This window comes from Heptranchias perlo, chromosome 2, assembly GCF_035084215.1.
Source record: "Heptranchias perlo isolate sHepPer1 chromosome 2, sHepPer1.hap1, whole genome shotgun sequence".
NCBI lineage: Eukaryota > Metazoa > Chordata > Chondrichthyes > Hexanchiformes > Hexanchidae > Heptranchias > Heptranchias perlo.
Window position 1 is genome coordinate 77,533,444 of NC_090326.1, and position 231,848 is coordinate 77,765,291.

Below are 231,848 nucleotides of genomic sequence, written 5' to 3' on the forward strand. Positions count from 1 at the left end.
AGTTTGGTACGTGTGGGAGTTTAAGGGTTAATCTCTTGTGGAAGTTTAAGGGTTAATCTCTTTAAAATCTAGTGCATATTGCTTTCGAGTGTTTACGTTCAATTGCTATTAACTGTTTAAGTTCAAATTTAAAGTTTAAATTTTTAAGTTTCTGTCAGGCTTCAGCAGAGAGAGCTGCTGTAGCAAGTTAATTGGTTAGCGAGATTAAAATGGTACTTGAAGGTGGGGCAGGCCTGACTCATCTGAGTCACAAACTGTAGAAATACAGGGGCCTGTCAGTGCGAACAACACAGTGTGAACGGAGAGTTTGGTACGTGTGGGAGTTCGGTGAAGTGGGGGAAGGAGGTGCTGCTTTGCCTTGCTTTTCCTAACTTTTTCCCCAGAGCAGCAGTGGACCTGAGAGTAGAAGACTGAGAGTGGGGAATAAAAGCAGCAGCAGACCTGCAACAAGAGACAACTACTGTGCGACGTCACAGGTGAGGCAGGAGAGTCCAAGAGGTGAGCACAGTATAAAAGGAGACCTAGAGCGGGAGGAGAGTCTGAGAGTCGAAGGCAAGTCATGGCAGCACAGCTCGCACCTGTGATATGCTCCTCCTGCACTATGTGGGGAGTCATGGACACTACCAGTGTCCCTGGCGACCATGTGTGCAGGAAGTGTGTCCAGCTGCAGCTACTGGCTAACCGTCTTTCGGAGCTGCAGCTGCGGGTGGACTCACTGTGGAGCATCCGCGATGCTGAGACTATCGTGGATAGCACGTTCAGTGAGGTGGTCACACCGCAGGTAAAGATTACGCAAGCAGAAAGGAAATGGGTGACCGCCAGGCAGAGTAAAAAGGACTAGGCAGGTAGAGCAGGAGTCCCCTGGGGCCATCTCCTCTCAAACAGATATTCTGCTTTTGATACTGTTGGGGGAGATGGCTTATCAGGGGAATGCAGCAAGAGCCAGGTTCGGGGCACCACGGGTGGCTCTGCTGCACAGGAGGGGAGGAAGAAGAGTGGCAGGGCTATAGTGATAGGGGATTCAATTGTAAGGGGAACAGATAGGCGTTTCTGCGGCCGCAAACATGACTCCAGGATGGTATGTTGCCTCCCTGGTGCTAGGGTCAAGGATGTCACGGAGCGGCTGCAGGGCATTCTGGAGGGGGAGGGTGAACAGCCAGTAGTCGTGGTCCATATTGGTACCAACGACATAGGTAAAAAAAGGGATGTGGTCCTGCAAGGTGAATTTAAGGAGTTAGGAGATAAATTAAAAAGCAGGACTTCAAAGGTAGTGATCTCAGGATTACTACTGGTGCCACGTGCTAGTGAGTATAGGAACAAAAGAATAGACAGGATGAATGCGTGGCTGCAGGGATGGTGTAGGAGGGAGGGATTAGATTCCTGGGACATTGGGACCGGTTCTGGGGAAGGTGGGACCTGTACGAGCGTGACGGGTTACACCCGAGCAGGACCGGGACCAATGTCCTCGCGGGGGTGTTTGCTAGTGCTGTTGTGGAAGGTTTAAACTAGAGTGGCAGGGGGATGGGAACCTGAGCGGGGAGTCAGAAGGGAATAAAATTGAGAGCAGCAAAAGAGGGGAAGACCCAGGGGAAATCTACAATACAAATAGTACAAACAGTTGTTCAAGAACAAGTGAAAGGGAAAAGCGTAGAGCAGCGGAAAGAAAGTGTACTTTAGGTACTTTAAAAACTCGAAGGCGTAAGGCGATTAACCCAACATCAAAGCTGTGGCAGGGGGTTGGAAACCTGAGCAGGGAGACAGAGGAAAATGTGTCCGGAAGGGACAGAAGGTATGGAGTAAAAGGTAAAGTGTTAAAAAAGGAAAAAGCAGGAACTAAGTGTCACAAAACATATTTGAAAGTTCTTTATCTGAATGCACGTAGCATTCGTAACAAAATGGACGAGTTAACGGCACAAATAACTACGTATGGGTATGATCTTGTGGCCATTACAGAAACATGGCTGCAGGGTGACAACAACTGGGAATTAAATATGCCAGGGTATTTAACAATCAGGAAGGACAGGCAGGAAGGAAGGGGAGGTGGGGTGGCTATGTTAATAAAGGAAGGAATCACTGTAATACAGAGAAATGATATTGGGACAAAGGATCACGATAACGAAACAGTTTGGGTAGAGATAAGGAATAATAAGGGGGAGAAAAACACTAGTGGGCATAGTATATAGGCCTAATAGTTGCAACTCTGCTGGAAGAAGTATTAATCAGGAAATATTCGGGGCATGTAATAAGGGAACAGCTATAGTTAAAATCCCCCATAATTATCATATTAACTGGACAAATCAAATAGGGCAGGGCAGCCTTGAGGAAGAGTTTACTGAGTGTATTAGGGATGGATTTCTTGAGCAGTATGTAACTGATCCTACAAGGGGGCAAGCAACCTTGGACCTGGTCCTGTGTAATGAGCCAGGATTAATTAATAATGTCCTAGTTAAGGATCCCCTTGGAATGAGTGACCATAACATGGTTACATTCCATATCCAATTAGAGGGTGAGAAGGTTGGTTCTCAAACAAGCGTACTGAGCTTGAATAAAGGAGACTATGATGGTATGAGAGCGGAATTGATTAAAGTGGACTGGGAAAATAGATTAAAGGGTAAGACGGTACATGAGCAGTGGTGTTCATTCAAGGAGTTATTTTACAACTTTCAAAAAATATATATTCCACTGAGGAAAAAAGGGTGTAAAAGAAATGACAGCCATCTGTGGCTAAGTAAAGAAATTAAGGATTGTATCCAACTAAAAACAAGGACATATAAGGTAGCCAAACTTAGTGGGAGGATAGAAGATTGGGAAGTCTTCAAAAGACAGCAGAAAGTAACTAAAGGATCGATTAAGAAAGGGAAGATAGATTATGAAAATAAACTAGCAAAAAATATTAAAACAGTTATATAAAAAGAAAAAGGGTGGCTCAGGCAAACGTAGGTCCCTTAGAGGATGAGACCAGGAAATTAATGGTGGGAAACATGGAGATGGCAAAAATGCTGAACAAATATTTTGTTTCAGTCTTTACGGTAGAGGACACTAAGAATATCCCAACACTGGACAAACAGGGGGCTCTGGGGGGGGGGGGGGGGGAGAGCTAAATACGATTAAAATCACTAAAGAATTGGTCCTCAGTAAATTAATGGGACTCAAGGCGGATAAATCCCCTGGACCTGATGGCTTACATCCTAGGGTCTTGAGGGAAGTGGCAGTAGGGATTGTGGATGCTTTGGTAATAATTTTCCAAACTTCTCTGGACTCGGCAAAGGTCCCGGCAGATTGGAAAACTGCTAATGTAACACCCTTATTTAAAAAGGGTAGTAGGCAGAAGGCTGGAAATTATAGACCAGTTAGCCTAACATCTGTGGTGGGTAAAATTTTGGAGTCTATTATTAAGGAGACAGTAGCGGAACATTTGGATAAACATAATTTAATAGGACAAAGTCAGCATGGCTTTATGAAGGGGAAGTCGTGTCTGACAAATTTGCTTGAGTTCTTTGAGGACATAACGTACAGGGTGGATAAAGGGGAACCAGTGGATGTAGTGTATTTAGACTTCCAGAAGGCATTCGACAAGGTGCCACATAAAAGATTATTGCTCAAGATAAAGAATCACTGGATTGGGGGTAATATTCTGGCATGGGTGGAGGATTGGTTATCTAACAGGAAGCAGAGAGTTGGGATAAATGGTTCATTCTCGGACTGGCAACCAGTAGCCAGTGGTGTTCCGCAGGGGTCGGTGCTGGGTCCCCAACTCTTTACAATCTATATTAACGATTTGGAGGAGTGGACCGAGTGTAACGTATCAAAGTTTGCAGATGATACAAAGATGGGAGGGAAAGTGGAGAGTGAGGAGGACATAAAAAACCTACGGGGACATAGACAGGCTGGGTGAGTGGGCGGAGATTTGGCAGATGCAATACAATATTGGAAAATGTGAGGTTATGCACTTTGGCACGAAAAATCAGAGAGCAAGTTATTATCTTAATGGCGAGAAACTGGAAAGTACTGCAGTAAAAAGGGATCTGGGGGTCCTAGTGCAAGAAAATCAATAAGTTAGTATGCAGGTGCAGCAGGTGATCAAGAAGGCCAATAGAATGTTGGCTTTTATTGCTAGGGGGATAGAATATAAAAACAGGGAGGTATTGCTGCAGTTATATAAGGTATTGGTGAGACCGCACCTGGAATACTGCATACAGTTTTGGTCTCCATACTTAAGAAAATACATACTTGCTATCGAGGCAGTACAAAGAAGGTTCATTCGGTTAATCCCGGGGATGAGGGGGTGGACATATGAGGAGAGGTTGAGTAGATTGGGACTCTACTCATTGGAGCTCAGAAGAATGAGAGGCGATCTTATTGAAACATATAAGATTGTGAAGGGGCTTGATCGGGTGGATGCGGTAAGGATGTTCCCAAGGATGGGTGAAACTAGAACTAGGGGGCATAATCTTAGGATAAGGGGCTGCTCTTTCAAAACTGAGATGAGGAGAAACTTCTTCACTCAGAGGGTAGTAGGTCTGTGGCATTTGCTGCCCCAGGAAGCTGTGGAAGCTACATCATTAAATAAATTTAAAACAGAAATCGACAGTTTCCTAGAAGTAAAGGGAATTAGGGGTTACGGGGAGCGGGCAGGAAATTGGACATGAATTTAGATTTGAGGTTAAGATCAGATCAGCCATTATCTTATTGAATGGCGGAGCAGGCTCGAGGGGCCGATTGGCCTACTCCTGCTCCTATTTCTTATGTTCTTATGACTTGGAAATATATCGCCGTTCCTTCATTGTCGCTGGGTCAAAATCCTGGAGTGGGAGAGCCTTCACCGCAGGGACTGCAGCGGTTCAAGAAGGTGGCTCACCACCACCTTCTCAAGGGCAATTAGGGATGGGCAATAAATGCTGGCCTTGCCAGCGACGCCCACAGCTCATGAACGAATATTAAAAAAAAATTCATTTAAAATGAAAAGTGGTCTTTCCTGGCCTTGTCTTATGCACACATGAGGATCTGATATTAAACAGGACCACCTTAAATCTCCACGGTTTTGGAGGAACCATATTAAATTAAAATTAATGTCTTGTGCCTTAATTAGTTTTTCTTAGATATCAACTGTATTCACATTCTCTGAAACTTAACATAACTCCAGTTACAAGCAATTATACTCAACATTCACTTCCTATTTACTCTGATTAAACTTAAATTATTGATTCCTTGTTATGGGTGATGAACTCAGAAGTGCCAATTGTTACATGACAATCCCATCGAGCAGATCTGTTCATTTTATGCCAAGGCTCTCCCCTGCCATAGACCTGAACTTGCATCTCACTTTAGTTCCTCTCCTATCTCCCATCATGGTCTCTCCAAGCTTATCTTGTCCATGAGGCCCAGCTCCTGCTCTGTCGAACCTATTTCCACTAAACTGCTGACCACCCAACTTCCTTTCCTGGCTCTACAATGGATAACTTTGGTTACAAACACCACTTTAGCAATCAACTTCTTGTTACAGCTATCAAACAAGCAGTGTCATTGTTTTTTTTGCTTCCTCTTTAATTTGTGTTCACTGTAAATCCCATTGCCTAACAATCTCATTTCATAAATCAAACAGCCACATTGTGTCACCGCCAAGTGAGGGAACACTTTATAAGACTGTTCGTTCTGGAGTCGAGGCAGAGATTGGCTGACACAGTAAGTATTGCATTCTTCTTTGAATTTCAGGGTGACTAAAAAACTTTTCTGCATTTTTAAGTGGATCTCGTGCTGAAGGTCAGTTCGTCTGACATAAAATGTAAGTAATATTAATGCTGAAGTGTGTTTTATATTAAGTTATTTAGCAAATAGCATCAATTTTATACTGTTAGGTTTTTGTGTGAGTATAAACCCCCACATCAACTAAAACATTTAATCAGTTAAAAACTGTTAATGGTTTCTGGCAATTATACTAAAATGGGTGAAAAGAAGAACTTTGAAAGCTGTAAGTTTGAAATGAAAATAGTGCTTGTGAGTTTTGTTTCAGAAAAACTAAACGTTCATCTTAAATGGAAGTTTAAAAAATTTCAGAACTTAGCCTAGAAATTACTGTTGCCGATATTAGCAGATGAGGGAAGGGTGTGGCCCAAGGCTTCCTTGTGATACCCGGAGGAGCACTCCTACCCCTCCTGGCCCACAAGAAAACCTGAAAAATAAATTTAAAACTTATCTTCTGGGACTCTTCTGGTCCAGGATTCAGCTCTCCGAAGCTGACACTGTCTTTTGGATGAGATGCTAAATCGAGGCTCCGTCTGCCCTCTCAGGTGGACATAAAACGTGGGAGTATCTTCATCACACGGACTGCAGCGGTTCAAGAAGGCTGCTCACCACCACCTTCTCAAGGGCAATTAGGGATGGGCAATAAATGCTGGCCTTGCCAGCGACGCCCACATTCTATGAATGAATAAAAAAAATCCCATGGCACATTTAAAAGAAGAGCAGTAGAGCTCTCCCAGTGTCCTGGCCAATATTTTTCCCTCAACCAACATCACTAAAAAAACAAATAATCTGGTCATTATTTCATTGCTGTTTGTGGGACTTTGCTGTGTGCATATTGGCTGCTGTGTTTCCTACATTACAACTGTGACTACACTTCAAAAATACTTCATTGGCTGTAATCCAGTTTTGGACATCATAAGGTCATGAAAGACGCTATATAAATGCAAGTTATTTCTTTCTTATTTCAATGTAAGTATAATCCATTTATATTAAATACCTCCATTCATATAGTGGACAGCGGAATGCCACTAAAACATATTGGGGCTGATGATGCAGTCATGGCACAGTGTTGCCAGGACTGCTGCACATCGGGTCCTTGTGGGGCAAAAAGCTGACCTCACGCTATAATGCATGGCCAGCTAGTTTAAATAATTTCTGATGGAGGGGACTGCATAATGCGGCACGAATACGGCGCACTCAATTCATGCAGCAAGCTGGTCCACATCTCCAGCCAACAGAGAGGTCGGAATCGGGGACTGCGCTGTTCCATCATTTGCCTATAGATTCTGTTTAATGCATCAGGTTGTTTATGACCTGTTACATTTTGTCCATCCTACCACATTCTGTCCTCCCCCTGCCTTCCACATGCAGTCTTTGGAAAGGCTGCCAAATATATAGAAAAGTTACAGCCTTCTACAGATTGAAGATTTGCTCACTTGAACAAATATAGCACATTAGCTGCATTGTGATGCTATATGATCTTTAAAATATTTTTGTATGAGAGCTGGGACATTAATTGGAACAAAAATAACCGCCATTCATGATGGGGATGACATTGGGCATAGGGGCCCGACATGCATACAATCAATAATGACCTGTACTTTAATGAAACCTGCCAGATAGTCAATATATGTGTCTCTTTAATTTTGCTGGCTGGTATCCATGGGAAATTTAATTGTAGGAAAGTTATGAAATCCCAGGCCTAGGCAAAAATGCATTGTCACTGCCCAATGCAGCTGTGAGTTGCTGGCTGTGAGATTGAACTGATATCTCCGCCTGTTGTTTGGAAAGAACTAGTGGTTACAAAAAAAGGCAGCCACTGTTAATGTCATCCTTGTCCTCAAAATATTTTCATGGCTTTGCTCCAGGAGACGGCACAGCTTCCCTTATGAATTATTGAGTTTAAATTTCTACAAGGGTTCACCTGATCATCTGCCGTAACTTCAGCGGGTGATCGGGAGAACTCTCGCGGAAATTCAACCCCATAGTCTCTGCATGCCGATCTCCTCAGACAATGTCGAGGGAGATCACCTTAGCCAGTCTACATGGCAGGCAGGGATAGGGTAGCTATGCCTTAAGCACCTAAGATGTAAACACACCTGCCCTACAAACCACCTCTGATCCCCCACTTCCTTCTCTAGAACCAGCCAAAAGATTGCTATACCCACTGACATATCCATGAGTAAAATTAAGACTCTCAACCATTAGAGTGGTCTTGCCAAATATCAATAAAGGAAGCAGCTTTATGGTAATAGTTGATGCAGTGATGAAATCAGAAAAATCAGCACATAAACTGATGAAGCAGTGTGTTGTGTGTGTTGAAATAACCGATTAACTAAAGACCTCACTGATAGCATGCTGGGGTTCTGATGGCCAAGATCTCCTTGAGGTGTGCATTGCAAGGGCCTTGTATCTGAGTCAGCATACCTATGTAGTCAATTTGACTCTCTGTTCAATTGTTCAAGACTGATGCCATATTGGTTAAAAGCCATATGACTTTATTTAGCACAAGCAAGAATCAATACATTACAGTATTTAAGCACAAAGCACAATTGAGAATTATATCACCCCATTGTTCTTGGGTAGAAGCTGTGACCCCGTTCCTCATTCCTTCACTCTCGTACTCTCATTCTCGTTCACTTGCTTGGTGATTTCTTTTCTGTCTTCTACTCTAACAAAATCTCAGAACCCCCCAGTTATACCGCAAAAAATGGAACTGCAGCAAAATACATCCAATTAGGTATTTTCCCCAACACTCCCCTTAATTTACCCAATCATATGGACAACACGTACTTGGATAGATGAGACAGTGCCTTGTGACCCCCCCCCCACCCCTTATGCCTCCTTATCCTTAGCACAATGTTTCTCTGTCACTGTAGTTGATGAGTCACTCTATAGGCCTTGAAGATAACGGGAGTTCTAGCTAGTTTCAGTATTTCAGTATGTCTGAACGAGTTGAGATACTGTTATGTCCCTCCCTTAGTTTGCAATAACAGGATGCTCATGGCTGTTAGTCATCCTGCAGCTGCAGTAGATTAATTTAAAAGCAGTCTATTTTGTGGCACAGCAGTTCCAGCTAAAGCCTTGACTAATTAGCCCTTTCCAGCCAAGTTCCCCATAATACCTTCTAAACCTATATTTCCTTACACCTGGTACTGTGGTGGCTGCCTGGTTCTGCTGCTTCCAAGGGTATTTACTATCACTTGTGCAGGGATGCTCGATGGCCTGGATGTGGTTCCAGCCTGATCGGTGACTACTCCAGGTGTGGCACTGCTGCTGGACACTCCCTTAACACATCAAATGATGTGTTTGAGAGCAGAACTTGGAGCAGCTATGAAGTCTGTGAATCCTTGTCTTAAGGTTATCTGTATCTAACAAGGCCTCTATAGCAGCAGTGTGAGCATTCAAAACATATGCTTGCACTGTGAGTGTGACATCCACCACTGAAGCCTTCACTGCTGTTGCCACAGGAGTTGCCACATTCTCCAAAGCAGACAGCTCTGCACTCCCTAGATCTTGCATGGTCACAAGACGCAAGTGTTGAGACAGTAATCTGCATTTGTAAGGAAGCTTTGTGCGATTTGAATCCTTAGGCACTGGAGCAGAAATAGGAACCACGCTGGACCTCCAGCTAGTAAGTGCGTGGCTGCTCCTCGCCCATGTGCTGTGACTTACCCTGTGCTTCCTTTTTAACTTTGCTATTTACATTCTCTGTGGTGTGTTAAGATCTGCTGGTGTTTGAAAAAAGTGGTGATAGTGATGCAGACTTCTGTAATATTTGGGCTTGCTTGAAGACACCAGCTGCGGCTAGAATCTGATCTTGAATTCCGTACAAAGCAGAAGAAAATGAAGAGGTTGAATGTCCACTGGGATTCTCCCAGTTATTTGCCATAATTTTGGCAAATGATCCGCAGAAACCCCAGAAAAAAGACGTAAATGTCTATGAAGTTATGGCGGACAATCGGGAGCACCCCTGCAGAAATTCAACCCCAAAATACCACCTCCAAGCACTGCTCTCATTGTATGATACTCTTTATGATATTACTCACATTCAGGCCTGACTGTGTGCTACAAATTGAAGATGCACATTCCTGTGTGATGTCCCTTTAAGAATCATTACTGTGCACACAAATTGCCATATGCACTTCATAATTGTAACTATACCCATACATTCTAAGTTTCTCCATTTGTATAAAGCATTCTTTGCATAGTACTCTTACTGCTTAGCATCTTCCAAAATAAAAGAATTAACACATTAGCAGAGATAACTTACTTGCATGTCTACTTGTGGCAAGTGCTTGCCAGTGCCGGTGTACCTTAACAGATTTCTTCAGGTCTGATAGCTTTATGGTTCAATATGGACATTACATTGATCCTTTCTGCTACCTTCTCCCATGCCTGCTGCACCAGCCGCTCCTGGCGGGGTTGGCCATCTGTTCCATAAATGTATTCCCTCTGATCCCTCACTCCTTTCAGCAGCACTTCCAGCACCTGGTCAGTGAATCCTACCTTTCTTTGACTGATACACTCATTTGAGAAGAAGGTTGATCAGTAAACAGCTGTCCTGGACTCCCTGAACTATTTCAGTCGTTTAAATGGTTCATTCTTGCAGTTCACATCTGATAATCTGTATTACTGATTCTTTCACTTCATAGGATGGCTCGCTGGCACAGGTAGCTAAAAGTGTTCCTTTTAGCACATCTAAAGGAAACAGTGAAATGGCGGGCTAAACAATGCGCTTAATAAAAGTTAAAAACCTTATTGAGTTAACCACTCAATGGCGCTGAAACAATCATTTCAAGGTGTTAAAACTTCAGGGTGGTTTAATTGATGTTTTCTGGATTAGGGAAGGAAATTGACAGAACTGATTTGGGTAAAATGTTCATTATGGTGAAGGGTTCAAATACCAGAAGAATACACGGTAAAAATTGGGAAATTTGAAGTAAGAACGGAAGCCAGGCAAGACTTTTTCTTCCAAAGGATAATAGAATTGTGGGATGAGTTACCAAAGGAGGCCACTGAAGCAAACATTCCAGGTAATTTTATGTAGCCGCGCACCTGGCACTGAGCGTTTTAGAGCACAGTAGGAGGCCACGTGGCCCATTGTCCCTGTGCCAAAAAGTACAAAATCAGAACTACATGGAGAAGCCGGGGATTGAGCCCAAAGCCTCATACGCTCTACCATTCCTAATGCCTTGTTCTTTTTTGAATTTGAAGTTCTTTAAGATAGAGAGACATGATAAGGCATTATACAAAATTAAGTCTTTCTTTCTTACTTGAAGCTGCTCTCTAGGGAAGATTGCTAAAATGAGCTACATCCCAAAGTGATCTGAAATGTGCCAGTTTTATGATTAATTCATATTTACTTTGTGATGGAAATATCCAAATTCCATGAACAGTATAAATCTATAAGATGCATTCACTGACATGGTCTCTATTTCATTCAGATGTGGCCACTGATAATTCTGCTGCTGGCAAACTTGGCTTCTGCTGCAGTGATATGTCCAGATGGAAACACTTGCCCAGATCAATCAACATGTTGTAAACTTCAAGCTGGTAATTATGCCTGCTGCCCTTTAGAAAAGGTATGAACAAATATTGAATAGAAAATGATCATTTAATCATGCATGCGTTGGACATGTCTCACTTCTACTTACACATGTAAGGAATCTTACAACACCAGGTTATCGTCCAACAATTTTTATTTTAAAATCACAAGCTTTCGGAGATTATCTCCTTCGTCAGGTGAGTAGTGAATGAGAGGTTCTCAAATCGCATATCTTATATTAGGCTGGGACACCATCACACCAATCAAAGGTGTCGTTGGTGTTCAGATAGGTTAGCCACAGAAAACAGTAGGTCCCAGTATGCTGAATACACAATGTGTCAAATTATACAGACAGAAAGAGACCCGAAAGGCAGAGAGAGAGAGAATTTCCAGTTGTATTAAAAACAGATAACTTTTTTTCCCCTGCTGGTGGGGTTACGTGTAGCGTGACAGATACATCATCCTACTTACACAGACCATGTGTGTGAAAATTATAGTTAATCAAATTTGTGTAGCATAGTGAAATGTTGATGTGCAAAGTTCCACTTATCTCAGTTCCATGTGGAAAAACAGATTTTAATCAAAATAAAATAGTGTCTCTTGTTAATCATTGCGCTTCTCACTTTTGATTGAACCATGTGACCAGTCAGCCTCAAGTGTGATCGGTATTCACTCTCGTTTGATTCCTACTAAGCACTGACTGCTTCTGTATTATGTGGTCAACAAAAGCTACTAACAACCAGTTTGTCCAGAGTCTTTTTCTCAACATCAAAAACTTCCCCCATCAAACTGGGGAACAATTCTTTAACAAAGACATAAGGGGGTAAATCTAACCTGCCGCCAGGAAGAGGGCAGGGGGATTTCCTGACGGGAAACCCAGAAGTATGGGTTTCCTGGACATCTTTACATTTTTGACGTAAGGATGACTTTTAATTTTTTTTTGTTGGCATCCCACCCGACAGGCCAGCCAGATTCACAGGCTAGCCATCTGTCGGACGAGAAAAGAGCTAGGGGCTGATGCTTAGATGGGGAAGGTGGGGGTCGGTCATGGAGGAGAGGGTCGGGGTCAGGGGTCATCGGGGGAGTCGGGGGTCATCGGGTGGTCGGTCATTGGGGGAGTCATCAGGGCATCGGGGGTAATCAGTGGAGTCGGTCATCGAGGGGTCAGGGATCATTGGGGTTAAGGGTCATTGGGGAGTCATCGGGGGGTCAGTCAAAGGGGGGTCGGGGGTCATCGGTGGGAGTCATCGGGGGTGGGGGTCATCGGGTGTCATCGGGGTCGGGGGTCACCGGGGGTGTTGGAGATCGTAGGGGGGAGGGGGAGGGGGAGGACAAATGGGGGGACTCGGAGATTGCTTGTGTGGGATCGCTGCAGGAAGGCTTGTTGGACCTGGAGGAAGCATTCCTGATCTTCCAGGCCCACAAGCTGTGCTCACTTACCTGCTGAGCCGGGTCTTCTCGCCTTCTCTTATGTGGCGTGAAGTAGAGTGCCTGGGAATCCTGGCCCCGAGGAGTTAAAAATAAAAAACCTGTCAAAATGGAGGCCCGCAACCTCCTTAAAAGCTTTTACTGACTGACCCACCTCCTAAAAGCGGGTTGGTCACCCACCCTTCGACCCACCTCCGTTAAAACCGGAAGTGGGCGGTTTGGAGGTGAGTTGGGGTTAGGTTTTAGGTTGTTTTTACAGTTTTTACCTTCCCACCCGCCCCCAACTCACCCGTTCGTGGGATTAAAATTTAGACCAAGAAGTGGATAACAAACAGCAGTGAAAAAAGACAAACAAATCAATGTTTTGGGCTGAGCCTTTCTTTAGAATTGAATAAGCCTATTCATTGAATCAGAAAAAAGGGAAGAATAAACAGGAATAAAAACGCAGAGAGAAAGTATCGATGGAATAATTGATAGAGGGTGTAACAGATTACCTCAATCAAACAATGGAAAGAAGCATTAAAAAAAATTAAAGTCATTAAAAAAACAGAAAATGTATGACTAGTTATGTCGACCCAAGGGAAAGGTAAGAAAATGGGAGAGATGGAAAACACAAGAAGCCTGCGGATTGAGTTTGAAATTAAAATAAAAAATACAGGAAAAGTACATTGAGTCCATCAGCTCTGTAAAGAAAAGAAACGTCAACAGCGAGAGTGATGCCCTCCCCTCCGCTAGCGCTGTATTCTGACATATCCCCCCGCACCCCCCCCCCCGGTCCAATGGTACCCCGCTTTCCCTTCCCCTGGATGCCAACCGATGCACCTTGCATCACCAGCAACCCCTGCTATAAAGAAAATGAAAGATACAGCTAAAGTCTGAAATTACTGAAGTCAATGTTCAAACCAGCGAGCTGCAGAGAAAGGTAAGATACTGTCCCTGAAGTTCACATTGAGTTTGTTAGAACAGTTTAAGAAGCCAAGGCAAAGAGCTCAGGCTGGGAATGGGAGAGGGAGTTAAGATGATGAACCATAGGGAGCCTTGGGTCACACTTGAAGACAGAACAAAAGTGCTCGACAAAGTGGTCATCTATTCTGCCCAATGTAGAAGAGACTGCGCTAGGAGCACATTTTGGAGATTAATGGAAAGGAAAATCAGGCGGAATCTATAACAAGTCCCCAACCCACAAGGACGATTTTATATTCAAAATGACCTTCATTGTCTTTTTTTCTCTTCTTTTAAAGTGGAACAGACACTTTCAATACTTTTATATAGATTGACAGATATAGATAGAAAGGGCCAATTAATGCACCACCTGGTGTAATGCTGAGTTTACATAGATCAGGAGGGTCCTAGGTTCAATTTCAGTGTCTGTTGAGTTAGCTAATCAATGTTGTAATGCTATAATTGGCCTCAGGATTTAGGAAAGGAACATCATCCAGAGTTCCTACTCCTTGGGGTAAATTTTAACCCCAAGGAGCAGGAACTGCCCTTCCACAGTCAAATAGCCTACTAATGCTCACTGCCTCAGTTACAGCATGAATATTGGCCACTTGGTGAAGCTTCAGAGGGTGTCCAGTACCTAGGGAAATGTACACTAAGGAGTCAGCATCTTCAGGGGAGCAAAGGAGAAAATTGAAGCGGGGAAGAAAACTAGGAATTTTATAGTGTTCCATCTCTCCAGATCCCAGAGCACATACACAGCACAATACAGCCCCAAGCTGAGCTGTTTTTATAACCTTTCTGTTCTTCTCATCTACCTATAGTCCACATTTTAAGAGAAATTTGTCGTTGCATTCTCTCAGCATGAAGCAGCCTGCACAGTTCCTGTAGGAGGATGTCAACAGTCAAATGGGGGTGGTCATTCTGAGCAGGGGCCGAGCAGAATCGGGGATTTCTGAGCAGCTTGATCAGACAATATAGTACAGGTCTGAGGAGGACAGCTAGAGAGGGAGTGAGGTGGCAACACACATGTGTCTCTGTATTTTTTTAATACACTGGGCTGGACTCTCGTCCACAATCCCGCATGAAGCGAATGGACAATTTGGACTGTAAAGACTATCGTTGCCTCACTGCTCAACCTGCAGTTGTCTCCCTCCAACACACTGAGACAGCTGCTGGCCACTCCTTCCCTGCCCGCTTCTTGCAACTGATGACAAAGGTTGTGGCCTGGGTCCACAGTGGGTTTCCCTCCCATCTGCTGGAGCTGCAGCACAAGGCTGGATGAGCGTTGGGTGAATCCGCTAAATGGGGTGGATTGCTAAACAGAGTGACAATGGGAATTAGGTGCAGAGGGGGAAGATGGTGCTAGGTAATTTAAACCAAGGGGCAACAGCAAATAAGTAAATATATAAATAAATAATCAGAGTAATTAATTAGGTCGAAGGGGATAAAATTAAAATGAACTAAATAGAGGATACTAACATTAAAGGGATCCAAATTGCATTAAATAAAAATCTGGTATACATAAATAAGCAATGGGAGTTAAGTGGTTACGAAAATAGAGAAGTTAATAAACAAAAATCAAGACTAATTAGTTACAAATTAATCTGAAATCATGCTAAATCCATCAACTAAATATAATCTAGATCTCAAGTAATTCTATTACATCTCTCTCTATATATATATATATAAATTACTACCAACAAATAAATAAATAAATAAAAACTAGAAATGGCAGCGCATGTGGGGGTTTGTGGTCAGTGAGACTGTCCCAGATTGCCACATCTGCAGGAAATGTCTCTGTCTTGAGACAATCCAGCTCAGAGTCCTTGAGCAGAAGTACAAGTTAGGGACACTCAGACACATAAGGTGAGGGGGAGTAATTTCTGGATAGTTTTCTCCAGAGTGCAGTCACACCTCAGAGGAAAGCACAGGTGCAGGAAGGGGAGAGTATGTCCGACAGTCAGCAGGGTAGGGGGAACCGAGTAGAGATAGAGGAGGAGGTCCTGCAGACACTGGTTTTAACCAAGAGGTACAATGTACTTGGTACCTGTGAGGATAAGGAGACAGTCTGTTGGGAGGACGGCCACAATGCTGACCTAGGCACCGTGGAGCAGAGGGCTGTCCAAAGGGGGAGGGCAGAATAGAAACATAGTCATTGTAGGGAGTTCAATGAATGGGGGATTGATGGCATCCTCTGCAGCCACGATCGAGAGTCCCGAAGGGTGTGTTGCCTACCTGGTGCCAGGGTAAGAGATGTCTCAATGTGGCTGGAAAGGAATTTGGAAAGGGAGGGGGATGATCCAGTTGTCGTGGTCCATGTCGGGACCAACAACATAGGGAAGAAAAGGGAGGTGGTCCTGCTGAGGGAGTATCAGGAATTAGGAGCTAAATTAAAAAGCAGGACCTGAAGGGTAGTAATCGCAGGATTATTGCCTGAGCCACGTGCTAATTGACGTAGGGACAAACAGATCAGGAAGGTGAACACGTGGCTAAAGGATTGATGTGGGAAGGAGATATTCCATTTCATGGGACACTGGTATCTGTACTGGGGCAGGAAGGAGCTGTACCGTTGGGACAGGCTGCACTTGAACTGGGCTGGGACCAAGGTCCAAGCGGAAAGGATTAATAGTGGTAAAAAGGACTTTAAACTAATAAATGAGGGGGGAGGGCTCAGTCAGAAACAATAGTGAAAATGATAGTTTAAAGATTTTCTTAGAAGGGATAAGTGCAGAGTTCAGGTCACAAACAGTGATATACATACCCCAGGTGAAGTGAATACTAAAATAACTAAAGTAGTTACAGCAGGAGTGACAAATAAGAAATGTGTTAATTTAAACGGTGTGAGAAAGACAGTGTCAGGGCAGAAGGACAGGTTAGGGTCTTTTGCCCAAATAAGTGTTTTATATACTAATGCATGGAGTATAAGAAATAAATTGAGTGATTTAGAGGCTCCATTGTAGCTTAGAGGTTATGACATGGTGGCCATTACTGAGACTTGGCCGCACACTGGTCATGATTGGGAGTTATTCCAGGTTATAAGGTCCTTAGAAAGGATAGGGAAACTGGAAGAGAAGGAGGGGGAGCCTTATTGATTAAAGATACAGCATTACTAAGAGAGGATGTAGGTAAGGGAAAGCAATCAGTAGAGACTGTATGGTTAGAATTGAGGAGTAAAAGAGGACTTAAAACTATAATGGGAGTTGTCTACAAGCCTCCTGTTAGCAGCAATGAAGTGGCAGAATGTATTAATTCAGAAATAAAAACAGAAAATGCTGGAAATACTCAGCAAGTCAGGCAGCATTTGTGGAGAAAGAAACAGAGTTAACGTTTCAGGTCAATGACCCTTTGTCAGAACTGGAAGAAGTTGAAGATTTAACAGTTTTTAAGCAAGTACAGAGCCAGGGAAAGGGGGCAGAGGAAGGGGAGGGGAGGAAAGAACAAAAGGGAAGGTCTGTGATAGGGTGGAGGGCAGGAGTGATTAAATGACAAAAGGGATGATGGTGCAAGGCAAGGAGGGTGGTAATGGGACAAGTAAAGAAACAAAAGTTGGGTCTAGAGGAGCTGTAAATGGCAACAGCTAAACCATTACCAGCACCTGCTGTCACAATAATGGGAGCAGTGGTTATGATCTGAAGTTATTGAAATCAATGTTGAGGCCGGAATGTTGTAAAGTGCCTAATCGAAAGAGGAGATGCTGTTCCTCGAGCTTCTGTTGAGCTTCATTGGAACAGTGTAAGAGGCCGAGGACAGAGAGTTCAGAGTGGGAGTGGGACGGAGAACTAAAATGGCAAATGACCGGAAGCTCAGGCTCAAGCTTGCAGACTGAATGGAGGTGTTCAGGAAAGTGATCACCCAATCTGCATTTGATCTTCCCAATGTAGAGGAGACTGCATCGTGAGCAGCGAATACAGTATACTAAATTGAAAGAAGTAGGGCCAATTTCAAAGGGATAAGAACGGATCTGACCCGGGTGAATTGGAATCAAAGATTAGCAGGCAAAACTGTAATCGAACAATGGGCGGCCTTTAAAGAGGAGATGGTTCGGATACAGTTTAGATACATTCCCATGAGGGAGAAACAAGAGCTCCCTGGATGACAAAAGAGGAGGAGAGTAAGAGGAAGCAGAAAAAAGGGGGCGTATGTCAGATGTCAGGCTGATAATACAAGTGAGAACCAGGCTGAATATAGAAAGTTCAGAGGGGAGGAGAAAAAGGAAATATGAGGGGCAAAGAGAGAGTATGAGAATAGACCGGTGGCTAACATGAAAGGGAATCCAAAAGTCTTCTATAGGCATGTAAACAGTAAACAGGTAGTAAGAGATGGGGTGGGACCGATTAGGGACCAAAAAGGCGATCTACTCATGGAGGCAGAGGGCATGGCCGAAGTACTAAATGAGTACTTTGCATCTGTCTTTACCCAAAGAAGAAGATGCTGCCAAAGTCACCATAAATGAAGAGGTAGTTGAGATACTGGGTGGGCTAAAAATTGATAAAGAGGAGGTACTTGAAAGGCTAGCTGTACTTAAAGTAGATGGGCGCTAAATTGGGCCGTGTAGTGCCTGTTGTTTCGGCGCTACATGGTCTCTCCAACATCCAAGATGGCGTCTTGTTTGCGCACGCACGTTTCCTGTGTAACGTGCACCAGATGCCATCTTGGTATAGGAGTTAGCACAGGCGCAGATATCAAATGCTGGAATCATGTGAAGTAGGGAGGAAATGGCTTCAATCAGTGTGCAACTCTGATTTAAAGTGACAACATTTTGGGACTTAACGCTCAACTCAATGCACATTCTTAACCCAACCATCTGAATGAGTGCCTGGAGGACCCCCACCAGTGCTATTTAAAGGGACCATGCAGGATTTACAGGTTAGTGGCTGGATTATTGCTTCTGGCTGCCGAGACATTTGTAACTGTATTTGGAGGTCTCCTAGACTTCAATATTAGGACGCGTGGACATAGCCTAACATTTAGAGCCAGGGCTTGCAGGAGTGAAGTTAGGAAATGCTTCAACATACAAAGGGTAGGAGACATTTGGAACACTCTTCTGCAGACGGCAGTAGATGCTAGCTCAATTGTGAATGTTCAGTCTGAGATTGATAGATTTCTGTGAACCAAGGGTATTAAGGGATATGGCACTAAGGTGGGTATATGGAGTTAGGTCACAGGTCCACCATGATCTCATTGAATGGTGGAACAGGCTCGAGGGGCTCAATGCCACTGCCATTGCCACTTGCTGCCTCTTGATATGCGCCACCTTCTGCTGCAAGAAAGCGGGATGTGTGTCTGGGTGATGTGCCTGTCATGGTTGAATAGCTGCCAGTGTGTGTGACCTGTGATTTGTGGGCGGGTGGCTTGAAACAGTGCTAATGTGTAAGGGTGAGAGGAAGCATCTGATTGGAAGAGTTGAGTACTGATGGAAAGAGTTTATTGGTATGTGGGTGATGGGGGTGTAGTGCGTGGTGCAGTTGGTAGGAGATGCCACTTGCCAGTTGACCTCACTCACCTTGACCACTCATGTCAAAGCATTGAACTTCTTCCTGCACTGCATCCATGTTCATGATGCTGTGCGCCTGGCATTGACTTCGTCCCCTACTGCCTCCCATATGTCTGGAGGGCCTCTTGCCCCCACTGCAGATACAGGATGTCCCTCCTTCTGTCCACCTCTTGCACCCAAGGTCTCTAGTGCATCAGCAGAGAACCCTGGTGCACGCACTCTCGCAGGCCTGGTACCAACTCAAATCAGCAGATTGGTGAGGTCCGATGTGCAGATTGGAGGATGTGGGATTTAGTAGTGTGCAACTTTTATTCATTGTTTTAACATAACTCATCAGTGTGTAAACATAGGGATGGGACCTGCATCTCTGTTTTACGTGTGCGATGTCTGATCTCTGTTCAGACTCAGTGCAGACAGTAGACTGTTATTTTCAGCAAATAACAGGTACCAGCTACCTTTAATAGATTTCTAAGAAACATCCTCCCTTTAAGAGATTGAGCTCCCTCTGGTGGAGGAAAGTGCGAATTGCATTGCTTCCACGTGCAAGGCCTGGAAAGGAATGCTGATTGCAGGTAAATGCACCGGTGGGTCCAAACTCATGTCTGTGTAGGGTCCATTTGGCCCGGGGTAATACTGCACCACGCTACCCGTGTCCAGAAGCAGCCCCTATCAAATTTTTCCCCTGAAAAGTCACTCGGTCCAGATGGGATGCATCCTAGGTTGCTGAGGGAAGTAAGGTGGAAATTGCAGAGGTGCTGGCCATAATCTTCCAATCATCCTTAGATACGGGGGTAGTTCCAGAGGACTGGAGGATTGAAACCCCGTTTCCAGAGACTGTGACCCCTCCAGCCAGGGGAAACATCCTCCCTGCATCCAGTCTGTCTAGCCCTGTCAGAATTTTATATGTTTCAATGAGATCCCCTCTCATTCTTCTAAACTCAAGTGAATACAGGCCAAGTCGACCCAATCTCTCCTCATACGACAGTTCTGCCATCCCAGGAATCAGTCTGATGAACCTTCGCAGCACTCCCTCAATGGCAAGTATATCCTCTCTTAGGTAAGGAGACCAAAACTGCACACAATACTCCAGGTGTGGTCTCACCAAGGCCCTGTATAACTGCAGTAAGACATCCTTGCTCCTATACTCAAATCCTCTTGCAATGAAGGCCAACATACCATTTGCCTTCCTAACTGCTTGTTGCACTTGCATGTTTGCTTTCAGTGACTGGTGTACAAGGACACTCAGGTCCCTTTGTACATCAACATTCCCCAATCTATCACCATTTAAATAATACTCTGCCTTTCTGTTTTTCCTTCCGAAGTGGATAACTTCACATTTATCCAAATTATACTGCATCTGTCATGTATTTGCCCACTCATTCAACTTGTCTAAATCGCCTTGAAGCCTCTTTGCATCCTCCTCACAACTCACGATCCCACCTAGTTTTGTGTCGTCAGCAAACTTGGAAATATTACATTTGGTTCCCTCATCCAAATCATTGATATATATTATGAATAGCTGGGGCCCAAGCACTGATCCCTGCAGTACCCCACTAGTCACCGCCTGCCACCCCGAAAAAGACCCATTTATTCCCACTCTCTGTTTCCTGTCTGTTACCCAATTTTCAATCCATGCCAATATATTACCCCCAATCCCATGTGCTTTAATTTTGCACACTAACCTCTTATGTGGGACTTTATCAAAGGCCTTCTGAAAATCCAAATAAACAACATCCACTGGTTCTCCCTTAATAATTCTACCAGTTATATCCTCAAAAAACTCTAGTAGGTTTGTCAAACATGATTTCCCTTTTATAAATCCATGTTGACTTTGTCTAATCCCATTGATATTTTCTAAGTGTCCTGTTATCACATCGTTTATAATAGACTCTAGCATTTTCCCTATTACTGATGTTAGGCTAACTGGTCTGTAGTTCCCTGTTTTCTCTCTCCCTCTTTTTTTAAATAGTTGGGTTACATTTGCCACCCTCCAATCTGCAGGAACTGTTCCATAATCTATAGAATTTTGGAAGATGACAACTAATGCATCCACTATTTCCCTGGCTACCTCTTTTAGTACTCTGGGATGCAGATTTTCAGGTCCTGGGGATTTATCGGCTTTCAGTCCCATTAATTTCTCCAGCACTATTTTTTTACAATACTAATTTCCTTTATTTCCTCCTTCTTACTAGTCCCTTGGTTCCGTAGCATTTCTGGGAAGTTATTTGTGTCCTCTTCCATGAAGACAGAACCAAAGTATTTGTTTAATTGCTCTGCCATTTCTCTGTTCCTATTATAAATTCTCCCATTTCTGAGTGTAAGGGACCTACATTTGTCTTCACTAATCTTTTTCTTTTACATACTTGTAGAAGCTTTTACAGTCCACTTTTATGTTCCTTGCAAGTTTACTCTCAAACTCTATTTTTCCCCTCTTTATCAATCTCTTGGTCCTTTTTTGCTGAATTCTAAACTGCTCCCAATCCTCAGGCTTGCTACTTTTTCTGGCAACTTTATATGACTTCTCCTTGGATCTAATACTATCCTTAATTTCTTTTCTTAGTCATGGTTGGGCCGCATTTCCTTTTGTGTTTTTGCGCCAGAAAGGAATGTATAATTGTTGTAATTCATGCATTCGTACCTTAAATGTTTGCCATTGCCTTTTAATGAAGCTTCCCAATCTATCATAGCCAACTCACTCCTCATACCTTTGTAGTTTCCTTTGTTTAGATTTAGGACCCTAGTTTCAGATTGGACTACTTCACGTTCCATCTTAATGAAGAATTCTATCATGTTATGGTCACTCTTCCCTAAAGGACCCTGCATACCAAGATTATTAATTAGCCCCTTCTCATTGCACAATAATCAATCTAGGATAGCCTGTTCCCTGGTTGGCTCCTGAACGTACTGGTCTAAAAATCCCATCTCGTATACACTCCAGGAATTCATCCTCCACAGTATTATTGCTAATTTGTTTTGTCCAGTATATATGCAGATTAAAGTCACCCATGATCACTGTAGTACCCTTGTTACATGCATCTCTAATTTCCCGTTTGATCCCATCCCCTATATTACCACTACTGTTTGGACGCCTATTGACAACTCCCACCAGTGTTTTCTGCCCCTTGGTGCTTCTTAACTCCACCCAGACTGATTCTACATCTTGCTTTTCTGAGCCAATATCCTTTCTCACTATTGGTCTGATTTCATCCTTTACTATCAACGCCACCCCACCTCCTTTTCCTTTTTGCCTGTCTTTCCTAAATATCGAATACCCTTGGATATTCAGCTCCCAGCCTTGGTCACCCTGCAGCCATGTCTCTGTAATTGCTATCATATCATATCCGTTTACATCTATTTGCGCTGTTAATTCATCTATCTTATTGCGAATGCTTTGTGCATTCAGATTTGTCTTTTTAACATTTTTAGACATCTTAATATCTTTTGTACTTTGGCCATTACCATTATTACCATTTTTTCTTACCCGGACCCTATTTGTTGTCTTCCGTTTGTGTGCTTTGTCCCTTCCTGACACAATCTGATTATCCTTACCCCAATCACTTTCCTGCACTGCTTCTTTGTGTTTTCTCTTTAGCATTCTATATTTCTCTCCACCGGGACCCTCCCCCCCCGTTATTTAGTTTAAAGCTCTATCGACCTCCCTAGTTATTCGATTCGCTAGAACTCTAGTCCCAGCATGGTTCAAGTGTAGTCCGTCCCAACAGAACAGCTCTCTCTTTCCCCAGTACTGGTGCCAGTGCCCCACGAATTGAAACCCCTGTCTCCCACACCAATCTTTGAGCCACGCATTCATCTCCCTGATCCTACTGACCCTATGCCAATTTGCTCGTGGCCCAAGTAATAATCCAGAGATTATTACCTTTGTGGTTCTGCTTTTTAATTTAGTCCCTAGCTGCTCAAATTCTCTCAGCAGAACCTTTTTCTTAGTCCTACCTATGTCATTGGTACCTACGTGAACCACGACAACTGGATCCTCCCCCTCCTACTCCAAGTTCTTCTCCAGCCTGGAAGAGATATCCTTAACCCTGGCACTGGGTAGGCAACATAACCTGCGGGACTCATGCTCCTGGCTGCAGAGAACAGTGTCTATCCCCCTAACTATACTGTCGCCTACTACAACACCTTCCTTTTTATTCCCCCCACTTGAACAGCTTCCTGTACCACGGTGCCATGGTCAGTTTGCTCGTCCTCCCCGCAGTCCTCGCACTTGTCCACAAGGGCTGCAAGAACCTCAAATCTATTGGACAAGCGCAAGGACTGAGGCTCCTGCAATACTACCTCCTGGATCCCCATGCCTGCCTCACTTGCAGTCACATCCTCCTGTCCCTGACCACATGTCAATTCTAAAGTATTTAATCTAAGGGGCGTGGCTGCCTGATAGATTTCGGTAGTGTTACATTTTGGAAGTGATACATTTCGGTAGGAAGATCAAGGGGAAGCAATATAAACTAAAGGGTACAATTCTAAAGGGGCTGCAGGAACAGAGAGATCTGGGGAAAGCGGTTAAGAGGCATAGAGTACAAAAACAAGGAGGTTCTGATGAACCTTTATAAAACACTGGTTTGGCCACAACTGGAGTATTGTGTCCAATTCTGGACACCGCACTTTAGGAAGGATGTGAAGGCATTAGAGAGGGTGCAGAAGAGATTTACTAGAATGAATCCAGGGATGAGGGACTTTAGTTACATAGATAGACTGGAGAAGCTGGGGTTGTTCTCCTTGGAACAGAGACAGTTGCGAGGAGATTTAATAGAGGTATTGAAAATCATGAAGGGTCTGGACAGAGTAGATAGAGAGAAACTGTTCCCATTGGCGGAGGGGTCAAGAGCCAGAGGACATAGATTTAAAATGATGGGCAAATGAACCAAAGGCGACATGAGGAATAAATTTTTTACACAGCGAGTGGTTTTGATCTGGAATGCACTGCCTGAGGGGGTGGTGGAGGCAGATTCAATTGTGGCTTTCAAGAGGGAATTAGATAAGTACTAGAAGGGAAAAAATTTGCAGGGCTACGGGGATAGGGCAGGGAAGTGGGACTAGCTTGATTGCTCTTGCAGAGAGCCAGCACAGACTTGATGGGCTGAATGGCCTTCTTCCATGCTGTAACCATTCTATGATTCTAAATACAAGTAAATCGCTATTTCACCTAGAAGGTATGTATAGGGCCCTGGATGGTGGGACGGAAGGTGAAAGGGCAGGTGTTGCATCTCTTTGTAACTGTGTTAAGTTTTTCCTTTTCAAACCAATTATTCAGAGATAAGGGAGGCTTTCAGCATAAGCAGAGTTGTTTTAATGGGAGACTTTAATTTTCTCATAGATTGGGAAGAGCAGAGTAGCTGAAGTCAGAAAGGTAATGAATTTCTTGAGTGCATTCAAGATAGTTTTCTGGAGCAATTTGTTCTAGAACCAACAAGAGGGCAGGCCATAATAGATTTAGTAATGAGTAATGAGCCAGATTTAGTTAATGATATAACAGTAAGGGAACATTTATCAAACAGTGATCATAATATGATGGAATTCAATGTTAGGTTTGAAAAGGAGAAACATAACACAGTTACTAAGGTCATAGATTTTGATAAGGCTAACTTTAACGGGATGGGATGGAGACTGACGACAGCAAACTGGTCAAAACTGTTATCGGGTAAAACTACAGATGAACAGTGAGAGGTGTTCAAAAAAGAATTTAGCTTAATACAGGACCAGTATATACACCTAAGGGGCAAGAGCTCTACCTACCAAATAAAACAGCCATGGTCAATGTAAGAGTTGAGTGATAACATAAAACTAAAGGAAGGAGCGTACAAAAGTGCAAAGAATAGTTTAGATCCAGAGGACTGGGAGAGATATAAAGAATAGCAAAGGAAGACAAAAAAGATAGTAAGAGCTGCAAAAAGGGAATATGAAAAGAAAATTGCATGGGATATTAAGGTTAACACAAAAAGTTTTTACAATTATATTAAAAGAAAAAGGGCAGTCAAGGGTAATGTGGGCCCTTTAAAAATAGATGCAGGTAATATTGAAAATGAAAATAATTAATTGGCAGACTTGTTGAATAATTACTTTGTGTCAGTCTTCACAGTAGAGAGGATAATATACCTGACATTCCAGGGAAACTAATAATGAATCAAGGACTGGAATCCACTAAAGTTAACGTAAGCAAGAAAATAGTATTAGAAAAAGTAATGGCATTAAAGATTAACAAATCCCCAGGACCTGATGGTTTCCACCCCAGGGTTTTGAAGGAAGTAGGTGAGGAAATTGCAGATGCTTTAGCCATAATCTTCCAAAGCGCTCTCGATTCAAAAATTGTTCCTTTAGATTGGAAAATTGCAAATATAACTCCATTATTTAAGAAAGGTGCGAGAGAGAAACCAGGAAATTATACATCTGTTAGTCTAACATCTGTTGTGGGGAAGTTATTGGAATCTATAATTAAGGACAGGGTGACTGAGCACTCAGAGAAATTTGAGCTGATTAGAGAGAGCCAACATGGATTTGTAAAGGGTAAGTCATGTCTACCAAACCTAATTGAGTTTTTTGAGGAAGTAACTAAAGTAGTAGACAGGGGAATGTCTATGGATGTATTATCTATGGACTTCCAGACGGCATTAGATAAGGTTCCACGTAAGGTACCAGGGAGACGAACATGGTGGGCATGATATTAGAAGAAGAGTTCAAAAAAGATATAAAGATATTTAAGATAGAAAAGGGGAGATAATTGATAAAGTAATCAAATTTAGAGAGGATAAAATCCTTGGTCCGGATGGATTGCATCTGCACATTAAAAGAAGTTAGGGAAGAGATAGCAGAGGCACTAATACATATTTATATAAATTCATTAGAAAAGGGAATGGTGTCAGAGGACTGGCAGACAGCTAATCTGATTCCTATATTTAAAAAGGGAAATAGAACATGTCCTGAGAACTATGGACTAATTTGCTTAACATCATTGTTAGGAAAGATAATGGACTTCTTACTCAAAGAAACAATAGAAAAACAGCTAGAAACCAAAAATATAACAAAGAATAGTCAGCATGGATTTCAAAAGGGAAGGTCATGCTTGACCAACCTTATTGAATTCATTGAAGAAGTAATAGAAAGGGTAGACAAGGGTAATGTAGTAGATGTAATATATTTGAATTTTCAAAAGGCTTTCGATTAGGTACCGCATACTTGACTCATGACTAAGGTTGGAGCTTATAGCGTCAGTGGAGAAGTAGCAGAATGGACAGCAAGCTGGCTTCAAAACAGAAAACAGAGAGTAGGGGTTAAAGGTAGGTACTCAGACTGACAAAAGGTGGGAAGTGGTGTTCCATAAGGATCGGTGCTGGGACCACTGTTGTTCACAATTTATAAATGATTTGGACTCGGGAATCAGAAGCACAATTTCAAAATTTGCGGACGACACCAAATTGAGTGGTGTAATTAATATTGAGGAGGACCGCAACAAAATAAAGGAAGACGTTAATAAACTTGTAATATAGGCGTGTAATTGGTAAATTAATTTCAATATAGATAAGTGTGAGGTGGTACATTTTGTTAGGAAGAATAAGAGGGCCACATATTTCTTGGAAAATCAGAGTCTAAATGAGGTATGACGCAGGTTAATAAGGCTATAAAAAAGCAAACAAAGCACTGAGGTTCATTTCTAGAGGGATAGAATTGAAAGGCAGGGAAGTTATGTTAAACTTGTATAGAAAATTTCCAGATTTCCAGATTTTTTTTGTTCTTTCTCTTTTTATTTCTACACATTCTGATAATATTAGCAATTATGAACAGTCCCCAAACTTCATGAAATATCAATAACATAATGTAACCACAGAACAGCAACATTTACATATTTGCCCCAAGCAGTGCTCATTGTTCAGTTCAATCCCAAAGTTGACTTATGCCAAAGCAACATGTTATTTTATTCCATTTGCACATTCAGGGAGCTTGTTGTGCTTCCACTTTGCTGTTCAAATGGATTCACCTCTGACCTTTCCACTTTCTCCTTCACACAGGATGGTTTCAGCATCTTAACGGAAAGCAAGATATTTACAATGGAGACAGAAGCTCTGAGCACCAGTGTCAGCAGTGACAGCTCAGTAATTTACTGTGATAATGTATATTACTGTCAAAATGGGTATACATGCTGTAAATTAAACAGCGGAGGTTGGAGCTGCTGCCCACATCCTGCGGTAGGTTACAAACTGTACCACTGAGATATAAATGCTGCTTTTTACATTTCCATTTTTATGCAAATTTCTTGCTGGGTGGATAGAAAGGACAAGAGAGAAATTTTATGTGTTTTGCCAATGATCAGGTTGGAGATTTCACATGGCTTAATTCACATCCCAACAACCCTGCTTCAGCATTTTAATTTCTACCTGATCCAGCAGAGTTGCAGCTTATAACACTGTCCAGGAAATTTCCACAGGTAGAAGTTGAGTGGGAACCTTGATCAATGGTACTACAATCTTCTTTTTTGAACTGATACACAATGTTGAAATCAAACAAAAGTTCTTTTGGTCCTGGATTAAACACAAGGGTCCCGAAATTTCCATTGGGGCGGAGGCAGATGGATCTACTGGATCTACTGGATCATCCAGCTTATTGGTGTGCATGGCCTTACACTGTACAGAGTTGAATTTTCAGCAACCCACCCAACATGGTTTATATATACCATGAAAGAAAGAACGTACTTTTATATAACACCTTTCACATCCTCAGAACATCCCAAAGTGCTTCACAACCAATTAATTACTTCTGAAGTGTGGTCGCTGATGTGTAGGGTAGATCTTGAATTCCCAGAACCCTCAAATAGGCCCCAGTAAGTAATAAGTGAGGCAGAGATTTCCAGAAACTTCCTTGCTGTTGTTGCAGCCGCCATTACCCTTCGTTTGCATCAACATAGCTTGGATGAGGTTGGCGAGCAAATAAGCAGAATGTTTGTAGATGTATCAAGTGGAAAGGCAACATCTGAATAGTCAAGAGTTACTGCTCAGAGCTGAGAATCAAAAGAAACATTCCTATTTTGGACCATGAGATTGAGAACAATCCAAATTGACCGAATTGGCAACTGGGAATTAGGTTATTGTGACTATTATGCTACTACACTGCTCATTCATTGTTGTTTCCAAACGGTTTAGTACAATTCCAGTGGAGACACTGGTCCATTGGCCATTGGTTCTTTCTTTTACTCTTGCATATAGACTAGAGGGCTAATTTTACAAGCCTTTGCCACCTGCGGGGAAACTTGCCTGCTAGCAGTACGTGTTGTAAATGTAGGCATGTTACCCACAATGTTCCAACCATGATGGTCAAAAAATTGGGCAGAGCGCGCCCAAATTTCTGACATGTGCTGTTGTGGACAAGGCTCCCCACTGGCAATGCAGACTTGTAAAATTACTCCGAACATGTTTCACTGACGTCCAATCCAATGGATTAACACAAGCTGAGATCAGATAAAGTAGATATAGGCAGTGGAAACAGGTAGTTCATGATGGTAACACATTAGCCTATTTCAGGCAGGAGAAGACCATCAGCCCACCTTGACTGCCTGTTCAAGTATCAGATTTCAATCCTGTTCGATATCTCTGTTTCATTTATAGAAAGGAGCCAGATAACAAACTCTTATGCCTTCAGGGGCAGTGGCTTTTCAAAGATAAAGCATTGGATTAGATATTTAACTTCTTTTCTGACTGAAGTTAACTTACCTTTCTGGATTGCTCCACTTTGATGCATCATAAGAACATAAGAACATAAGAAATTGGAGCAGGAGTAGGCCAATCGGCCCCTCGAGCCTGCTCCGCCATTCAATAAGATCATGGCTGATCTGATCCCAACCACAAATCTAAAGAACACAAGAAGTCGGAGCAGGACCCGGCCACATAGCCCCTGGGCCCTCTCCGCCACCCACAGGGCATTGACCGATCCGAACTCAGCTTCATGTCCAATTTCCTGCCCGCTCCCCATAACCCCTAATTCCCTTTACTTCTAGGAAACTGTCTATTTCTGTTTTAAATTTATCTAATGATGTAGCTTCCACAGCTTCCTGGGGCAGCAAATTCCACAGACCTACCACCCTCTGAGTGAAGAAGTTTCTCCTCATCTCAGTTTTGAAAGAGCAGCCCCTTATTCTAAGATTATGCCCCCTAGTTCTAGTTTCACCCATCTTTGGGAACATCCTTACTGCATCCACCCGATCAAGACCCTTCACAATCTTATATGTTTCAATAAGATCGCCTCTCATTCTTCTGAACTCCAATGAGTAGAGTCCCAATCTACTCAACCTCTCCTCATATGTCCGCCCCCTCATCCCCGGGATTAACCGAGTGAACCTTCTTTGTACTGCCTCGAGAGCAAGTATGTCTTTTCTTAAGTATGGAGACCAAAACTGTATGCAGTATTCCAGGTGCGGTCTCACCAATACCTTATATAACTGCAGCAATACCTCCTTGTTTTTATATTCTATCCCCCTAGCAATAAAAGCCAACATTCCGTTGGCTTTCTTGATCACCTGCTGCACCTGCATACCAACTTTTTGATTTTCTTGCACTAGGACCCCCAGATCCCTTTGTACTGCAGTACTTTCCAGTCTCTCGCCATTAAGAAAATAACTTGCTCTCTGATTTTTCCTGCCAAAGTGCATAACCTCACATTTTCCAATATTATATTGCATCTGCCAAATCTCCGCCCACTCACCCAGCCTGTCTATATCCCCTTGCAGGTTTTTTATGTCCTCCTCACTCTCTACTTTCCCTCCCATCTTTGTATCATCTGCAAATTTTGATATGTTGCACTCGGTCCCCTCCTCCAAATCGTTAATATAGATTGTAAAGAGTTGGGGACCCAGCACCGACCCCTGCGGAACACCACTGGTTATTGGTTGCCAGTCCGAAAATGAACCATTTATCCCAACTCTCTGCTTCCTGTTCGATAACCAATCCTCCACCCATGCCAGAATATTACCCCCAATCCCGTGATTTTTTATCTTAAGTAATAATCTTTTATGTGGCACCTTGTCGAATGCCTTCTGGAAGTCTAAATACACTATGTCCACTGGTTCCCCTTTATCCACCCTATACGTTATATCCTCGAAGAACTCAAGCAAATTTGTCAGACATGACTTCCCCTTCATAAAGCCATGCTGACTTTGTCCTATTAAATTATGCTTATCTAAATGTTCCGTTACTGTCTCCTTAATAATAGACTCCAAAATTTTACCCACCACAGATGTTAAGCTAACTGGCCTATAATTTCCAGCCTTCTGCCTACTACCCTTTTTAAATAACGGTGTTACATTAGCAGTTTTCCAATCTGCCGGGACCTCTCCTGAGTCTAGGGAATTTTGGAAAACTATCACCAAAGCATCCACAATCCCTACTGCCACTTCCCTCAAGACCCTAGGATGGAAGCCATCAGGTCCAGGGGATTTATCCGCCTTGAGTCCCATTATTTTACTGAGTACCATCTCCTGAGTGATTTTAATCGTATTTAGCTCCTCCCCCCCGAGAGTCCCCTGTTTGTCCAGTGTTGGGATATTCTTAGTGTCCTCTACTGTAAAGACTGAAACAAAATATTTGTTCAGCATTTTTGCCATCTCCATGTTTCCCACCATTAATTTCCCGGTCTCATCCTCTAAGGGACCTATGTTTGCCTTAGCCACCCTTTTTCTTTTTATATAACTATAGAAACTCTTGCTATCTGTTTTTATATTTTTTGCTAATTTCTTTTCATAATCTAACTTCCCTTTCTTAATCAATCCTTTAGTTACTTTTTGCTGTCTTTTGAAGAATTCCCAATCTTCTATCCTCCCACTAAGTTTGGCTACCTTATATGTCCTTGTTTTTAGTCGGATACTATCCTTGATTTCTTTACTTAGCCACGGATGGCTGTCATTTCTTTTACACCCTTTTTTCCTCAGTGGAATATATTTATTTTGAAAGTTGTAAAATAACTCCCTAAATGAACACCACTGCTCATGTACAGTCTTACCCTTTAATCTATTTTCCCAGTCCACTTTAATCAATTCCGCTCTCATACCATCATAGTCTCCTTTATTCAAGCTCAGTACGCTTGTTTGAGAATCAACCTTCTCACCCTCTAATTGGATATGGAATTCAACCATGTTGTGGTCGCTCGTTCCAAGGGGATCCTTAACTAGGACATTATTAATTAATCCTGACTCATTACACAGGACCAGGTCCAAGGTTGCCTGCCCCCTTGTAGGATCAGTTACATACTGCTCAAGAAATCCATCCCTGATGCACTCAATGAACTCGTCCTCAAGGCTGCTCTGCCCAATTTGATTTGTCCAGTTAATATGATAATTAAAATCCCCCATAATTATGGCTGTTCCCTTATTACATGCCCCGACTATCTCCTGATTAATACTTCTTCCAGCAGAGTTGCAACTATTAGGAGGCCTATATACTACGCCCACTAATGTTTTTTTTCCCTTATTATTCCTTATCTCCACCCAAACTGTTTCATTATCTTGATGCTTTGTCCCAATATCATTTCTCTGTATTACAGTGATTCCTTCCTTTATTAACATAGCCACCCCACCTCCCCTTCCTTCCTGCCTGTCCTTCCTGATTGTTAAATACCCTGGCATATTTAATTCCCAGTCGTTGTCACCCTGCAGCCATGTTTCTGTAATGGCCACAAGATCATACCCATACGTAGTTATTTGTGCCGTTAACTCGTCCATTTTATTACGAATGCTACGTGCATTCAGATAAAGAACTTTCAAATCTGTTTTGTGACGCTTAGTTCCTGCTTTTTCCTTTTTTAACACTTTACCTATTACTCCATACCTTCTGTCCCTTCCTGTTACGCTTTCCTCTCTCTCCCTGCTCAGGTTCCCAACCCCCTGCCACTTTAGTTTAAACCCTCCCCAACAGCACTAGCAAACACTCCTCCTAGGACAGCGGTCCCGGCCCTGCCCAGGTGCAGACCATCCGGTTTGTACTGGTCCCACCTCCCCCAGAACCGTTTCCAGTGTCCCAGGAATTTGAATCCCTCCCCCTTGCACCATTCCTCTAGCCACGTATTCATTTGAAATATCCTCCTATTTCTACTCTGACTAGCACGTGGCACTGGCAGCAATCCTGAGATTACTACCTTTGAGGTCCTATTTTTTAATTTACCTCCTAACTCCCTATATTCTGCTTTTAGGACCTCATCCCCTTTTTTACCTATATCGTTGGTGCCTATGTGCACCACGACAGCTGGCTGTTCGCCCTCCCCCTCCAAAATGTTCTGTAGCCGCTCCGAGACATCCTTGATCCTTGCACCAGGGAGGCAACACACCATCCTGGAGTCTCGGTTGCGGCCGCAGAAACGCCTGTCTATTCCCCTTACAATTGAGTCCCCTATCACTATAGCTCTGCCACTCTTTTTCCTCCCAGCCTGTGCAGCAGAGCTACCCGTGGTGCCAGGAAGTTGGCTGCTGCTGCCTTCCCCTGATAAGTCATCCCCCCCAACAGCATCCAAAGTGGCATATCTGTTTGAGAGGGGGATGGCCACAGGGGACCCCTGCACTACCTGCCTGCATCTCTTACTCTTCCTGGTGGTCACCCATTCACTTCCTGCCTGTATACCCTTTACCTGCGGTGTGACCAACTCGCTAAACGTGCTATCCACGAGTTTCTCTGCATCGCAGATGCTCCACAGTGAGTCCACCCGCAGCTCCAGCTCCGAGATACGATCGGTCAGTAGCTGCAGGTGGACACACTTCCCGCACACATGGTCGGCAGGGACACTGGTAGTGTCCATGACTTCCCACATCTTGCAGGAGGGGCATATCAGTTTTACTTGCCTTTGGATTGCAGCGCAGGTTGACCAGAATGTTACCAGGGCTCCAAGGGTTAAAGTGTTAGGAGAAATTACATAAACTAGGCTTGTTTTCCCTGGAATATAAATGGTCAAGGGATGATTTGATTGATGTTTTTAGGATTTTGAAAGGAATTGATAGGGTAGATGGAGAGAAACTTTTTCCGCTGGTGGGTGAGTCTAGGACAAGGGGACACAATCTTAAAATCAGAGGCAGGCCATTCAGGAGAGAAGTTAGGAAACACTTCTTCAGACAAAAGGTGGTAGAAGTGTGGAACTCTCTCCCACAAAACCTACATGGTGAAACACTGCCCAGCCATTTTCATTGCGTAATCTTCCTCAGTTACTAACCATTTGTGCCTTTTTCACCAAAGCTGCAGCACATCTTTATTTCAAAGTAGGATTATGAGAGATTGTGAATACATAGTTGCTTGGTTATGATACAGCATTCTGCATGATCTGCTTTGTCTGACTTATTGGGATAGATTTTCAACTTCTCTGCCTGGGCAGCCGATCCGCAATGCCAGTTTTACGCACAAGCGTCCAGTTGAAAACTTGCCATGTTGATTTTTCCCCTCTTTTGCTTAATGATACTGTGACAAAAATGAAGCATTTTTGGTGTGTATTTATTGGGTTCTGTCATCATAGTACACAGCATTAAAATGAAATAGCTGATTCCTCAAATTGCAGAGGCCATTTTGTCTTCAAGTGCTTCTGCCTTTTGCAGTCCCTTGGCACCACTTTGGGTGCTGCGGCACCACTGGGATTTTCCTCTTTTGCACTAGGAGGCTCTGTCTAGCTGGCAGGAGTTCTGTTGGGAGCCAGTTAACTGGTTCGGGTTGCCGTGGTGTCGGAGGGGCGGGTAGAAGGATTGCCTTACTGGAACACCACCGCAAATAGTACAATCCAGCCCAGGGTCTCTCAGAACACTCTGGAAATGTGAGCCACTAACTGACCAATCCTGTGCTTTGTGGGAAAGACTTAAGAGAATATGTCAGGGTTTGCTCAGTAGTGGCACTTTCACCTCTGAGTCACAAAATTTTAGATTCAAACTCACTGTTCACATTTGATCACATGACCTAGGCAGATACTTCAGTGCAGTACTGAGGGGGTGCTGCATTAACAGGTGTACTGTTTTTTGCACGAGACATTAAACCAACTGCTTATTAATCTCGTTTGCTGTATGTACAATTAATGGCTGCAGTGTTTGCCTACAAAACTACAATGAGGGGACGGCATGTCTAAAGTAACTCATTTGCTGTGAAGTGCTTTTGGGATGAGCTAAGGATGTGAGAATTTTTTTTTATATCATCTGTAAAGAAGTAGGAAACTCTGAATTTGTTATAAAATCTAAAACCCCAATTTTCACAGTTATTGATGACACTAGAGAGATAATTTTCTGGTTTGAAGCTTCCAGTGTGGTGTTACTGAGAATCCCTACATGGTCAGTTTTCGGTAAAATATTAAAATGCCTATGTGGCAAAGAAGCAGAATGCAAAATGGTTAGAAAGGGTTAATTAGTTAGTAACTGAGATTGATACAAGTGGCCTGGCCCTCCTGCTGGGCCATATGTTTGCTTAGTCAGCAGGCCTGCATTGTCTTATCAATGATAGGTCTTTGATGTGAGTCAAGGACTGGTCTGAATGTCTCCATGTTTATGGCAGATCAATATAGGGAACGAGCTTAGCCAAAGTTGAAAGACATTCCAGGTTGGGAGATAAGGAACAGAAGGAACAGGGAAGAACATTCTAAGTTGGAAAGTGAGGAAGTTATCCCCTTTGATGTCTAACAGCAACATAGTCAGCACATGATTATTTATGATTGGCCGGAAATAATGTAACCTCGCATGGCAACCTGTGCCCGGCTTATGATTGGTGTTGACCCTCGTTAAGTATGTTCCAACCCTATTGATTTGTATAAAAACGTGTGGATTTCTGTATGTTTTTGTTCTTGCTCTGCCAGCATAGAGGGACTCTATCAGGAGTCCAAATCAATGTTGCAGACTAAGAACCCTGCTATTAAAGATGTGTTGAACTTTAAAATGTATTCGACTTCAGTTATTACTGAACCAGACTGAGGGGAAAGAATCCGGATCGTCATTACCAATTGGGAGTGCGCCCCGGAAATTCAAGCATTTGTGTTTATCAAATTGTTACTTCATGGCTAGAAAATTGTGCATAGCGGGCAGCCGAAATTATAAATTGGAAATTTACCCCTTCAGACCCATCAATTCGGCTGCACTATACTACCATAGCAACGCAATGCATGAGTGTGAAATTAATTTGTCAGCTGTTTTAACAGAGGCCTCACCCAGATAAAAACGAGGTGACTAATACGTACGGTACAATAGTGATTATTTGTGTGAAGGGCAAGGCTGGTAGAAGTAGGGAACATAAGAACATAAGAACATAAGAAATAGGAGCAGGAGTAGGCCAATCGGCCCCTCGAGCCTGCTCCGCCATTCAATAAGATCATGGCTGATCTGATCCCAACCACAAATCTAAAGAACACAAGAAGTAGGAGCAGGACCCGGCCACTCAGCCCCTGGGCCCTCTCCGCCACCCACAGGGCATTGACCGATCCGAGCTCAGCTTCATGTCCAATTTCCTGCCCGCTCCCCATAACCCCTAATTCCCTTTACTTCTAGAACCTTGGATGACTCGGGAGGTTGAGGCCCTAGTCAAAAAGAAGGAGGCAAATGACATGCATAGGCAGCTGGGATCAAGTGGATCCCTTGAAGAGTATAGAGATTGCCGGAGTAGAGTTAAGAGAGAAATCAGGAGGGCAAAAAGGGGACATGAGATTGCTTTGGCAGATAAGGCAAAGGAGAATCCAAAGAGCTTCTACAAATACATAAAGGGCAAAAGAGTACCTAGGGAGAGAGTAGGGCCTCTTAAGGATCAACAAGGTCATCTATGTGCGGAACCACAAGAGATGGGTGAGATCCTGAATGAATATTTCACATCGGTATTTACGGTTGAGAAAGGCATGGATGTTAGGGAACTTGGGGAAATAAATAGTGATGTCTTGAGGAGTGTACATATTACAGAGAGGGAGGTGCTGGAAGTCTTAACGCGCATCAAGGTAGATAAATCTCCGGGACCTGATGAAATGTATCCCAGGACGTTATGGGAGGTTAGGGAGGAAATTGCGGGTCCCCTAGCAGAGATATTTGAATCATCGACAGCTACAGGTGAGGTGCCTGAAGATTGGAGGGTAGCAAATGTTGTGCCTTTGTTTAAGAAGGGCGGCAGGGAAAAGCCTGGGAACTACAGACCGGTGAGCCTGACATCTGTAGTGGGTAAGTTGTTAGAGGGTATTCTGAGGGACAGGATCTACAGGCATTTGGAGAGGCAGAGACTGATTAGGAACAGTCAGCATGGTTTTGTGAGAGGAAAATCATGTCTCACGAATTTGATTGAGTTTTTTGAAGGGGTAACCAAGAAGATAGATGAGGGCTGTGCAGTAGACGTGGTCTACATGGACTTCAGCAAAGCCTTTGACAAGGTACCGCATGGTAGGTTGTTACATAAGGTTAAATCTCACGGGATCCAAGGTGAGGTAGCCAATTGGATACAAAATTGGCTTGACGACAGAAGACAGAGGGTGGTTGTAGAGGGTTGTTTTTCAAACTGGAGGCCTGTGTCCAGCTGTGTGCCTCAGGGATCGGTGCTGGGTCCGCTGTTATTTGTTATTTATATTAATGATTTGGATGAGAATTTAGGAGGCATGGTTAGTAAGTTTGCAGATGACACCAAGATTGGTGGCATTGTGGACAGTGAAGAAGGTTATCTAGGATTGCAACGGGATCTTGATAAATTGGGCCAGTGGGCCGATAAATGGCAGATGGAGTTTAATTTAGATAAATGTGAGGTGATGCATTTTGGTAGATCGAATCGGGCCAGGACCTACTCCGTTAATGGTAGGGCGTTGGGGAGAGTTATAGAACAAAGAGATCTAGGAGTACAGGTTCATAGCTCCTTGAAAGTGGAGTCACAGGTGCATAGGGTGGTGAAGAAGGCATTCGGCATGCTTGGTTTCATTGGTCAGAACATTGAATACAGGAGTTGGGATGTCTTGTTGAAGTTGTACAAGACATTAGTAAGGCCACACTTGGAATACTGTGTACAGTTCTGGTCACCCTATTATAGAAAGGATATTATTAAACTAGAAAGCGTGCAGAAAAGATTTACTAGGATGCTACCGGGACTTGATGGTTTGACTCATAGGGGGAGGTTAGATAGACTGGGACTTTTTTCCCTGGAGAGTAGGAGCTTAAGGGGTGATCTTATAGAAGTTTATAAAATAATGAGGGGCATAGATAAGGTAGATAGTCAAAATCTTTTCCCAAAGGTATGGGAGTCTATAACGAGGGGGCATAGATTTAAGGTGAGAGGGGAGAGATACAAAAGGGTCCAGAGGGGCAATTTTTTCACTCAAAGGATGGTGAGTGTCTGGAACGAGCTGCCAGAGGCAGTAGTAGAGGCGGGTACAATTTTTTCTTTTAAAAAGCATTTGGACAGTTACATGGGTAAGATGGGTATAGAGGGATATGGGCCAAGTGCAGGCAATTGGGACTAGCTTAGTGGTATAAACTGGGCGACATGGACATGTTGGGCCGAAGGGTCTGTTTCCATGTTGTAACTTCTATGATTCTATGAACGTGTTATGAGCTTGAATGGCAATTTCAGACAGGTATTATTTGTGGGTTTGGATGGCATTCCCAAGCACCTGGTTGCGATGTATAACGAGTGGTCTGAATCGACTTTACAAAGTTTTAACAATATTATTTTCCTGGATTTATATTTAGACAATCTGTTGTTTCGGTGGTACAAAATGCTGTCCTAAAGACCACACAGGTGATTCCTCTCCATCATCCGGACCTCTGAAAGATCTCAGCATTCCAGTGGAAAGCAAGATATTTACAATGGAGACAGAAGCTCTGAGCACCAGTGTCAGCAGTGACAGCTCAGTAATTTACTGTGACAATGTATATCACTGTCCAAATGGGTATACATGCTGTAGATTAAACAGCGGAGGTTGGAGCTGCTGCCCACATCCTGCGGTAGGTTACAAACTGTACCACTGAGATATAAATGCTGCTTTTTACATTTCCATTTTTATGCAAATTTCTTGCTGGGTGGATAGAAAGGACAAGAGAGAAATTTTATGTGTTTTGCCAATGATCAAATTGGAGATTTCCCATGGCTTAATTCACATCCCAACAACCCTGCTTCAGCATTTTAATTTCTACCTGATCCAGCAGAGTTGCAGCTTATAACACTGTCCAGGAAATTTCCACAGGTAGAAGTTGAATGGGAACCTTGATCAATGGTACTACAATCTTCTTTTTTGAACTGATACACAATGTTGAAATCAAACAAACGTTCTTTTGGTCCTGGATTAAACACAAGGGTCCCGAAATTTCCATTGGGGCGGAGGCAGATGGATCTACTGGATCTCCAGATCCAGGCTGCAAATTGGGGCAGAATCCAGTCCTGCTTGAATTACATCCCATATTTCACTGGTGATGGGGGAGGGGGTGGTGGGGAGATCTTCCACTCATCCCTACATCAACGGAGGAATTCTTGGACTACATCGGTCTCAGCAGAATTCTCAGCAGTGAGAGCTGTAATGAGTCCTATTGAGGCCTTTTGAAAGGCTCCATAGCTCTATAGAAATGGAGATCATTACCTTTCTCATCCTCGCAAATGGCTCCTTTTGGAGCTGAAGACGTTTTTACCTATATTTTCTTTGGCTGTGTATGGGCCCACCTAATGGAGCAGCAGAACAAGGAAAGTGCTGCCTAAGTGCCCATGCACACATCGGAGTTATGGCTGCTCCTCCGCACTTTCATCAGTGGAGTAGGCCAAATCAAATTTCAGCCCCCCGGAGTAGTCAACCATGTATCACATGGTCTTGCAAAAGAGTTTCTTTCTTAACATGTTCGTTTTCCTCCACTGCTGGAGAAGGTGAATTCTGACATGAAAGAGGCCATTCTCATCCAGCTTATTGGTGTGCATGGCTTTACACTGTACAGAGTTGAATTTTCAGCAACCCACCCAACATGGTTTATATATACCATGAAAGAAAGAACTTACTTTTATATAGCACCTTTCACATCCTCAGAACATCCCAAAGTGCTTCACAACCAATGAATTACTTCTGAAGTGTGGTTGCTGATGTGTAGGGTAGATCTTGAATTCCTACAACCCTCAAATAGGCCCCAGTAAGTAATAAGTGAGGCAGAGATTTCCAGAAACTTCCTTGCTGTTGTTGCAGCCGCCATTACCCTTCGTTTGCATCAACATAGCTTGGATGAGGTTGGCGAGCAAATAAGCAGAATGTTTGTAGATGTATCAAGTGGAAAGGCAACATCTGAATAGTCAAGAGTTACTGCTCAGAGCTGAGAATCAAAAGAAACATTCCTATTTTGGACCATGAGATTGAGAACAATCCAAATTGACCGAATTGGCAACTGGGAATTAGGTTATTGTGACTATTATGCAACTACACTGCTCATTCATTGTTGTTTCCAAACGGTTTAGTACAATTCCAGTGGAGACACTGGTCCATTGGCCATTGGTTCTTTCTTTTACTCTTGCATATAGACTAGAGGGCTAATTTTACAAGCCTTTGCCACCTGCGGGGAAACTTGCCTGCTAGCAGTACGTGTTGAAAATGTAGGCATGTTACCCACAATGTTCCAACCATGATGGTCAAAAAATTGTGGGCAGAGCGTGCCCAAATTTCTGACATGTGCTGCTGTGGACAAGGCTCCCCACTGGCAATGCAGACTTGTAAAATTACTCCGAACATGTTTCACTGACGTCCAATACAACGGATTAACACAAGCTGACACCAGATAAAGTAGATATAGGCAGTGGAAACAGGTAGTTCATGATGGTAACACATTAGCCTATTTCAGGCAGGAGAAGACCATCAGCCCACCTTGACTGCCTGTTCAAGTATCAGATTTCAATCCTGTTCGATATCTCTGTTTCATTTATAGAAAGGAGCCAGATAACAAACTCTTATGCCTTCAGGGGCAGTAGCTTTTCAAAGATAAAGCATTGGATTAGATATTTAACTTCTTTTCTGACAGAAGTTAACTTACCTTTCTGGATTGCTCCACTTTGATGCATCAGTTTTACTTGCCTTTGGATTGCAGCGCAGGTTGACCAGAATGTTACCAGGGCTCCAAGGGTTAAAGTGTTAGGAGAAATTACATAAACTAGGCTTGTTTTCCCTGGAATATAAATGGTCAAGGGATGATTTGATTGATGTTTTTAGGATTTTGAAAGGAATTGATAGGGTAGATGGAGAGAAACTTTTTCCACTGGTGGGTGAGTCTAGGACAAGGGGACACAATCTTAAAATCAGAGGCAGGCCATTCAGGAGAGAAGTTAGGAAACACTTCTTCAGACAAAAGGTGGTAGAAGTGTGGAACTCTCTCCCACAAAACCTACATGGTGAAACACTGCCCAGCCATTTTCATTGCGTAATCTTCCTCAGTTACTAACCATTTGTGCCTTTTTCACCAAAGCTGCAGCACATCTTTATTTCAAAGTAGGATTATGAGAGATTGTGAATACATAGTTGCTTGGTTATGATACAGCATTCTGCATGATCTGCTTTGTCTGACTTATTGGGATAGATTTTCAACTTCTCTGCCTGGGCAGCCGATCCGCAATGCCAGTTTTACGCACAAGCGTCCAGTTGAAAACTTGCCATGTTGATTTTTCCCCTCTTTTGCTTAATGATACTGTGACAAAAATGAAGCATTTTTGGTGTGTATTTATTGGGTTCTGTCATCATAGTACACAGCATTAAAATGAAATAGCTGATTCCTCAAATTGCAGAGGCCATTTTGTCTTCAAGTGCTTCTGCCTTTTGCAGTCCCTTGGCACCACTTTGGGTGCTGCGGCACCACTGGGATTTTCCTCTTTTGCACTAGGAGGCTCTGTCTAGCTGGCAGGAGTTCTGTTGGGAGCCAGTTAACTGGTTCGGGTTGCCGTGGTGTCGGAGGGGCGGGTAGAAGGATTGCCTTACTGGAACACCACCGCAAATAGTACAATCCAGCCCAGGGTCTCTCAGAACACTCTGGAAATGTGAGCCACTAACTGACCAATCCTGTGCTTTGTGGGAAAGACTTAAGAGAATATGTCAGGGTTTGCTCAGTAGTGGCACTTTCACCTCTGAGTCACAAAATTTTAGATTCAAACTCACTGTTCACATTTGATCACATGACCTAGGCAGATACTTCAGTGCAGTACTGAGGGGGTGCTGCATTAACAGGTGTACTGTTTTTTGCACGAGACATTAAACCAACTGCTTATTAATCTCGTTTGCTGTATGTACAATTAATGGCTGCAGTGTTTGCCTACAAAACTACAATGAGGGGACGGCATGTCTAAAGTAACTCATTTGCTGTGAAGTGCTTTTGGGATGAGCTAAGGATGTGAGAATTTTTTTTTATATCATCTGTAAAGAAGTAGGAAACTCTGAATTTGTTATAAAATCTAAAACCCCAATTTTCACAGTTATTGATGACACTAGAGAGATAATTTTCTGGTTTGAAGCTTCCAGTGTGGTGTTACCAATTGGGAGTGCGCCCCGGAAATTCAAGCATTTGTGTTTATCAAATTGTTACTTCATGGCTAGAAAATTGTGCATAGCGGGCAGCCGAAATTATAAATTGGAAATTTACCCCTTCAGACCCATCAATTCGGCTGCACTATACTACCATAGCAACGCAATGCATGAGTGTGAAATTAATTTGTCAGCTGTTTTAACAGAGGCCTCACCCAGATAAAAACGAGGTGACTAATACGTACGGTACAATAGTGATTATTTGTGTGAAGGGCAAGGCTGGTAGAAGTAGGGAACATAAGAACATAAGAACATAAGAAATAGGAGCAGGAGTAGGCCAATCGGCCCCTCGAGCCTGCTCCGCCATTCAATAAGATCATGGCTGATCTGATCCCAACCACAAATCTAAAGAACACAAGAAGTAGGAGCAGGACCCGGCCACTCAGCCCCTGGGCCCTCTCCGCCACCCACAGGGCATTGACCGATCCGAGCTCAGCTTCATGTCCAATTTCCTGCCCGCTCCCCATAACCCCTAATTCCCTTTACTTCTAGAACCTTGGATGACTCGGGAGGTTGAGGCCCTAGTCAAAAAGAAGGAGGCAAATGACATGCATAGGCAGCTGGGATCAAGTGGATCCCTTGAAGAGTATAGAGATTGCCGGAGTAGAGTTAAGAGAGAAATCAGGAGGGCAAAAAGGGGACATGAGATTGCTTTGGCAGATAAGGCAAAGGAGAATCCAAAGAGCTTCTACAAATACATAAAGGGCAAAAGAGTACCTAGGGAGAGAGTAGGGCCTCTTAAGGATCAACAAGGTCATCTATGTGCGGAACCACAAGAGATGGGTGAGATCCTGAATGAATATTTCACATCGGTATTTACGGTTGAGAAAGGCATGGATGTTAGGGAACTTGGGGAAATAAATAGTGATGTCTTGAGGAGTGTACATATTACAGAGAGGGAGGTGCTGGAAGTCTTAACGCGCATCAAGGTAGATAAATCTCCGGGACCTGATGAAATGTATCCCAGGACGTTATGGGAGGTTAGGGAGGAAATTGCGGGTCCCCTAGCAGAGATATTTGAATCATCGACAGCTACAGGTGAGGTGCCTGAAGATTGGAGGGTAGCAAATGTTGTGCCTTTGTTTAAGAAGGGCGGCAGGGAAAAGCCTGGGAACTACAGACCGGTGAGCCTGACATCTGTAGTGGGTAAGTTGTTAGAGGGTATTCTGAGGGACAGGATCTACAGGCATTTGGAGAGGCAGAGACTGATTAGGAACAGTCAGCATGGTTTTGTGAGAGGAAAATCATGTCTCACGAATTTGATTGAGTTTTTTGAAGGGGTAACCAAGAAGATAGATGAGGGCTGTGCAGTAGACGTGGTCTACATGGACTTCAGCAAAGCCTTTGACAAGGTACCGCATGGTAGGTTGTTACATAAGGTTAAATCTCACGGGATCCAAGGTGAGGTAGCCAATTGGATACAAAATTGGCTTGACGACAGAAGACAGAGGGTGGTTGTAGAGGGTTGTTTTTCAAACTGGAGGCCTGTGTCCAGCTGTGTGCCTCAGGGATCGGTGCTGGGTCCGCTGTTATTTGTTATTTATATTAATGATTTGGATGAGAATTTAGGAGGCATGGTTAGTAAGTTTGCAGATGACACCAAGATTGGTGGCATTGTGGACAGTGAAGAAGGTTATCTAGGATTGCAACGGGATCTTGATAAATTGGGCCAGTGGGCCGATAAATGGCAGATGGAGTTTAATTTAGATAAATGTGAGGTGATGCATTTTGGTAGATCGAATCGGGCCAGGACCTACTCCGTTAATGGTAGGGCGTTGGGGAGAGTTATAGAACAAAGAGATCTAGGAGTACAGGTTCATAGCTCCTTGAAAGTGGAGTCACAGGTGCATAGGGTGGTGAAGAAGGCATTCGGCATGCTTGGTTTCATTGGTCAGAACATTGAATACAGGAGTTGGGATGTCTTGTTGAAGTTGTACAAGACATTAGTAAGGCCACACTTGGAATACTGTGTACAGTTCTGGTCACCCTATTATAGAAAGGATATTATTAAACTAGAAAGCGTGCAGAAAAGATTTACTAGGATGCTACCGGGACTTGATGGTTTGACTCATAGGGGGAGGTTAGATAGACTGGGACTTTTTTCCCTGGAGAGTAGGAGCTTAAGGGGTGATCTTATAGAAGTTTATAAAATAATGAGGGGCATAGATAAGGTAGATAGTCAAAATCTTTTCCCAAAGGTATGGGAGTCTATAACGAGGGGGCATAGATTTAAGGTGAGAGGGGAGAGATACAAAAGGGTCCAGAGGGGCAATTTTTTCACTCAAAGGATGGTGAGTGTCTGGAACGAGCTGCCAGAGGCAGTAGTAGAGGCGGGTACAATTTTGTCTTTTAAAAAGCATTTGGACAGTTACATGGGTAAGATGGGTATAGAGGGATATGGGCCAAGTGCAGGCAATTGGGACTAGCTTAGTGGTATAAACTGGGCGACATGGACATGTTGGGCCGAAGGGTCTGTTTCCATGTTGTAACTTCTATGATTCTATGAACGTGTTATGAGCTTGAATGGCAATTTCAGACAGGTATTATTTGTGGGTTTGGATGGCATTCCCAAGCACCTGGTTGCGATGTATAACGAGTGGTCTGAATCGACTTTACAAAGTTTTAACAATATTATTTTCCTGGATTTATATTTAGACAATCTGTTGTTTCGGTGGTACAAAATGCTGTCCTAAAGACCACACAGGTGATTCCTCTCCATCATCCGGACCTCTGAAAGATCTCAGCATTCCAGTGGAAAGCAAGATATTTACAATGGAGACAGAAGCTCTGAGCACCAGTGTCAGCAGTGACAGCTCAGTAATTTACTGTGACAATGTATATCACTGTCCAAATGGGTATACATGCTGTAGATTAAACAGCGGAGGTTGGAGCTGCTGCCCACATCCTGCGGTAGGTTACAAACTGTACCACTGAGATATAAATGCTGCTTTTTACATTTCCATTTTTATGCAAATTTCTTGCTGGGTGGATAGAAAGGACAAGAGAGAAATTTTATGTGTTTTGCCAATGATCAAATTGGAGATTTCCCATGGCTTAATTCACATCCCAACAACCCTGCTTCAGCATTTTAATTTCTACCTGATCCAGCAGAGTTGCAGCTTATAACACTGTCCAGGAAATTTCCACAGGTAGAAGTTGAATGGGAACCTTGATCAATGGTACTACAATCTTCTTTTTTGAACTGATACACAATGTTGAAATCAAACAAACGTTCTTTTGGTCCTGGATTAAACACAAGGGTCCCGAAATTTCCATTGGGGCGGAGGCAGATGGATCTACTGGATCTCCAGATCCAGGCTGCAAATTGGGGCAGAATCCAGTCCTGCTTGAATTACATCCCATATTTCACTGGTGATGGGGGAGGGGGTGGTGGGGAGATCTTCCACTCATCCCTACATCAACGGAGGAATTCTTGGACTACATCGGTCTCAGCAGAATTCTCAGCAGTGAGAGCTGTAATGAGTCCTATTGAGGCCTTTTGAAAGGCTCCATAGCTCTATAGAAATGGAGATCATTACCTTTCTCATCCTCGCAAATGGCTCCTTTTGGAGCTGAAGACGTTTTTACCTATATTTTCTTTGGCTGTGTATGGGCCCACCTAATGGAGCAGCAGAACAAGGAAAGTGCTGCCTAAGTGCCCATGCACACATCGGAGTTATGGCTGCTCCTCTGCACTTTCATCAGTGGAGTAGGCCAAATCAAATTTCAGCCCCCCGGAGTAGTCAACCATGTATCACATGGTCTTGCAAAAGAGTTTCTTTCTTAACATGTTCGTTTTCCTCCACTGCTGGAGAAGGTGAATTCTGACATGAAAGAGGCCATTCTCATCCAGCTTATTGGTGTGCATGGCTTTACACTGTACAGAGTTGAATTTTCAGCAACCCACCCAACATGGTTTATATATACCATGAAAGAAAGAACTTACTTTTATATAGCACCTTTCACATCCTCAGAACATCCCAAAGTGCTTCACAACCAATGAATTACTTCTGAAGTGTGGTTGCTGATGTGTAGGGTAGATCTTGAATTCCTACAACCCTCAAATAGGCCCCAGTAAGTAATAAGTGAGGCAGAGATTTCCAGAAACTTCCTTGCTGTTGTTGCAGCCGCCATTACCCTTCGTTTGCATCAACATAGCTTGGATGAGGTTGGCGAGCAAATAAGCAGAATGTTTGTAGATGTATCAAGTGGAAAGGCAACATCTGAATAGTCAAGAGTTACTGCTCAGAGCTGAGAATCAAAAGAAACATTCCTATTTTGGACCATGAGATTGAGAACAATCCAAATTGACCGAATTGGCAACTGGGAATTAGGTTATTGTGACTATTATGCAACTACACTGCTCATTCATTGTTGTTTCCAAACGGTTTAGTACAATTCCAGTGGAGACACTGGTCCATTGGCCATTGGTTCTTTCTTTTACTCTTGCATATAGACTAGAGGGCTAATTTTACAAGCCTTTGCCACCTGCGGGGAAACTTGCCTGCTAGCAGTACGTGTTGAAAATGTAGGCATGTTACCCACAATGTTCCAACCATGATGGTCAAAAAATTGTGGGCAGAGCGTGCCCAAATTTCTGACATGTGCTGCTGTGGACAAGGCTCCCCACTGGCAATGCAGACTTGTAAAATTACTCCGAACATGTTTCACTGACGTCCAATACAACGGATTAACACAAGCTGACACCAGATAAAGTAGATATAGGCAGTGGAAACAGGTAGTTCATGATGGTAACACATTAGCCTATTTCAGGCAGGAGAAGACCATCAGCCCACCTTGACTGCCTGTTCAAGTATCAGATTTCAATCCTGTTCGATATCTCTGTTTCATTTATAGAAAGGAGCCAGATAACAAACTCTTATGCCTTCAGGGGCAGTAGCTTTTCAAAGATAAAGCATTGGATTAGATATTTAACTTCTTTTCTGACAGAAGTTAACTTACCTTTCTGGATTGCTCCACTTTGATGCATCAGTTTTACTTGCCTTTGGATTGCAGCGCAGGTTGACCAGAATGTTACCAGGGCTCCAAGGGTTAAAGTGTTAGGAGAAATTACATAAACTAGGCTTGTTTTCCCTGGAATATAAATGGTCAAGGGATGATTTGATTGATGTTTTTAGGATTTTGAAAGGAATTGATAGGGTAGATGGAGAGAAACTTTTTCCACTGGTGGGTGAGTCTAGGACAAGGGGACACAATCTTAAAATCAGAGGCAGGCCATTCAGGAGAGAAGTTAGGAAACACTTCTTCAGACAAAAGGTGGTAGAAGTGTGGAACTCTCTCCCACAAAACCTACATGGTGAAACACTGCCCAGCCATTTTCATTGCGTAATCTTCCTCAGTTACTAACCATTTGTGCCTTTTTCACCAAAGCTGCAGCACATCTTTATTTCAAAGTAGGATTATGAGAGATTGTGAATACATAGTTGCTTGGTTATGATACAGCATTCTGCATGATCTGCTTTGTCTGACTTATTGGGATAGATTTTCAACTTCTCTGCCTGGGCAGCCGATCCGCAATGCCAGTTTTACGCACAAGCGTCCAGTTGAAAACTTGCCATGTTGATTTTTCCCCTCTTTTGCTTAATGATACTGTGACAAAAATGAAGCATTTTTGGTGTGTATTTATTGGGTTCTGTCATCATAGTACACAGCATTAAAATGAAATAGCTGATTCCTCAAATTGCAGAGGCCATTTTGTCTTCAAGTGCTTCTGCCTTTTGCAGTCCCTTGGCACCACTTTGGGTGCTGCGGCACCACTGGGATTTTCCTCTTTTGCACTAGGAGGCTCTGTCTAGCTGGCAGGAGTTCTGTTGGGAGCCAGTTAACTGGTTCGGGTTGCCGTGGTGTCGGAGGGGCGGGTAGAAGGATTGCCTTACTGGAACACCACCGCAAATAGTACAATCCAGCCCAGGGTCTCTCAGAACACTCTGGAAATGTGAGCCACTAACTGACCAATCCTGTGCTTTGTGGGAAAGACTTAAGAGAATATGTCAGGGTTTGCTCAGTAGTGGCACTTTCACCTCTGAGTCACAAAATTTTAGATTCAAACTCACTGTTCACATTTGATCACATGACCTAGGCAGATACTTCAGTGCAGTACTGAGGGGGTGCTGCATTAACAGGTGTACTGTTTTTTGCACGAGACATTAAACCAACTGCTTATTAATCTCGTTTGCTGTATGTACAATTAATGGCTGCAGTGTTTGCCTACAAAACTACAATGAGGGGACGGCATGTCTAAAGTAACTCATTTGCTGTGAAGTGCTTTTGGGATGAGCTAAGGATGTGAGAATTTTTTTTTATATCATCTGTAAAGAAGTAGGAAACTCTGAATTTGTTATAAAATCTAAAACCCCAATTTTCACAGTTATTGATGACACTAGAGAGATAATTTTCTGGTTTGAAGCTTCCAGTGTGGTGTTACCAATTGGGAGTGCGCCCCGGAAATTCAAGCATTTGTGTTTATCAAATTGTTACTTCATGGCTAGAAAATTGTGCATAGCGGGCAGCCGAAATTATAAATTGGAAATTTACCCCTTCAGACCCATCAATTCGGCTGCACTATACTACCATAGCAACGCAATGCATGAGTGTGAAATTAATTTGTCAGCTGTTTTAACAGAGGCCTCACCCAGATAAAAACGAGGTGACTAATACGTACGGTACAATAGTGATTATTTGTGTGAAGGGCAAGGCTGGTAGAAGTAGGGAACATAAGAACATAAGAACATAAGAAATAGGAGCAGGAGTAGGCCAATCGGCCCCTCGAGCCTGCTCCGCCATTCAATAAGATCATGGCTGATCTGATCCCAACCACAAATCTAAAGAACACAAGAAGTAGGAGCAGGACCCGGCCACTCAGCCCCTGGGCCCTCTCCGCCACCCACAGGGCATTGACCGATCCGAGCTCAGCTTCATGTCCAATTTCCTGCCCGCTCCCCATAACCCCTAATTCCCTTTACTTCTAGAACCTTGGATGACTCGGGAGGTTGAGGCCCTAGTCAAAAAGAAGGAGGCAAATGACATGCATAGGCAGCTGGGATCAAGTGGATCCCTTGAAGAGTATAGAGATTGCCGGAGTAGAGTTAAGAGAGAAATCAGGAGGGCAAAAAGGGGACATGAGATTGCTTTGGCAGATAAGGCAAAGGAGAATCCAAAGAGCTTCTACAAATACATAAAGGGCAAAAGAGTACCTAGGGAGAGAGTAGGGCCTCTTAAGGATCAACAAGGTCATCTATGTGCGGAACCACAAGAGATGGGTGAGATCCTGAATGAATATTTCACATCGGTATTTACGGTTGAGAAAGGCATGGATGTTAGGGAACTTGGGGAAATAAATAGTGATGTCTTGAGGAGTGTACATATTACAGAGAGGGAGGTGCTGGAAGTCTTAACGCGCATCAAGGTAGATAAATCTCCGGGACCTGATGAAATGTATCCCAGGACGTTATGGGAGGTTAGGGAGGAAATTGCGGGTCCCCTAGCAGAGATATTTGAATCATCGACAGCTACAGGTGAGGTGCCTGAAGATTGGAGGGTAGCAAATGTTGTGCCTTTGTTTAAGAAGGGCGGCAGGGAAAAGCCTGGGAACTACAGACCGGTGAGCCTGACATCTGTAGTGGGTAAGTTGTTAGAGGGTATTCTGAGGGACAGGATCTACAGGCATTTGGAGAGGCAGAGACTGATTAGGAACAGTCAGCATGGTTTTGTGAGAGGAAAATCATGTCTCACGAATTTGATTGAGTTTTTTGAAGGGGTAACCAAGAAGATAGATGAGGGCTGTGCAGTAGACGTGGTCTACATGGACTTCAGCAAAGCCTTTGACAAGGTACCGCATGGTAGGTTGTTACATAAGGTTAAATCTCACGGGATCCAAGGTGAGGTAGCCAATTGGATACAAAATTGGCTTGACGACAGAAGACAGAGGGTGGTTGTAGAGGGTTGTTTTTCAAACTGGAGGCCTGTGTCCAGCTGTGTGCCTCAGGGATCGGTGCTGGGTCCGCTGTTATTTGTTATTTATATTAATGATTTGGATGAGAATTTAGGAGGCATGGTTAGTAAGTTTGCAGATGACACCAAGATTGGTGGCATTGTGGACAGTGAAGAAGGTTATCTAGGATTGCAACGGGATCTTGATAAATTGGGCCAGTGGGCCGATAAATGGCAGATGGAGTTTAATTTAGATAAATGTGAGGTGATGCATTTTGGTAGATCGAATCGGGCCAGGACCTACTCCGTTAATGGTAGGGCGTTGGGGAGAGTTATAGAACAAAGAGATCTAGGAGTACAGGTTCATAGCTCCTTGAAAGTAGAGTCACAGGTGCATAGGGTGGTGAAGAAGGCATTCGGCATGCTTGGTTTCATTGGTCAGAACATTGAATACAGGAGTTGGGATGTCTTGTTGAAGTTGTACAAGACATTAGTAAGGCCACACTTGGAATACTGTGTACAGTTCTGGTCACCCTATTATAGAAAGGATATTATTAAACTAGAAAGCGTGCAGAAAAGATTTACTAGGATGCTACCGGGACTTGATGGTTTGACTCATAGGGGGAGGTTAGATAGACTGGGACTTTTTTCCCTGGAGAGTAGGAGCTTAAGGGGTGATCTTATAGAAGTTTATAAAATAATGAGGGGCATAGATAAGGTAGATAGTCAAAATCTTTTCCCAAAGGTATGGGAGTCTATAACGAGGGGGCATAGATTTAAGGTGAGAGGGGAGAGATACAAAAGGGTCCAGAGGGGCAATTTTTTCACTCAAAGGATGGTGAGTGTCTGGAACGAGCTGCCAGAGGCAGTAGTAGAGGCGGGTACAATTTTGTCTTTTAAAAAGCATTTGGACAGTTACATGGGTAAGATGGGTATAGAGGGATATGGGCCAAGTGCAGGCAATTGGGACTAGCTTAGTGGTATAAACTGGGCGACATGGACATGTTGGGCCGAAGGGTCTGTTTCCATGTTGTAACTTCTATGATTCTATGAACGTGTTATGAGCTTGAATGGCAATTTCAGACAGGTATTATTTGTGGGTTTGGATGGCATTCCCAAGCACCTGGTTGCGATGTATAACGAGTGGTCTGAATCGACTTTACAAAGTTTTAACAATATTATTTTCCTGGATTTATATTTAGACAATCTGTTGTTTCGGTGGTACAAAATGCTGTCCTAAAGACCACACAGGTGATTCCTCTCCATCATCCGGACCTCTGAAAGATCTCAGCATTCCAGTGGAAAGCAAGATATTTACAATGGAGACAGAAGCTCTGAGCACCAGTGTCAGCAGTGACAGCTCAGTAATTTACTGTGACAATGTATATCACTGTCCAAATGGGTATACATGCTGTAGATTAAACAGCGGAGGTTGGAGCTGCTGCCCACATCCTGCGGTAGGTTACAAACTGTACCACTGAGATATAAATGCTGCTTTTTACATTTCCATTTTTATGCAAATTTCTTGCTGGGTGGATAGAAAGGACAAGAGAGAAATTTTATGTGTTTTGCCAATGATCAAATTGGAGATTTCCCATGGCTTAATTCACATCCCAACAACCCTGCTTCAGCATTTTAATTTCTACCTGATCCAGCAGAGTTGCAGCTTATAACACTGTCCAGGAAATTTCCACAGGTAGAAGTTGAATGGGAACCTTGATCAATGGTACTACAATCTTCTTTTTTGAACTGATACACAATGTTGAAATCAAACAAAAGTTCTTTTGGTCCTGGATTAAACACAAGGGTCCCGAAATTTCCATTGGGGCGGAGGCAGATGGATCTACTGGATCTCCAGATCCAGGCTGCAAATTGGGGCAGAATCCAGTCCTGCTTGAATTACATCCCATATTTCACTGGTGATGGGGGAGGGGGTGGTGGGGAGATCTTCCACTCATCCCTACATCAACGGAGGAATTCTTGGACTACATCGGTCTCAGCAGAATTCTCAGCAGTGAGAGCTGTAATGAGTCCTATTGAGGCCTTTTGAAAGGCTCCATAGCTCTATAGAAATGGAGATCATTACCTTTCTCATCCTCGCAAATGGCTCCTTTTGGAGCTGAAGACGTTTTTACCTATATTTTCTTTGGCTGTGTATGGGCCCACCTAATGGAGCAGCAGAACAAGGAAAGTGCTGCCTAAGTGCCCATGCACACATCGGAGTTATGGCTGCTCCTCCGCACTTTCATCAGTGGAGTAGGCCAAATCAAATTTCAGCCCCCCGGAGTAGTCAACCATGTATCACATGGTCTTGCAAAAGAGTTTCTTTCTTAACATGTTCGTTTTCCTCCACTGCTGGAGAAGGTGAATTCTGACATGAAAGAGGCCATTCTCATCCAGCTTATTGGTGTGCATGGCTTTACACTGTACAGAGTTGAATTTTCAGCAACCCACCCAACATGGTTTATATATACCATGAAAGAAAGAACTTACTTTTATATAGCACCTTTCACATCCTCAGAACATCCCAAAGTGCTTCACAACCAATGAATTACTTCTGAAGTGTGGTTGCTGATGTGTAGGGTAGATCTTGAATTCCTACAACCCTCAAATAGGCCCCAGTAAGTAATAAGTGAGGCAGAGATTTCCAGAAACTTCCTTGCTGTTGTTGCAGCCGCCATTACCCTTCGTTTGCATCAACATAGCTTGGATGAGGTTGGCGAGCAAATAAGCAGAATGTTTGTAGATGTATCAAGTGGAAAGGCAACATCTGAATAGTCAAGAGTTACTGCTCAGAGCTGAGAATCAAAAGAAACATTCCTATTTTGGACCATGAGATTGAGAACAATCCAAATTGACCGAATTGGCAACTGGGAATTAGGTTATTGTGACTATTATGCAACTACACTGCTCATTCATTGTTGTTTCCAAACGGTTTAGTACAATTCCAGTGGAGACACTGGTCCATTGGCCATTGGTTCTTTCTTTTACTCTTGCATATAGACTAGAGGGCTAATTTTACAAGCCTTTGCCACCTGCGGGGAAACTTGCCTGCTAGCAGTACGTGTTGAAAATGTAGGCATGTTACCCACAATGTTCCAACCATGATGGTCAAAAAATTGTGGGCAGAGCGTGCCCAAATTTCTGACATGTGCTGCTGTGGACAAGGCTCCCCACTGGCAATGCAGACTTGTAAAATTACTCCGAACATGTTTCACTGACGTCCAATACAACGGATTAACACAAGCTGACACCAGATAAAGTAGATATAGGCAGTGGAAACAGGTAGTTCATGATGGTAACACATTAGCCTATTTCAGGCAGGAGAAGACCATCAGCCCACCTTGACTGCCTGTTCAAGTATCAGATTTCAATCCTGTTCGATATCTCTGTTTCATTTATAGAAAGGAGCCAGATAACAAACTCTTATGCCTTCAGGGGCAGTAGCTTTTCAAAGATAAAGCATTGGATTAGATATTTAACTTCTTTTCTGACAGAAGTTAACTTACCTTTCTGGATTGCTCCACTTTGATGCATCAGTTTTACTTGCCTTTGGATTGCAGCGCAGGTTGACCAGAATGTTACCAGGGCTCCAAGGGTTAAAGTGTTAGGAGAAATTACATAAACTAGGCTTGTTTTCCCTGGAATATAAATGGTCAAGGGATGATTTGATTGATGTTTTTAGGATTTTGAAAGGAATTGATAGGGTAGATGGAGAGAAACTTTTTCCACTGGTGGGTGAGTCTAGGACAAGGGGACACAATCTTAAAATCAGAGGCAGGCCATTCAGGAGAGAAGTTAGGAAACACTTCTTCAGACAAAAGGTGGTAGAAGTGTGGAACTCTCTCCCACAAAACCTACATGGTGAAACACTGCCCAGCCATTTTCATTGCGTAATCTTCCTCAGTTACTAACCATTTGTGCCTTTTTCACCAAAGCTGCAGCACATCTTTATTTCAAAGTAGGATTATGAGAGATTGTGAATACATAGTTGCTTGGTTATGATACAGCATTCTGCATGATCTACTTTGTCTGACTTATTGGGATAGATTTTCAACTTCTCTGCCTGGGCAGCCGATCCGCAATGCCAGTTTTACGCACAAGCGTCCAGTTGAAAACTTGCCATGTTGATTTTTCCCCTCTTTTGCTTAATGATACTGTGACAAAAATGAAGCATTTTTGGTGTGTATTTATTGGGTTCTGTCATCATAGTACACAGCATTAAAATGAAATAGCTGATTCCTCAAATTGCAGAGGCCATTTTGTCTTCAAGTGCTTCTGCCTTTTGCAGTCCCTTGGCACCACTTTGGGTGCTGCGGCACCACTGGGATTTTCCTCTTTTGCACTAGGAGGCTCTGTCTAGCTGGCAGGAGTTCTGTTGGGAGCCAGTTAACTGGTTCGGGTTGCCGTGGTGTCGGAGGGGCGGGTAGAAGGATTGCCTTACTGGAACACCACCGCAAATAGTACAATCCAGCCCAGGGTCTCTCAGAACACTCTGGAAATGTGAGCCACTAACTGACCAATCCTGTGCTTTGTGGGAAAGACTTAAGAGAATATGTCAGGGTTTGCTCAGTAGTGGCACTTTCACCTCTGAGTCACAAAATTTTAGATTCAAACTCACTGTTCACATTTGATCACATGACCTAGGCAGATACTTCAGTGCAGTACTGAGGGGGTGCTGCATTAACAGGTGTACTGTTTTTTGCACGAGACATTAAACCAACTGCTTATTAATCTCGTTTGCTGTATGTACAATTAATGGCTGCAGTGTTTGCCTACAAAACTACAATGAGGGGACGGCATGTCTAAAGTAACTCATTTGCTGTGAAGTGCTTTTGGGATGAGCTAAGGATGTGAGAATTTTTTTTATATCATCTGTAAAGAAGTAGGAAACTCTGAATTTGTTATAAAATCTAAAACGCCAATTTTCACAGTTATTGATGACACTAGAGAGATAATTTTCTGGTTTGAAGCTTCCAGTGTGGTGTTACCAATTGGGAGTGCGCCCCGGAAATTCAAGCATTTGTGTTTATCAGATTGTTACTTCATGGCTGGAAAATTGTGCATAGCGGGCAGCCGAAATTATAAATTTGAAATTTATCTCTTCAGACCCATCAATTCGGCTGCACTATACTACCATAGCAACGCAATGCATGAGTGTGAAATTAATTTGTCAGCTGTTTTAACAGAGGCCTCACCCAGATAAAAACGAGGTGACTAATACGTACGGTACAATAGTGATTATTTGTGATGAATGTGTTATGAGCTTGAATGGCAATTTCAGACAGGTATTATTTGTGGGTTTGGATGGCATTCCCACGCACCTGGTTGCGACGTATAACGAGTGGCCTGAATCGACTTTACAAAGTTTTAACAATAATATTTTCCTGGATTTATATTTAGACAGTCTGTTGTTACGGTGGTACAAAATGCTGTCCTAAAGACTACACAGGTGATTCCTCTCCATCATCCGCACCTCTGAAAGATCTCAGCATTCCAGTGGAAAGCAAGATATTTACAATGGAGACAGAAGCTCTGAGCACCAGTGTCAGCAGTGACAGCTCAGTAATTTACTGTGATAATGTATATTACTGTCAAAATGGGTATACGTGCTGTAAATTAAACAGCGGAGCTTGGAGCTGCTGCCCACATCCTGCGGTAGGTTACAAACTGTACCACTGAGATATAAATGCTGCTTTTTACATTTGCATTTTTATGCAAATTTCTTGCTGGGTGGATAGAAAGGACAAGAGAGAAATTTTATGTGTTTTGCCAATGATAAAGTTGGAGATTTCCCATGGCTTCATACACACCCCAACAACCCTGCTTCAGCATTTTAATTTCTACCTGATCCAGCAGAGTTGCAGCTTATAACACTGTCCAGGAAATTTCCACAGGTAGAAGTTGTGTGGGAACCTTGATCAATGGTACTACAATTTCCTTTTTTGAACTGATACACAATGTTGAAATCAAACAGTATCTCTTATGGTCCTGGATTAATCACTGGGGCCCTGAAAATTCCCATTGGGGCGAAGGCGGAATTCCAGATCCAGGCCGCAAATTGGGGCAGAATCCAGTCCTGCCTTAATTATATGCCGTATTTCACAGAGAACCATTATCTGGTGATGGGGGAGGGGGTGGTGGGGAGATCTTCTGCTCATCCCTACATCAACGGGGGAATTCCTGGATGACATCGTAAAGTCCACCTCGTTTACCCATATAAGGTCTCATTAGAATTCTCAGAAGTGAGAGCTGTAATGAGGCCTTTTGAAAGGCTCAATAGCTCTATAGAAATGGGGATCATTACTTTTCTCATCCTGGCAAATGGCTCCTTTTGGAGCTGAAGACTTTTTTACCTATATTTCCTTTGGCTGTGAATGGGCCGCGGGGCTCTCCTAATGGAGCAGCAGATCAACCAAGTACTGCCTAAGTGCCCCTGTACACATCGGAGTTATGGCTGCTCCTCTGAACTTTCATCAGTGGAGCAGGCTAAATCAAATTTCAGCCCCCCGGAGTAGTCAACCATGTAACTCATGGTCTTGCAAAGGAGTTCCTTTCTTAACATGTTCATTTTCCTCCATTGCTGGAGAAGGTGAATTCTGACATGAAATAGGCCATTCTCATCCAGCTTATTGGTGTGCATGGCTTTACACTGTACAGAGTTGAATTTTCAGCAACCCACCCAACATGGTTTATATATACACATGAAAGAAAGAACGTACTTTTATATAGCACCTTTCACATCCTCAGAACATCCCAAAGTGCTTCACAACCAATGAATTACTTCTGAAGTGTGGTTGCTGATGTGTAGGGTAGATCTTGAATTCCTACAACCCTCAAATAGGCCCCAGTAAGTAATAAGTGAGGCAGAGATTTCCAGTTAGGATACAGATTAGCCATGATTTCATTGAATGGCGGAACAGGCTCAAATGGCTGTATCACCTATTTCTGTTCCTATGTCGTATCACTTCTTCCAGCTCAAAAAGAGGATAGTAGGCTTAGGGCTGATATTGTACACATTGTACGATCGTCAATGTCTTTCATGCCGCTGGGAACTATGTATTTGGAAATCATCTGAGAATTACATGAGTTGATGACCCTTACAAGGAGAAACACTACCCGGACATTTTCATTGCCTAATCTTCCTCAGTTACTAATCAGTTATGCCTTGATTGAATCTGCCTCCACCACCTTCTCGAGCAGTGCATTCCACAATCTAACCACTCGCTGTGTAAAAAGGTTTTTCCTCATGTCACCTTTGGTTCTTTTGCCAATCACCTTAAATCTATGCCCTCTGGTACTTGATTCTTCCGCCAATAGGAACAGTTTCTCTCTATCTACTCTGTCTAGACCCTTCAATGTAACTAAAGTCCCTCATCCCTGAAATCACTCTAGTAAATCTCTTCTGCATCCTCTCTAAGGCCTTCACAATTAGTCTCATTCTCCTGCTCTTTCCCCATAGCCCTGAAAATGTTTTCCCTTCAAGTATTTATCCAATTCCATTTTGAAAGTTACTATTGAATCTGCTTCCATCACTCTTGCAGGCAGCGCATTCCAGATCATTACAACTCATGGCTCTTTTGCCGATCATCTTAAATCTGCTTCCTCTGGTTACCGACCCTTCTGCTGCTGGAAACAGTTTCTCCTTATTTACTCCATCAAAGCCATTCATGATTTTGAACACCTCTCCCCTTAACCTTCTCTGCTCCAAAGAAAACAACCCCAGCTTCCCCAGTCTCTTCACATAACTGAAGTCCCTCACCCCTGGTACCATTCTAGTAAATCTCTTCTGCATCCTCTCTAAGCCTTGACATCCTTCCTAAAGTGTGGTGCCCAGAATTGAACACAATACTCCAGCTGAGGCCTAACCAGTGTTTTATAAAAGTTTAGCATAACTTCCTTGCTTTTGTACTCCATGCCTCTATTAATAAGCCAATGACCCCAGATGCTTTCTAACGGTCTTCTCAAATTGACCTGTTACCTTCAAAGATTTGTGTACATACACCCCGAGGTCTCTCTGTTCCCTTTAAAATTGTACCATTTAGTTTATATTGCCTCTCCTCATTCTTCCTACCAAAATGTATCTCTGCATTAAATTTCATTTGCCATATGTCTGCCCATTTCACCAGTCTTTCTATGTCCTTCTGAAGTATGTTACTATCCTCCACATTGTTTACTACATTTCCGAGTTTTGTGTCATCTGCAAACTTTGAAATTATACACTGTATACCCAAATCCAGATCATTAATATGTATCAAAAAGATCAGTGGTCCTAATATTGACCCCTGGGGAACACTACTGTATACTTGCCTCCAGTCTGAAAAACAACCCATTCACCACTGCTCTCTGCTTTCTATCCCCTAGCCAATTTTGTATCCACGCTGCCACTGTCTCTTCCCCCTCAAATTCACCTTACCTGCTACATGCACCCATTCCCTTTGTACTTCATCCCTCTATATCCCTTACTCTCTTCCAAACTGTCAATGCCCCATACTCTCCGTGATTACCCCAATTCCCCTTCCACACCTCCCTCATCCTTCCAAAGCCTCCAATCGCACTTACCTTCTGACTTCACCTCCTGTACACCACTCCTTCACCTTTAGCGCTCTTTCCGCATCATTGTCTTACACCTATATGCTACTCTCCTGTCACGTCTGCTCGCCATTATGCCCTCATTCCACTTTGCCATCATCTTCCCTTTAAGCCTGATGGTACCTTCAATTCACAGTTCCTCTCATGCACCCCTAAATCTCCTGCCTCCATTCACCCCAATTCCTCTTCCCCACCACCCTTATCCTCCATTAAGCCCATAGTTGCCCTTCCTTTCCTACTGCACCCCTATACCCAATCTGATTCATGCCTAATCCCCCTTTGCCCCCCTCCCCATGTAGTAATTCCCATTCACCCACCATGTGCCCAGTTGCCTGCTATCTGACAGCCTTGGCCTGCCCAATGCTTGCTCGGCAAGTCCCACGATCCTACGCCTCTACCAAGCCTCATCAGTTATCTTCACTGCTAAGCGGATAATTCAAATCCCAAAGCTCAATTAGCGCTTATAAAAGATAAGCACTTATTGAATTTGACTGCTGTATGATCTCCTGATTCCCTGTATTGTCCATTCCCCTTCATCTCCTGTTGAGTCCCCTTACCATCATTCAGCCATCCTCTCAACCATTTTCTTTAATCTCCACCGCCCGGACACAGCCATCATCTCACCCACATCTTTCCCATCCTGTCAACCTCCTGCCTTGTCAATTACCACCATAAGCCTCTTCCCCCTCCTCATATCACTTGATTGAAGCCTCATCCCCATTCTCATCACCTGCTTTGTGCTGCTTCTGTGAGTAAGACTGGAAATTTTAAAAAATTGTGGCCAGGAGGAGGGCCACAATTAAAATAACTTGCAATTAGAAAGTAATGTTTACCTGAAAACATACTACCCTGGGTGATATGTGCCACAGTACCACCTAAAGCAACTACATCATGACAGATAGTTGTTCACATGTAAAGCATTGTGGTGCTTCCACAATGGTTTTAGGTAGGGAAATCCAGGATGTTGACCTAGTAAGGATGAAGGAATGACAATATGGCTCAGAGCTTCCGCTAGATTGTGCCCAAAGCAAAAACCCCAGGCCTATATGCCCAAGTTAGGATGGTGTTTGACTTGGATGGGAATTTGGAAGTGATCGTGTTCCCATGATATTGCTGCTCTTATCCTTCTCGTTGGCCGAGGTTGTAGGGGAGGGAGGTGATGCTGAAGTAACCTTGGTGAATTGCAGAAGTGCATCCTGTAGATCATTCATCCTACAACCACAGTATGCTGGTGGTGGAGGGGGTGGACATTGAGTCCAATGACAGGGATGGTAATCAAGCAGACTGCTCTGGATAGTGTTAAGCTTCTTGAGTGTTGGTGTTGCTGCACCCATCCAGGTGAGCATTCCATCATTTCCTGACTTGAGCCTTGTAGATGGTGAAGGGTCAAGTGAGCCACTTGTTGCAGAGTTCCCAACTTCTGCCCTATTGTTGATATGGTTGGTCCATTTATGCCTCTGGTCAATGGTGACCCCCCCACCTCCTGCCCTTATTATGGAGGGAAGGTGAAGCAGCTGAAAATGGTTGGGACAAGGACGCTGCCCTGGTAAACCTTTACAGAAATATCCTGGCTTTACGATGATTGGCTTCTGACAACCGCAACTATCTTCCTTTGTGTCATATATGACTCCAACCACTGAAGGGATTTTCCTTCAACCCCCTTGGTCAAAGACAGTACTTTCAGCTCATTCAGCTGTATGTCCATGTCTGGTTCAAGCCTGTGATGAGGTCTGGAGCTGAGTAGTTCTGAGCTTGGATGAGCAGGTTATTGATAAGTAGGTGTCACTTGATAGTACTATTGATGACTTTTTCCATCACTTTTCTGATGATTGGGAGGAGGCTGATAGGGCGGTTATTGAGTAGAGTTCTCTAGCCGCATGTAAATGGTTGACTGGGTTGGAGGGGGGATGGCTAGTTATGGTGTGCAGATCTTCATTATTACAACTAGGATTTTGTCAGGACCCATAGCCTTTTCTGTGTCTGGTGAACTCAACATCTTCTTAATGTCACATGAAGTGAATTGAATTAGCTGGACACTAGCATCTATCATGGTGGGGACCTCGGGAGTAGGTATAGGATTATCCACTTTGGCTAAAGATACTTGCAAAGTTCAGCCTTGTCCCTTGCACTCATGTGCTGAGATCTACCATAGTTGAGGATGGAGATGTTCATGTGATAGTGTAGTGATCATTCCTACCAATGATATTGTGGACAGTGTCTGTGACAAGTAGGTTGGTGAGGACAAGATCCAGTAGTTACTTCTTCATGTTGGTTCCTCACCACCTGGTGCAGATCAATTCTGGATTATATGAATGTCAGGACTCTGCCAGCTTAATGGGAGTAATACTGAGGCACACTTGGTAGTGGATATTGAAGATGCCCACCCATGGTACATGTTGCAACCTTGCTAACCTCAGTGCTTCCTCCAAGTAATGGTCAACATGGAAGAGTACTTAATTGTCAGCTGAGGGGGGAAAGGGGCAAAGGGGGTGATCAGCAGGTTTTCTTGACCTTGTTTGACCTGAAGCCATGAGATTTCATGGTGTCGAAAGCCAATGTTGCAGACTCCCAGGGCCACTGCCACCTGACTGTAAACCACAGTGCCCCCACCTGCTGGTGGAACAGGACACACCCAGATATGGTGATGGAGAAGTCTGGGATGTTGGCTAATAGATATGATACTGTGAGTACGATTATGTCAGGCTGTTGCTCGACTAGCCTGTGGAACAGCTGTCCCAAGTTAGACATCAGTTTCCATATGAAGAGAATTTTGCATGGTCAACTGGGCTGAGATTGCCTAAGCCACCCCCTATGCCCCTCCCCCACTGATGATTAGATGCCTGGATTGTTGTCAATACATCCATCAAATCTTTATTATGATTGAGTTAACCACATAATGTGGGACTGGAGTCGTGTGTAGGCCAGACCAGATAGGGTGGCAGGTTCCCTTCCCTGAACCAGTTAGGTTTTTATGATGGCAGGTCATCGTGGTCATTTATTCTGATGTCAGCCCACGAATTACCAGATTTATTGAATTCAATTTCATAACTTTGATTTGACCTCACAACCTCTGGGTTGCTAGTCCAGTACCATAAGCACTACATTACTGTATCCTGCACAGCTCAATGATTTTCTGCTGTTTGTTCAGGAGCTTTAATACTTACAAATATCTCTTGTTTTGGAGGGACAAGTGGTGCTGAACTGAACCACCACACCACACACCACACACATCCTTCACTTTGATGGCTCATCAAGATGAAGGAATGGTGTGGTGGGGAGTGATGGGCACTTTTTCCACTTTCTATCACCCAGTGTCAACATCATGTACTCTCGATCAGGCCACGAATAGCCACTTGAGGACTAAAACTCCCTCCACTATGTTCCAACAATATGCCTTAATTCCAATCTCAGCAAAGAATCTCCCGCACCAGTATGAATCGTCCCACATCACCAGCCATTCATTTCTGAGAGGTTCTATACTGTTCCACACCAATAGGAAACTGGACTGAGACAGCCTAAGCTCACGTCAGATAGAATTCTTACAAGTGACAGAGAGAGGAGACTTTCATCTCATCAATCTGAGCTGGATACGAATCTGGATCCCAGAGTCAAAGCAGCAGTATGTAGTCCCACTGTGCCGCACACTTGCTCCTTCTTCAATGTCTTTTCCTTTAGATTGTTTTCTGTAGGCTGTTTGCTGCTGCACTGTTATCCAAATGGTTCCATCTGTACCTCAACTGGACAATGTCAAAGATCAGGCTCATTTTCCCATAGAATCGTAGATGTTTACAGCTCATCACGTCTTTGCCAGAACAATCCAAAACTAATCCCACTACCCTACACTTCTGGGCATAGCCCTCAACAAAGTAAAACTCTAGCAGTGACAGCTAGATGACAACACTGAGTGTCATTGTCAGCAGTGACCTATCACATGTGTATTGTGGTGATTAGACAATACTATCCTGAAGGAAACACTTGGTGCATATTGTCTAGAGCAGCATGGGGTTTTTATCCACATCCTAAGGTACATTGACTTAACTTTCTATAATGATTTTACAAACAGTTATCTAGTAAAAGTGAAAACTATCTACCTTACCAATAACATGACTATTATTCTCTATTCCCAATTAGGCCGTTTGTTGTAAAGATGGTATCCACTGCTGCCCTCATGGAACCAAATGTGACATTCAAAGATCTATGTGTAAAATGGATAGTGTCAGCATCCCATGGCTCATCAAGAATCCTGCACTGATCGGGTCAGACACTCTGCAGAACAGTCTCAGCAGTGATGTCTCAGTGGTTCATTGTGATGACACACATGTTTGTAAAGCTGGAAGTACTTGCTGCAAAATGTACCACAAAGAATGGGGATGTTGCCCAATCCCTAATGTAAGTCACTATTGATGCCACAGACTATGCATTTGTTAAAACGCTACTCGTTTATCTCATTCATTTGAATCTGAAGACTAATTCGGTGTCTACATCATAAAACAGTTTAACGGAAAAATATTATTGCAATACAAAATAGGTCTCCTTACAATGCTGACTTGTTACAAATCTATTATCATTTACATTGGTTTAAATAATCATTGAATATTTAATACTCAGCACTAAGATGAATTCCAGTTTGTGCTTCTGAAAATGTTTTCAATGGTTTGGTAGTGCTGCAGACCATCATTTATACTTTTACAATCACAATTATAAAACTGTTTTACCAAAATTACACTCTGCTAAATTGGAATCCATTTAATGTAAATGTAACATGCCTGATCAGAGCATCCATATTCATAAGCTTTCTCTATTTTAAACACTCAACCATCGTTTCGTCCCACTGATATTTCCTGCACTTTCTCCTCAGGCTCACTGTTGCTTGGATGGACTGCATTGCTGTCCCAAATACCACTTCTGTTATATGAGAAAGCACCTCTGCATAAGGATATTTGCTTCATACAACTGGATCCAGCTCTCATCAGTCAAAAATGCTGAAGAATCTGAAAATTTTTAAACCCTACCTGGCCATTTAAAGCCACCCTGGCCAAATTCACAAAGGAAGCATGCTTTCGTTATCTCTATTTTGCAGCTATAAATGTGTTGGCTGTTGGGATCAGCACAGATTCAGCTATCTTGCTATTTGTTTCTTAATTACTTTTTGTCAGAAATTTTCAGTAATCAAATTTCAAACATTTATCTTTTACTTGGCTATTTTTAAAAAATGCCAGTCTTGTTCCTTTACTAGAATTTATCTTGGGTAATATAATCAGATTGTTAACTTTATGACTGTTTTTTGTTTTAAGATAACTTAAATGACTTAAAATAACTTCATGGCATGTTAGCAGCAAAAAACATGCATCCCACTAATCGCTATTAAACAAGCATCGAAAATATGGCATGGTTGATTTAATTATTTTGACTTAAAAATGTTAATTTTCTTTATTTGGAAATGGATACGGTGGATCTATTCTGTCTCTTTTGTTGTTCATACTATCCATAAATTATTATATTATAAAGTCACCAAGGGGCATGGTAGGTGAGATTAAAACCATTCAATGAGATGACATAGAATCATGAATATTGCAGCACAAAATGAGACCCTAATCTACACCAGTGTTTTTCTTCACATGACCCACCAAATCATATACTTATTCACCACACCCTTTACTGTTCCTCTTTTTTTTAAGCAATCTTTAAAAAAAAATGGGCCAGGAAATTCCTTCAAGCTGTTTCCGCTCTGCCTCCATAACTTTGCAGGAAGTGTGGCAAAAACCCTGTTCCAACTAAGTTACGGCATCACAGGGGCAGCAGCTCTGAGGAACTTTCCAGCGTGGATTTTGCTTCAACAATGATTCGTGGCCGAGATTTCCACATTCTAACCACTCTCTGTGAAGATTTTTTTTCTGATCTCTCTTTGATCCTATTTCTGATTATCTTAAATTTGCGGCCTTCCACCAACCAGTGAAATCAATCTATCACTATTTATCTTATCATAACCCTTCATAATCTTTAAGATTGCTATCTGGTAACACCTTAATCTCCCCACCTTCTAAGCTCAAATGAAAAAAATCTTTAACTTCTCAAGTCTCCCTTTATAATAGTAACCCTTCAACTTCGGTAAGATGAAGTGTATTTATGCTGCACCTTTCCATTGTTTTTGAATCCTTCTATAATGGGGTGTTCAAAACTGCACACAACATTCCAATTGTGGCCTAAGGTCTTGCTAAAATTCAACATTGCTTTCTTGCTTTTGTATTCCATAGCCTTGATTTTCTGAAGGGGTTTTACATCTGATTTTGGGAGGTTTCAAAAAGAGTGAGAGCATGAAGTTGGGTGAGAATGTGTTATGCTATATCCCTGCCCACAAAAACATTTTGCAAGTTTTCACCCGAAGCTACAGTGGGGATGGCAGCATCTGCGTAAATATAATTATAAGGAATCTTACAACACCAGGTTATAGTCCAACTGTTTTATTTGAAAATCACAAGCTTTCGGAGGCTTTCTCCTTCGTCAGGTGAGTGTGGGAGTCCCACACTCACCTGATGAAGGAGAAAGCCTCCGAAAGCTTGTGATTTTCAAATAAAACAGTTGGACTATAACCTGGTGTTGTAAGATTCCTTACATTTGTCAACCCCAGTCCATCACCGGCATCTCCACATCATAAATATAATTAGGCAAATTCAAACAATGAGGTGCTGATGCCAAACATTACATTTTGCAATTTGCTGCCCATAGTAAGTATGCTGATATACAACAGGCATCCAGCGTTGCTAGGCAGCCACATTAAGGCATTTCTTAACTTTTTAAAATTTCTTCCAAATGCAACATCAACATTGGGCTTTCTGTCATTTGCTGTGGAGCTTCAGCTTATGACTGTGACACAGTCATCAGAAGAGAGTATATTTTTTTCCTTCAGGAAAACTCTCCTCTCTATGTTATTTGGGAAACAAGAGGAGTGCAAGGAGGCCAGGCTGGCCAGGCAGCACAGGAACTATTTGACACTCACCTGCTGGTAGCCTCCCACCAGGATAAACAGGCCAAGGCTCCTCTAACTCCAACTAAACCAGAAGTAATGCTTGCAGAAGCTGCACTTTGCAAAAGAAGCCAGCAGGGAGTTACACCACATAGAGTTACATAGAGTCTACAGCACAGGAACAGGCCATTCAGCCCAACTTGTCTATGCCGGCATTTATGCTCCATACGAACCTCCTCCCACCCCTCTTCATCTAACCCTATCAGCATATCCTCCTATTCCTTTTTTCCTCATGTGTTTATCTAGCTTCCCCTTAAATGCAACTATGCTAGTCGCCTCAACTACTCCTTGTGATAGCGAGTTCCACATTCTTACAACTCTTTTGGTAAAGACGTTTCTCCTGAATTCCCTATTGGATTTATTAGTAACTATCTTACATTTATGACCTCTAGTTTTGGACACCACCACAAGTGGAAACATTTTCTCTACGTCTACCTTATTATACCTTTCATTATCTTAAAGGCCTCTATCAGGTCATCCCTCAGTCTTCGGCCACAACTGGAGTATTGTGTCCAGTTCTGGGCACCGCACTTTAGAAAGATGTGAAGGCCTTACAGAGGGTGCAGAGGAGATTTAGTAGAATGATTCCAGGGATGAGGGACTTAAATTACGTGGATAGACTGGAGAAGCTGGGATTGTTCTCCTTGGAACAGAGAAGGTTCAGAGGAGATTTGATAGAGGTGTTCAAAATCATGAAGGGTCTAGACAGAGTGGATAGAGAGAAACTGTTCCCATTGGCGAAAAGGTCAAGAACCAGAGGGCATAGATTTAAGGTGATTGACGAAAGAACCAAAGGTGATATGAGGAAGAACTTTTTTACACAGCGAGTGGTTAGAATCTGGAATGCACTGCCCGAGGGAGTGGTGGAGGCAGATTCAATCATGGCCTTCAAAAGGGAACAGGATAAATACTTGAAACTAAAAAATGTGCCGGGCTACAGAGATAGGGCGGGGCAGTGGGACTAGCTGGATTGCTCATGCATAGAGCCGGCGCGGATTTGATGGGCTGAATGGCCTCCTTTCGTGCTGTAACTTTTTATGATTCTATGATTCTCCTTTTTAGAGAAAAGAGCATCAGCCTGTTCAGCCTTTCCTGATAAGAATATCCTCTCAGCTCTGGTATCATCCTTGTGAATCTTTTTTTGCACCTTCTCCAGTGCCTCTATATCCTTTTTTAATATGGAGACCAGAACCGTTCATTATTCCAAGTGTGCTCTAACCAAGGTTCTACACAAGTTTAACATTACGTCTCTACTTTTCAATTCTATCCCTCTAGAAATGAACCCAGTGCTTGGTTTGCTTTTTTTATAGCCTTACGTAGGACATTTAGGACTGAGATGAGGAGAAATGTCTTCACTCAGAGGGTGGTGAACCTGTGAAATTCTCTACCACAAAAAGCTGTGGAGGCCAAGTCACTGAATATATTTAAGAAGGAGCTAGATAGATTTCTAGACACAAAAGGCATCAAGGGGTATGGGGAGAGAGCAGGAATATGGTATTGAGGCAGAGGATCAGCCATGATCATATTGAATGGCGGAGCAGGCTCGAAGGCCGAATGGCCTAGTTCTGCTCCTATTTTCTATGTTTATGAATCCTGCGTCATTACTTTTAATGATTTGTGTATCAGTACACTTATTTCCACATGCTTCAGCTGGACCTGCAGATCACCTCCACCACAGACACTGCACTGCCAGTGGCTACGAAGGTCACCACTGCCCTGAGTTTTTAGGGTCATTTCAGGCTGTATATCGGCACATCTGCAACATTAACCAATCAGCTATGTACAGGTGCATCAAGGAAGCCAAAGATGCATTCTTTGCTGGAGCTAGCTTGCACAACAGTTTCTCCATGAACCTCTGGCATTAGAGTATCTTGTATTTTATATACAAAGGAATTGACTTTATCAGTAATGTAATATGGACCCTGCCATTTGGACGCTAGCTTCTGTTCCAGAGAGGCATATGCCAGAAGTATCACCCGGTCTCCTACTCACCAATCCTTTTCTCTGACCCCTGTATCAACATATGCTTTTGCCTTTCTCTGAGATTTCCCTAACTCTTTGGCCGCAAACAAGTGTTAGATACTGCTTAGATACACCTTAGATACTGCTTTAGTTCTGTTAACTCTGTTGCTACTTTGTGTACCCAAGTCAATTCACAGATGTTCTGGAGTTCTCATTACTCTACCAGTCATCACCTCGAAATGACTATATTTAGTAGATCCCTAATGGGTAACTGATAGCCATCAAAACTGTAGGTACGAAGCTGTCTCAATTTTTGCCATTTAGGGCTGCGAATTTCCTCAACATAATCTTAATGGTTCTGTTAGCCCTTTCTACTTGCCCAGATGATTACGGATGATAAGGAAAATGGAATTTCTGTTTGATCCCCAAATCCTGTAAGCAAGATTTTGTTACCTGACTGGTGAAATGTGTCCTTGATTCAACTCAATGGATGAAGGGGGACTGCATCTGGTGAAAACCTGTCCCACCAGGATTCAAGCAGTGCTACATAGAATTTACAACACAGAAACAGGCCATTCGGCCCAACTAGTCGACGCCGGTGTTTATGCTCCACACGATGCTCCTCCCACCCTACTTCATCTCACGCTATCTGTGTAACCTTCTATTTGTTTCTCCCTCATGTGTTTATCTAGCTTCACCTTAAATGCATCTTTGTCATTTGCCTCAACTACTCCTTGTGATAGCAAGTTCCACATTCTCACCACTCTCTGAGTAAAGAAATTTCTCCTGAATTCCTTATTGGATTTATAGCCCCTAGTTTTGGACTCCCCCACAAGTGGAAACATCTTCTCTATGTCTATCCTATCAAACCCCTTCATAATTTTAAAGACCTCTCTTAGGTCACCCATCAGCCTTCTCTTTTCTAGAGAAAAGAGCCCCAGCCTGTTCAATCTTTCCTGATAGTTAGAACCTCAGGGCACCTCAAATGAAAATGATGGTAGCGGGCAGTAACTGCTCTAGACTTTAGAGGGTAAATGTTTTGACTTTGTTAGGTGTGGTATTATTTTTCATTGGGAAAGCCTCCACCCATGTAGAAAACAATTCAGTAATCACTAGAATAGGAGGGTGAAAAGCCTTGACTTATCTTGGCTACCCTTGGGAGATCATTGAATCTCTTCCTGCACTGTGAGACAATTCTTGGAATGGTGCAGATTGCACAGACAGCTTCTGCCACCTCCCTCCATACAGCCTGAACTACCATCAATGGGGCTTCCTGCCCTTAGTGCCTAACAGTTGATCCCTTCTGGCCCTGATTTTGGCCAGCAACACCTTCGCAGATGCATTTGAAAATCTGGGGATCCTTGCTGCTGCTAAGCCTCCTCATGGTTGCTGCTCCTTGAGATGTCTTGCACTCTTTGCTGCTGAAAAACAGATATCCTCTTTTAACTGGTTGCAACCTTTTAGCCATAGATTTACATGAGTGGGGAGTAGTCCCGCTCTGCCACTAACCCACCAATGACACAGAGTAGAAGAATTCTGAGTTGATATTGCCATGATGATATACAGTAACACTCAAGTGTCAGCATGCAGCACAGTTGATGCATTAACATGTATATCAATCATGCAGCTACATTAGATGGGATGATTACTTTGGTCTGAATACATGCAATGATGTGAGTTATGGAACACTTCCATGGGACAGCTAGGCAACTGGTACTAAGTGTACCCTATGCATAATGGGCAGTGATGGCAAGCGTGAAGGTACTTTAAACTGAGTGAAAGCAGGTAATTCAAAAGTCATAGGTGCTTAGTTCATGGAATTAATGGATAACCCATTTTCACTGACCTGGTAAGGTCCTTCACTTTTCTCCTGCATTCCCTCCAGCAATGCTGTTCATGGCATTCATCCTGTTTCTCCACTCCTATCTTTCCCTTTGTGCATCTCACTTGGAGGTACTCAGGTGCTCCATCCCCAAGACCATCCTCTCCTATGCATCACTTCCTCCAACAGAATTTCTATGACCCCATCACAGAAGTAGAGTATTCTGAGAACTGATGAAATCCTTCAAAATATTCCTTCAACAAGCAACATTTTATAGGAACATAGGAACAGGAGTAGGCCATTCAGCTCCTCAAACCTGTTCCGCCATTCGATTAGATATAGCTGATCTATACCTCAACTCCATTTACCTGCCTTTGACCCATGTCCCTTCATCCCTTACCTAACAAAAATCTATTGATCTCAGTCTTGAAAGCTCCAATTGTCCCAGCATCCACAGTCTTTTGGGACAGAGAATTCCAGATTTCTACTACCCTTTGTGTGAAAAATTGCTTCCTGATTTCACTCCTGAATGGCCTAGCTCTAATATTAAAATCATGTCCCCTCGTTCTTCATTCCCCCATTGGAGGAAATAGTTTCTCTGTACCTACCCTATCGAATCCTTTTTACATTTTAAACACCTCGATCAGATCACCCCTCAATCTTCTATATTCAAGCCATTTTATGCAACCTGTCCTCACAATTTAACCCTTTAAGCCCCAATATCATTCTAATGAATCTGCACGGCACCCCCTCCAGGGCCAATATATCCTTCCTGAGGTGCGGTACCCAAAACTGAACACAGTACTTCAGATGGGGTCTGACCAAGGCTGTATACAACTGAAGCATAACTTCCTCCACTTAGTGATCAACTGTCAGCCAATTCCTAGATTATTGAGTAATCTTTAGACAGAAGTGAAAAAAAGACAATGGGGGTAATTTTGACTTTAGGTGATAGTATAAAACAGGGTGATAGTGAATCAGCAGCCTGATTTAAGCTCTCCCGATTTTCATTTCCATTTAAGTCATCTTTACCTCTCTTCTTTCTTGCTTTAATACCTTTCTTAAAATAGATCTTTTGACCAAGTTTTTGGTGACATCTATTAATCTCTCCTACCACAGTTTGACACATTTTCCCCTCTGTATTTTTCCTGCATTAAAGATACTTTCTAAACTCAAGTTGTTGTTGTTGTCCCACTTTGTGATTCACCCCAGAGAGCTGTGCTGGTGCTGGGACACTCACTGTAGAAAAATGATCTTTTGCTCATTTCAGGCCTTTTGGATCATGAAATGGGAAGGGTAAATTTTAGCATTTAAATGACTTGTTAGGGAACCAAGGGTCTAGTGAGAGGGAGGAACTGAAGGAAACCAGTATTAGTAAAAAAATAGTGCTAGGGAAATTAATGGGATTAAAGACTGACAAATCCCCAGGGCCTGATAATCTACATCCCAGAGTACTAAAGGAAGTGGCCCTGGAAATAGTGGATGCATTGGTGATCATCTTCCAAAATTTCTATAGACTCTGGAACAGTTCCTACAGATTGGAGGGTGGCAAATGTAACCCCACTATTTAAAAAAGGAGGGAGAGAAAAAACAGGGAATTACAGACCAGTTAGCCTAACATCAGTAGTGGGGAAAATGCTAGTGTCTATTATAAAAGATGTGATAACAGAACACTTGGAAGGCATTAACAGGATTGGACAAAGTCAGCATGGGTTTATGAAAGGGAAATCATGCTTAACAAATCTACTGGAGTTTTTTGAGGATGTAACTAGTAGAATAGATAGGGGAGAACCAGTAGTTGTGGTGTACTTGGATTTTCAGAAGGCTTTTGATAAGGTCCCACACAAGAGGTTAGTGTGCAAAATTAAAGCACATGGGATTGGGGGGAATATACTGGCATGGATTGAGAATTGGTTGACAGATAGGAAACAGAGAGTAGGAATAAACGGGTCTTTTTCCGGGTGGCAGCCAGTGACTAGTGGGGTACCGCAGGGATCAGTGCTTGGCCCCAGCTATTCACAATATATATCAATGATTTGGATGAGGGAACTAAATGTAACATTTCCAAGTTTGCGGACAACACAAAGCTGGGGTGGAATGTGAGCTGTGAGGAGGATGCAAAGAGGCTCCAATGTGATTTAGACAAGTTGGGTGAGTGGGCAAGAACATGGCAGATGCACTATAACTTGGATAAATGTGAGGTTATCCACTTTGGTTGTAAAATCAGAAAGGCAGTTTATTATCTGAATGGTGATAGATTGGGAAAAGGGGAGGTACAACGAGACCTGGGTGTCCTTGTACACCAGTCGCTGAAAGCGAGCATTCAGGTGCAGCAAGCAGTTAGGAAGGCGAATGGTATGTTGGCCTTCATTGCAAGAGGATTTGAATACAGGAGCAGGGATGTCTTACTGCAGTTGTACAGGGCCTTGGTGAGACCACATCTGGAGTATTGTGTGCAGTTTTGGTCACCTTATCCGAGGAAGGATATCCTTGCCATGGAGGGAGTGCAACGAAGGTTTACCAGACTGATTCCTGGAATGGCAGAACTGACGTATGAGGAGAGATTGGGTCGACTAGGCCTATATTCACTAGAGTTTAGAGGAATGAGAGGTGATCTCATCGAAACATATAAAATTCTAACAGGACTAGACAGACTAGATGCATGGAGGATGTTCCTGATGGCTGGGGAGTCCAGAACCAGGGGTCACAGTCTCAGGATACGGGGTATGCCATTTAGAACCGAGATGAGGAGAAATTTCTTCATCAGAGGGTGGTGAGCCTGTAGAATTCTTTACTACAGAAGGCAGTGGAGGCCAAGTCATTAGATGTATTTAAGAAGGAGCTAGATATATTTCTTAATGCTAAAGGGATCAAGGATATATGGGGAAAAAGCGGGAACAGGGTACTGAGTTAAGACGATCAGCCATGATCATTTTGAATGGCCTACTCTCGCTCCTATCTTCTATGTTTCTATGACTTATTTCTGATGTTAAAGTTTTTTTGCTGTAGATTTTTTCTGAACTATATTACAACACTGCATTTCTATGCAAAGTTAAAAAAAATCCACAATTTTTAGATTTAAATATGCAGTCAGATTTTAGATTGTTTTGTGAGATTTTAAGGGGAAAACTGGCACCTAAACTCAGCCAACACTCTGCCCCTTCGCCTCTCGATGACGTCACCAGCGCCTCCCCTCGCCTAGCGCCGGGAGGCAACATCCCGGCTTTCTACTGGACCGCGTTGCTGGGCGTTGCCAGGGTTACGGTTGGCATTGGTCACAGACAGAGACAGAGACGGGGAAGGCAGCGGTGGTGTTGAGGGGCGGGCGGCCGAATCAGAGCAACAATGTCGAGGATACGGCCCTTGGATATGAGCAGGAAACAGTACCAGCAAATGGCCGATACCCTCTGCATACTCACCAAGCGATGTAAGTGAACAAGGGGGCCGCTGGGCCCCGGGCCCCGGCCCGGAGACCGACCGCTCGCTGGCTGGCTGGCACACGATGCAGCCCCACGATGCAGCCCGGTATCTCCAGGGACGGTAACTCAAATCCCCATTGAGGGATGTTCGAGTATCACAGCCGGTCGCCCCTGTGCCGGTTCCGTTTAATGTTTGTATCTGCTCCCTTAACAGTGCCAATCGCTAATTTTAACATGGAGCATCGATCTAAATACGTGTTTCTTTTGTAATCCATATTGATCAATACATTCAATTCCATGTCAATAATATAGTGCATCAGTAAAAATTTGTTGAGGGGACCAGTGTAAAATTGGTCTATTGAAAGAGTTAAGACGACTATTCGAGACCGTGCGGCTGCAGCTGCTCTGAATTTAAAGGCAGCAATAGCTGAGAAATGAATTATTAAGTAATTAATTCGTACGGATCTAGGTTGAAACTTCAGTGCTGTACTGAGGGATTGCTGCACCGTCAGAGGTGCAGTCTTTCAGATGAGATGTTAAGCTGATGCTTCGCCAGCCCTCTCAGGTCCCATAAAAGATTCCATGACGCCATTGGAAGAAGAGCAGGTTCTCCCTGTGTCTTGGCCGCCATGTATCCTTCAAGCATCACCACCAAAAACAGATTAGCTGGTCATTTATTTCATTGCGTTTGTAGGATGTTGCTGTGTGCACATTGGTTGATGTGTTTCCCTGTATTACAATATGCTTCAAAAGTACTTGATTGGCTATAAAGTGCTTTGGGGCATCCTGAAGTCGCGAAAGGCGCTATATAAATGCAAGCCTTTCTACGTGGGAGGATCTGTTTTAATTTCTATGTTATTAGGCTTGTCCGGGTATAGGTATGTTTTATCCACTTGATTAGGACTGGATTAACAGAAATAATTATCAAATGACTACAAGTTCCAGTTTTAGATGTTAATTTCTGCATGTAACTCACATGAATAACAGATAACGCAATAGAAATTGTACCCCAGACATCCAGTTATTTGGCTGAGATTTTTCTTGTGTTAAGTTTCTTTTTGATAATTTAAACTTTCTCGATTTTTAGCAATTGCTCAAATTCTACATCTGTCAGGAAGATCATATAACGATAAAGTTGCAGTGCAACTTTTGTCAATAATAAAGAGAGCATAGATGCATGCAAAAGGTGCTGATGCAAAAATGTGAAGTTAAGCCTGGCAATGTTTATACCATTTCTTTGAGATCAGTGTAAACTTTCGATCAGGCCAAAGAAAGAATTGCCAGAGAAGTGGTAATTCATAGAATCATAGAAGTTACAACATGGAAACAGGCCCTTCGGCCCAACATGTCCATGTTGCCCAGTTTATACCACTAAGCTAGTCCCAATTGCCTGCACTTGGCCCATATCCCTCTATACCCATCTTACCCATGTAACTGTCCAAATGCTTTTCAAAAGACAAAATTGTACCCGCCTCTACTACTGCCTCTGGCAGCTCGTTCCAGACACTCACCACCCTTTGAGTGAAAAAATTGCCCCTCTGGACCCTTTTGTATCTCTCCCCTCTCACCTTAAATCTATGTCCCCTCGTTATAGACTCGCCTACCTTAGGGAAAAGATTTTGACTATCTACCTTATCTATGCCCCTCATTATTTTATAGACTTCTATAAGATCACCCCTTAACCTCCTACTCTCCAGGGAAAAAAGTCCCAGTCTATCTAACCTCTCCCTATAAGTCAAACCATCAAGTCCCAGTAGCATCCTAGTAAATCTTTTCTGCACTCTTTCTAGTTTAATAATATCCTTTCTATAATAGGGTGACCAGAACTGTACACAGTATTCCAAGTGTGGCCTTACTAATGTCCTGTACAACTTCAACAAGACATCCCAACTCCTGTATTCAATGTTCTGACCAATGAAACCAAGCATGCCGAATGCCTTCTTCACCACCCTATCCACCTGTGACTCCACTTTCAAGGAGCTATGAACCTGTACTCTTAGATCTCTTTGTTCTATAACTCTCCCCAATGCCCTACCATTAACGGAGTAGGTCCTGGCCCGATTCGATCTACCAAAATGCATCACCTCACATTTATCTAAATTAAACTCCATCTGCCATTCATCGGCCCACTGGCCCAATTTATCAAGATCCCGTTGCAATCCTAGATAACCTTCTTCACTGTCCACAATGCCACCAATCTTGGTGTCATCTGCAAACTTACTAACCATGCCTCCTAAATTCTCATCCAAATCATTAATATAAATAACAAATAACAGCGGACCCAGCACCGATCCCTGAGGCACACCACTGGTCACAGGCCTCCAGTTTGAAAAACAACCCTCTACAAATACCCTCTGTCTTCTGTCGTCAATCCAATTTTGTATCCAATTGGCTACCTCACCTTGGATCCCGTGAGATTTAACCTTATGTAACAGCCTACCATGCGGTACCTTGTCAAAGGCTTTGCTGAAGTCCATGTAGACCACGTCTACTGCACAGCCCTCATCTATCTTCTTGGTTACCCCTTCAAAAAACTCAATCAAATTCGTGAGACATGATTTTCCTCTCACAAAACCATGCTGACTGTTTCTAATTAGTCTCTGCCTCTCCAAATGCCTGTAGATCCTGTCCCTCAGAATACCCTCTAACAACTTACCCACTACAGATGTCAGGCTCACCGGTCTGTAGTTCCCAGGCTTTTCCCTGCCGCCCTTCTTAAACAAAGGCACAACATTTGCTACCCTCCAATCTTCAGGCACCTCACCTGTAGGTGTCGATTCAAATATCTCTGCTAGGGCACCCGCAATTTCCTCCCTAACCTCCCATAACGTCCTGGGATACATTTCATCAGGTCCCAGAGATTTATCTACCTTGATGCGCGTTAAGACTTCCAGCACCTCCCTCTCTGTAATATGTACACTCCTCAAGACATCACTATTTATTTCCCCAAGTTCCCTAACATCCATGCCTTTCTCAACCGTAAATACCGATGTGAAATATTCATTCAGGATCTCACCCATCTCTTGTGGTTCCGCACATAGATGACCTTGTTGATCCTTGAGGCCCTACTCTCTCCCTAGTTACTCTTTTGCCCTTTATGTATTTGTAGAAGCTCTTTGGATTCTCCTTTGCCTTATCTGCCAAAGCAATCTCATGTCCCCTTTTTGCCCTCCTGATTTCTCTCTTAACTCTACTCCGGCAATCTCTATACTCTTCAAGGGATCCACTTGATCCCAGCTGCCTATGCATGTCATATGCCTCCTTCTTCTTTTTGACTAGGGCCTCAATCTCCCGAGTCATCCAAGGTTCCCTACTTCTACCAGTCTTGCCCTTCATTTTATAAGGAATGTGCTTACCCTGAACCCTGGTTAACACACTTTTGAAAGCCTCCCACTTACCAGACGTCCCTTGGCCTGCCAACAGAGTCTCCCAATCAACTTCTGAACGTTCCTGTCTAATACCATCAAAATTGGCCTTTCCCCAATTTAGAATTTTAACTTTTGGGCCAGACCTATCATTCTCCATTGCTATCTTAAAACTAATGGAATTATGATCACTGGTCACAAAGTGATCCCTCACTAACACTTCTGTCACCTGCCCTTCCTTATTTCCCAAGAGGAGGTCAAGTTTTGCTCCCTCTCTAGTCGGGCCATCCACATACTGAATGAGAAATTCCTCCTGAATACACTCAACAAATTTCTCTCCATCCAAGCCCCTAATGCTATGGCTGTCCCAGTCAATGTTGGGAAAGTTAAAGTCCCCTACTATTACCACCCTATTTTTCTTGCAGCTGTCTGTAATCTCCTTACATATTTGCTCCTCAATTTCCCGTTGACTATTTGGGGATCTGTAGTACAATCCTATCAAAGTGATCTCTCCCTTCTTATTTTTCAGTTCTACCCATATAGACTCTGTGGGCGAACCCTCGGATATATCCCCTCTCACTACTGCCGTGATGTTCTCCCTAATCAAGAACGCAACTCCCCCTCCTCTCTTACCTCCTGCTCTATCTTTCCTATAGCATCTGTACCCTGGAACATTGAGCTGCCAGTCCTGCCCCTCCCTTAGCCATGTTTCAGTAATAGCTATAACATCCCAGTCCCATGTACCTATCCATGCCCTGAGTTCATCTGCCTTGCCCATCAGACTTCTTGCATTGAAATAAATGCAGTTTAATCTAGACTTCCCTTGGTCTTTGCCCTGCTTTCTCAGACCATCTGTCCGGTCATGTTTTGTACACTCTCCCTTACTGCCTTTTGTTTCTGTCACCACTTTACTTCCCACTGACTTCCTGCATCGGTTCCCATCCCCCTGCCACATTAGTTTAAACCCTCCCCAACAGCACTAGCAAACACTCCCCCTAGGACATTGGTTCCAGTCCTGCCCAGATGCAGACTGTCCAATTTGTACTGGTCCCACCTCCCCCAGAACCGGTTCCAATGGCCCAGGAATTTGAATCCCTCCCTCTTGCACCATCTCTCAAGCCACGTATTCATCCTAGCTATCCTGTCATTCTTACTCTGACTAGCCCATGGCACTGGTAGCAATCCTGAGATTACTACCTTTGAGGTCCTACTCTTTAGTTTAACTCCTAACTCCCTAAATTCAGCTTCTAGGACCTCATCCCGTTTTTTACCTATATCGTTGGTGCCTATATGCACCACGACAACTGGCTGTTCACCCTCCCCCTCCAGAATGTCCTGCAGCCGCTCCGAGACTTCCCTGACCCTTGCACCAGGGAGGCAACATATCATCCTGGAGTCTCGGTTGCGTCCGCAGAAACGCCTGTCTATTCCCCTTACAATCGAGTCCCCTATCACTATAGCTCTGCCACTCTTTTTCCTGCCCTCCTGTGCAGCAGAGCCAGCCACAGTGCCATGAACCTGGTCACTGCCACCTTCCCCTGGTGAGCCATCTCCCCCAACAGTATCCAAAACGGTATACCTATTTTGGAGGGAGATGACCGCAGGGGACCCCTGCACTGCCTTCCTACTCTTCCTCTGTCTGTTGGTCACCCATTCACTATCTCCCTCAGTAATTTTTATCTGTGGTGTGACTAACTCACTGAACGTGCTATCCACGACTTTCTCAGCATCGCGGATGCTCCAAAGTGAGTCCATCCGCAGCTCCAGAGCCGTCAAGCGGTCAAACAGTAGCTGCAGCTGGACACACTTCCCGCAGGTGAAGGAACCAGGGACACAGGAAGGATCCCTGAATTCCCACATCCCACAAGAGGAACATGACACGGCCCTGGGATCTCCTGCTATGACTTAACCCTTAAGTTAGCTTCACAACAACTACAATGTCAAGAGAAAAAAAAAGGAAAGAAAAACTACTTACCACTCCCTTTAAGGAGTTTACTCCTTTAAATTATTCTTAAGTTAGAGAATGTTAACTGCACTAGGGACCTTGATTCATTAAAAAACGCTACTTGCTATAAGACCTGCAGACCTTACCTTTCTTTTTACTTTAGTTACTGTAGATAAGTAGAAATACTCACCTGAACCTACTCACCTGTATCGCGTCCCTTTCTGATTCCTGATGTCACTTCGAACTCCGTCGCAGCTCCCTCTGCTCCGATTCTCTCCTCTCAGCTGTTCTCAGCGCTCTGAAATCCCGCCTTTTTATGCGATGCTCCCTCTGCTCCGATCCGCTCCTCTCAGCTGTTCTCAGCGCTCTGAAATCCCGCCTTTTTATGCGATGCTCCCTCTGCTCCGATCCGCTCCTCTCAGCTGTTCTCAGCGCTCTGAAATCCCGCCTTTTTATGCGATGCTCCCTCTGCTCCGATTCTCTCCTCTCAGCTGTTCTCAGCGCTCTGAAATCCCGCCTTTTTATGCGATGCTCCCTCTGCTCCGATTCTCTCCTCTCAGCTGTTCTCAGCGCTCTGAAATCCCGCCTTTTTATGCGATGCTCCCTCTGCTCCGATTCTCTCCTCTCAGCTGTTCTCAGCGCTCTGAAATCCCGCCTTTTTATGCGATGCTCCCTCTGCTCCGATCCGCTCCTCTCAGCTGTTATGGTCTTTATGCTTCTTTCATAGTGATTAAAAGCAGAAAATTTAAATGAGGTATTTATAACTGAGTGCTCTTCCAGGCCTCGCAATTAAGCCTTGGGTCTTCCTTGTGCAGGCTATCCACCCCTCCCGATCATCGCCAGATCACCCCCCCACCGCCGCTCTTTGCCCACAGCCTTGTCCACCTCCTAATCCTGCCCAGAGCCTTCTCCCCCTCCCGATTCTGCCCAGATTCTTAATTCCACCCGCCCCCCCCCCCCTCTGCAATCTGACAATGGGTCCCCAGCTGCAGCTTCCTGCCGCCAGATGCCCACTCCCGCTGGACGACCAGGTAGTTAATCTAGCTGAGTGTCGGGCAGGACTCTGTAGAGATTGATTCAAATGAGGCCCTGCCGTTAAGTTCGTCAGGGCCTCCACATCCCTGGGTTTACCGGGTTTGTTGTTCGCTACTGGGCCCCTCCATACCCTTCCTGTCCCCAGTAAAAATTGAGACCAATATCTCAATGAGTGAGTGGTCACTCTATGGGACAGGCTCCATAGGAAGACGGTGGAATCAGTTGATTCATTCAAATGCTAATTAGATAGATTACTTTCAGAAAATAATATTTTGAGATGCAGTATACAAGTAATTTGAGACATGATGTGTGGTAAGTGTAGCATACTTGGGAGGAACAGGTGACTTTGGACCTATAGTTCCCAAAGCTGTCCACCACTGGGATTTTCATTGCATCATTTCTGGGTCTGGTTGAAGACTAATTGATAGAGATTGATTGCTATAATTAGTTAGCAACTCCATTATCATTGTATCACGTGACTACCGGGATGGTAGAAGGTGAACTCAACGGATCTTGGTCATTTTTCGTCTAGCAATTCCTATGTTCCTACATACCAGGTGTATTAAAAGTACTTGTATTTCCTAATAATATTGCTTCATGATATAGATCTATTTGGTCCCTCTACACAAATATTAATCACAAAGCAGATCCCTGCTTTTAGTCCATGTTCTTTCACTTTAGCCATTTGTAAATAATCGAGGACAGGACCCCTTTAATAAATTACATGGTGCTGCTATTGAAATTCAAATATAATTTTTAGAATCAAAGACAATATTCTACTGTATTGTCACAGAAATCTTAAATGTTTGATAGGAAAATGCCTTTACTCTTAATTGGCTGAGGCACATTGTTCTTAAAGGTGCTGTCAAATTTGGACACATGCATGTAAGATATTCAATTCAAAGCTATACATCTGAGCCATTGCCGTGCATTAATAACATAAATATGGTTAAAAGCTGCATCTGTCGCTTGGACGGCAGAGGCCTGCCAAGTGACAGTAATTTATTCTTTGCTCTTATCCTCTTTTCCTTTCTCATTCTCTCTATTTCCCTTTTTCTGTATTTCTCTTTCTTCTTTACACCTCTTCCCCTTCCCCCTCCCCCTCCCCCAGCTGAAGGCTCTGCAAGTCTTTTTGCTGATGATTAAGATAACGCTATGGAGGTGGGACTATCCCTTCATCCAAAGGACAAGTGAAAGCCTTCTATTAAAACTATAGGGCCTTTAGTTTTAAAACTATAGGCTGTATGATGCCTGGAATTACCGGCACATGCTGGCACAAGATGAATGGGAGGACCCTAGGCAAGACAGAGGGTCAGAGGGATCTTGGTGTGCAAGTTCACAGATCCCTGAAGGCGGCGGAACAGGTAGATAAGGTGGTAAAGAAGGCATATGGGATACTTGCCTTTATTAGCCGAGGCATAGAATATAAGAGCAAGGAGGTTATGATGGAGCTGTATAAAACACTGGTTAGGCCACAGCTGGAGTACTGTGTGCAGTTCTGGTCGCCACACTACAGGAAGGATGTGATCGCTTTGGAGAGGGTGCAGAGGAGATTCACCAGGATGTTACCAGGGCTGGAGCGCTTCAGCTATGAAGAGAGACTGGGAAGATTGGGTTTGTTTTCCTTGGAGCAGAGGAGGCTGAGGGGGGACATGATTGAGGTGTACAAAATTATGAGGGGCACAGATAGGATGGATACTAAGGAGCTTTTTCCCTTCGTTGAGGGTTCTATAACAAGGGGACATAGATTCAAGGTAAAAGGCGGGAGGTTTAGAGGGGATTTTAGAAAGAACTTTTTCACCCAGAGGGTGGTTGGAGTCTGGAACTCACTGTCTGAAAGGGTTGTGGAGGCAGGAACCCTCACAACATTCAAGAAGCATTTGGATGAGCACTTGAAATGCCATAGCATACAAGGCTACGGACCAAATGCTGGAATATGGGATTAGAGTAGACAGGGCTGATGGCCGGCGCGGACACGATGGGCCGAAGGGCCTCTATCCGTGCTGTATAACTCTATGACTCTAAGATTGTGATGTTGAGGTGGAAGAGCAGGTGATCGCAAGTGAGACTCCCCCAAGTGAGGGAGATTTGGCCGCCTCAGTTGTTATCCTACTTTAGAATTACTGGTTAGAGGCAGTTTGACACAAACTCTCCCTGTGTAACATCATAAAGTTCTGTCTAGTGACACTGTGAACGGAGACAGAGGATTGTGGGTAACACTCCCATTCAAAATGTCACTGCTGCAGAACTTGTGATGTCATATGAGGGAGAGTTTACAAGATTTGCTTTCAGGCTGTTGCTCACCAGTAGTTCTGAAGCAAAAAAAAACTGGTAATGAGGAGTAACTGAAAAAGACTAGTAAGTAGAAATTTCCCTTTCATGCCTGTTTAGCAACAAGCCAGATTGCATAATTCAATAATCTTCCTACCACAATAGTACATTTTATAAAATAGGCAGGCACTTTTTCATATTTTAGTTTAAGAAACATATTTTCTTTGCGTATATTGCAGTCAACAGACATGAGGTGCAGTGTTTGATGAAAGTTTTCAACACACTTGCTGGCACTTTTCCTGAGCGGCGTGTTGGAGTTGGACTGGATCGAAACACGTTCAGAAACGTTCTGCACAACACATTTGGAATGACCGATGATATGATCATGGATAGAGGTGAGAGTTACAGTATGTTACAGATGTGGTAAGTTTTCATGATATGTAAATCTGCGGATTGAACAACACTGGATCTTGCCTTGAGCCTCTGTAGAAATGCGAATGCGTATTTGTAGTTGTATGCAGAGCTGTGCTCACTAGCTTTCAAATACTGGTTACATTTTTAATGTTCAGAACAAGCCATCAGTTCTTTACTTGCATTACAACATTGGAAGTTAAATTAAAAAAGGTTTCCACACAGGTCCAATGGGCTGCCTGGGAATTTTTATACACCTGGTTTTGTACCAGGCTGCTGTATCTGGCAGTGGCGGTGGATTCACACCTCTTGCCTTTAGTGTTGTTCACAGTTCCATCAACAGCCCAACCACCATTGTTCAAATAGCTGGAATAACAGTTTGCTGCACTGTTGGCTAAATGTGTAAACTGTCATTTAAAAATGATGTGCAGTAAATCCATGTGCTGTGCCTCAAAAGTGAGATATGGATATCTGGAGTATATCATGTTGTGGAGAAGATGTGTCAAATAGAGGCCAGGGTGTGTCATTTTGTAAATTAAAAAACAAATCGGCCCCACTTCTTCCAAGCAAGAGACTGACCGAGCCCTGTGGTGAATTTTTTTTTAATTGCCCCACTGCCCTTCGAGTCTTCCCACTGCTCCAAAAGACACCAAGTCCAAGAAATGTTGACCCGGCTTCTCCCTGATGAAAGACAGACTGCACACTGACAGTTTGGAGTTTGGTGCTGTAACTTTTTATAATTTCCCCAGATCCTGTGTTCGCCCCAGTCTACCAGTTGCCCCAAAACTGGCTCTGCTTCCCTGTGGGCTCTGCCCTTGGCACTTTGTTACTTCTCTTCAGGCTGCTGGTCGTTGCTATTGATCCAGGGTTTTGGTAGAAAAATTGTGCCACTGCTCTTTAGACCTTCCTGCTGTTCCAGGCCCAGATTGAAAAAATGTTGCCCTACAAAAAATATCAGCGTTACTTATCCTCAACTTTTCGCACAGTGAGAGATGGTCAGGAGAGGCACCAGCAGTCTCAGAGCAATGCAGGTATATACACTTTTGGAGGCAGAACACTGAAGAATTGCTGCATTATAGATTTTGTAGATTTATGTACCTGGTTATATTTAATATTTAGATGACATTTGGGAGAATCAGCCACAGTTTCAGTTGGAAACAATGATAAGAAGTCAGCTTTATAGTCAGTTGTCCTACATAAATAACTAGGTAAAACACAACTAGTTCAGGATGAATGAGTTTTGTGTTGACCCTGGAAATTTGACAGGTTCATATTGTGGGCATCGCATACTCCGTGCATTTTGAGGCAGTGAAAATCACTGTAGACATTATCATGTCATTTGAATCTTCAGGTAGATACCATCTACCATCCTAATGATCTGGGAAAACTAACAATAGCACTTTGCCTGCACTCATGTTGGAATGGTTAACTGCACCATTCTCTAGAACAAAATAATGATCAGCTCCTGAATACAGAAGGACCTGGTTCCCAGGCAAACACCAGAAAATTACTTCCTGAATCAATACAGGGAACAGCCGGTGCTTAGTTAGTAACAGCACAAGTGCTTGAAGGTGTTGGGAGCTATGATCCATGTTGGGTACAGACTGTGTGCACTTTTACATTATTCGCTGGGCATTCTGCAGCCTCTAAGCATGGTGACTAACAGTGCTGTGTTACGGTAAGTCAGGCACTCACATGCTACAGCCACCAGTACACCAGGAGAAATGATTTTACTGGCCACGTGAAAGGTAAAAGTTCCTAGGAGAGGCGTGGCAGGGGTTCCTTGAAATCATCTCGCCTTCACCTTATGATTCTTACCAAAAAGAAGGATACCACTTCAAGGCCTCAACCGTAAGCAGAACACTCTGGGACAGCCATAGCATTAGGGGCTTGGATGGAGAGAAATTTGTTGAATGTATTCAGGAGGAATTTCTCATTCAGTATGTGGATGGCCCGACTAGAGAGGGGGCAAAACTTGACCTCCTCTTGGGAAATAAGGAAGGGCAGGTGACAGAAGTGTTAGTGAGGGATCACTTTGTGACCAGTGATCATAATTCCATTAGTTTTAAGATAGCAATGGAGAATGATAGGTCTGGCCCAAAAGTTAAAATTCTAAATTGGGGAAAGGCCAATTTTGATGGTATTAGACAGGAACTTTCAGAAGTTGATTGGGAGAGTCTGTTGGCAGGCAAAGGGACGTCTGGTAAGTGGGAGGCTTTCAAAAGTGTGTTAACCAGGTTCCAGGGTAAGCACATTCCTTATAAAGTGAAGGGCAAGGCTGGTAGAAGTAGGGAACCTTGGATGACTCGGGAGATTGAGGCCCTAGTCAAAAAGAAGAAGGAGGCATATGACATGCATAGGCAGCTGGGATCAAGTGGATCCCTTGAAGAGTATAGAGATTGCCGGAGTAGAGTTAAGAGAGAAATCAGGAGGGCAAAAAGGGGACATGAGATTGCTTTGGCAGATAAGGCAAAGGAGAATCCAAAGAGCTTCTACAAATACATAAAGGGCAAAAGAGTACCTAGGGAGAGAGTAGGGCCTCTTAAGGATCAACAAGGTCATCTATGTGCGGAACCACAAGAGATGGGTGAGATCCTGAATGAATATTTCACATCGGTATTTACGGTTGAGAAAGGCATGGATGTTAGGGAACTTGGGGAAATAAATAGTGATGTCTTGAGGAGTGTACATATTACAGAGAGGGAGGTGCTGGAAGTCTTACGCGCATCAAGGTAGATAAATCTCTGGGACCTGATGAAATGTATCCCAGGACGTTATGGGAGGTTAGGGAGGAAATTGCGGGTGCCCTAGCAGAGATATTTGAATCATCGACAGCTACAGGTGAGGTGCCTGAAGATTGGAGGGTAGCAAATGTTGTGCCTTTGTTTAAGAAGGGCAGCAGGGAAAAGCCTGGGAACTACAGACCGGTGAGCCTGACATCTGTAGTGGGTAAGTTGTTAGAGGGTATTCTGAGGGACAGGATCTACAGGCATTTGGAGAGGCAGGGACTGATTAGGAACAGTCAGCATGGTTTTGTGAGAGGAAAATCATGTCTCACGAATTTGATTGAGTTTTTTGAAGGGGTAACCAAGAAGATAGATGAGGGCTGTGCAGTAGACGTGGTCTACATGGACTTCAGCAAAGCCTTTGACAAGGTACCGCATGGTAGGTTGTTACATAAGGTTAAATCTCATGGGATCCAAGGTGAGGTAGCCAATTGGATACAAAATTGGATTGACGACAGAAGACAGAGGGTATTTGTAGAGGGTTGTTTTTCAAAACTGGAGGCCTGTGTCCAGCGGTGTGCCTCAGGGATTGGTGCTGGGTCCGCTGTTATTTGTTATTTATATTAATGATTTGGATGAGAATTTAGGAGGCATGGTTAGTAAGTTTGCAGATGACACCAAGATTGGTGGCATTGTGGACAGTGAAGAAGGTTATCTAGGATTGCAACGGGATCTTGATAAATTGGGCCAGTGGGCCGATGAATGGCAGATGGTGTTTAATTTAGATAAATGTGAGGTGATGCATTTTGGTAGATCGAATCGGGCCAGGACCTACTCCGTTAATGGTAGGGCGTTGGGGAGAGTTATAGAACAAAGAGATCTTGGAGTATAGGTTCATAGTTCCTTGAAAGTGGAGTCACAGGTGGATAGGGTGGCGAAGAAGGCATTCGGCATGCTTGGTTTCATTGGTCAGAACATTGAATACAGGAGTTGGGATGTCTTGTTGAAGTTGTACAGGACATTAGTAAGGCCACACTTGGAATACTGTGTACAGTTCTGGTCACCCTATTATAGAAAGGATATTATTAAACTAGAAAGAGTGCAGAAAAGATTTACTAGGATGCTACCGGGACTTGATGGTTTGACTTATAGGGAGAGGTTAGATAGACTGGGACTTTTTTCCCTGGAGAGTAGGAGGTTAAGGGGTGATCTTATAGAAGTCTATAAAATAATGAGGGGCATAGATAAGGTAGATAGTCAAAATCTTTTCCCTAAGGTAGGCGAGTCTATAACGAGGGGACATAGATTTAAGGTGAGAGGGGAGAGATACAAAAGGGTCCAGAGGGGCAATTTTTTCACTCAAAGGGTGGTGAGTGTCTGGAACGAGCTGCCAGAGGCAGTAGTAGAGGCGGGTACAATTTTGTCTTTTAAAAAGCATTTGGACAGTTACACGGGTAAGATGGGTATAGAGGGATATGGGCCAAGTGCAGGCAATTGGGACTAGCTTAGTGGTATAAACTGGGCAACATGGACATGTTGGGCCGAAGGGCCTGTTTCCATGTTGTAACTTCTATGATTCTATGATTCAAAATGTCCCTTCCTGCATTTTAATAAGTATTTCTAATGACCTTTCTCCTGGAATTCTTCTTACAATTAAGTAACGGAGTAAAATTACATTAACAAGGACCAGAGTCATTCCTTTCTGTCTTATTTTCATATGCTGCAATATATGAACCCAAGACATTTTCTTTTCATTTACTCAAGTATTGTTTAGAGCAGCTAATGTTAAAATTCTAAAAAAGTTTTTTATTCGTTCATGTGATGTGGGCGTCGCTGGCAAGGCCAGCATTTATTGCCCATCCCTAATTGCCCTTGAGAAGGTGGTGGTGAGCCACCTTCTTGAACTGCTGCAGTCCATGTGGTGAAGGTTCCCCCACAGTGCTGTTAGGAAGGGAGTTCCAGGATTTTGACCCAGCGACGATGAAGGAACCTCAATATATTTCCAAGTCAGGATGGTGTGTGACTTGGAGGGGAACGTGCAGGTGGTGTTGTTCCCATGTACCTGCTGCTCTTGTCCTTCTAGGTGGTTGAGGTCGTGGGTTTGGGAGGTGCTGTCAAAGAAGCCTTGGCGAGTTGCTGCAGTGCATCCTGTGGATGGTACACACTGCAGCCACTGTGCGCCGGTGGTGAAGGGAGTGAATGTTTAGGGTGGTGGATGGGGTGCCAATCAAGCGGGCTGCTTTGTCCTGGATGGTGTCGAGCTTCTTAAGTGTTGTTGGTGCTGCACTCATCCAGGCAAGTGGAGAGTATTCCATCACTCTCCTGACTTGTGCCTTGTAGACGGTGGAAAGGCTTTGGGGAATCAGGAGGTGAGTCACTCGCCGCAGAATACCCAGCCTCTGGCCTGCTCTTGTAGCCACAGTATTTATGTGGCTGGTCCAGTTAAGTTTCTGGTCAATGGTGACCCCCAGGATGTTGATGGTGGGGGATTCGGCGATGGTAATGCCGTTGAATGTCAAGGGGAGGTGGTTAGACTCTCACTTGTTGGAGATGGTCATTGCCTGTCACTTGTCTGGCACGAATGTTACTTGCCACTTATGAGCCCGAGACTGGATGTTGTCCAGGTCTTGCTGCATGCGGGCTCGGACTGCTTCAGTATCTGAGGGGTTGCGAATGGAACTGAACACTGTGCAATCATCAGCGAACATAGCCATTTCTGACCTTATGATGGAGGGAAGGTCATTGACGAAGCAGCTGAAGATGGTTGGGCCTAAGACACTGTCTTGAGGAACTCCTGCAGCATTGTCCTGGGGCTGAGATGATTGGCCACCAACAACCACTACCATCTTCCTTTGTGCTCGGTATGACTCCAGCCACTGGAGAGTTTTCCCCCTGATTCCCATTGATTTCAATTTTACTAGGGCTCCTTGGTGCCACACTCGGTCAAATGCTGCCTTGATGTCAAGGGCAGTCACTCTCACCTCTGGAATTCAGCTCTTTTGTCCATGTTTGGACCAAGGCTGTAATGAGATCTGGAGCCGAGTGGTCCTGGCGGAACCCAAACTGAGCATCGGTGAGCAGGTTAAAGGTGAGTAAGTGCCACTTGATAGCACTGTCGACGACACCTTCCATCACTTTGCTGATGATTGAGTGTAGACTGATGGGGCGGTAATTGGCCGGATTGGATTTGTCCTGCTTTTTGTGGACAGGACATACCTGGGCAATTTTCCACATTGTCGGGTGGATGCCAGTGTTGTAGCTGTACTGAAACAGCTTGGCTAGAGGCGCAGCTAGTTCTGGACCACAAGCCTTCAGCACTGCAGCCGGGATGTTGTCAGGACCCATAGCCTTTGCTGTATCCAGTGCACTCAGCCGTTTCTTGATATCAAGTGTAGCATTATTTAATGCTGTGCCAAATTTTAGCAGTGGGTAGATCAACACTAAAGCTTATCTTTGCAAGGTAACTGCTTTCTTTGTGCCATACATGGTTTAGTCCTTGGACTTGACTTTAATAATATGTGGTTTGTCAAAAAATCGAGAAATGTGACAAGCATCTTTAGACCATACATTTTTTTTAACTTATTCTTGGGATGTGGGTGACACTGGTAAGGCTGCATTTGTTGTTTATCTCCAGTTGCCCTGAAAAGTGGTGGTGGGCCACCGCCTTGAACCGTTGCAAGTGTTAACAATAACAACAACTTGTGTTTATATAGCGCTTTTAACGTAGAAAAATGATTCGTGACTTTTGGGGAAATCGGATATTGACCCAGCAATGGTGAAAGAACAGTGAACGCATTGTATGAGATAGGCTCCTGCGAGAGCCACTGTTGTGCAATCTTTAACAAGCTTGGTACATGGCATGAAGGAAAGAAATGATCTGAATTCCTAGGAGCTAGTGCATACTTAGCAACATAGTGCACTGTTGCATATGGTATACTTTTTCAAGTTTGGAAGACTTGCAAGACTGCCTAAGGATTTCTGACAGACAGAAAGATCAGTGGATAGATCAGCACAGCAAATGTGTGATATATTATGCCTATGAAAAAGCTGGGAAAAACTTCAAAAGCCAGTGGTTGGGTAAAACAAACAGGTAATATTCCTATGGGGGTTTTCTTAATCTCCCACCTTCATAGAAAATAGAATTATAGAAAATTTATGGCACAGAAGGAGGCCATTCAGCCCATCGTGTCCGCGCCGGCCGAAAATGAGCCACCCAGCCTAATCCCATTTTCCAGCTCTTGGTCTGTAGCCTTGTAGGTTATGGCACTTCAGGTGCTTTTTAAATGAGTTTGGGGTTTCTGACTCTACCACGCTTTCAGGCAGTGAGTTCCAGACCCCCACCACCCTCTGGGTGAAAAATGTTTTCCTCGGCTCCCCTTTAATCCTTCTACCAATTACTTTAAATCTATGCCCCCTGATTATTGATCTCTCTGCTAAGAGAAATAGGTTCCTCCCTATCCACTCTAACTAGGTCCCTCATAATTTTGTACACCTCAATTAAATCACCCCTCAGCCACCTCTGTTCCAAAGAACCCCAGCCTATCCAATCTTTCCTCATAGCTAAAATTCTCCAGTCCTGGCAACATCCTTGTAAATCTCCTCTGTACCCTCTCGAGTGCAATTATATCCTTCCTGTAATGTGACCAGAACTGTACGCAGTACTCAAGCTGTGGCCTAACTAGTGTTTTATACAGTTCTAGCATAACTTCGCTGCTCTTATATTCTATGCCTTGGCTAATAAAGGAAAATATTCCATATGCTTTCTTAACCACCTTATCTACATGTCTTGCTACCTTCAGGGATCTGTGGACATGCACTCCATGGTACCTCACTTCCTCTACACCTCTCAGTATCCTCCCATTTATTGTGTATTCCCTTGCCTTGTTTGCCCTCCCCAAATGCATTACCTCACATTTCTCTGGATTGAATTTCATTTGCCACTTTTCTGCCCACCTGATCAGTCCATTGATATCTTCCTGCACTCTACAGCTTTCCTTCTCACTATCAACCACACGGCCAATTTTTGTATCATCTGCAAACTTCTTAATCATGCCCCCTACATTTAAGTCCAAGTCATTAATATGTACCACAAAAAGCAAGGGACCTAGTACTGAGCCCTACGGAATCCCTCTGGAAAAAGCTTCCAGTCACAAATACACCCGTCGACCATTACTCTTTGCTTCCTGCCACTGAGCCAATTTTGGATCCAACTTGCCACTTTCATTTGGATCCCATGGGCTTGTACTTTTTTGACCAGTCTGCCATGTGGGACCTTGTCAAAAGCCTTGCTAAAATCCATGTAGACTACATCAAATGTGCTACCCTCATCGATCCTCCTTGTTACCTCCTCAAAAAATTCAATCAAGTTAGTCAAACACGACCTTCCCTTAACAAATCCATGCTGACTGTCCTTGATTACTTCGTGCCTTTCTAAATGACAGTTTATCCTGTCCCTCAGAATTGATTCGAATAATTTGACCACCACTGAGGTTAGACTGACTGGACTATAAGTTCTCGGTCTATCCCTTGCTTCCTTTTTAAACAATGATACAACGTTAGCAATTATCCAATCCTCTGACACTGTGCAGTGAGGATTGGAAAATGATGGCCAGAGCCTCCGCTATTTCCTCCCTTGCTTCTGATACAGGCCTGGTGATTTAGCTACTTTCAAAGATGCTAATCCTCTTAATACTTCCTCTCTCACTATGTTTATCCCAATCCAATATTTCACATTCCTCCTCCTTAACCACAATGTCTGCATCGTCCCTCTTTTTTGTGAAGACAGACGCTAAGTATTCATTTAGAACGATACCAACATCTTCTACCTCCACACATAGGTTATCTTTTTGGTCTCTAATAGGCCCTACTCTTTCCTTAGTTATCCTCTTGCTCTTAATGTATTCAAAAAACATCTTTGGGTTTTCCATGATTTTACTTGCCAATATTTTTTCATGCCCTCTCTTTGCTTTCCTAATTTCCTTTTCAATTTCACCCCTACGCTTTCTATACTCTTCTTGGCTTTCTGTAGTATTGAATTCTTGATGTCTGACATAAGCTTTCCTTTTTTGCCTTATCTTACCCTGTATGCTCCTTGACATCCCGGGGGCTCTAGATTCGGCAGTCCCACCCTTTTTCTTTGTGGGAACATGTTTACTCTGAATTCCTTGAATCTCCCCCTTGAATGCCTCCCACTGCTGACATTGATTTACCTTCAAGTAGCTGCTTCCAGTCCATTTTTGCTAAATCACATCTCAGCTTAGTAAAATTGGCCTTTCCCCAATTGAGAACTTTAACTCCTGTTCTATCTTTGTCCTTTTCCCTAACTACGCTAAATCTAACTGAATTATGATTACTGCCACCAAGATGCTCTCCCACTGCTATTCCTTCCACTTGCCCAGCTTCATTTCCTAAAACTAAATCCAGAACTGTTTGGCTTGCTACGCACTGGCTAAAAAAGTTCTCCTGAATGCAATTGAAGAATTTTGTGCCCTCTATACCCTTCACACTGTTTGTGTCCCAGTTAATATTAGGGTAGTTGAAATCCCCTACTTTACTGCCCTATTGCTTTTGCATGACTCAGAAATTTGCCTACATATTTGCTCTTCTATCTCCCTCTGACTGTTTGGGGGTCTATAGTACACTCCCAGTAGTGTGACTGCCCCTTTTTGTTGTTCCTTAGCTCAACCCATATGGCCTCATTTGATGATCCTTCTAATATATCCTCCCTCCTCACAGCTGTAATTGTTTCTTTAACCAAAATTGCCACCTCCTCCTTTTTTATCTTCCTCTCTATCTCATCTGAAAACCCTGTAACCAGGAATGTTGAGCTGCCATTTCTGCCCATCTTTAAGCCATGGTTCTGTAATAGCTAAGATATCATACCGCCACGTGTCTATCTGTGCCCTCAGCTCATCTGCCTTATTCACTATACTCCTTGCATTGAGGTATATACCAATAAGCACTGCTGAACTCCTTCGTTGTCTGTTTTCTAACCTTTGTTTCCTCTGCCTTCCAAACTCACTTACTAATTTTTTGCCTTCCATTTCCAGTTCTGATTCTATCCCATATGAATCTACACTCAGGTTCCCGTCCTCCTGCCAAGCTAGTTTAAACCCTCCCCAACAGCGCTAGCAAACCTCCCCGCAAGGATATTGGTCCTGGCCCTGTTGAGGTGCAACGCGTCCGGCTTGTAAAGGTCCCACCTCCCCCAGAACCAGTCCCAATGCCCCAGGAATCTAAAGCCCTCCCTCCTGCACTATCTCTGCAGCCACACATTCATCTGCTGTATATTCCTATTTTTATACTCACTAGTGTGTAGCACCGGGAGTAATCCGGAGATTACTACCTTTCAGGTTCTACTTATTATTTCTTTTTCTAGCTCCTTAAAATCTGCCTGCAGGACCTCGTCCCTCTTTCTACCTATGCCATTGCTACTGATATGGACCACGACCTCTGGCTGTTCACCTTCCCCCCCTCAGAATGTTCTGCAGCTGCTCAGTGACATCCTTGACCCTGGCACCAGGGAGGCAACATGCCATCCTGGAATCACGTCTGCGGCCGCAGAAACGCCTGTCTGTTCCCCTAACTTTAGAATCCCCTATCACTATTGCTCTCCTGACCTTTCTCCTCCCCCCTGTATAGCTGAGCCACCTACGGTGCTATGGACTTTGCTGTGGCTGCACTCCCCAGAGGAACCCTCTCCCTCACCAGTATCCTGGTTAGGGAGTGAGCTGCACTCAGGAGACTCCTGCACTACCTGCCTGGTCCTCCTTGTCTGTCTGGCAGTCACCCAGTCCCTCTCTTCCTGCACTCTCTTAAGCTGTGGGGTGACCACCTCCTGAAACATGCTATCCATGTAGCTCTCAGCCTCACAGGTGCACTGCAGTGACGCCAGCTGCTGCTCACGCTCCGAAATCCTGAGTTCGAGCTCCGCCAGCTGACGACACATCCTGCACTAGTGGCCGTCCAGGACACAGGAAACGTCCTGCAGTTCTCACATGGCACAGGATGTGCATTCCACGGGTTTGAGCTGTTCTGCCATACCTCTATTAGATTACTAACGAAACTTAATAGAAATAAACTAAAGACTTAACTTGAAACCCTGAAGAAATGGTTTAAATGACCTAAGTTGTGGCGGGAGATTGAGAAAACCCCTGCAGAAGTTCTACCCCACAGTATCACACAGCTGCAAAAGAAGCTAATTTGTTGCCAGGAGAACAACCAAGAAATAAGAAGTAAGAAAACTGCAGCCTTGCACCCCTGATGGCTCAGTTGGCTAAGGTAGTGAGTAGATATACGAGAGACTGGGAAGGTTCAATCACTAATGTATGCTGAGTTATCTTATCTACCTGCTGGGGCATTGGTGGGGGCATTACAATTGGCCTCAGCAGCCCAGCGTTTGCTCTCATGATCGCTAATCAGTGACTCTTGTTGGAAGTGTGCCTGTGTGTTCATCAGGTGTGGATGGAATTGGGCTTGGCTGTAATACCTCCTGCTGTTGAAAAGCCTGCAGTCACTTACTGTCAGGGTTCACAGATGCAAAATGGTCATTTTGGAGAGCCTGGAACGTGACAGTTGGCCATGGATGCACACCTAGCAAGGCGTCCACATCTTAAGGAGAGAAAAAGGATAAGGGAGAAAACTGGTAGAAAAAGGAGGAAGACATAAAAAGGTAAAATGTGCAAATTCTTGGATAACTGGTAAGTTACCCTCATTGTTTACATGGTGAAAACTAGCAGCTGCTGAATAAATATTACACCAGTCATCACACACTATGAGGTTTGCCCATCTCTGTCTGCAGATTTGAGTCCAAGTACCAGTGGATAGATACATAGCATCTCTCATGTAGCCTGACCCGCTAGGCACCCTTCCATATATCGTCCTTTTTCAAACATGTCATATGGGGATTCCTATTTAGACACTTATTAGTGCCAGTAACAGTGCTGGGGGGAAAATAAATAATTGGCACAGAGGCTTATGAAAACCTAAGTGCTCATAGGAAAAAACAAAAAATGTGAAAAAGGGGTTAAGTTGTTGAAATACACTTACTTTTATTTTGTTATGTCCTTTCCATTATCTCCAGTGTACTTAATGCCACCTATGCCACCTTAATGCTGACTCTGGACACTCCATTTAAATAGGCATAATTCACGTTTGACTTTCTGCATGCCAGACAAGCAGGAAATGGATTGCAGGATGGGCACATCCCCAACTGAATATTTAAATGAAACGCCTATCTATTTGAGGCAAGCTTTTCTTCCTCTGTTGTTCCCATTTACTAGAAAATTTATCGTCGTGAAAACTGGGTGGCGTTCAGGTGGGGTGGGACTTCCACTCATTTTCTGCTTCCAATTATTCATAGGAAAGTAATAGGCTAAGAATACTGATGGAGAGTTTCTAATAAGATAGCTAGTGGGCATAGTTGGGGAAAAGTCATGAATGATCGGGAATAGCAAGTTGATAGTGAGGAAGAATGCAAAGTCGTACATCCTGCTGTCAAGGTCCTAAGAAGGTTGAATGAGTTAATATTGCTCACATACTGCAAAGTTATTAACAGATCAATAAAAATGCTGGAAGTACACAGAAGGTTCACCAACATTCAAAAAGAGAAAATGCAAGTTGCGGTTTTGTTTTAAATTTCCTGCATTTTCAGTTTTTTCTTTTATTTGTCCCATATTTTTGCTGTTTTTCTGTGCAGCTTTCTCATGCCTTACTTAGCTATTTTCACACCGTTCTGTTCCTTTATTGTCTTTTTGTTGCATCACTGAGATGTTTCTTGCATATCATTCACCAGTTCTCACCCTTTCCAGCTTTTCGAAAAACCTTTTTGCTGGTCATTTAACCCATTAACTTATCTCTGTGACAGGAGTTGGTATTCCTGATTCTTTGCATTTACCTGTAGTTCTGCCCTCCTCTGCCTTTGTTTTCTTCATTCCTATTAAGGGGGTTTACTTATCTTCCAGGTTCCAGTTCTGACAAAGGGTCTACACCCGAAGTGTTAACCTGTCATTTCTATTTACAGATGCTGAGAGATTTTCTGTATATTTCCAGGATTTTGTGTTTTTATTTCAGATTTAGGGCATTTGCAATTTTTGTTCCTTGTTATTAACTGGTCAAGGTTGCCCAGAGGTACTCACCGTGAGCCTAATTCACTGTAACCATTAAAAGAACTGGTCAGAGCTCGTGTGACCAGTTGTACAGTCCACATTCTAAACATCTAATTAAGGAACTATTGATGTGAGAAACAATTTGATGAAAATCACTGGTTGAATGCATGCTTTTCCTAATGTAAACATTGGAGGCTACCTGTCATTTCTGTTTACAGATGCTGAGAGATTTTCTGTATATTTCCAGGACTCGGGCTGCTTTGAGAAATCTAAGTGTCCTTCTCCAAAGTCAGAAGCTGTCTTTGTTTACTATTCAAACACATAAGGGAGCACTCCAAGATGCTATTCTGTGCACCTAGTTATTTGGCAACTGGATATTTGCCTTATCATATGGCACATGTTAATATTAGTCTATGCAGCTATTTCATTCGTTTGGTGGATGGGGTAGGCAAAGTGGCATGAATTATGAGCCTTTTCTGCAACCCAAACAATGCTTTCATTGTGCTCTTAAGTGTCTGTTCAGGCGAGTTTTCTATGTTATGTAGGTGAACGTCGTAATCATTTTGCACACTACAATGTCCCACAAAATGTAAGTGCAGGATTTTTATTCACCTGCAATCGGGAATTATGTTACCATCAAATTATCCCTAACTTTAAGTTATAAAGCAATATTGGTAGAACTGTAATTTATGCTGTTTCAGAGTTCTAGCAGCAAGATGTACTGCCATGTTTTACTTTTTATTTCTCGTGAGAATTGCGACTGGTGATGAGGCCAACACTTACTGGTAGTTTCTAGTGCACTGTCCACTTTGTTCTTGATTAAATATTTCAATATTAGTTTATCCCCCTATGTATTTTATAGATACAATACCTGGCATGTAACCCATGGTAAGTTTAACTTCTTTAGCTGGCCTGCTTTACATGGTGAATCCCAAAGTCCATTGCAGGCCTTTACTATAGACCCAATAATTTTAAGTAAACTTTAAATACTTAATCTGAGTTTGGATTTTTTTTTCCAGTTTTTCGTGCATTTGACAAAGACAATGATAGCTATGTCAGCATGAGGGAATGGATTGAAGGACTATCAATATTCCTCCGAGGGACTTTGGATGAAAAGATAAAATGTAGGATTATTTATACGTTTGTTGAATGGCATAAAAATGTATGTGAATGTTTGGATGCCAATTAATAAAGACTAAAGTTATTTCTTGATTTATTTTGATCCAGTCTGTTTTGAGGTGTTTGATCTAAATGGAGATGGGTTCATTTCACGGGAGGAGATGTTTCACATGCTCAAAAGCAGCCTAATCAAACAACCAACAGAAGAAGATCCTGATGAGGGAGTAAAAGACTTGGTTGAGATAGCACTGAAAAAAATGGTGAGAAAACTGCATAAAGAGTAAGAAATACTCTTATAAGATTTTGTTTATTTTTTCTAAGGAACAACCTCTCTACAATACACTTCCATCCAGCTGTCCCCTCAGGGCTTGTAGGAAATGCAAATAATGGATATGCCTTTTTCATGCCCTAGGGCAAAAATGAACAATACCCAGAAATGAGAAAGGTCGCACAGGGAAGCCTCCAATGTTGTCTCATCATGGTGTCACAAAACATTTTAAAGGGAGGTCTTTTCTTCATGATTTTTCTCAGTGAACCTGACCCAGTCCAGAAAAGTGTAGGGAATGCTCCTGAGAAGAATGAAGACCCCACAAAATAGGTAATATTTCTGTTTTTACACATAAGTGGAAAAGGAAGAGGATTCGGTGTGTAGTTTTGTTTTTAAAAAACTTGGTTTTTACTGCCTCATCACATCAAAACATCTCAAAGCACTTGCACAATTAATTACATTTCTTTTGTTTATCATTGCTATCAGCCATTCCGTCAATGTGAATCTGTTATCAAAAAAGTTATTCAAGAATTGGAATGCATCTGTAGGACATTTGATTACAAGACAAAAGAAATTAGCTCAGCCTTGTATAGATTATACCGGGAAGACTACATTGTTTGCAGATGTGCCAACCATACCTTGTATTGGAGATCATTGAGTGAAAAGGAGCAAGATGATTCTGACACTTAGGACTCAGCTTTGAAGGGAGACTGATAAAAATGAACTTATTTTCATTAAACACAGACGATTGAAGGATTGTTTTCAAAAGCTGAGAGGAATTGATAGTTTAGTTGGAAACGAGTTATTTGATGTGAGCACACTGAACTAGAAAATTCGTGCAGAATTAACAAATCTCAAGCAAAATTTGAGATTGAAAGATTTTTTTCCACCAGAAGTTAATGGATATTAATACAATGTTAATTAATTCCATTTTTAAAAAAGAGCTGGATTGAACAGAATTGAGTTCCAAGGGCATGTACTAGTGGCAGTGGTTAAATATGTGGAACATGATGCTTCTGATGGCTTCTTCCCTTGGAAATGTCATGTTCAAGGAAGGCAACTGAGCAAAACTTAATGATGTAGGATGCAAGGACAGATAGGTATTCTGAAGACTTGATTGATCTACCTTTTGAGAGGGCAGAAATTTTCCAGATCCTTACCCTAAGAAATAGCCTTTCCTTAAGAGATGAAATGGGTTGGGCAGAGTACGTCACAATGGATTATAGATAGTCTGTGAAAGAAATGGGTTGATAAACCAGATAGCCTTTTTCATTTCATACTCTGTTCTTAACTATACCAGAGTTACATTTTATTTCCTTTTCTGATTGAATTGAAGTACAGGTAACTTTATTTTAATTTAAGAAAATTTAAAATTAAAATCCAAAAGATTCACTAAGTAATATGCATTTTTTTAATGTTTTCTAGAACTGGGAGAAATAAATTGAGAACAAATAGTATTTTCCAGCTTTTGGGCTGTAGATTTTAACCTATCAGTGTTTTTTTTGTATTGCCGTTTTTCTTGTGTCCCCTTCTCTCCTGAACACATTGGCTTATTGCTGGGATACTGTTTGATAGATCAGTTCATCACTGAGACTGCCTTCCATCTTTGAAACATTGTCCATCTCCATCAGTCTCATTGCCAATGCAGTTGAAACTCTCATCCATATCTTTGTTACCTCCAGACTCGACTTTGCCAACACCCTCCTCACTGATCTCCTGAGCTCCATCCTACATAATCTCCAGCTCATCCAGAATTTCATCACTCACATCTTGTTATGCACAAAATCTCCCTCACTTATTACCTTGATCCTTAATGAACTTCATTGGCTCCCCATAGTTCTGTCTATTGAAGAGACATTTTCGTCTTCAATTTCTACCATGGCCTCATCCCTGCTTACTGTTGAAACCTCCACCAGTCCTAGGTCCCTGCCCACACGCTCCACTTTTCCAACGTTTTAGTCTGCTCCACATTCTCTCTATCTTCTGCACTACAATATGTGGCAGAGCTGTCTTGCTGCACATTCTGGAACTTCCTCCCCAAACCTCTCCCTGCTATAGCTCTTCACATTTTAAAGACCCTCCTTAAAATCTATCTCTTTGCTGGTGCTGTTGGGCACCTCCCCTAACCCCCTTCCTAAATCTGCTCAGGTCTGACCTGCAACTATGAAGTGCCTTAGGATGATTTGAGATGTTAAATTCACAATGTAAATTTAATTTGTTGTTTTTAATTTATATTAGTATAGTTTCACATGCAGTTTATTCCTTTCCTTCATTCTGTAAAAACAAAATATAATCTCAAATCTTTTAGCAGTCATAATAAACTATTTTTTTGCATTGCATGGAATATGTTGTTCTGCTTCCTGCTTCCTGCGTGACTTTTTTCCCATTTTTTAAATGTTTACTTTTCAGTAAGATGAAGGATGCCGGTGCTGAAGAATGAAAGACATTGTCATTCTAGGAAACGTATGTTGTTCATTTCCATGGGGGTTGTCCCGCTCGCTGTAACTTCGGCGGAAGTACCATAGAAACCCTGAAAAACAATTTACATAGTTTTACAGAGCTTTTGAAATTATTCCGCCAAAGTTTTGGAGAAACCCTGCAGAAATTCTCCCTTAGCAGCTCAGGTATAGCAGAGCCAGATAACCAGTAAAGCACCCATTATTCTCCCTCACCACCTACTGGAAATTTCCAGTTCCCACAACACCTATCCTTATGGCCTCTTTAAGTGAGGTTTTACAATTTGTGCCAAATTGTGAACCTATAGTCACTAGTAATTAAGAATTGGCTTCTAACTGCCTAAATGAGTCTTATGTCGGACCCTTACAGTTGGAAGTGGGTGCGCTGTCAGGGTTGGATTTAAACTGAAGTACTAAAGGTAAATGGACAGTGTGGTCATTTACTATACCACCCAATCGCTGCATGTAGTCTAAATCTATATTATATGATGAAATATTGTTGCAAAATGTGTCTCCTTTTCATTATTAGGACTATGATCATGATAACAAAGTCTCATATACAGACTTTGAGAAGGCAGTAAAGGATGAAAACCTCTTGTTGGAAGCTTTTGGACCCTGCCTTCCAGATACAAAGGTAGGCTGCTTGATGGGTCCAATTTAAATGCAGTTGCTTAAATTGTTATATAATATGCATTTCCAACATTCTTTTGGGATGTGGTGTACTATAATGAAGGCATGGAATATAATGGTCACTAGTGTAAAAGAAAAACACAAATAAATCAGACATTGACAAGCATTTGCCAGTATAATCGCACAGCACAAAAGGAGGCCATTTGGCCCGTCATGCCTGTGCCAGCTCTGTGAAAGAGCTATCCAATTTAGTCCCACATCCCAGCTTTTTCCCCATAACCCTGCAAATTAGTCTTGTTCAAGTACATATCCAATTGCCTTTTGAAAGTTCCTATGAATCTGCTTCCACCACCCTTTCGGGTACTGTGTTCCAGATCTTAACAACCATTTGTGTGAAAAAAAATGTCTCCTCATTTCCCCTCTAGTTCTTTTGCCAATTATTTTAAATCTATGACCTCTGGTTACCGAGCCAGTTGCTAGAGGAAACAGTTTCTCCCTACTTGCTCTATCAAAACCCCTCGTAATTTTGAATACCTCTATTAGGTCTCCTCTTAACCTCCTCTGCTCTAAGGAGAACAATCCCAGCTTCTCCAATCCCTCCACATAACTGAAGTCCCTCATCCCTGGTGGTATCCTGGTAAACCTCCCCTACCCTATCCAATGCCTTGACATCCTTCCTAAAGTGTAGTGCCCAGAGTTGTACACAATACTCCAGCTGAGGCCTAACCAGTGATTTGTAAAGGTTTAGCATGACTTCCTTGTTTTTGTGTTCAATGCCCGTTTACAAGGCCAATTATCCCATATGCTTTCTTAACTGCCTTATCAACTTGCCCTGCCACCTTCAAAGATTTATGATATGCACCCCGGCTCTCTCACCCCCCTTCAAAATAGTACCATTTAGATTATAAAGCCTCTCCATGTTGTTCCTCCCAAAGTGCATCACTTCACACTTACCTGCATTAAAATGCATCATGTGTCTGCCTATTTCACCAGTCTGTCTATGTCCTCCTGAAGTCTGCTACTATCCTCCTCACTATTTACTATGTTGCCAAGTTTTGTATCCTCCGCAAACTTCAAAATTATACTCCCTATACCCAAATCCAAGTCATCTGCATATAACAAGAAAAGCAATGGTCCTAATACCGACCCCTGGGGGACCCCACTGCATACTTCTCTCCAGTCAGAAAAACATCCGTTCACCACTACTCTCTGCCTTCTATCCCTTAGCCAATTACGTACCCAAGTTACCACTGTCCCTTTAATCCCATGTGCTTCTACTTTCCGAATAAGTCTGTTATGTGGTACTTTATCAAATGCCTTTTGAAAATCCATATATACAACATCTTCTGCACTACCTTCATCAACCCTCTCTGTTACTTCATCAAAGAACTCAATCAGGTTAGTCAGACACGATTTGCCTTTAACAAATCCGTGCTGCTTGTCCCTTATTAACCCATGCTTCTCCAAGTGAGAATTAATGTTGTCCTTGACAATGGTCTCTTGAAGTTTTCCCACCACTGACGTTAGACTGCAGTTACCAGATTTACCCCTCTCCCCTTTTTTGAATTGGGGTGTAACATTTGCAATCCTCCAGTCCTCTGGCATCACTCCCATATCCAAGGAGGATTGAAAGATTGTGGCCAGAGCTTCTGCTATCTCCACCCTTGCTTCCCTCAGCAACCTAGGATGCATTCCATCTGGACCGGGTGACTTGTTAACTGAGTGATGCCAACCTGTTTAGTACCTCCTTTCCATCTATTTTTATCCTATCCAATATCTCTACTCCCTTCTCCTCTACTGTGACATTAACGTCATCCTCTTCTTTTGTGAAGACAGATGCAAAGTACTCATTCAGTACCTCAGTTATGCCCTTTACCTCCGCAAGATTTCCTTTTAATCGGCCCCACCATTCCTTTAACAGTCCTTTTACTTTTTATATGTTTATAAAAGATTTTTGGGTTCCCTTTTATGTTACCTGCTAATCTTTTCTCATATTCTGTCTTTGCCCTTGTATCCTTTTTCAATTTCCCCCTGCACCCTCTATATTCTGCCTGGTTTTCTACTCTCTTCTGTAACTGACATTTGCCATAAACCTCCTTTTTCTGTTTTATTTTAACCTCTATTTCCTTTGTCATCCAAGAAGCTGTAGCTTTGGATGCCCTATCTTCCCTCCTTATAGGAATATGCTTGGTTGAACTATCTCCGTCTTGAAGGCCTGCCATTGTTCATTTATTGTTTTCCTGGCCAATCTTTGCTTCCAATCCACCAGCGCTAGATCCCTTCCCAAATCACTAAAATTAGCTCTTTCCCAGTTGGGTATTTTCACCGCTGATTTTTCTTTGTCCCTTTCCGTAACTACTTTAAACCTAATTATATTGTGATCACTATTACCCAGATGTTCTTCAACTGAAACACACTCCAACTGTCTTGCTGCATTCCCTAGAACTAGATCCAGCACTGCTTTCTTCCTTGTTGGGCTAGAAACATACTGGTTAAGAAAGTTCTCCTGTACACATTTTAGGAATTCTTCACCCTCCTAGCCCTTTACACAATCTATATTAGGGTAATTGAAGTCCTTTACTATTACTGCCCTATTATTTTTACATTTCTCCAAAGTCTGCCTACAGATTTGTTCCTCTATCTCCTTCTCACTATTTGGGGGTCTATAGTAAACACCCAGCAATGTAATGCTCCTTTTTTGTTCCTTAACTCTAACCAAATAGATTCAGTCTTTGAACCTCTCTCGTATATCATCCCTCTGTAGAACTGTAATATTAACTTTGTGAAATGTAAATTCTGAATTGGCATTGCACAGATTAGACCCATATCTGGCATTGCATTTCAGAATGTGTAATTGTTCATAGTGCCAAATGAAAATCAGATTTTGGGATTAATCTGACCTTGTTTTGCCACTATAAATGATGTACTTACTTAGGAAGTATACTGCTACCCAGTAAAATACCGCTTCCCCTCTTGTCAGGCGATTTTATTATCAAGAGTACTTTTGTCATAATTCTGTAGTGTGCTTTCTGGTTGCTGAACTCATGTGAAGACTCAATCTATGCCTTGGTTGTACTTATGATGTTATGGCGATAATGGAGACCTGGCTCAAAAAAGAACAGGATTGGGTACTAAATGTTCCTGGATACAAGAAGGTGTTCAGGAAAGATAGGGAAGGAAAGAAAGGAGGGGGATGGCAGTATTGATTAAGGAGAATATTGCAGTGCTGGAGAGAGAGGATGTCATAGAGTCATAGAGTTATACAGCACGGATAGAGGCCCTTCGGCCCATCGTGTCCGCGCTGGCCATCAGCCCTGTCTACTCTAATCCCATATTCCAGCATTTGGTCCGTAGCCTTGTATGCTATGGCATTTCAAGTGCTCATCCAAATGCTTCTTGAATGTTGTGAGGGTTCCTGCCTCCACAACCCTTTCAGGCAGTGAGTTCCAGACTCCAACCACCCTCTGGGTGAAAAAGTTCTTTCTCAAATCCCCTCTAAACCTCCCGCCTTTTACCTTGAATCTATGTCCCCTTGTTATAGAACCCTCAACGAAGGGAAAAAGCTCCTTAGTATCCATCCTATCTGTGCCCCTCATAATTTTGTACACCTCAATCATGTCCCCCCTCAGCCTCCTCTGCTCCAAGGAAAACAAACCCAATCTTCCCAGTCTCTCTTCATAGCTGAAGCGCTCCAGCCCTGGTAACATCCTGGTGAATCTCCTCTGCACCCTCTCCAAAGCGATCACATCCTTCCTGTAGTGTGGCGACCAGAACTGCACACAGTACTCCAGCTGTGGCCTAACCAGTGTTTTATACAGCTCCATCATAACCTCCTTGCTCTTATATTCTATGCCTCGGCTAATAAAGGCAAGTATCCCATATGCCTTCTTTACCACCTTATCTACCTGTTCCGCCGCCTTCAGGGATCTGTGAACTTGCACACCAAGATCCCTCTGACCCTCTGTCTTGCCTAGGGTCCTCCCATTCATTGTGTATTCCCTTGCCTTGTTAGTCCCTCCAAAGTGCATCACCTCGCACTTTTCCGGGTTAAATTCCATTTGCCACTGTTCCGCCCATCTGACCAACCCATCTATATCGTCCTGCAGACTGAGGCTATCCTCCTCGCTATTTACCACCCTGGAGGGGTCAAGGACAGAATCTATTTGATTAGAGTTAAGAAACAATAAAGGTGCCATTGCACTACTGGGTGTATTCTATAGGCCGCCAACTAGTGGGAAGGATATAGAGGAGCAAATTTGCAGGGAAATTAGAGATGTGCAAGAATAAGAGTAGTGATAATGGGGGACTTCAACTATTCTAATATAGACTGGGATAGTAATAGTGTATGGGGCAAAGAGGGGGAGGAATTTTTGAAGTGTGTTCAGGGGAACTTTCTTGACCAGTACGTTTCTGGCCCAACGAGGAAGGAGGCATTGCTGGATCTGGTTCTGGGAAATGAGGTGGGCCAAGTGCCAGTGGGAGAACATTTAGGGAACAGTGGTAATAGTATCATAAGGTTTAGATTAGCTATGGAAAAAGGACAAGGACCACTCTAAAGTAAAAATTCATTGCAGGAGGGCCAATTTCAATGGCATGAGAATGGATCTGGCCCAGGTAAATTGGAAACATGGATTGGCAGGCAAAACTGTAATTGAACAATAGGCGGCCTTTAAAGAGGAGATGGTTCGGGTACAGTCTAGATACATTTTGCATGAGGAATAAAGGTAGGGCAACTAAAACCAGAGCTCCCTGGATGACAAAGGAGGTAGAGAGTAAGATGAAGCAGAAAAAAGAGGCGTATGACAGATGTCAGGCTGAATATAGAAAGTTCAGAGGGGAGGCGAAAAAGGAAATAAGGGGCACAGAGAGACTATGAGAATAGACTGGTGGCTAACATAAAAGGGAATCCAAAAGTCTTCTATAGGCATGTAAACAGTAAGAGGAGGGGTGGGACCGATTAGGGACCAAAAATGAGATCTAAGCATGGAGGCAGAGAGCGTGGCTGAAGTACCAAATGAGTACTTTGCATTTGTCTTTACCAAGGAAGAAGATGCTGCCAGAGTCTCCGTAAAGGAACATATAGTTGAGATACTGGATGGGCTAAAAATTGATGAAGAGGAGGTACTAGACAGGCTAGCTGTACTTAAAGTTGATAAGTCACCCGATCCAGATGGGATGCTTCCTAGGTTGCTGAGGGAAATAATGGTGGAAATTGCAGAGGTGCTGGCTGTAATCTTCCAATCATCCTTAGATATGGGGATGGTGCCAGAGAACTGGAGAATTGCAAATGTTATACCCTTGTTCAAAAAAGGGTGTAAGGATAAACCCAGCAACTACAGGCCAGTCGATGGTGGGGAAACTTTTAGAAACGATAATCCGGGACAAAATTAAAAGTCACTTGGACAAGTGTAGATTAATTAAGGAAAGCCAGCACGGATTTGTTAAAGATAAATCATGTTTAACCAACTTGATTGAGTTTTTTGATGAGGTTACAGAGAGGGTCGATGAGGGCAATGCAGTTGATGTGGTGTACATGGACTTCCAAAAGGTGTTTGATAAAGTGCCGCATAATAGGCTTGTCATTAAAGTTGAAGCCCAAGGAATAAAGGGGGTAGTAGTAGCATGGATTCGAAATTAGCTAAGTGACAGGAAACAGAGATTAGTGGTGAACAGTTGTTTTTCGAACTGGAGGGAGGTATACAGTGGTGTTCCCCAGGGGTTGGTACTAGGACCATTGTTTTTTTTGATACATATCAATGACTTGGACTTGGGTGTACAAGGCAAAATTTCAAAATTTGCAGGTGACACAAAACTTGGAAGGGTAGTGAACAGTGAGGAGGATTGCGATAGACTTCAAGAGGACATGGACAGGCTGGTAGAATGGGCGGACACGTGGCAGATGAAATTCAATGCAGAAAAATGTGAAGTGATACATTTCGGTAGGAAGAACGTGGAGAGGCAATATAAACTAAAGGGTACAATTCCAAAAGGGGTGGAGGAACAGAGAGATGTGGGGGTATATGTGCACAAATCGTTGAAGGTAGCAGGGCAGGTTGAGAAAGTGGTTAAGAAAGCATTCGGGTTCCTGTGCTTTATAAATAGAGGCATAGAGTACAAAAGCAAGGAGGTTATGATGAACCTTTCTGAAAAAACTGGTTTGGCCACAACTGGAGTATTTTGTCCAGTTCTCGGCACCACACTTTAGGAAGGATGTGAAGCCTTAGAGAGGGCGTAGAAGAGATTTACTAGAATGATTCCAAGGATGAGGGACTTCAGTTACATCCATTGACTGGAGAAGCTGGAGTTGTTCTCCTTAGAGCAGGGAAGGTTGAGAGGAGATCTGATGGAGGTATTCAAAATCATGAAGGGTCTGGACAGAGTAGATAGAGAGAAACTGTTCCCATTGGCGGAGGGGTCAAAAACCAGAGGACATAGATTTAAGGTGATGGGCAAAAGAACCAAAGGCGACACAGCGAGTGGTTGTAATCTGGAATGCACTCCACTGGGGTGGTGGAGGCAGATTCAGTCATGGCTTTCAAAAGGGAATTGGATAAGTACTTGGAGGGAAAAATTTGCAGGGCTACGGTGATAGGGCAGGGGAGTGGGACTCGCTGAATTGCTCTTCCAGAGAGCCAGCACGGACTCGACGGGCCGAATGGCCTCTTTCCGTGCTGTAACATTTCTATGATTCTGCTTCACCAAGTGGTGCAGCATTGGGATCATTATAAGACTGCAGATAGCTGCAATTAGCTGACACCACTCTCAAATTGTGGAATGTAGAGGTTTGCACATTCTTGAGGCATGCATGGAGTTCTGTTCATTGGCCTCCTACTATAGCTGATGTTTCTAAAGTTAGAAAAGAGCTGACAGGATAGCTTGGTCCTTTCTATAATAAGAAACGTAAGCTATTTAGTGGACTGACTGACTTAACTTTATTTCTAGTGGTTCAAGATTGTGATGCTAAGCTTCAGGTTCTTAAAAATTGACAATATTATACTGCATGACTGAAATCAGTGGTATAAAATGTTCATGGGATGTGGGCGTCACTGGCAAGGCCAGCATTTATTGCCCATCCCTTAATTGCCCTTGAGAAGGTGGTGGTGAGCCACTTTCTTGACAACTGAGTAGCTTGCTAGGCCATTTCAGAGGGCGATTAAGAGTCAACCACATTGCCGTGGGTCTGGAGTCATATATATAGGTAAGGATGGCAGGTTTCCTTCCCTAAAGGATATTAGTGAACCAGATGGGTTTTTATGACAATCCAGTAGTTTCATGGCCACTTTTACTGATACTAGTTTTTTTTTTAAATTCCAGATTTTATTTAAACTCCCCAGCTACCCTGGTGGGATTTGAACTCATGACTCTGGATTACTAGTCCAGTAACCACTATGCTACCATATCCTAATGGCAAAGTTACAGTATAATTCAGGCATTAGAGAATAAAGGCAGACTTAATAAACTGAAGTGGCTGGCACAAGATGAATTGTATATAAAGCTTGAATTATAGCATATCATACTTGTGTTGTAATGATCTGACAAATTGGTTGAGTTTCACTTTTGTGCTTAAATGAAATCATCGAAATGCACAGTGTTTTACAGGTTGTTAATACTGTCCCATTCCTGATTTCTTCTTTATATAATGCCACTTAATGTAAACTGTAGCTTTTACCAGATAAGTAAAAAATTACAACTGAAAAACAAAAACTGACCGTGGAAAATTGAAAGATGCAGTATCAACTGGAATGGTGGCACTGGATAATGGGCAAAATCTGTATCTTTTTGAATTGGTGCAAAACTATTAGGTCAATAACTATGCTTTTCATTATCCCTTTTTTTTTTTAAAAGAGTGCTCTCGCATTTGAGGAACACGCTTTCAAGAAATCCAAGGATGAATAATTCTTGTTGACGCTTCAGACTTCATTGCCATTAGATTCATAATGGTCAACTAAATTCTTACTTCATCGTTCATTACCAGTAACTCAAGCGCTAAGGAATGTGATAAGTTGAGCATTGGTTAAGTGTTTTTCTCACTAGTCAACTGTATAAAATAGTCTTCCTGTTGCACCAACTCACCAACCAGTCACCTTTGCATTAATTACATGGAAAAATGAGTGGTACAATACAGAAAATACATACACCTGCAGTAAATTATGTGATTTTTATAAAAACATCTACACCTCAAGTTAATAAGTATTTGAGATTGCAAAATAAATCTGTGCCGCCAGTTATCTCAACAAGAAAAATTAAGAAAATTGCTGGAGTAGAATATGAAGCCCTGCGTTGGAAAGGGCCACTTTTTAAAAACTTTGATAAGACATTTTGTACAATACTTGCTGGGCATTCTTGATCGGTTCAAAATTTGTGTTACAATTTTAAAAGGGTGGACAGATACCTGTTTTTATATGTTTGAGTAAACAAAATGTACATTTTATGTATAAAGATATTTAAATTTGATTATGGACTATGCACCTCAACATTGTAAACTTTCACCAATGCTATTTTTGCCTATATTGTCTGTAGAATTAAGTGATAGCATAAACTCACTACATTGAATGAACAATCTTATTTTTTGTTAGTAATTTGATTTATTTTGTATACAAGGGTTTATCTATTCACAAGATTTAGGGTGTGAAATTGACTTCAATGGAAAAGAAAATCAGGCAGGATGTAAAACAGGCTGCTGATTCGCTATAGCCCATGACCAATTTTACCCCCTTTCTTCTCTCCCTCCAAACTGGGCTGCATCAGTAATGGTTTCCATAAATTGTTTATTTAGTTGAACTTTTATTCAGAGATTCTAAATTGAATTATAGGAGAGAAGAACTCATTGAGGAATAGGGGGAAAAGTAAATCTAATCCAAAAATTGTAAAATTCAGTAGGGAAGATTTTCGTCTTTGTTGCGCTCGGGGAACGCTCATTTCTCAGAGGCAATGAAAAGCAAAGGGGGTGGAGTCCAGTTAAGTCAAGTCTACGACCCCAACATGGAGAACCACATTTGGGCGTGACTGAGCCTGCATCTGGAATAGGTGCAGGCCCAGTGTTAGTATTAAAATGAGGTGGAAAGCGGTATTCTCAGCCCTCCTGCCTTACTTTCTGATGATGGGGCACCCAAACAGCTGGTGCTGGGACCTCTCCAGCAGCACTCAAGGCCCGTAGGCTGATGGCTACGAGCGCAGTTGCAGGCATACAGCTGTCTGTTCCCCTACCCCCTTGCCCCTCCCAGTGCAAGGCCCTGCCACGTACACTGTGCCTGCCTAATGCCAGTCAGAGAATGGGAATATCTTTATTTCCTGGAATGTCTACTGCATCATCATGGTAGCTCTTGCAAAATTTACAATTTTTTGTTCACTGTAGACTTATTCATTTTAGCTGATAAATAAAGGCAAGCCAGAATATCCTAACCTATTGTCTAATTTCTTGGGAATTTTTTTCATTAATCAGCTTTAGATAATACAAATGCTATTCAAAATGTGAACTGAAACTGAATGCGTATTTACTTGTAGTAATTCTTTGGACTGTTTAAAGACCATTTCCTGGAGGTGTGCTTATAGCTTAGTTATACTCACTGGATATGAAAATCTCAGGTGAACATACAAAAGCATTCCACCTGCCACTAACTACATAATCTGAAAGAATTCTATTTCCAAATTAGGAGTGAATGCAACATTTCAAAGAGATGCAGTACCATATATTAAAAAGTGCTAAATAACTGATCTATTGAACTGATTGTAATATAATCTAGTTAAAAGGAAAACTCAAGTCCATAAATAATTTCTATTTAAACATGTTTATTTTTTATTGTTCATTTAAAAGCAATTTTCATAGTGGATATTTTCTACCAACTAAGCAACCGAATAGAGAGAACATTAATAGTCATTTGGAACAAATCATGTCATTCCTCCACTGGATAGAACAGAAATTTAAGAGTTCTTTGGGTTCTAAGTTTGTCTATTTCTTTCAGTAAAGTTCAGGGTAGCACTGAAATTTCCTTTTCTAGTGAATGCCTAAGAAAATCATGTCTAGATTCCAGTGTATTTTAGCCAGCAATACAACATTAGCTGGTGGCACAAGCCAAACAATGATCTCTACAGCAAATGTTAATGACTTTTGGTAAAAGTGGGAAAATATTGACTTTAAAATAAAAATAGAAGATACTAGAAATACATAACAGGTCCATCAGCATCTGAAAAAAATGGGTTAACATTTTGGGCATAGACCCTTATCAAAACTGGAAGAAAGTTTCTTTATAGAACTGAATAAAACAAAGAGAACAACAGGCAGAAGATTTCCAATTTTTTCCTTTTGTCTTTTAACTTTGAATGTTTTTACCGTGCAAATAAAGCAGATTTTCCTATCCCTAATCTGCAGCATCTGCAACAGTTCCTGAGGCATTATGGACAGGAAAAAAGGGCAGAGATCCGTTACACCAAGTCTCTGCACCTTTTGCACATGTGCATTTCCTGCATAATAGGGGCCGTTGCAGCAAGTTCCCATCTGAAACAGACTGGAGCATTTAAATAACAGAAATTACACCTGCCATGCCATTTTCTGGCACTGTTGCTGAGTGTAGAAAGAATGGCCATAGAAACTGGGGGTTTGGCATTGCTCGGCTATGCCTCAAGTTCGAAGGATTTTTAAAGGGCTGTTAGCAACTTTTGCTTAGCTTAAATAGGCCAATCTCAAACTGTTTGGTACAACAGGGCTGCACTGCATGGATGCAACCAATTTTGTTGCCAACAGAAACATTGGCCACCAAGACAGAATTCCATTTGGTCCTTTAAACCTGCAAGAACACCTGATTTACCAACCCCTATTTTGAGGGAGCACCAAATCCAACAGGATGGCCTCGCCAGGTGTTCACTCACATGTAAATCGGCTGAATGCATAAAAACAAAAGTAATTTTTTTAAAATGAAAAGGCTCTACATAGATGAAAACATGGCAGACTGTACCGATTACAAACTGCTGTAGCTTTTGTTGGTTTCCAATTATAAATACTCTGTAAACTTCAGAAATCATATTAAGCTGAAATACAAACACAGTCAGGCCCCACTTACACTTCTGTATCACAATAGCCACTGGAAAGGCAGAACTGACAGGATTTCTGGAAGAGCGATGTCATCCCACAGCCCAGACAGAGACCCACAAGAGGTGGGTTCCACCTCAAATCCCTCCTTGTTCAGGTTGGAGAATTTTTCTGCTCAAAATGTAGATAAATGTTGGAGCTCAGATATCTAACTCCAACTAGTACATCTTGCACACCATCATGCTATATATTCTTAGCTTTAGAACTGGTGAGTAAAAAAATGTATATTTATAAAAAAGGCCACTTAATTACAGTTTTTTTAAAAATACAGAGTAGAGTCATGAAATTCAACCTCCAAAGCATCAACAACAAAATCCCAGAATACTATTTAATACAAATTAAATGACATTCACTGTAAATTAGTTATCCCCTACATAGCATAACTACATCTCTATTGCTATTAAACAGCAAATCCTTCAACTCACTGAGCAATGCAATGGGAGTTATGCAAGTATATTAAGTCTCGAGTATGCCACAACATTCTGGGCACATACCTCATGATTTTTGAGTAATGCTTTTATGTTAACACTAGTGCAACACCGCAGGAGCTTGACAGTCAAGACCAAATGCAGTTTTCAGGTCAAGCAGTGTTAGAAGGTAGGGGGATAATTGGATCAAGACAGGAGATGGGAAGGAGTGGAGGGGGGGGGGTTGCAGCGGGGGGAGATGGGGATGGGGAAGAGAAGAAAGTGAGGGTGGGAAACAGTTGGAACATCTCAGCATGGAAAGATGGAACTTGCAGGATTTCTGGAAGCAGGACGTCATCCCAGATTACGCGGAAGGGGGTTGAAGAATTGAACTAAGTGGGGAAGGTTTCAAAAATTACCTCAGCAGGGAGCAGATCAACATTATCATAACCAAAATTTTACTCTGTAAGGAATTGCAGGCCAGAGCATGCAACTGCAGGCAGACTCAATCCTGTTTTTTTTTCAAATTGTATAGAATCACAGGCTTTTGTGACTGAAAAATATGACAAGCGGCTGAATGCTCTAAATAGGAAACTCTATTCGAGCATCACCTAGAGGCATCACAGGAAATTACAAATAATAGGAGTGTGGACACAATTAACATTGAAAAGTCCAAAATGAATATTAAACGGTGACAGGACCTACTGATTTCAGTAACATATACTAATCATTGTTCCGTGGTGTTTTACAGGGATAGTTAAGACCTCTGCATTTATTAACAAGGGCTTCCTAAAAGTTGTGGGAAAATGGTTTAGAGAGTCCCACCTGTTCAAGGCCAAGGCCGAGAATTAGCTTTTCAAGTACAGGTAGGAATTACTGAACAGCTACTTCCCGAAAAAAACAGAAGAAAATGGCAAGTAGAAGGTACTTGTGAGCAATAGGGGAGGGGAATCATGAGTGGAGGGGGATTAAGATGCATTAAGCAGCAAGTGTGAAGGTTGATGTTCCCCTCCAAGTCACACACCATCCCGTTCCTTCATCGTCGCTGGGTCAAAATCCTGGAACTCCCTTCCTAACAGCACTGAGGGAGAACCTTCACCACACGGACTGCAGCGGTTCAAGAAGGCGGCTCACCACCACCTTCTCAAGGGCAATTAGGGATGGGCAATAAATGCTGGCCTCGCCAGTGGCGCCCACATCCCATGAACGAATAAAAAAAAAGGTGAATGGGGCAAGGTAGGTTGTATGATGAGGCCACAAGAAATTTAACATGACAGTGAGGTGGGTGAAAAGGGGCAGCATGTAAAAGGCAGGTGGCAAAGAGCAGACAGCAGAAAGGGGCATGCACAATAGGAGTACACACATAAAAACAGCAAGAGTAACAAAGCAGGGGGAAGCTGACAGGAGAACGGCTTTGCTTATAAAGGGTGAAAGGGGGAGGGACAAGGGTGCAGGAACAGGAGGATGACAGTGCGGAAAAAACAAATGGTGAGGGCAGGGAAGATTGGAGAGCTAACGGCAAGAAACAGAAACTGAACAGAAGGGGAATACTGAGATGGAAACAGAGGAGCAACAGGCTTGGGAGAACAGGAGGTTAAATTCAACAAGAAATATTGACAGCAATATAGTCAAGGACCAAGGACAAGTAGAATTAGCAAGTAGAATTGGCAAATAGAAGACTTGACAACTTCAGGGAACATAACCATCATCAGAAAAATGGGAATAAAAGCACATGGCTTGCATGTTAGTACCTCCATTGGTACAAGAGAAAATGCAAAGGGGACTGGAGAATTGCAAATGTTACACCCTTGTTCAAAAAAGGGTGTAAGGATAAACCAGCAACTACAGGTCAGTCAGTTTAACCTCGGTGGTGGGGAAACTTTTAGAAATGATAATGTGGGACAGAATTAACAGTCACTTGAACAAGGGTGGATTGATTAGGGAAAACCAGCACGGATTTGTTCAAGGCAAATTGTGTTTAACTAACCTGCTAGAGTTTTTTGATGAGGTAATAGAGGCAATGCAGTTGATGTGGTGTATTTGGATTTTCAAAAAGCGTTTGATAAAGTGCTGCGTGGTAGGCTTATCAAGATTGTGGCCCATGGAATAAAGGGGGCAGTAGCAACGTGGATACAGAATTGGCTAAGGGACAGGAAACAGAGTAGTGGTGAACGGTTGTTTGTCGGACTGGAGGGAGGTATACAGTGGTGTTCCCCAGAGGTCAGTGCTGGGACCACTGCTTTTCTTGATATATATTAATGACTTGGATGTACAGGGCACAATTTCAAAATTTGCAAATGACACAAAACTTGGAAGGGTAGCAAACAGTGAGGAGGAGAGTGATAGACTTCAAGAGGATATAGACAGGCTGGTGGCATGGGCGGACACGTGGCAAATGAAATTTAACGCAGAAAAATGCGAAGTGATACATTTTGGTAGGAAGAACGAGGACAGGCAATATAAACTAGAGGGCACAACTCTAAAAGGGGTACAGGAACAGAGAGATCTGGGGGTATATGAGCACAAATCATTAAAGGTAGCAGAGCAGGTTAGGAAAGTGGTTAAAAAAGCATACGGGATCCTGGGCTTTATAAATATAGGCATAGAGTACAAAAGTATGGAAGTCATGATGAACCTTTATAAAACACTGGTTTGACCACAACTGGAGTATTGTGTTCAGTTCTGGGCACCTCACTTCAGGAAAGATGTGGAGGCCTTAGAAAGGGTGCAAAAGAGATTTAATAGAATGATTCCAGGGATGAGGGACTTTAGTTACGTGGATAGACTGAAGAAGCTGGGGTTGTTCTCCTTGGAACAGAGTTGGTTGCGAGGAGATTTGATAGAGGTATTCAAAATCATGAAGGGTCCAGACAGAGTAGGTAGATTGAAACTGTTTCCATTGGCAGAAGGGTCAAGGACCAGAGGACATAGATTTAAGGTGATTGGCAAAGGAACCAAAGGTTACATGAGGAAAAACGTTTTTTTTTATATAAACACAGCGACTGGTTAGGATCTGGAGTGGTGGAGACAGATTCAATCATTGTCTTCAAAAAGGAACTGGATAAGTACTTGAAAGGAAAAAATTTGCAGGGCTACAGGGAAAGGGCAGGGAAGTGGGACTAGCTGGATTGCTCTAGCATAGAGCCAGCGCAGACTCGACAGGCCTCCTTCCGTGCTGTAACCTATGATTCTAACATAGGAGAGAAGACTGCTACAATACCACCCCTTTCACATTGTTTTCCATTGCTATATGTTTTCCCCTTCCCTTAAAAAATGCATAAAGAACACAAGAAAGTCAGACAGGTGGACAGACAAGAACACAACAGAAAAAGAACCCCCAAAAAAGCAAAACAGAGAAACAAATCAGAAGACATAAAAAGGCACAGAGAACCACAAAATACACAGAGTCACCATCAACAACATGAGGATAATGCTTACATATACGACAGAGAGGGTACGGGAACACTATCAATTCCAAGCTCTCCACAATCCTGACTTGCACATACCATAATTCTTTTATTGGCACCTATCAATATTGGCAGAGTCAATATCCTACAATTCCCTATCTATCACCATCATAGGAGCATCATCACCACAGGATTGCAGTCATTCAAGAAGGCCCACCACCACTTTTGCAAGGCAACTAGGGATGGACAATAAATGCTGTCTTGCCGGCATCGCCCACATCCCAAGAGCAAGTTATCAATGTATATATCTTTTTTCTGACACATTAAACCATTTCCTCTCTCTATTGAGCAACTGATCTATTTCATTGCTCTATCTCCATTTTAGAATAATGGTTATAGCAAATTATACTAGTAAAAAAACAAAAGTGTATCATTTTTAAAAAATTCATTAATTGTCCTGGTGGGCGGAAACTAACAAAAAAAATTTACGTTTATGACTATGTTGATGAACTAAATAAGATTTTTGCTTTGTTTTTAAGTCCCGTGACATTGCTCATGGGTGAAAAAGAAATGTGTACCTCTGTCTCTCCTCATGAAAGCAATCTCTCTGCCTTCCACTCTCCCTGTATAGCTGTGGACACGTTCTTGTTTCTGTATCGGTGCGCAAGTCTTTCTTATTTTTTTGGGCAAGTCTGTCATTACCTGTCTTCTCTCTTTTCTGTATAAGCCCTACTCTCAATCATGCATTTTGTGCCTTTGGTTCTGTCTCAATTTGTATGTTATTCTCTGTCTTTCATTATGTCTGCCATTATAAATGCATATCAAACTCATTTTATTCTTCTCTCTCATTTGATGTTTGCTTAATTTACATTTTTTTCTGATCTTTTTTGACTCCTTTGACTCATCTTCTATCTTCCTGTAAATCCACCTCTAATTTTCTACTTAAATTTACTCTGTTTAATTTCCTAGGCCTGGACTCATGACTGCAATTGTGAAGTCCCTTGTCAGGACTTGAACACATAATCTAGGCTGCTACTCCAATGCACTGCTGAAGGATTGCTGTGAAGATACTGTACTTCTGGTGTGACATTGATCTGAACAACCCTTCTGCCTGTTCTAATGGACATTAAAAATCACATAGCACTATTTGAAGAGCAGAAGTTCTGCCGGTGTCCTGGGCAACATTCCTCCTTCAACCCAAAACAGATTAACTGGTCATTATTCACCTCTTTGGTCTTTGTGAACTCTTATTATGCACAAAATGGGCTGCTGCATTTGCCCTGAATTACATCTGTTCAAAGTAATGCGTTGTATGTGAAGTGTTTGAAACGTGACAAGACACCTTCCTTCGGGGAGTTCATCTTTAGATTCTCCGACGTTGCTTTGGAGGTTTTGTTTGAGGCACTTCAGCTTCTGTTGTAGAGACGGACAACACCTTGTGAAAACAACAAGAAAAATTATCTTTCAAACGATAAACTCACCTATCAATTGTTTCAACAAGTTATTTTAAACAAAATACTCCAAGAGCCAATATATTTGAATTGTTCTTTTAAAATTTTCCTTTTCAGGTTCTACCATCAACACATCAGTCACTTACTAAAAAAAAGCAGGCAAGTGGTTTGTTCCAAGGCCTATACCTATGCCACTCATGAATGAACCACTAGGACATATGGAGCAACAGCCTGTGATATTTCTGAACACTAGCCTCCTCTCTATCTCTCTCTCAATGGAAGTGCCCACCTGACACTTGGGGCCCGATTTTAGCAGGGGTGCGGGTTCTCGGCGGGTGGGCAAGCGGGCGCGTGGGTAACGCACCCGGTGAAATTAGTGGGTTTCCCGCGCGATCGTAGCAGGCAACCCACTAATTGGAGCCACTTACCTGCTCCTCCGGGTTCCCCGCTGCTGGTCTGCGCGTCGGGCGGGCTGCGCATGCGCAGTAAGATCTGTCAGCTGGAGGCGCTCTATTTAAAGGGGCAGTCCTCCACTGACAGATGCTGCAACAAATAGCAAAGATGACTGCATGGAGCAGTCCAGGGGGAAGGCTGCTCCCAGTTTAATGATGCCTCACCCCAGGTATCAATACATGGGGTGAGGAGGAGGGGGAGGACAGAGATCTTCCACCCGGCAGGCGGGAGGAAGCGGCCTGCCTCTGCCACCAGGAAGACCTGGCTCGAGGTGGCAGAGGAGGTCACCAGCGCCACCAACATATCGCCCACCTGCACAGTGCAGGAGGCGGTCCAATGACCTCAGTAGGTCAGCCACAGTGAGTACACATAGTCTTTCCCCTACACTCCGTCTGCCACATCACTGCCCCCACCCCACATCTCCTTCGGCACTGCCAACACTACTCTGTCACATCACCCCTCATACCCACTCAAACCCCATTCTCATCTTACCTGCACCTACTCACCTCGCCAGTACTCACCCCGCCACTACCATGCAACCCAATCCTCATACAATCTCATGGCTCTATCCCATACTCACCCTCTCGTGCATCTCTCTCACGGCCAGCCTCACTCAACCTGCCACCACCTGTGCTGTAGCCACAGGGCATGCATCACATATGTGCAGTAGGCAGCGTAAGGCAAACGTGTCGTGAGCATGAAGGGGATGCACAAGGGTGTTTGAGGGTTTGTCATGGTTGTTACTTCTATTGAATTTCAGAACTCACATCACACATTATATTGGTACCACTACTGCCATGTCTTCGCGAATCCTGTCCTGTTTGTGCAATAATGCCCGCTCCTGGGTATCACTATGAGGACCCACCACTGATGCCACACATTGTGTCACTGCAGAGTGGGTGTAGGTGTATTTGCAGGGCTCTTCTGCGCAGACGACTGAGAGACATCAGCGATGTCCCCGGTTGCACCCTGGAAGGCTGTGGAGGAGAAGTTCGGGAGGGCGGTGGTGACTTTGACAGCGACAGATAGGAAGATGGTGCACGGGCCAGCCAGGAGCAGCTCAGCATGAAAGAGGCTGCAGATGTCCACGGCTACATGTCGAGTGACTCTGAGCCTCCGTGTGTACTGCTGCTTAGAGAGGTCCAGGAGGCTGAGCCTCGGTCTGTGGAACCTGTGGCGAGGGTAGTGCCCTCTGTGATGCATCTCTCTCTGCGGTAGCCCTCCCTCCTGCTGTACAGGTGGATGTGTCACAGCACTCTGTTGTGGAGCTCCACGTGTCAGAGGTGGACGGCGTGGATGGTGATGCTGTTCGCCCTCCGAGGAGGTCATGACTGCAGCTACGGCGGCCCCCCATCCACAAGATGTACATCTGAGGGGGTCCACAAGGTAGGTACATGTCTCCGGACCCCGGGGTAAGTGTGCAGATTGGTGACTTTGACCGTCAGGAGGAAGGTGGTGGAGGCCAAACTTTGTCCCAAGTGACAGAATGGCCTCCTGCAATGGGTGAGGGTCTCCCCCCCCATCAAATGGACCTTTGCAGCTGCAACACGTCCATTCCATCTGGGAGTGTTTCCCCCAGTGTGGGAAACAGTCCCATGTTGATCCAAAATCACACACAGTCCCTTAATCAGGTCAGTTAATGACCTGAAATAGCTACATAAATACTCTCAAGTGGCATCCCGCTGGCTTTAATTGCCTGCGGGATTCCCACCAGCGGGGGCTGCGCGCGCACACCGGCGCGTCAGCGGGGAACCCGGAAGTGGGCGGGATCGAGGCGGGATCCTGGATTTTACGATTTTCGAGGCCCCCCCCCGCCGAGAACGCACCCGATAGTGGGTGCTAAAATCGGGCCCTTGGTGTTTGCTTTCCTGTGAAAAAGTGGAGGATTTTTCACATGGGAATCATAACACAGAATGAAAGATAACCAATTTGTTAAAGCAGTTTTAAAACCTCCTTTGCTGTGCAAAAAATAAAGTAATATTTTCATTTGGTTCTTGGAATTTATAATACAGTAAATGTATACAGTGGTTTAAAATAGAGAAGTTACAACATGGAAACAGGCCATTCAGCCCAACCAGTCCATGTCGGTGATTACCCTCTACGCGAGCACACAGGCCTGGAATTTCCTGCATATTTGCACACAGATACACGAGCAATCGGGGCGCAAATCAAATACGCAGCCTAAAAGATCGTGGAATCAGTTACGCGCGTAAGTACAACACACCCAAATCTCTTCAGTCTTTTACGATCGTCTAACAATCCCTCCGCCCAAATGTATCTCCGCGTATAATAACGGCCTTGCCCCTAAGTTACAGAGCCTTACGAGTTTCACGCAACTGCGCTTGCTCAGAGGCTCTTTTCAAATTACAACCAGATTTTCAGACGCAGCAGAAAACAAAGTAATTTTTCTGGTGTTTTACTGCCATTTTCCCAGCGTTTTTTTTAAACCTATCCTCAGAGATCTGCACTGTATTTTCTGTTTCTTTGAATGGATTTTTATGGCATAAAATGTCTAAGTAACATTAAAACTGAAAAGCTTCCATGATTGCAGGTTGTTAAACACGCTGTGCCTAATGTGCATGAATGATGGTTGAATGAATTGAAACTTTAATTTTCATACTTAAAATATATGGTGTGATTTCCACCCCTTCCTTGGGCCCCGATTGTGTATGCTGAATTATGCCCATTTATGGGCATATTCTAATGAGATTTGAAGGAAATTTGAGCGCAACTTTACATCGGCAGAATGGGCTTGAGAACATGTGCATTTGAGTCTAATTTCCGGGTTCCGCCAACGGAGGAAATTCCATATTTCTCATCACATTTGCCCACCCTATTCCCAATATTCTAGCATTGACTTAACATTGTATAAAGCATACCTCTGTAAGTTTATTTCGGATCAAAGTAGCAGAGACATTTAAGGAATTATCCCCCATGTCCACCTTTGGTATTTCTGGAAGTTTTGGTCCTAATACTACTGTAGTACTATCAGTATTTAATCCGCCAAATACATTAATGTCCATTTGTTGATTTCTTTTCTTCCTGTCCTGCAGCTGAGTAGTCCTAGGAACAAATCTAGAGTCACAAGTCCTAACATTAAGGGACTGGCTTTTTCTTTCTGAACTCGGAGAATCCTTAAAATCACAAGATTTGTCCAAATGCTGGTCACGAAACCAAGGTACTTCAGATTTAAAGCATGAAGAGTTTTCAGTATAAGGAGGGAAGTCTTTAGGTAATGTTCCATGTGATGAAGGCATTTGAGCATATTTTTGACTGACCCTTGATATGGATGAAGATAGTTGATAGTTTGGCTGTGGTGGAGGCAACAACATTGGGTAACCATACATGGAAAAATCTGTATTCCACTCCTGCTGGTCGGGCTGTGAACTGCCACAATGTTCAGGCTTTTCAGAAAATGCTTCCCTTGTGATATTCGGTAATATAACTGGATTCCCAACTTTCTTTTCTGTCTTGTACAGGTCTATATCTAAAAAGACAAATGTGAAGAAGTATAGTAGGTAGATATTTGTTTGTAAGATAAGTTGGATACTACAAATTTCCTCAGATATATACACTGTATATGCAGCATGGATGAGAAACTTCATTGTGAAATGTAACATGATTCTTCATGAGATTATACTAAAAATGGCCACTGCTGTACTACAACATAAACAAATACACCTCTAGGTTCACTATTCTCATTACATTAAGGGTTCTTATCCGAGTTAGAAAGTTGTAGATTCAAGCCCCATTCCAGGATTTGAATCTAAACCGACGCTTGAGTGCCATGTAAAAAAAAATACAAACAAACTTACAAAATGTATCAGCTATGATATAAACAGAAAAAAAACACCTGGTATCATTTAGCCAATGACTTCACATCTTGATTAATTACTGGAAGCATTAAGTGTCAGCGGTGGGTCAATGGTAGCACACTTGCCTCGGAGTCAGAAGGCTTTGGGTTCAAGTCCCACTCCAGAGAATTGAGCACAAAATCTAGGCTGCCACTCCCACTGCAGTACTGAGGGAGTGCTGTACTGTCAGAGGTGTCGTCTTTCGGATGAGACATTAAACAGAGGTTCTGTCTGCCCTCTTGGATGGACCTAAATGATCCTGTGGCACTATTTCGAAGAAGAACAGGGCATTCTCCCCGGTGTCCTGGCCAATATTTATCCTTCAACCCACATCACTAAAACAGATTATCTTATTGCTGTTTGTGGGATCTTGCTGTGTGCAAATTGGGTGTTGTGTTTCCTACATTACAACAGTGACTACACTTCAAAAGTATTTCATTGGCTGTAAAGCACTTTGGATGTCCTGAGGTTGTGAAAGGCACTACATAAATGCAAATTCTTTCTTTCTATTACTGTAATGCACTCGATTTGTTAATGTCACGCATAAAAAGACTATTACTCATATATGCTTGTTATAGCTGAAAGATTTTAATATCAGAACATAAAACAAACCTAACATGTTGCTAAATGATAAAAATAACTAAGCTTTCAATTTGATCCAACACAAACAAGCCTATTATACTAAACACTAAAATACATTTATTGCATGTGGATTAATGTGCTATGGATTTAATTTAAAAATAGGAAAGTAGCTATCAGTTTTGAAAATAACAAACAGACCATTTTATTTCAGATATCAATATGCAAAAGAGACTATCATAAACTACCAAGAAATTCTTCTTATAAGATGAGACAAAAAGCATTAATGTAAAATGCTTGTGCAGTTTTTTTTATATCAACTTTCTTATAATTGAAAGTTTCATATTATAAATTTAAGTAATCCTTCAATTCAGTGCTTTCTACTATAAGTGTTTATATATAGACCATGGGCCTCTATCACACATAGTAAGCGGCCCACTAAGATAAAAGATATGAACACCCCTGAAGTACAGGCTCCCTGATGGTTTAAGACAGTGAATAGCAGAGCCATGCAGACCAAGTAGAATGCAAGTTCAGTCTCTGGTTTTTGCCTAGTAAACTAATCACAGCTGGGGAAGTGGAAGGAGCATTAATACATCAACATAGGAACAGGAGTAGGCCATTCAGCCCCTCATGCCTGCTCCGCCATTTTATAAGATCATGGCTGATCTGTGATCTAGCTCCATATACCTGCCTTTGGCCCATATCCCTTAATACCTTTGGTTGCCAAAAAGCTATCTATCTCAGATTTAAATTTAACAATTGAGCTAGTATCAATTGCCGTTTGCGGAAGAGAGTTCCAAACTTCTACCAACCTTTGTGTGTAGAAATGTTTTCTAATCTCACTCCTGAACGGTCTGGCTCTAATTTTTAGACTGTGCCCCCTACTCCTAGAATCCCCAACCAGCGGAAATAGTTTCTCTCTATCCACCCTATCTGTTCCCCTTAATATCGTATGAACTTCGATCAGATCACCCCTTAATCTTCTAAACTCCAGAGAATACAACCCCAATTTGTGTAATCTCTCCTCGTAACTTAACCCTTAAAGTCTGGGTATCATTCTAGTAGACCTATGCTGCACTCCCTCCAAGGCCAATATGTCCTTCCGAAGGTGCGGTGCCCAGAACTGCTCACAGTACTCCAGGTGCGGTCTAACCAGGGTTTTGTATAGCTGCAGCATAACTTCTGCCCCCTTGTACTCTAGTCTTCTAGATATAAAGGCCTGCATTCCATTTGCCTTCTTGATTATTTTCTGCACCTGTTCAAGACACTTCAATGATCTATGTACCTGAAACCCTAAGTCCCTTTGGACATCCATTGTTTTTAACTTTTTACCATTTAGAAAGTATCCTGTTCTATCCTTTTTTGATCCAAAGTGGATGACCTCACATTTGTCTACATTGAATTCCATTTGCCACAGTTTTGCTCATTCACCTAATCTATCAAGAACGCTTTGTAATTTTATGTTTTCATCTACACTGTTTACAATGACACAAAGATTGGTGGCATCGGCAAACTTAGATATGAGACTTTCTATGCCTTCATCTAAGTCGTTAATAAATATTGTGAATAATTGAGGCCCCAAGACAGATCCCTGCCGGACTCCACTAGTCACATCCTGCCAATGTAAGTACCTACCCATTATCCCTACTCTCTGTCGCCTTTCGCTCAGCCAACTTCCTAACCAAGTCCGTACTTTTCCCTCAGTTCCATGGGCTTCTATCTTAGCTAACAGTCTCTTATGTGGGACCTTATCAAATGCCTTCTGGAAGTCCATATAAATAACATCCATTGACATTCCCCTGTCCACTACTTTAGTCACCTCTTCAAAAAATTCAATCAGGTTTGTCAGGCACGACCTACCTTTCACAAATCCATGATGGCTCTCTGATTAACTGAAAATTCTCAAGGTGTTCAGTCACCCTATCCTTAATTATAGACTCCAGCATTTTCCCCACAATAGATGTTAGGCTAACTGGTCTATAATTCCCTGGTTTCCCTCTCTCTCCTTTCTTAAAAAGCGGAGTGACATGTGCAATTTTCCAATCTAGAGGGACAGTTCCTGAATCTAGAGAACTTTGAAAGATTATTGTTAGTGCATCTGCAATGTGCTCACCTACTTCCTCTAAAACCCTGGGATGGAAACCATCTGGTCCTGGGGATTTGTCACTCTTTAGTGCTATTATTTTCTTCATTACTGTTGCTTTACTTATGTTAATTTTATCGAGTCCCTGTCCCCGATTCAATATTAGTTTTCTTGGATTTCCGGCATGCTATCCTCTTTTTCCACTGTAAATACTGACGCAAAGTAATTGTTCAACATGTTCGCCATTTCCCCATTGTCAGTGACAATATCCCCACTTTCAGTTTTTAAGGGGCCAACACTGCTCCTGACCACCCTTTTTCCTTATATAACTATAAAAGTTCTTCATATTGGTTTTGATATCCCTTGCGAGTTTCTTTTCATACTCTCTTTTTGTAGCTCTCACTATCTGTTTTGTGACCCTTTGTTGATCTTTGTATCTTTCCCATTCGCCAGGATCTGTGCCATTTTTTGCCTTTTTGTATGCCCTTTCCTTATGTCTTATGCTGTCCCATACCTCTTTAGTTGTCCATGGCTGTTTTTATGGCAAGTAGAGTTCTTGCCCCTCAGGGGTATAAACCGGTTCTGTATCTCGTTAAATGTTTCTTTAAACATTTCTCACTGATCATCAGTCGTTTTACCCCATTAACAGATTTGCCCAGTTTACTGTGGACAGTCTCTGTCTCGTCCCATTGAAGTCGGCATTACCCAAGTCTAGAATCTTAGTAGCTGATTCACTTTTTTCCCTTTCAAACACTACATTGAACTCGATCATGTTATGATCGCTATTGGATAGATGTTCACGCACAGTTAAGCTGTTAACTAAATTTGGTTCATTACTAAATCTAGTATGGCTTGCCCCCTTGTTGCCTCTAGGACATACTGCTGTAGAAAACTATCCCAGACACACTCAAGAAATTACCTTTCTGACAGTTGCTAGTCTGTTTTTCCCAATCTATGTGAAGGTTAAAGTCCCCCATTAAGACCACTATGCCTTTCTTACACGCTTGTCTAATCTCTGCATTTATACAATCTAGCACTTCTGAGCTGCTGCCAGGGGTCCTATACACAACTCCCACATCCTGGATTGCAGAGGGAAAAAAAAATCAGCTGCTATCTAACGGCCACTTGGGCAAGGTGACTTGTCTGTAGAACTGTATCCCAGCAAGAAGTCAAACCCTCAGAAGAGAGGCAGGAAGGGAGAAAACACAAATGAACCTAACGATTGGGTACATTAATATGAGGGTGTCCAAGACATGGCCTGCAAGCTCCTATTATCCAGCATTCAAAGTTCCAGACCAGTTATTTTTCTATTTGTGTGCATAAACTTTCTTCTGTTGGTTGCAGTATTTTAAACTTTGTAGGCTGAGGATTGGAAAAGGCTGCACCACCTCTCCAGATTTGGCATATGCATCTGAACGTTTCCTCCAAAAAGTTGCACTACTGGATCTCCTGTGGCATTGCTCATCAGAAAATGTGCTGCTTTATAATAACAGGGGCATTATATCATAAAACATACAATGTGTTATCCTGCAGCTAAGGTGGAGCAGTGTTTAATTTGGCCTGTTGCCTTGAATGCCACAAGCTGCAAATGCTGTAAAAAAAAACACATTCCGAGTTCAATTTCAAATATTGGGCCAGGACCAATATCGTCACGGGGAGGTTTGCTACTGCTGTTGGGGAGGGTTTAAACTAGCTTGGCAGGGGGATGGGAACCTGAGCATAGATTCAGAAGGGAGAAAAGCAGAACTGGAAATGGAAGGCAGAAAATTAGTAAGCGAGTTTAGAAGGTAGAGGAAACAAAGGCTGGAAAATAAACATAGGAGTTTGGCAGTGCTTAATGGTATATACCTCAATGCAAGGAGTCTGGTGAATAAGGCAGATGAGTTGAGGGCACAGATAGGCACGTGGAAGTATGATATCACAGCTATTACTGAAACATGGCTTAAAGGGCAGGAATGGCAACTCAACATTCCTGGTTATAGGGTTTACAGAGATAGAGAGGGGGATAAAAAAAGGGGGGGGTGTCGCAATATTGGTTAAAGAAACAATTACAGCTGTGAGGAGGGAATGATATGTTAGAAGGATCATCTAATGAGGCCATATGGGTTGAATTGAAGAACTGCTGGGAGTGTACTTTCGACCCCCAAACAGTCAGTGAGAGATAGAAGAGCAAATATGTAGGCAAATTGCTGAGAAATGCAAAAACAATAGGGCAGTAATGGTAGGGGATTTCAACTACCCTAATATTAACTGGGATAGAATTGGTGTAAAAGGTACAGAGGGCTCAGAATTCTTAAAATGCATTCAGGAGAACGTTTTTAGCCTGTACGTAGCAAGCCCAACAAGACAGGCGGCGGTTCTAGAGAATGAAACTGGGCAGGTGGAAGGGGTATCAGTAGGAGAGCATTTTGGTGGTAGTGATCATAATTCAGTTAGATTTAGCGTAGTTATGGAAAAGGATAAAGATAGACCAAGAGTAAAAGTTCTCAATTGGGGAAAGGCAAATTTTACTAAGCTGAGATGTGATTTAGCAAAACTGGACTGGAAACAACTACTTGAAGGTGAATCAGTGTCAGAGCAGTGGGAGGCATTCAAGGAGGAGACAGTGAGGATTCAGAGCAAATATGTTCCCACAAAAAAAAGGGTGGGACTCCTAAATCTAGAGCCCACTGGAAGTCAAGGAGCAAGAAGGCGGCTCACCACCACCTTCTCAAGGGCAATTCGGGATGGGCAATAAATGCTGGCCTCGCCAGCGATGCCCACATCCCATGAACGAATAAAAAAAATGCAGGGTAGGATAAGGCAAAAAAGGAAAGCTTATGTCAGATGCTGAGAGCTCAATGCTGCAGAAAGCCTAGAGGAGTATAGAAAGTGCAGGGGTGGAATTAAAAAAGGAAATTAGGAAAGCAAAGAGAAGGCTGAAAAAATATTGGCAAGTAAAATTAAGGAAAACCCAAAGATGTCTTCTAAATACATAAAGAGCAAGAGGATAACTAAGGAAAGAGTAGGGCCTATTAGAGACCAAACAGGTAACTTGTGTGTGGAGGCAGAAGATGTGGGTATGGTCTTAATGACTACTTTGCATCTGTCTACACAAGAGGGGACGATGCAGACATTGTAGTTAAGGAGGAGGTGTGTGAAATATTGGATGGGATAAACATAGTCAGAGAGGAAATATTAAGGGGTTAAGCATCTTTGAAAGTAGATAAATCGCCAGGCCTGGAAGATATATATCCCAGGCTGTTAAGAAAAGCAAGGGAGGAAATAGTGGAGGCTCTGACCATCATTTTCCGATCCTCTTTGGCTACAGGTGTGGTGCTGGAGGATTGGAGGACTGCGAATGTTGTACCGTTGTTTAAAAAGGGAGAAAGGGATCGACCAAATAATTTCAGGCCAGTCAGCCTAACCTCGGTGGTGGGCAAATTATTCGAATCAATTCTGAGGGACAGTATCAATCGTCATGTAAAAAGGCACGGTTTAATCAAGGACAGTCAGCATGGATTTGTTAAGGGAAGGTCATGTCTGGCTAGCTTGACTGAATTTTTTGAGGAGGTAACAAGGAGGGTCAAAGAGGGTTGCGTGTTTGATGTAGTCTATATGGATTTTAGCAAGGCTTTTGACAAGGTCCCACATGGCAGACTGGTCAGAAAAGTAAAAGCCCATGGGATCCAAGGGAAAGTGGCAAGTTGGATCCAGAATTGGCGCAGTAGCAGGAAGCAAAGAGTAATGGTCGATGGGTGTTTTTGTGACTGGAAGGCTGTTTCCAGTGGGTTTTCGCAGGGCTCAGTACTAGGTCCCTTGCTTTTTGTGGTGTATATCAATGATTGAGACTTAAATGTAGGGGCACGATAAAGATGATAGCAGATGATACAAAAGTTGGCCGTGTGGTTGATAGGGAGGAAGAAAGCTGTGGGCCGCAGGAAGGTATCAATGGACTGGTCAGGTGGACAGAAAAGTGGCAAATGAAATTCAATCCAGAGAAGTGTGAGTTAATACATTTGGGGAGGGCAAACAAGGCAAGGGAATACACTATAAATGGTAGGATACTGAGAAGTGTAGAGGGACAGAGGGACCTTGGAGTGCACAGATCCCTGAAGGTAGCAGAACAGGTAGATCAGGTTGCTAAGAAGGCATACGGGGTACTTTCTTTTATTAGGCAAGGCACAGAATATAAGAACAGGGAGTTATGCTCGAACTGTATAAAACACTAGTTAGGCCACTGCTCGAGTACTGCGTACAGTTCTGGTCACATTACAGGAAAGATGTGATTACACTAGAGAGGGTACAGAGGAGATTTACAAAGATGTTGCCAGGACTGGAGAATTTTAGCTATGAGGAAAGATTGGATAGGCTGGGGTTGTTTTCATTGGAACAGAGGAGGCTGAGGGGAGATTTAATTGAGGTGTATAAAATTACGAGAGGCCTAGATAGAGTGGATAGGAGGAACCTATTTCCCTTAGCAGAGAGGCCAATAACCAGGGGGCATAGATTTAAAGTAATTGGTAGAAGGATTAGAGGGGAGCTGAGGATAATTTTTTTCACCCAGAGGGTGTTGGGAGTAAGGAACTCACTGCCTGAAAGGGTGGTAGAGGCAGAAACCCTCATCACATTTAAAAAGTACTTGGATATGCACTTGAAGTGCTGTAACCTACAAGGCTACAGACCAAGAGCTGGAAAGTGGGATTAGGCTGGCACAGACACGATGAGCCGAATGGCCTCCTTCTGTGCTGTAAATTTCAATGATTTTATACAGGTTACTTGCTATTGCCGAGGGAAGTTCATAGACCTTACCGACAACTGCTCCCTTGGGAAGAGGCCTGGTTATCAAGTTCAAAGGAAATCAGCAGGAAATGCTACTTTTCATCAGTGGGTTACCTGACTGTTCATTTGTAAATTGTTATTGTTTCATGAATATAGTATGTGAGCCAATCAGATGCAAATATGACACAGATTTTGCATATGTGAAACTTTCAAGTATTCCAAGTGCATACATGCAATAATTTGTTTTTATTATATTTAATACTGGAATACCTAAAATTGTTTGTGTTCTGAGAGTCTGAAGCATAGCATGAAAACATGGAAAACTTTAATGCTTTTGAAAAACTTGAGATTTACTATGAGAAGATTAATGTGTTCATTATAAGTGCAAAAGACTAACCAAATTTACATGTTAAGAAACAAATAAACTATTTTCTGGTTTCGTTGCAATGTGACAAAAGGGAAGCTACTAAATGAAAAAGTGTTCCGTGAACAAACCTTTGTTGCCTGTTGCCCTCATTATGTACCTTCTCCTCTCCTTTAATTTTGCTCTGGTATCTTCCACTGTTTCAAATTCTGGGGCATAGCACACATGAAGCAAACCACCAAAAAAACTTCTTTCATCCTGTTTGCGTTTTGCTATTCTGAGAAATGGTTAAAACATATGGTTAAAAACTATTATGTAATGCAGTACACTTTATGAAAATGAAGTTTGTTTATAGAAAATAAAATCACAGAAACAATTACTACATTAAATTGTATTTTCAGGAAAACATACAAATTGTGAAATATTTTCTATTCCCCTCTCCAAATCAAATGATGCTGAAATAATATTTACATAGGAGCATAGGAACAGGAGTAGGCCATTCAGCCCCTCGTGCCTGCTCCGCCATTTTATAAGATCATGGCTGATCTGTGATCTAGCTCCATATACCTGCCTTTGGCCCATATCCCTTAATACCTTTGATTGCCAAAAAGCTATCTATCTCAAATTTAAATTTAGCAATTGAGCTAGTATCAATTGCTGTTTGCGGAAGAGAGTTCCAAACTTCTACCACCCTTTGTGTGTAGAAATGTTTTCTAATCTCGCTCCTGAACGGTCTGGCTCTAATTTCAAGCAAATGAAATATTCCTAAAAAGTCACAAGCAACTAAAAAAAGAATTTTTAAAAAAATGTGGAGTCTAACGTATGTTACAATACAGCACTCCCATTTGTACAATTCCCATCTTTTGCAGGATTCCCAGGGAGAATAAAGATATGGATAAAAATTACCATGGATCTATTCAGTGCCACAGAAAAAGTCAAGATTTGCAACTTTAAATTTATCAATCTTGTACCTTAATTGTACCAAGTTGCAGAGAAAAATAGTAATACTAAATTATCTGACAAATAGGTTTTGATTGTACTTGGTATACACCCTGTGTCCGTCATATGAAAACTATTCTGTATTTCACTCAAAATGATGTCAATTTGAAACATACAACTACTGATAGCATAACTTTTACCTGTAAGATTTTCAACCATGCATGGAATTTTAGGCTACACCTGAGATTGATCCACAGACTAAGATTCTACACCACCCAGTGCACAATATACTTTTTTGATTTTTCACCTAAAACAGGTGCATAGGTTCAGAGCATATTGTACAGTTTTCCTAGATGTAATTTACTTTATATGACTCAGACCCCCTAGGTAAAAATAAAACTTAAAATATATTGCCTTATTATGAAACAAGCCAAAGTAAGTTCATCGCAAAAATACTTTAACTCTGATTAAGGTACAAAACAACATATTAACAAGCTTAATTTGTTTTGCACTGAGAAAGTTATCCTAGCTCATTACCTTGCACTCTGTAATCTTTGGTATTTGATAAGATAAACTTCTGTGAATTCCTCAGCCGGGTACTCATCCAATACAGAATACTCTTCAATGGTTCCATATAAAGCAAAGAGTTCAATCAGCTCCTTCATGACTCCCACAGCTGGCACGCCCTGTATTAGCAGGTGCCTCGATTCCAGATTTATTGTGTACACCTAGATCAATGTTAAACAATATTAGTATGAGGAAAATATTAAAATGTGGCTTTATAATTTGTTAACACTATGGCACTGCTTTATTTTGATGATGTGATCAGGCAACAAAATAGAAACTAGCATGAATTACACTTTCTGGATTTTGCCTTTAATAACTGAAATACTAATGTCTAACATTACTGTGTTTTAACCAGTACTCTTCCACTACCCTGTGAAAATCATTACTACACAAATAAATTACATTTTTTTTTAAGTTGACTTCAAATGCGATACGTACCTAATTGACTTTTATGCAATTAATTTTACACTGCTCATCGTGCTCCACCAAGAGGCTGCTGGGATTAGCAGAACCAAGAATTAAACTTAAGAAGAAAGAACTTTCATTCATAAAGTACCTTTCACAGCCTGAGGACGTCCCAAAGGGCTTCACAGCTAATAAAATACTTCTGAAGTGTAGTCACTGTTGTAATGTGGGGAAACAAGGCAGCCAATTTGTGCACAGCAAGGCCCCACAAACAGCAATGAGATGAATGACCAGGTAATCTGTTCTGGTGGTGTTGGTTGATGAATAAGTCTTGGCTAGGACACCAGGAGAACTCCCCTGCTCTTCATCGAATAGTGCCATGAGACCTTTTACGTCCTCCTGAGAGGGCAGACTTGATTTAAAGTTTCATCTGAAAGACTGTACCTCTGATAGTACAGGACTGAGAAAGTGCTGCACTGAGTGTCAGCCTAGGTTATATGCTCAAGTCTGTGGAGTGGGGGCTTGAACCCACAATCTGACTCAGAGGCAAATGTGCTACCACTGAGCTAAGGCTAACACCTTCAAGTAGAAGAAAAGCTATAGGAGAGTACTTTGTATTTAAAGTTTTTTTCATTCGTTCATGGGATGTGGGTGTCACTGGCGAGGCCGGCATTTATTGCCCATCCTTTTTATGTAGAAAAAATTACATACACTAGAAATGTCTTCAATATTTTTGCAGGTACAGTAGCCTAGTGGCTATGCAACTGCAACCCAGAGATTGAGTGTTCAAATCCCACCATGGGAAGCTGAGAAATTTAATTCAATAAATCTGATAATTTGTGGACTAGCACCAGAAAAAACCATTGTGATAAAGACCCAATTGGTAATGTCCTTCAGGGAAGGGGCCTAGTCTGGCCTATATGCGAATCCAGTTCCACACTATGTAGTTGACTCTTAATGCCCTCTGAAGTAGCCTAGCAAGCCACAATATTGTAAACAAAATTCAGTAATAAGAAGAAATTTGGACAGACCTATCAGCATCATGGTAAGACCATCATCATCCCTGGGTATGTCATGCATTAGGTGGCGAGGAAACTAACAGGAGGAAGTAACCAACCAACCTGACCTCATCCTCACAAAACTACCTTGCAGACACATCTGTCCATGATAACAATGGTAGAGGTGACTGAACAGTTCTTGTCTCATCTCCACCATGAGGACACCTTCCATTGTGTAATGTGGCACCACTGCCATGCTAATTGGTGCAGACTAATGACTGATCTAGCAGGCTAAAACTGAGCATCCATGAGGTGTTGTGGCCATAAGCAGCAGAATTGTACAACACCACAATATGTAACGTCATGGCCCAGCAGATCCCTCATTCCTTAGTCACCATCAAGGCAGGAGCAGCATGTCTTAGAATGATCTCAAGAGGGTTGGAATACAAAGGGGTGGAAGTTATGTTACAGCTGTACAGAGCTTTGGTCAGACCCCATCTGGAGTACTGCATTCAGTTTTGGGCACCACAAGGATATATTGTTCTTGGAGGAGATTCACCAGAATGATACGAGGGTTTAAAGGGTTAATTTTGTAGGACGGGCTCATGTTCCCTTGAGTTTAAAAGGTTGAGGGTGTTTCTAATTGAAGTATTTAAAATGATAAAGGGATCTGATTTGGTCGATAGAGAGAAACTACTTCCTCTGGTGAGGGAAGCCAGAACAAGAAGGCATCATCTCAAAATTCAAGGAAGGCCATTAAGGAGTGCAACCAGGAAGCATTGTTTCCACTCAAAGATTAGCAGAAATCTGGAACATGCTCAACCTCCTGAGGAGAAAATTCTGCATAAATACCCTCTGTTCCCCGGAGATAAACAAAACTCCATAACATTCAAACATCCCCAACCAGTTGCCCATGTTTCCATGGGCCCGGGCAGCACTGGAACCACCCGCCATGTTGCAAGGAGCATCCTAGTACAGGTTATATAGACATGATGTGGAGATGCCGGTGATGGACTGGGGTTGACAATTGTAAACAATTTTACAACACCAAGTTATAGTCCAGCAATTTTATTTTAAATTCACAAGCTTTCGGAGGCTACCCCCTTCCTCATTTCCACATCGTTCACCTGAGGAAGGGGGTAGCCTCCGAAAGCTTGTGAATTTAAAATAAAATTGCTGGACTATAACTTGGTGTTGTAAAATTGTTTACAGGTTATATAGAATTCATTCAGAGCCACAACCGGTCCACTCCCAGCCTGAGGTGCGGGGCAATCGCGGAAACCCAGGCGCTCTGTCCCTCCGGTAAACCCAGACCCAGGGTTTCGGCTGGATTGTAGAGGACATGCGCTGATAATTATAACAAGCCACAATAAATATTCAGCCAGGACTTACTTTTACCGCTCTCAGCCTCCGACCCTCTCTGTACTTGGGCCGTGTAAAACAGACGCTTTTCTGCTGATGGTGTTTCAATAACTCCGGGGCTGGAGCAGCCATCTTCAACCAAAGGGCAGGCGGCAGCGATCGCTCGATTATTCGCAATTCCACAGCACCCGGTGGAGCCTTGAAGCCCCGCCTCCCTTGTGCGCCGATTGGATACCCTGGTCATCTCTTCGGGAAGGATGATAGGACGGTCAGATGTCAATCAAACAGCTTTGCGAATTGTCTTTGCAAAACCGAAGTTAGCTGGTGCTTGTGTTCTAGAATGCGGTTTAAATTGGAAAATCTCGAATTCTGTGGATAACGGAAAAAGAAACAAGGCCGTTATTTACCGCGGGGGGCGGGGGCTGGAAGCGCGAGCGCTCTGCTATTGGAACCGTTCAACAACGTGTGGCCTGTGCGATTGGAGGCCGGGCCTGAAAGCAAAACAAAGTTGGTTGCGTGTAGATGGTGGTGAGACCATGCTGTGCGCCGGAGCCGGGGCGGTGTGTGTGCAGCTGAGACTCAGCAACGTCAAGGACTGCTTCTTGCACCTGGCCTCACAGCGAGCGTCGCAGCTGCACCTGGAGGAGGTGATGACCCTAAAGACAGTATTATTGCCGCGTCTCTGAATCGGACGGGGTGGTGAAATTGGTCTTCGGTGGTAACGCGAAAGCCAATGGCTGCCGCCGAAGATCAATGTCGCCCTCGTTCAGTCGCGTTCGCTGTCTTTTTTTTTAAACCCATGTTCTGGGGTATTGTATTCGGACTCGTCTAATACCCTAAATCACGCGGTGTGGAAGATGCAGGTCGGCCGTGTTGTCAGTAGTCACTCCGCGCTTATGGTGTGGTTATCTCGGGCTCGGGCCCGGGCCCAGACCCCGGGTCGATTCACAACAGCTGAGAGACGCTGCGGTGTGAATTGAAGTCTGGTTGCCAGGAGAGCGCTCTGCTTCTTGTTGGTGAATGTCATCCACTTCAGCAAAACGTTTTTTTTTTAAAAAAGAGTTCCTCTTCCTTTATGAAGTGCTCAGAAGTCCAGCTGACCCCCTCTTTCAAATTCATCTTGAAACCACGCCAGCGTTATTATTAAGAATGATTTATTCTTGGGATGAGCATGTCGCTGGCAAGGCCGACATTTATTGCCCATCGCTAGTTGCCCTGAGAAGGTGTGGGTGGGCCAATTTAGTGGCTTCCTAGGCCACTTCAGAGGGCAGTTAAGAGTTGACCAAATTGGTGTGAGACTGGAATCACATACCGGCCAGACCAGGTAAGGACAACAGGTTTCCTTCCCTGAAGGACATTAGTGAACAGATTGGGTTTTTACAACAATCTGACAGCTTCATGGTCATTTTTACTGATATCAGCTTTTTATTTCCTTTTTTTAAAAAAAACTAATCAAATTTACAAACTGTTAGTCCATGCTTCTAGATTATTAGTCCAGTAACACAACCACTACACTACTATACTTCAGTATGTTACTATGTCAAGCCCAAGTGTTGTGAGGCTGTCTCTGGAATTAAATCAGGATCCTTGCTTGAAGTTATACCAACTGCAGTATTGCAAAAATGGCAGTATAACTGCATTCTGGCTCAAGAGGTTTGAGACCAGCTGTAGTAGGTACTGTCACATCACTTGGTTTTCAGTCTAGAGTAGTATGACTCCAGTTGGATCATTGTTAAATTTTAAAAGTTTCTTTTCTTTTAAACTTTAAAAAAAATATTTTTCGTATTAGACATCAGAATCTAATTTGAATACTTATGAATAGAGATCTGTGCCTGCACATAGTTTTTTTTCTATAACTTGGAAATGTTGGCCCAACATCGTCACAATGATGTAAACTTTCCTGTAGGAATTTATATAATTTACTCCTTAATGCATTTCTGGCCTGGTACCCAAAATCCAACTTTATTGTTGTTGCTCCATAATATATACACACCAGTGTTATTTCCTGGTAAATAATGATGGATTGCCACTTGATCAAACTTACACTGTTTCAGTTGCAATTATTAAATCCTCCTTTGGAGACGTAGCAAACTTCATTGTCTGAATTTATAGAATAAGTCTTGTAGATGACTTTGGGATTGGTTGTGCATAAATGATGAATCAGCATTTGTTACAGTGGGGATCATATACATTTTATTGAGTGAAAATATTACATCAGCGATAGATTGTATTAGTCACCTGGCAATACTTGAAAACTGTATTAGGAATTTGTCTTGAAGAAAGAGAACTTGCATTCATATAGCACCTTTCACAACCTCAGGATGTCCCAAAGAGCTTTACAGCTTTTGAGGAACTTTGAAGTGTAGTCACTGTTGTAATATAGGAAAATTGGCAGCCAAAATTGCACACAGCAAGGTACTACAAACAGCAATGTGATAATGACCAGATAATCTGTTTCAGTGATGTTGACTGAGGAATAAATGTTGGCTAGGACAAAAGGTTTAAGCCCAAATCCAGACTCGAACTTGTAACCTAAACTTGCACTCTCCTACGCTACTGAGGGAGTACTGTGTTGTTCAGAGGTGCCATCCTTCCTCAGAGTTGGATAGCTCTAGAGTGGCTCTCGAGCCGGTTTGAAGTTGCACCATGATTCCCTGCCCTTCGCTATTATTCCCAGAGGAGCTGTTGCAGTTGCTCTGGACATTCCTTATAATTTAATTAACTGGAAAGGCTTATTAAGGACGGAGACCCTACTCAAATGATTTTGATGTCAGAAATTTCTGGTATAATTGTTATCAACAGCCTGGGGATCACCATTGACCAGAAACATAACTGGACCAGCCACACACATACTGTGGCTGCAAGAGCAGGTCAGAGGCTGGGTATTCTGTGGCGAGTGATTCACCTCCTGACTCCCCAAAACCTTTCCACCATCTACAAGGCTCAAGTCAGGAGTGTGATGGAATACTCTCCACTTGCCTGGATGAGTGCAGCTCGCTCAACACAATCCAGGACAAAGCAGCCCACTTGATTGGCACCCCATCCATCACCCTAAACATTCACTCCCTTCACCAGCGCACCGTGGCTGCAGTGTGTACTATCTACAGGATGCACTGCAGCAACTTGCCAAGGCTTCTTCGATAGCATCTCCCAAACCCGCGACCTCTACCACCTAGAAGGACAAGGGCAGCAGGCACAACACCACCTGCACGTTCCCCTCCAAGTCACACACCATCCTGACTTGGAAATATATTTCCGTTCCTTCATTATCACTGGGTCAAAATCCTGGAACTCCCTACCTAACAGCACTATGGGAGAACCTTTACCACATGGACTGCAGTAGTTCAAGAATGCATCTCACTACCACCTTCTCAAGGGCATTTAGGGATGGGCAATAAATGCTGGCCTTGCCAGCGAAGCCCACATCCCATGAACAAATCAAAAAAAAAATTTCTGTGTAAAATGGAAGAATAGTTTGAACAAAAATTGCTCTCTTCCCCCAACTCTAGACTTTCCTTCATTTTTTTAAATAACTGTGCTTACTGTTGTGGAATCTAAGTACAGAAATCACTAAAAGCTAGTGGACAGGTACAAAAAAAAATTAAAAGGCTAATGAAATGTTGGCCTTTACCTCAAGGGGGCTAGAATACAAAAGGATGAAGTTATGTTACAGTTATATGAAGCTCTGGTTAGACCCCATTTACTGTACTGCGTTCAGTTCTGCGCATCGCACCTCAGGAAGGATATATTGGCTTTGTGGGGGTGCAGTGCAGATTCACCAGAATGATACTGGGCTTGCATAGACTAGGCTTGGCTTATATGCCCTTGAGTATGGAAGATTAAGGATTGATCTAATTGAGGTTTTTAAGATGATTAAAGTTGTTAGGGTAGATGGACACTACTCCCTCTGGTAGGGGATTCTCGAACAAGAGGGCATAACCTTATTAATTAGAGCTAGGTTCAGGGGTGATGTCAGGAAGCACTTCTTCACGCAAAGGGTAGCGGAAATCTGTAACACACTTCCCCCAAAAAGCTGTTGAGAAAATTTCAGAACTGAGATTGATAGAAATTTGCTAGGCAAGGGTATGAAGGGGTATGGAACCAAAGCTTATAGATTGAGTCAAGGTACAGATCAGCCATGATCTATTTCAATGGCGGAACAGGCTTAAGGGGCTGAATGGCCTACTCCTGTTCCAATGTTCCTAGTACATAGAATCATAGAATCATAGAAGTTACAACATGGAAACAGGCCCTTCGGCCCAACATGTCCATGTCGCCCAGTTTATACCACTAAGCTAGTCCCAATTGCCTGCACTTGGCCCATATCCCTCGATACCCATCTTCCCCATGTAACTGTCATTTATGGAATGGTATTGATACCACTTTGGAGAGCTGAAAGTGGACAAGATGGATATGTTCCTGCTTGTACAGACTTAACTGTATGCAGAGACCTCTGCTTATTGGTCTTCAATTGCTGGTGAGATTTTTAGGTAGAAAATACTGACTATCTTGTGTGCTCTTTTCTAACTTTTAATAAGGATTTAGGAAATGTACTAAACTGCCTTTTCACATTTAAGTTAAAATTGTACTACAACTAGGCCAAAGCTGAAGGAATATGAAATCCAGGTGGTCTTGGGCTACTAGAAAACTGGTGAATCAATAACTGGTCAGTGAAATTAAAGTGATGTTATACTGGTCATCTTGACTTATTGCAACATGGAAACCACATCACTCCAGCACTAGCTGGGTGCATAACTGCTGTATTAAACAAAAGCACGTATACAACAGTGGTTTTTGAACTATTCTGTGTGGGGCACCTCTGTCCTAACTTCCAATAGATTGCACCAGCTACTGAAAGGAAATGGTGCTAGCACTGCAGGAAAATATTTGACTATTGGTGTACAGCAACAGAAATATCACAAGTTAACAAATGCAGATATGTTTTGATCTGTCAGAACCTCTTAGGATTCCTTTACTGACCACTAAGATATAGGGACCCAAGTTTGAAAAATCCAGCCAAATGTTGTTTATACAATAATGTTCTTTCATAAATGTTTAATCACAAACTCTTGCCTTCTAAGAGCAGGTCACTAGCAAATGCATTTTCCTCCAAATTTTGAAAATAAGTTGAGATAATAAGAGAGGTGATCTTATTGAAACATATAAGATCCTGAGGGGACTAGAAAGGGTAGATGCTGAGAGGATGTTTCCCCTTGTGGGAGAGACTAGAACTAGGGGCCACAGTTTAAAAATAAGGGGTCTCCCATTTAAGACGGAGATGAGGAGAATTTTTTTCTCTCGGAGGGTCGTGAGTCTGTGGAATGCCCTTCCCCAGAGAGCGGTGGAGGCAGGGTCATTGAATATTTTTAAGGCTGAGTTGGATAGATTCCTGATTAACAAGGGAGTCAAAGGTTATAGTAGGTAGATGGGAAAGTAGGGTTGAGGTCACAATCAGATCAGCCACGATCTTATCAAATGGCAGAGCAGGCTCGGGGCCGAATGGCCTACTCCTGCTCTTAATTTGTATGTTCGTAAGTTTTTTTTTAACTGTTCCAAACTACATTCAACTGAATTAGAAGTTTAAAGGATATTGTAAAACAAAAGTAAACAAAAATGACTTTTAAAGATATTCCATCCACTTTTCAGTGTGTTATTTTGGTGGTTTAGTTTTAAATTAACAATGTCAAAAGGTGAACTTTAATGGTAGAATTATTTAGCACATTTGGTAAACAAAAATGGGTAGGAAGAAGCTTAATATAAAGCTTCTAGGTGATGTAGTTTAATAAATTATTTAGATCTAGACATACATTTTCAAAATTGCTCACAAGGTGGGGTTAATGATTATAAATGGATTGTACAAAAATATCTTGAAGGCTATAATTGACACTGACGCCTGGAATTTTTGCGGGCGTTCTCCCAATCTCCCACCATAATGTAGTCAGTGGAGACCCCAGCGAAATGGTGTAAACACCCATTTCTCGGGTTTGTGCTGAAGTTATGGTGGAAGATCGGGAGAACCTCCATGGAAATTCTATCTGAGTCTCCACTTCGACAACATTTTTGTTTTGTATGTATTTAAGTGCCTTGAGACGTTTTTCTATGTTAAAGACGCTGTAGAAATGTTGTATTTCTCTTCTCTGTAGTCTCTCCCGGCCATGCACCATCTCTGTCTGAGGGGGTGGGTTAGTATCCCTGTCCCTTGCCCCCTGCTAGAAGTGCACGAGTAACCAGGAATGACTTGCTTAATTTTGAGATCTCATCACATTAGCTCGGCTGAGATTGATTAATTCTTTGGGTGAAAAGATGTGGCTTATTCCAAGATACAGCTGGTGGAATTCTAGTGCTGCCTAACTGTATTGCTCTTTGTGGTGATTAGATTATTGAGCATTCATACTATTAGTTTTCTATCAACACAATGCTTATATAATTACTTGTATATCTTTCTCTACCATGTTTAGTGCCAGGCAATTGAATTGTCCTGGGGTCTTCAACAGTCAGCATTCCTAAGTTGGGTGGGGTGCAGATATGCAGGATTTGAAGGAGAAAACATTGCAGAGATTAATAGGCAACTGGGAGAAAAACTTGGAGTCAAAGATGGAGAACAGGTCCGTAAAGCAGTGACTTTCCAACTTATATTTTTCAAATCTCGCTTAATAATCCTTAAATTAAAGACAGGTCTAACTCCTCTGTTTTGCATGTAATATTTTACCTTTATTGCTTCTAATTGTAATCTCTGGTTCAACTCATTATTATTGAAAATATTTCATCCCTCGTTTTTTAAGACCCTCTCACACTCCAACCTCCTCTGACCCATAACCCTCCATGACATTGACTTGAATCTTTCCACAGTTATCTTGTCTCAACATTTTGTGCTTATCCCCACCATATCTTACAGTTTTCCATCCCCATCATTCCACTGATACAACAGCCACTGGTCCCAAATCTTATAGGTCACAAGCTTGAATGCACATGGTGATCACCTAGCTTGACTGTCCACTACCAGATCAAATTTGATCACCTCACATAGCACTAATGTTCCATCTCCATGGTCAAATCTGCATTAACCTTTAAAATCATCCTTGAGAATAGAAATAATTCCAAACTCATTTTCTTCACAACCAACCTTCTCTTGCACTTTTCCTCCTCTCCTCAGACACTGAATGCAAGGAACCAATGGATGACTTTGTGTGCAAGACTGACCAATCTGCACAGCTGCCTCAGTCCACACATCCTCATCCCCATGATTCAGCTGCCCCTCTCCACACTTCCTAGCCACACACCCACATTCCACAGTTTCTCTCCAATTATGCTCCCCTTAGCTGTAACTAATCATGTATGCAACCCACTAGCTGTTCCTTTGATCCCCTCCTGTCGATCCAATTTCTCTTCTCAGCTCAGCTTGTTGACATTATTAGCCTATCCCTATCCTCTGGCACTATCCCTAACTCCTTCAAACCCACAGTTATCCTCCCGCTCCTCAAAAAAACCCAGCCTTGACGTCTCAATTTTCTGAATGATCTATTTTCAATCTTCCCTTTCCAAACTCCTGCAATGCATCATTGCCTCACAACTATAGTTATTTCTCTCCCAAATTATTCAAGACTTTCCAATTCGGCTTCTGCTCTGTCCACATCAGCGAAACTGCACTGCTCAAAGTCATAAATGGCACCTTCCATGACTGTAGCTCACTCACTCTCCTTATCCTCCTTGACTCTTCTGTTGCCAAAGGCAATGATCAACTATTCCATTCTCCATCTTTCCACTGCAGTCCACTTCCATGGCACTGCTGTTTTGTGGCCTGTCTCAATTAAATCACTATATCTCCTCCAATGCTTCTCCCATACATTCATCACTGATGTACTCAGAGCTCCATCATTGGTCTTCTTTTCTTCATTTATATGCTACCCCACAGTGATGACACCCAGAAGCATGTAGTCAGCTTCCATCTTCAAGTCCGCTGCTGTTGACACTCTTTCCAATTGCTTGTCTAACATTAAGGCCTCAACTTCCTGCAGCTTACCAGCAGTGAAAACAAAGCTTTCCTCTGACTTCTGCCAGCACCTCTATGTCTTGGATTTCATCAACCTCTCTAGCTGCCACCTCAAGTTAATCTAGAGCTGCAAAGCATCAGCATCCTGCTTGACCCCATACCGACCTTCGTATCCCACATCCAATCTGTCATCACGACTGCTTTCTTATTAAATTCCCAATATTGCCTGCTTCCACTGCTGCCAACACCCTAATCCGTGCCTTCATCATCTCAATGTTTGGCTTCTGAAATATTCTGTCAGCTTCCACAAACTAAAACCTATTTAGGATATCATAGGCCATGCCCACTCCTGCATCCTTGTCTTTGCCAAGCTACGTTAACTTCCTCCTTTCTCATCATCATGTTCAAATCCTTCCATGGCCTTGCCCCCGCCCCCCAATTTTGGCTTCTCTAGCAGTTAAGTACTTGCACTCATCGTCTGTTTCTCCAACATCAATCTATTTCTTGTCCACCACCTCCCTTCCTCCCCTCCACCATTGATAGTCCCTTCAGCCAGTATGTGCCCACTTCCCTTCCAGAATACCTTTGCTTTGCTACCTCCTTTCCTGCTATCAAAAGCCTTAATTAAAAACCTAACCCTGTTTCCTCATTTTCTTTTTGATGTCTGTATTTCTGTAAAGTGCTCTGATCTGTACATGAGTAATTCATAAAAGCATCATGCTTTTGTGATGAAGCAATTGTCATATTTGTTTTCTGTGATTCAGGTATTTCTCAGGCCTTGTGCACAAGTCTCCTCCTGCGAACAAGCAGTGGTGGAACCTCTTTCACCTAATGACTGGGAAATATTGGTAATGTATTATTTTCTTAACAGCTACTTACGAAAGATAATCTAATAATCTGCTGCTTTTAAAGGCACAAATATATAATACCACATCTTGCTTAGATTTATTCCATAAAGTTCTAAGTAGAAGATGCACAGTGGAGAAGTGTTTGATATTCATTTAATTCCATGAGTGAGGAAGTCCTAAAAACTCAGTAATGATAACTCATGAGTGAGCTATAAAGGTCTTGCCCTTGAGCAAAATATTCAATATTGTATTATTTTTGTATATTTTACTTCTACAATAAATCGAGACCATTTTTTAAAAAAAATCTCCAGTTTGGGATTATTAAAAATGCAGATATTTTAATATTGGTCATTGTCATGAATTGGCTGTTTATTCAAACATGAATGTCACCATTGGAAGGACACATGTATAATTGCAATGCTGGGTGCTTTTCATAGTTCGAGTGGATATAGTATGGAAATTTCACAAGCCTGGCGTTATGCATAACTGAAATTCTAATGACAACATTGCACTTATTACAAATATTTACGGTGACTAGAACCTGTAATGAAACCAACTACCAGCATAACATTTTCTTTTCAGTTGCATAAGATTCTGTTTCTTTAGGTTTAAGTGAAGATCATCAGTGAACTATTATTCATACTAGTACTGTTTTCTACAAAATAGAATATCTGGCTGCATTTATTTTTTAAAACTTTTGTGGTGACTGCTTATAGTCAAGTAACATACTGATATTAATCCTGGACTAATTTTATCATGTGATTTTTGTAGGAGCTCCATAGTGCTACACTTGAAAGACATATCATGGACCAGATCAGAGTAGTCTTTCCAGGAGGAGTATTTCCAATATGGGTAGAGAAACATATTGTGATTTATATTGAAGTTGGTAAGTAAGTTGAAAGTAAATCAATGAATAATGGTGTTGCTTCATTATTTATATCATACACATTATGTATAAGTAGCTGGTATATTAATAGGAGCTACAAAGAAAAAGCAGATCTCCTGTGGCACTGCTCAAGGTAAGTTCCAGGATATGCTTTCCAGGGCCAGTAGGTGTTTTCCTGGGAGCAGGGCCTAACCAAATTGCTGGGAGTGAATTAAAAGTGGAAGATGAGCCTAAAGCGGGAGCAGAGCCAAGAGGTATTTTGCCAGGAGCTTGGGCCTAAGAAATGGCAAGGAGTGGGGCAGAAATTGAGGGGCTTAAACAAATGGGTTGGAGTGGGGCAGAATTGCACAGAGGAGCAAGGTATGGTCAGGAGATGGAGGATCAATTTCAGGAATGCTACAACAAGCTGTACTGCAGAATGATGGGACATGGGTCTGCACCTTTGATTCCCATACTGTGAGCTCCTGATTTCAATTGTGTCATTGTGAGCTGTTAACAGGTAGAGGCCAAGCATTTTCTACAGGGATATAGAAAAAACTTACTGCACCAATAATATTTTAATAGGGCCATTTCCGTCATTACATGAAAGCTCGGATAGCCCTGCCTCCTAAAAGTATTCCTTTGCTTTCTTTTGCTAGAGAGGGAAAAGCATTAAATCTCTGTTTGGCCAACATCCCGTTGCTAGGAAGACAACAAACAAAATGCTTAGAGACATGCAACAAGAAGTCTGCTGTGGGTTACAGGTAAATGGGAGGTGGGCTGCAAATGACACCCATAAGTGGCTAGCAATCCTGCCATTGAACAGAGTTTGTAAATGGATATTAGCATACATTCCATTTTTCACTTTACCAGAAAAATTAATTTGTTGGATCTCTATTAAAGGCTAGAGGGAGCTTCCATGTTGGGCTATGGCTCCCTCCAACCACTTCTCAATGCTTTATTGCCATAATGTGATAATCCGTTTGTTTTCAGAGAGCTGCACTCTTCCCAAATTAAACCATGTCTGTCATCCTTCCCTGAAGGGAGGATCTATATAAACAGACAAGAATGGAACTTATATTAAATGCGGTCACTTGGAAGATGGTATTGCACATTGGAATTGCAGTGGTAGGATTTGGATTGCTTAGTTTTCTGTGCTCAGCATCTGCTTATAATGGTGCAACAGAAGGCAGGGGGTAAATTTTAACTGGGAGCCGGAAAGAGGGCAGTAGGGGGGAGTGGGAGGGGAAGAGTTCCTGATGTGGTGTGAAGCAGAAGGCCCGGGAATCCCAGCCACCACGCATTAAAAGTGAAAAACCTGTCAAAATGGAGGCCCGCAGCCTGCATAAAAGCTTTCACTTACCGACCTGCCTCCTAAGAGCGGGTTGGTCGCTCAACCTGCCTCCGTTAAAATCGGAAGTGGGTGGGTTGGGGTTAGGTTTTAGTTTTTTACAATTTTTACCTTTCCACCCGCCCTCCAACCCACCCATTCGTGGGGTTAAAATTTACCCCCAGGTGTTTCCACAGGAAAGGCAGATGGATGGTTGATCTCTTTGGGCCATTGTTGTGCATTTTTTCTTGATCAGTTATAGAGCACAGTCAAATGGAAGGCACATGATGGGTTTAAACTCTTCTGAGTCAGATATAAGTGGAGGTAATTGTCTTCATTTCAGTACCTGGATTATTCTTATGTGAAAAAAATTGATTTGTGTTTTCTTTGAGTATGGGTGATTAAAGATAAGATGTTACACTCTTTGAGCACATAATTGCTTTGAAATTGTGGCTTAGTGGTAGCACTCTTACCTCTGAGTCAGAAGGTTGTGGGTTCCTCCTGACCCAACAAGCCTGCCTGCCGTGAACCCACACATGTGATTGACCATCCCCCCCCCCCCCATGTCCAACCTCTCCCCGCCCGCCCCAAATCATCTAAGACTTGCCTGCCGGCATCCACTCCCTTGCTGGTCTCCCATCCGACTGATGGCCAATCTGGCTGGCCTGTCGGGTGGGAAATCTACAAAAAAAAATGAAAGATGTCCTTACGTCAAAATCATAAGGACGTCCAGGAAGCCTGTACTTCCAGGTTTCAAGTCCCACTCCAGAGAATTGAGCACAAAATCTAGGCTGACACTTCAGTGAAATAATAAGGGATAAGGACTGCTGGAGGTGCTGTTTTTTGGATGAGTTGTCTGCCCTCAGGTGGATGTGAAAGATCCCATTGACTACATTGAGGAAGAGTGGGGGAGTTCTCCCCAATCTCCCTCAACCAGCACCACTAAAACAAATTATCTGGTCATTATCACATTGCTATTTGTAGGACCTTGTGTGCAAATTAGTTGCTGCATTTCCTTCATTGCAACAGTGACTACCCTTCAAAAGTACTTAATTGGCTGTAAAGTGCTTTGGGATGTCCTGAGGTCATGAAAGGTGCTATATAAATGCAAGTTCTTTCTTTCACATCAATTATATATCTTTCTGTTTCTGGTCTAGGTTCCTTAACACCTGCTGGTGCATATGGAAGGTTAGAACCCTTCACTGAACTCATTGTGTCACCTAAACTGCGTCAAATTGAAGGAAATTCTTTAACTGGTTCCTTTGTTGAAAGCGGTATTTTAAATACAGAGCTTAACTCAGACACTAACAAAATGCTTCATGAAAAATTAGAGAAGCCTAGGGTTGAATATCCTTTCAAGAAGCCGTATGATCAACATGGAATGAATGAACAACATGCAAGGGAAAATCAAGACTTTTCCAAGAAAAGCATCATGTCAGATATATGGCATTTGATAAAAAATATATTCTCTGTAAATCCAGATGTCCCAGAACCGCTTCCTTCCAAAGTTTTTGGCATAGACACTTTTTTAAACGCTGTTTCCAAGTCCTTTCAAATAGACTCAATATTCAGAGTCTGCAAGATATTTCCTTCTAATTTAGAAGTACACAGCTCAATACCATTGAACCAAAGGCAGCCTGATACAGTTCATATCTTTCCTTGGCATCAAGATGTGCTTACTCTGGATAGCAATGATACAAAGATTATTTATGGGAAACTGACAAAGCTTTTGTCATATAGACAACAAAAAGAAGTATCCAAGCAAGATCTACAAACAGAGAAGAAAAACTTAGTACGTGATGGAAGTGACACAAAAACCAGAGTTGGCGAAACAGAAGAAAACGAGTCCTGCATAGTTAAAATAATCACTCACGGGTGTGAACATTTAAAATGTACTAACTCCGCAGGTTTTCACAGTGGAAAAATTTGGGTTAGTATTGCATGTTGGGAATTATGTGTGCATTAGTTTGTGCTTGGATTCACCATACAGTGCTTAAATAGGCTTTCTACAAAGTGCTAGATCCTAGTAAAGTAGCTCTGGAATAATCCTGTTCTATAAAAAGCTTTTCATTATGTATTGTGGCTATAAAATCTTACTGCTTTTATATAATTAAATATGATTAGTACAAAATTAAAATGTCAGTTTCTCCATTACCACTGTTTGGTTAGTAAATTAATTGTTTTTAATTTAAATTGTAATAACGTCCCCTTTTAACTTTTTGTTCTAGTTGGCTTCTTTGCCCCAGTTGGTCTTCTGTAAAGCACAGGGCAGGACAGTCTTGTCCACAGACCTCATGAATATTATCAATGCTGCAGTCCATTACATGACAAAAATGAACTTTTTGTGTCCGCTTGGCTCAATTGGCAGCACTGTCCCCTTTTGGAGTATGGTGGATTTAGAATCATGGAATCATAGAATGATTAAAGCACATTCAGCCCATCGAGCCCGTGCCGGCTCTTTGTAAGAGCAATGGACTACTCCCATTCCCCCCCACTCTTTCCCCATAGCTCTACAATTTTTTTCCTTTCAAGTATTTATCCAATTCCTTTTCAAAAGCCACGATTGAATCTGCTTCCACCCCACCCCAGCATTTGAGTTCATAATTTAAGATGACACTCCAATGCAGTAATCAAAGAGAGCTGCACTGTTAGACATCCGGTCCTCTGGTCGGACCCACCTGTTCAGTTGATGAGAAGGCTGCTAAAAGGTTCTATGGCACTTTTTGAAGAAGAGTGCAGAGTTTTGAGGCCCTGGCTATCATTCCTCCCTCATTTACTACCATGAAAAAAACAGATCAACTAGACATTAGTCTTTGTTGATATTAAATTGTGCTATATTTGCCAACATAAATCACTGCATTTCAAAAATAATTTGTTGTCAAAACATCTCAAATGTTTCAGACACAACTTGGTATACAAATGCAAATACTTTATGTTGTCTCTTTCCCCACCCTCACCCCCAAGACGGGGTATTGATTTTTGAATCTGATCCTGCAAACCTATCTGGGAATTACTGAGTTCTAATGTCAGTCACAGTTGGTACTTGAATCAGCATTAGCGACGGCATTGAGCTACTAAATTTACAGAATTTTAAATTATATAAATATACTTGTTCAGAAAATGCATTCCTTTATGAATGGCTCTTTTTCCACAATATTTGGCATTATAAATATACACAAAAGATAACTTTGGTTGTATAATACTTTAATTTGGTAAAGTTTCTCCTTTTGAAAGCTCCTGAGGACATTTAGAACTTGAACATTCTAAACTAGAATATACCAGTCATGTAATATAGAAGTGCAAATGAGAAAACTACTACCAACCAATTGAATGAAATCTATCGGTTGTATGATGGCCTTTAAAATGAGTGTGTTACAGATTATATAAAGGAAATAATTACCAACCATAATATTATTCTGCAACATTTTGCTGTTTGTTTGACTATCAGTTTCTTGTCAGATTCCAGATGAATTGAGAAAGAAGTTGAATGTGGAAGCATCTGCTGCAGTCAGGATAAATTCATTAAAATTAGATCCTTCCCTTCCCACCAGTATTCAGTTGCAGCCCTTACAAAAACTGGTGAGTGTTGTTACGTAGCAAAGAAAAAAATAAGTATTTTACTTCCTAAAGGAGAAAGAAATGCTATCTGCTTCTTCTTTCCACCTCATTCTCCAAGTGAGATGGCAAGAAGATGACCTACTCCCAGGACTCTGCTGTTTCTATTCTTAAAACAGTACTAGGAGCATTGGATACCTTCCCTCACTCACTGAGGAATTTATGGATCAGTTACCTACAAGTGACTTTTTGAAAATAAAATAAAGTATATTTAGTGTACATTATCACTATTATAACCAACATTCTTGTAAACCTCCATCTTAGTTGCTGGTAGGCCTATATACAAGACCATATTAAGTCATTTTTAATCTTGGTTTGTCACACTTTAATCTATTTTGAATTGTGAATTTTTATTTTTTGAGTGTTCATTCACCTTACAATGTGCCAGTCTGTTTTGTAAGTAGCCCAAAATGTTAGATAGTTGCTCTTCTGACAATTATGAAAGCTTTGCAGGCAGGGTGGGGGGAATTGGCACTGGGGGCTGAGGCTACATGAAGATGTGTTGCAGTGAGTAACCTTGGAAGTAGAGCAAAGATAACGAGTCTGATTGGAAAACCAACTATTTTGTGTTGAGTTAATGGTGCATGTACATTGTGAAGTATAATGCAGATAAATACTCCAGGTTAAGACCTTTCTAAGGTTTTAGCCTTTAATTGCAATACTTCTGAAGCACTTTTTAGTTCAGTAAAGTTAACATAAATAGGACTGTTCAGACTAAAAAGGTACTGTATATTCAACAAATACACAGAATATTATACAAATTCAAATTAAAATCAGATTATTTCACTTTTGTGTTTAAGTATTCATATATACTCTTTAGGAACCTGTGGATTTAAAAAATAAATAATATTTTCCTCTTGTTCAGCCACAGGAAATTAAAGAAGATGATATTAAATCCTCCTTCCATTCCTGGCTAAGTCTTGTGAGCTCTGAGGATTTGCCATTTTGTGCAGCATTATCAAATCTTGTACAAATACCGATTGCTGAACGTAAGTGATGAATGTTGGCTTTGCATTAATTTGGGGTTCTAGTGGGTGTGCAAATTATTGTTGCACTAATCACATTAATCTTGCATTCTTCCAGTAGTAATTGGCTAGTAGGAAAATATGCTACTGTATCAGTGAAAAACAATCTGTCTGAGTTGCTGTTTATGATGGTTTATTTTTAATTGCTATTGATAGAATCGACTAACTGAACTAAAGTTATAGCAGTTGTTATTTACTGCTGATCATAATGTCCCATGATTCATGGGATTATTTACATTGGGTGTGCTGCAAAACAATTATTTCAGACTGCAACAAAATCACCTTATTAAGCACAGAAAATTGAAGTGACTTATTCATTAATTCTACAACTCTTACAAATTTTATAGTCTTGTATTACTTCTCATTTTTCTGACCATCCTTCTCAAAGTGGGAGGTAAGCAGTGTCTTTTTGGGGTCAAAGTGACTCCAAAATGACATGCCTCATGATGGAAGATTAGAGCCAAGTCAACTCTCTGCGGCACACTGAGCAATCCAATACCTGAGTGTGCAGATCCGCAGTTTTTGAGGACAATGTTAATGATGTTGGTTTGGAAACTCTCAAATGTGGTGATGGGTTTCTGTGCATTTCTGATACCCAGCTGACAAACAAAATTCTCTTTTTTAACTTTATCATAGCATGTTACAGCACAGAAGGAGGCCGTTCCGCCCAACAGGCCTGTGCCGGCTCTTTGAAAGAGCTATCCAATTAGTCCCACTCCCCTGCTCTTTCCCCATAGCCCGGTAAATTTTTCCTTTCAAGTATTTATCCAATTCCCTTTTGAAAAGTTACGACTGAATCTGTTTCCATCACCTTTTCAGGCAGCACATTCCAGATCATCATAACTCTCTGCGTAATAAAATGTTTCCTCATGTCGCCTCTAATTTTTAAATCAATGTCCTCTGGTTAGTGACCCTTCTGCTACTGGAAACAGTTTCTCCTTATTTACTCCATCAAAATCGTTTATGATTTTGAACAACTCTATCAAATCTCCCCTTAATCTTCTCTGCTCTAAGGAGAATGACCCCAGCTTCTCCAGTCACTCCACATAACTGAAGACCCTCATCCCTGGCACCATTCTAACAAATCTCTTCTTCACCCTCTCTAAGGTCTTGACATCTTTCCTAAAGTGTGGTGTCCAGAATTGAACACACTATTCCATCTGGGGCCTAACCAGTGTTTCATAAAGGATTAGCATAATCTCCTTGTTTTTGTACTGTATGCCTCTATTATAAGGCCCAGGATCCCATATGCTTTTTTAACAGCTGTCTCGACTTGTCCTGCCACCTTCAAAGATTTGTGTACATATACCCCTAGGTCTCTCTGTTCCTGTACACCCTTTAAAATTGTACTATTTAGTTTATATTGCCTCACCTCATTCTTCCTACCAGAATGTATCACTTCATACTTTTATAGAATCATAGACGTTTACAACATGGAAACAGGCCCTTCGGCCCAACATGTCCATGTCGACCAGTTTATACCACTAAGCTAGTCCCAATTGCCTGCACTTGGCCCATATCCCTCTATACCCATCTTACCCATGTAACTGCCCAAATACTTTTAAAAAGACAAAATTGTACCCGCCTCTACTACTGCCTCTGGCAGCTCGTTCCAGACACTCACCACCCTTTGAGTGAAAAAATTGCCCCTCTGGACCCTTTTGTATCTCTCCCCTCTCACCTTAAATCTATGCCCCCTCGTTATAGACTCCCCTACCTTTGGGAAAAGATTTTGACTATCGACTTTATCTATGCCCCTCATTATTTTATAGACTTCTATAAGATCACCCCGAAACCTCCTACTCTCCAGGGAAAAAAGTCTCAGCCTATCCAACCTCTCCCTATAAGTCAAACCATCAAGTCCTGGTAGCATCCTAGTAAATCTTTTCTGCATGCTTTCTAGTTTAATAATATCCTTTCTATAATAGGGTGACCAGAACTGTACACAGTATTCCAAGTGTGGCCTAACTAATGTCTTGTACAACTTCAACAAGACATCCCAACTCCTGTATTCAATGTTCTGACCAATGAAACCAAGCATGCCGAATGCCTTCTTCACCACCCTATCCACCTGTGACTCCACTTTCAAGGAGCTATGAACCTGTACTCCTAGATCTCTTTGTTCTATAACTCTCCCCAACGCCCTACCATTAACGGAGTAGGTCCTGGCCTGATTTAATCTACCAAAATGCATCACCTCACATTTATCTAAATTAAACTCCATCTGCCATTCATCGGCCCACTGGCCCAATTTATCAAGATCCTGTTGCAATCCTAGATAACCTTCTTCACTGTCCACAATGCCACCAATCTTGGTGTCATCTGCAAACTTACTAACCATGCCTCCTAAATTCTCATCCAAATCATTAATATAAATAACAGCGGACCCAGCACCGATCCCTGAGGCACACCGCTGGTCACAGACCTCCAGTTTGAAAAACAACCCTCTACAACCACCCTCTGTCTTCTGTCGTCAATCCAATTTTGTATCCAATTGGCTACCTCACCTTGGATGCATTAAATTTCATCTGCCATGTGTCTGCCCATTTCACCAGTCTGCCTGTGTCCTCCTGAAGTCTGTTACTCTCCTCCACATTGTTTACTTCATTTCCGAGTTCGGTGTCATCTGCAAACTTTGAAATTATACCGTGTATATCCAAGTCCAGGTTATTAATATATATCAAAGAGCAGTTGTCCTAATACCAACCCCTCGGGAACACCACTGTTTACTTCCCTCCAGTCAGAAAAACGACCGTTCACCACTGCTCTCTACTTTCTATCCCTTAGTCAATTTTGTATCCATGCTGCCACTGTTTCTTAATCCCATGGACTTTAATTTTGCTAACAACTATATTATGTGGTACTTTATCAAATGCCTTTTGAAAGTCCATGTACACATCAACTGCACTACCCTCATCAAATCTCTCCGTTGTTTCATCAAAGAACTCAATCAAGCTAGTCAAACACTATTTTCCTTTAACAAATCTGTGCTGACTTTCATTTATTAACCCATACTTTTCCAAGTGCCAATTAATTTTGTCCCGGATTATTGTCTCAAAGTTTCCCCACCATGGACGAGGGAACAACACCACCTGCATGTTCCCCTCCAAGTCACACACCATCCTGACTTGGAAATATATCGCCGTTCCTTCATCGTCACTGGGTAAAAACCCCGGAACTCCCTACCTAACAGCACTGGGAGAATCTTCACCACACGGACTGCAGTGGTTCAAGAAGGCGGCTCTTTTGGTCACCTTTTTGTGTTTGCGGTTTATCATTTTTTAAAAGGCAAAAGTGTCAAATGAAAAGCATCAAAGGGTTTTTTATAGCAAAAATATGAAATAATAATTATACATAAATGAGTTGGTTTTCTAACCTTGCCTGCCAAGAAGTTTCAAAGCAACTATTTTGTTTTTTTATTTCACTGAAAATTTTACGGTTTAGGTTTGTTCATGAAGGTTTTCAGAACGCAACTGTGAATTTTTAAAAGTATAATTTTTTCATTGGATGTTGATACAAAAGGTAGTATTTAGTTGATACTATATTTTGTGTTGCAGGAGAGACAGAGTTTATGTTGTTTGTAGAGCAACTTGCAGGAAAGTCAAAATCTGAAGGGAATGAATGTTTTTTATTATATCCCTGTTTGGTTAAAGAGATTGATATACAGGTAAATATACTATAGCCTCAAATTGTAGATCATTGTTAATTATACTTTTTTAGTGCTAAAATTTGTTAGGTTCTGGCATCAAACGTTATTAAATATTGCCACCAATGTAAATCAAACTGATGCTGATCCAGTGTTGTTCGCAATGACTTACAGGCCAAGTCAATTTTCAATCATCTCCTTTTCATTACCTGCACCTTCTCATTACTGGCTGCTGCCATGAAGACCAAGTGTGCGCACTTAAATGTATATGTACCATAACATCTGCATGTGCGCTGTGCACATGCAGAGGCTTGGGAAAGAAATAAAATCTATTAATGGTTCCCTGTGCTGGTATAAATGAGACGGCTCCAGTAATCTGCCCGCACATAGTTGAGATTATGGTATTGCCATTCTACACAAACAAGGTATTGATTTTAAACTATACATTGTTGTTAATTCTCCATCTGAAGGCTGCCCGTGAAGATTGTTTAAGTGTTCATTATTGTTCACTGAATGATGGAAGCATTATTCTCTGACATTTTACTGTGACATTCACTATTATTGTGTAAATGTAATCTTGCCAAATCATTTGGTAGTTGGAAGTTATCTATTGTCCTTTTTTAACTTGTAATTTTGCATTAATTATCACATTTATTGTATACTAATTAATCAAGACTTAAACAAAATATTTTAAAGCATTAAATGGACTTTAGATGCATTGTTATTTATTGTCATACTTAAATTATATTTTGTCATTTTACAATTGAACTAACTGTTGTGCTGGTTTCTGCAAAGGTGGTTATGCATCCTCCAACAATAGACTCCAATATAGTGAAGACTATGGATGATATTGACCAGATTCTGCCATTTTACAAATTGAGCTGTTTGGGGTAAGAAAATGATTCTGATTCAGACAGTAATTTTGTGTATATAAAACTACTGTGGAGTCTTAGATTCAGTGGTTCTTGGAAATGAAAGTAATCTTTTACATTGATACTATCAGTTGAAAATTATTTTCAGCACCCATGCACCTGCATACGAGTGTCCAAATTCATTCACTGCTCGGTCATTAAGTTTTAGAATTTATCTTCCAATGTTGCCACTTTAATTTTTTTTGAAAAAAAAGTCTTCTGTAGTTCGTATAAGTTTAACATTTTTAATATGTTTCCACTTCTGTCATACCTATCTGTCACTTACTATTTATTATACTTTAGAATGAGTCCTTCCAGTTTTATCTCCAAAGTAGGTGGCACATATCTTCACAGTTCCACCCACATGATGCCTGTACACATCAGGCCTCTAGCTTGACATTTCTTCGTGCTGTATCTCCTGCTCCTAAACCCCTCCCCTAGCCTGCCAAGTGCCTTTCTTCTTTCTCCCTTTACACTCCCACTGCCCCAATTCTCTGCTGCTGACTTGCCCCGATAGTAAAAGCCCAGTTGGTGCTTTAAAGAACATCAAGCTGCTTGCAAGGTCATAGTAAGGAACAGGACTGCACTTTCCTAGGGTGAGACAGAGCTATTTTGGCACTAAGCTGTGTTTTAATTATTTGAAGCACTTTGTGTGCTTATACTCTAATGGCAGACATGCACACAGCACTATAATAAGTATAATCGCACTAACTGTTTTAATTAATTAAGCCATGCTTTCCGTCTCAGTGGCGGAAAAGCATTTAGTAAAACTTAAGGGGTGGGGCTGGAAACTCTTGAAAGGTTACAGTCAGCATTCTCCACTGCTGCTTCTCCCAAAAATACTACCACAACCCAGCTCCCTCAATCACTGCCACATCCCAGGTCCTCCCTCAGTAATTCCACGTCCAAAATCCCTCAATCCTCACAAACCCTAAGATCGCTTTCCACGCAATCATCCTTTCCAATGGTCTTGGTATTTCTACTCGCACCACTTTCCCTGATGCTCTAAAGCCCAAGTCTGCAGTTTCCACACCATCTCCCTCTCATTGCTCCGAGACTAGTGCTCCCAGACCCTGCCATCCTTTCCCAACATTTCCACACCCCAAAACCATCCTCGTATCACTTCCACACTCGCAATATACCACTCCCAGATCCTGAAAGCTTCTGCTACTCCGAGGCCCAACGTCCAGTACTTCCTTCTGCTCCTTCCACATCCACCAGCCTGCTCCCAGACCCCAGGATATCTCTCCAGTACTACTAACCCAAGTTATCCTTCATTACAATCTAGAGAAACTCCCCCAGCAACAGAACATGCCTTATTGATCCAGGAGTTCTGAATGTTTGTAGCTTCTAATTGACATTAGCAACCATCCCTTTTTAAAAAGCCAGTCTAATCTCTCATCTGACCATCATTATACAGCATCCAATTAATTTCATGAATGCAGAGCCATGACCTTATAGCCTTAAAGGGACACACACCTGCACTCTAGTAGCAGAATAATACAAATGGGGTGATTTGCATGTGCCTAAATACTAAAATTACAGTACTGGTTTAAATGCTGAGCTGCCGTCCGTCCCAATTTTTGGGTGGATCTCCATTTGTGTATTGGTTGTGATCTTCCAAAATTCCCTAGAACGTTCCCAGTGGATTGGAGGTAGCAAATGCGACACCGCTATTCAGGAAAGGAGGGAGAGGGAAAACGGGGAACTGCAGGCCAGTTAACCTGACATCAGTAGTTGGGAAAATGCTGAAATCTATTATTAAGGACGTAGTAATGGAGCACTTAGGAAATCATAATATGATTAGGCAGAGTTAGCATGGTTTTATGAAAGGGAAATTGTGTTTGACAAATTTACTAGAGTTTTTTGAGGAGATAACTAGCAAGGTAGATCAAGGAGAATCAGTGGATGTAGCATATTTGGATTTTCAAAAGGCATTCGATAAGGTGTCACACAAAAGTTTGTTACACAAGATAAGGGTTTATAGGGTTGGGGGTAATATATTAGCATGGATAGAGGATTGGTTAACAGACAGAAAACAGAGTAGGAATAAATGGATCATTCTCAAGTTGTCAGGTTGTGAGGTGCCACAAGGATCAGTGCTTGGGCCTCAGCTACTTACAATCTATATTACTGACTTAGATGAAGGGACCGAGTGTAATGTATCCAAGTATGCTGACTATACAAAGCCAGGTGGGAAAGTAAGCTGTGAGGAGGACACAGAGTCTGCAAAGGGATGTAGACAGGTTAAGTGAGTGGGCAAGAAGGTGGCAGATGGAGTATAATGTGGGGAAATGTGAGGTTATTCACTTTGGTAGGAAGAATAGAAAAACAGAATATTTTTTTAAATGGTGAGAAACTATTAAATGTTGGTATTCAGAGGGATTTGGGTGTCCTTGCACACAAAACACAGAAAATAAACATGCAGGTACAGCAAGCAGTTAGGAAGGCAAGTAGTATGTTGACCTTTATTGCAAGGGGGTTGGAGTACAAGAGTAAGGAAGCCTCACTGCAATTGTACAGGACTTTGATGAGACCACACCTGGAGTTTTGGTCTCCTTACCTAAGGAAGGATATACTCGCCATAGTGGCGGTGCAATGAAGGTCCACTAGGTTGATTCCTGGGGTGAGAGGGTTGTCCTATGAGGAGAGATTGAGTCGAATGGGCCTATGTTCTGTGCAGTTTAGAAGAATGAGAGGTGATCTTATTGAAACATGTAAGATTATGAGAAGGCTTGACAGGGTGGATGTTGAGAGGCTTGTTTCCCTTGCCTGGAGAGTCCAGAACTAGGGGACATAATCTCAGGATAAGGGGTCGGCTACTTAGGACTGAGATGAGGAGGAATATCTTCACTGAGAGGGTTGTGAATCTTTGGAATTTCTACGCCAGAGGGCTGTGGATGCTCAGTTGTTGAGTATATTCAAGTCTGAGATAGATAGATTTTTTAACTCCAGGGGAATCAAGGGATATGGGGATCGGGTGGGAAAGTGGGGTTGAGGTCGAAGATCAGCCATGATCTTATTGAATGGTGAAGCAGGCTCGAGGGACCTTTTGACCTACTCCTGCTACTCCTACTCCTGAGGTCAAAAGATGCAGTTAAGCCTCCTGATGCCATTTACCCCCTGACGCCATTTTCATCCGTGCCTGCCTGACTACTGCCATTTCTTGCTCTCGCCCACCAACAATGGGCAGTGCAAGTCAGGAGATAACCATTTCCAGTGACAAACAGATCCTAAACTACAGTCACAAAGCTGGATGGAGCTATTGGGAGATAATTTTATGGTAGTCGCTGTGGGTTTTGCACCTTAAAGACTTTTAAATTTAGCGTATTTGCTGCTGTCGGTTCTGCAAACATGTTGCCTGCTGCTCTAAAGTGCTGCTTTTCATTCCCGACACTAATACTGCTCTCCTTTAAGCAGCTGCTGCAGGCCCTTCACGTTCAATTTCCCACCTCCAAATTAGTGAGCTGCATATTTAGGAGCACATTTCACGCTGACAGTTCGCTGACCACATAACAATGAGGACACAGGACCAAAATCAGTCAGGTCCCATGCAGACTCCTCCCAAGCCTGCCACATGTACCCTGCCCGCCCAATTAATACACAACGCAAAAATAACCCCATACTGCGTATGATTAATATAGTGCTTGTGTCCTTATAAAACCTGCATCTTCTTACTTACATGAGCAGTGCCACAGAAGATGTGCTAGGCTTGCATAATAGAAAAAAGGAGATTTTATTCGACCTGTTTCAGTTCTTAAAACAATTTTAGGGCTTATGTGGATACAAGGGCTGGTTGAAAAAATGTTGTTCTTCCCCCAGATAAGCTGCACAGACAGCATAACTGATGACTTTATCAATGATCCCATTCTCCTACAACACTGCATGCCAGTTTTAATTTTTTAAATATCCAGTAGATTGAAAGTGTTTTCATTACACTAGCAAGCACAGCTTACTCAATCATATTTTGCTTGCATATCACCTCAGTTGTATTAAATTCTTGCTCTTTATCTGCCTCAAATAACCTCTATATAGGATATCTCTATATAGGATATATTATGATTATTTGTTTTCAGTTATTTTCTAGTCACCTGATGACTGATCACACTGAAGGATTTTCTTTTTCTAACCCTCTGGGAAGCCAATGTGTTTTATTCCACTGCTCATCTGCAGTATGGAAGTCAAGCCACCACTGCTTGATTTGAATATTTCAGCAGTAGGAGGTGATTTGTTTAGCTCTTATAGAATGACTGGCTGCTAGGAACTGTCTGAGGAAGGCCGGCTCAAAGTTCTTTATCAGGTGCGCTGCGCTCCAGTGCATGTGCACTAGTGGATCTGCGTTGCTTACATTGAAAAGCTATATAATTTTTTTAAAATGTCATTAAAGAGTGAATTTTGTGTGGAGAGAACTTTGCCAACTTGGTCATGTTGAAAATGTTGGCCCATGTCTTATATATGTGTCATTAGATTTATGTTTTTTGGATGGAAACGAGGAGTTGTCTTGTATATGCATATTTGCAGTAGGTGCTTTTTTTTTGTTTTCATAACCTAGCTATGTAACTGCATTATAATATGTTAAAATATAATGTATTGCAGAGGGGTTCGTGAGTTAGCAGCGTTAGCTTTTGAGCAGATCTCTCTCAGCCTTTTGGGTCATCCGCTTTCGTGGGAAATTGCCTCTATTGCTCAGGGTCTCCGAAGTGGAGCACTTCTGCTTACAGGAACAAAGGTGACTGGCCTACATTTTTTAACAGAATTCCTATTGAGAACATGTCACACACATTCAAAGTGTTTCATTTGGCAGCATTACTAATATAAAATACAATGTTACATAAGTTTACATTTCTAGTTACACTCTTATACATGCTGTGAACCAAGTTATCATGTATACATTTTTTGATTTATATTAGTTTTATGGTTCCTGTTTATATATGTACTTCAATCAGCTGAATACTGGAGATACTAGTTTCACATCTTAGATAGAATTACATAGAATGTACAGCATTCAGCCCAACAGTTCCATGCTGGTTTTTTTGTACTCGACATGAGCCTCCTCCCTCCCTACTTTATCTAACCCTATCAGCATATCCTTCTATTCCTTTCTCCCTCATGTGTTTATCCAGCTTCCCCTTAAATGCACCTATGCTAGTTGCCTCAACTACTCCATGTGGTAGTGAATTCCACATTCTAACCACTCTCTGGGTAAAGAAGTTTCTCCTGAATTCCCTATTGGATTTATTAGTGACTATTTTATATTTACGGCCCCTAGTTCTGGTCTCCCAGCAAGTGGAAACATCTCTGTCTACCCTATCAAACCCTTTCACATATTTTTAAAGACCTCTATCAGGTCACCCCTCAGTATTCCCTTTTCTAGAGAAAAGGGCCCCAGCCTATTCAATTTTTCCCGATAGGTATGACCTCTCATTTCTGGTATCATCCTAGTAAATCTCTTTTGCACCTTCTCCAGTGCCTCTATAACCTTTTTATAATATGGAGACCAGAACTGTTCACTGTACTCCAAGTGTGGTCTAACCAAGGATCTATACAAGTTTAACATAACTTCCTTGCTTTTCAATTCTATCTCTCTAGAAATGAACCCCAGTGCTTTGTTTGCTTTTTTTATGGCCTTATTGACCTGCATCACTACTTTGTGATTTGTGTATCTGTGCCTCCAGATCCCTCTGTTCCTCTACCTCATTTAGACTCTTATTTTCCAAAGAGTATGTGTCCTCCTTATTCTTCCTAACAAAATGTACCACCTCACAATTACGTATATTGAAATTCATTTGCCAATTACATGTCCACTTCTGTTGCATTTCCATTTTTAGAAACCCAAGCCTGGATTTTCTGACATTTACAGCCCAGTTTTTCAGGTGGTCTTCTGATGGGTGGAGACAGGGATTATAACACTGGAGCTCTTTTTGTGGACCTCATTAGCACTGAATGTAAATAACACCTATTTAAAACAGCCATTTATCATTGCTAGGTACTAAGGTACGGGAGGAAGTCAATTAAGGAGCCCAGTAGTTATGAAATTTATAAAAAAGCATATATCTCAGCTAATTTTGAAAATGTTTTTTTTCTCAGTGGCAATTTTCTACCTACTGCTGTGTGGATCTCACTTCTTCCTCTGCCCTAATTCTAAAGTTTCATTGGCAATACCCTTGCTCTACTGTAGGAAGAGGAGGAGGAGGAGCCACAGTGGGAGAACAGGCTGTCAGGCAACAGGAGAAACACTGAACCGAGTCACTACTATCCCCCCCACTCTAGCATAGACAGATCGAGATGCTCCTACCTTCAGCTCACCCAAGAGCAGTGCTTGTGAAAGCTGCATTTCACAAGGGAAGCCATCAATTCAGTTATGCACATGGTGCAACCTGACATACAGCCTACTTCCACCATAGATACTCACTGCTCATCGGTGTCTTCCAGCTCCAAGTCTGCCGTAAGGTTTGTTTCAATGGCAAAACCGTGCAACTGACATCACACTATTATGATCCTAGACAGCTTGCACTGTCGAGCGCCCTCAGACTGTGAAAGTCACAGATGCTTGAACTTGTATGCTGTGGGGTCATTCCAGGCTTCCACTGGGGACACCAGTAACATTAGACAATCAATTGTGCGCAGATGCATAAGTCAGATGCATTATTTATTTGAACAAACCAGTGTAATCACTTCCTCCATAGAACAACTGGCAGCAGCATGACATGGCACTAATTGTGGAATGCCTTAATTTCGCCAAATCATAGATTGCTCCCTTGATCAATTCCATCACATGCCAGCAGGAATGACTCCAGTCTCTCAATAAGCAGCTTATTTATGACTAGTAGCTTTGCATCATGCAAGTCACTACTTGCTCTCCTGACAGCTGCCACAGTGCCTTCATTTTAAGGCAGTCCACTGTGTCAGCATTCTTTGACTCAGAAGACAAAGTGTCTGTGTAGATCCTGGGAGATCAAGTCTACCCACTCCAGCCATGGCTCATGACATCTGACATCCTAGGAAACCAGCCGCACACGACTATATTGAGTTCCATTCTGCCGCCAGAGTCGTCATAGAGTGCATAAATGGAATTCAGATATAATTTGGTCAGTCTGAGGATGCTCTGCAGTGTAGGCTGTCTAGGTTCATAATGGTGTGATGCCAGCTGCACGGTTTTGCCATAGAAACGAGCCTTATGGCAGACTCTGATCTGGAAGACACCGATGAGCAGTGGGTTGGTCGAGGGGGAGGGAAGGAAATCAGCCAAGGAAGCAGCAGCAGCAGCCTGAAGAGGATGCAAAAGACATTAGTGCCAGTCTGATATGGGAGTCACCACTCTTTCTCTTTCCTTCTCTTTCCCCCCCCCCCCCCCCCCCCACACTCCTTGAAGGTTGGGGTCTAAAAGGCTTCGCTTCAGATATTAATGGTAAGGTCTTGTTGCACTCCAGTGCAGTGAGGGAGAGGTGGTTGTAATGGCTGGCATGCTTAATTCACTGCATTTCTTGGAAGGTCTCATTGACTCTTTTGATCTTGTAAAGTTATTAAACATCTTGCAGCACTGAGTTGCCATGCATGGGGTTGTGTAGTCGATGTTGACTGCTCTCGCCACCACCATCCGTTGGGGTTCGTGTGGTTCTTTTCCATTCAGTCCCAACCAGAGCCTCCCTCCTCTGCTTACTTGCATTGTTGCCTTTGAAAACTTGCAGATCTATGCCCCCGAGGCAGACCCCTCAAACAAAAAGAAATCTGCAAAGATTTTCTGTGCTGTTTTTAAAAAGACCAGTTCAGTGATGATGCCTAGCCCTTTAAATGGCTGTCAGTGTTTAAATCCTGTAGCAGTACACTTCCTGCCTCCAGATGGATAAGCTCCCAATCAGATGTTGATAACATCTGCAGCTCATCCATCATTTTCAATTTGGACTTAACTGGAAACTTCTCGAAGAAAACTGGGGCAGTCAGATGGGCAAAAGTTGCACCCCATCACACTTCCAATGGCAATCACACTGAAAGGGAAAATCCAGGCTCCAGTTTCTTTGTTTATTTATACTATAATTGTGGACTTTTTTCTGGGACTCTTATAAAGATGATTTCTAATTTGCTGTTGTCTAATGTTTTGTATTTTCAGATTTACCCTTTTCTTCACCCACCCCCCCACTCCCATCTGACTGTACATTCGGCATAGCTATTTCTTATGGAACTTCCTGCTACTCCATGGCTCAAGTTGCAAAGCGCACAGTAAATAGTCTGTGAGGGATTCTCTAAGACCAGATACTGCAGACACTTTTTTTTTTCTTACCTGGGTCTTAGAGCAGGCAGCCTGAATTAATCCAGCAGTTTCACCTTGTGGTTTCCACTGGTGAGACCTGAATATTGAGAGCTGGAGGTCCTGTGATCACTAAAGCCATTACAAACACAGCTTAAGTTTCATTTTGATCAGGCCTGGGGCCTTCCTGGTCTACATGGCTCATCTACTTACTGGATAAACTTGCTAAGCTGTTGGTATATCTCCTCGATGAATAGTTGATGAACAGAATAAAGTGTCTTCAAACAAAACATTATACATGAAGGAGATGTCTTTACACTTTTGTGGTTAATAAATATTTGAGCAGCTTAGAGAAAGAATCCAGTTCTTAACCAAAGTCATTTATAAAAAAAAGTATTGGAAATGTAACTTTTTTTCAGGGCAGTGGGAAAACTACTTTAGCAAAGGCCATTTGCAGAGAAGCAGCAGATAAACTGGAAGCACATGTGGAAATTATTGACTGTAAAACCTTGCGAGGTAAGAAAAGTAACTTACGATTACAATGCATATAACAACTAACAAGATTAAATGTTTATATGTTCAAAAGAAGAAAAAATCTTAATATACTATTCTAAAGTTGCTAAGTATGTTTCAAAATATTTTTGATTGAAATTGGAAAATAATGAAAGTTTAGCCTTGAAGACACTTTTTAAAAACTAGGTTGGCTTTAACGAGTCCAGGAAGGTTAGTTTGGATTCTTCATGTTACAGGGTCTTAACATGTTGGCTGTCACTCAAATAGCGCAACAGGGGCAATAGAATTTCTGGAGGAATTGTGTTGATCAAAGTCATGGTAAGGGAGAGAGAGAGTAGGTTTTCGGTTCTGAATAAAACATGAGTTTCTCGGAGAAGGAATTTTCTCCTCTTTGGGTGGAGAAAATGATTGCTCACGGGGGACAGGAATAGGCCCAAATTTGTTCTTAATAGAGGGACGAATATACGAAAATGACGGGCAGGAAAAGACCATCTGGTCCATCAAGCCTGCCCCATACAGTAGTAATGCCTGAAGCATCATGAGTAGACACCCCCTACCCACCAGCAGCCATGTAACTTCTTGGGAGATGCAAAAAGAAACAGGTAAAAAGCCAAGGCCAGTTAGGGGGGATAAAAATCTGGAAAATTCTTCTTTGACCCCCTTTGGGCTATCGAAACTAGTCCTGGAGATCACATTGATCATGCCTATATTACATGGTATTTCACCTATCTTTTATAAGAGATGACTGCCACCCCAGCCAGCAACTGGTTCAGCTCGCTTCTGAAGGTTTGCAGAGTCAGCACTCACTGCATGAGCCAGAAACTTGTTCCATAGGTCTGTTATCATGAGAAAAGAAGAACTACCTAATATCTAACCTAGCCCTACCCGTGCATAACATACACATGAGCCCTGGTCTTCCTCAATCTATCAAATTGAAACAATCTTATCAATAGGAACAGCAACTAGCCCTTTAACTATTTTCTATACCTCTATCAAATCACCCTGACTTCCATGTATCTCTAAAATCATTAGACCCAGCTTTGTAAACCTATCTGAGTGACTACGGTTGTTTAATATGGGAATCATTCTTGTGGTCCTCCGCTGAACCTTTTCCAAAGCCTTTATATCGCCCACCGTATTAGGGGACCAAAACTGGATGCATTATTCTAAATGTGGTTTAATCACTGTTTTCTACAAGCTTCAGCTCAGTAGCAGGTGAGGATCTGTACTTAGCAGGGGAAAGGGGAGTTTGTGCCCAGTAGGGGAGAAAGCATTCAGTGAGTCTCCTCAAAATTTACAGCTCTTAGTCTCAGAATTATTATCCTGAATTTTCCGCAGATCCTTCCTGTTAGAATTATCATCTTCAGTCCATTAACAGCCTGCTGTATACTGTGGGATTGAGACTGAGTCACCAGTGCATCAGGATCAGTAGAATAAACGAAGGCCAGCACCAGAAACCTCACCAGACCACTGGGGCACAGAATAAATTCAGAGAGAAACCGAGACTATACAGCCAAATGTAGGATGCCGCACCTCAGCTAGCATAAATTGATATTGAATTGTGTTTAAAGTAAAATACATAATAGTTGAATTAATTAATTGCTATCAGTTTCTTGCATTAAAAGAGATGCTAAGGCCTTGTGATTCTTCCCAATCCAATCATAGCCAGAGCATCTCCAGCAATGGTTTCTGTTCCTGCCCCTGCACCATTACATCTGGCATTTCCCAAGGATCTATCCTTGGCCCTCTACTCTTCCTCATCTACATACTTCCCCATGGCAACATCATCAAGACATCAGGTCTGGTTCCATGTGTACGCTGATGACACCCAGCTCCACCTCTCTTGACCCTCCATTGCCTCTGTGCTGTCAGACTGCTTGTCCGACATCCTGTCTTGGATGAGCCACAATCTCCTCCAGTTAAATATTGGAACGGTCGAAACCATCGTCTTCAGCTCCTGCCACAAACTTCATACCCTTGTCACTGATTCTATCTCTCCTATTTGATCCCAAACTGAGCTTCCGACCAATATCCTTTCTATCACAAAGACCGCCCACTTGTATCTCTGTAACATTGCCTACCTTCCCTCAGCCCATCTGCTGCAGAAATTCTCATCCATGCCTTTGTCATCTTCAGACTCGACTATTCCAATGGTCTCCCGGCCAGCCTTCCATCTTTCACCCTCCATACATTTCAGCTCATCGAATACTTTGCTGACCATATTCTATCCCACACCAAGCCCCGCTCAGCCATCACACCTTTCCTTGCTGACCTACAATGATTCCTGGTCACACAACACTTCCAATCATCCATGTGTTTAAATCCCTTCATGGCCTTGCCCCTCCCAATGTCTGTAATGCCCTGGAGCCCTTCAAGCACCCCCTCCCCCCCCCCCCCCCCAGAATTCTCTGTTCCTCTGCATCACCCTCCCTTTGCCCCACCGTTGGTGGCCGTGCCTTCAGCCATCTAGGCCCAAAATCTGGAATTTCCTCCTTAAACCCCTCTGCCTCTCCACCACCCTCTCCTCCTTTAAGACCTTCCTTAAGACCCACCTGTAACTAAGCTTTTGGCCACCTTCTTTGGCTCAGCGTCCATTTTTATCTGCGCCTCTGTGAAGTACCTTGGGATGTTCTTCTCCGTTAAAGGCACTTTATAAATGCAAGTTATTGTTGTTAGTTCAATGTAGCAGAAATATTTTGTTTTTGTTTGCATGAAGTGATTCTTGATCAGTTCCATAGGGCTCCATTTTAGCACCCGTTATCAGGTGCGTTACTAGCGGGGGGGGCTCCGAAAATCGGGGAATCCCGGAGCGGGTCGGGAGTCCGGCTCCAACCCGCCCACTTCCGGGTTCCCCACAGACACGCGACATGCGCGCGCAGCCCCCACATGTGGGACTCCCACAGGCAATTAAAGCCGGCGGGGTGCCACTTGAAAGTATTTATTGTGCTATTTCAGGTCGTTAACAGACCTGATTAAGGGAATATGTCAGGAAACAACTGGGACTGTTTCCCGTACTGGGGGAAACACTCCCAGTTGAAATGGACGTGTTGCAGCTATCAGCCTGTGGCAGCTGCAAAGGTCCATTTGACAGGTGTGGGGGGGGAGACCCTCACTCATTGCAGGAGGCCACTCTGTCACTTGGGACAAAGTTTGGCCTCCATCACCCTCCTCCTGACAATCAAATTCACCAACTTGCACACTTACCCCGGGGTCCAGAGACATGTACCTACCTTGCGGACTCCCTCAGATGTACATCTTCCGGATGTGGGGCCGCCGTAGCTGCAGTCATGACCTCGGAGGATGAACAGCATCACCAGCCTCGCCGGCCAAGCCGTCCACCTCTGACACGTGGAGCTCCACAACACAGTGCTGTGACACATCCACCTGCACAGCAGGAGGGAGGGCAACCACAGAGAGAGATGCGTCGCAGGAGGCACTACCCTCGCCACAGGGTCCACAGACTGAGGCTCAGCTTCCTGGACCTCTCTAAGCAACAGTGCACACGGAGGCTCAGAGTCACTCAACATGTAGTCGTGGACATCTGCAGCCTCCTTCATGCCGAGCTGCTCCCGGCTGGTCCGAGCACCATCATCTTACCTGTCGCTGTCAAAGTCACCACTGCCCTCAACAATTTCTCCTCCGCATCCTCCCAGGGTGCCACCGGGGACATCGCCGACGTCTCTGTCGTCTGCACAAAAGAACCCTGCAAATACACCTACACCCACTCTGCAGTGACACAATGGGTGGCATCAGGTGTGGGTCTTCATTTTACTCTCAGGAAAGGGCATTATTGCACAAACCAGACAAGATTCGCAAAGACGTGGCAGTAGTGGTGCCAATATAATATGTGATGTGAGTTGGTCAGAAATTAAATATAAGTAAAACCATGACAAACCCTCAAACACCCTTGTGCATCCCCTTCATGCTCACAACACGTTCGCCTTACACTTCCTACTGCACATATGTGATGCATGCCCTATGGCTGCAGCACAGGTAGTGGCAGGTTGAGTGAGGCTGACCGTGAAAGAGATGCATGAGAGGGTGAGTATGAGATAGAGCCATGAGATTGTACGAGGATTGGGTTGAGTGGTAGTGGCGGGATGAGTACTGACGAGGTGAGTAAGTGCAGGTAAGATGAGGATGAGTTTTGAGTGGGTGTGAGGGGTGATGTGACAGAGTAGTGTTGGCAGTGCAGAAGGAGATGTGGGGTGGGGGCGGTGATGTGGCAGATGGAGTGTAGGGGAATGAGTAAGTGTACTCACTTTGGCTGACCTACTTAGGGCATTGCAGCGCCTCCTGCATTGTATGCAGGTGGGCGATATGTTGGTGGTGCAGGTGACCTCCTCTGCCACCTCGAGCCAGGCCTTCCTGGTGGCAGAGGCAGGCCGCTTCCTCCCGCCCGCCGGGGGGAAGATCTCTGTCCTCCCCCTCCTCCTCACCCCATCTAATGATACCTGGAGTGAGGCATCATTAAACTGGGAGCAGCCTTCCCCCTGGGCTGCTCCATGCTGTAATTTTTCCTATTTGTTGCAGCAGCTGTCAGTGGAGGAATGCCCCTTTAAATAGAGCTCCTCCAGTCGACAGACCTTACTGCGCATGCGCAGTCCGCCCGACGCGCAGCTCAGCAGTGGGGATCCCGGAAGACCAGGTAAGTGGATCCAATTAGGCTGCAATCGCGCGCGGGGCAGACTGATTTCACCGGGTGCATTACCCACGCGCCCAATAGCCCCCCTGCCGTGAACCCGCAGCCCTGGTAATATCGAGCCCATAGTCTCATGAATTACAGCCTGAAACATCTGGAACAGTGCTTTACCTTCTGTTCTCTTCCCATGGACTATATTTTCCATAGGGTAGGCTTAAATATTGAGAATGTATTGAAAAGTTTCTAATTTTCTTTTTTTTAAAAAAAACTCTTCAATATTAAGTAAGTTAAATTATAGGTGTCACTGCGGGAACCCGTATGGGTCCTAGCTATGCCTTTTTGTGGGATACGTGGTACATTCTTTGTTCCAGTCCTACTTGGGTCCCCTCCCTCACCCCTCTTCTACTACATTGATGACTGTATTGGTGCTGTTTCCTGCTCTCGCCCCGAACTGGAAAATTACATCAATGTTGCTTCTAATTTACACCCTTCCTTCACCTTCACATGGTCCATCTCCAACTCTTCCCTTCCGTTCCTCGACTTCTTTATCTCCATTTCTGGGGATAGGCTGTCAACCAATATCTACCAGAAGCCCACTGACTCCCACAGCTACCTTGATTACACTTCCTCCCACCCCGCTTCCTGTAAGAACTCTATTCCCTTCTCCCAGTTTCTCCATCTCGGTCACATCTTTTCTGATGATGCCACCTTCCACGCCGGTGCTTCCGAGGAAGCTCGAGGAACAGCACCTTATCTGTCGATTAGGCACTTTACAACCTTCTGGGCTCAACATTGATTTCAATAACTTAAGATCATAACCACTGCTCCCATTTTTTCGGACAGCAGATGCTGGTAATGGTTCTGATGTTGCCATTTACAGCTACTCTAGACCCATATTTTGTTTCTTTACTTGTCCCATTACCGCCCTCCTTATCTTGCACCATCATCCCTTTTGTCATTTAATCATTCCTGCCCTCTACCCTATCAGAGACTTTTCCTTCCCTGCTCTTCCATCTCTTTTTTCCCCCCCCCACTTTCCCTGGTTCTGTACTTGCTTAAAAACTGTTTAATCTTCAACTTCTTCCAGTTCTGACAGAAGGTCATTGACCTGAAACGTTAACTCTGTTTCTTTCTCCACAGATGCCGCCTGACTTGCTGAGTATTTCCAGCATTTTCTGATTTTTATTTGTTAAATTATGTTTGCTTACAGAAATTGAATGAAAGATTGTGTTTTAGACAGATATGTTGAAGGGAGAAGAGTTTGTGTGTAACTGTAATTAGAAACCTTGTTAATTTGTTTTTACATCTAGGTAAAAGGGCTGAAAATATCCGTAAGAAATGGGAAGAAGCTTTCAAAGAGGCAGCATGGAGACAGCCTTCTATCGTTCTGTTGGATGACTTGGATCATATTACTGGTGCTGTCTCTACCCCAGAACACGAACACAGTGCTGAGGCTATTCTTAGTAAACAGCTTTCTCAAGGTAATTACTAATATATTTTAAAACTTTTATTGCCTATCAAGTAACAGGCCAATAACATTAGAATGGGACCGTATTACTTTAAGACTGGAAAACAATAATGTACTTTATAAATTGGATACAATGCATTTGATTGCAAAAAAATTGCTATCTCGCAGCAATTACATTTACTGAAGTCATTGGTTGTGGAATGCCTGATATGAGGATAGAACAATGGAAACCCAACCACGGGGGTCTGAGTTTGGATATTCTTTATTTAACAATAAATGCCTTATGCACTGTACACAATTGGACAGTATCACTTGAGCGACTTGGCTTTTACTTATTTTCTTGTTTTACATTTTTTTTAATTATCACTGCTCAAGATATTTGGAAAACTCTTGAAATGTGCCAGTGGTGTGGTCAGGTTAATTTCCGGAGCACTTTAGGAACATTCGAACAGGAGTAGGCCATTCAGCCCCTCGTGCCTGCTCCGCCATTTGATTAGATCATGGCTGATCTGTGATCTAGCTCCATATACCTGCCTTTGGCTCATATCCCTTAATACCTTTCAGAATGTAAATGTGTCTGGTTAGTACATACCAACAATATTTTATGAGAAACGTGAAATAGCTGACAAGTTTGGCTTGAGTCCTCTATACACTTTTTTTATTCCTTTCCCATGTTCATAGCATCATAGTAGGTAGAGCACAGAAGGAGGCCATTCGGCCCTTCATGCCTATGCCAGCTCTTTGAAAGAGTTATCCAATTAGTCCCATTCCCCTGCTCTTTCCCTATAGCTCTGTATTTTTTTTTCCTTCAAATACTAATCCAATCCCCTTTTGAAAATTATTATTGAATCTGCTTCCCACCACCCTTTCAGGTAGTGCATTCCAGATCATTACAACTCACTGCGGTTTTAAAAAAATGGTTCCACTTGTCACCACTGGCTCTTTTGCCGGTTACCTTAAATCTGTGTCCTCTGATTACTGACCTTCTGCCACTGGAAACAGTTTCTTATTTACTCTATCAAAACCGTTCATGATTTTGAACACCTATCAAATCTCCCCTTAATCTTCTCTGTTCTAAGGAGAACAATCCCAGCTTCTCCAGTCTCTCCACATAACTGAAGTCCCTCAACCCTGGTACCATTCTAGTAAATCCCTTCTGCACCCTCACTAAGGCCTTGACATCCTTTCTAAAGTGTGGTGCCCAGAATTGAACACAATACTCCAGCTGCGGCCCAACCATTGTTTTATAAAGGTTTAGCATAATATATATCAAAAAGACAGTGGTCCTGATACTGATCCCTGGGGAACATCACTGTATACCTCCCTCCAGTTTGAAAAACAAACGTTCACCACTGTTCTCTGCTTTCTGTCCCATAGCCGATTTTGCATTCACGCTGCCACTGTTCCTTTAATTCTATGGGCTTTAAATTTGCTGACAAGTATGTGCTGATTGAGAGAGTAACAGGTGACCTGTTCTTTGGCCACGCCACTATTTATGCAACTCTTAAGCCAGTTACTCGGAAGTGCAAAAGATCTATGCAAACTGACTTGCCCTATACTTTGCCCTTCTTCAGTTGAGATCAGGAACTCAAGTCTGGAAATAGAAGAGGAAGCTGGAGGATATTTTCTGTCATTGCTCCTCTTTCAGGTGCTTGATACTAGGTACTGAGGTATACTCTAGTGTGATTGCAGATAGTAGTCCACATCCTACTATGACATGGTGGAGCATTGTAGTATACTAATGCTGCAATTATGTTTGGGGAAGGCTACCTTGTCCCACTGTTGTGGAAATTGCACTGTTTTGTATTAGGGATTGGCTTCCATAGCAGGTAAAACAACTTGTAAAATAACTGCTTGTTCAAGTTTGCACGAGTTGTTTTAAAGTCGTGACTAGCAATTATTTTGCTGTTGCCAGTACCTTCCCCATTTGGTGGTTGGTTGGTGCAGAAGGACCATTGCTGCTGCCTTTACATTTCTAATTTGCTGCTAAATTTGGAGGTGCTATCGTTGACAAACTACAAACACTGTAAATGGGCAAATTTTATTTTTAATTCACTCCACACAACTTGTACAGGTTTTTGACTGTTGTAAAGAGTCTTCAGAGACTGGACAGGGGTAGCAACTATGAAGGGAAACAAAGATGTGGGCATAATATGAAAAATTATTTTAACAGTGTAAATGTAAAATACCTTTTGAGTGGTTGGAATTTAATTTAAATTTTAATTGTGATTGGGACTATGTTCCTATGTTCCTATGTTGCTGTGTATAATGTGCAATACTATCAAGGGTCTTGAATGTCTTAAATGGTTTCCATAGCTAATCATTCACAGTACAAAACCGTAAGATTACATGTCGGTACATTTGCTCTTGAAAATGCAGTGAGTCGCTTTGTTTTTATTTAATTACACTGCTAACGTGGAAACCTGTGCAATCCTTTTTTTCAGTTTTGAAGTATTTGATTGCTGAAGCAGTTTCACAAGGGACTCTTATTGCATTGATAGCTACAAGCATCTCTGAGTATACTTTGCATCCTTCTTTGGTTTGTGCTCAAGGATCTCACATATTTCAGTGCATTGAGGGTATTTCACTTCCAAACCAGGTAAATGAGGTTCACAAATACTTCAAACTAAATCACACTACGTCATTATTTGAATCATAGAATTGAAATTTTCTTTATAAATTTTTCTGCTATATCTTTTTGAGGGCTATAGTGTGGCATTGGCATCAGAGTTTAAATTTTAAAAATTTTAATTAAAAAACCCTATAAATTAGAGGAAAAACTGTTTAGTACTTCGGGTTCCTGAAGATGAGCTTCTTGATGTCTCAAATAGTAAAGCAATTATCCATTTAATACAGGGGAACTGTAGAATGTGCCCATTTCAACTGCATTGGTCTGTTTTTAAAACCAATACAAATTTGGAAGAGAGGAAAAGGCTAGGGAATATTTTCTATCTCCATTCCTCTCCCAAGCTGCTGAATACTGATTTACCCTCTGCTTGTAATGTTTATTGGGGAAATAGAAACCCTCTGTATTGGCCAGAAAGCAATGGATTCTGTTAAAAATCAATGGAGGTGCTGCAAAATGAACTTAAGGTGCCCTCTTGTAAACTGTCACTGGAGCAGCTGAGAGAGAAGTGGAGGCCAAAAATACTGCATGATCAGTATCTATGGTTTTGTCTTGTTAAAGAGTTGGGATGTAATTGTTTGTATATATTAGTACTATACCTAATTTGTCTCCTGATTTGAAATATATTTGTTGCACAGTATTTTCATTTCTCGTTAAAACTAGGTACCGCACTTGTGTTACACCCATAAATTAAAACATGTCCTGTTTGTTACCTTTTCGTTGTGTTCTTGAACATTTGTGGTTTAGGATAAAAAAATACTGAATTTCATGAAAGTACAATTTACGACGTGCATCTAATAATTCAAGTTTGAAATGAGTAAATATTTGGAAATATTTTACTATGTTAAAGGTGCTATATAGATGTAGGTGGTGGTGGTTGTTGTTGATGTATGCGTTACATAGATATCTCTTTTTGGTTACCAGGATCAGCGAGTACAACTCTTGAGCTCTGTAATTCAAAATAAAACCATTATTGCATTGGAGACATTAGACAGCATTGATCTTCAAAGACTGGCTAAAGCAACCGAAGGCTTTGTAGCAAGAGATTTCATCATGTTGGTGGAACGGGCTGTGCACTCACATGTATTAACCAGCAAAAACAACAGAGAACAAGGTATGGCTGTAAATTCTGACCTAAATGGCAATAGCATCACAAATTAGAATACAGTATCAGGTTCTACATTCTGTAATAATGTACAAAATTAACCTAATAATACTCTTTTGGCCATTTTTATAGATAAGAAATATTCCAGTGCTTGCACTACAATAGGTTCTTGTACCTCTGCCTTTTGTAATTTTCTATTTGTTATCCAGCAATTATAGCTATAAGCCATTGTATTTAAAAGCATTGAATATTTATAATATATTCCAAAAATTATATCTGCCTGCAGTTCCTGTTATGAAGTTTTCCATTATCAATTCCAATGTCCACATTTTCAATGAAAACTGCCTATGTAAACTTGTCACACTTGTAATTACACCTTGCAGAGATATTCCTGTGCTCAGACCAACTCTAATTTCCAAATTGCTGTAGGTTTTGTTATTTAACTATAAATTATCATGTAGTATCTTAGTAAGGACATAATGTATAACTTTAAAATGAGGATTGAATTATGTCTGTGTGCCATTGGCCAGTTGTCACTTCACCTAAAGACTATGTTGTCCTGACTCCGCAACATAAAAGTGTAGACGTATGCAGTAAGAGCTGAAATGCACAGCAGGTTGCTCAACATCTCCGAGGAAAAACACTAGTGTTTAGGGTGTGACCCTTCATTAGACCTGTTAACTTTTCTCTGTCCGGTACTGATTGACCTGTGCATTTCCAGTGTTTCCTGTGTCTATTTAAAATTCCCAAAGTTTGGAATTTTTTCCTCTTTCATTCTCCCTCTCTGTGTCTTTGTCTGATATAGGATCCTCATCCATGCATCACTATTGCTTCTGAGCCCATCAAAAACATCTGGACTATTCACATGTACCTGTGCATTAAACTCCCCAAGTGACTATATTGAAATGCTCCTGACCTAATCTCATGGCATTGAATAACTGACCCATACAGATCAGGAAGGTCCCTGGTTTGGTCCTCGATGTGTGTTAAGTTAACTGATCTTGGATAGAGGGGCATTACTAGTGGTCTTAGCATCCCTGGGTTAGGGAAGGAAAAATCGGCTAGGTTTTCACACATTTATTAATGAACCCTGTTGGACATGTACATGTGTGCAGTTCAGGTGAGGATAGGACTACGCTTGGAAATGTTCCCTGCAGTTGAATATCCTGCCAACACTTGTACTTGTAAAGTGGCTACTTGAATGAGCAATCTGTTAATTAACAGTACTAATTAAAATGAAAAACACACATTGTGGCCAGCTTTTTTTTAAAAAAAATGTCAGTACCATTGGTGGTCCTTTTTTTAATCTGAGAGCCACATAGGTAAAATTTATACACTAATCAGCTAAAAATTGGTTATAGTCAGGAGACAATGTTTTTTGGAGTAACCAGGTCAAACCTTGACATGATATTTTGGGCTGACATCAGAAGCCCAAAACATACACGTATCTGACAACGACTTACTAACAGAGCAAGGCGCTGAGTGCTGTTGTGATAAATTTATCTCGTGGACAAACTGTCGAAAACTTAAACTTAATGCTTTGTATAGAATAAGTAATATTAACACCCAAACAAAAAATAAGACAAGCGAGAATTTATTAAGAAACTTGTACAAGTGGAAGAGTACCTCAAAACAATGGTTGAGGCTACGTCTTCGCTGAGTTCAAGAAACAGCTCACGTTTATACAGTTTAGTAACAACGCCCACCTGTCATAGAATATGGGCGTACACGTACATTCTTTATTGGCTCAGGTAGTTAGTCAATCAAAATAGGGAACCCACCCTCTGGTTCCCATGGCCGTCTCGATATTTTGGACGCAGGCCTGGGAAAGTGCTTTTTCCCTAAGAAACTGTCTTCATTATCAGTAAGTCTGTAGCTAGTCTCAAGGCTATATGGTCATTCGTTTCTGTTAGTCAGACAGCTATCAGCATGAGAAAGCTCAAAGTAATTACACAATTGTGCTTCTATGTGTTTGCGTGAGAAACTATTATGTGAGTTTTAAAGTGAATTAGCTGGTCAGTTAATATGGTCAAATATCCATCATGCATTTCTACATTCGTGAGTTAGGTGTATTAGAGAGAGTTAATATGGTCAGGTATCTCTTTATGCATTTCCACAACTCAAAGGGTTAATATTTTATATTTAGTTTCAGGAAATAGTAAATCATGTTTAACTCTGGAGAACTATACTTTGAACTCTGTGCATATTCTAAGAAATAACTGCATAAAGAAATCTACTTCATCACTTCTAAAGGTAATAGTAATCAAGCACCAGTAATCCATTGGCAAATTCTTATCCTCTTTGCCAAATTAAAGGCAAACTATTACAAGTCAAGCTTCCGAAATCCAAAAGCAAGCATTTTGTAATTTTTCAATTTGCAGAACTATATTTGACAACATCGGACTTCCAACATGCCCTCGAGGGATTTACACCTACTTCTCTAAGAAACGCTAACCTGCACAAACCTAAAGATTTGGGCTGGGACAAAGTAGGAGGGCTACATAAAGTCAAGCAAATTCTTATGGACACTATCCAATTATCTGTCAAGGTATGAGATTGAACTGTCATGCAGTGAAATAACTTTTATTTAAGGTTGGCGGACTAAGGAGATTGTATGGGAAATGTCATATTTGATCTAGTGTATTATTTACCAGAATAAAAAATGCTGTTGTTATTTCCTGTGTAATGAGAATGCCAATGGATTGCAAAGTTTCAAAATGTTTTGATGAATTGCACAGAAAATTTAAAAGCCAAGAATCCTGTTGCCATAATTTTGAATCACTTGCCAATTAATGTTGGTTTCTAGACATTGAAAATTAAGAGAAAAAATTGACACCAGCATGTAATATTTATATCTGTGTATGTGTATATCTGAAAAGATGAGTGGCTTCAAGATTTCAAAACGTGCTGTGCCTGTAGTTGGCATTGTGAAGATACAGTCACATGATTAAGAATAATGGGGCAACATCTAACATTGTGACCGCCCAAAAAGTTCACTCCCCACTGAGCAGTATTTCTTGGATCTCACACTAAAAACACATTCACTCTCAAATCGCTGCCCCATGCACTGAATATTCATTCCTGAAGCACACAGGAAACATGTTCACACCCCTCCTACAATGAACAATAATTACTAGATCTTGTATCAAATGCACGTTTTACACCCCACCCCACCCCCACTCCCCTGCTGAGCAGAAATTCTGGTACTGGACCAAATGCCCAAATTAAACTTTTTCCACATGGAGTATAAATACAGGGGCTGGACTCCATTCCATCTAATTCCCCTGGTCTACTGAGCTGAGAGAGTGCAATCTTTGCCCTCCAAGTCACACACCATCCCGACTTGGAAATATATCGTCGCTGGGTCAAAATCCTGAAACTCCCTACCTAACAGCACTGTGGGAGAACCTTCACCACATGGACTGCAGCGGTTCAAGAAGGCGGCTCACCACCACCTTCTCAAGGGCAATTAGGGATGGGCAATAAATGCTGGCCTTGCCAGCGTCACCCACATCCCATGAACGAATTTAAAAAAAACATAACTTGCAATTATACAGCACCTTCAATGTAGAAAAACGTCCCAAGGTGCTTCACTGGCGCAATCAGACAAAAATGAACACCGAGCCAAAGAAGGAGCTATTGAGAGGTTGACCAAAAGCTTGTCAATGAGAGGGTTTTAAGGTGGGTCTTAAAGAAGGAGAGGGAGGTTGAGAGGTGAAGTGGTGTAGTGAGGGAATTCCAGAACCTGAGGCCTAGACTGTTGAAGGCATGGCCCAAATGGTAGTGTGAAAAGATTTTGAATGCACAAGAGGCCAGAATCGGATGAACAGAGTTCCCAGAGGGTTGTAGGGTTACAGATATAGGGAGTGGCGAGGCTGTGAAGGAATTTGAATGAGTATGAAAATTTATTTTGAGGTGTTGGGGGACCAGGTGCCAATGCAGGTCAGTGAGCACAGGGGTGATGGGACTTGGATGAGCAGAAGTTTATGTACGGTTGAGTCTGGAGGTAACAAAGGCATGAATGAGGGTTTCAGCAGCTGAGGCAGGGAGCACCAATGAGTTGTGACATCATACTGCCATAGAGATATGAAATTTTGGAATAGGCTTATATCAATATACTTTTCCCCTCTTACTGTTACTCAACATTAAATGCTTTCAGTTAATTGTGAATATTTTGCGTTTTTTTTAAAAAGGTGTATAGACTGGAAAAATGAGTTGTTGTGCTTCAGCTAAAGATTAAAAAAAATTGTAATATAAACCTTTATATCTATTAACTTCATTACCAAATTTCTATTCATATCTTATTGGAAAATATACTTTTTAAACTGAATTAGATGGTATAGGACTTCCTAATTAAAACACATTTTTAAAAATAGAATATCCAGATGACAAAATAGTAACTGCATAAAAACAAAATATATTGGTAAAAGGGGAACGAAAAAAAAATGGTAAATTCTATTTATTTTGAGGGCAACAGCAACAACTTGCATTTATATAGCACCTTTAATGTAATAAAACATCCCCAGGCGGTTCACAGGAGTGTAATCAGACACAAAAATTGACTGAGCCAAAGAAGGAGACATTATGACAAGTGACCAAAAGCTTGGTAAAAGAGGTAGGTCTTAAGCTGTGTCTTAAAGGAGGAGAGGTACAGAGACCGAGGGGTTGAAAGGGAATCCAGAGCTTGAGTCCTAGACATCTGAAAGCAGGGCAGCCAATGGTGGAGCGAAGGAAGTCAGGGATGCACAAGAGGCCAGAATTGAGGAAATGCAGAATTCTCGGAGGGCTGTAGAGCTTGAGGTTACAGAGATAGGGAGGGGCAAGGCCATTTAACTTTAAACCATCCCTTTGGAAATGCACCCCAACAATGAACAATTAACTAGCCTGCTTCACAAGGGTATTCATGTTAAGGAATCTTGCAGTCAAGTGTGAAAAGATCATTTAGCAAGAACGCAGGGTTCTTTTTCCCTAAAGCAATGTGCAAATTAATGTCTATGAAACAAATATATACTTTTGAAGGTTATGGAGTCTTGTGGAATGACTTACTTCACTTTATCCTTTCAGTACCCACAGCTGTTTGCGAAACTACCTATACGACAGCGATCCGGAATCTTATTGTATGGGGCGCCAGGAACAGGAAAGACATTATTAGCAGGTGTAGTCACCAGAGAAAGCGGAATGAACTTTATTAGTATTAAGGTACGATAACTGTTACTACAGTGCGGTGTTGAACAAACTGTCCAGTGATTTTATACCAAGGACATGAAAATGTGTTTATTTGCATAAAGTTTCTGATTCTCAATGTCGCTAATGCTGTGGTCACTTTGAAAGGGCATGTACTCGGAGACCTTTTCAGTGCTCTAGCCACAGGTGATGTTTCCACTCTTCTAACAAAGGACTTCTATTAAACTAGGCCTGCCTAGAGCATTTTATATTTCTTTGAATACTCACTTAATTTCTATATGGAAGTGACATTTTATATATATGTATATATGTATCCCACCCGATTTTGGGCAGAATGATGGAAAATGCGGGCAGTGAGGCCTATTGCCACCTCACTGCTTGACTGGGATTTCCCTCCCCCTGCTCACAGTGGAACCACCACTGGTCGCTCCTTCGTATCTGCTTCCCAGGGCCCCCATGGCAAAGGTGGTGGTAGACCCTGGGAAGTAGAAGGAACGGTGCCCCATGAAAGAAGATGACCTTGTCTGCTCCCTCCATTCTGCCCCCAACACTTATCTGCTGAAAGCCCTGATTTCAAATCTGGTTGCATCTTCGGGGCACTTATGCCCCATTAACGACAATTCTGGCTCTTGCTGCAGCACTGCCAGGATTCTCTGTCCTTTGTTTTGGTTCTGTGTCCTCTCTTCCTCTCCTTCCTAACAAAAAAAAACAAGATTTAACTATAATCAAAGAATGAGGAATGCCTGCAGTTAATGAGCTAAAATTGTTGTCTGCTCTATCCTTTGCCAAGACATTGATAAAGACATGCATGTGCCCCCAGCACCTTAAATTTAATATTCTTATCTTTGTGTTAAATCCCTCAATGGCTTTGTTCCTTCCTATCTCCATAACCTCCTCCAGCACTACCTCTCCTTCCCTGAACTCTCCATTCCACTGACTCCAACGTCTTATGTATTTTTCTCTTCCTTTGCCCCACCTCTGCCTAGGGCCTGCACTCTGGAATTCCCTCTCTTAAACCCTTCTATCTTTTCACCTCTCTCTCTGTCTCCCTTTTTTGGACTAAACCCATCTCTTGGTCAACGTGCTTAGTCTTTTCTTTCTTTAAGCCTCTGTGCAGTGCCTTGGGATAGTTTTCTACTTTATTGAAGGCGCTATATAAATGCAACTTGTAGGAGGAGGAGGAGAAAATCTGCTCCCAGTCTTAGACACTGGCAGTCTATCATCAGCCACTAAGATAAAGAAAGAACTTGCATTTATATAGCACCTTTCAGGATGTCTCAAAGTGCTTTTCAGCCAATGAAGTACTCTTGAAGTGTAGTCACTGTTTTAATGTAGGAAATGTGGCAGCTAATTTGCACAAATCAAGGTCCAACAAACAGCAACGAGATAACTGACCAGATAATGGCCGCTAAATTGGGCCGTGTAGAGTCCATTGTTTCGGCGCTATACAGCCTCTCTGACATCTAAGATGGCATTTTGGATGCGCACGCATGTTTCCAGCATGACGTATGTCGGATGCCATCTTGGTATAGGAGTTAGCGCATGCGCAAACACCGAACACTGGAAGTGGGATCGTGAGTTGTGAGGAGGATGCAAAGAGGCTTCAAGGCGATTTAGACAAGTTGAGTGAGTGGGCAAATACATGGCAGATGCAGTATAATGTGGATAAATGTGAAGTTATCCACTTCGGAAGGAAAAACAGAAAGGCAGAGTATTATTTAAATGGTGATAGATTGGGGAATGTTGATGTACAAAGGGACCTGTGTGTCCTTCTTCACCAGTCACTGAAAGCAAACATGCAGGTGCAGTAAGCAGTTAGGAAAGCAAATGGTATGTTGGCCTTCATTACAAGAGGATTTGAGTATAGGAGCAAGGATGTCTTACTGCAGTTATACAGGGCCTTGGTGAGACCACAACTGGAGTATTGTGTGCAGTTTCAGTCTCCTTACCTAAGAAAGGATATACTTGCCATAGAAGGGAGTGCAACAAAGGTTCACCAGACTGATCCCTGGGATGGCAGGACTGTCTATGAGGAGAGATTGGGTCAACTCGGCCTGTATTCACTCTAGTTTAGAAGAATGAGAGGGGATCTCATTGAAACATATAAAATTCTGACCGGGCTAGACAGACTGGATGCAGGGAGGATGTGGGGTCCAGAACGAGGAGTCACTGTCTCAGGATACGGGGTAGGACGTTTAGGACTGAGATGAGGAGAAATGTATTCATTCAGAGGGTGGTGAACCTGTGGAATTCCCTACCACAGAAGGCTGTGGAGGCCAAGTCACTGAATATATTTAAGAAGGAGCTAGATAGATTTCTAGACACAAAAGATATCAAGGGGTATGGAGAGAGAGCGGGAATATGGTATTGAGATAGAGGATCAGCCATGATCATATTGAATGGCGGAGCAGGCTCGAAGAGCCGAATGGCCTACTCCTGCTCCTGTTTTCTATGTTTCTAAAATGTGTGCAATGCTGATTTAAAGTGATAAACACCATTTTGGACCTTAACGCTCAATTCAAAACACAGTCTTAACCCCAACCATCTGAGCGTGTCTTACAGTGCCTGGAGGACCCCCACACCAGTGCGATTTAAAGGGGCCATACAGGCATTACGGCTCAGTATCATTTCAGGCCTCTGTTGGCGACATGCAACATCTCGCAGTATGCAGTGCACTGCTGCATAAGGGAGGTCACAGACGCACTGTACCAGATGAGGAACAGGTTCATCACCTTCTCTCTCCACAGAGACAAGCAGAACGAGCAAGCACGGGGGTTCGCCCGCATTGCTGACTTCCCCATGGTGCAGGTGCCATTGACTGCACACATATTGCCCTGCGCGCCCCACATATCAACTCAGCCGTCTTCATCAACCGAAAGGGCTTCCACTCCCTCAACCACACGCATCAAATCATCCACGTCGATGCCCGCTACCCTGGGAGCAGTCACGATGCCTTCGTCATGCGGCAGTCTAACGTGCCAGCTATCTTTCACCCGACTCGGCAAGTCAAAGGCTGGCTACTGGGCAACAAGGACTATCCCCTCCCGCCATCGCTCATGACACCGGTCAGGAACCCACGCACACATGCACACGGCCTATAATGAGAGCCATGCTGCCACACGCAACATCGTGGAGCACACCATAGGCCTCCTCAAACAATGTTTCCGCTGCCTGGATCGGTCTGGAGGAGCCGTGCAGTACTCCCTTGAGCGGGTGGGCAGATTCGTGGTAGTGTGCAGCACAACCTCGCCATCATGAGGGACCAGCCTTTGCCACCAATGATTAGAGAAGACCCTGAGCCAGAGGAGGAAGAGGCTGAGGAGGAGGAGGAGGAGAGGGGGGTGGAGCCGGAAGAGGAAGTGGAGGAAGACTCAAGGGTGCAACAGGAACCACGCGCCTTGACTGCAAAGGCTCTGCGTGCCCGCTATCAATAATGTGAACTACATCCCCCAACTCACCAACAGCCCTACATTCCCCACCATTCCACTCCCACAAGTCAATCAAATCGCCCTCCATCTAATTACACATTGGTTTCTCTCTCCGCTCATAGCATAAATAAACCCACCACCAAATGCAAAATCAAAGTCTCGTTTATCAATGAATAAATTAAATTATGCAAACATAACAGAACTACTCACCCTTGTGTATTCAGTTAGTGCCTTTTGTTCAGGTGCCTTTACCTCTTAGTGCTCCTACGAGGCGCTTCCCCAGTGGCTGGAGCATGGGTGGTGGGAGGCTGCTGGCCTTCAATGGAGAAGCGTGCAGATGGCCTTGGAGGACGACCTTGAGCATCTCTGGGCTGGGAGAGCCCGGCTTCAGACTGCACCATGTCAGCATGGACTGCAGCAGTCTGGCTTGGCTGGCCGATAGGCAATAACAGGGGCGCTGGTGGAGTGGCAGGGCTGGGAGCAGGAAGGCTGTCGTCCTGAGAGGACAGCAGGTCCGACTGCCATAGCGCCACTGCCATTTGCACGAGGCGGTGGCTCAGCAATCCTGGTGATCAGCTGGAGAACGGATTGCTGGAGTGCTGTGATGTTCTGGAAGCCCTGTTCCACAGTGGTCCCCAGACCCACGATAGAGCAGTCTGAGCTCCAAATGCAGCAGTCAGACCTTGGATGGCAGATGTTTGTGCTGCAATGGAAGCTGTGACATCAGCTGCATCCTGGTAGGTTCCACAGGTGTGCTGATGGAGGTGACCACCCGTTCCATGTTGGAAAGGATGGGCTCCAAGCTCTGTGCAAAGCCCTGTGCCAAGTTGGAGCTGGACTCCTCCGTGCCCCTTCTCATTGTACGCAGGCTTTCCAGTGCCCCAAGCATTTGTTGGTGTACGTCCATCAGCCGTCTTCTGTAGCCTGACCCATCAAAGTCCTCATCTGACTCCTCTGCAGCAGAACTAGTAAGCGACCTTGCCCTCCGGCAAGCTGGCACCCGTGGTATCCGTTTCCCGCCCCGGCACCAGCGCACTTGTGCTCGGTGTCTCACCACATGCAGATCCCTCCTCTAACATAACCTTTAAAGAACGCGCAGTGTCAGTCTCTGAGCTGGTGGAAACAAGTGTCAGATCGAGTGACGGTGTGGCTTGTGTCCTCCTCCTCGGACGGTGCCACCACATGTTCTTGGGTATCTGCAATCACAGGGAAACAGGTTGAGTTGTGGAGTGAGGAGAGGAGCAAGTAAGATGTGCGTGCTGACAGCATCTGCAACAAGTGAGTCAGAAAAGATTGAGAGGAAGGAAATGTGGGAAAGGAGAAGGAGCATTAGATATGCAGAGACCCCCTCACCTCCAGCGCGGCATGTTGTCACGGCTGCAGCGATGGCCCGCCCAATGATCCAAAGCACTCTTTTCTGGGGGGGGGGGGTGAAGATATGTAAACGTGACCGTCCACCCTCCGGTCCCTCCTGCTGCTGGCTGTTATGCGCCACCTTCTCGTGCAAGACAGAGGACAGTGTGTTAGTTAGTATCCTGCAAGGTGTATGGGTGATGTGCCTGTCGTGGTCGAATAGCTGCCAGTTTGTGTGAGCTGTGAGTGGTGGTTGTGTGCAGATGAAATGCGGCATGCCGATTGCAGCATTGCGTATGGATGGGCAGTGTTTGTTGGTGGGTGGGTGATGGGCAGTGTGATGCATGGAGCAGTGGTGCAGTTTGTTGGATGTGCCACTTGACACTTGCATTCACTCACCTCAAATCATTGAACTTCTTTCGGCACTGCACCCACGGGCATGGTGCAATACTCTTGGTGTTGACTTCTTGTGCCACAGCCTGCCAATGCCAGTGGAGCTGCAGTCTGGAGGGTCTCCTGCCACCCTGCAGGTACATGTTGGCCCTCTTTTCGTCCACCCCTTCCACCAGGGCCTCCAGTGCATCATTGGAGAAGCATCGAGCCCTCTCTCATGCCAGTCCTGCTATCCTCGTGGCCGTCTTTCCCTTCTAGTAAGCAGTGTACCTGCCATTTGGAATGTGCACCTGCACCTTTAAGAAATGCAGGCTGCTGATGACGTGCGCTGTGTGTGCCCCATTTCCAACTTCCTTATTTTCCGTGCAGCCTCTCAGCAGCGCGGGTAGCGCTGGCTGCACGGAGTTAGCATGGTAATTAGCAGGCAGCACGAAGTTCACGTGCTGCCTGCGTAGGGGCCATCGGGCAAGGGGTACTAGCATGTCACGCTTCCCCCGCCTGAAAAAGGCCCTTATCGAATTTTTCCTCCAATCTGTTTTAGTGATCTTGGTTGAGGGATAAATGTTGGCCAGGACACCGGGGGGAACTCCGCTGCTGTTCATCGAATAGTGCCATGGAATCTTTTACGTCCACCTGAGAGGGCAGATATGGCCTCGGTTTACTGTCTGATCCAAAAGATTGGCACCTCCAATAGTGCAGCACTCCCTCAGTACTGCTTTGAAGTGTCAGCCTGGATTATGTGCTCAAGTCTTTGGAATGGGACTTGAACCCACAACCCTCTGACTCAGGCGAAAGTGCTACCCCTGAGCCAAGGCTGGTATTTAGCTGGATGTATGAAGAACAGCCAGATTATTTTTTCCCCTGCTCTGTTAATCCCTTTATGCATGTGGAGAACTATTTGCCTTCTCTCTCTGGTGATGTATTTGGTATTTAGTACCCCAGCGTGATCCCATGTCAGAGAATCTTAGAATGGTTACAGCACAGAAGGAGGCCATTCAGCCCACCGAGCCCGTGCTGGCACTTTGTAAGAGCAATCCAGTTAGTCCCACTCTCTCGCTCTTTTCCCGTAGCCCTGCAAATTTTTTCCCTTCAAGTATTTATCCAATTTCTTTTTGAAAGACATGATTTAATCTGCTTCCACCATCTTTTCAGGCAGCGCATTGCAGATCATAACTACTCGCTACGTAAAGTTTTTCCTCATGTTGCCTTTGGTTCTTTTGCAAATCACCTTAAATCTGTGTCCTCTGATTCTTGACCCTTCCCGGGTCTCTTTATTTATTTTATTCTAAACCCTTCATGATTTTGAACACTTCTATCAAATCTCCTTTCAACCTTCTCTGCTCCAAGGAGAACAATCCCAGCTTCTCCAGTCTATCCATGTAACTGAAGTCCCTCATCCCTGGAATCATTCTAGTAAATCTTTTCTGCGCCCTCTAAGGCCTTCACTTCCTTCCTAAAGTGGGTGCCCAGAATTGGACACAATACTCCAGTTGTGGCCGAACCAGTGTTTTATGAAGCTTCAACATAACACCTTTTTTTTTACTCTCTGGCTCTATTTATAAAGCCCAGGATCCCATATGCTTTTTTAACCGCTTTCTCAACCTGTCCTGCCACCTTCAAAGATTTGTGCACATATACCCCCTGGTTGTTCCGTTCCTGTACCCCTTTAGAATTGTACCATTTGGTTTATATTGCCCCTCCTCATTCTTCCTGCTAAAATGTATCACTTTGCACTTCTCTGCGTTAAATTTCATCTGCCATGTGTCCGCCTATTCTACCAGCCTGTGTATCCTGTCGAAATCTATTACTATCCTCCTCACTGTTTACTACACTTCCAAGTTTTGTGTCATCTGCACATTTTGAAATCATGCCTTATACACCCAAGTCCAAGTCATTAATATATATCAAAAAAAGCAGTGGTCCTAATACCGACCCCTGGGGACTACTACTGTATACCTCTCTCCAGTCGGAAAAACAACTGTTCACCTCTACTCTCTTTCCTGTCACTTAGCCAATTTGTATCCATGCTGCCACTGTCCCTTTTATTCCACGGGCTTCAATTTTGCTGACAAGCTTATTATGTGGCACTTTGTCAAACGCCCTTTGAAAATCGATATATACAACATCAACCGCATTGCCCTCATCTACCCTCTCTGTTACCTCATCAAAAAACTCAATCATGTTGGTTAAACACGATTTGCCTTTAACAAATCTGTGCTGGCTTTCCTTTATTAATCCACACTTGTCAAAGTGACTGTTAATTTTGTCCCGGATTATCGTTTCTAAAAGTTTCCCCACCACCGAGGTTAAACAGACTGGCCTGTAGTTGTCGGGTTTATCCTCACACACTTTTTTTGAACAAGGGTGTAACATTTGCAATTCTCCAGTCCTCTGACACCACCCACTTTTTTCTAAGGATGATTGGAAGATTAAGGCCAGCACCTCTGCAATTTCCACCCTTACTTCCCTCAGCAACCTAGGATGCATCCCATCCGAACCGGGTGACTTATCTACTTAAAGTACAGCCAACCTTTCCAGCAACTCCTCTTTACCAATTTTTAGCCCATCCAGTAGGATTTAGAAAAAAAATTACTTTTTATGCTGGGTTTTTAAAAGCAAATTTGTATTCCCATAAGTTTTAAAAAAGCCACCTACATGGAAGGTGGTTAATATGCTAAACAGAAGTTGTTTCTCTCAAAACTAACCAATAAGCGACTTGTTAGCTTGTGTTGGAAAACCATTTTAACCCCTATCCACCTGTGCGAGGGAGAGTAGAAGAGGGACAGGCTTTTTGATGTGGGGAGAGGCTATTAAGACAGAACACGGAAACCAAGATGATCAATCAGGCAGCCAAATACTGCTGGAAGGTTAAAACAAAAGACAGGAGACTGCTGGGAGTGGGCTGTAGGACCGAATGCAGAGCAATTATTCTGTTTAAGTCGAGTAAGACACCTACCGATGTGGGAAAGAAAGCAGAAGGAGGCATATGACATGCATAGGCAGCTGGGATCAAGTGGATCACATGAAGAGTATAGAGATTGCCGGAGTAGAGTTAAGAGAGAAATCAGGAGGGCAAAAAGGGGACATGAGATTGCTTTGGCAGATAAGGCAAAGGAGAATCCAAAGAGCTTCTACAAATACATAAAGGGCAAAAGAGTAACCAGGGAGAGAGTAGGGCCTCTTAAGGATCAACAAGGTCATCTATGTGCGGAACCACAAGAGATGGGTGAGATCCTGAATGAATATTTCACATCGGTATTTACGGTTGAGAAAGGCATGGATGTTAGGGAACTTGGGGAAATAAATAGTGATGTCTTGAGGAGTGTACATATTACAGAGAGGGAGGTGCTGGAAGTCTTACGCGCATCAAGGTAGATAAATCTCTGGGACCTGATGAAATGTATCCCAGGACGTTATGGGAGGTTAGGGAGGAAATTGCGGGTCCCCTAGCAGAGATATTTGAATCATCGACAGCTACAGGTGAGGTGCCTGAAGATTGGAGGGTAGCAAATGTTGTGCCTTTGTTTAAGAAGGGCGGCAGGGAAAAGCCTGGGAACTACAGACCGGTGAGCCTGACATCTGTAGTGGGTAAGTTGTTAGAGGGTATTCTGAGGGACAGGATCTACAGGCATTTGGAGAGGCAGGGACTGATTAGGAACAGTCAGCATGGTTTTGTGAGAGGAAAATCATGTCTCACGAATTTGATTGAGTTTTTTGAAGGGGTAACCAAGAAGATAGATGAGGGCTGTGCAGTAGACGTGGTCTACATGGACTTCAGCAAAGCCTTTGACAAGGTACCGCATGGTAGGTTGTTACATAAGGTTAAATCTCATGGGATCCAAGGTGAGGGAGCCAATTGGATACAAAATTGGCTTGACGACAGAAGACAGAGGGTATTTGTAGAGGGTTGTTTTTCAAACTGGAGGCCTGTGTCCAGCGGTGTGCCTCAGGGATCGGTGCTGGGTCCGCTGTTATTTGTTATTTATATTAATGATTTGGATGAGAATTTAGGAGGCATGGTTAGTAAGTTTGCAGATGACACCAAGATTGGTGGCATTGTGGACAGTGAAGAAGGTTATCTAGGATTGCAACAGGGTCAGTGGGCCGATAAATGGCAGATGGAGTTTAATTTAGATAAATGTGAGGTGATGCATTTTGGTAGATCGAATCGGGCCAGGACCTACTCCGTTAATGGTAGGGCATTGGGGAGAGTTATAGAACAAAGAGATCTAGGAGTACAGGTTCATAGCTCCTTGAAAGTGGAGTCACAGGTGGATAGGGTGGTGAAGAAGGCATTCGGCATGCTTGGTTTCATTGGTCAGAACATTGAATACAGGAGTTGGGATGTCTTGTTGAAGTTGTACAAGACATTAGTAAGGCCACACTTGGAATACTGTGTACAGTTCTGGTCACCCTATTATAGAAAGGATATTATTAAACTAGAAAGCGTGCAGAAAAGATTTACTAGGATGCTACTGGGACTTGATGGTTTGACTTATAGGGAGAGGTTAGATAGACTGGGACTTTTTTCCCTGGAGAGTAGGAGGTTAAGGGGTGATCTTATAGAAGTCTATAAAATAATGAGGGGCATAGATAAGGTAGATAGTCAAAATCTTTTCCCTAAGGTAGGCGAGTCTATAACGAGGGGACATAGATTTAAGGTGAGAGGGGAGAGATACAAAAGGGTCCAGAGGGGCAATTTTTTCACTCAAAGGGTGGTGAGTGTCTGGAACGAGCTGCCAGAGGCAGTAGTAGAGGCGGGTACAATTTTGTCTTTTAAAAAGTATTTGGACAGTTACATGGGTAAGATGGGTATAGAGGGATATGGGCCAAATGCAGGCAATTGGGACTAGCTTAGTGGTATAAACTGGTCGACATGGACATGTTGGGCCGAAGGGCCTGTTTCCATGTTGTAACTTCTATGATTCTATGATTCAGTATCTGAACTACCTCTTTTACTGTGACTTTGGCGGCATTGTCTTCCTTGGTGTAAAGACAGATGCAAAGTACTCATTTAGTACCTCAACTATGCCCTCTGTCTCCATGCGTAGATCTCCTCTTTGGTCCCTAATCAGCCTCACCTCTCCTCTTATTACCCATTTACTATTGATGTGCCTATAGAAGACTTTTGGATTCCCTTTTATGTTAGCTGCCAGTTTATTCTCATACTCTCATTCTGCCAGTCTTATTTCCTTTTTCACTTCTCCTCTGTAGTTTCTATATTCAGCCTGGTTCTCACTTGTATTATCAACTGGACATCTGTCATACGCTCCCTTTTTTTGCTTCACCTTACTCTTTTTATCTCTTTCGTCATCCAGGGAGCTCTGGCTTTGGTTGCCCTACCTTTCCCCCTCGTGGGAATGTACTTAAACTGTACCCGAACCATCTCCTCTTTTAAAGGCCACCCGTTGTTCGACTACAGTTTTGCCTGCCAATCTTTGATTCCAATTTACCCGGGCCAGATCCATTCTCATGCCACTGAAATTGGCCCTGCTCCAATAAAGTATTTTCACTCTAGATTGCTGCTTGTCCTTTTCCGTAACTAATCTGAACCTTATGATACTATGATCACTGTTCCCTAAATGTCCTGCCACTTCATGCTATAATATATTAGATATCAAGCATGCTGTTAAACAGTTAGCCTATTATCTGTTATCGAGAAATTACTTGAGTCCATAATTAAGGATAGAGTGACTGGACACCTTGAAAATTTTCAGCTGATCAGTGAGAGCCAGCATGGATTTGTAAAGGGTAGGCCATGCCTGTCAAACCTGATTGAATTTTTTTGAAGAGGTGATTAAGTAGTGAACAGGGGAATGTCTATTGATGTTTTTATGGACGTCCAGAAGACATTTGATAAAGCCCCTCATAATGCCTAAAGTTGAAGCTCATGGAATTGAGGGCAAATTATTGACCTGGTTAGGAAATTGGCTGAGCGGCTGGAGACGAGAGAGTAGGGATAATGGGCAGGTACTCTAATTGGCAGGATGTGACTAGTGGTGTCCCACATGGATTTGTGTTGGGGCCTCAACTATTCACAGTATTTACTAACTACTTAGACGATGGGATGGAGAGCCACATAGAATTACATCCAAGTTTGCCAATGACCCAAAGATAGGCAGCATTGTAAACAGTGTAGATGGAAGCATAAAATTAGAGAGATATTAATAGATTAAGTGAATGGGCAAAACTGGCAAATGGATTTCAATGTAGGCAAGTGTGAGGTCATCCACTTTGGACCTAAAAAGGATAGATCAGAGTACTTTCTAAATGGTGAAAAGCTCACAACAGTGAATGTCCAAAGAGACTTGGTGGTCCATGTACATGTACATAGATCATTAAAATGTCATGGACAGGTACAGAAAATAATCAAAAAGGCTAATGGTATGCTGGCCTTTATATCTAGAGGACTAGAATAAAGGGGGTAGAAGTTATGCTACAGCTATACAAAGCCCTGGTTAGACCACACCTGGAGTACTGTGTTCAGTTCTGGGCACCGCACCTTAGGAAGGATATATTGGCCTTGGAGGGAGTGCAGTGTAGATTTACTTGAATGATACCTGGACTTCAAGGGTTAAATTACAATGAGTTTACACAAACTGGGGTTGTATTCCCTGGAATTTAGAAGATTAAGGGGTGATTTGCTCAAAGTTTTCAAGATATTAAGGGGAACTGATAGGGTAGATAGAAACTATTTTCATTGGTTGGGGTGGGGTGTCTAGGACTAGGGGACATAGCCTAAAAATTAGAGCCAGGACTTTCAGGAGTGAAATTAGGAAACACTTCCACATGCAAAGGATGATAGAAGTTTGGAATGCTCTTCTGCAAATGGCAGTTGATGCTAGCTCAGTTGTTAATTTTAAATCTGAGATTGATAGATTTTTGTTAGCCGCATATCCCTTAATACCTTTGGTTAAGGCAAGTATATGGAGTTAGGTCACAGATCAGCCATGATCTCATTGAATGGCGGGATAGGCTCGAGGGGCTAAACGGCCTACTCCTGTTCCTATGCAATGCTGCCCTAAGTTTTAAAAATTCTTAATATTGTTCTGTTTAATTCCTGTTCTCTGGCATATCATCGGGTGAAAATACCAAATGAGGCTAAGTGCTTCTCCGCACACAGACAGGGAAAATGTCACTTAAGGTCACTCTCTTTTAAAACTCTGAGCAGAAGCTTCTAAGCAGAATTAGAGAGTTAGGGAAAGAGAACCTTCCTTGCTCTCAGCTGATGAATTGTGTGGTGTTGGGAATCTAAACAATAAAAAATAATTAATTGAATTAAAATAATTTCAATGATTTCAAACTTTTTTCCCCGCAGGGTCCTGAACTGCTGAGCAAATATATTGGTGCAAGTGAACAGGCCATTCGAGATGTTTTCAGCAGGTGTGTTATATCTGACCTTATATGTTGATTACAGCTGTTTGGTGATGTCCAGAAAAATGACAAGTCAATATTTGCCATCATAAAATTATAACCCACAAATTTAATTTAATACTTCTCTGCCACAATGGCTGCAAGAGCAGAGAAAGTAAGAGAGAATTGGCTGTATAATCCTTGATTCCTGGAATTGCTTTAAGCCTCTGCTTCGCGGTTAGCTTCTGACTTGGGGAGTTTCTTTTAATCTGGAGAAGTCCCTGTGTGTGCAGAGAGCAAAATCTTTGCCTGGAGTGGTTGCAGGCCAATAGATGGATTTCACTGTCGTACCAACTCAGCATGGGGAAACAGAACTGGTGCCTGTGGAACCGGGAGGGCTGGGGGGAGTGGGGCTGGGCAGTAAGAACTCAGGAGCAGGGGGACTGAAGGGCCTGAGGCTAGAGGAAGTTGAAGTGCCTAGTCTCAGTTCCCTGCAGCCCATTTCCCTTGGACCCAAACACTGAATGGTGGCAATGAACTGATCTCAGCTCTGCCTAAACCAGCTCTCCAATCCCATCTAGTGCAGATGGCGGCACCCTTTGACCTGGCAGCTCAGTGGCTTTTTATGTGACCAAATTTGGAAATGCCATGTAACTGGAAAATAGGGGTGACCCACCCCCTCCCCAGTCAGGCCTTTGGTCATTGTCTGTCCACCATTAGTTGGGGCCCACCCAAATTTCCATTCCAAGCTACACTAGCAATAGGAGGTGTTTTTCAAGGCACAATTTTGGCATAATGCACAGAAGGAGCTTTACTAAGCATGTACCTTATCTAGCAGTGCTTGATGTTCATAATTGATGCAAAAGGCTTTTTAAAAATTCTGTTTACCAGCACTGCCCGTACCTCACTTTTATGAGTATTAAATTCCCACAAGTAGAGTAAATATGTCAGTTATTTTAGGTGATTTTAGAAAATTTGAATTCTAAAGAATAACACAATTTCTTCTGTATTATATATTTTGATTTCTAGGGCACAGGCAGCCAAACCTTGCATTCTTTTCTTTGATGAGTTTGATTCTATTGCACCTCGGCGTGGTCATGACAGCACCGGGGTAACTGACAGAGTTGTTAATCAACTGCTCACACAACTGGATGGGGTAGAAGGTTTACAAGGTATTGCAAATTATGGGGTGAGGTGATAGAGATGCTCAAAATTATGAATGATGTGGAGATGCCGGTGATGGATTGGGGTGGACAAATGTAAGGAATCTTACAACACCAGGTTATAGTGCAACAGTTTTATTTGAAAATCACAAGCTTTCGGAGGCTTTCTCCTTCGTCAGGAGAAAGCCTCCGAAAGCTTGTGATTTTCAAATAAAACTGTTGCACTATAACCTGGTGTTGTAAGATTCCTTACAAAATTATGAAGGGATAGGACAGCTGTCAGCTGTGGATCAGTGGGAGCACTCTCTCCTTAGAGTCAGAAGATTATGGGTTCAAGCACCAACTCCAGCGACTTGCAAAAATCTAGGCTGACACTCCAGTGCAGTACTGAAGGAGTGCTGCACTGGTGGAGGTGTCGTCTCTCTGATGAGATGTTAAACCAAGGCCCTGTCTGCCCTCAGGTGGTGTAAAAGATCCCATGGCACTATTCGAAGAAGAGCAGGGGAGTTCTCCCCGGTGTCCTATAGATCCCTCAAACAACATCACTAAGAACAGATTATCTAGTCATTATCACATTGCTATTTATGGGACCTTCCTGTGTGCAAATTGGCGGATGCGTTTTTTACATTACAACGCTGACTACACTTCAAAAATGCTTTGGGATGTCCTGAGGTTGTGAAAGGGCTATATAAATGAAAGTTCTTTCGTTATTTGCAGTTTGAGGACTTCTCTATGTTGTTCAGTGAATATTGCTCTATTAGTCTAAAAATAAATCATACTGGTCTGTTGATCTGAATTCAAATCAAGCACAAATACCGATACTGGTAAGTGGAATAATTCCAGTGTTGGAATTGTCAGTGACAGGTATTGCTGGAGTGCATCACTGTTTCATTGAGCAAATTGTGGTGTACTATTTAGAAACTCTGAAATTGAGATTTTTTTTTTAAATTGCAGGGGGGGGGTGCCATTTTTATAATAAGTATTAAACATTCACAGTGCTTACCTCCATGAGTTTTCTTCTTTGATGAGGCCAAAGTAGAAATTACCTAATAATTTACTTTGCTCTTGTCTACAGGGGTTTATGTGTTGGCTGCCACAAGTCGCCCAGACTTGATTGATCCTGCTCTGTTGAGGCCAGGTCGTCTAGATAAATCTGTATACTGTCCTCCTCCAGATCAGGTATTAAAACTGTACCGTTTTAGGGCAGTAGTCAGTAAATGAAATTTGCTTATACAGATCCAATATTTTAGGTTTAAATAATTAAAGCATAATTCTTTAACTCTTTGTGAAAAATGGGTTATTTGTAGAATAAGACTTGATTGGAAAGTTTAAAACTATCCAGTGTTTCAAATGGCTAGGTATGTTTATTTTTTGCTGCAGCTGAGTATGGATCTCAAGTGCTTCCATGTTAACAGGGCTCACGGAATATACACACATTCAGTATGTAGACTATATTACAAACAAAACAGTGTTATATTAAGTCCAGATTTTTTAAAATATTAATGATTAATATAATGCTCTGTTAGTATTAGAAAGTTAGCCATGCTTTTTAGTTATTGTTGTGAATGAAGCAATAATGGTTTTAACTCTAATTTATTAAAGGACCTTTTTGATCCTGCTAGTATTTAGTGTAGAGATACTTGTGGATATAGATGTGATTTTTTTTAATATATGCTTTATTTCTTATACAACTTAGCAGTTAGATGATCTTTTAAAGATGCCAACTTGTATACCTTTTTGTTTTAAAAAAAAAGCAACATTATACAAGGCATTATAGAAACACAAAATTATATAATGCACTCAGAAGTTATCAGTGTAAAATAATAATAACCTGTTAAATTCTCAAGTACTATGAACAACAAAAAATATTTCAGCATTATGCCCTGATCTACAGCAACAAGGTTACTTAGCAAGATACAAATAGTGTCCTTTATTTGAATTTTCCCCCAATCCCCAATTTCTAAGACTTCTGTTTTTTTAAACCACATCACTGGCTGAGGGACAGAGGGACTGCACATGAATACAGGTCGGAAGTATCCAAATTATGAACTCTTGACAATGATTGAGCAGGAATTTGAAGCCGTTTTCTTCAAAATTTTTTGGCAAGTTGTATATTTTTTTGAAAGGAAGTGTAAGTTTAGTTCAGAGAGACTTGACTTTCCCTCTAGTTCTGTTGTTGGCTGTATGAAAGAGTGACATATTTAAATGATCTGTGAATATTTCTTTGGCCTTTTTTTAAACAAAAATAGTTTTGAGCCACTGAATAAGATTATTTGTGCCAAGGTACTTTGAATGTTCTTATGGTTGGACACAGTTTTTTGATCAGTTGGGTGTCGGACGCATGCAAAAATCCATCACCTTGTTTGAGTCTCCAAAGCAAGCTACTGAGAATCCTGCAGCTATCTGTAGAGGTTCTGTTTGCCGCACATGGAGTGTACACACTCTCCCTGTAGAAATATACTTAGTGTGCCTATGTCCAGAGAGCTTAGGCACAGTTTAACAGAGCCAAGGCTTAAGGCCCACCTAGTGTGCACAGGGGTACTGCTGGTTTAACCATTTAAACCTGCTCAGCTACCAGAGCTGCTGCTTGCTGCTTGTCGCTTGTCTAGCTAGGATCATTCTATCCATTGGGGCATTAACTAGCAGGGTTATTTGAAGCTGCATGAGAAGAATTCCAGCCCCCCCCCCCCCCCCCCCCCCTGTTGATGGGTCTACATTTCTAGGTTCCATATGTAAGCTAAGCTGGCTGTTCAATCAGCAGTGCCTTGGAGCATTGTGGACCTGCTTGGTTCAAGTATTGGTTTACCAAGTCTGCCACAGAATTTACTTGGTTCCAAGCTTCCATTGCCAGCCATGTCATCTTGGAGCTACCTCGATTCCAAAGAGACTCTGTTTACTTTCTGCTCCTCTCCCCCCCCCCCCCCCCCTCAGAGGATGATGCACACTCCATACATAAAAATCTAATAGATATAATGAACTTTAATTAGTATATGGCAGAATGCTATAACAAAAAAGGAAAAATTAGTTCATTTTTGTTTTCATTATCCTTCACTTGTCTTTTCCAATTCTACCTTTACTGATTCTCAGTATTCCAACTATTAAAAGTAAACCGATGTTGGGCTACATTTTATTTATGTAGTGTACATCAGTTTCAAAAACATTGGAGTATTGCTATGGTGATTCTCCCCGTTCATGGGCTGGGCTTGCTCCTAGTCATATAAAAAGGATGCTTCCATTTGAAAATAGACTGCAAAATGTACATTATTCAAGTTTTTGACATTTGATTCCAAAAGTCTTGCTGTACTTTTTAATGCTTATAGTATCTGCTTCAGCAATGTGGCCTAATGCACAGTACATTTTGTAGCTGAATTTTTGAAATTGCTCATATTACAAAATAAAGTTCATGTCACATATTCTTCCTCTCCCACTTCAGGCAGCACGTCATGAGATTTTGAAAGCTTTGAGCCAGTCTTTACCCTTAGCAGATGATGTTGACTTCCAGCAAATAGCAACTATGACTGAATACTTTACTGGAGCTGACCTAAAGGCTTTACTCTGCAATGCCCAGCTGGATGCAGTTCACAGCACTTTGTCATCTAGTGTACTCCGGGTAGGTACATAAAGTACATGAACATTTAACTCGGATACCACATTCTCATTTTTTCCCTGTGTCTCTGTGACTTGTTTAGCATTGGTGTGAACTGGTTTCTACTGCACACCAAAACTAAATTTATGGTTTAAATCTGGAGTCAAGGTCCAAACTGACTGGAAGGAAGCGGCGTGGGACTGCCTCGACGTGGTAGTCCCACACTTCAATTTTACAATGCGTGGATTGTAAATCTGGTGCAAGATCAAATCTGATTTATAAAGTACTCGGGGTCATTTGGACTGCCTGAATACTTTTTAAATGTACCTTACCTCCATTTAAGTGCTTAGTGAGGAGAGATTCTCCTGTTCCCACTCTTTACACATTTACATTTTTAATTGTTAGGAGCCAGCTCTGCACAACCTAAACAGGAGAGTTAAAGTTTCACCAGGCAGGAACCAAGCAATGTAAACACTGTTTTGCCTACCTGGAACTCAGACAGCTACTGGTCAATCTGTACATTGCATTAAGATGCTCTTTTTTAATCTACATGACTGTTAATCCCATTTTTGTAAATTGAATAAATTTACATCTTGTATTTCAACAGTAATATAATCTGAGCAAATAATATCTTGTATCTTCATTATATTTTACTTTGGACACCACTGGCATGTCACTATTTATGGCATGGCTTATTTATTCAATAGGACCTCCACTGCCTCTGTGCTGTCAGACTGCTTGTCTAACATCCAGTCTCGGATGAACTATAATTTCCTCCAGCTGAACATTGAGAGTAAAGCCATTGTCTTTAGTCCCCAGCCACCTGTACCCTTGCCACCAATTTCATATCCCCCTCCATGGCCACAATCTCAGGCTCAACTGTTAGCAACCTTAGCATCCTGTTCTAGCCTGAGCTCGGTTTTTAACCCCCATATCCTCCACCTCCGTAGCCTCGCCTGCCTTCTCCCAAACTTCAGCACGTCTGCCTCAGGAACCCTCGTCCGTACCATTGTCCTCTCCAGACCGGTTTACTCCAATGCACTCCTTACCAGTCTTCCATCATCCACCCTCCATAAACTTCAGCTCTTCCAAAACTCTGCTACCCGTATCCTATCCTGCACCAAGTCCTGCTCGTCGATCACCCCATCTTCGTTAACCTACGTTGGCTCCTGGGTTCCCCTGTGTCTCAAATTTAAAACTCTCATCCTCATGTTTAAATCACTTCACGGCCTCCTTCCCTCCCTGCTATCTCCGATACCTCCTCTAACCCTACACCACCACCCCTCCCCGCCCCCCGAAATCTGTGTTCCTTTGACTCTGGACCCTTGTGCAACCACATCCCTTCGCCCCAACGCTGGTGCATTCAGCTGCCTAGATCTTATGCTGTGGAATTTCGTCCCTAGATCCCTCTGCCTCTCCAACACGCCCTTTTCCTTTAAGATCCTCTTTATAACCCATGGTTTTGACCAGCATTTGATCACCCTTCCTAAACTTTGTTCTTTGGCTTGGCATCTGTTTTTCCTTATGCCTCCGAAGCACATCTTTTCTACGTTAAAGGTGCAATATAAATAAAAATTGTTGTACCATTTGTACATCCATTTGTCATTGGAAGGTGTCGTTGACCGTGCTATCAAGCGGTACTTACCAATAACCTGTTCACCGATGCTCAGTTTGGGTTCCGCCAGGACCACTCGACTCCAGACCTCATTTATAGCCTTGGTCCGAACATGGACAAAAGAGCTGAATTCCAGAGGTGAGGTGAGAGTGACTGCCCTTAACATCAAGGCAGCATTTGACAGAGTGTGGCACCAAGGAGCCCTAGTAAAATTGAAGTCAGTGGGAATCAGGAGGAAAACTCTCCAGTGGCTGGAGTCATACCTAGCACAAAGGAAGATGGTAGTGGTTGTTGGAGGCCAATCATCTCAGCTCCAGGGCAATGCTGCAGGAGTTCCTCAGGGCATTGTCCTAGGCCCAACCATCTTCAGCTGCTTCATTAATGACCTTCTCTCCATCATAAGGTCAGAAATGGGGATGTTCGCTGATGATTGCACAGTGTTCAGTTCCATTCGCAAGCCCTCAGATAATGAAGCAGTCCATGCCCGCATGCAGCAAAACCGACAACATCCAGGCTTGGGCTAATAAGTGGCAAGTAACATTCATACGAGACAAGTGCCAGGCAATGACCATCTCCAACAAGAGAGAATCTAACCACCTCCCCTTGACATTCAACAGCATTGCCATCGCCGAATCCCCCACCATCAACATCCTGGGGGTCACCATTGACCAGAAACTTAACTGGACCAGCCACGTAAATACTGTGGCTACAAGAGCAGGTCAGAGGCTGGGTATTCTGTGGCTTTTCCACCATCTTCAAGGCACAGGTCAGGAGTGTGATGGAATACTCTCCACTTGCCTGGATGAGTGCAGCTCCAACAACACTCAAGAAGCTCGACACCATCCAGGATAAAGTGGCCCTCTTGATTGGCACCCCATCCACCACCCTAAACACTCACTCCCTTCTCCACCGGCGCACCGTGGCTGCAGTGTGTACCATCCACAGGATGCAGTGCAGCAACTCGCCAAGGCTTCTTCGACAGCACCTCCCAAATCCGCAACTTCTACCGCCTAGAAGAACAAGGGTAGCAGGCACATGAGAACAACATCACCTGCACGTTTCCCTCCAAGTCTCACACCATCCCGACTTGGAAATATATTGCCTTTCCTTCATCGTCGCTGGGTCAAAATCCTGGAACTCCCTATCTAACAGCACTGTGGGAGAACTTTCACCACACGGACTGCAGTGGTTCAAGAAGGCGGCTTACCACCACCTTTTCGAGGGCAATGAGGGATGGGCAATAATTGCTGGGCTTGCCAGCGACACCCACATCCCATGAACGAATAATTTTTTTAAAATTCCTCGTTTGTGGGATCATCATCTATTGCATAAAAATCACTAGGAAACTATTCTTTTCGGAGATCTTTTATGCTTTAAGAGTCCTGTGAGCCACCCCACTCCCATATTGCTTACTGGACCAGATTGCCTGCTTGACCTTAGCCAGAGATGGCATTGGAATGCTGAAGAAAAGGAAAAGGAAAAATTACCTTGGAAAGTCAAACTATCAAACAAGAAAAGTCCACCTAAACAGCAATCCTCTAACAGTAGCAGTGTAGATTATTATTAACATCACGAGATGAGAGAGACTGCCCTTGACATCAAGGCGGCATTTGACCGAGTGCAGTATCAAGGAGCCCTAGTAAAATTGAAGTCAATGGGAATCAGGGAAAACAGTGGCTGGAGTCATACCTAGCACAAAGGAAGATGGTAGTGGTTGTAGGAAGCCAATCATCTCGGCCCCAGGACATCGCTGCAGGAGTTCCTCAGGGCAGTGTGCTAGGCCCAACCATCTTCAGCTGCTTCATCAATGACCTTCCCTCCATCATAAAGTCAGAAGTGGGGATTGTCGCTGATTGCACAGTGTTCAGTTCCATTTGTAACCCCTCAGGTAATGAAGCAGTCCGTGCCCGCCAGCAACAAGACCTGGACAACTTCCAGGCTTGGGCTGATAAGTGGCAAGTAACATTCGTGCCAGGCAATGACCATCTCCAACAAGAGAGAGTCTAACCACCTCCCCTTGACATTCAGTAGCATTACCATCGCCAAATCCCCCACCATCAACATCCTGGGGGTCACCATTGACCAGAAAGTAAACTGAACCAGCCACATAAATACTGTAGCTACAAGAGCAGGTCAGAGGCTGGGTATTCTGCGGCGAGTGACTCACCACCTGACTCCCCAAAGCCTTTCCACCATCTACAAGGCACAAGTCAGGAGTGTGATGGAATACTTTCCACTTGCCTGGATGAATGCAGCTCCAACAACACTCAAGAAGCTCGACACTATCCAGGACAAAGCGGCCCACTTGATTGGCACCCCATCCACCACCTTAAACATTCACTTCCTCCGTGGCTGCTGTGTGTACCATCTACAAAATGCACTGCAGCAACTCGCCAAGGCTTCTTCGACAGCACCTCCCAAACCCGCAACTTCAACCACCTAGAAGGACAAGGGCAGCAGGCACATGGGAACAACACCACCTGCACATGGGAACAACACCACCTGCACGTTCCCCTCCCAAGTCACACACATCCTGACTTGGAAATATATCGCCGTCCCTTCATAGTCACTGGGTCAAAATCCTGGAACTCCCACCTAACAGCACTGTGGGAGAACCTTCACCACATGGACTGCAGCGGTTCAAGAAGGCGGCTCACCACCACCTTCTCAAGGGCAATTAGGGATGGGCAATAAATGCTGGCCTCGCCCGTGACGCCCACATCCCATGAATGAGCTAAAAAAAAAAGTATCATTGGTCAACCAATCATTGGAGCTTCTGTGACTGTCCTCCACATCAGGCAAGGACTTGAGCCCTGGACTTGTGTTTCGGACTGACCATGGTTGCTCTTTCATTGACTTATGTGCTGTAGCTGCATCACGGCTTGTTGATGCAGTTGGCTGTTTCAAGATTAGTTCATCTGCCTTTTGATGGAGTTTTCTCCATCTAGGATCCCACGACCCTCCTCCAACCACTCATATGCCAAAGCTGTTGACACTTTCCTGAGGTGGCCAGGTTACGTAACCGCTGCCCAGCACTCAATGTTGACGAGTCACAGGTAGTACGGTAGTAGGTATTATCACCTGACCTGACTGGAATTATTAGCATAATAAAATACTACTGTCAAACACTGACATCCAAATACTGCAAATTACGACGGGAGCTATTGGGAAGGATGTAGAGTGAGGCATGTAGGAGATAAATTACATTTAAAGTATGAGGAAGGCTAAATGGAAGGTGTTAGATTCTGCAGGCATGTAATTTATTGAGAATGGATACACTGTCTCCGTGACCGCTTGGGGAGCCCCTACTCCGCTTTTCACTTCCCGGTTCCGAAAGATTCGAGTCGACCCCAATTGGTTACAGTGGCACATACTTTATTATGAAGAACAGTTTAATAAACTCAGTAAGCTCAGTTTACAGGATGGAAACTGGATATATATTACCCGCTTCCACTCTGGGTAGAGCTCGTGCCTTGGCCTCACGGGCCTCACGGTCCTCACAGCCACCTCCCCCCGCCCCCCACCTTCTTGGATCCTGCCTTCTGCAGATTTCTATCCTTTTTCCAACACAGGCGGGGGCTCCTGCCAGCATGTCCACCTTTAACAAACCTAGCCTGCTGTTCCTGGAGGGATCTTCTACGCTGCACCATTGTTTGAGCTGTGTCTTTATACACTGTTAGCAAGAAGTCCTGTGGTGAGCTGACTTAACATCCTCAGAATAGTGAGACCAGATGTAGTCCATCAACTTGACAAAAGGGATTCCGACATCAGCGACTTCCTGAGACAATGGCAAGATATTTACCCTCATTGGTATGGCTGGGCTAGTGATGCTACCTTGCTGAGGACTTAATCTCTCTGGGAGCTGAGATAATGGAAAGGCACTTAACCTCTCTGGCCAATAAGGCGGCCCGCCCGTTATCTATCATTTCAAACCAAGAGTGAGCGGTGTCTCTAGAATATACATCTCCCCTGCTGATCACCATAATATACTGAGTGTCTGTGGCTATCCCCAGTAAAAGTCACCAATACAGACTTATAATTTGTGCAAGATGTGTGGTTACATACTAAATGTGTTTCATGATATATACATTGCGTAAAAACAATTCTTTGGTATTTGTTACGCTTTTAGTACACACCTGCAGAATCTAACAAAGGTTATCCCATTTGCTGCTCATTTGTTTATCCTCTACATTCCATAGGATTTTGATAGTCATGTCAGAATGGGAATGAGCTTCCTTTAACTTGATGTTAAAAGGCTTATGTTAAAATTTGGAAGTGGAGGGAAGATCACATGACTTTGCAAGATTTCATTTAAGTACAAAACTGCTGGAGGGACACAGTCCCAGTCACACACTGTTAGAAAAATGTGGTTACCCAACTTCATCAAGATCTTCCTCGTATTTGTAGTTTTTTTTCTCGTGTGTAAAATTACTCAGTCAGCATTTTTGTGACTGCAAGAATATTTTTCAAATGTTGCTCATTTTTCCAGTTTGTTTTGCTGTGTCTTCAAATGGAATGGGCAAATATATGGTGCATTAACTAATTATAATTCTGCTGATTTGCTCTAGGATGCAGGTTCAGGCTCTGATAGTGATATGAGCCTATCTTCAATGATCATCTTGAATCACAGCAGTGGTTCTGATGACTCTGTGGGGGAAGTAGAAGGAGGGTTGGAACACTCTCCAGTTTACCTGGATACCAGTGAAATATTACCTGATGATCCATGCCCTAACATCTGGCGCCTTTACTTTGGTAGCTCTTATGAATCAGAACTGGGAAATGGAACTGCTTCAGAACAGGTCAGTGTTTTTTTTTTAATTGGTCTAATTAATAGACTAACTTTTTTTGATTACCCACTTTCATAACTGGCAAAATTTTCTGAATAAACAGTTTAGTGTTAAATCTAATTTCGCCCCCCAATACACCGCACGGATGCCACTCATCTGCACGTCATTGTCCTCCATGGAAATTGCAATTGTGGAAAGTCCACAGTATTTACTGAAGCAAACTAGTCTAATCTGACCTCTACTCTATAGATACTCTTAAGTTTTTAACACATATAAATTTTATATAATTTTATTAATTTTGCCTTCCTAGTTGAAGGACAATTGATGAATGAATCAGGAAGAAAATACTGGGGCGGGGGGAGAATTCTTGAACTGATGTACATGTAGGTATGGTGTATGGAATTGTAGGTTTACTTGCCTTAGTAAAAGCTATATCTGAGTCAGATACTGAGATTGTCAGTAAGAAGAAAAGGTCTATCCATTATTATAGTAGAATTGTGTTCAGATTTCCTTATCAGCCACATTCTTCAATTGTTCAACTTCTGTATACAAATGAATATTTCTTTATCAAACATGAAAACCATTCTATAGAGTCTCCCGTTAGTGTTTGCTGCAGTACAGGAACAATCTTGACTTGTTTTAAAATTGGATAAAAGAAAGAAAAAACTTGCATTTCTATAGTGACCTTCACGACCTCAGGACATCCCAAAGCGCTTTACAGCCATTGAAGTACTTTAGAAGTGTAGTCACTGTTGTGATGTAGGAAATGCATCAGTCAATTTGCGCACAGCAAGGACCCACAAACAGCAATGAGATAATGACCAAATAATATGCTTCTTAGTGTTGTTGAGGGATAATTATTGGCCAGGACACGGGAGAATTCCCTAGCTCTTTTTCAAAATAGTGCCATGGGATCTTTTACATCTACCTGAGGGGGCAGACGGGGCCTCGGTTCAACGTCTCATCCAAAAGACGACACCTCCGACAGTACAGTACTCCCTCGGAACTGCACTGGAATGTCAGCTTAGATTATGTGCTTAAGTCTCTGGGTATTATGATCAAATTTACTTTGAATTGAACAAGTGTATTCCTTTTTAATTAAAACTATATTTTCTTTACCAGAACTCTCAATGTTTGTCAGGACCAAACTCAATGACCCATGATCACACAATTACATCTGTAAGGGACACCATATCTTCTCACCCCCCAGCATATATGTTGTCATTACAAGAAGGATACCAAGAACTTACTCAGGAGCAAGTGGAACATCTACGTTTTGAGCTAAATATTATTAAATCAAATACGTGGAACAAGAACATGGTAATGTTAGCTTCTTTATCAATATAGAAAGATTGCTTTTTGTTGTGTTATGACATAGGTATTTAAATGCATGCTCTAAGTTATTACATACATGAATATTGTTCCTTTTATGCTTTTTCTTTTGCATTGCAGTTAATAAGATTTAAGGAGGGTCTTTTAGTGTGCTGTATGCAGTTTTTAAAACTTAGTCAAGGCGTTTTCTGTACTGTGAGTTATATTAACTTTTCTTGTTTTGAGTCTTTGTGGCACATACCTTATCCTATTGAGTATAGGCTGGAGACCTACTCCCAAGTCTCTGTCAGTGTTACTGTATTGGGGCTGCCAAGAGGTGCACAAGAGTGACTCAGATAGTCCTTTTTTTTTTCAATTTCTGTTTCTGTGGGGCAGCAGCCTCCTTTTGAACACACAACTCAGACCACAAAACTGAAGTGTGGGAACATCATGGGCGTAGACATATGTCTTTCCTCTGCATGGTGACACCATGCTGCTCCATCTGTTTTCTACTTCAATGTTATTAAAAAAAAAAGCAAGGTATTCTGAAATTTCTTTTGATGATGCTGCTCCGTCCTGAGGAGTAATATTTCAGTAGGGAAATCTTCACTGTTTGCACCATTGTATATCTTCAGATAAAATAAGATGGGATTTGCTCGTATTTTATGGAAGAAATACTTTAGTTTTTTTCCTTTTGTTTTTAAGAGTGGGATTTGAAACCTAAATTGTTGAACCAGCAAACACTCGTGCACAAGTGACTCAATATTTTCGTTTTCATTAAAATATCACTTCCACATGTCACTAAAATGATCACCTCATTTATATAATAAAACATCATTTCAGTTCTGCAGATTTCATAGAACACTACGGGACAGAAACAGGCCATTTGGCCAACAGAAACACGATCAAGTCTGTTCCAGTGTTTTTGTCCACGTGAGCCACCACGTCCAATCCCACTCTCCTGCTGACTCCCCATATCCTTTAATATTCCTCTCTTTTTCAAGCAAGTATATCAGTTCACTTTTTTAAAAGAATGTATGGACTTTACCTCAACAATTTGTTTGTGGCAAAGAATTCCACATTTTAACCACCCTATGTAAAGAATTTTTTTCTAACCTCACTTTTAATTCTTTTATCTTAAATTTGTGCCTTCTCGTTACTATCTCGCCAATCAGTAGAAGTCATTTGTCATTATTTACCCTATCATCTTTAATCTTGGAAACCTATTAGATCGCCCCCTCAACCTTCTCAGCTCTGTGGAAAAGCCCTAACTTCTCAAGTATCTCTTTGTAACTGTTACCCTCACCCCTGGCAGACCATAATAAACAAATGGCATAAGTGATCTGAGATCACTTGTCTACAGTACACCCTATACATACAATTTAATTTACTTCTCCACATGAGCAATGTGTCAAAAGGGATAAATTCAAAATGGTTCCACTGTTATAGCTTATTTATGATGTGGAGATTTAGGCAGTCAGCCCAGCAACCTGGTCAACCAAGGCAGAACCACGATCAAGTCTGTTCCAGTGTTTTTGTCCACGGCAAAAGAGTTAATCTTGCAATCTTGCAACCTACATAATTGTTACAGCACTTCAAAACTAATTAATTAGTGTGACGTGCTTTTGAGAGATTTTCACTTGATACGGTACTATAAAAATGCAAATATTTGTTTATTGGTTGCCTGAACTTATCTTTGTGTGTGAAAGATGATTTTCCAAAAATGAACACCCTACAAGATAATGAATATAAGATAGATGTTACATCTGCATTTACCATTTATCATAATCTAATTCAATCCTTTACGTCTTTCCTGCATACCAAATACTACTGCAGAGAGAAGCAGCGTTGTTGTTTAATAAGGAAGATATTTGGAATTTTAACGCTTCCTGTAAATATGAATACAACCAGAGAAAAGACATTTCTTTAAGTACCATACTGATGCATAGTTATAAATGTTTCTCCCTGACTTGCAACAATGTTATTGTAAAATATAATTTTCACATTTCTTTCATGGAACATTGTAAACATCTAATTCAGAGCCTGGCTGGAGTGTCATCAGCCTGTCATTCCCTTCAGTTATCTTCACAGAATAAGAATCACCATATCATGACCCAGACGAGGACTGGCAAAGCAAGATCCCCATTTCGTGGAATAAACATGCTGAATAGATTCACCTACCCTTGTGTGTTTAAAGTTTGAGAGAAGTTCCATAAATGAAGTTAAATTCAAAAAAAAAATTGGACCAGGGAAAATGCTGTGGTATTCTTACCATCTTCCTGATTACTTATTTTCAATATTTGTGCTAACCAAAGGTATCTCACAGAATATCAGCTATAAAGGATTATTTTATAACCAAATTGTCCCTACAGTAAATAAATGATTTTCTTAATAAAATGCTATTTTTTTGATTTTGCTGTTTTATATCCTCATGTTCATGCTAATTTACCATAATAGTTTCTAATATTATGAATTTACAAAGACCATGACAATTCATTATAGAATTACAAGTTAAAAATTATGTATCAGCTGTACATTTTAAATTCCAGCATTTATCAGATTCTGTTCTACATGAATCTTTCTTTCCAGGAGGGTACTTTTCACAATCAATCGGGACCCATAAACTCTTCACTACTTGTTTGCCAATTGCATCTATTGACAGCAGTTGCAAACACAAGACCTTCTATCAGTCAGCAAGAATGGCGTAACTTCATAGAACTGTGAGTAGAAATTCTTGTTAAATTAAAGCTGAAACTATAAATCTTGTATAAGATCTACAAAAATTCCACTGTACTACCAAATACATGGAATGAAACAGTGGTGTAGCTACTGCATAGTTACCTAAAATTCAAATGAGGTTGCGTAACATTCTTTACGAATAGGTGGGGAAACCAGAAATTAAATGTTTGTGGCCTTTGTTGATGAACTGCAATTTCTAAAATTAAAAGATCTTTATAAAGTGAACACTTAAAAACCTGTAAGATTTTAAAATGCAGCACTATTGAATGATTATGAACAAATTTGTTCTATCTATCATAACCAACCCTGAGAAAGCAGAATTCTTTACATTGGGTGTATAGGATTAGCAATTTTGTACTAGTCTTTGAGGAATCCTGACCAATTTTAGTTTGCACCTTTTTTTGTGACTAGGTACAAGATGCTACAAAGCTGATTTAAAATGTAAACAATTTTACAACACCAAGTTATTTAAAATGTGTAAGTGTTTTGAAGAGACATCTTTCAAACAAGTACTTTGTCCAAGTTTACACGCTTTCCTGAATTCAGCAAAAACTATCAGAATCAATCAGCCTTCAATAACATTGTGATCATTTTTTTGTTTCAGAATTTTACAGCTTAGCACAAAAGTTGTTCAAATTAAAAGTGGTGAGGGTTACTTGAATACAAACAAAATGAGTAATTCTTAAGTGAGATTGATTAAAATGTACATTAGTGTAACTTGAAGTAAGTTAATGAAGGCTTCAACAGCTTCATTCACACTGCTGCCCTATTACCCTTGCATCTCTACTTTCTAAAGTTATGGATCTTGTTTATCTTGAATATTCTAGATTTCTGCATAAATCACCAGTATGGTTTTCAACATGGCAGTTCCACTAGCAATCTTGTTGCCTGTTACACTGATGCTTTCAGCCATCACCTCTGACAAGTTTTTACCCAACACTCTTCTAAGCAAGTTACCATTATGAGGTCTCTTACCAACATGCTATCACATCATCACCCATCAATACTATTCATGCCTATCTAGTTTCTTCTCAAATCTCTCCATTGTTATTGTAGTTGATGACATATCCAGTTGATAGCTTATCCTGACGCTCTCTTCCATTAACCCAGAGGCTTCCCAGGGCTCTATATTCTTTCCTATTCTTCTTGTTCCTTCATAATCAGTTACTTCCTCCACTCAATTCATCAACTTGCAAAAAATTTCCAAAAGTTCTGTACAAAATGAAAATTGTGCCAGAGGACTGGCGGGTAACAATTGTGTCTCCCCTTCAAGAAAGGAAACCTGAATAAGCCAGGAAATTTGTCCTATCCCAGTTTTTGGTAAATACTAGGAGTAAGTTTTTAACCTTCACTGCCTCGGCGGTAATCTGGCGGAGCAGATTGCCCGCTTGTTGTAGAACCCACCTAATTTTCATTCTATTGAAATCAGTAAGATGAAAATTGAGTGGGTTCTATAGATGATGAGAATTTACCCTCTAGATTCTACAAAATGGGATGAAATTACTAAACACTGAGCCAGTCAGCACTGATTTCTAAAAGACATTGACTAATCTTGTACAGTTCTTCAAACAAATAAGAGAATAGATGAAGGAAATGCAGTGGATGTGGTTTATATGGATTTTCAAAAAGCATTTGATGAGGTGGCAGAGAATTCAACATTCTAACCTCCCCAAATTATTTCTGATTATCGTGGATTATTTCCAGTAACACTGTAATGAGAAGACTCAAATTCATCACTCTTTATTTCACCACGACCTTTCATAATCTCAAAGTATACAATACTCCATTAGAGGAAGGATACGGAAACGGTAAAGCATAGATACACTAGCATTTTACTAAGATTGAAGTTGGGGCTTTTGTTTAAACTAGAGCTGAAAAGATTAAGGGGTAAGCTGATAAAGTGCTTCAAAATTATGAAGAGTTATGTAATTTAAAGTAAATAGTGATAGATTTTTTTTGTCCACTGGTCAGCTACACTGTAACGAGAAGACCCAAATTTAAGATGATCAGAAATAATTTGGGGAGGTTAGAAAAAAATTCTTTAGAGGGTGGTTAAAATGTGGAATTCTCTGCCACAAATTGTTGAAGGAGAGTCTATAAATTATTTTAAAATGGAATTAAATAGTTGCTTCAAAAAGAGAATTATTTAAAGATATGGGGAGTGAGCAGGAGCATGGGGTTAGACTAGGTGTCTCTCGGAGAAAAATACCAGCAGACTTGATTGGCTGAATGTTTTCATGTTGTAACATTCTGTGATTCCTTTGGAGCTTTTGCAGTGTAATGGATGAATCACATGCCCTTCAATAGGATAATGAAAGTCTTTTCTTTTAATTCTTCAAAGACTGGGCATAAAGCAGAGTCCAGACAGGAAGGATGGCACACCTGTAATTGAGCCCACCCAATTTTTCATCCATTTAAATTAATGGAAAATCAGGTGGGCTCCATAACAGGCATGTGAACCTTCCTAAACATAAAGATGCTTGGAAGTCTAACCAACTGATACCAGTCATATTTTTGATGACTCCATTATATCTCTGATCTCAAATGGAACTCACATAGCTCCTGCATTGCCATACATGATTTTTAGTAACCTAGTTTCTTTCCTACTAAATAATCATTTCTTTCTTCCTCACCAACTTCAGTCTCTAAAGGCCAAGTCTATCAAAGACTTGTCTATATAGGTTATGGTGATATACAATCTGAGCAGTGTGGTGACAGTCAACGAGTTGTTGAACATAGATTTGCAGCCATGATCTCTTGCATCCCATCACTCATGTTCAATTCCTGATCTGAGAGTTGGAAGGAGGTGCCAAGCAGAGGAGGGAAATCTAACCCTCACCTGACCACGTTTGTGCACTCTTGTGGCTAGTTTTAGAACAGCATAGCTGGAGGCCTTGAAGACACTGATTGGAAGAACAGGAAAAGTTTTTTTAAAAAATTTTTAAAAGGTGGTTTCCTCAGGTACATGAACATTTATAAATCCATTTTGTTTTTTGACTTTTAAGGTATGATGGCTTTCGGAAATCTAGAGACAGCAAGGGGCAGAGTGGAGTCATTGTTAAGGCTGGACAGAGAGTTACTTTGGCATAAGAATTTTTTTTTTAAAAGCCTAAACTCAAATATGTAAAATAAATCAATTCTGTTGCACTACTAGTACAATCTTAGACTTGTTACTTGATTCAAGAATATATAATGTTATCTGAAGTGGACTAGAAGCCAAAGTTAACCTTAAAGAATATATTTTACAAGGTGAAGAATGTCAATTATGCTTGAAACTGTGATTGACTTTAGCTCTATTGTGTTCATATAGCTGCTATAACTAAAGAAAAAGATAAATATACTTTTATAGAGTGATATGTGCAACAGACAGTATTTAATGAGCTTGTAATTCAAACTGATTGTACTTTTGTAAAAATTTTGTAATTAAATGCTTTTCATTTATTGTGTCTTGGCCAATTAATTTGACACTTTGTTGATCGTAAAACTAATTTCACCACAGAGTAAAACTGTTTGAGTTCATAATCTTGTATGCAACAGACTCTACAGCTACATTGACAGAAGTCAGGGAATAGCTTAACAGTCTGCTATCTCAGCTGCATAAGGGGCGAACATGTATAAGTAAATAGAAAAGTGCTTCCCTACACAATGAAACACTTGGATAAATTTTAACATTTACTTAACTTTAGATTACTGGTCATTTTTGCTCCTGTTATAAGCTGTTTATTTATGAACCCAATAGTCAGTATTGACCATCATTCCAATAAAAACATATTTATTCATACGTGAGTCCAATATGAAGACAAGTTTATAGAACAATGTTGCTTTGTGGCATGGTTTAAGTACAGAATTCTCTCAGCATTAAGAAATATTTTGCTGAAAAGTAACAGCTCTAAGGAATCTAAAAATGCCCATTATTACTATGGTGTGCCTCCAAGTTACCAAGGTATTGAGCTGAGGAGAACTTAATTCGATTATCTTCAAAGAAAACATGACTGATCAGAAAATGTGTAAAGCTTGATCTAAGATATAACTGCATCTAACTTTCTAATTATATAAATATTGTGGTGAAGCTAAACTAAGCCCAAGTGGAAATTTTAAAGTAAGTCCAAATGAAGATGAGATTTTTCAGATTTCAGATGTGTATTATTCTTTATTCATTTGTCCGATACCGATTGCCATCTTTGTTTTTACTGTTGGCAGCACTGGCCTGTCACTATATAAAATGCTTCATTTCCTGCCTTTCTCTCCCATCCACTTCTCAATATTCATTACAGCTTGAACCTGTTCTTTCCTGGATAATTTCAACACTTATCTGGACATAGTTTGCCAGTAAATCTATGGGAATGAAAATTGGTTAGAATTTATTTACAGCAACATTCTGTAACAAGATTTATAGAAGCTGTATGTGTGTGTGGCAGAAATGGGTTTTAGCATAGTACAATATAGCACGGAAGGAGGCCATTCAGCATCGTGCCTCTGCCAGCTCTTTGAAAGAGCTAACCAATTAGTCCCACTGCCCTGTTCTTTCCCCATAGCCCTGTAAAATGTTTTCCCTTCAAGTATTTATACAATTCCCTTTTGAAAGTTATTATTGAATCTGTTTCCACAGCCCTTTCAGGCAGTGCATTCCAGATCATAACCACTCTCACTGCGGGGTAAAAAAATGTTTCCTCATGTCGCCTTTTTTTTGCCAATCACTTTAAATCTGTGTCCTCTGGTTACTGACCCTTCTGCCACTGGAAACAGTTTCTCCTTATTTACTCTATCAAAACTCTTCATGATTTTGAACATCTCTATCAAATCTCCTCTTAGGAGAACAACCCCAGCTTCTCCAGCCTCTCCACATAACTGAAATCCTTCTTCCCTGGTACCATTCTCTTCTGCACCCTCTCTAAGGCCTTGACATCCTTCTTAAAGTGTGCTGCCCAGAATTGAACACAATACTCCAGCCAAGGCCTAACCAGTGTTTTGTAAAGGTTTAGCTTAACTTCCTTGCTTTTGTACTCTGCTTCTGTTAATAATTGTAAGGAATCTTACAACACCAGGTTATAGTCCAACTGTTTTATTTGAAAATCACAAGCTTTCGGAGGCTTTCTCCTTCGTCAGGTGAGCGAGTGTGGGATTCCATGGAAGGTTACCGTATTTATAGTCAGAGAACAATACCTGGTGATTACAGATAATCTTTCCAACTGCCTGTTGTCAAGGCAATCAAAGTGTTCAGACAGAGTGATGTTACCTACAGGACCACCGAATACACAAACAGCCAGAACACAAAACAGAGAGAGAGGGAGAGAAACATCCGAAAGGAAGAAAAAGACAGAGAATGACCCGTTGTGTTAAAAACAGATAACTTTTTTTCGCTGGTGGGGTTACGTGTAGCGTGACATGAACCCAAGATCCCGGTTGAGGCCGTCCTCATGGGTGCGGAACTTGGCTATCAATTTCTGCTCGACGATTTTGCGTTGTCGTGTGTCTCGAAAGGCCGCCTTGGAGAACGCTTACCCGAAGATCGGTGGCTGAATGTCCTTGACTGCTGAAGTGTTCCCCGACTGGGAGGGAACCCTCCTGTCTGGCGATTGTTGCGCGATGTCCGTTCATCCGTTGCCGCAGTGTCTGCATGGTCTCGCCAATGTACCATGCTCTGGGGCATCCTTTCCTGCAACGTATGAAGTAGATAACGTTGGCCGAGTCACAGGAGTATGAACCATGTACCTGGTGGGTGGTGTCCTCTCGTGTGATGATGGTGGTGTCTGTGTCGATGATCTGGCATGTCTTGCAGAGGTTGCCGTGGCAGGGTTGTGTGGTGTCATGGACGCTTTTCTCCTGAGAGCTGGGTAATTTGCTGTTTGAGGTTGGGTGGCTGTTTGAAGGCGAGTAGTGGAGGTGTGGGGATGGCCTTAGCGAGGTGTTCGTCGTCATCGATGACATGTTGAAGGCTGCAGAGAACATGGCGTAGTTTCTCCGCTCCGGGGAAGTACTGGACGACGAAGGGTACTCTGTTGGTTGCGTCCCGTGTTGGTCTTCTGAGGAGGTCTATGCAATTTTTCGCTGTGGCACGTCGGAACTGTCGATCGACGAGTCGAGCGTCATATCCCGTTCTTACGAGGGCGTCTTTCAGCGTCTAGGTGTCCATCGCGTTCCTCCTCGTCTGAGCAGAATGGGTTCTGCTCAGACGAGGAGGAACGCGATGGACACCTACAGACTTTGATTGCCTTGACAACGGGCAGTTGGAAAGATTATCTGAAATCACCAGGTATTGTTCTGACTATAAATGCGGTAACCTTCCGTGGAATCCCACACTCGCTCACCTGACGAAGGAGAAAGCCTCCGAAAGCTTGTGATTTTCAAATAAAACAGTTGGACTATAACCTGGTGTTGTAAGATTCCTTACATTTGTCAACCCCAGTCCATCACCGGCATCTCCACATCTCTGTTAATAATGCCCAGAATCCCATATGCTTTTTTAACAGCCTTCTCAACTTGTCCTGCCACCTTCAAAGATTTGTGTACCTGCACCCCCCCTTTAAAATTGTACCATTTGGTTTATATTACCTCTCCTTATTCTTCCTACCAAAATGTATCACTTCACGCTTTTCTGCGTTAAATTTCATCTGGGATGTATCTGCCCATTTCACCAGTCCATCTATATCCTGAAGTCTATTACTCTCCTCCATGTTGTTTACTACATTTCCAAGTTTTGTGTCATCTGCAAACTTGGATATACAGGGTATAATTTCAAAGTCCAGGTCATTAATATATAAGAGCAGTGGTCCTAAAACCTACCCCTGAGGAGCACCAGTTCACCACTACTCTGCTTCTTTTTGTCCCATGACCAATTTTGTATTCAAGTACCACTGTCCCTTTAATCCCATACTAATTTTGCTAACAAGTATTATGTGGTACTTTATCAAATGTCTTTTGAAAGTCCATATACATAACATCAACTGAACTACCTTCATCAACCCTCTCCATTATTTCATTAAAGAACTCAATCAAGTTAGTAGAACACAATTTGCCTTTAACAAATCTGTGCTGGCTTTCATTTATTAACCCATATTTTTCCAAGTGCCAATTAATTTTGTCCCGTATTATTGTCTCAAAGTTTCCCCACCACCCACTGACGTTAGGCTGACTGGCCTTTAGTTGCCAGATTTATCCCCCTTTTTTGAACAAAGGTGTAACATTTGCAGTCCTCCGGCACCACCCCCATATCTGAGGAGGATTGGAAGATTATGACCAGAGTCTCTGCAATTTCCACCCTTCCCTCAGTAACCTAGGATGCATCCCATCCAGACCGGGTGACTTTTCTACTTTGAGCGCTGCCAAACTTTTAAGTACCTCCTTTATTTTTATTCTATCCAATTGCTCTACCATCTCCTCCTTTACTGTGGCATTGCCAGCATCCTTTTCTTTAGTGAAGACCGATGCAAAGTACTCATTTAGTATGTCAGCCATACCCTCTGCCTTCACATTTTTTTTGGTCCATAATGAGCCCCACCCTTTCTTTGACTATCTTTTTACTATTTTTATGTTTATAAAAGACTTGGGTTCCCTTTTATGTTAGCCGCTAATCTTTTCTCATACTCTCTCTTTGTCCCGCTTATTCCCTTTTTTAGATCTCCTCTGTACTTTCTCTATAAAGCTTGGTTCTCTATTATGAACCTTACATTTGTCATCCGCCTCCTTTTTCTGTTTCATTTTAATTTCTATATCTTTAGTCATCCAGGGAGCTCTAGCTTTGGATGCCCTTCCTTTCCTCCTCATGGGAACGTCTATTCTGTACCCAAACCATCTGCACCTTTAAGACCTGCAATTACTGTTTTGCCTACCAATTTTTGATTCCAATTCACCTGGGCAAGATCCCTTTTTAACTCACTGAAATTAGCCCTCCTCCAGTTAAGTATTTTTATGCTTGATTATTCCTTGTCCTTTTCCATAACTATTCTGAACCTAATGATATTATGATCACTGTTCCCCAAATGCTCCCCACACGGAAATGGGCTCCAGTTGCCCTTCATTCTCCAGAACTAGATCTAGCACTATTTCCTTCCTTGTTGGGCTGGAAACAGACATCAAGAAAGTTCTCTTGTACACATTTCAGGAATTCATCCCCCTCTTTGTCCTTTACACTGTTACTGTCCCAGTCTGTATTAGGATAATTGAAGTCCCACATTATCACTACTCTATAGTTCTTGCACCTTTCTGTAATTTGACTGCAAATTTGCTCTTCTGTCTCCTTCCCTCTATTTGGTGGCCTATGGTATACACCCAGTAGTGTAATAGCTCCTCTATTCTTCCTTAATTCTAATCAAATAGATTCTGTCTTTGACCCATCAACTACATCATCCCTTTCCTTGGTCAATATTACTGCTTCCTCCTAAGTATTTAATGTAACAAAATAACAATATAACTTCTTTTTAAGTTAGAGGTGATCTTTGCTAAAGAATGAATCTTAACTTTTGTTTAGATTGGCCAGCAATTCAACCTACTAAGTAAAATAAAAAAAAGTTCTCTCAATTTTAACTTTGAGAGGAGGAAAGGGTTCCTTTTTCTGATATTCATGCTGTCTGGCTGTGCAGCATCCTATATGATTTTTTCTGTTCAAAAATTAGATACTTCTGATTTAGAGACCCCAAAATGTGCTGTTTTCGTATCTTCTAAAATGCTAACAAAGTAATCTACCACTATAAATGGATCAAAATTTGTACTTTGCTTAGTTAACGTTTCTCTTTTTATGGCATGAACCTCAAATTGGTATCCATGGAGTTTTAAGTGCTGATTTTCCACAGAGTGTGTTTAAAAATTGAGTCTGCCACAGATAATCTCTTGGGTATGGCAGTGCTGTTCACTCCTGTAAAGGAGTTAGGGGGGAGGGGGGAAAGAGTATTTTACATTCGGGTGTGCCAGTACTGCCCAGTATCTAATTATATAATACTGTAACTCAGCAGTTCTTGTGATCTGAATGGGATATAGGGGGGAAATTCGCTAAGGCCTATTATTGGGTGCTAGTATCGCGAACCACTATTAAGCGCGGCCAATGGCCCCTGCGCAGGCAGGACGAGAACTTCGTCCAGCCTCAGTACTCAGTCAGTGTGTCGAAATCTCGGCCTTCCACAATGATTGAAGTAAATGTGCACTTTCTACCAGCAGGTGGAGCCCCAATCTCTTAAATGGAAGATGCCTCTTAAAATCCCAAAGGTGGCTGGTAGGTGGTGTTTGCTAAAAATAAGGTGTTTTTTCAATATATATTCATTCATGGGATGTGGGTGTCATGGGCAAGGCCAGCATTTATTGCCCATCCCTAATTGCCCTTGAGAAGGTGGTGAGCCGCCTTCTTGAACCGCTGCAGACCGTGTGGTGAAGGTTCTCCCAGTGTTGTTAGGAAGGGAGTTCCAGGATTTTTACCCAGCAACGATGAAGGAACGGCGATATATTTCCAAGTCAGGATGGTGTGAGACTTGGAAGGGAATGTGCAGGTGGTGGTGTTCCCATGCGCCTGCTGCCCTTGTCCTTCTAGGTGGTAGAGGTCGCAGATTTGGGAGGTGCTGTCGAAGAATCCTTGGCAAGTTGCTGCTGCTGTGCATCTTGTACATGGTACGGTGTGCTGATGGTGAAGAGTGTGAATGTTTAGGGTGGTGGATGGGGTGCCAATCAAGTTGGCTGCTTTGTCCTGGATGGTGTCGAGCTTCTTGAGTGTTGTTGGAGCTGCACTCATCCAGGCAAGTGGAGAGTATTCCATCACACTCCTGACTTTGTGCCTTGTAGATGGTGGAAAGGTTTTGGGGAGTCAGGAGGTAAGTCACTCACTGCAGAATACTCAGCCTCTGACCTGCTCTTAGAATCATAGAAAGGTTACAACACGAAAAGAGGCCATTCGGCCCATCGAGTCCGCGCTGGTTCTATGCAAGAGCAATCCAGCTAGTCTCACTCACCCGCCCTTTCCCCATAGCCCTGCAATTTTTTTCCTTTCAAGTACTTATCCAGTTCCCTTTTGAAGGCCATGATTGAATCTGCCTCCACCACCCCCTCAGGCAGTACATTCCAGATCCTAACACTCTTGTAGCCACAGTATTTATATGGCTGGTCTAGTTTAGTTTCTAGTCAATGGTGACCTCCAGGATGTTGATAGTGGGGGATTTGGCAATGGTAATGCCGTTGAATGTTGAGGGGAGGTAGTTATACTCTCTTGTTGGAGATGGTCATTGCCTGGCACTTAAGTGGCAAGTAACATTCGCGCCAGACATCAGCCCAAGCCTGGATGTTGTCCAGGTCTTGCTGCATTATCTGAGGGGCTGCGAATGGACCTGAACACTGTGCAATCATCAGTGAACATCCCCACTTCTGACCTTTATGATTGAGGGAAGGTCATTGATGAAGCAGCTGAAGGTGGTTGGGCCTAAGACACTGCCCTAAGGAACTCCTGCAGCGATGTCCTGGGGCTGAGATGATTGGCCTCCAACAACCACTACCATCTTCCTTTGTGCCAGGTATGACTCCAGCCACGAGAGCTTTCCCCGATTCCCATTGACTTCAAAGTTACTAGGGTTCCTTGATGTCAAGGGCAGTCACTCTCACCTCCTGAATTCAGCTCTTTTGTTCATATTTGGATCAAGGCTGCAATGAGGTCTGGAGCCGCTGGTACTGGTGGAACCTAAACTAAGCATTGGCGAGCAGGTTAGTTGGTCATTAAGTGCTGCTTGATAGCACTGTCAATGACCCCTTCCATCAGTTTGCTGATGATTGAGAGTAGACGTACGGGTACGGTAGCATAGTGGTTATGTTACTGGGCTAGTAATCCAGAGTCATGAGTTCAAATCCCGCCACGGCAGCTGGCGAATTTAAATTCAATTAATTAAATTCAATTAATTAAATAAAAATCTGGAATTAAAATACTAGTATCAGTAATGATGGCCATGAAACTACCGGATTGTCGTAAAAACCCATCTGGTTCACTAATGTCCTTTAGGGAAGGAAGCCTGCCGCCCTTACCCGGTCTGGCCTATATGTGACTCCAGACCCACAGCAATGTGGTTGATTCTTAATTGCCCTCTGAAATGGCCTAGCAAGCCACTCAGTTGTAAAATCTCGCTACGAAAAGTCATAATAAGAATAAAACCGGACGGACCACCCGGCATCGGACCACTAGGCACCGGACACGACAACGGCAAAACACCAAGCCCAGTCGACCCTGCAAGGTCCTCCTTACTAACATCTGGGGACTTGTGCCAAAATTGGGAGAGCTGTCCCACAGACTAGTCAAGCAACAGCCTGACATAGCCATACTCACAGAATCATATCTCTCAGCCAACGTCCCAGACTCTTCCATCACCATCCCTGGGTATGTCCTGTCCCACCGGCAGGACAGACCCACCAGAGGTGGCGGCACAGTGATATACAGTCAGGAGGGAGTGGCCCTGGGAGTCCTCAACATTGACTCTGGACCCCATGAAATCTCATGGCATCAGGTCAAACATGGGCAAGGAAACCTCCTGCTGATTACCACCTGCCGTCCTCCCTCAGCTGATGAATCAGTCCTCCTCCATGTTGAACACCACTTGGAGGAAGCACTGAGGGTAGCAAGGGCACAAAATGTACTCTGGGTGGGGGACTTCAATGTCCATCACCAAGAGTGGCTCGGTAGCACCACTACTGACCGAGCTGGCCGAGTCCTGATGGACATAGCTGCTAGACTGGGCCTGCGGCAGGTGGTGAGCGAACCAACACGAGGGAAAAACTTACTTGACCTCGTCCTCACCAATCTACCTGTCGCAAATGCATCTGTCCATGACAGTATTGGTAAGAGTGACCACCGCACAGTCCTCGTGGAGATGAAATCCCGTCTTCGCACTGAGGACACCATCCAACGTGTTGTGTGGCACTACCACCGTGCTAAATGGGATAGATTCAGAACAGATCTAGCAGCTCAAAACTGGGCATCCATGAGGCGCTGTGGGCCATCATCAGCAGCAGAATTGTATTCCAGCACAATCTGTAACCTCATGGCCTGGCATATTCCTCACTCTACCATTACCAACAAGCCAGGGGATCAACCCTGGTTCAATGAAGAGTGTAGAAGAGCATGCCAGGAGCAGCACCAGGCGTACCTAAAAATGAGGTGCCAACCTGGTGAAGCTACAACTCAGGAATACATGCATGCTAAACAGCGGAAGCAACATGCTATAGACAGAGCTAAGCGATTCCACAACCAACGGATCAGATCAAAGCTCTGCAGTCCTGCCACATCCAGTCGTGAATGGTGGTGGACAATTAAACAACTAACGGGAGGAGGAGGCTCTGCAAACATCCCCATTCTCAATGATGGAGTCCAGCACGTGAGTGCAAAAGACAAGGCTGAAGCGTTTGCAACCATCTTCAGCCAGAAGTGCCGAGTGGATGATCCATCTCAGCCTCCTCCCGATATCCCCACCATCACGGAAGCCAGTCTTTGGCCGATTCGATTCACTCCACGTGATATCAAGAAACGGCTGAGTGCACTGGATACAGCAAAGGCGATGGGCCCCGACAACATCCCAGCTGTAGTGCTGAAGACTTGTGCTCCAGAACTAGCTGCGCCTCTAGCCAAACTGTTCCAGTACAGCTACAACACTGGCATCCACTCGACAATGTGGAAAATTGCCCAGGTATGTCCTGTCCACAAAAAGCAGGACAAATCCAATCCGGCCAATTACCGCCCCATCAGTCTACTCTCAATCATCAGCAAAGTGATGGAAGGTGTCGTCGACAGTGCAATCAAGCGGCACTTACTCACCAATAACCTGCTCACCGATGCTCAGTTTGGGTTCCGCCAGGACCACTCGGCTCCAGACCTCATTACAGCCTTGGTCCAAACATGGACAAGAGAGCTGAATTCCAGAGGTGAGGTGAGAGTGACTGCCCTTGACATCAAGGCAGCATTTGACTGAGTGTGGCACCAAGGAGCCCTCGTAAAATTGAAGTCAATGGGAATCAGGGGGAAAACTCTCCAGTGGCTGGAGTCATACCTAGCACAAAGGAAGATGGTAGTGGTTGTTGGAGGCCAATCATCTCAGCCCCAGGGCATTGCTGCAGGAGTTCCTCAGGGCAGTGTCCTGGGCCCAACCATCTTCAGCTGCTTCATCAATGACCTTCCCTCCATCATAAGGTCAGAAATGGGGATGTTCGCTGATGACTGCACAGTGTTCAGTTCCATTCGCAACCCCTCAGATAATGAAGCAGTCCGAGCCTGCATGCAGCAAGACCTGGACAACATCCAGGCTTGGGCTCATAAGTGGCAAGTAACATTCGCGCCAGATAAGTGCCAGGCAATGACCATCTCCAACAAGAGAGAGTCCAGCCACCTCCCCTTGACATTCAACGGCATTACCATCGCCGAATCCACCACCATCAACATCCTGGGGGTCACCATTGACCAGAAACTTAACTGGACCAGCCATATAAATACCGTGGCTACGAGAGCAGGTCAGAGGCTGGGTATTCTGCGGCGAGTGACTCACCTCCTGACTCCCCAAAGCCTTTCCACCATCTGCAAGGCACAAGTCAGGAGTGTGATGGAATACTCTCCACTTGCCTGGATGAGTGCAGCTCCAACAACACTCAAGAAGCTCGACACCATCCAAGATAAAGCAGCCCGCTTGATTGGCACCCGATCCACCACCCTAAACATTCACTCCCTTCACCACCGGCGCACTGTGGCTGCAGTGTGCACCATCCACAGGATGCACTGCAGCAACTCGCCAAGGCTTCTTCGACAGCACCTCCCAAACCCGCGACCTCTACCACCTAGAAGGACAAGGGCAGCAGGCGCATGGGAACAACACCACCTGCACGTTCCCCTCCAAGTCACACACCATCCCGACTTGGAAATATATCGCCGTTCCTTCATTGTCGCTGGGTCAAAATCCTGGAACTCCCTTCCTAACAGCACTGTGGGAGAACCGTCACCACACGGACTGCAGCGGTTCAAGAAGGCGGCTCACCACCACCTTCTCTAGGGCAATTAGGGATGGGCAATAAATGCCGGCCTTGCCAGCGACGCCCACATCCCGTGAACTAATTTTTTAAAAAAAAGACTGATGGGGCGATAATTGACCAGATTGGATTTGTCCTGCTTTTTCTGGACAGGACATATCTGGGCAATTTTTCACTGTCTGATAGATGCCAGTGTTGTAGCTGTCCTGGAACAGTTTGGCTAGAGGCATAGCTAGTTCTGGAGCTCAAGTCTTCAGCACTGCAGCCGGCAAGTTGTCGGGGCCTATAGACTTTGCTGTATCCAGTGCATTCAGCTGTTTCTTGATATCACGTGGAGTGAATTGAATTGGCTGAAGACTGGCTTCTGTGATGGTGGGGATATTGGGAGGAGGCCGAGCTGGATCATCCACTCGGCACTTCTGGCTGAAGATGGTTGCAAACGCTTCAGCCTTGCCTTTTGCACTCAAGTGCTGGGCTCTGCCATCATTGAGTAGGGGGATGTTCACGGAGCCTCCTCCTCCTATTAGCTGCTTAATTGTCCACCACCATTCACGACATGATGTGGCAGGACTGCAGAGCTTTGATCTGATCTGTTGGTGTGGGCTCGATTAGCTCTGGCTATAGCATGCTGCTTCTTCTGTTTAGCATGCAGTCCTGTGTTACAGCTTCACCAGGTTAGCACCTTGATTTTAGGGACACCTGGTCCTGCTCTTCTACACTCCTCATTGAACCAGGGTTGATCCCCTGCCATGTTGGTAATGGTAGACTGAGGAATATGCCAGGCCATGAGGTTACAGATTATGGTGGAATGCAGTTCTGCTGCTGATGGCCCACAGTGCCTCATGGATGCCTAATTTTGAGCTGCTAGATTTGTTCTGAATCTATCCCATTTAGCACTGTGGTAGTGCCACACACAATACATTGGATGGTGTCCGCTGTGTGAAGATAGCGCTTCGTCTCCACGAGGGCTGTGCGGTGGTCACTCCTGCTTATACTGTCATGGACAGATGCATCTGCGACAGGTAGATTAGTGAGGACGAGGTCAAGTAGATTTTCCCCTCATGTTGGTATTCTCACCCCTGCTACAGGCCCAGTCTGGCAGCTATATCCTTCAGGACTCCGCTAGCTCGGTCAATAGTGGTGCCAGCGAGCCACCCTTGGTGATGACATTGAAGTCCCCTAGACAGATGACATTGAAGTCCCCTAGACAGAGTACATTCTGTGCCTGTGCTTCCTCCAAGTGTTGCTCAATGTGGAAGAGGACTGATACATCAGCTGAGGGAGGGCGGTTTTTCCTTGCTCATCTTTGACCTGATGCCATGAGATTTCGTGGGGTCTGGAGTCAATGTTGAGGGCTCTCAGGGCCACTCCCTCCTAACTGTATACCACTGTGCTGCCACCTCTGGTGAGTCTGTCCTGCTGGTGAGACAGGACAGACCCAGAGATGGTGATGGAGTCTGGGATGTTGGGTTAAAGGCATGATTTTGTAAGTGTGGTTACATCAGGCTGTTGCTTGCCTAGTCTGTGGGACAGCTCTCCCAATTTTGGCACAAGTCCCCAGATGTTAGTGAGGAGGACTTTGTAGGGTCAACTGGGCTTGATTTGTCTTTGTCGTGTCTAGTGCCTAGTAGTCCATCTGCTTTTATTCTTATGTCTTTTTGTAGCGGGATTGTACAACTGAGTGGCTTGCTAGGCCATTTCAGAGGGCAGTTAAGAATCAACAACATTGCTGTGGGTCTGGAGTCACATATAGGTAAAAATGAACCAGATGGATTTTTACAACAATCCAGTAATTTCATGGTAACCATTACAGTAGCTTTTTATTCCAGATTTTTTTATTTTATGTAATTGAATTTAAATTCCCAGTTGCTATGGCAGATTTGAACTCATGACACTGGATTATTAGTCCAGTAATGTAACCACTATGCTACTGTACCCTTTGCTGTCTGCACAGAGTCTGAAGGGAGATCAGACATCGCACACGTAAAACACAGATGCGGGTCCCGTCTCTATGATGACAAACTGATGCGTTATGTTAAAACATTGAATAAAGGTTGCGCGCTACCCAATCCCACATCCTCCAAGCTGCAGGCCAGACCTCACCAATCTGCCTATGAGTTAGTACCAGGCCTGCGAGAGTGCATGCACCAAGGTTCTCTGTTGATGCATTGGAGGCCTTGATGCAAGAAGTGAACAGAAGGAGGGATATGTGATAGCTACGCGTGGGAGTAGGAGGCCCTCCAGACATGTGCCCAAAAGGCAGTGGGAGACCGCGGGGATGAAGTCAATACCAGCCGCACAGCACCGACATGATTGGTCAAGGTAAGTGAGGTCAACAGTCAAGTGGCATCTCCTACCAACTGCACCATTAGCTGCATCCACTGCTCCATGCACTACACCCCCAGCCCCCTCTCCACCCCCCCACCAACCAATTCTTTCCATCAGTACTCAACTCTTCCAATTAGATGCTTCCTCTCACTCTTACACATTACCACTGTTGCAAGCTGCCCACCCACAACGCACAGGTCACACACGCTGGCAGCTATTCAACTGTAATATGCACATCACGTCCTGCTTTCTTGCAGAAGATGGCGCGTAGCAAGAGGCAGCAAGTGGCAGTGGCATTTAGCCCCTTGAGCCTGTTCTGCTATTCAATGAGATGATGGTTGATCTGTAATCTAACTCCATATACCCCCCCCCCTTAGATTTTGGTGAACCAAGAGTATTATCAATTTTAGATTTAGAAAGCACAATTGAACTAGCATCAGCTGCCATTTGCAGAAGAGCTTTCCAAATGTCTCCCATGCTCTGCGTGTAGAAGCGTTTCCTAACTTCACTCCTGCATGTCCTGGCTCTAAACATTAAATACTAGGACATGGGGACATAGCCTAAGTACAGGAGACCTCCAAAAAACAGTTACAAATGCATCAGCAGCCAGAAGCAATAATCCAGCCACTAAACTGTAAATGCTGCATGGTCCCTTTAAATGGCACTGGTGGTGGGTTGGGGGTCCTCCAGGCACTCTAAGACACGTTCAAATGGTCGCGTTTAAAACTGTGCGTTGAGTTGAGCATTAAGTCCCAAAATGGTGTCTATCACATTAAATCAACGTTGCACACTGATTGTGTCCATTTTCTCCTTACTTTACATGCAGCCGACGTTCGGTACTTGCGCAGGTGTTAATACCTATACCAAGAAGGCAGCCAGCGCATGTCACACTAGAAACATGCGTATGCAGCCAAGACGCCATCTTGGCACTGCGGGAGGCCACGTAGCACCAAAACAATGGGTGCTACACGGCCCGATTTCTAGCCCAGTGCCTTTCGTAGATGCTTTCCTCTAATCTTTTTGACGGCAGTCCGGGAAACACTTGGTGAGACAAGGCTAGATACGAATTGCTTTATTTTACTGCCAGTAAATGCATGTACAGATTAACAGATGTAATTAAATCTCAACTTGAGAATTTCTGTAGTTACTTTAATAAAGAACAATAAAAATAAAATGTACCACATTAAAAAAAAGCTTGTATTTATATAGAGTCTTTCATGACAGCAGGACATCCCAAAGTGCTTTACAGTCAATGAGGTACTTCAGATGTAGTCACTGTTGTAATGTAGGAAATGGGACAGCCCTTTTGAACACAGCAAGCTTTCACAAACAGCAATGAAATAAATGACCAGATAATCTATTTTAGTGATGGTGTTTGAGGGATAAATATTGGCCAGGACACGAGGGAGCACTCCTCTGCTCCTCTTCGAATAGTGCCAAGGGATCTTTTACCTCCAGCTAAGGGCAGACGGGGAATTGGTTTAATGTCACATCCAAAAGACGGCACCTCCAACAGTGCAACACTCCTTCAGTACTGCACAGAAGTGTCAGCCTGGATCGTGTGCTCAAGGCCCACTTCAGTGGGACTTGAACCAACAACCTTCTGAGTGCTATCAATGAGCCACAGCTGACATATATCCCCATTAGTAGACTTGCTCAACTTTTCCTAGTCAGCCTTCTTGTTCTAACTGGCTCTTGGTTTAAAGTAAATGTGATTCCCTATGGTAAACCAGGCTTCCTCCTCAGACCAAGCTGGCTGACTTAATTGTCCATGTGTCTATATTCCTTTTCTTTGTGTACCCATTCATTCAGTGAAAGGGCTATCCCTTTATCTCCTTCCTCAATCAGTGATTCACCAGCAGGCTACCTCTTGCCAGTCCTTAGGATGGTGGATCCAAAGAAAACATCTACTGTTCTCAAAATGAATAAGGAACATCCTGACTTAATGGACCTGAAATAAGACAATTAATCTTCATTGTATCAATGGGAAATAGACAGTGAGCTGCAATATTCATATCTGGCTTCAATACATCTTATCAATATCTGCAGCCTGTGACTTTTTAAAAATGTGCACAAATTCACTTTCTTTTAAAGCACACTTCTAGTTCATTCACAAGTACTTTACAGCAAGACACCCCCCAGCCCAATCCAGACAGGAATCTTTCAGCATGCTTGTTGTATGATTATATATGGCACCACTTACATCATATTTTCTTTCTGCTAAAGTTCTTGGATTTTGAACTGTTGTCATCGAGTACAGTTCAAGAGTATAGCTCTGCTGCAAAAGCATTGAAATAGTGGTGGGACTGTAGACTAGCATAGAATAAATGCATTGTGACAGTTTCTATGATACCTGTCAACTACCAGCAAGATGTAATTCTGATAGTCACATACAACCTCGATATTGATTGAATATAAGCCCTTCCTATTCGTAAATGCCATTGCATTGATGAAAGGAGCTATATACTCACTAAATGAGATCCTGCACTCTTGGGAACGCAGACACTCTGATAAAATGAAGAGCTCTTTCTTGCTGATGGTTTCCTTAGGGAAAATTAAGTCCCTTACCTGAGCAAATAAAACAGTGGTGACCCGAGACTGGCTGAGCTGACAGATGTCACCCGAGGCTGCTTTAAAGGAACTAGTAACATACGAGGTGAAGGCAGTAGTGATTGTCACTGGCACTGTAGGACTATCCCAGACACCAAGGAGGCTTGGAGCTCTAACCGCAAGAAACAGCACACTTCCAAGACTAGTTCCTGCCACATTGGAGTAACTGGGGCACTGCTTGTACACCTTGCTGAGGTCACCTCTGACATTGGTTAATCTGTCTCATACCTGCTGAACTCATCCACTAGTGCCCCAAGGGCAGGATAAATTCCCAAAGGATTGCCCATCCTATGTTGTGGGAGGCTGTTTCTAGGCACAGGGCAACTCGCAGCTTGGTAGGTGTAGATGCAAAAATCAGAAGTAAACTAATAACTACCTGAAAGTTACAGAAAGGTAGCAATAACTAATCCAAAATTCATACAAAATACTATTTCTGTGCGACATGCGAAAGCAAGGAACACAAGGCACTGCAGCAACTTGCCAAGGCTTCTTCGACAGCATCTCCCAAACCTGCGACCTCTACCACCTGGAAGGACAAGGGCAGTAGGCACATGGGAACACCACCACCTGCACGTTCCCCTCCAAGTCACACACCATCCCAGCTTGTAAATATATCGCCATTCCTTCATCGTTGCTGGGTCAAAATCCTGGAATTCCCTTCCTAACAGCACTGTGGGAGAACCTTCACCACACGGACTGCAATGGCTCAAGGAGGAGGCTCATCACCACCTTCTCAAGGGCAATGAGGGATGGGCAATAAATGCTGGTCTTGCCAGCGACACCCACATACCATGAACAAATTTTTAAAAAGTTTCAAGAAGTTTCTGCTGTAGCCCAGATGCATTTTGTACAGGTGCACAGTAATGACCACAGGCTGATTGAACAAACCAGCAGGAAATGTGGGAGAGAGATGGCATATTGATGAATTTAATAGCAAATTTACATACTTGGTTAAACTTCAAACCAGTAAACAGAAATGCTGAAGTACTAGTCCCCATGTATCAAGTGTTTGAATTCAACTTGGTCAGGTCAGATACCAGCTGGAAGCTGCAGCTAGCTTGTATTTTGTTTGAACACAGTTCAGAAGTTGGTCCTAGAGAAAACTTCAAATGATATGAGGTCTTTTATCCTTCTGGGTTTACTTCAATGATCACATAGGTGCTGTCCACTGTTCCTACTACTAGAAATCTGGACTGTGAAATTTCATCCTCTTTCAGTGTAGAAATCTAGCATAGTGGGAATGGAGAGGCAGGAAATTCAGAAGATCTGTTTCCAGAGTTTTTCACTTTCACTTGCTCCCCACAAGAATATTTGATTGAGAGGGTGGGGTTCTGGTGGGATCCTGGGCTCTCCCAGAAATCCCACTAGTTAGGACTTCCATGTTGGCAGTGGTAAGTAGGTCTGCATGAAGCAGTGTATGTATTGTACAGGGCCGTTCCTGAGTCCCTCAATGCCACTCTCAGCAATCACTCCAAGAAACACCAATTGTCATTATGATGGAGGGGGGGCACCAGCAGAGCATCCTGGAAGGTATGCAGTTCCCTTTAGATCTTCAGCCTGTCCTCCCCCATCCCACAGAGTAGCTAGGTACCACTCCAAAATTGCACCATGGCTGCTAGGCAGGCACTAGGACTGGAGATATTGGTACAACATTGCTAACAACCTCTAAACAGGTGGTTCATTTACTAGCTGGATTTTCAAAACTAAAGCCTTCTATAGGCATGGAAATAGTAAACAGGTAGTAAGAGGAGGGGTGGAGCTGACTAGGGACCAAAAAGATCTATGGATAGAGGCAGAGGGCATGGCTGAGGTACTAAATGAGTACTTTGCATCTGTCTTTACTAAGGAAAAAGATGCTGCCACAGTCACAAGAGGTAGTTGAGACACTGGATAGGCTAAAAATTGATAAAGAGGAGGTACTAGAAAGGCTGGCTGTACTTAAAGCAGATAAGTCATCCAGTCGGGATGGGATGCATCCTAGGTTGTTGAGGGAAGTAAGGGTGGAAATTGAGGAGGTGCTGGCCATAATCTTCCAAACATCCTTAGATACGGGGGTGGTACCAGAGGACTGGAGAAATGCAAATATTACACCCTTGTTCAAAAAAGGATGCAAGGATAAGCCCGGCAACTACAGGCCAATCAGTTTAACCTCGGTGGTGGGGAAGCTTTTAGAAACAATAATTCGGGACAAAATTAATAGTCACTTGGACAAGTGTGGATTAATAAAAGGAAAGCCAACACAGATTTGTTAAAGGAAAATCACATTTAACTAACTTGATTGAGTTTTTTGATGAGGGCAATGCGGTTGATGTGTATATGAACTTTCAAAAGCCGTTTGATGAAGTGCCAAATAGGCTGGTCAGCAAAATTGAAGCCCATGGAATAAAATGGGCAGTGGCAGCATGGATACGAAATTGGCTAAGAGACAGGAAACAGAGTGTAGTGGTGAACGGTTGTTCTGACTGGAGGGAGGCTTACAGTGGTGTTCCCCAGGGGTCGGTACTAGGACCACTGCTTTTTTTGATATATTAATGACTTGGATTTAGGTGTACAGGACACAATTTCAAAATTTGCAGATGACAAAACTTGGAGTAAATAGTGAGGAGGATAGTAATAGACTTCAAGAGGACATAGACATGCTGATGAAATGGGTAGACACATGGCAGATTAAATTTAACACAGAGATGTGCAAAGTGATACATTTTGGTAGGAAGAAGGAGGAGAGGCAATATAAACTAAATGGTACAGTTGTAAAGGGATGCAGGAACAGAGACACCTGGGGGTATCTTTGAAGGTGGCAGGACAGGTCGAGAAAGCAGTTAAAAAGCATACGGCATCCTGGGCTTTATAAATAGAGGCAGAGTGTATAAAAGCATAACCTTGGTTCAACCACAACTGGAGTACTGTTTTCAATTCTGGGCAATGCACTTTAGGAAGGATGTGAAGGCCTTAGAGAGGGTGCAAAGAAGATTTACTAGAATGGTTCCAGGGATGAGGGACTTCAGTTACGTGGATAGACTGGAGAAGCTGGGGTTATTCTTACAGCAGAGAAGGTTGAGAGGAAATTTGATAGAAGTGTTCAAAATCATGAAGGGTTTAGATAATGTAAAAATAAAGAGAAACTATTCCCATTGGTGGAACGGTTGAGAACCAGAGGATACAGATTTAAAGTGAGTGGCAAAAGAACCAAAAGCGACATGAGGAAAAACTTTTTTACACCGAGTAGTTATGATCTGGAACGCGTTGCCTGAAAGGATGGTGGAAGCAGATTCAATCGTGGCATTCGAAAAGGGATTGGATAAATACTTGAAGGAAAAAATTTGCAGGGCTATGGGGAAAGAGCAGGGGAATGGGTTTAACTCATTAGAAGCCCATGGAATAGAGGGAAAAGTATAGACTTGGTTAGGAAATTGGCTGAGCAAAAGGCGACAGAGAGTAGGGATAATGGGTAAGCATTCACATTGGCAGGATGTGACTAGTGGAGTCCCGCAGGGATCTGTCTTGGGGCCTCAATTATTCACAATATTTATTAATGACTTAGATGAAGGCATAGAAAGTCTCATATCTAAGTTTGCCGATGACACAAAGATTGGTGGCATTGTAAGCAGTGTGGATGAAAACATAAAATTACAAAGGGATATTGATAGATTAGGTGAATGGGCAAAACTGTGGCAGATGGAATTCAATGTAGACAAATGTGAGGTCATCCACTTTGGATCAAAAAAGGATAGAACAGGGTACTTTCTAAATGGTAAAAAGTTAAAAACAGTGGGTGTCCAAAGGGACTTAAGGGTTCAGGTATAAGGATCATTGAAGTGTCATGAACAGGTGCAGAAAATAATCAATAAGGCTAATGGAATGCTGGCCTTAATATCTAGAGGACGAGCGTACAAGGGGGCAGAAGTTATGCTGCAGCTATACAAAACCCTGGTTAGACCGCACCTGGAGTACTGTGAGCAGTTCTGGGCACCGCACCTTCGGAAGGACATATTGGCCTTGGAGGGAGTGCACATATTGGCCTTGGAGGGAGTGCAGCATAGGTTTACCAGAATGATACCAGGACTTCAAGGGTTAAGTTACGAGGAGAGATTACACAAATTGGGGTTGTATTCTCTAGAGTTTAGAAGGTTAAGGAGTGATCTGATCGAAGTTTATAAGATATTAAGGGGAACGGATAGGGTGGATAGAGAGAAACTATTTCCACTGGTTGGGGATTCTAGGAATAGGGGGCACAGTCTAAAAATTAGAGCCAGACCTTTCAGGAGCGAGATTAGAAAACATTTCTACACACAAAGGGTTGTAGAAGTTTGGAACTCTCTTCCGCAAACGGCAATTGATACTAGCTCAATTGCTAAATTTAAATCTGAGATAGATAGCTTTTTGGCAACCAAAGGTATTAAGGGATATGGGCCAAAGGCAGGTATATGGAGTTAGATCACAGATCAACCATGATCTTATCAAATGGTGGAGCAGGCACGAGGGGCTGAATGGCCTACTCCTGTTCCTACGTTCCTAACTCGATAGCTCTTACAAAGAGCCGGCAGGGGCTCAATGGTATGAACACCCTCCTTCTGTACTATAACCATGTTATGATTCTAATTTCACATGGCTGTAAGAACATAAGAAATAGGAGGAGTAGGCCAATCGGCCCCTCGAGCCTGCTCCGCCATTCAATAAGATCATGGCTGATCTGGTCCTAACCTCAAATCTAAATTCATGTCCAATTTCCTGCCCGCTCCCCGTAACCCCTAATTCCCTTTACTTCTCGGAAACTGTCGATTTCCATTTTAAATTTATTTAATGATGTAGCTTCCACAGCTTCCTGTGGCAGCAAATTCCACAGACGTACTACCCTCTGAGTGAAGAAGTTTCTCCTCATCTCAGTTTTGAAAGAGCAGCCCCTTATTCTAAGATTATGCCCCCTCGTTCTAGTTTCACCCATCCTTGGGAACATCCTTACCGCATCCACCCGATCAAGCCCCTTCTCAATCTTATGTTTCAATAAGATCGCCTCTCATTCTTCTGAACTCCAATGAGTAGAGTCCCAATCTACTCAACCTCTCCTATGTCCGCCCCCTCATCCCCAGGATTAACTGAGTGAACCTTCTTTGTACTGCCTCGAGAGCAAGTATGTCTTTTCTTAAGTATGGAGACCAAAACAGTATGCAGTATTCCAGGTGCGGTCTCACCAATACCTTATATAACTGCAGCAATACCTCCTTGTTTTTATATTCTATCCCCCGAGCAATAAAAGCCAACATTCTATTGGCCTTCTTGATCACCTGCTGCATCTGCATACTAACTTTTTGATCTTTTTGCACTAGGACCCCCAGATCCCTTTGTACTGCAGTACTTTCCTGTTTCTCGCCTTTAAGATAATAACTTGCTCTCTGATTTTTCCTGCCAAAGTGCATAACCTCACATTTTCCAATATTGTATTGCATCTGCCAAATCTCCGCCCACTCACCCAGCCTGTCTATATCCCCTTGTAGGTTTTTTATGTCCTCCTCACTCTCCACTTTCCCTCCCATCTTTGTATCATCTGCAAACTTTGATATGTTACACTTGGTCCCCTCCTCCAAATCATTAATATAGATTGTAAAGAGTTGGGGACCCAGCACCGACCCCTGCGGAACACCACTGGCTACTGGTTGCCAGTCCGAGAATGAACCGTTTATCCCAACTCTCTGCTTCCTGTTAGATTACTAATCCTCCACCCATGCCAGAATATTACCCCCAATCCAGTGATTCTTTATCTTGAGCAATAATCTTTTATGTGGCACCTTGTCGAATGCCTTCTGGAAGTCTAAATACACTACGTCCACTGGTTCCCCTTTATCCACCCTGCACGTTATGTCCTCAAAGAACTCAAGCAAATTTGTCACACATGACTTCCCCTTCGTAAAGCCATTCTGACTTTGTCCTATTAAATTATGTTTATCCAAATGTTCCGCTACGGTCTCCTTGATAATAGATTCCAAAATTTTACCCACCACAGATGTTAGGCTAACTGGTCTATAATTTCCAGCCTTCTGCCTACTACCCTTTTTAAATAAGGGTGTTATATTAGCAGTTTTCCAATCTGCTGGGACCTTTGCGAGTCCAGAGAATTTTGGAAAATTATTACCAAAGTATCCACAATCCCTACTGCCACTTCCCTCAAGACCCGAGGATGTAAGCCATCAGGTCCAGGGGATTTATCCGCCTTGAGTCCCATTATTTTACTGAGTACCAATTCCTTAGTGATTTTAATCGTATTTAGCTCCTCCCCCCGTAGAGCCCCCTGTTTGTCCAGTGTTGGGATATTCTTAGTGTCCTCTACCATAAAGACTGAAACAAAATATTTGTTCAGCATTTGTGCCATTTCCATGTTTCCCACCATTAATTTCCCGGTCTCATCCTCTAAGGGACCTACGTTTGCCTTAGCCACCCTTTTTCTTTTTATATAACTATAGAAACTCTTGCTATCTGTTTTTATATTTTTTGCTAATTTATTTTCATAATCTATCTTCCCTTTCTTAATCAATCCTTTTGTTACTTTTTGCTGTCTTTTGAAGACTTCCCAATCTTCTATCCTCCCACTAAGTTTGGCTACCTTATATGTCCTTGTTTTTAGTCGGATACTGTCCTTAATTTCTTTACATAGCCACGGATGGCTGTCATTTCTTTTACACCCTTTTTTCCTCAGTGGAATATATATTTTTTGAAAGTTGTAAAATAACTCCTTGAATGAACACCACTGCTCATGTACCGTCTTACCCTTTAATCTATTTTCCCAGTCCACTTTAATCAATTCCGCTCTCATACCATCACAGTCTCCTTTATTCAAGCTCAGTACGCTTGTTTGAGAACCAAACCTTCTCACCCTCTAATTGGATATGGAATGTAACCATGTTATGGTCACTCATTCCAAGGGGATCCTTAACTAGGACATTATTAATTAATCCTGGCTCATTACACAGGACCAGGTCCAAGGTTGCTTGCCCCCTTGTAGGATCAGTTACATACTGTTCAAGAAATCCATCCCTAATACACTCAATAAACTCTTCCTCAAGGCTGCCCTGCCCAATTTGATTTGTCCAGTTAATATGATAGTTAAAATCCCCCATAATTATAGCTGTTCCTTTATTACATGCCCTGACTATTTCCTGATTAATACTTCTTCCAGCAGAGTTGCAACTATTAGGAGACCTATATACTACGCCCACTAGTGTTTTTTTCCCCTTATTATTCCTTATCTCTACCCAAACTGTTTCATTATCCTGATCCTTTGTCCCAATATCATTTCTCTGTATTAGTGATTCCTTCATTTATTAACATAGCCACCCCACCTCCCCTTCCTTCCTGCCTGTCCTTCCTGATTGTTAAATAACCTGGCATATTTAATTCCCAGTCGTTGTCACCCCGCAGCCATGTTTCTGTAATGGCCACAAGATCATACCCATACGTAGTTATTTGTGCCGTTAACTCGTCCATTTTGTTACGAATGCTGTGTGCATTCAGATAAAGAACTGTCAAATATGTTTTGTGACACTTAGTTCCTGCTTTTTCCTTTTTTTAACACTTTACCTTTTACTCCATACCTTCTGTCCCTTCCTGACACGCTTTCCTCTGTCTCCCTGCTCAGGTTCCCAACCCCCTGCCACAGCTTTGATGCTGGGTTAATCGCCTTACGCCTTCTAGTTTTTATTTTTTCTGTCGTGCCTAAAGTACACTTTCTTTCTGCTGCTCTACGCTTTTCCCTTTCACTTGTTCTTGAACAACTGTTTGTACTATTTGTATTGTAGATTTCCCCTGGGTCTTCCCTCTCTTGCTGCTCTCAATTTTATTCCCTTCTGACTCCCCGCTCAGGTTCCCATCCCCCTGTCACTCTAGTTTAAACCTTCCCCAACAGCACTAGCAAACACCCCCGCGAGGACATTGGTCCCGGTCCTGCTCGGGTGTAACCCGTCACGCTTGTACAGGTCCCACCTTCCCCAGAACCGGTCCCAATGTCCCAGGAATCTAAATTGCTCCCTCCTGCACCATCCCTGCAGCCACGCATTCATCCTGTCTATTCTCCTGTTCCTATACTCACTAGCATGTGGCACCGGTAGTAATCCTGAGATCACTACCTTTGAAGTCCTTTTTAATTGATCTCCTAACTCCTTAAATTCACCTTGCAGGACCTCATCCCTTTTTTTAACCTATGTCGTTGGTACCAATATGGACCACAACTACTGGCTGTTCACCCTCCCCCTCCAGAATGCCCTGCAGCCACTCAGTAAGAGGCCTCGTCTAGATTAGTACCGCTGATGAAATACTTCTGGTCAACAATCCAATTTCATTCTTGTTGAAAATTCCCCCGTAGTTTGGCAGCTGTTTCTTCAGTGTTCAGCTAAGCAGAAGTTCTCGATCAAAGTTGTGATCACTCAAAAGTTTAGTGTTTCTCTAGTGCTTTTCTGCAACACTTTGCTAGCGGAAGCAATAAATTAATAAATAAATGGTTGTTAGGTATAAGTTTTTATGATGACAGCAATATAAATCTTTAACTGGATTTTTAAAATAGTCAGCATGAGCTGACAAGTATCCCTAGAACTTCCACATCACCGCTGGAAGTGCAGCAAAGCGGGATTTCTGCTTGCTACTTTGACCAGCAATTGACCGCAGCCAAGAACAACTCTCCAGACACTTACCTTAATGGAGGTGGGGATCCCTTTAAACATCGCTGCTTCAGCCTGCTCCTTGAGTGTTTGCACCATGTTTTTCTGGGCAGGCTTAAGTGTGATCGAATCAAATGCTCCCAGGCACCAATTTCCCAAAATGGTCCTAACACAAGTGCAGGATTCTTATTTAAATATTTTAATGAGACAAACATTCATTTCAGACGGTCGTCAGGAATGCCTAAGGAGTGCATAAACCAATATGTCAGTAACCATATTTTGCGCACATTTCTAGCACGAGTCATCCCACCGCGAGATTGGTATCTGGAACGCCAATTTAGAGCCCAAAAACTAGGCAAAACACGATCATATTTCTACTCTATCTTATGTTGCGCCACCTTTCCTTCTTGTGGGAATATGTCTAGTCTATATCTAATTATCTGCTGCTTTAAAGTTTCCCATTGTTTTTGCACTGCCTTATCTGCCAATTTTTATCTGGACCAGTTCCCTTTCTATCTCACTGAAATTGGCTATTTTCAGTCAAGTACCTCAATCATTTGAGTATTCCCTTTTAATTTTTTTTACATTGAAGCTAATTATGTTATGGTCACTGTTCCATAGATGTTCCCCATCTCTTACATTGCCTACTTGCCCCACTTCATTTCCTTTGACTGGATCCAGCACTAACTCTTTCCTTAACAACACCATATCTTGCTATTACATTGCAGCCCTCTGGCCTTAATATTGACTAAAATAACTTCAGACCTTAACCATAGCTCCCACTTTCTCTTTGGCAGCAAGCACTGGCAATATGGGATGGGTGCTCTGGAGATGGATTATTCTAGGCCTCTAAATTACTAGTCCAGTAGCATAACCACTACACTACTATACCCTACTCTTTCCCTGTTGGACAGTCCTATATTTTCCCCAGGGTAACTATTCTTTTGATTCCTTAACTAAAGCTAAATATTCAGATATTGCACCATCCCCTCTGTGCTGTACAGAATCTTAGATCGACAATGCCATCTCTCCTCCCCCTTTTTTCTTACTCAATCCCTCCTGAATTCTTTGGAACCTGGATTGTTCAGCTTCCA

General features: G+C 42.7%; 4 protein-coding genes across 11 annotated transcripts; 3 read left to right on the forward strand and 1 right to left on the reverse strand.

The window, feature by feature from the left end:
* Positions 1-267: 267 nt before the first annotated feature.
* On the forward strand, positions 268-63,571 carry LOC137340614 (progranulin-like). Of its 5 annotated transcripts, none has more exons than XM_068003220.1 (10): positions 268-310; positions 5,603-5,682; positions 11,190-11,327; positions 27,176-27,352; positions 37,804-38,058; positions 44,301-44,555; positions 50,798-51,052; positions 54,999-55,253; positions 62,319-62,576; positions 63,046-63,571. In XM_068003220.1, the coding sequence occupies exons 3-10, from the start codon at positions 11,190-11,192 to the stop codon at positions 63,190-63,192; spliced, it is 1,740 nt and encodes a 579-aa protein (XP_067859321.1). In that variant the 5' UTR covers positions 268-310; positions 5,603-5,682; the 3' UTR covers positions 63,193-63,571. The 5 variants fall into 5 exon arrangements, with proteins under 5 accessions (XP_067859321.1, XP_067859314.1, XP_067859287.1 ...); XM_068003213.1 differs by lacking the exon at positions 268-310 and adding an exon at positions 380-498; XM_068003186.1 differs by lacking the exon at positions 268-310 and adding an exon at positions 458-476.
* Positions 63,572-72,196: 8,625 nt separating this feature from the next.
* Positions 72,197-108,148, forward strand: clxn (calaxin). 2 transcript variants are annotated; one of them, XM_067998142.1, is made up of 6 exons: positions 72,197-72,422; positions 81,270-81,425; positions 95,293-95,397; positions 95,501-95,652; positions 98,646-98,750; positions 106,592-108,148. In XM_067998142.1, exons 1-6 carry the CDS (start codon positions 72,341-72,343, stop codon positions 106,640-106,642), a joined length of 651 nt encoding a protein of 216 aa, XP_067854243.1. In that variant the 5' UTR covers positions 72,197-72,340; the 3' UTR covers positions 106,643-108,148. The 2 variants fall into 2 exon arrangements, with proteins under 2 accessions (XP_067854243.1, XP_067854250.1); XM_067998149.1 differs by lacking the exon at positions 81,270-81,425.
* A 370-nt stretch (positions 108,149-108,518) lies between these two features.
* rbm48 (RNA binding motif protein 48) lies at positions 108,519-131,669 on the reverse strand. 2 transcript variants are annotated; one of them, XR_010966845.1, is made up of 6 exons: positions 131,496-131,669; positions 128,671-128,861; positions 127,326-127,471; positions 118,430-119,037; positions 114,873-115,081; positions 108,519-110,037 (listed from the first exon to the last, which is right to left on the reverse strand). XR_010966845.1 is itself a non-coding variant. In XM_068003256.1 (5 exons), exons 1-5 carry the CDS (start codon positions 131,595-131,597, stop codon positions 115,010-115,012), a joined length of 1,119 nt encoding a protein of 372 aa, XP_067859357.1. In that variant the 5' UTR covers positions 131,598-131,669; the 3' UTR covers positions 108,519-115,009. The 2 variants fall into 2 exon arrangements, 1 of the variants encoding a protein (XP_067859357.1); XM_068003256.1 differs by having other exon boundaries at positions 108,519-115,081.
* An 89-nt stretch (positions 131,670-131,758) lies between these two features.
* pex1 (peroxisomal biogenesis factor 1) lies at positions 131,759-206,630 on the forward strand. 2 transcript variants are annotated; one of them, XM_068003233.1, is made up of 24 exons: positions 131,759-132,112; positions 137,924-138,070; positions 140,220-140,303; positions 141,075-141,189; positions 143,656-144,428; positions 145,958-146,077; positions 146,979-147,102; positions 150,696-150,805; positions 151,580-151,674; positions 156,292-156,424; positions 160,360-160,456; positions 166,406-166,576; positions 169,008-169,162; positions 170,114-170,303; positions 172,676-172,842; positions 175,359-175,493; positions 187,971-188,035; positions 189,035-189,177; positions 190,244-190,347; positions 192,602-192,778; positions 198,938-199,168; positions 200,279-200,476; positions 203,057-203,187; positions 206,212-206,630. In XM_068003233.1, exons 1-24 carry the CDS (start codon positions 132,002-132,004, stop codon positions 206,294-206,296), a joined length of 3,861 nt encoding a protein of 1,286 aa, XP_067859334.1. In that variant the 5' UTR covers positions 131,759-132,001; the 3' UTR covers positions 206,297-206,630. The 2 variants fall into 2 exon arrangements, with proteins under 2 accessions (XP_067859334.1, XP_067859344.1); XM_068003243.1 differs by having other exon boundaries at positions 205,849-206,296.
* The last annotated feature ends 25,218 nt before the right edge of the window (positions 206,631-231,848 follow it).

What these genes read in the sequence shown, in the direction of transcription:
- LOC137340614 (XM_068003220.1), top strand. Translation starts at nt 11,190, where the DNA reads ATGTGGCCACTGATAATTCTGCTGCTGGCAAACTTGGCTTCTGCTGCA. An exon ending in GCTGCTGCCCACATCCTGCG is followed by an intron (nt 27,353 to 37,803) that starts GTAGGTTACAAA and finishes ATTTATATTTAG; the next exon opens with ACAATCTGTTGTTTCGGTGG. An exon ending in GCTGCTGCCCACATCCTGCG is followed by an intron (nt 51,053 to 54,998) that starts GTAGGTTACAAA and finishes ATTTATATTTAG; the next exon opens with ACAGTCTGTTGTTACGGTGG.
- rbm48 (XM_068003256.1), bottom strand. Translation starts at nt 131,597, where the DNA reads ATGGCTGCTCCAGCCCCGGAGTTATTGAAACACCATCAGCAGAAAAGC. An exon ending in GGAGGCTGAGAGCGGTAAAA is followed by an intron (nt 128,862 to 131,495) that starts GTAAGTCCTGGC and finishes ACATTGATCTAG; the next exon opens with GTGTACACAATAAATCTGGA. An exon ending in CAAAGATTACAGAGTGCAAG is followed by an intron (nt 127,472 to 128,670) that starts GTAATGAGCTAG and finishes ACCATTTCTCAG; the next exon opens with AATAGCAAAACGCAAACAGG.
- pex1 (XM_068003233.1), top strand. Translation starts at nt 132,002, where the DNA reads ATGCTGTGCGCCGGAGCCGGGGCGGTGTGTGTGCAGCTGAGACTCAGC. An exon ending in TTCACAGTGGAAAAATTTGG is followed by an intron (nt 144,429 to 145,957) that starts GTTAGTATTGCA and finishes GTTTCTTGTCAG; the next exon opens with ATTCCAGATGAATTGAGAAA. An exon ending in TTCTGCTTACAGGAACAAAG is followed by an intron (nt 156,425 to 160,359) that starts GTGACTGGCCTA and finishes ACTTTTTTTCAG; the next exon opens with GGCAGTGGGAAAACTACTTT.
- clxn (XM_067998142.1), top strand. Translation starts at nt 72,341, where the DNA reads ATGTCGAGGATACGGCCCTTGGATATGAGCAGGAAACAGTACCAGCAA. An exon ending in AGATAGCACTGAAAAAAATG is followed by an intron (nt 95,653 to 98,645) that starts GTGAGAAAACTG and finishes TTTCATTATTAG; the next exon opens with GACTATGATCATGATAACAA. An exon ending in CCTGCCTTCCAGATACAAAG is followed by an intron (nt 98,751 to 106,591) that starts GTAGGCTGCTTG and finishes TTTTTTTAAAAG; the next exon opens with AGTGCTCTCGCATTTGAGGA.